A 222,323-nucleotide genomic window follows, 5' to 3' on the forward strand; every position below is an offset into this window, starting at 1 on the left:
AGTCACAACTCGTTAGTTTGGTTTAAATCCTATCTATTAGGTAGGAAACAATGTGTATCTGTCGGTGACAAAAAGTCAACTTGGAAAAACGTTATGCATGGAGTACCACAAGGTTCATTTTAGGCCCTCTCCTCTTCACTTTGTATGCTAATGACCTTTCTTCCATTATCAAATTCTCCAGTTTCCATACTTATGCAGACGACCTTCAAATCTATTTAAGCTGTCCCATAACAAAAATTAATGAAACAGTTGGAATAATGAATCAGGATATCAATTCGATAGTGGAATGGACAAAGAAAAATGGCCTTAAGCTTAATCCCATCAAAACACAACCCATTATAATTGGATATTCTCGTCTTATAAACAATATTGACCTTGAATCGATTCACAAAATTAGTGTAGACGGTAATGACATTCCTTACTGTAGCTCAGTTAAAAATTTAGGCATTATTATGAATAATACTCTTGACTGGTCAGAACAAGTGAACAAAACTTGTAAAAAGGTATTCTCAGCCATGCATGCATTGAAGAAAATGCACGATATCCTCCCTAGAAACATTAAATTATTATTGGTTCAATCTCTCATCTTCCCACATTTAATGTATTGTAATTCTGTTCTTAACGATATGCAAGTCACTCTGAATGATAAACTACAGCGTTGCCAAAATTATTGTCTACGTTTCGTCTACTCTCTCCAACGCCATGATCATATCACCCCAGCCCACATTGCTAGTTCAACATTAAAGCTTCCCGATCAGAGGCTTTTTCGAATAGTCAAGCTTGTTAGAGATATCTTGAAATACGGTAATCCGAACTATTTTAAAGATGATTTCAAATTTGTCTCTGAAGGTAGGAGGATAGATGCTTCACATACTAGAACCGGAGAAAGTACTTTAAGGATACCCAATCATCGAACTACTATTTTCACAAAATCCTTCTTAGTCAGTGCCTGTCGTGCATGGAATGCACTTCCTGTTTCTATCAGGTCCATCGAGAGCCGAGCGAGCTTCATCCTAACTTTAAAAAAACATCTTTTGGAACAAATGACTGAAACTGTCCGGCCCTAGAACGATCACATGACATCCATCCCCCACCCATCCCACAAATACAAACCTTTAAACCATGTTATAGAACGAATTGTATATATATATATATTATATAAACTCATGTTATTTCAATTATCCACTGCATAATGCTGAATATTAGAATTGGAACAGTTTTGGACTTTAGCCTGTGCTACTTTTCTGGGAGTTGTGTTACGTTAAATTATTGAATAAATAAATTGAATAATTTAAAGAAATTGTTATCACCAATCCAAGTTATAATGCCTATTCGGTAATTACTGATACTGTACATAATAACCAACAATAAAAATGAAACTCAATTACAACCAATGTAGCCTAGTGAGTGTTTTTCCATGTCTATTCCGCTAAATAATCCGGTTTTATTCTACATTTGAATTGAAACCAGAATTAATATTATTCTTGTGGTGAGTGATTAAGGGGAAGCGGAAGAGCTTATAGACGATGTTACAATTTGTTTAAAAAATCGACTGAGTCAACGCATTTGCTATTCTTATTATAGCATTCCTATCTATGTTTGAACAGAACCCAAGTAAACACCGGAAAACATTCATAACAAACCAAGTACATCCAAACTGAAGAACAATAGAGTACAGTAGCGGCGAATAGGCCGCCACCGTCTTGCCAATTGGATACTAATTGAAGCCTCATGTTGATGAGTTTATCCTTATGTATGCGCAGAAATATCTTGATAAATTAATTACGTTAATTGTGATTTGTAAACCGGAGAAAATTTTACAAGGAAATGAATTGGACTTGGTAATTAATTTGAATTTGTAGAGGATATGTTGATCATGTCTATTCTGGAGGGAGCCTATATGACTGTACAACGAAAAACTGTTAGGAAGTCTGTTTTCATGCAAGTCAATGGGTGATTACCACATCCGTACAAGCATGTTAGACGCTTTGCAGCCAATAATAAGTAATTATTTATTCATAACACTGTTCCCTAGTTACATGTGTGATAATTTGCAATACTCTAAGTAATCATGTACTTTACCTATGTTACCTATATACTTTACCTATGAAATTCAAGACATCAACTTACGAAGGACAAAGGAGCAGAGCTTCCTTCTTCATCACCAAGGGACTGGATTGCCAAAAATCGACTGAATTACAAAAAAAAATCAACAATAACGCTGAGAAAAGTCCTTTGTAAAAGTATATGAGCTACAGTACATGGAATAATTGATCGAACAAAAATAATCACGAGTTTGATATATGTACAAGAACCGATATTCCTAATTTTAAAGCAAATATTATACAAGCAAAAACATCTCTATTATTTCTTGTTAGTGATAGTCTCGTAACTAAACGTTTTCTCTCTCTTCACGACAAGCAAAAACAATCACTACTGCGTAGTCCTTTACCGAAGCCTTCATCTTTCTATTCCTCTTTCTCTCTAGCACTAGAAACTGGATAGAGTAAACAGTTTCTGCTCAAGTGAGTTGACAGTATTTAAGTTGTAACTGGTCTGGATCATCGCCTATAAACCCTTTGTACGTTGTTTTCATTTCGCCTCCTACTGTAGATGGGAGATACTCGACTCCCGCAGGGACTTTTTATGTGCTGTGATCCGCCTCTCCTAAACTCATCAAAACTACTTGCTCAGTCCCTTCTTCTTCTTCTTCCTCGTTTTCGTCTCTTTTCCTCGTTACCGCCAAACAGATCCAGTGTCTCCTCTGGACCGCCAGATGTGCAGCTTTGCCGCCCTTGTAGTGATTCCGTTGTCTACTGTCTGCCTCAACTAGTGATTTACTGCAGATAAGTTGGGTCCGCCTTAGTTAAGTTCTCAACACCCTTCATCCATGACCACAACTTGGCTCTTCAATTCGTTAATCCCCAACACTTTAAGTGAGCACTAAAAATTGTTCGATGAATGGATGATTGCATGAAATGCATCATGAATTATATGGAATTTTATAGTTCGTTATTCGAAGGTCATTAATCGTTTACATAACTGCAAATTCTTTATTCGTTATTCATTTATACAATAAGTACATTATCGAAATGATAAATTATAATACAATAAATTACAAATTGAAAAAATACAAACAAGAAGCTTGTATTGAAAGTATGTTTTTATAGGTCTCAGAGAAGAGCACATCTCATATAAATGCAATTCATTTCAATAGCCATTAAAAACCTTGTTCTCACACAATTCAATTTAAACAGTACTTTCCAATTTCATGGGAGAATATGAACGGAATTTATGACCTTCTTGCTATATTATTCTCAGTTTTTTGTTGCTGGCAAATTAGTACTGTAACTTACTAATTGGAAATTAGCGAACAAGTTTTCTGATATCAAGACAATTTTATATAAAATGTTAATGCAACTGTTTTGTACTACTGTGTTCTGTTCACCGTAGAATTTCCCCATATCAGATTTTTTCCGACATAATAGCAATCCAAGTCTCCAAATACGGAATGCATTTATCAACTATAAAAGCACTACAGAGTACAGTAATAGAAACAATCATTTTAAAAATATGTCTCTCGCCATTTCAATTTCCCTTGTAGTTCAGTATACAAAATACAAGGTTGATTGTACTGAAGGAATACCAGTGAACAAAAAAAAAAACGGAACTAGATTCCGAGCGTCAACTTGTTCATATTTCCCAAGACGTTCTATGCATTGGAAATTATACGTGTTCTATCCTACGAAGTGCTTTGTGCGTCTCTCACCACAAAAGGCCTCGAGAGCGTCTTGAGAAGTTCCGGAGGCTCCAACACAAAGACAACGACTACGTCCTTTTCAAAATTTCTTCCTCAGCTCCGCCCTTTTTTTTAACGGATTCTTCTGCTTTTTAACGGTCACTGATCTACATACTATGTAGTATGTATGTACTAACACATGGAGAAGAATGCCACCGCCTAAATCCAACCCATCCAACCGTGTAGCGAAATCTCGGAGAAGATTCTTTCCCTGTAGAACACTTCTGAGTGCGAGACAAGTCTAACCCAACAATCTATATGTACTAATTCGTATAGTATATATAGATCGTTGTTCTAACCTCGATTATAACAATTAATACCGTTAATAGGAGTATGGAGAGCCTACAATCGTATGAAAATATCGAGCACTATTCAAGGAAAATAGCTTAATTCACTTTCCCATGAGCCTACAGTTACATGGATTCCCATCAGCTTTCTACTGAGTTCTGTCAGCCTCGATTACTTGTAATCACTGTGTTACAATAGTATAGTGGTAGTGAAAAAATAATCCGTCTTATGAACTAACTGGAAAGATGTATAAGGTGGGGTGGGTTTCATAGTTTTATCAATGAATATTTGACTAATCGTGAAAAATTTCTGGTTATATTCAAAATTGGAAGATCTTTATTTTAAATTATCAGAAAAATCGAAAATACCTGAATACAAGTAGAAAGCAATTTAGATATTTTTCCGAACAGAAATATATATTTCAGGTATACTATTAAAATCACTATTATACGATTATTTGAGGAGAAAATTCAGTGTTTTTAAAAGAAGAGCTCAAAATGGAAAACCATATCCTGATCAAGGATACAGAACTATGATGGACACCACAGTTAAGATTCAGGATAAACTTAGAGGGAATTGACAGTCGACAATTGATTAAAATCTACACGTATTTTCCAAACCCGATAGTCATCTTGTACTTTAGAATACAGAACCCTCGAAGCTCCTGTAAGAATGGAGATTTGGAAGCCAAGTATACATGTTCCTTTGATGGGTTATTGGAAACCCATTTGGAAAGGTGTGTTCCGAAGCTATAAAATAATAAAATAAGTAAAAAGATGGACACGACCACGGAATGCAGAATAAATTAGTCGGGTTATGATATTGAGGAAGGAACGAATATTTGCAAACCAGTCTTCTGAAGCCCAGAGCTGATTTCATTAAAACTAAACACAAGTAGCGGATGCATGTGCACCACTCCACCTCACGCAATCAATAAAAATTCCACTTTGCAAGAAATTATCATTTGCATGTAAAATATCCCCATCCATTAACTCCCAGTCAACTTTTCATTCTTGAGCAAATAAATGGTAAACACTAATAAATCAAATTATTGGATTTTCCATTCATGGATAAACATTGAACATACATCAAGATTATCTACATACGTACGCCATGTTTTTCAATCTCCTCAGAAAGCTGCTACATTAAATTCATCAATGGATGGATCTCAAAGTCCTCTTCCATATTCTGAGAGGTTTTTTTTATTAAATTTGATATTGAGATTCCATGATAATATTGGTTATAGCCTAGAAGCCTACTTATTTAACAATATTCAAAGATTTTCCCCAACTTTAAAAGTGTACATGTCTGGAAATGGTAACCGTTGTATTATTACTTATCTGACATAAACAATACCAAGAAGAGGGCTTGCCAATTTCAATATTATTCATATATTAATAAAGAAAGTTAATTGAAAATTATGCTATTCGAGCGGTAGCAGAGAAAAATCTAAATTTCTGCTGTACTTTTGAAATGATGAATTTTCAATACAGTAGTTGGGTAAGACGGGTACGTTATAGTCTGGGTGTAGGAAATGAATTTTGAGAGGTGAATCATAGCATTCTAGTATATCACACATCATTATTCCAGTAAATTATGTAGCAGCTCCATTGAAAAGAAGCCTGTTTGTGACCAGATCTAATAATTATTGTAATATACCCTTCAAAATCACTTTCTAGTGGTTTGCAAACATCCATCAAGTGTAAGTTCCATATTCCATCCATAACCATTAGCCAATTATACCCACGAACAAGTACGGGACTCATGAGTGCATCATTATCAATTCTGAAGATGACCCTACACTCTTAAGAGAGCATGGAGGACAATACACCCATAACCTACCACGCAAGAAACCCTATAATCAGAATGATATAAAATGTTCACACGATAATTCCATTCCTGAGTGAAGATATTAAAATTTAGAATACTTATCCAGCTAAGTTATACTTCACACTACTTGTCTAGAACAAGTATTTTTAAACATTAGTTAAATTCATTACCCACGCACACGTTTAAAGCTTACGTGGGCATCATTCGCAATTAAAAATAAATAAAGACTCTACAGGTTCATTCAAAGTTGTTGATGTGAAGGTAGTAGAGGTTGAGGAGGATGACGAAGAAGAGGCGGATGAGGCTCTAATGAAGAAGAAAAATAAGAAGGGGAGAGAATGATCCAAGGGTCGAAATTATTGTCAAGCAAAAGCAGCAGTAGGCCTACCCTCCCCACCCCCTGAAAATCGGTTCATCATCTACTCCTAAACAGTGAGAGATAATCTTCATGCAGTCAGCATTACTAATAAACAATATCAATGATTCCTATTGAATAAATTCTGACAGTTTAAAGTGAATCTCACTATAGCAACATGTGGGTGAAGCCCGCCTAAAGTTGAGACCACTCAACCACTACAGACAAGGATTTACTGGAAGCTTGGAAGCTATATTGCTAGCCTCCCTCCCTACGGCGAAACCACTATATATAGTATCGAATAGCACTGATCAAAATAGCTTCATTAGAAGTGGACAGGTTCGTTTCTTCATGAAAATTTATTTTAGACGCACGTTTCACAAGATTCCAAATGTTCAAATGCATTAGCTTCAAGTATAACAGATTGTTTTGATAAACACGAATGGATTAGTAAATTAAGGAAATCTTTTCTTCTTTTCTTCAGATTAAGTCTGCATGGATTTCGTAAATTAGCTTGAACCACGTTAGTCATCTAATTTCACTCTTAATTGCTCTAGATGCTACAATAAGGGAGATTATAAGGTGATTTAGCGTCAATGAATTAGGGTACCGGTAGCGTCAAATTTCTAAATACTACCTAAGGGCCGGTTTCCGAGCTCGGGATTTAGCTAAGTTCTGGACTTTAAACAGCTGGAATCAGAAGATTAGCTTTCAGAAACGGGGCATAGTCGCAGTCCACGTTATTAAATTTCGAAAAACTAGAAAATTGAACACAAAATAAAATAAAGAGAAAATAGTGTAAGTTTCAGCTATTAATAATTTAGGAATGTTTCATTCCGTCAAGGAAAAACGTTTCCAAATATAGAAATAAGAAAATAAAGATTATCATAAGAGCTGCCGTTATGAATTTCCGTTTCGGAAAGCAAATAATTTTCTGACTCCATCTGTTTAAAATCTAGAACTTATCTAAATCCGGAGCTCGGAGACTGGCCCTTAATATAGTGATAACGGAGTATGGAGAAAATTACTTTCCCATTCAAATTTTTGGATATCAAAATTTAAAATGTTTAGTTTGGTTTAGTTTTGAGGTGGAAATTTACTTTCCCATTCAAATTTTTGGATATTAAAATTTAAAATGTTTAGTTTGGTTTAGTTTTGAGGTGGAAATTGGACTTTTTGAAGTGAAAAGTGAAATCTTAACCTCATTCTTTATTGAAACTTTTATTTGTAAAAATTTGGGAGATGACGGTTTTGGGCTATGCCTGTTGTCTTCTCCCAATAATATTATATATTATAATTATGATTTGTGATTGTCACAATGAAATACATGAATAAATATTATCTTTAAAATGCATAATTTCGAAAAACCTTGTGTAGCCTATACATCGACGCGCAGTTAAAAATGCAATAGGCCTATTACTGCCAAATCTCATAGAATTCCATCAACGCGTTTGGCCATGAATGTGTTACATACATAGTCTACTTACAGACCGACGAAAGAAAATCAGAGTTATAACATAGACCTCACTGCGTTCGGTCAATGAACATTTATCAGTTGCCAATCAACTAGTTCTAACAAGAAATAACATGGGTGAATGCAATTCGTCAATTTCAAATCCATCTAATAGATATCCGATCATTCTCTGAAAGCGTGCTTTCAATGCATGTGCATTGACGATTATAAGCAAACTACGCCAGCTTACGATCAAATAAAAGGCACCCATTCAGCCCCAACAAATACAAACGGGTTTCAACAATTTTAAATCCAGCTCCTAACCAGGATAGAGACAGAAACATTGTGCAATGATGATAACATGATATAAGATGATGGTAGAGAATAAAGATATTCCAGATTTCAATGATATCTACAACGTATCTGACAATGCCTTCAAGCAACCTCTTATTTATGGGTACACCCTTTTCACTTCAATGTCAGTTTTGTATACAGTACAGTATATTATAAGAATATAGTATAGTACAGTATACAGTACTAGTATTGAGAATATGAGTTGAGGAAAAAGAAGATGAACTCAATACGAGGAAAATAAGGAAAAAGCGAGAAAATAGGAAGCATTTTTTAAAAATAATTTTGTTTTCACATTTACAATTGACGCAATAAATGATATCAGAGAAGTTTTTTCATGGCGTACTAACCATTTAAATAGAATCCCGTAAAAATTTAGAACATCTATGATAACATAGTGCTGCTGTATCGATGGAACTCCAAACGATTGAAAGAAACGATTTACTACAGTATAATAATATTATACTGAAATTCTGAAAGGGTTTGAAAGCCTTCTCTAATTCCTTGGTACGGTCATGTGCGTGGCACATGTTATGGCGTATATTATATGTAATATTAATTTGATGACCAATCAATCAGTATAATATACTGTACATCTAATTATTATGATGAATTATAATAGAATACTACTTTTTGATTGGTCATGAAATTAATATTACATAGAATATACGCCATAACATGTGCCACGCACATGACCGTACCAAGGAATTAGAGAAGGCTTTCAAACCCTTTCAGAATTTCAGAGAATCAAGCTTTTACAAATATGTAGATAAAGGGTCAAAATAGTTTTCTTTGTCGATTCAGAGAACTAGGGACTGAATAGCAGAGTAGTTGACAGATAAATGTAAAAGTAAAAGAATAGCATTCAATAATCAATGCCAGAAGCCAGAAGCAGGTGACCAGGTATAAAGACTGAAAGTACAATGTTCAAATTCTTATAACTGACCATTGTTTAGTTGGATACGCGGAAAACCTTCAGGTTGGCTGGTCCTTTCACTTCTGTCACAGTAGCGTGGACACAATGACAACAGTCCCAATATAGAACCTGAATTTTATGAATAGGAAAGGTCGTTCACCTCTTCCTGACCAGGGTTTACTAACATTGGGTGTTCTAATATGCCCTGCTTGAAATCACATTATTTATGGTAATTGGCGTGGAATGTTCAAGAAACTGATCTACACTAAAAATATAGGTAATATAAATGAATTATTTGAAACTGATAGAAAAAGTGAAACAAACATTGGTCGATGGAATGGACGTTCTTTGAACATAGCCAATCAAAAGAAGAGCTTCTTTAACTGAAGGTTCTAATTTAAATTAGAATACTGATCTTCCTCTTCTTCATAATTGCAATTTTTTTATGTTTGAGCTGTACTTTTCATTGACATAAATTCATTCACAGTAGTTTAATACTATAGTATTTTGAAATTAGGCAAATTGAATTCGACAATAATAAAGGAGAACCATCTGTATTCCTAATATATTTTTTTTCATTTCATGTCATATACTACGTAGGTCTAGTAGATATCAATGTCCGAGACCGAGCACAACGCTCTTTAAATAAAAAAAATCTCCCACTAATAAGAGAATGAGCCATGTCAATGTAAAAAGAATACATTCTATTTTGATTAAAACTGCCATAACGTTTTTGATGAAACCGAAATCGTTGAATCAAGTATAAAGGTCTTAGTAAAAAGACTACCGACATCACACACGCAAAACAAAAATATACAATCATTATTTATTAACAAAAATTTGCATGATGACCCCATGACGCGAGGTGGGCCACGACCAAAAGCCAGAATGAAGTAACTGGAAGGAGCTATTGAATATTACTACTGAACTTGGCCGAGGAGGCTGCCACGCCTTCGGTTCTGAAAGGAAAACGTCGCCTGAGCCAGCAATGGACGGTTCTCTTTCTGGGCTGTGACGGGTGCGGTCAATGCTTTAAAAAACAATATTTTCACTTCATTAAGAGCTTGTTTCCTTTCAATTTATGCTTCAAGTTCATTTGAGCCTGACCATTACACGTTTCCTTTCCTTCGGGCCTCTCAATTCTATCCATCCTATAAGCTCCTGCTCGACGTCACAGATTGATTGAAAAATTCTTAGAAATAACCTTGATACAACTTTTTGTAACATAAAATACAAACATGGAGTTTCTAGTGACATTTCATTAGTTTTCTTCCCAATGCACGGTTTATTTGCATAGATATTACACTTTAAAACAACTATTCTCTACCAAGTTACTTATCAATTGAAACTACGTAAACTGGTTTCTTGTAGATGGAGAGTGATCAATTAGAACATGATAGCGTCATATAATTGTCTATAACAAATAATACAATATTTCTATATATTTATTCAAGGCCGATGAGGCTTTTCGATCATGCGTGGGTTTTGGATTTAGATGATCAATCGTCCATGCCTACCGACGGGATTCGAACCCACCATAGAAGAGTCTTGATCTACTCGACTGAAAAATAATACATATTTATATATAGGGCATACTACTTTCATTATATCACGTTGGTGGAAGGAAATTGTAATATAATAAAATGCAGATTTGTGAATTTAAATTTTCAATTGAAATCCTACATTTTTAGATTTTTGTTGATAGAGGTTTTGTGATGTTTTATACTGTACGTTAAAAAAATGAGAAATATATATATATATATATATATATAATATATATATATATATATATATATATAAAATGAACGTCTAAACTCACTGTTGTATTTAAAATTGTTGGAAGAATGAAAGAAAAATAGTGAATTGAAAGGAACAAAGATATGAAAGAGGGAATGAAGTAAAGAGCGACGTTTGAAGGCGAAAATGAGGAGGAACAATAGTGTGGTGCTGCTACTGTCTGATGATTCTTTGAAAGCCTTTCTTCGAGCCTAGGTCAAATTCCTGAAAGAAGACCACAGATGTCGAAGGACAAACACTATCCATCGCTATCGGGTAGAGCTGCAAGTAGAGACCTGAGAAGGAGAGAGACAGCCTGAGACCTGAATGAGGGTTTCCAGCTGGCTGAGCAGCTCCATGGTCCTATCACCTACACAAGGTCCACGTCCTTCGCTACGCTCACATTCCGGAACCTCAGTCTCTGCAAGAGTGTCTTCAATGCAACACGAGGAAAATGATAACAGTCCAGGAAAATGGAAATTATAAACGGATTTGAGTGATAGAGGAATTTGAAATCCTCCCCGCTAGAATCAATTTTATTCGGCACATGGCAATTCAATGCAAAAGGTGAATGAAAATTAAAATATATAAATAAAGTTCTTCATAAATTATATTTATTTTCGAATTGCTTGCCTACTGCACTTTCCAATAATTCAAGATAAAACATAATGAAAAAGGTTCCAAGAAAATAACATTATTTAGGGAAATTTAGGTATATTTATTAATATAAATTCAACGAATTTCCAGAATAATCGAAAAGAGAGATCATAATTCAACGCAACTTGCATTTGACCAAGTAAAGTGAACATGGGTTTTCCCTTTCAATTTAGATAGTAGCATAAGACTAAGCTTTCATATTATCTCGTTTATATTGTGCCTATTTGTTGGCTTAATTTTCCTTATTCTCACACCGCTTCCACGCCAGCATCAGTAATGATCATACAGCAAATTTATTGTTGAATGTTTATCTTAATTTCAATTAACTTTCTCTTTAATCTATATTTTTTGGGATGGATTAATTTTCATATATTCCATGTATTTTTTATTATTGATTCTAAGAACTTTACCGGATCGATAATTTGTTTCGACAATAATTGGGAACACGGTATTCATTATAACATGGGTAACGAAACAAAATTTTTCAATTTTTTATTAATATAAGATATTTAATAGTACCTAATAGATGCAGATACCTGTATGAAAGATAAAGTTTATTTCACTGTTCCTCTAATGAGTTAATTACGTATTGTCAGACAAGAGGTACCAAGGTAAAAAGATTCGTGCAAGTTCAGAAAAATTATCAAGGAAAGAAGAAGAACTGGATCTCGTCAATATTGAGGAAATCTTTTGTGAAGCTTTACTACAGCAGCAGCTACATACACAATGTGGACTAGATTGTTGAAACAATAAAATACACATCCGACTATGGGAAGCTGAAACTTTCTTTGTTCCCAGAGATTTCTGAGCTATCGACATTATTATGAAATGATAATAAGTGCCACAAAAGCATGACTTCTACGCATGTCGTTCCAATTTTCAGATTTTTGTGGATTCAAAATCAGAAAATATGTTATCAATTTTAAACAGTTTGTTTTTACAAGAAAGTAAATTTAATAATTTTATTTGTATTTAAACATGATTTATTTACTGTAATAAATTCAATAAAATTAAGAACATTTAATGAATTTATTTGTATTTAATCGTGGTTTGTACAGTATTCATTTCAAGGATTACTAGATTTCAAAATAGTTACTGAATTCCTTGATTCCAAGTTTAAATTTGCAATGAAAATATAGACTTCTCTATCACACAATCCCAGGATTTAAAAATTGATTTGAAATACCATTACTACCTAGAATTATGTTAAGTTCACTGTAGACAATTTAATTTAATAATGATTTCTATGAAATTTCCTTTTTTAGGATGAAATGAAATCCTATAATGACAAGAAAAAACACATTCATGATCACCCTACAGAAAAACATCGAAATTCAATCAGCATCTACAAGACAACCAATTCCGTTAGAATTAATAGCACCATGTAATAATATCCTACTCGAAAATAGAGTACTTTTGAATGTTTCGCAATCAATTAACGACTCTTCACTATCAATCACATTATTTTTATACTATCAATCACATTAACTTTTATGTCAAAATGTGCTTGATACTGAAGATACAACTTTACTCTCTCAAGTGCAGAACATTTCATTCTACAAACTTACATGACAGCTATTTGGCTTTCTGCTTATCTACAACATTGAAAATACAGCATTACATTATAGTATTCTCTTCTTTGGGAATACTAAAAAAGTCAAGCATCAAACCGAAGAAATCTCACAACTGATAATTCAATTCAAAAAGTTCTTTATTACTCATAAAAACGAAGAATTAGAATCAAACTGAAAAAGAAAAGCTTGAAACTGATAATGAGAGTTTTCTGTAGGTGGCAAAAGAATCCGTTTTTGTACCCTCATTGAATGACGCATAATGTGCCTTCGAATTATATTGTAATGGTCAAAATGAAATCATGTAACACTATAATGATATTCATGCAGAAATTAAGGTGACTAAAGTATGATTCATTCATGCGAAACATACAAAGAATAAATCTGTAATTATTGTGAACTACATTCTTGACTGAATTGAAATGATAAGAAGATAATAGGCTAAATAATGCTATAAATCGAAAGATAGCATAAATTTTATGACTATTGCTAATATAATTTGAAATTAAATTTTCTTAATGATACACCAAAAAAATGGCTCAACTGTTCCTATTACATTTATTGTTACGATAGAAAATGTTATCGATCTAGTTTCCTAATTTCATGGGTAGCCTACCTCAACTCTGCTCTAAACGTTTTGTTAAAACGTCAATAATCATTTTTATGAGTTTCCAGAAGGATCTTTTGTGATTCTGACACTAGAAACCTCAATGTTCTTACTGTAGTATTTCATGAATCCTGTCCACTTATGAGGTTTGCTAAAGTTTGATTCTTCACGTTCGCGATATAAGGTAAAGTAAAGGTACTTTACTAGTACTGTACCTATTTCTACTGGACTAAATAACTTCTAGTTCCATGCACAATTGGGATTTTAGCTAGCGACTATATATCTAGGAATACTGTTCGCTCATTTATTGAAACAAATGGCAAAATCATGCTATGCTGAGTCGTCATTAGCCCTGCATTAATAACACTGTCATCAATTTCTCACGATTACAATATCACAGATTGTAGCATCCAGCCATATTACATAATTTGACGAGAAAAATATTGCACATTCATCAATAATCACCTTAAAATCAACATAAAAATGTATGGAATTGCATTATAATAGTTTTAGAATATGGTATTACATGGTAGTTCTATTTTCCAAAATTTGATGTTCAACAGGTCTGCTTTCCTTTTTTGTAATTTTGGAGTGTTGAATACTAATAAACCACAGTTCTATTCCATTACAACACCATCGTGGCCTTGAAAGAACATTAATATTGCCTTTTCTCTCAAGAAATGTTGAGTTTCTTTTTCCTAATGATTCATTCAACACCTCATTTAATAAACCATCCAATACCATTACAATATCAATTTTCTCTCTCATGGCTTAAATCTAATTAACAATATTATAAATATGATTTCCAAACCATTCAATAGGTGGGCTTACCAATATCAATTTTCTCTTTTAAGACTCATCTAATAAACAAATATAATATTCGCGAACAACTTAATAATCGAAATTTTGACGCAGTGGGTGATCCCTGCCCTGACCCGTTACAATTTCAAATATTTCCTGCGCCTTACACTTAGTGAATATTACGGTAATTAGTGTACCGGTATGTGTAAATAAAGAGAATTTATGACCAGCTTCAAGCACATAAATCACAGTTCCATCGATTTTTTACATGTCAATAATGAAGACAGAATAGGCAAATAGAAGGAAAGATGAAGCAGGTTGTCAACTTACCTCTTTCATCAAAGCTGGCCAACACGTGTTGTTGCATACAGCAGGCCAGGATAACAGCAACAAGCAGTACTTCCTTTCTCAAATCCATTCTCCGCATTTTCATAGATCCACGTGATCAAATATTAAATTCCAATAATCACCAATACATCACATCACTTTCAACTCACGCGACGTGAGTGAATAACCGCACAAAAACTGTTCACAAGTTACAAGACATGAGTTGAATCGGTAAAAATTGCAATACACGCGCGAAATCACAGAATAAAAAATTCGTCAAATGTTAAAAAAAGATTCACGCCGCGTATTACATAAAATAAAAATATTTAGAGCGTTATTAGCACGCGAATACCGACAAGAGTCAGCATGATACAGTATCACACACCGAAATCAGGTAGAAGAAAAACAACACAACACAGTTGCTGGCTACACAACACCAAACTGAAAACTGTCAGCTCGCACCTCGCACTCGCACCAGCCGAGCAGAAAACCAGACGTTCCCCCACTCCCACCTCCGACTGTCAAGCTTCTGTTTGTTGACGACAGATGTCGTCAGCTTCTAGATTCTCTTCTGTTTTTCACTCTTCCACTTTTTCAGCTCTGATATTCTGATTCCAGTTCTGATAAAATCTTAGCAGATAGAAGATAGAACAGGCATGATACCGGATCGGATTTATTGCTTCATTGAGCTACTGGTAGAAGCTTATAGTTTTGCTGTGCAATTTGTAGCACGGCCCAAGGACCCCAAGGAAGCAGGGGGCCCCCGGGCCTTCGGTACAAGCTAGGGAAAATAATAGTATGTAACAAGAGTATATTAATAAAATTTGATGTTGCAGGGGAATATAATATAGTAGTGGAAAAATCTGGTGTGTGTGTGTGGCACACTCACACAACTTTCCTTGCCGTTATGAAAATTGATCAACTGACGCTAGTGTTCACGCGCATCTTAAGTCTAATCTAAGATCAAAGATCTAAACCAGCTGGTGACAGGACAATAACGCTGTAGACACATGAAGTCTGCTATCTCTTCATAGTGAATCTATATTCTATATTATATATATATATATAATTATATAAAAGCGAAATGGCACTCACTGACTAACTCACTCACTCACTCACTCACTCGCAGAACTAAAAATCTACCGGACCAAAAACGTTCAAATTTGGTAGGTATGTTCAGTTGGCCCTTTAGAGGCGCACTGAGAAATCTTTTGGCGATATTTTAACTCTAAGGGTGGTTTTTAAGGGTTTAAAGTTCGTCTTTTAGCATGTATATTCTTCTTATCCCAATATCTTAAAATTATAATTGAAATGTCCATACCATATTATGTTAATATAGAACTATAATCTCTTGTATACCTCTTCGAAACAGTTGTTCTGGTAACTAAATTAAAAATTTTGTCAGGTTGGCATTAAGTTGAAGATTGAAATGGGAGGGGAAAATGAAATTATTAGATATGGTTATCATACCATCGAGTTTGTACGGGTGTGAAGTGTGGGGTTTCGGTTGTGAGCAAGCTGTGGAAGCTGTTCAGTTGTTCTTTTTGAAGCGCTTGCTCTTGCTGGTGCGTACGACGCCGAGTTGGTGTGTTAGATTGGAGGCGAATAGACCAAGGCTCAAATTTCATATCCTCAAAAGATGTCTTTCTTGGCTGATAAGAATTGCGAACATGCCAGAGTCCAGATACCCTTTCATTTGTTATCGCCTACTGTTGAAAACCAACTTTAGTTCTAATTGGTTATCTATTGTTCAGAGAGAGATGGATTTGTTGGAGTTTCAAAATTTAAGGAACGATATTGAATTTGATGTTATTGAACTATATAATAGTAGAGAGAGAATTCTTGAAAGATATGTAATGAAAATAATGGATGAGGATAGATACTTGGCTCAGAATTCGCAAAGTTCTCCTTTTTATAAATTGTTTAATCCCGAATATCAACTAGGAGAACAGCTAACGTATGATCTGCCAATTAAAATGATTCGTTGTATGACACAGTACAGAGTATCAAACACGAGTACATTCTTACACATAAACGGTCAGAGATATCAGCTTGACGGAGAGAAAATTTGCCCTGCCTGTGATTTAGATTTCGAATCGTTAATACATTTTCTATTGATCTGTCCGGAATATGAAAATATTAGATTGCAGTATATTTTACCTTATGTAAATAATGTAGTTCAAAATGTAGACAAATTGATGGTACTGTTATCTAACTTTAATGATGAGAAAATCAAACAGGTATATCAGTATACTGTGAAAGCACTTATCAAGAGAGAAAATATGGTGTCGACCACCGATAGATAAGCATGATAATTACGATAGTTATCAGTCACTGCCAGCCTTAAGATATTATAGGTTAGATGTATAGAGGTATTCATGTTTTCAATCTTTGTTATTAGTCATTCTTACTTTTCTGTACTTGGTTGGTGGCATTATGATTGGTTTATCATGTTATAATATTGATGTAAAAAAAATATTTATATATACAAAAATTATTTATATTCATGTGTAAATGACTCAACTCATTTGTATGGCAATAATTGTCGAAACAAATAAAATGATTTATTATTATTATTATTACTAGCCGTCAGGATCGCTTCGCTCGCCATATCCGTTTAGCCAGACGTTTAGTCTGGACCCCCGACTGGATCGTCCTAACATATGATAAAAATATGACATAACATTTCAAATTTGGTAGGTGTGTTCAGTTGGCCCTTTAGAGGCGCAATAAGAACGGATTTGGGAAAATTTCCAAAGATACGCCCGAATTATGCGTTTTTTAGCGTTTTCTCAGCTTTATCGAGAACAAATAAACAGAAAATGTTCAAATTTACTCCAGAAGCTCAGCTGGGGGGCCATAATGTTGTGTTAGAAGGAATTTGAAATAACGCCAAAGATACGCCCAAAATTAGCGTTTTCTCAGCTTTTCTGCGTTTCCTCACCTTTTTCAATAATTGATGGAATTATATTAGAAAAAAATCAATACACAGGTTTAGCTGAGGTGGAAGAATTTTGTTCGCCAAAGATACACCGATATAGTAACAGGTGTTTTTCGAGATCAAATTAACATAATACGTTCAAATTCGGTACAGAGGTTCCGCTGAGGTCTACATGCAGGCGAGCGAAGCGAGCCCGCTGATCTCATTTTTGGACAATCCAGTCGGGGGTCCAGAATTCGGTACAGAGGTTCCGCCGAGGACTACATGCAGGCGAGCGAAGCGAGCCCGCTGATCTCATTTTTGGACGATCCAGTCGGGGGTCCAGGGGGCGGAGCCTCCTGGCTAGACGGATATGGCGAGCGAAGCGAGCCTGACGGCTAGTGATTTTATAGAATCAACAGTTTGCCAATTGAATAATCTTATTTTCTCGAACTTCGAGCTTATTTTTAATTTTAGGTGAAAATGTTACTGAACATCAATTGTAGAGATTTTTATGCTCAATATTTTCCACTTGAAATGTTTTGATTGAATTGTATCTGGAGCCTGATAATTGGGAATCTAAAATCAAATTTTGCATAGATGGGGCGGAGCTCCTGAAATTTTTACAGATATAGGACTTATGGCAGTTAATAGAGCTTATCAATGACTATTTTCGGTATTAATTAAATCAAAATCGTTGGAGCCGTTTTCGAGAAAATCGCGAAAAACCCTGTTTTGACAACATTTTCTCAATTTTAGCCGTCATCTTGAATTGCATTTGATCAAAATTGTTCGTGTCGGATCCTTATATTGTAAGGACCTTAAGTTCCAAATTTCAAGTCATTCCGTTGATTGGGAGATGAGACACACACACACACACACACACACACACACACACACATACAGACCAATACCCAAAAACCACTTTTTTGGACTCAGGGGACCTTGAAACGTATGGAAATTCAGAAATTGGGGTACCTTAATTTTTTTTTCGGAAAGCAATACTTTCCTTACCTATGGTAATAGGGCAAGGAAAGTAAAAAATTGAACTTATTATGGGGTTCATTCAATAATTGTTAAATTCTTAGTCCCAAGACTGAGCTCAAAAGAGATGATTGTTATTCTTTTTTTAATAGAAATACTGTACACGAAATGTACAATATTAGATTTCCTTTAGTCGTAGATTATTTTAACATAGCATAAAAAAAATCAATCCCAATTTTAGAAAACATTCTGAAGGGATTTTTATCTCTACAGGGCGGTTGAGATAAGAAACATTTTATGGCTCGTAATCAGGTTAGATATAAGGATACTTATATGATGAAAAATATATAATTTAATTAGAATTAATATTTCTTAGAATTAAATTAGTTTTTATTCTATTATATTCAAAACCAACAGCGAAATACACCGAAATAACCGCTTGCTTTGTTCAAATTTGCCTTTTGAGCTATTTATATGGTATACCTTATGCTATTTAATTTTATTCCCAACAGTTATGTCTAAAAGCCAAAAGGACAAAAGATGAATTCCCTATTAATTTTTACTTTCTTCCACTTTTGACAAATTCGAGCATATAGAGAAAGAACATGCTTTTCTCTTGTATTGAACTTACTTATTTAAGTGATTACAAATTTATTCTTGATTCATTCATACAATAAGTACATTATCAAAATGATAGAAAGAGGAAAAGTAAGGTAACCTTGTGTTATTCCTCTCCCAAATTTAGATAACACACATAGTCCGAAATAGGTTAAGTCTTGTCTTCTATCAAAATATAAACTTTGTTGTGGTTTTAACAGTATGCAATTTGTTCCAGTATTAGTCCAACGTTTACAGTAATTATCTTTGATTTTACAAAAAAATGCAAAATTTGTTACATTGATGATACATGGTAATCCGAAGCGTATATAAATTGAGATTAATAGTTTTTTTTTCAATTTCAATAAGGAGCATTTTTCTACTGGGAAATATAAATATACACCTTCATCACATCATTAGAAAGATTTTATATCTTTGGAGAAGGGACTTCACAAAGATGTAGCCTATAAAAATGTACTTGAATTTAAATATTAAATTTTTTCAACAACCTGACGAGAGCCCAACGCATGATGTTCCCGATTTATTCCTGAAGAATTATAATTTTTACTCTCTTCTTATGGATGACTTGAAATATTATTATAGTCAAATAGAGATTTTATTGGAATTAATTTTGATTGAATTCTGTAAAATAAAATTATTTGATAGTTCCACTCAATCCCCAATCACATTGTAGCATTAGTAAGCATTTGATTAGGGCATTGTATCTGCATATTGAACTATTCCAGTACATGATTAATACATTGATAAGTATAATTTCATTATTATTTGTTGTATGAAATTTATTTTAATTGATTGTAAAATTTGAATTGTATGTACAGCCTAATTTGATTTTTATTGATTATTTAATAATTATTATTAAACGAAAATCCAAATTAAATGCTGTAAATCACCCCGAAGACTTGATTATTGAATTTGTTTTATTATGAATACTGTACAGTAGTGAAGGTGATATTGTGGCAGTTATCCACATTGAATGAAACATTTTGGGTTTGTTGTAACAAATTCGAGTCTTTTCATTCAATTCATTTTTCTCCTTTTCAAAGATTATGAATTAATCCTTGAATTGCATTATTTTATTCAATTGATCTAGTTTTCCTCTTGAAATATCAGATTAACTTCTACATATATAGGAATTGAAATCAGTACCGTAATTTAGCCTACCAGGATAAGCTACGTTTACATCAGAAGGACTTCAACAAAATCTATCCCATTGTGGATTACTTGAAGCCGTAAATAGATCGATCAGCTTATATATCTGCGTTTGTTCAATAAATTTGTTCATCAGCCATAAATCTACAAGTGTGCAAATTGTAAGAGCGCGACGCTGAGGTAAGAACCAGAACGGCAGCGTTTGAAACCCTCGCGACGCGATAAGTAGGGGCAAATTGGTGGTCGGGTGAGAGAAAGTCACACACAACACTTGCCACAAGTCTCTCAGCGGTCTGCGTCTGCGATCAGTCGTCAGTCGCAACTCACACCGTCATTTCGCCAGAGAACTGTTCGCTGGTCACTCACATAATAATGGATCAGGTGTGCTTAGTGATAGTGAGCCTGTGTCTCTGCTTAGTGCAAGTTCAGCAGGTCATTGCTCAATTGCAGAGCTTGACTCGGCTGCAGGAATTCGGAATCGGCAACATTGACTTCGGATTGCAGTTGCAGGTTCCCAATACGGTATGCATTTATTGCATTCAGTCTATAATTATTTGGAAATGTCAGTCGAGCCATTGTGATAGTATATGGAGAGCAACGATTGTTCTTAAAATTCCAATGAGAATGTGAATTGTAAATTTGTGTACTTCGTGATCGACTTTCACAGCTTTAAAAATGTTTCCCTTTGCCAATGTCTGAATCAAGATTATTTTCAAATGTTGAATTGTTATTAATTATCATGAATCGAGTTTGATAAATCATAAAAACAATAATATTAATCATTATTTAATATCTATCATGGTACCTATTCAAAAACATATTGAATTTTGAAACTCATATTGTTCGAATTTCACATTATTTACAAAATGTATAACATTGTCATATTATTTCAAATATTGGCCATTCAGAGTTTGGCAATAATTCATTACCAAAGAAACAGTCGTATGCTATAAAGTTTCAGATTTATAAAAAATCGTATACGTCACTTAAGTCCTAAATTATTAGATATATAAAAAATTCTTCAATACTTATGCTTTCACTCAACTACATCAACTATTTCAATAAAATAATTTGTTGAAATATACCGTACTCGAGAGCCATAGAGGTCATCTATATTCAATTCAATTCAAATTTATTTCCTCCACAAATTTCAGCAGTTACAAAGTTTGTTATAGTATGTACCTTAACCAAGTATAATATGAAGTGCCTATTCTTTTATAGGAGGCGACGTGCTTCTACTATAAAGTAGATTATCCACTTACTTTTCTTGTAAAGTTTTTTTGGGGTAGTAGAAATGTTTCAAGATTTTTGAGAGAGAACAGTTTTATGCTCATGATGGAAAGTGGATCAAAAATTCATTCTGTCTTCTATAAATGGGAATAGTCACTTCAATATTTCGTTATGGAGAGCATCAAAGATTCAATAAAATCATATAGGAATAGATACGGTATCTAGGTTTTAAAATTTTGGGTGGAATTTCTCTATTTTTTTCATTTTACTAAATTACAAATTTTTATCAAATACAATATTTATCATGAAACAATTTCGGTATGTGTTTATTCTAATATCTTCAAATCGAAATAAATGCGTCTTAGCCTTCTGTATTTCCAACTCTGGAATATTTTTTTTAGAAAATATGAAGGTCTAAATATTCCTTGTATCTAAATCTACCTTGTTTGTACACCTATATTCTGAAAATTACAATTCGTCAGGTTAGAACATTCTGAAGTACAGTATTAGATGATGCTAATATTAGCTTATCTATCAATCAAACTCCTCAAATAGTGAACATAACATCCGGCGGCGGATCTACCTCTACTGCATCTGCTTCTTTGCATAAAAAAGGCAACTGATAGTTATTGATTCACAACATGTACTTTCTTTACAAAAGTATTGCATAGACAGATCAGAGCCTCGCGTCAAGGATAGTGACACAAATATGGATGAAGCGATGACACCGTATGCATTTCACATAAATATAATCAAAGAAGGCTCACTGTTTGACAAGTCAAGGCTTGGACCTGTTGGTGGAGCAACCTTTCCATTGCCATTGATTCTTTATCTTAACTCTATTATATATTGGTTTCAACTCAGAGATGCTTTCGCATATCATTAAGACTGCTGATCTTGAACTACCAGTTCCAGAAAGCAGAATGTTGTAGTGTAGCTAGCCACGAACCCATTGGAAAACATGAATAAAAGTATTGAGTTATTGAAAATAAATAGGTAAAGCTTTAATATTAAAGCCTTATGACAATGTATAGTAGGCCTACTATCAATTAGAGCTATTTTATTCCTCCATGATAAAATATACAACAAAATTAAACAAAACAAAATTAAAAGATTTGATAGAAAGTAACGATTATGCCTTGGATGAATAAAAAAATTCCATACGAGTTGAAATGGAGAATTGATGACAATGGAAATGCTGCTTCACCATATATGAAGTATGATAAAGAACTTGATTTCTAAAGTATGCTGAGTGATTTAGAATATTTTTTAATTATTGTTCAACTACTACACCATTCATAGACTGATATACCAAAGGTCTTATTCTTATCACATCAGGAATCAACATTTTAAAAATTATTTACTGATCATTTATGTTTTTCGTTTGCAGAGCGCTTTGATTGAAAAAGAAGGTTTCAACAGTGAAACGCACAAAGCTGAAGCCGAAGATGGATTTCTGGTGCATTTGAGTCGGATTCCTAGCAAGGGAATACCAGTACTCATGAATCATGGCCTCTTCATTGCTTCAGACGCTTGGCTGTTGAGAGGAAGGGATAAAGATCTCGGTAGGTAGGCCTACAGTAACAACTAAGTTTTCAATCCAATATAATGATGCTATGATTTAATTTATTTGTGTTAATATATTGTTCGCAAGAGAGAGTTTTTTGTTGATTTTTAAAAATCTTTGTTTGATGTTTGATCCATATTGCAGTGTAGAATCTCGCTATAGAATTCTTATATTTTATAGTCATGGTAGGTCTTATTTTATAGGTATGGAAGGTGCCGTTTCATGAGTAGGCTACACTGATTCACTCCAATAAGTGATAAGTGTGCAGATCAGTTAAAGTCTCCGATCGATTCATTTTATAGAAATATTTGAAATACTCGTATAAAAAAGGATAAGGTAGGCCTAATCCAGACACTGCATATCAATTGCATAGAGTTTTATTAAATACAGTAATTTTGTTTGCTTTGAATTGAATGAATAACTACCGTATATAAGTTCCAAGTTTTATTGTTCACATCAGCAATACAACAGAATACAAAACATCTCATCAGATACCTATAACTAACAATTTAAAGATTATAAATAAAATAATAAGATTATAAATAAAATAATTAGATTATAAATAAAATAATTAAAGATTATAAATTATTCTACTAATATAGATTATGATTTCTACTGTTTATTGATACATTATAATATAGTGTCAAGTTGACCTTTCAGAAGTACCTAGTATCTTTAAATTGTTAGTTATAGGTATCTGATGAGATGTTTTGTATTCTGTTGTATTGCAGATGTAAACAATAAAACTTGGAACTTGATAAAAATATAAATTAATTTCTCTCTCAACATGGATGCAAGATTATACAAAAATTAAGTTCAGTCTATTAGTCCTACATCTGTTGTTACGTTAATAGTTTTTGAAGTGTAAGATGCTTAATCGTTTTCCTTCCCCAGTTTAAAACAGGTTTCTCTAAAGTGATCAAAGTTTGTTGCAATAATTTGGCAATCAGCGACGGTAGACGCTAGATTGTGATTGAGATATTTACTTGAGGCTTTTTATGGCTATTAATAATAGCCTCCAGTAAGCTGTTTTAGGCTTGGCAAGTTGTAGATGATAGTAAATAAATGCGGTGTATTGGAATTATTCTATTAAAAATTAACAATGACAAATAGTGGAAATAGTGATAGTAAAAATGATAAAAACAGTTTAAATAGTGATAGTAAAAATGATAAAAACAGTTAAAATAGTAACACTGAGTTAATGATTGAAACTTATTCACTTGAAATGAGTTTTGTCACATGAAGATTTATTTTCAATTAGGATTACTGTAAATGGAAAGCAAATGTAGCCTATGTCTACAGTCTTCATTCCAAAACTCTAACCACAGAAGAGAAAATGTCTTGATGCAGAGTTATAGCATAAAGCAAAAATAGCTTAAGAAGATGTCCCATGATATGGGTCATTTATGTCCAAATTTCAAGCCAATGTTTTGTTAACTCAAGCCGATTACTGTCGACTATTGTCTATTATTACAGTTCTGGCCGGATGAGAGTGTAAGAATGGCTCAGTATAACAGGCTACCAGCGTCACTTAGCTTCACGAAAAAGAAGTACTGAAATTATCGGCTTGAGTTAATAGTGTAATTTGGAACATAAACGTATAAATACCATGGGATGTCTTCTTATGCTATATTTTATTTATGGTAATAGATACAATATGGAATACGCTATTTTATTGTCTTTTTCTTTAGGGTTACTTTTAATATTAATAAAAATATAAATCTCAGTACCCTTTTAAATTATTTTGTCACAACTTGAAAATGGCTTTAATGTCCGAAACATGTTGTGACAAAATAATTTGAAAGGGTACTGAGATTTATATTTTTATTTATACAATACGCTGTAGCTCCTAAATAGACAGTTTGTTGAATTATTATATTTCAAATCAAAATATTGTCAATAATAATTATACTTTTTTAAGTGTGATTTGCATAATTTCCTTCAAAAAATGGAATCACAGTTGATTTTATATCAGAGTTAAGATCAAAGCGTAAAATCATCTCTCATAATCATCATCATCCCTCCTATCAACCATGCACAAGCCTAGGGCTCATGTAGGCATCATTCTGAGCGAAATTCACCATATATTAAAATGAACATCTCAATTTCTGAAATTGAGTTGAAAAGCATGAGGCTGGTCAAAACCCATTCAAGCATTCATATGAGTTCACCGAAAATGCCCAATAGCAAATTCTCGAAGAAATTAAGATCAAAACCCAATTTCGCAAGATGCGAACTCTGCGGCTTGAGATAGGAATGCTCACTGCACCCGTCGACCCGTTCTACCGCTCATTGCTCACTGGCGAAATAATGGTGAAAGAACAGGATCGTACAACTCGGTCTAACCCGCTTTTAAAAGGCGGCTCATTCAAAAGAGCGCTGGCGATCTATGCTCGATGGATAAAAAAACTACTCTCAAATCTGTGTAAACTCATACTGTACTGATACTAGACTCTTGGTAACTTCTATCATAGCTACTGCAATTCACTTGCAAAATAGTGCTTTTGCTTGCAAAATGTTTTGTGGTAAAACTGAATTGATTAGTGTTAATTGCAACAATTTTCCACTTACTCAACCAGCACATCCATCGATATATTAGCGCCAATTTGATTGCTCTGTGTATATGAAAACCAACAGTGTGTACATGTCGTATAGCCACATGCATTGAATAACAACTCATGACTTAGAAACATTTAGTTATCGATTTGATGTAAAATCTCATTGTTCAACTGTTATAAGATGTTTACATATTTTTCATTAATTTCTTGAATGAAAATAAAATCTCAGAAAGGAAATGGATAACTCTATTATAAAATTATACAAGATCAATAAGTTTTGAATGTAAAACTGTAAAGTTGAAAAATGCACAAAAGTAACAAGTGTGACATGCAGAGGTAGTGCAATTACTGTATGAGACTTGAGGAGAACAGAACCTGAGAAAAAGATATTCAATACTGCATCATAATAGATTCAAGATCAATAACTTATTTGATTTGATTGTATCTCAAATTCTCATTATAATCTTTGATTTCACTATGGTACGGGTACGGCAATATTTGTTAATGAGTATGTTGTTTAAAATTAATAGATGTATTCAATTTTATCGAAATTAATAGGATATTATTGATAAATAAGTTTGTGAAACTGTAAATTAATAAAAACGTACAGTACTGTACAATGCATACTTAATTTGATGCAATTGAAATCAATCAATAGCCGTTTTATGAGGAGTATGCAATATGCAATGATGATTGTAGCAGATAACACAATGCACTATACGTGCATCACATGCGGCAGACTGCCAATTCATGTCAACTCGTAATACTTTCACTGAATCACCACCAGAATACACAATTACTACTTATTGCTGAATCAATTCTTGCCTTTGTTCATTGGCTAAAAACGCGGCTTGCAATATTGAATATCTTTGATGTGAGACATTGTTACCAGTCATCTAGTCATCATAGATTCAATAGAATTAATTTTTATTGTCTGGAGTTTTAGGTATTAAGATGAGGAAATGTGTTCACCAACTCCATAAACAATCGGTTATGTTACTTTGAAACTGTTAGAAGCAATGTTAAATTGTCCAGACATTTTACCCTTTTCAAAAGTGAACTTCTAATTTAAACCTGAAATCGGCAAGGAATCCAACCCTCTCTGTTATTCAATTTACCAAATATGACCAAAAATAACTTTTAGTTGAGTTATTTTTGGTAAATTGGATAACATTCTCAAAACTTGATATTTTCAGAACACTTCTGTTTTATTCAATTAACAATAACATGAAGAATTTATCCTCCAAATCTCATGGATTTATCTCTTACCGAATTTGAAATGTTCTGTCCCAAAGATTTAAGCCTTAGGCGCTCATATCTCAAAAAGTAATGATCGGAAAAAATGTTTTCGTGAGAAAAATTTTTCATTTTGATAGCTAGATAGTATTACAAATCGAAAAATTTTGAAAAACAATATCACCAGTAGAAAGTTTAATTTCAGCCTTTGCACAGCCTTATCTTTGTCAATATGCTACTCATCCTAAGAAAATATTTATGAGTAAAGAATTACGGTAAGGTTTTTCAATAAAATTTTAACGAAAAATGTATAATATTCTGTATTTTAATTCTATAATAAACTGAGTTATTTATGAAACTATGAAGTGAAGAAAAAACTACAACATTGCTACAATGTTGAATGTTGCACAATTTGAATGCAATAATTGTATTTTTGCAGCTTTCCTATTAGCTGAGAGTGGCTACGATGTGTGGATGGGTGATCTTCGAGGAAATACTTATTCAAGTACACACAAAACACTAACACAAAAAGATGCACTATTCTGGGATTTCAGGTAAATTGAATAAGAATTATCTTATAAGCAGAAATAATCCAAATTAAGGTAGGCTTACATGAGTTAAATAGAAATAATTGAGATGGAAAAAGTATTTCATAAATAATATATTTGCTCTACATCATTTTAGGGTTAATAAACTTCAAAATTCATTTGTCGATTTGAATAGAAACGCGATTTTGAAATCAGTAACTTTTGTAATATATTGACCGAGCTTAGTGTGGTAAAGGTTTTAACAGGGCGGTATTCGCTTTCGTCTATATTATAGAGACTATAATCAGTCAGATAATCAGTTATTTTTTAGGACTACTATTAAATAGAAATAAATAAAAATCCAAGTACCCTTTTTCAAATTTAATTGTTCACTAAGGAAAAATAAAAATACTATTGTAAAATACTAAGTATACTATTGGTCGTAAGTAAACAAATTTAAAAAAGGGTATTTAGATTTTTATTTATTTCTAGTATCTATAGTCTGTATGAATGTTTGTATATTTTATGTATGTATGTGACGCATTTTCGGCGAAACGCAAAAACAGATTTGCATGAAAGATATCAGAAAAGATTTGCAACCTAGTGGCATATCCAGAAAAATGGGTTGGGATCATAGCATTAACGTAGAAAGGGGGGATCCGTTGCCCTACCTCGAAAACTCCAAAGAAGCGGTGAGTTGAGCTATAGGTGTCTAGTATAGTTAAAATTTCATTTTTCAAATGTGAATATGAATTTGTTGATTCGTGTGAGACTTGAAACTAATGAGCAATAATGTTTGAAGTGTCCAAGAAATGGGTGCGTACGACCTGCCAGCAAGCATTGACTACATACTGGCGACAACCGGCCATGACAGTGTGATCTACATCGGCCACTCGCTCGGCTCCGCCATGTACTTCGTCATGTGCTCCGAGAGGCCCGAATACAGGAGCAAAGTGCGCCTCATGATGGGACTGGCTCCTGCCATCTACCTCCAGCGGTCACCTGGAATCCTCTTCAAGATCGCCAGACAGTACAGCAGACTCTATCAGGTCAATCAATTATTCATCTTATTTGAAAACTAATCAATAACTATTATTGATTGAGTCTCTAACGATATAATATTACTTCACTTTTATTAATCAATTTACGAATCAATTTTCAACTCAATAACTATCGTTTGAGTCTCTAATAATGATATTACTTTACTTTTATTAATCAATTTACTTGCATATTACTGCACAAAATTTCACTAGAAAATCAAGTGACGATTTATTATGCTTGACATGTTATGAAATGGAAGCCAAGTTCCATGAATTTCCTACTATTTTCAAATAGCTTGTAGGTCCTTTTTTCAAAAATATTTTTATGCTGCTGTCTAAAGGCTTGTGTTGATTATTATGCTACTATTTACCTTTTGAAAACTCGCTGATATATAACTGCTAGCAATAACACTGATCTGAGTTACAGGTGAATACTTTCAAGAACATCATAGCAATTTGGGAAGTCGAATTTTCTCATTGAAATTCGAAAAGCTTATTGGTTGACCTTAATACAGTTCTTGCACTTGCAATATTTTCATGACCTGGAAATGATAGAACTCAGCAGATAAAAATAATAACAGTATTTTTCGAATAAAATTGATAAGAATAGTCAATTTTAATAGAATTGATGAGAATATCATATTTGATCTATTTTTTATTAACTTTTACATCATTTATGTTTTTGTGTGCCAATCAGTTATAGAATAATCTACGCTTGTGTTGTATAATATGTAAATACTATGTATCATAGAATTTATTTATTTATTCTTACAAAAATCTAGGAGTGCAACAGGCATAGCAGCCCAAACGCACTCATGAATACAGGAAATACATCATTAAAAATTATTTAAAAAATATATATATATAAATACTAGAAAAGTAATAAAAGAGAATGATTAAAATGGTACATGTGAAAAACAGACAAGAATAAAGAATTATAGCTACTTGGAGAAAGAAAAGATGTTAATGTTAATGTTAATGGTAATTGATAAAACTAAATTTTGATTATTCAATAAGATCAGTTATAACCACATAAAATAATAAAATATAACCTACGTATTACATATGGTTAATTCTAAGAGGAGTGATGAAAGAACTAAAGAAAAAAGGGAGCAAAAGGGAAGTGGAAAAAATATTAAAAGTTAGTGGAAAAAGGGTGACCATGGAGAGAACAAAGAAAAGGCCATTTGAACCAGAGTAAATTAAGAGCAACAGGTCTATATTACTCTTCAATTGAAGAATGGTGACATTTTTCTCTTGAAGCTACATTTAGACAAGGAGAAGAGATCCACCTGACCATCACAGCAGAGGAATACGAGGAATATACGAGGAATACGATTCATTGGTGAGTAATAATGACCAACCGTGTTACATCTACAGATTGAAAACTCTTGCCGATTACAAATTATTGAAGACAGGAACCCTAAAATTTAGCCTTGCTAACAGATTAGGACTGCTCACGGAACCATTCATAAGACCATAGAGGAATAAACAAGAAAGTACCTTCCGTCTGGATGCCAAAGTCTCAAAGCCGAACATGCTGCGCAACACACCAGTTGGAAACCCCAAGGGACAAGGACGATCCTGTTTTCTACAAAATAACAATCTCAAAAATTTATTTTGAACAATTTCAATCTCATGTATCAGACCCATCTGATGGGGATCCCAAACCACCGCGCAATATTCAAGCACGCTCCGAACAAGGCTAGGAAAGAGAGCCATCAAGGCTTCAACATCTCTAAACCCAGCCGTAGATCTCATGATGAAACCTAGCATCCTATTAGCCCTACCAACCAAAGAATGGACATGGGGAGCAAAACTCAGAGAAGAATCAAACAATACACCCAGATCCTTGAAACTATCGACTCCAGAGTGTTGAAAGCCGTTAATTTTATAATTGAAAATAGGATAATTCAGCTTACGAGTGAAGACCATAAATTTACATTTGCCAACATTGAGATCGAGGCCGTTATCCGTGCACCACCCCGAGACAAAATTTTTCATAGTTCATACTAAATTTTATTCTTTAAAACAGAATAATCAAATAAACCAACCAGTAACAATTATTTTTCAATAACTTTCATGGAAGTTGAAGTTAAGGTGCCCAAACCTATGGAACGACTAAAACGAGGAACCAGACTGGAGAATTGCAATCAATTTTATAATTGATAATTACCAATTGTGTGACTATATTTCACGATTTTGCTTTGAATTGTATTTTACAGTTGAAAACATTTCAATTGTCTAACAATTTTCTTTAATTGCTGTTTTGTCTGCGGCTCAGGAATCTATCAGCTTTAGAGGACCTCGTCAAGTTTTTTCCAGAAATCAGCTGCGAGGCGCCACAGCCTCCCTATTTTGCAGATCGGCCCCCACGCAGAGCATCTGCCTCGTTCTGCTCTACTACATCGCTGGATTGGCCAGTCTCACTGACTATTCTCAGGTCGACAAGGTAAACCCATTTCATAACTTACTATTTCCAATGTATTGCAAAAGAAATTTATCAAATACACCGATGAAATTACTAATTTCACTTTAACATCAATACAGTATACCTCCTTTTAAACCCAGATTTGTTTGTCTTGGTAAAATTTTAGAATAGAATATTTTTATTTCACAGAAGAACAAATAATAGAATACAAAAATAGTAGATGAAAAATAAATAGTAGATAATTCAAGTGGAAAAGCAGTGGTTTTCCAAATATTTGAGTCTTCATCAGCAATGGAAGATAGAATTATTATAATGGAAAGTTGAGATCAAATTGTAAACTCTGAATAATTTGACTATTTTTGATACATACTTGAGTAATAAAAGTTGTTTCTGGTAATTGCCTGTGATTAATATTTTAATAGTCGATTTTATTAGAACTCATAATAGTTCATAATTCAGTTCATAGTTCAGAGTAGTCCCAGGGGTGCCAGGGAGGTAGAATTTTCCATATTTGGAGGTTGGCCTCCAGAGTGTCCTCTAACTGATTTTGAGGTGCGGTATTCCAGGAAACAAGCAGTATTGGTAGTGAAATTTTTGTCCCTTGCAGCTTTAATTAGATAGATTATTGAAGATACATAGATAAGATAGACAAGATACATAAATAATATAGATTCATAATTGGTTTGCTTCATCCAATAAATGTAGATATACTGTATGGAATATAAAATACAAAGATACTATGTGGGCCAAGCTACATAAAGTTTTATTCAGACGACTGAGCAGGGCTGCAAGCTCTCCGCTTAGCTGATAATCAGCCAATCCGATCTCCAATGGGAGAGCTTTCTGCCCTGCTGACTCGTCTTAAAAACGCCTCATGTGGCTTGGCCCTAAATAAAATCTGATACTATTGTGTAACGATGAGCGGAAGGATAAGGAGTCTGAAAAAATACTACAAGAAGAGTATTGGTTGAAGTTCATATACTTTTCATAATTTAATCAAATTACTAGGCGGCTAGTATATGTACCTTGGATTAATTTTGTGATGACCAGTTTCTTCAGAAAGCTTACACAGAAGAGAGAGTATTAATCTAAGGAAACTGTAATAATTAATGTCTGGAATGATGAATGATTTCAATTTGTTGAACTAAACAATAAAAAGGGTGTAATTTGGATTATTGGTATTTACGTCTCTCAAGATCGTAAACATATATTTGAATTGATTCTTGGTTTCAGAATCTTTTACCAGAATTCGTGAGACGGCTACCAACAGGTACTTCACCAAAAACACTTCAGCATTTGGGCCAATTAAGCAAATCAGGTAACCGTAAAATTAATAAATTTCATCAAATGTAAACCGGGTGAATATAAATAGTGTACCAAATTCGTAATGCACCAATCGAAAATTATACGAAATGTACAATTTCGTAGATGAATGGAGAAGTAACAAACAGGAGTTGTGTCACTATTATTTTTTATGTTAAATAATCAATTACAGGCTAAATGGAAACGTTTCTCTTATTCTATAAAAAACCTTATTGAAGAAAGGAAGCATTCAAGAATCTTCAATTTTTAACACCATAGAAGAAAGATACCGTTAATATACATATAGTACTTGTACTATACGACTCTGCCGTAACACTTTCCCAGTAACTATTAATTGATGAGGTGGATCTATACCAATCTATACAAATATCATTGTGGAATAGGAGTGTTGTATAATCTGTCATATGAAACTATTTTTTAACTCGGTTGAAAATGAATCGAGTACACAAATATTCCTTTATTCTATGAGAATTGAAACCAGTGGAATTTTTCCAAAATTGTTCCAAGTCAATGACTTCAGCATGCGCGTAAAAACAATTTTTCTGTTTGATTGTTTAGTACATTTTTTCAACTTCATTCTAAACAAAATTTTAATTTTCAGGTCGATTTTGTAAGTTTGATTATGGACCAAAAGAGAATATGAGGAGATACGGAACTAAATCACCGCCCGATTATAAGCTCGACAGTGTTACTGGTCCAGTTGCCATATATTACGGCAAAGGAGATATTCTCACACATGTCCAGGTAATTAATCCTATTTGATTTAAACTCACTTACGAGGAACTTTCTCAATACTTTCATGAAGAAGAAACGTTTTTTTTTTAATTATTGAAGGTCTAAACTGGCTTAATGACACGTCATTCTAAACATAAACTAATTCTTTGCATTCTTCCTCTTCATTTCTATTTTAGAAGTGATTCGAGATTGATCTTGTTTATTCAAGAGTTGATTTGAATAAAAAAAAATATCGGCACCGTAATTAAAATGTTAAACAATTCAAACTTGAAAAAATTGGAAGTTTTAGAGAAACCTACAAGGAATCAATTTAAAAATAGTTTTTAATTCATTTTAATTTTTACATTTCTTGGTTTGCAGGATATTGCTGAAGTGACTCACAAGATTCCAAATTTGGTTAGAAATTTCACCGTAGCCAACGATAAATTCAACCATATGGACTTTTTATGGGCAAAAGATGCAAAACAATTAGTTTACGACGATATGATGAAACTTATGAAGCTGTATACTTGAAAGTTACGGAATGTTAAGCTCCTGAATTATTAGAAAGGACAGCTTTGGAATGCGCCATCTAATCTTGTGTTCAAATTAGTGAGTGAATCATAACATAAACCTCACATTAAAGGATAGAGAAAAAATAGCATAAGAAGATATCCCTTAATATAGGGCCTTTATGTTCTGAATTTCACTGTTAATTCAAGCCGAAAGTACTAGTAGTTATTTTTCGTGAAGCTATATGACGCTAGTAGTATCTCATACTAACGGCACAGTTCTTTCACTCTCACCTGGCTAAAACAGTAATAATATCCAATAGTCGACAGTAAACGGCTTCAGTTTTGGACAAAAAATCGGCTTGATGTTTGGAACATCAACTACCTATACCATGAGCTATCTACTTACGCTATCTTTCCTCTATGATTAAAGTGATTCATTTGCTCAGATATCATTGAGTTTAGTCTAGCAGTTTCTATCAAGTTTGAAATTGAGCAATTGAATATAAAAACAACTCTTAGTGGAATCTATTGTGCCGCGTAATTTTAAACAATCTTCTTTGTGCCAATATTTTTGTAGAAAAGTTGAGTAGTTTAGTTGAGAGAGTTATTAGGTCATTTTAGAACAAGAACATCAATAATTTAGAGAGTAATATAGATAAAACGTAACTTAAGAAGAACAACAAATTAAGAAATATAATAGACTATTTATTAGTAGTGGAATGTACAAATGAAAAAGTGATTTTATCACATTAAAAATGATTGGTGCTTCTTGAAAGATTCTAATTTATACTGTTACATAAATATAAAACCTACATAAATTATGCAATAAATAATCAATAATGTTAAAAAACCTTAATATTTATAATGCACTTTTGATTGTGAGTTATATATTATTAGTTACACTAGCAAAATCGATAATTGCAAAGGCACTATAATAAATTACCATAATTTATACATTGTATAGGAATAATACTAGTTGAACTAAGTGATTGTGCTAAGATAATACTGTTCATTATTGATATGAAGAGGGTTTAGATTTTGTTGAAAATCGAACAATGAGTACCGTCCCTCAACTGGAGAGTAAATAAAATATTTTCTCTTAAAATTTCAAGTTTTTTCTTGAATTTTGCCTAGAGCCGAACTAATTACTTCTATACTAAACTATCATTGAAAATAAGAGGAAGAGCCAGGAAACCTACGACCAACCTCCTTTTCTTTTCGAGAACTTGTAGTTTTCTTACTTCCAGATCGATCGGATTCCAAGGGAGCATAATCGTTTGTCAGCTGCACAGGTTGATGATGGTTTTTGTTTAGAGTGTCTTTTGATAGGCTACTGGGAGGCACTGCACTCATCCCGTTCATGTTGACTAGGCCGGTGGTTGGCTGTGACGCAAATTTGCTCAACATTTCCTTGGAGTTGTCTGGTAAAATTGTGCGATAATCTTGGGGTCTGTAAGGCCTGAAAACAAATCAAAGGTCAAAGTTATTCAATTGATACTGTATAAATTTGTCAAAAAACATAGACGAGCTAGCTCTCTCATAAAATGATAATTTCAAATATAAATTCTAACTAACTTCTTCAATTCACTGTATAACGTTCCCAATCACCTAGAGTCACAGCCCAAATAAAAGTAATTTTAAGTTCTAAAAAAATGTAGCATACTCTTATGAAGGTAATATTAAGAAGGTCATTTGAATGATGAGAAACCTATCTAGCACATAAAGAGATAAAAAATAGTTTATTTGAAATTGGTTTACCACACAAGTAAAATGAACAGATAAAAGCGGGAGATTTATGAATAACAAATATAAAAATAATAATTCATGAGAATTGAAACATCTTAGAAATTAACTGAGTAGAAATAATGTTGTTGTTAGTCTTCAGAGAGAAAAGCTTTGGTCGCGTTTAGAAAAGTTTGTAATATCGAATTACAAAAATAACGAGATTTTTCCATCTAATAAGCAAGTTTAAGCTTTGAATTGATACAGTAAGAAAACATTATGTTTATATTCCATCTTTAATGATTTTCAAAGTTTCAAAGCTCTAGCATCCCAGTCTAACATCCCAAAATATCAGATGGAAAAATACATCAATATTGTGCTTACCTTTTCCCTTGTTCACCTGCAGGAGTGTCATTTTGAATATCAGACTGAAAAAAGAAAAAAACAATAGATTTAATAACATTGAAAAATAAACTATGATCATTAGAAAAACAACTAATTTCATAATAAATGAAATTTTAATGGTTTAATGGTTTTAGTGTATGCAGCAAGACTTGAATCACAGAATCTATCATGTCTAGTTTCAGTATTATATATTCTGTTAAAATTTTAACTGGCAGCTCAAGCTAATAAATTAGGAAACTGTTACCAAATAAGCCAAAGATAGTTAAGACAATAAATTATGTCCATGTTAACATATCATAACATTTTATTAATATATTGAAATCAATTGAGAAATTATTTTTAAGGAAGTCATGCACTCCTCCTTATTCATATGCTTTCACTATTTATCACTCCGGAAGAATTTGATAATTCAATGAAATTCTAAGCACTATAGTGGAGAGTATGACACTACAGTAGATGATAATAAATTAATGATTGAGAAAAAGTCAATATTTGCATCCTATTTAAGTACTGTAATAATAACGGGCTTTCGGAAATTGACTTACCAATCTGCTCAACACAAAATCGGGAACTTGTTTATCGATAACCGCATTGCCATTTTTAGAGCCATAATAGTCACATTGTGCATTGTTTGTCTGAGATTGACTAGTGAATATTTGGGGAGGAGACTTTCCAAATACTTCCACATTCACATCGTGACTACCACTGTTGATGTTGGCTCTAGCCGAGGTCCAATGTCAGAGAAAGGAGTTGAATTTGTTATCACTGCATTGGAGTTCTCACTCGATGAATGGAACCTCAGCGCGCGTGAAAACCAGGCAATAACTGAAAAATTAATAACACTTTTCAAATAAAATAATTAAAGAAATATCAATCGTATCATTGTAAAGTTTAAAACATCTGAATTTCCATCAAGATACCACATGAAACTGTATATTTTACAGTGAGTATAGAAAATCAAATCACATTGTATCAAGAAGATGTAAAGTTAATATAGTAAAACCATTCTAATATTCAACCTTGCCCATAATACCAGCAACCCTTGAAATTTGCTCCAGTCATTTATAAATTTCAAATATTTAGAGTTGACCAAACTAACTTTCACTTGAATTTAAGACGTTTGTATTGCAGCGATTGTACACAAACAAATAATAGAGAAATAATATTTCAAGAAATAATCTATCCATATTATCTATTTGATAAAACGTAGCTTACTTACTGAGAAATGAAAGTTTAGATGCCAATTTTAGCATTAGATGGTTTATGAATAGAACCAATCACAAGAAAACCATATGAGAATATAGGCTATCAAATTCTGGATTTCCTGAGGAAAAGAATAAATATTGGGGAGTGAATTGTATTGGACGTTTATGATTGGAGCGCAACGGAAATTTCATTACCTCTTTTATTATTTATTATGTAGTTGCGCTACTGAAATTCCGAACCTCAATCGAAATGGGATAATCATTTGAAGAAGAATAATTGAAGATAATCATTCATAAGAAGAATTAGAAGATGGTTATTGATTAAAATACAAACAATTAAACTAGCTAATAATAATTATATATCTCATGGCTAGATATTACATACAATAACAATACTGTGGCCTCAACCATAGTTAATTTAAAAGTGGAGTATAGATTATTATAATATACAGTATTTTGTACACGGAAGAATGAATTTAGATAGAATTGAATATTGAGGATGAACACGTAATTATTGAATTATTAAACAGCATTTAACAATAAAACCAATTACAGTATATTGGAATTTAAATAATGATACAAGTGGAGTTACTCAATGGAAAGAATATCCTTGAACGTAAAATTCACTAAATATACTAATTTTTTTGTACCTTTCGAATCGATGTCTGCTTTATTTTTACACAGAGTAAGAGATTCATTGATGACTTCTATTTCCTTTTTGAGAGCTCCTTTATCCTTCGACAATTTATCAACTTCACTCTTTTCTGATTCCAGCTCCTTTTCCAACCGATTGATATCTTCTGATTTTTGTTTCAAGACTTTCTCCTGTTCCAAAGCTACTGAAGTAGCCACTGTAACCTGAAAGTGTAGACAATTAGGCAATATTATGCATATTGTCAATAAACCTAAAAAGAGATTAGATGAATTGGATGTAGTAATAATGATCATAATGAAAATCGAAATGGTCGAAGATTTCTGATGTGAGCTATACTCTATAATATGAATCAATGATGGGTTTATTATTATAATAAAAGATAGAAATTATTATTTTAAAGATATAAAAACGTTTCATACAAGTAGAACTTTTCATGAAAGGCGACGAATTCCTCTCAGTTTCCCTTGTTCAAAAATAGGACAAATTCTCAATCCATGATTATGAAATGTGTAATAGCAAGATTTCTGTATTAGGATTATAATACGTGAACAGTAAATGGATTATTAATTTTCTAATGGATTTTGGAAAAACATACTGCACTACAAATCTCGCATATAGAGTTTTGAGCCATTTTAAAAAAAAAATGTTACAATAGCACTCATGATTGATTGAGAAGTTCATCAATATGGATATTTTAATGTCTATAAATAAAATTTGCTTCAATTTATCAAAAACTTTGTGAGTTGCGGTATCTGTTTGTAAATATAATTATTGACATGTTAATACGCAATCTTCAAAGTACAGTTTCTTGGAGCAACAAGATGAGATGAGGTATTTTCGAACGAGGTATTTTTGATGAGGTGTTTTTGGGGTGTTTTTTAGCTTGTACGGTAATGCAATGATAACATTGACCAGTAAAACCAAGTGAATTTGGAAGTTGGCCGTGGTGGTTCTTAGTTCAAAATTGAAAATATGAACGGAAATTGAACTTGTAAAATAAATTAGGCGATAAGCACAAGTGCTAATGCAACACGAGCAATTTGTTCAATGATAGCATCGTAATTCCACGTTTACACGTGTACTTGATCTGCCTAGAGTCTGGATCGAATCATATCATAATATCGGGGCACCGAGCGTCGCTCGTTATTTATTTATTGATAAACAGAACACAATTCTTTTAAATGATTGGGGATGCACTAACAGGCACATCCCAAAACTGTTTCTTCCCCGAATTTCGATTTATACACTATAAATAGTCCAAAAATAGGTTATGTTCCATACACTTGAATTCAGGTGAAATTTTCAATCCAAACATTTGAAAGAAGAAAAGTTCCAATTTACAAACCAAATTAAATAACAAATAAACACTCACGAATCACTTAAAACTGTAATGATTAACTTTGAAAATTATGATATACTCAAATCTAGAATGATATACCATGTCATGTCAACAGATCAGATTATTTTGATCAAATCGATTAAAATTTCTAGAATCGTGAGATAAGCGTATTGATTGCAAATAGTTGAACAGCTGAACTATTCTGTCTCTCTTCCACTCACATCTTCTGTTATCGACAGACGACGAAATTATCATCTGTTTTTCCAAGGATGAATAATTAATATCCTTTTCATGTCCTTCAGCGAGTTTTCCTAGGGATAAGACCTAGTGCAATCGAATTTTTATATCATAAACCTACTATGTTCCAAATTTCGTGAAAATCGTTAGAGCCGTTTTCGAGATCTGTTGGACATAAATGACCAGATATAAAAATAGCCAGATATATATAAAAATATATACAGAAATTGTTTGCTTAATATAATAGAATATCGTATCGTAACCTATGTTGCTTGGTGTATTGAATCGCATTAGTGGGAACCGCGCCTATCTGATATATTGTTAGGTTGCACTACTATATCACATGCACTATAAAATTATAGTCCACATACTGCAGATGTTGCCCACAATATATATGTAGTTTCTTACCTTGTTTTTCAATGTATCAAGTTCCGCAGCCTGCCTAGCGATAATTTCATTCGCTTTGAGTATATCTTTAGCAAGCTTCGATACAGTTTCATCCCTGAATGATAACTCTTTCTCCAGATCCTGGGAGTAGTTTTGGAAGTATTCCTGAAATGATTAGCAACAGATTTATCAAGATTGAAAAGGTGGACGTAGTTTCAAATTGTTTATGAAGATTCATAAAGTAGAGAAAAAGTACCGGACCACTATACACTAAACTAATTCTGAGAACAGATAACTTGAAACTGCAATACCTTTTCAGAAACTGCTTTGTCAGTTTGCTTCTGCAGTGAAGTGATGAAACATGCTTTATCTTTCAGCTCCTGGAAAAAATAAAATGCAATTTTGAGAGAACATATTTTTTATGAATCAATACTCAAGTATGATAGAAATATTCAATTTGTTATAAAAGGATAACACTTTTATTGAAATAAAAATAACATCAAGGAACTGTTTTTATATTTTATAGATATTTAGCTGAAACATGTCATGCATTTATAAAATAAAAGAGGATACCTCAATGTTATTCGAGTGGACATTACTTTCCAAACATCGCCACGACATATCAAATCAGTATAAAATAGAAGCAATTCTATATTCTAATAATATAAACATTATAAAACTTCAACGAATGAAGTTCAAAATGAGAAATAATTTTTCATCAACATTAAATGGAACTCTTACATGATCAAATCGTTAAAAATAAATATTCAATAAAAATTGAATTGCACAAACATTTCACAAAACACAAATATGCGAAAAGTATGTTTGGTATCCTATTATATTAAGCGAGCAATTTCTGTATATCTGTTTATATTTAGTTATCTGGTTATTTATGTTCAACGGATCTCGAAAACGGCTCAAACGATTTTCACGAAATTTGGAACATAGAAGGTTTATGATATAAAAATTCAATTGCACTAGGTCTCAACCTTGGGAAAACTCGCTGAACGACATTGAAAGGATAATTCATGCTTGGCTGAAACAGCTGAGACTTTCGTCGTCTGTGGATAGTAAAAAGTGAGCGAGTGATTCTGTGGAAAATCAAAATATCGCATCCACGAAATTCATAAGCTGACGTATAGCCAGCTGTAAAATATAAACACGAACATTTTAGAGAATTGTGTTATGTTTATCAATAAATAAAAATAATGAGCGAAGCTCGGTGCCCTGATATTGTTCAATAAAGTGAATATAATATTAATTCCTAATCTGGAAACCACCTATACAGTAAACATGAATACACCTAATAGAATTTTATTCATCTATACTAAACTCAACTTACTTGTTCACAAACAGCCAGTCGAGTGCGAAGAGTGTAGACGTTCTTCTCTTTGTCATGATAATCAGTATCCAGCTTCGCATTATTCGATTTCAACTGTTCTATTTCTTGAAGTGTATTTCCCAGTCTCACTTCCAGAATTCCACAGCGCTGTGTTTCACTCCTTCAAACAAATATACAACCAACAAATACATTTCTTTATTTATTAACAAATAACAGAAAAATATATTTTTTCTCTGGAATAATATTTCGTTTTCTACCAGATGAGTTTGATAACTATATAGCATATTGAATCCGACTTCTATTCACGATCAAAGTCCAGTACAAATGTACTTTTGTGAGAAGTAACTTGTTCACTTAAAAGCTTGTCTTTGTATATTTTGTGGATTTTTTGCATATTTTGAATGAATATTTGATTCAATGACTATATTTTATCCTTCATATTCTTGTGCAAGATGCGATATAGTGATATGGTGATATAGTGACATGTATGCGATAGTGATAATTCAACTCAGATGAAAATTAATAGTTATTCAAGTACCTGGTTTGAAACTTGTTAGTTTGTTCCTCTAGACTAGAGACATAATATAACTCACGAGCCTTTGACGAGTTTCATAAATTACAGGAGCACAATAATATTGTAAGTACTTTGAACTTAAAAAGAAACTTTTTGAAAAACTAGTAGTAGAGCATGCCAAATACCGTAATTTATATGGTCAAAAACACATTAGTACTAACTGGAGAGAAGTCTGTAGCTCATCCAAACTTTGTTTCAATGTTTTGTTTTCAGCACGCAGTTCCTTTTGTTGATGTTTCAGATTATCTATCTCAATTTTATGTTGCTTCTGAAAATCATCTTTTTCACTTTTGGTTTTTTTCTCAAATTCTCGCCTCAACTGGAAAAATGAAATGAAAACACTAAAAATAATTAAATAATAATAATAATGTCTCTCAATTCCAATGATTTGAATCCAGAGGATTTTATTTACAAATACAGATACATATAATACACATATCAGATTTAAGAGATTGCTAAAATAATTTCAATTCTAATTATGATACCCAACTATTACATGAGTTGGTGGTGATAATAATATTCTTATTCTAAAACATGAATAAAAATTTAAAAAATGTAGTTAGTAATAGAATAAGTGTAAGAAATGATTATTATAATTGCTTTGTGAATAAGTGAATAGTCTCTCAAGAACCTTATGTACTTGTGCGCTGGATGTAACAATAAAGAATTAAATAGAAAATTTATCTTAAGATGAGAGTAGTTTTATGGAAAATTTAGTCTGGGACTTTTTAGTGCCTTCTAAGATTTCATTGGGGGAATTTCACGGCCTCTTAAGTTCTGCATTCGGCCAACCTTATCAGATTTGCAGCATTTTATTCGAGAGAATAATTCTGCAATATATGCATAAATAGTTTGAACTGTTTGATTGGGACGGGAGTGGTCTGATCCCTGTTGCCACTGTCTACAAACAAAAAGATGTCCGGCTAGCAAACTGTGGTTGAATGTAGTAACTGCACGACATTTTGTTTCCAGTTTTATATAGATACAAATCTTATACGTAAGATAAACAGCCTAAACAATAATTACACTGTTTTGCGTACCTTACACTCTGTTTCGCCAACTTCTGCAATCAACTCTCTCTTTTCATTTTCGTATGATGAGGACAAAAGTTCCAGTTCTCTTCTGACTGCAGCCAACTCATCCAACTTTGCACTGACCAGCTCTCTTGATTCTATCAATTTGAGCTCCAGTTCATTGACTTTTGCATCACTTGCGCGGTACAGATTCTAAAAAATATTATAAAAACTACATTAAATTTGTGAAATATGATAACATTACTATAAAATTTAAACAGTTTCCACTCAATAAATTACATTAAGATTTAAGTAAATGTAATAGCATCTGTAAATTACTGTTATAATAATTATTTCAAATATTCAATGAACGCTATTTAAATATTACGAAGTTCTTCTATTTATAAAACTATGCTTCAAATTTAGTTCTTCGGTCAATATTTGCAGTCAGAAGTCCTTATTTCTGTTTATAAAGCTTTAATTGGATATTTGAAATAGTTACTATACAGTAATAATATTCCAGCAGTTGGTTAACTGCAATTTCGAATAAAAATTCTTATTACAACTATAATATGCTGTAGTTAGTTTAGTCACTGAGATTATTCACTAGAAAATCAAACTAAACCTGATAATGACGATTGAGTAGAAAATGTGTCTTTTATAATTTGGAAGAAGAGCAGTTTTTGGCTGAGCCTGTTGTTTTCTCCCTATCATTATATAATATGTATGATATAAATACATTGTAACGCAATATTTTGAGTAGAATAATTCATTTACAGATGACACTTATAGACCCATGAACTGGTAAAATATCAAACTACTTTAGATTTTTTACTAATTCAATAGAGAATAAAACTTATAAACTAATAATAACTAATAAACGATAGAGGAGCAAGTGATTTACTAATCAAGTTTGTGAAATATTGCTAATGTCCTTACTTTCAAGCCATCAATTTGCCCAATCAACGCGATCTTTATTTCCTCATCAGTAGCATCAACAACATCGAATGTGAAATGAACCAGATTCTTAAGAGCACTCTTTTCAACAATTTTCAATTGTTTCTTTTTCACCACATCATAACCTTGAAAACTGGCTGGGTTACCTGCTTCTTCCAGCAGCAGAAAAAACCTGTTCAAATAGAAACTAATAATATGAGACAGACACAATAATCAACAAAAGTATATATTGCTTTAGATAAATAATAATAGAAATACTTACTCAGTTCATTAATTTTGTTTTATGAATTATAGACGCTATCAATTTAAATTATAGAAAATATTATCTACCTTCAATGGTGTGTTAGGACGTCGAAACACACCCAAGCCCAACAGAAATGATAACTTCTGCTAGAATAAAAAACTGTTAAATTATAAGTATTCTTGCTAGTGATAGCGAGCCTGAATTAGGGCCGAAAAACATGGGTCGTTTTTTCAGACGAGTCGGTACGGCAAGACAGGACAGGAAGTTCTCCGATTGATTGATTCTCGATACGCCAACCCAATCAGCCAATCGGGGAAGTTCCTGTCAAGTCAAGCCGTGCTGACTCGTCTCAAGAAACTCCTCATGTGTTTTGGTCGTAAGTCTGATGTCTGATCTACTGTTGGAAATTACTTAGTCTTACTATTACTTAGTCGACTGTTACTGTCGAACGCTCTGAGTGCGAGGATTGACAATGAAAATCATTTTCAACTGTTTCGAATATTAACATGAAAGTTCCAAACGAGGCTATAGTACGAGTTAGAAGTCACCCAACTTATTACAACTTAAGAAACGTTTTCATTTATGCGACGACCTAGAAAGAATACTTTTAGATCTTGGGTTTTGTGTGTGTGTGTGTAGAGGGGGAGGGGTGGATATTCTTTCTTAGTCGGTATATTTATGCATAAACCAAAACATATTTCTACATCTCTAGTTTTTTCAAAGTAAAACTAGAAATTTAGAAAAAATCTGCTTCAAAAGATGGTTATGAAAAATTTACTTTCTCCTCCTTCTTCTTCTTCTCAGCCTTTTCCCACTCAGGTGGGGTCAGCGTTTCGGGTCAGTCTCTTCCAGGAGTCTCGGTCATGGGCTTCTTTTGATTTTAGTCCCTTCTCTAAAAGATCTTGGGTGATAAAACTTTCCTATTTTTCCTAGATCTGCCCTTCTTGCTAGTGCCTTCGACATCCAAATGGTCGATCTTTTTAAAAATCTACTATTTATGAATAATTAATTATTTGGAGAAACTGATATTTACCTTGCTTCCTTCTCATCTTTTCCCTCGCAACGTAGAAAGAGCTTTATGAGTTCAGACTTCAAATTATCCAAAGATGAAATGTTTATGTCCTGACCTTCTCTTATCTCTTTGAACTTGGCTTCCGTCAACTCAATGAAACATTGGAAAAGAGGATTTCTGTCATTTGAAATGTCTATTTTGAGGAGCTGAAAACAGAAATGATATATTTTGTCAATATTCTGAAAAAGATGAATAGGGAAAGGGGAAAGTCTGTAAAGAAGTAGAGAAATGAATTGATTTCAATCTCATCAAGGAAATGATTTGTGAATGGTCCTGTTACTAGTCCGTACAACTTTTCTGGTTTTGATTTCGCATAGAAACTTAGCGATGCTAATTACAATTAACTTGAAAATTATTATTACTGCAACTTCAGATTGATTTTGATATTGAAAGTTTATGAATAGGGCCAATAATGTATGAAAATCACTCTACTTATGTTTGAGCTAAATTAGCAAATGTATGATGACAATAATTTGTTCAAGTTGAAGTGAAGAAACTCTCAGTGTAAAATATTTAGGCTATTTATCTTTACTATTGACTATGCACTAGCCTAGGGTTCAATTATCCATTATCTTCAAGGCATCAAAAAAAATGTTACACTTGGAATTTGAATCTACAGCCTAAATATTCAATTCAATAATTATTCAGAATCACACAACTTCTAGAAAAGTACCACAGGCTCAAGCCCAAAACGGTTTCAATTCTAATTTATACAACAGTCCTTTGAACATTTTATCTAACTCCATCCTATAAATTTGATTTGATCTATAATAAAACAAGTTGCTATACTCAGCAGCTAGCAGTGATGAGAGATTTGCCCACTGTCGTCCCCTCTTTGTAAGAGAGAAGATTCTCACAGTATTTTTTCTATTTTAGACTATTTGCAGAAAACATGCAAATTAGTGGGCGCTTGTAAGCTTGTAACCAGGCAGAATAAGGCCTTTCCAAAGGCGGAAAGAAAAAAAGGTCGGGCTTGGCCCATCTATCTGTCAGGCTCTACAAAAAGCTGCTAGCAGCAGCTAGAATTCTATCAGCTATAGTAAGGTCCACTATAGAATGGTAGTATGAAAAACAAAAAAATAAAAAAACAGCGTTGCCGATTCTCTGCCTTGTCAATGCTTTTTATATGATAGCTGATACCGGTACGGTATATAATTATATGTTGTTATATCAACTGTTCATTTTTGTTTAAATAATCAATTATACTTTATTCATCAAGGAATTATATTTTTCACTGAAAACTTGATAATTTTTTATAATTGATATAAAATATTAGGCCTATATTATGCTAATTATTATTAAGCCTATATCTAGATTGTCAAAAAACAATTTGGCAACGTTGCGGAGCTAAAAAAATTTAGTACTATCTGTTTTGTCAAATGATAGACAAAGAAAGCAACACCAATGTTAATAAAATTAGGCCTATAAGTTATAGCGTGGACCTCACTATGGAAGGTTGTGGAGGGCCTTGAGAGGCTTCTAACTTAATCCTAGAAGTGATAGGTTTTGAAAAATGTTTTTTAGTTTTACAGTTCTGTAAAAGCTACTTACATTTTGATTATGTGTCCAAATTCGAAATCTGAGTACATCCTCAATAGAATTTAATCCAGATTTGATAAATACTTTACGAACAATGTCAGTTATTTCAGACATATCCAAAGTGAAACCAAAACATGAATTTTCAACTTTTATTAAAACTATGAAGAGTTTTACAGCATGGCTTGTATTAAACAGTTCCTTGATATAATATAAAGTTTATTATAAAAAAGTAACATTGAAACAAATATTACATAAAATTATAATTATATTGATTTAAATTTCAAACAAAAACAAACAACAGAAACATAACCACACTTGCAAACTTTGGCTGATAAAAACCTAACATGAACATCATCAAATCATAACATACAGAGTACCGACCCGGTAACGGCAGCTCTCAGCTGATTGCGACCGACTTTTATATTATTTATCAATTTAGATGATTGCGTGCCGGCAAGATTTAACCCACATCATAAGATGAATGTGAATTATTCTAAGAGGTAAGTTCAAAAATGGGAATAAGAAGGTTAGGTTTTCGCTTCAAATGGGAATATTTTTATATTATTCAAAATATCCAATCATAGCTTTCTGTCACCGTCATTACAACAAACGTTACATTCAAAGAGCTGATTGAATAAAACGTTTCCTGCACATGCGCATCACGGTGATGTTTTAGGATCATCATTTTATCATAATGGCCTTGTAATTTTACTGAGCTCACACCACAGAGAAGAGGGCTCTGTGGCTCACACGGACTCAAAATATCACAGATTATCTCCAATACATAAAGTAACGTAAATCCAAACTGCGTTGTACGAACATTTTCAAAGGTAATTTTTAAACATTTTCAACCTTTTTACTTAGATTGGACAAAACATTAGACAATTAATTTACAAGACGAAAGTGGAACAGTGGATAAAAGTCGATCCTTGGATGTGAAATAGTGGTCAGCTGCTTTGTGAACAAACCACTCTCGGTCTCAGTCAGCACCGTATCGAACATGCGTTGGTAACGGGTTTTTCCCGTTCCATTCAGTCAGTTCTTTGAATGTAACGTTCTTTGTGATGATGGTTACCGAGCACTGTAACTGGAGCCAAACGTCATTCTATTTGATGATGATATTATTATCCAATGATGATTTAACATTGAATTCAATAAAATAATCAATATATTATCATTTTATTTAATGAAAGAAAGGATACTTTTGGAAAATATAATTGATATAATATAACAGTTATTATTGAACTGATGTTAAAAAACACTATAACTAAGTCAGCATATTGTCATTTCAAAGCAAAAACCGAACCCCCTAATCACCACTTTCACATCTAAAACATCAATAAACATAACTTTTGATAAAAACCTCTAATCCCTTCCATCATATTCCAATTGCAAAGCAAAATCCTAACCCCCTAACCTATCTTTCCACCTTTGAAATATCGAAAAGCATAATTCTACTTGGACCCTAGCCATTTCTAGCATATTGCAATTTTAAAGCAAAAACTTAACCTAACCTTAAGGAACCACTAACCCCTAACCCTTTCACATTTGATAATTTAGATTTCAAAGCAAAATCCCAACCCCCTAACCTATCCCTCTACCTTTGAAACATCAAAAAGAATAACTCTACCTGCACCCTAGCCCCTTCTAGCATATTGCAATTTCAAAGCAAAAACCTAACCTATCCTAATAAAACATTTTTAAATATAACCTGAATAAAACCCCTAACTCTTTCACATTCAATACTTTAGATCTATTCGTCATCTTTAGAGCAAAACCCAAACAAGTGGTTCATTTCATGAACATGTTCACAAACATGTGGTTCAAAGCAAGATCCTAACCCCCTAACCTATCCTTTCACCTTTGAAGCATCAAAAAACATAGCTCTACCTAGACCCTAGCCCCTTCTAGCATATTGCAATTTCAAAGCAAAAACCTAACTTATCCTAATAAAACATTATTAAATATAACCTAAATAAAACCTAACCCCCAACTCTTTCACATTTTTTGAAAGATAGACAAGGATAGCAACATCATTGCAAATCGTACACTACCATTATAACGTGGACCTTACTATAGATACTCAAAGAATACTTTTGAATAACTATGTGATAACTGTGACTGTTGCTGGCCGTTACTCTGTCTCTGAGACAAAGAGAAGCTGCTCTTTGTGACATCGTGACCTTTCTATTGAATCAGCTGTTAGAAAATCGTTCTGCAACCTGCAAGAGGTTATTTAGAAATCCAAAGATTCAATTACGTTTATTCCAACTATGTTACATAAAGGTTTGTAATTTTCAATGATTTTTGCTTTTTATATTTTTTTCTTTAGTAAATTTAAGCTCTATTCTTAAGAGAGTTGTAAGTTTTCACATTAGCCTAGGTTGTAATGTAGCCAAACTGGGTACCGTACCTACTTATAAAATATAAATTTTACACTTTCCCAATTAACTACCGTAGTTAAAAAAAAGAAAAGTTAGTCGGGCGTACAAAACCGTCAGGCATACATGATATAAGCATTCTAATTAGGAAAATTACACGACTTAGCCTTCTGCAGAGCTGGTTATTGGTTAATGTAAGGCTCAACTCACACGCGACTGAGGTCGAGTCGTCTCTTCTCGACCTGACTCGCGTAAGTGTGAGTTGAGCCTAAGCCTTCCAGGTTAACCTACTATCCAGGAAAAACCTAAGAGTTTTACAGTAATCATGGTAATTCCTAGATTAAGACTGAATGACAGCTCTCTTGTCAATGTTGAGATCATTCTGATCAAACCATTGAGATGCACTATGATACAGTTCCCTCTCAGCTAGCCCAGCAGAATCTAATCATTTATAATCAGCAAAAGTTATTTATCATCTGCGAACCATCTACTGAATAATAAATATCATGCATTGAGAAAAAAAGAGCAAACGTCTCATATTACTGATCCCTGTCGGCTCCATGTTTCAATTGTGCAGAACTTTAAGCTTAGGTTTCTCTGAACCTCGCAGCGTCACTGCGGGATGCGCGATGATGTAATCATGCAAAAGTCTGCTGCAGCTATTGCTACGGATGTGTTTTCTCTGACTTCACGCGCGCAATTCTCTGTGATTTCCGCCAATTCAACAATGCGTGATCCCTCTGCGTCGCGCACTCAAGTCTGGGATCCCAGACTTTTGCGTGGCACGCAGTAGCTATTTGCCAGTAGTCGCCATTCCAGCTCCTTCATTCCACCATCTTCTAGTGATAAGACGTGTTGTTGACAGGGGCGTATCCAGAAAAAAATCATGGGGGGATCATAAATAAATAAATAAATAACATTGACGTAGGAAGAGCCTCAACTTTTGGGGGGCGTGGGGGTATTGAATATCCCCCACCAAAGGTGGGTCCGGGGGCTCTCCCCCGGCAAATGTTGATAATATACCTTTAAATTAGTGCGATTTTACGCGATCACTGAAAAATAACATTTAATTCAAGGTTATTTGTTCAAGTTGGCTAATTATTATTATTTCGATTTCACTTTGAAAATGTCATAGGCCTATGATTTCTTTATTGAATAACAAATAGAATGGAATGGAATTTTACTAGTGAATTAATTCTTAAAAAAATAATAATGTTTTAGTAACCGGAATAGACCTACTCATTTAAGATAGCAAACTATAATTTCGACTCAAATTTTTACACAAACTTCAAAACCATAGTATTAGGCTTAGTTTCAACTTGATTCATTCACTATTTTTTCAAATTTCACAATACATCCCCCCTGGATACGACACTGGTTATTATTATAAAATGCAACAGTAACTACGGAATCCAATGTTGCATTGAATCCAAGAGCATTGTTTATACACCAACCCAAACTGCCAAATCAGCCATTAGCCGTTTTCACACCGATATCTCTCCGACACAACAGGACAGGACAGAATTTACACTGATGGACAGTATTAGTGTTAGAGGAAGCTGTGGTTCATAACTGCGTGAGGTTTACTATTCACAGAATAGTTCCTCATAAAACAAAATGTGTTGAAAGCCTAAAATATTCCCTAAACTTGATTTCATTATGCAACGGATACCTGGAAATCAAAATTGTAAGAAACCCTTCTTCCTCCCTGTCAATAAAAAGTTCAAAGGGTTTTCATTTACAAAATTCATTAGTAGATTTTCTTCATTATCCTCTTAGTCCAGCATCAAAGCTACAGCAACGTGTCAGATATCTATGTTGTCCAATCCAATCCAATTTTTCTTCTGTCTGTGACCAGTGTATATACCGGATAGACATTGTCAATTAATAAAAACATAAAAGTTCAAATATGTACACTAATCTCAGGATGGCCGATCGAAGAGACTGACAAAACATACAATCTCCTCCTCACTCAAAGAATAGAGAGGGAGGTTAATTTGCTTTTCTTGGAGCACTTTCTTGAACACTCTCACCTCCAGCTCCCGCACATGCAGTGGAAGTCTATTGTAGATTTTTAATGCGCGCATTGGGTAGCAAGTGTGCAGCTTAGCCAATCTAGAGTAGGGAAGGTCAATGTTGTCTCGCCCTCTAGTTGAATAGTTGTGTATCTGGCCTCTTGCTTGGAGTGTGTGAAGTTGGCCTTTCAGAAGTACAAGGGAGTTCAGCACATATTGACTGAAGACAGTGAGTATTCCCAGCCTCCTGAACAGCGGGCGACAATGCTCCAAGTATGGTGATGATGTTATTATACGAATCACTTTCTTCTGTAGGAGGAGAATTCTGTGACATCCACTTGCATGCCCCCAAAGTGCAATCCCATAGTTGATGTGGCTATGAAACAGACCATGGTATGCAGTAACCAGGTAACTCCTTGGAACATGGCTTCTCAGCTTCCGTATCAGATATGTTACTTTGGAGAGTCGGTTACATATATCAATGTGCTGGTCCCATGTCAGTGATGAGTCAACCATGAATCCAAGGAGCTTAACCTCAGGCCCACCAAAAGGAGGTAGACCATGCCTCAGGGTGCACAGAACATTCTGTGTCTTATCTCCATTCATACACAGTCTTTTTGCCCTAAACCATGTGCTCGCCTCCTCCAATAGTTCAGCAGACCTCAGTACAGCCAATTGTGGATCCTCTTCTTGTGTAATGAGAGTTGTATCGTCAGCAAACAGCAGGGCTTTTCCATCCATACTGAGGTCATTTATGAAAATGAGGAACAGCAGCGGGCCAAGAATTGATCCCTGCGGCACTCCATACTTGACCTGGAGCTCCTGCGATTTAGCACCGCTAATTGTTACAACCTGCCTACGCCGTAAAAGGTACTCCTGCATCGTTTTCATGGTCACTCCTCTAACACCATATCTCATGAGCTTCCCCAGCAAAATCTCATGAGATACGCAATCAAAAGCCTTGGTGAGGTCACAGAGGGTGATGGCAGTTGAGTGCTTCTTCTCCATTGCCTCAAGTATGGATTCCACCAGGCGTTGGACAGCTTCAATCGTCGATCTCCCACGGCGAAAACCAAACTGATCTTCCGTGAAGAGCGAATTATCCTCAAAATGGGCTGAAAGTTGGATAAGCATCACAGACTCCATAATCTTTGCAAAAACAGGGATCAGAGATATAGGTCGATAGTTTGACAACTCTTCCATATCACCCTTTTTGAAGATTGGCACCGTTCTTGAGATCTTCAGTAGGTCAGGAAAAACGCCTTGTTCCAGACAGCTGTTAATTAGTCTGCTGAGTGGTACAGCTATAGAAGAGATTACTGCCTTCATGAGAAAAGTAGACATGCCATAGACGTCAGGACTCTTCGAGCTCTTGTAGCCATTTACAATTTTTACCAAGTCCATAGGTGTCACTCTTTTCCATCTGTCAAATACACAGTTCTGTAAAGGCACTCTGTCCACCGCACAAGCTGTAGTTCCTGTAAAATCTCCAACAATTTGTGTAACAGAGTGAACAAAAAAATTGTTAAAATCATCTAGACTTGCATTTTTAGGTAGAGCAGACTGTTTCTTTTTAGGTCTATTTATAATATCCCAGGCTGCCTTGGATATGACTGAAAATATAATCGCGCGCTGCGAGTTTGGCGCCAGAGAAAACACCCGCTTTTTAACACGAACGCGTGGTTTCCGCGTATCACTGATGACCGATCATGCAATAACGCTGGTTCAGAGAAACCTAAGCTTATAGTTCACCATTCCAGTCCACGGCCTGCAACCTATCACTCAAGTAGGATTTACTAGTCTGACACACAGCATTGACTCAAAGACAATACTTCACCAGCTTCCAATTGAATATTGTGTGATACACAATTGAAGGCACGTTATAAATCACATAGCAAACGTGATGAGAATCTTCTTAAATGCCTCCAAGACTGACTGAATGTGATTTTGCTTAGCAGAGATAGACACTCTTTACAAACAAAAGAGTGATTGTAGATGATGCATATTGAATTGCATATTTGTAGAATGATTGTCAGAATCAATGAATAATTGCACAGTGTGATCAAAGTCTTGAAAGAGTACGTCAAGTTGAGTTTGTTGTCAAAAGTGAGCAAAAATTAATAACCAATAAATAATTCAATTTAAATAAATTAATATCTTAGTTTTAAATACCAGGTGTAGAGTTGTCAAGTATTTATACTCCCAACATATATTTTTGCTAGAATACACGGAAAAATGGAATAATTATTATTTTTTAATTAATCTTTGATATCCTCCAAGTTATGTTTGCACAAGCCTAAAATAACTTAATTCTATTAAACCTAAACCCATAATATCTTGCCCTAAAGCAAGATTACAACACTGTGTTTAGATTTAGTTATTTAAAAATCAAATTAATCTTTCAATTTTTTATAAGGAGTAATGAATTTAAAAATGTGTTTCAGTTTGATGGATTTTTCAAGAACACTCTATTTACTGCGGAAATACAGCGTTTGCATAATTTTTCCTACCATTTCCGGAACTTTGATATTCGCTGACTACAGACACACTCAGAATTGGAAGAAAGAACAACTGAGATTGGAAAATTAAATAAAACTATAAGGTAACTTGCTTTTTCTTTTCTTATTGATAAATTTCCTTTTTACTCATTGAGACATCGTGTAATGGTGTATGATTGGTTATCTGGTCAGTTAAGTTGTGAATATCAGACCTTTAATAATTTTGAATGAATTTATACTTCTGTCCTTCGTCATTGATCAGCTTCCTGGATGGACGGCGTCTGTAAAATTGTTTACACAAACTTGACAAACATTAATGTTTTTAAAACTTAACAACAGATCTAGATGGTCGGTCGGACTCTGTATCACTTAAATTAAATTAAAGACCTGTTGGCCTCAAAGTAGAATGACATCCCATGGAGTCAGGCTCTAATCCTTGCACCAAAACTTCTGTCATCCAGATCCCTCACCATGTCTGGCAGCACGTTGAAGATCTTCTGTGCCAGTACAGGGAAACAGTATCTTTTCTTGTTCAATCTGCAGAAGTTTACATCAATTTTAGCTTTCCCTCTAGTATTATACGAATGCTTATCAGCTCTCCTTGCCATTGAGTGATAATGACTTTTTATGTGTAGCAAGGAGAGCAGAATGTACTGGTTGAACACCGTATAGATACCCAGTCTGATGAAGATCGGCCGACAGTGATCAAGCTATCCTGCTAAGTCTAAAATTCTCAATGCATTTTTCTGTTGAAGAAGTACACCATTACATCCGGGTGCATGTCCCCACATTTGCAGCCCATAAAAAATATGGCTGTGGAACAAGGCAAAGTACACTTCAATAACATGCTTCCTAGAAATAAGAGGCTTGAGACGCCTGAGTAGAAATATTACCCTGGATAGCTTCAGGCAACGCTTGTTGGTGTGGCTACTCCAGGTGAGTCTTGAATCCAATGTAAATCCTAGGTCATTGACCATAATCAGAAAAAGGAGGGGTCCAATCACTGATCCTTGTGGTACCCCATGATGAACCTATAGTGGGCCTGAGTTAGCTCCCTCCAGCGAAAGGATCTGCCTTCTGTCAGTCGTGTAGGAACCAATGGTGGCAAGGACCCAAACCTTCGTCTCCATATGCTGCAAATCTCTCCGGCAAAATATCATGCGGGACAAACTCAAACGCCTTACTCAGGTCTGCTAGAGCCAGTGCTACTGAGTCCCCCTCTTCAAAAGAATCTAGGATGTCACCTACCAGCTTGGAAACATCTGTGACTGTTATTTACCATGTCTGAATCCATGCTGCACACTTGAAAATAGGTTATTGCTCTAAAAGTGGTCCATTAATTGAATCTTCATAGAGGCTTCAAAGAACTTGACCAGTGCGGGAATAATACAAATTGACCTGTAGCTTTTCAGGGCGGTAGGGTCACATTTTTTTGAAGATAGGCACTGTTCTAGCCAGTTTTAGGGCTGTGGGGATATATCCTTTGCCAAGGAATGCATTCAACACCACACTAAGAGGGTGGGCAATGACATCAATAATAGATTTCAACAGGTCCACTGAAATACCATAGATATCTTGAGTCTTTTTATTTCTGAAGTGACTTACCATTTGGATGATGTTCTCTGGTATTACTGGGTCCAAGTCCTCCATTACTACGGTCCCATCTCTAGGTTGCTGAAAGAGTCTGCCAGCAGCTACCTGTGATCTGTCTATTTCTGGTAGGGCACTGACATTTTTTCCACCTCCTGTATCAGGAAATCATTGAATTCATCAGGGCTTGCCCCTGACTCTGGGCTTCAAACTTTGCTTGCTTGGTCCTGAAATACTTTTTACTAGGTCCCAAGCAGCCTTGCATTTATTATTGACCTGATTGATTGAACTAATGTTTGCCTCTCGTTTCACAAGGTCCACCTCCTGCCTGTAGATCCTCTTTGCCTTGATGTATTGATTATGAATGTTTCTCCTCTCTTCCTCATCAAGACAAGATTTACTTCTGCAATTTAGGCGCACACCAGTTAGTCAAGACAAGACATGATCAGACACATTTAGTCACAATACTTCACATTCTAGCTTATGACACTATTCACACTGATTAGTCATTGCAATTAGATATGTCTTCATAAGCAACTATGTGAAGTGTTGTGACTAAACGTGTCTGATCATGTCTTGTCTTGACTAACTGGTGTGCGCCTAGCCTTAGTTAGTAAGCTCTGCCCTTAAAGGCTCGAGTTTGAGAAAAAGGCATACGTTACTAGTGGCCAAATCAGGTTTGTGTAGTGGGTGATCGAAATTATCCCATTTGATTCGCTGGAGAAATTGGTTGCACCTGCACTGTAAGGACACCATCCACACACAATATCATCACTTATAACGTTTCCTACGTAAACTTGAATCATTCCTCGGTAGATTTATCCTGAACTATTGCCTTTTGATAGCAACAACGAATAACGCAACTAGCACTTGGCGGGAGGCTCGATTGAGGCGGTCATGTTTCTGGGCCTATAACTAGACAACAATTTACGATCTGGCCGCACCTATCACAGGACGTTTGGTGGGAATGACAAGCTGTTCAGCTCTGTGATCGAAGGTTGTCTGAGCGGTGGTCTAACGGTGAGCTCCAAACCAACGTCATAGCCCACTTGAACTCATTCTGCGGCAGCATTTTATGGAGAGGGATTTGGTAGGCTAATTCACTGGTATGAGGAATAATCATAAGTGTGAATAACATTCACCTTTTATTTATGGCCAATCGGAAGTTGAAAAAATGACCCTCTTACTAAAGCGTCTGTTTCAGACTTATTGAAAATGCCTTACATTTTTATTTTTATATTTTTGTTGGAATCCTCCAACTAGGGGAGTAAAGAAAAATTATCAAAACTCTGTATGTCGAATTCAATAATTCCTAAGTTTTGTAGAAAGTAATATCTGAACCTTACTCAGATTTAAGTTTTGATGTTTGGTTTATTTTTCAGAAAATGCAGCCGTGGAGCTTTTCCAAGAGCTGTGTGGCTTCATTATTTCCACTTTGTGGGTTGCTAATCGGGAATTATCTTGATAATGCGGAGACAGAGAGGATGACTCGTTTTAGAGATAAGAGTGCTCTGTATTACAGAGAGTTGGGGCCCAATGATAAACCTTCCTGGCCAAAGCCAAGTTGGTTCTAGTTGATTTTCTGTATATTTACTAAATAAATATGTCTAGTTGAGTAGTTCAATATTATTATCAATTATTTTCCCTTATTTTGAAAATTGAAAAGGATAAAAAACTACTGATTTAATTAATTTCTCTAGATCCTCTAGAGTCTGGACATTGACACTATGTTAAATTATCTATTACTTCAGTTAGCACAGGTTAACCTCTTTTATTTCGACTTCATCACTTTGGAACAAACTTATGAATACGTTGAATTAATCAGTAAAAACTAATAGAACTAATAGTACAACTGATTTAGAAGTTTTAGAACTGGAAATTCAGTATTAAAGTATTTAATCTTAATCTATAATACAGTAACTATATAACTGTATTATTGTATATAGTTATTATAATACAGTAACTACAGTATATGTTATAGTTACTCTAACTATTCCATACATTATGGAATTATATTAACTATATGGTACTATAGTTACTAGTTATATATATATGGTTATATAGTTACTGTAATATACAGAGTGGGTGAAAAGTCCTAGAACGGCTTGACATCTCATACACAAATGGAATTTGACGGTGAGTGTGATTGGCGATCCTACTCAAATTGGAAACACTACTTTACTATGACTTAAAAAATCTGGTCCGCCATTTTGAATGCAACTTTTTTACTTTCCTTGCCCTATTACCATAGGTAAGGAAAGTATTGCTCTCCGAAAAAAATTAAGGTACCCCAATTTCTAAATTTTTATACGTTTCAAGGTCCCCTGAGTCCAAAAAAGTAGTTTTTGGGTATTGGTCTGTATGTGTGTGTGTGTGTATGAGTGTATGTGCGTCTGTGTACACGATATCTCATCTCCCAATCAACGGAATGACTTGAAATTTGGAACGTAAGGTCCTTACAATATAAGGATCTGACACGAACAATTTCGATCAAATGCGATTCAAGATAGCGGCTGAAAGGGCGAAAATGTTGTCAAAAACTGGGTTTTTCGCGATTTTCTTGAAAACGGCTTCAACGATTTTGATTAAAGTTATACCTGAAATAGTCATCGATAAGATCTATTAACTGCCACAAATCCCATATCTGTAAAAATTTCAGGAGCTCCGCCCCATCTATGCAAAGTTTGATTTAAGATTCTCAATTATCAGGCTTCAGATACAATTTAAACAAAAGAAATTTAGTGGAAAAGATTGAGCATGAGAATCTCTACAATTAATGTTCAGTAACATTTTCACCTAAAATTAAAAATAATCTCGAAATTCGAGAAAATGTGATTATCCAATTGCAAACTGTTGACAACTGTCGATTCTATTAAATTATTCACTATGAAGAGAAAGCAGACCTCGTGTGTCTCAAGCGTTATTGCCCTGTCACCAGCTGGCTCAAATCTTTGAATAGTAGACTTGAGATGCGCGGGAACACTAGCGTCAGGTGATCAATTTTCATAACGGCAAGGAAAGTTGTGTGAGTGCCCCACACCAGATTTTTTTTAATAGGAAGGTAAATCATATGATACATGATTTAGATACGGAATTCCAAGAAAAAATGACTGCAAAAAAAATCCTACTTTACTATGACTTAAAGAATCTGGTCCGCCATCTTGGATCTGCCATTTTGAATGCAACTTCATTTTTTTATATACGAAGGTGGTAATGCGATACATGAATTCGATACGGAATTTCAAGAAAAAATGAATGGCAAAAACTGCACATTGATATCTCAAACTGTTCAGAAGATATTCATATTATTAAACAATACCATGCAAATCAGAAATGAAATACATGAGTGGTATTGATTAATAATGTGAATATCTTCTAAACATTTTGAGATATCAATGTGCAGTTTTCGCCATTAATTTTTTCTTGAAATTCTGTATCGAATTCATGTATCGCATTACCACCTTCGTATATAAAAAAATAAAGTTGAATTCAAAATGGCAGATCCAAGATGGCGGACCAGATTCTTCAAGTCATAGTAAAGTAGGATTTTCAATTTGATCAGGATCCCCAATCAAACCTACCTTGGAATCACATTTTTTATGAGATACTAAGCCGTTCTCATACTTTGTTCTCTCCTTTCTGCTTTGAATAGTATTGATTATTAATGTGAATATCTTCAAAACGGTTTGAGATATCGATATGCGGTTTTCGCCATTAATTTTTTCTTGAAATTCCGTATTGAAATCATGCATCGCATGGCCACCTTCCTATTTAAAAAAATAAAGTTGCATTCAAAATGGCGGACCAGATTTTCAAAGTAATAAATAGTAAAGTAGTTTTTTTCAATTTGAGTAGAATCCCGCCTTCTCAAGTCTCATTTGGTCTCGTCGGAACGAAGGCGAGAGGCCATCACACTCTCTCGTTCGTCGTCATTTGTACGAACTCGGCGAGAGTAAAGCGCCGGCATACGAGTTGAATTTATGAAAGATTTTCAGCTTAGCACTCTTTGTGGTGGTTGCACAGAAGCTGGTTAAGTTTGAATCATGATCAATTTCATTGTGTACGTTCTGTGTACAGTAAATTGTTCCAGTTCCAATCGTAAATTGTTCCATCACGTGACTAGTGCAAAATGTTCCCATGGAACGCCATTTCACAATCGTTGGTTCAAGCTTTTGGCGCGCACATGTAAAGTTGATTTACACCAAAATTTGTCGTTTACTAGCTGCGTGAATGAAGAAAGGCTGTTTTACAAACCTACCGTCTAGAAAAGTGTAAATTTCTTTTATTCCATTACTCTCAAATCTTCTATCGAGAAAAATTCATTTAATGAATGGTTATCAAACATCATATTGTTGGTTATGTATTCTATGCTATGGTAAACAAACTATTTGACTGTGGGGCAGAACGTTGGAGCTGGAACAGAATCTGTCAAAATTCCTCCCATGGAACTTTTTACTTGGTAAATTGTGAATCGGACAATTTACCACATTCCATGTACACAGAACGGGCCCAGTAGGACCAATCAGAGAAGGCTTCTCTGGTTGGTTCACGGGAAATTAATCACGATTAAAATTTAATCGGCTTTTGTGCAACCAGGCCTTCGTTTGCCTTGCAATCAATAATGGAATTAAATTATTAGAAAAATGTATTATTCTGTTTGTTTAATGAAAGCGTGATTAGCTAAGATTGTAGAAAAAAACGTTTATAAATATAGCCATGATCCCGCATGTCCCCTATGACTCATCACTTCAAGAACTTATAATTGATATAATTATTATCGAAATCTTGGCGTTTTCATACCTACCTATTTCCAATGAACCCTCTCATCAAGAAAAGTTTTGATTCGAATTCTCAAGATAAAATTCTTCTTCTTTCTCAAGATCAACAAGTTTATGATTTAGGCCTATTTGAACCACGCCAAATAAAATTGATTGAATTCTATTTAATCGAACAAATTCATTAGTAAGTTAACAGCGTTAATTATAGAGACTTTAGAGAGGATATAGTGAAGGATTTCACTTTGAAATATCAGTATCACATACTAATAACATGAATGTTCAACCAATGCACATTCAACCAATCCCGACAGTTTAATGTGAATCTCATTATATACAATGACAGAGATTGGAGAAAGTTCTGAAAATCTAGTCTTTATTGCTAGTGTATTAATTAAGTACTTCTTGCCTAAAATAGACAAGTATGAAAGAGAAACAAACATTATTTCCTGGCACCATCAGTTGCAAAATGGTATGAAGCGTTTTTACTAGACTTTATTCTAAACATTAAACACTTAAAGCTAAGATAAGTTTTGATCAATTTATGGCAACAGTATTCTTAAATTAATGACAATATTCTAAATTAATACTGATATTTTTTCTAGATATAATTATTTCTATTGTAACAGCAATGACTCACGAAAGCAATAGATTTTATCAATTTTAGGATAAATGGTCAGGCAATCATAGATTGATTGCGTCGTAAGCACTAAACATCATTACAGTCATTTCAAAGGATTATGAATTTGAGTTTTACACTATCTGATCTCATCAGATGTACAGTTTATATTGTACATTCTCGAAAAGTAACGAAGCACCTAAAAAAATTGATATAATTCTATAAGGGATTTTATTATGATTTCTCTGTTTACCCTGAAAAGTTCAAAAGTGATAAAATGAAAAATTGTGTTAGAAATTGAATAATATCTATTGCTTTCATGTAAGTCTCAAATACAATAATTATTGACGATCAACGCAAGTTCAACAAGCTTTTTCTAGAAAATATTGATGTTAACCCCTTGCTTTGCTTTCTTTTCATCGTTTCATCGTTGTTGCTAGAAGAGGGAAGGACTGATGCGGCGCAATTCTCTTTCTCGTTGGAACGATAAAAATTTCTCTTTTGCTCCAACCAGGCGGCCCTCTGTTCCATATAGCTGTCACTCTCTTGCCTTTTGGTAGGCGGTACTTTGTCTTGAAGCGGATTGGGCTTGCCGGCAGGAATTTTAACTGTTGCGAGATTCCTTTGCGATTGATTATTGGTGATGTTGAAATGCACGTGTTTGGGCCGCCTTTCTGACGCTGACCTGTGAAATGTAGGCTTCAATACAGTGAAGGGGTCCATTTTGGCCGAAGTGGGAACCAGACTAGTGTCTCCTGGGTCAGCACTGAGCGATGTGTCTGCTTCTTCGATGGGTTTCATTCTGTGTTGTCGAGAGGTCAGAGTGGACGCAGGTCTATTCTCTTTGCACTGCTTCAGATACACTTCGGCGCGAGCTATTTTCTCCTTGGCCACACGCTCCATCAAAGACACCTGTTTCTCTTTTTTCAACAACGACCTTTCTTTCTCTGACAAACTCTCCTCGCGAGCCCTGAGGTTCGATTCTTTCTCCCTGAGCACCTTCAGTCTGACCATCCACTTCTCTTTGAACGTCTTCTCGCTCACCGATAAAGGCTCGCGGTCGTAGATCGACATGGATTTGATGAACTCGTTGATTTCCTCGTCACTCTCACCTCTCAGTTGCGAGCATCGCTTCGATGGCAGCTTGGCGGCGGCGGCGGCGGCAGCGGCAATCGACCTCTGCGACACCCGCACCACCACAGCCGGATGGTGCAGAACCATTTCAATGGTCGGACGGTATTCGTGATCCACACTCAGCATGAAACTTATCATTTTCTGCAGGTCGTCTGAGTAGTAAGACGGTATTCTGTCAAACCTGAAATCATAGAATCAATAATCACAAACTTAATATCTTATGTTTTTGGGCAAGTTTTATTATCAATCTATTTAAATTTAAAATTGTTTGCTCTATTTTGACTTGTGATTATATGATTAATGATTTGGCGAAGAAATGTAAATGGACATAACCTACATAATATTTGGACGATTTAAGATAAAATTTAGAAATAGAAAAAGTTTTGGGCAATAGCCTGTTTTTTTCTTTTCTGACTATTTTATTGTTTGCTCTACTCAATAAATAAATAAATCTTCCTATACTTTGTTTCTCATTTTAAATTGTTCTCATAATATTTTTTTATTTGTCAGTTTCCGGTTACATGAAATAGATTCCAATTTTAGTAGTTGAAAATTTTACCGTATCAAAATTGTTTTTGTATCAAATAAAAAGAAAAAACTTACTTCTATAGTATTTGACCCTGCTACTTGCCTTCCATTCTTAATACTGGAGGTGAGAAGTTTGAAGCTTGAAGCAACAAACGGAGGCGATAGGGCACAAAGCTCATAGATGAGGCAACCCAAAGCCCAGATGTCTGATTTGCGATTATACTTTCCACCTCCTAGGACTTCCTGTAAAATATATCCTCAAATTAGACTACATTTCCCATAGGCAGCAAATAGTAAAATAAATATCATGAGAATCTTTTGCAAAATTTGATCCTGTATGTCATTATTTCACATTAACAACATTATTTAGCTAGGTACGAACAGAGAAACAATTCTACAAAATTAGTGCTATTCATGAAATATAACTTCTTAACTAAAAAAAAAAACTAACTTTTCCACCTAGAAATATAAATGAATGAATATGTGGAGTGGAACATGCCTTTTTGATAATTACTCACATATTAATTATTATCGAAACTACTCTATTGAAGAAAAATCTATTGTTTTCCAAAGAACTAATGCATTATGAGATTTCAAGTATCGCTCTGTTTATAACTAAAAAATATGTATCAAATGCTTTGCAAGTAAAATAGTAGGTTGATGTCGTTTCTCAATTAATTTTGATTTGTGATATTAAGAACCAGACAACCTGTATTCACATAATATATTTTTTGCCTCTTGATGAAAAATATAATTCTATAGCCTAATGTAAAAATATTAAAACAAACATTACATTTTATTAATATTGAATAATTGTTTATAAACTACACTTACTGGACTCATGTAAAAAGGCGTTCCAACAACAGTTTCAGCACATGACTCATCTTTTTGTAGAATTCGGGCTAGTCCGAAATCTCCAAGTTTTACATTTCCTGCCGAGTCGAGGAAAACGTTGGCCGGTTTTATATCTCTATGCAGGACGACAACATTCTTGAGATGCGAGTGGCAAGCCTGCAAGGCTCGTCCCGTCTGGTAGAGAACTTGCCAAATGAATCCTTCTTCAATCGGTTTCTTATTCCTGCAAACACATGAAGATTAATTAGCCGAACTAATAATAATCATCAAAGATTCATTTTTTCTATAATCTTCATAAAATTTAAGCTTCTCTTTAATTGTGTTGAACTAAATTCGAGATGGGTTCAAGCTGCATTCAACAAGTAAGTTTGTATTTAAGCTCACATTTGACAAGGATAGACGGGAACGCGACTAGGTGCCACCCCGACTACTTGACACCCCGTCAACCTGTCCCCTTTTAAAACCGGTTTTTAGGGGACAAGTTGACGTGAGCCATCCCCGTTTATTTGTCTCCTTTCTAAGGAGGTGACAACTAGTCGGGGGACACTTTGACGCGAGGGTGCGAGGTATCAAGTTATCGTTTACGATCATGACTAGTTGGCACCTTCGTTCCAGTAGGTGACAAGTAGTCGGGGTGACAACTTGACGGCAATGGTATATTTTTACGAGGGTACAAGTAGTCGTCTATGGCCAAAATGAAATGACCAGGTGTCAGGTAGTCGGGGTGACATCTAGACGGCGACCCCGATAGACTATACCAGAATTTGACACTATTTGTTTATTATTTTATTAAATTAGAAATATTATTTATTGCAACAGATAGTAATAATTTGATTTGAGCATGGGTGATGATTGATGAAGGTTATTTACAAGATGGAGGTGTATCGTACGGTATCTACATTTCAAACAGCCATTAGAAATAAATAAATTAATAGCCATGCTTAAGAAGGATATAAAATATAAATTTGTTAATTGTTTATTTAGAATTCAATTGAATTTTTTTTTTAATAATCTTTAGACAAATCCATATATCTTTTCTGTTTAGGACTACTTGTAATATAGATAGAAATACAAATCTCAGTACCCTCTTTGAATTATACATGAATGGATGTCTGAAACATGTTGTGATGAAATAATTCAAAAAGGGTACTGACATTTATATTTCTATTTAAATCCATATACCTCTTTGAAAGGAAGTCAATGGCATCCTACGGTACTAAATTATTTATCAATAAATAGGTCATAATCTAAACGAAATACGATCTCAAAACGAAAAACAAACAAAACTCATTTCAGAAAATTTTAAAGAAATTTTAAATGTTTGATAATAAATACTTCTTAGCAAAACAATACAAACCGGCAATTCATATAGGGTTATAGTATATCTTAATAAAACTTCTGATGCCTCTTATGATGGTTTCAAAATTTCTTACCTTGAACAAACTATAAATCAATTTGTAGTCATTTTCTGTACAATATTGCATATTATAAACAAAGAATGAAGAGAATAATAATAGTGTAATGTGTAACTTACTTTTTGCACGAAACCACAATTGAAGCAAGATCGCCGCCTTCGCAATACTCCATTATAATATATAGAGTGGTTGTCTTCTTATGTATTATTCTACTGTAATATTGAACGATATTGGGATGTTTCAAACCACTCAAAACGTTCACTTCGGATACTAACAGCTGAAACAAATTACAATTTACTTCAATTTATTAAAATACGCAAGGGAGAGAATTCTAAGAAATCTATTGAAAGATGTGACATGATCTCAATCAATATTTTTCAATAAATTGGACTGGATAAGTTTGAATTATTATTCCCTTAAAGCGATTGCAGGAATCGATTAATCAAAAGTTTTGAATATGTAGAAAATTTACAAAAATTAAATAAAATTTATGCTCTTTCAGCATAGTATGCAATAAATCTGTTTTGAGGTCACTACCACACTCTAAGCTATGAATCACATAGAGGCAAAGTAGACAAAATCACAATGTTAGTTTGTTAATCCAGTTTAAAATCTGTAGCAAAATATCAAATAATTCACTGATTGTATAGCTTACAACGTAGGATTTTACAAGGAAACAATCCTATTTTACCGTGTTGTCGAATAAAGAACATTCTTGAATGATTGATTGATTGATTATGTGAACAATAGGAAATTAATTATGTAGAATTACAATTTAAATACTGTAATTTGGTATAAAAGTGCAATGCAACACAGATCACAAAAAATATTAAAAATTTCACTTAAATCCACAGATTATACTAAACGTCAAATTGAAATTCTCAACCTCAAAACAAATTGATTTATTTTAAAGCCAAGTCGTTGAAACAATGGTAAAAAAATATAACATAATAATATAATTTTAATGTTACAATTTTTACAATATTTACATAAATTATTCAAGTTATTTTTGCATTGAGTGACTGAATTTGAGTGACAATTTCACACAATTTACAAACTTGATTTTTCCAAGGCTATTGAAATTTAAATAAAATAAGTTGGTTACTTGCATTTTGCATGTGTTTCTCTGATTCTGATGTCAATTTTATGTAATTACCTCTTTCTGATTCTCATCCATTTTACCATAATCAATAGCTTTGCATACGTAAATCATTTTATCATACTTATTGCAAACTTTATAACATGTTCCAAAAGATCCAGAGCCGATCACTTCAAGAACTTCAAAGTCCTCCAGTTTATTTGAGTTGGGATCTTTAGATACCTGCAACAAGTTGGTTCATTAGTTTTGTCTTGTAATTAATCTTGAGATTAAATTGTAGCCTACACTTTGAAATAACTTTACCCTATAATAAAAATACTGTAGACAGTTGTAGTTCTAAAAACATATTATGCAGATTGAATAAAAATAATTGGAGTTATCACAACCAAAAATGTATTAAAATAACGTTTTATAGCAACTCCTTTTCGCTGAATACGTTGTTGATATAACCTGGATGTCTGAAATAACCTATGGTGTTGAAAATCTACACTTGTGCTCGTGATGATGAGCCTGTAATTTCAGGTGGATTCCGAACTACTAAGAAATGATTTAATTATACCTTCCATGGCGGAGCTGGACTCAAGCTCATATATGAGAATACTGTATTTGCTATATAATTGCTGGTCGCAACCCTATCTTGTATTAAATTAAAGAAACGAGGCTGGGATACCAAGTGATCGAGCGAGTCGTGAGGTTTTAGTTTTATTGCGCTCATTATACTACCTATGGACACCAAATTTTAGATTAAGACACCCTAGGACACAATAATCTAATTCCAAGGATAATAATTAGTGTACTGTATGATATTAGAGAGACAACAGTGAAGATACCGAAACTCTCTCACTTCCCCACACCAGTTGGAAACTGGAAGCGAGTAACGGGATAAGCGTAGCAGAGGGATATAAAAAAACAGCGGCGGCGATGTTACCGTTCTGAAGCGGCCAGCGTTCTCTAATTTCTAGTGAGTGTTATAATACAAATACGAAGTTTCCTCTCTGAAAGAACTGAGTAGACTGAGTCTAATCGACAAATTGGCAACTGCTCTTCTACCTATGACTATTCATTACTGTTGGTTAGAACGCAAACAGTACAGTGCATCTTATCGCTTTTAGTTCCCCCCCCTCTCACTCTCTACCTAGCTCTGTCTATCTCCGAGGAGGAGGAGAAGGGTGCTATCTCCCGGCAGAGCTGGTTGAGACCCCAGTCATCGTCGTTAAAACCGCAACGTTACAACCGCATCAAGTAAGTTAATCCGCTTTATGTATATTTCCTCGGTCCTCCGTATTTTGTAAAACCCCTCTAAGTCACCCCGCGTTGTTCAACTGTAATTGGCTGATCTCCCTCCATTTCTCTGCTCCGAACATTCCTCCAAGTCAAAAGTAATTTTGTTTGGACTGTAGTTCTTATGGCATTGAAAGCCTCAAAGTTAGTGTCTCACTCGCAACAACGCTGCTACAACAAAATTTGGTATCTCGACTGGTGTCCCAATCTAATATTCGCGATATCAACTACTTCCCCGCAACTCGCTTGGACACATGATGTTCTTTGGTGCAAAAGGCCACATTATACAAGCTTTACGTATTACTAACATTGGCATCGCCTTCAGTCCTCTTATGGGGGGTGGATTTCTGATAATTTCTCCAGATACTGGACAACACATACCGTACATAGGAGTTTTTCTTTTAAAATCAAAAATATTACATAATGACATACTTCCAATTTTTCAAAATGCTAATAATTTTTTACATGATATCCCATTATATAATAAATATATGTGTCGAGATTTGTTATAATATTTATGTTATGTGCTCAGTCGCCATCTCTGTCTAAGGTGCGTACAGACTTTCGCTCTGCTTCGCAACCGAACGTCACTCGAGCAGAGCGATTGATGATCGACCGGAGAGCAAGAGTGGAACACGAGAAGAGCTAACATATCCCGTAACGTTCATGATCGGTGCGAATGCAGAGCGGGGGCGGAGCGTGCGCGGAGCGGGTTGGAGGCGCGTATATCTGTACGCAGCTTTAGATGTGTAACGGGATGCTCCTACTGAAAAGTAAGGGTTAACCAAGAGTTGACCCTTCAGACTCTTGATGAAAACTTTTCTATCTTATATATGTTTATTAAGTATATATGTAAATATCAAGAAGCGTCATGGGAAGTCTTTCAAATAGATTTAGTAGGTAGGTGATTCTGAATTTCTTGTTACAATCATGTTATAGAATGTCATAATATCCTTATCTTGGTATCGGGGGAGCCCGATGCACGATGCTTAGCTAATCTGTGAGATTAGGGAAGTTTCTGGTTTGAAGGGCAGCCAAACACATACAGATCCTTGAATTGTTAGTGTAACGTACTTGACATACTAGATGAAGTGAGAGAAATAATTCCCATTTACACCTAGACCTTTACACATTTATTCTCTAAATAAAGTTCTGATCGTAGCCAGGTGGCAAAAGATGCAAGATCACAGGTGCTTCGGGTCAACTATGGAGTTTAACAGGGATCAATTCTCGACCCTCTACTTTTCCTAATCTTCTTCTTAAATGATCCCAACATGGAAGGTAAAGCACAGATCTTATTGCACAGATTGGCGATCCTTAACTAGCCATCCTTATGTCTGTCCAACTTCTAGAGGAGGTCAGCTCATAATTTGGAGCAAACAGACTAACAAGGCAAACAGGCATGGATCAAGTCAACACTCAGAAAATGATATGTACTTTGAGACGCGCTCTACCTTCGTCTGGTGAAAACGAAGTCAAGATTCTTGGTGTATCATGGTAATACTTCACTATTGTGAGGTGGACTTGGTGTCTTATCTAAATGCTTCGGGTATTGACAAGTCAGACTTTGAATGTGTGAAGCTGAAATCCAGGTATGACTCATACTCTTCTTTCAAATTGTTATTGCTGAACGTTATCATGCATGTGTTTTGAACTCTGATTTCTGGAATGATGGTGTACTGGTGAAGAACTTTGTCCCTGATAGAAGAAGTAATGATACTAAATATCCTAAAGCAACAAGGCCTTTTTTAGGCAAGCCGAAACGGTCGACTTAAATGCATGTGATTTAGATAGCATGAACAACCGGATTAGGCCTCTTAAAATGTGGATACAAATTCTTTTCTACAACATTCAGTGCTTGAGCAACAAGATTTATGAGATTGAAGCGATAGACAATTTTGATGAATATAATATTTAGTGCTTCTGTGAACACTGGCAGAGGAGTGAGAACCTGCAACAAATAAGAATAAAAGGTTTTGAACTTGTGGCTGAATTTTCACGTAAAGAGCACCGTAATGGTGGTGTGGCAATCTTTGTTAATGACAAAGTAAAAGCTAGCTTTATAGATGTTGGAAGTTTTTGCTTAGAGGGTAAGCATGAGTTTGCATGCATTGCATTGCTACATGAACAGGTTTTCATTATTGTGGTATTATCGACCTCCTCATAGTGAATTGGACAGTTTCTTCCAGGTGTTTGAGGCTTTGCTTGACCGCCTTGAATCCCTGCACCCAGGCTTTGCATGTGTGTTGGGTGGAGATTTCAACATTAATGTACTTGTTGATGATAACAAAACTAAGATTTTTGTTAACCTGTTGAAGTCCCGAAATTTGTATTTGACAGTTGATCAACCTACAAGACTGGAAGCTTGCCTAGATAATGTTGCTACAAGTATGAGGCTGAATGTTGATGTTTGATCTGATGTCATGCACTATTCACTCAGTGATCATGAGGCCATAAGATGTAGAGTGGTCCCCCCTCCACTGGTGGGCTCCTGCAAGGTGGACAGTTACCACTTGAACAGTCTGTAACCAGGGTAATTTTGAGGAGTGCTCTTGAGAGGTTTTGCTGCGCTATTGTTCATGTGAACTGGATCTTCCTGCTCCATCATCGCGATGCCCGGATTGTGTTCTCAGCTTTCTTTAACTATCTCCTGTTTGAATTTAACAAAGCATTCCCACTAAGGACTCTGAAACACACTGTGAAGAATCATTCATCACCCTGGATTAGTCATGACTTACTAAATCTGAGGGACCTGGTTTTAATAGCTTATGAAAGATTTCGGCAAGATGGTTCTGGTGACTCAAAGGCAGCTTACTTGAGACTGAGAGATGATTACCGTCATGAGGTTGCAAGGGCACGGCTTGCATACAATGCTGACATCATCGGTGGGGCACCAAACAAGTGTTTGGCAGCATGGAAGGTGATTCGGAGTGAAACAAGATCATCTGCTCCTGCACGTGTTCCACTATCATCGGAGGAGCTGAACAATCACTGGGTGGACTCCATCCAGCAGATTCGAGAGCGGATTGCGGCATCACCAGAGGCATCAAAAACACCACTGGAGCTGCTGGAAGACATCAGGCGACCACCAGCGGCAGCCTTCGCTTGGCGTGGAGTGACCTGTGAGGACATCCTCAGGATCTCAACCAGAATGAAGACCTCAACCAGCAAGGACGTTTACTTTATGTCTAGTGGTTTCTTAAAAAGTATAATTGAGCTCATAATTGTCCCACTCACATATTGTATTAACATATGTCTGTCTCAATCTATATTTCCAGACCAGCTTAAATTGGCAAAGGTAATACCTGTGTTCAAGAAGGGTGATATGGGTGACCCCAATAATTATAGGCCCATTTCAATTTTGCCTATTTTGTCCAAAATATTTGAAATGGTGATAGCTGAGCAACTCTATGAATTTTGTGAGTTGAATAATCTGTTTTCAGGTACACAGTTTGGCTTCAGAGTGGGGAAGTCGACAGTGGAGGCTGTTGAACAAGGTCCATGCAAGTTTTGAGAAGGGAGGCCTTGCTGGGCTCACACTGTGTGACCTTAGCAAGGCATTTGACACCCTGGACCATGCTACTCTTTTGGCCAAGCTCGCTTCCTATGGAATTGGTGACAGCCCTAGGATGCTTCTCCGTTCCTACCTGGAAGGACGTGAGCAGATTTCAGAGACAGGACTGTGGTGTGTTATGCTGATGACACCTCAATGCTGGTTATCAGTGGTGACATGACTGACCTGGGCAGAAAGATGTGTGCTTCTGAGAGGGCTGTTGCGGACTGGTTTCGGGCAAATCTCTTCCTTCTCAATAGTGAGAAGACCCAGAGAATTGTGTTTGGCCTCAGGAATGGAGTACTATATGATTTCCCTTCAGTGAAGCTCCTTGGCTTCACTCTGGACCGTAAGCTTTCCTGGGGTGGGCACATCTGAGACTGGACCTGCCATATTGTAGATTGGGGAGGACCCAGAGCAGCCTCATCTACCAGCCAGCTAAGATTTTGAACAAGCTGCCAGTTTCAGCCAGGACTCTGCCAGAGACAGTCTTGAAGAGGAGACTGAGGGCTTTCCTTCAGGAGAACCCCTTTTATTCTATGAGGGAGTTTTATGATTGTGATCCTCAGACTGTAAGTAGATACTTCTTGCATTAGTCTTGCTGCTTCTTCTGCTTGCTGCTTTTTGTGTTTGATGTGTTTTTTGTTCTTGACCTGTCTTATGACAGGTTTTTATGTTCTTGACTTGTTCACTTGTGGCCATACTTATGACCACGCCATGAACAGAAACTCATTATTATTATTATTATCATGGAAGTAAAACGTCAACATGGGCTGCAATCGTCTCTCCAAGGTAACTTACCTATTGCAAAATTGTGCTTTGGGGCCGTGCAAGTGGTTTTAAGAGGATTCAATAAAAATTATGGTAGGCATCACCATACCTTGTTTTCGACCGGGAAAAAAGTTGGGAACTGTAACCGTCTTGAGCCAATACATTTCAAGAAAGAGTCCAAATTTATGTTTACTCCACAAGGAGGCGTAACGATATTGATGTCACACTCACGATTGACCACATCACACACCAGTTACCCGATTTGCACCTTAAATATATCAACCGGATTCATTGTTCCTTTGTGATTGTTGGGAGACATTTTAATTCAAAACAATGCTTTCAACCTTCCAGGCTTCTACTCCATTCCCTGAGTGAGGAGATAACAAGGTCTTATCTTTGTTTTTGACTTGCCATCTCAATATTTATATAAACTTTTCTGTTTTTCAAGTTCTATACGACAAAATCCATCCAACTTCCAGAACAATGGCTGGTCATGAATTGTAAATGAATTGAAATGATTAGTTCTGAAAGATTTAATCCAACGCCATTCTAATCCAAAACAGCCAGATTCAACTTTAAAATCATGTTTCAATTGTATTAAAAAATTAATTTGTGATCTAAAAAATATACTATATGATAGCCTACCATACCTACATGTCTTCACACCACAGATAATACAAATCACGGTATATAACAGAAGAATTTTCATCTAAATAACGTGATACAAATTATATAAATACTATAACTTATTATAATATTATTTTCTGTGACTATACTGAAACCGTTAATACTAACCTCCATTTCAGTTACCGTAACAAAAATTTACTTGGAATTGACTTTCAGAAGAGATTCAACATTATTTGAACATACTAATTATAATTAATCACCATTCCAAATGTGTTTTGAAAGTTCATAAATGTGAACAATGAGAATTACAACTGTTTATTACATTTTTATATAGTTCTCTTCAAGTTCAAAAATCAAATTTCAAACAACAAAAAAGTCAGTTGAAATGAAAATGAAAACATTAGAAACGTCGATAATTCGATATCGACCATGAATTGAATCGAGTCCTGAAATATTGATTCATTCTGATCTAATCGATAATGCGAATGTCAAAGTCGAAAGTCAAAAGTCAGCTCAAATTAATTCACGTTGCTTTGTTGTTTTAAAATATTAGGCTAATTTTCAAATTTTGAAATGATTGCACTTCTAGCTTCTGTTTAAGTTTTAATATTTAATTAATAATTAGTCGATTTTTTATAAGAATAATAGACATTGTTCTGTTCTTAAATACCCACTTTAATAAAATTACAGTATTAGGGTTAACCTACAAATTTACTTGAAATTTAACAATCTACAAAACTTTCTATTTGTGCTACATTTTATTAGAAAAATTTAAAAAATGTGTGGTCGTACAGCATGGTAAGTCGTAGTTTTAGGTTTGTTAAAATAATTTTCAATATATTGTGATAATATTAAATATTGTGATATTATTGGAATAATGTGATAAGTTTAATGTAGGCATTACATTTTTTTCTAAAAAATGCATCTTGTGTACAAACGAATAAATCTGTTGCAACTGTTCTGCTCATATATAAAAAGTATATAAATTCTATATAAAAAGTCTATATAAAAGGTCTCTATATAAAAAGTATAGATTTTCATAGAGGTACAAGGCTTGTATTACATTTAGCATTCAGTCTCGGCAACCAGTGGGTCGCCAGAGATAATCATTGGCGGGCAACTCCGTTTATAAAGAAAATACTCTGTGTTTGCTTTTACCAGCTTGGCCAGCAACTTAGCAAGCCACTGGGCCTGCGACTAAGCGATAGTGTGAATTAGGCATAACTTGCACTGAGACACTATCAGACAGATACTATAATTAATTGCCGGGCTGGCGACCCAAGTGAGACTAGACTCCAGTCGGTTTGCCAAAATCTGAATATTGGAATTATTCCAACTTGATACAAACTATACAAACAAAATAGTCGCTCCCTATGAGCTACCATGCATACTAAAGACGCGTGATATGAATTCAGCCAGACCTTACGGAGCGGTTTTTGCACTGGTGGTCTCGGGCAATGGAATTTAATGGAGTTGTCCTCATGCTGGATAGTACTGGTGGCCCCATTAAACTGCATTGCCAGAGTCGCCGACTCGTCCGCCGCCAGTGCAAAAACCGCTACGTGTCATCTGGCCCTTAAGGTCTAATTCCTTAGCGACGACTCTACAATTCTAGCCGCCGCTGGATTAGCTGCTATAGATCCTATATTAACAAAATTATGCAGAATATATTATAATATACAGCAATAGGCTACAGCCTTTAATAAAGTTGTCATGAAGTTAGAATCGTAGAGTCGTCGATTAGGAATTGAACACTCATATAGTTGGCGTCTAAGGCCACTGTGACCATCGCCTCAGATTGTTCTCTGGTCTCTGCAATAAATATACTTGACGATCGCGAGTTTAGCAAATAATTCACTAGAATATTCCGTCTTCGATTTTATCTTTGCTCAATCAATCAATCAAGTTTCATTGAACAAAATATTTACATTTGAGGTGCCACTAAACCCGAAGGGTTTTCAGTAGGTTTCTTATGCTTGTTTTAGTTGTAGGTGTTCAAATGATTACAAGAAAGCAACTGGATTTTTTGATGAGAAAACTGGTGAATACAAAGAAACCGACTGGTTTGACCGCCCAAATTGCAATCTACAGTTTCGTCCGTCCAGCAATCTTTGTCCAACAGAAGCAACGCCAGTCCTCCTGTCCGGTAGACATTGTCAGAGCTCTGAGATGCAATTGTTACAGCCCATGATTTGGAGTATTATACCATCATGGCACAAGGTGAGTGAGTAAAATTTTATTCACTATTAAGGCTGTGCAAATGCTAAAAAAAATATTTACTTTGACATATTTCAAAGTTTTTCGATTTGTATACTATTCAGTTATCAAAATGAAAAATTTTCTCAGGAAAAAATTCTCCAATCATTACTTTTTGATATATGAGCACATAAAATTTAAATTTTTGGGACAGGTCATTTCAAATTCGGTAAGATATAAATCTATGGAATTATCATGGAATTGCCATGAATTCTTCATGGTATTTTTAATGAATAAAATAAAAATTTTCAAAAAATCAATTTTTGAGAAAGCTATTAAATTTACCAAAAATTACTTTTAGTTGAGTTAAACATACAGTATACATACATACAGTAAACATACAATATTGCTCATATCTCAAAAAGGAATGATCGGAGATATTTTTCCTAATCAGTTTTCCTGAGAAAACTTTTTCATGTTGATAGCTTGATTGTATAAAAATCGAAAAACTTTAAAAAATGTCACCAGAAGAAAGCTTCTTTAAAGCCTTCGCACAGCCTCAATGAATAGGCTACCTTACCAATACATAAATAAAAAAATTAGTAATGTATTTATACTCCATGATAATATTGTTATAAAAAAGCGGGGCTGCTCCTAATATTATGTTTCTTGAAATGTAAGTGGATTTCTAGCAAATTCGCAATGCTTCGCTCTAAGTGATCATAATCTTGATCTCATTTTTAGGTGACCAAAATATGCTTCATACAATAAGTTTGATGATTCGGAGAAGCGTTATCATTCATATTACTCATTTATAATATTATGAAAATAAAAATGTATTTATTTATAATTGATTAATTTATTAATAGTAATGTACTATTTATATATTTATAATTATAATCGTAAAATAAATAATGCATTTAATTTCGAAATTCAATATTTTTAATCAATCTCGCAATTGTCTCCTAAAACTATCCATAATTATCTCATTCATCAATTTTTCTTAACATTCTCGAAGAACCTCTCAATTGTCTCCTGAGACTATCCATAAATATTTAATTTATTTTATTTTTCCTTGAAATTTTATTTATTATTTTCTTTTCTAAAAATACTTTATCCTGTAATTATTATGTTTTTGTAACAGGGTCCATACAACAAGCATGGGATGACCACAAACAATGCTCGAATTGAAGGCTTGAAAAACTCCAAATTATATTCAAAGGCTCTACAGAATGGTCAGAGATGTGTGGTCATTAGTGATGGCTTCTACGAATGGAAGAAATGTGGCAAAAATAAACAGCCCTACTTCATCTATGCACCACAAGACGAAAATGTAAGATTTTCAAAGTCGTCTAACAAAATTTTAAAACTCGCTTCAAGATTCACACTCTTCTTCTCACGCTAGGGCGACTCAAGTCGTACGATCAGAATCGCAGATAATCCAGTTTCTTAGATTTAAAGACTTCAATTTCATGCTCATTTTAACTACTCCAGTTGCCAGTAGTCTTTCGACTCAATTGAAATTGTAATCATCTCCAGGAATAACGTTACAATCTGATTGATTGATTGATTGATTGATTGAGTACTTAATTTATGTAGATTACAATATATACTGGCTTATACACTTATATACAATAGCTTACAATACAGCAAAGTTATAGATATAACTATGCTAATAGTTATAGATATAACTAATAGATATGACCTTGAGGTTTTGTGAATGAAAGTCATACATAATTTCGCTCCTGGGTTTTGAAATATTTGATGCGATGGAAAATCATCAAATAGAACCTTAAAGACTTCTTTAGAGTTTCATTTGTTGCCTCCAATTCAGATTTTCATCCAGTGAAAGACCCAAATATTTGATAGTCTTTGCTGGACTGATACTGGGACAGTCACAGCTAGAATAGGAACAACCCGGAGAGTGAAAGCGCAGTGGAGCAGGCAAGTCAGCACTTCCAGAGAGACTGAACATCATATAATTAGTTTTGGCTACATTAATTTTAAGTTTGTTACATGTAAACCATAGAGATATTTTGTTCAAGTCAGACTGCATTTTCTGATGTAAATCTTGAAGGTTATTACTTTTATATGAAAGAGCAGTGTCGTCCGCAAAAGCAGTTATCCGTTCATTCAATTCACCATTATACAAATCATTTACAAAATTAAGAAGAGAATAGGCCAAGACCGAACCTTGCGGCACACCACAAGTTATGGGTAATACTTCACTTGCAACGTTTCTGATCCTTACATACTGTTTCCTACCCTGTAGGAAGGACTTAAACCAATCTAGTGGAATTCCCCTTACACCAGCACTCTCCAGCTTGCGGAACAGCAGACTATGATTAACTGTATCGAATGCTTTACTAATATCCAGGAAGATTCCCGCTGTTTTGCCACTACAGCCACTGTTTACCTGAATAGACATATTCCAAAAGATGCTGTAAGGCAATTTCTGTACAAAGATTTTCCCTGAAACCGAACTGGCAGGCCGAAAAAAAGTTGCAGCTATTGAGGAATGAAAGTGATCTAGTTTTTATAATTTTTTCAAATAGTTTTGACATGACTGGTAATAATGAGATGGGTCTGTAGTTTTCTTTACTGAGTTTATTTCCTTTTTTGAAGATGGGAACAACAGTAGCCGACTTCAGTATTTCAGGAAAACAACCAGATACCAACGACAAGTTAAACAAATATAAAAGAACTGAAGAAATAGAAGAGAAGTTATCTTTAAGGATTCTAGCAGTCACAACATCGTCACCCGAACTTTTACGAGTAGAAAGAGAGTCAACAAATGTTTTGAGTTCAACAAGTGTAACAGGGCTGAAAAAAATAGATTTATGGCTAGTTTTAATTCTGAAGGACTCTGAAGAATGTGCCTGAATATGGGTGGGTAAAGCAGGAAAAGAATCAGAAAGATTCTTAGGCATTTCAATAAAGTATTTATTCATTACGTCAGAAACTAGGCGGTTGTCATCAATTAAAATACCATTCTCCTGCAACACAATATCCGTATCTTTATATTGTCTTTTACTGGCAAAAGTGTTTTATTGTTTTCCATTTTTCTCGGGGGTTATGTTTTTGAATGAATAACTGTGAAGAGTAAAATAGAAGTTTGGCCTCTTTCACCCATACTTTTATTTTATCTTTCATATTTACGAATTTTCTTTTGAGGATCAATTGTTTGGATCATTTTTATGCATCTTATGCAATTTGTCTCTTACATAAATGGCATTGGACAAACCAGGAGTCATCCGGGCTTTAACATTTTTATGTTCTGTTTGTATTTAATATTTTTTTGTGATTCTACAATACAGTTATTTAAGATTTGATAAAAATTCAAATGCTTTGTTAGTTTCGGGTTCTTCAAAGACAGTTCCCAATTTTCATATTTTAATAAGGTACTCAAACGCTTGTGGTCCAATTTTTTAAATTCAGACTGCTGAATCCTTCTCTTTTCAATAACTATAGGCAAAATACAAGCCACCGCCCGGTGATCCGTGATTAGGGTTTCAATGACAGCAACTTTGTCAATGACAAAAAGATTTGAACGATATGATGTGGTCAAACAGGTTGAAGATGACCCCACTACCCTCGTCCCTATATCTATTACTGCTGCATACCATTTCCATTGAGACAATTTAGATACGAATCACTATAAACATCCGAAACACTAACATTTAGGTTAACATCCCCTAGACAATATAAATCTGAGCTCCTGGTGGTAGCCAAGAATCTATCAAAACTGGCAATAAATGTATGCCGATCACCTAGGTGAAATCTGTACAAACCTAACACATTAAATAAATAATTCTTGTATTTACAAAAAGTAACAGTGAGTCACAGTCAGCAATGCAACAATCCTTTTTAGTGGCAGTAATAGAAGAATGAACAAAGATCACAACACCGCCCGCCCTCGTCACAGAACCAGCAGCAGCAAAGCTTTCATATCCGACAATATTATATAAATTTAATTCATTCATATCCTGCAAGCAGGCTTCACTTAAAATTATTATATGTGGCTTGGTTATTAAATTATTAATGTATGAAAGGAAGTTATCAAAATTAGTATTTAGGCTTCGGATGTTTTGATGGAAGAACAAAATACCAGAATCCGAATAAAAAAACTCATTCACTTCATCAATTGAGCTTAAAAGAGTCGTTTCAGAATTATTCATTCGCTAACTTTGAAGTTTAAATTAACTAGCATCAATCAACAATTGCACTCTTTTCCATAAATTTGATATAAATGGGGGAAAAATAAATGAATCTTTTGAACAAATGAAATCAATTCGGCAAAAGATCAATCAATTCATTTATAATAGATTAATTTATTAATAGTAATGTACTATTTTATATTTATAATTATAATCGTAAAATAAATAATGCATTTAATTTCGAAATTCAATATTTTTAATCAATCTCGCAATTGTCTCCTAAAACTATCCATAATTATCTCATTCATCAATTTTTCTTAACATTCTCGAAGAACCTCTCAATTGTCTCCTGAGACTATCCATAAATATTTAATTTATTTTATTTTTCCTTGAAATTTTATTTATTATTTTCTTTTCTAAAAATACTTTATCCTGTAATTATTATGTTTTTGTAACAGGGTCCATACAACAAGCATGGGATGACCACAAACAATGCTCGAATTGAAGGCTTGAAAAACTCCAAATTATATTCAAAGGCTCTACAGAATGGTCAGAGATGTGTGGTCATTAGTGATGGCTTCTACGAATGGAAGAAATGTGGCAAAAAATAAACAGCCCTACTTCATCTATGCACCACAAGACGAAAATGTAAGATTTTCAAAGTCGTCTAACAAAATTTTAAAACTCGCTTCAAGATTCACACTCTTCTTCTCACGCTAGGGCGACTCAAGTCGTACGATCAGAATCGCAGATAATCCAGTTTCTTAGATTTAAAGACTTCAATTTCATGCTCATTTTAACTACTCCAGTTGCCAGTAGTCTTTCGACTCAATTGAAATTGTAATCATCTCCAGGAATAACGTTACAATCTGATTGATTGATTGATTGATTGAGTACTTAATTTATGTAGATTACAATATATACTGGCTTATACACTTATATACAATAGCTTACAATACAGCAAAGTTATAGATATAACTATGCTAATAGTTATAGATATAACTAATAGATATGACCTTGAGGTTTTGTGAATGAAAGTCATACATAATTTCGCTCCTGGGTTTTGAAAGATTTTGTGTTATAAATAGTCACGGATAAGTACAAATTTTGTATTAATTTCATTATTAATTGTTTCTTGATCACGTTTTATCATTTTGTTTTAGATTTTAATTCTTAATTCTATTTTATAAGCCAAACATCGTTTAGAGGTTATTTTGAGGTTAGGTTTTCGAGATTTAAAAATAAACATAGATAGTTTACTTGACTAAAATTATAACCTAATTAAAATCCTATCATTTATAAATCAATTATTATTATTGCAAGTAATATAATTTCTTAGATAGGAAGATGAGCTCAAATAGAACACCGAAGGTTATTAATAGAAATGTAAACATTGCGGGAGTACTTACGCGTTCCCAAAACCAAAATTCAAAAACGCCAAAACCAAAAACCCCAGTTCCTCAAACTACTTTAGCCGAAAAAGTTGCTCAACTACAAAGTAGCCACACTAATTTAAAAAACCAATTAGAAGTAACTCTAAAAACGTCTGTGGAAGGAAGGTTAGGGATGGTAGAAGAAATTAAATCTTTGGAACTGATTATAAAATTACAAGATGAAGACCATAAAAAAGAAATACTAAATCTAAAAAATCAATGTAGTCTAATGTCGGAGGAAATAAAGAAACTAAAATCTAAATTTGATAATACTAAATGTATGATAGAACCTCCGTCCAAATGCAAAAAAATAGAATCTAACCTAAATGATGGGAAATGCTCTGAAAATGGTCGAAATAAAACGTACAGTGAGGTTTTGAAGACAGCAACCAAAAATATAGCTGAGGGAAATAAAGATAGGAAAGGGAGAGTTCTGCTACTGACGTCCAGTCATGGACGTGATTGCAGTGATCTCCTTGATAAAAGATTGAAAAATAAATTTGATGTCCAATGTTTTTTCAAGCCAAGTGCATCAATTAATGCAGTTGTAGAGTCAGCTAGGGAACAAACTAAAGACTTTGATGAAAATGACTATCTAATTGTACTGGGTGGCTCAAATAATATAAATGAACCTAACTTGAATCATCTTCCTCAAGTAACAGAAAAAATCAAGGAAATTGTGCCACTCAGCAAAAAAACAAACTTAATAATAAGTACTATTCCTAATAGGTTTGATAGGCCAGAGTTAAATGAAGCAATCAATTCGACAAACAAATCAATCCATAATACAATCAACAGCCTAAAAAATAAGAATTCTAAACAACTGGGGATTTGTTTTCTAAATGAAAGGCTGAAAAGACATAACTTCACTAATCATGGGTTGCATCTAAATCGATCTGGCAAAGTAATATTTTGTAATAGATTGGCAGAGCTGATTGAAAGCCGTTTGCAATCCTCTGGTTTAAAAACAGTCAAAAAAACAAATAACGATTTTTTAGTAAATTGGCTCAAAACAGGGAAAGGGAAATAGCTACAAATGCTAGAGATAGAGTAGCACAAGATGGTAAGGTTTTTAGTATTTATCATCAAAATATTCAGTATCTTCGCAACAAAATCAGAATTTTGTAGAATAGCTCATAGAAGTGGTGGTGTATGTATATTCACTAGCAATGCTAAACATACCCAAACTTATGAACTGGATTTTGTTAAGAGATTTTCTGTTGAGATGGATTTAGAGGTGACGGGACTAAGGTTAAAAATTGATGATCGATTTGAGGTAGCAGTGTTAGGTATCTATAGGTCACCAAATGGAGACTGGCAAAAATTTTGTGAGCTGCTCCATACACTTTTGGAAATTACAACCGCTCGTTTCACAAATGTTATAGTAGTAGGAGATTTCAATACCGATTTTGCCAGGCAGGATAAAATGACAGAGGATATTAGAGATATTATTAATATGAATAATTTAGAAATTAAGGTCCACGAATATACAAGAGTAACTCGAACTTCACAGACAATTATTGATAATATCCTCACAAATATAGAAGGTTGTAATGTCAGGTTAGGTAGCTCAGATCTATCAGATCATAACTATCAAATTTTAGATGTTAAGTTGCAGGGCCAGAATCCAAGCAGAAAAAAAACTTTGTGAAAGAAATTCAGCAATATGAGCTAGGAAATATAAATTGTTTGAAGCAGGAACTGCTTCAAGAAAATTGGAGTAGTGTTTATAACAGTTGTAACCTAAATTACAAATATAAGCAATTCATTGATACTCTAAGATTTCACATTAGTGTATGCTGTCCAATAAAAAAAGTCAAAGTAAAAAATAAATTGACAAAGTAGATGAATGGATAACTGAAGATATTCTTACTCAAAGAAATATTGTTAGGGAAGCCTATGAGGAATTTAAATTAGTGAGGGATGTTCCGAGTGAAGTCAAATACAAATGTCTAAAGAAAAACTATGCAAAAGAAGTGAGGAAAGCTAAGTGTAAGAAAACAGCTGAAATATTAACAACTAGTACCAATTTTAACTCTGCTGTTTGGGAGGTAATTAATAGAAATAGGAGAGCAGCTCAAAAAGATACAGTTACTAATGTCCCTAGGATAATCGATGAACATGGAAATTATATGGATGATAGTATAGACATTTGTAACTTTTTCAATAAGTATTATCAACAGGTTGCATATAATCTCCAAAAGTCACTGAACACTAATACTTGTAATACAACTACATTAAATGCTGAGCCAATTGAAAAGGTATTTAAATTTCATCCATTATCAAGAGATGAGTTGTCAAGAATAATAAAATATTTGAATAACAAAAAAACAGTAGGATTGGATGGGGTCTCAAGCAAAATTTTAAAAGAATGTGAAAATGAATTACTGGACCCTTTATTGCATCTCCTTAATACTTCACTAGAGCAGGGTATTTTCCCTGATGATCTGAAACAAGGAAAAATTTTGCCAATTTTCAAGAGCGGTGATTCTGAAAGAGTTGAAAATTATAGACCCATTAGTATTCTAAATGTAATAAGTAAAATTTTTGAAAGAGTAGTTTTAAATAGGCTATTGATGCACCTGGAAGAAATTAATTTCATATGTGATGAACAGCATGGGTTCCAGAAAGGGAAATCTACTAAGACTGCAATAGTATCCCTTGTTGAAAGACTAATAGATATATAGATTCAGGTGAGAAGGCAGCCGCAATATTTCTTGATTTATCCAAAGCTTTTGATTGTGTGAACCATAGAATATTATTGGAAATACTAAAAACTGTAGGTGTGAATGGTATAGAACTAAAATGGTTTGAATCATATCTCATAGGTAGAAACCAGTGTGTTGAGCTTACCAAGGTGGATGGGAATGAAATAGTAAAAATTAAATCTCAAAAACTGGAGGTCCAGGCTGGAGTACCTCAAGGCTCAATTCTGGGTCCCTTACTGTTTCTGTTGTATGTGAACCAATTACCAAAAGAGTTAAAAGATCACAGAGCTCTGTTGTTTGCTGATGACACATCGCTTATCTTTAACAATTATTTATTAGATAGTCTAGAAATAAATGCTTTTACTGGAGTACAGTCAATTGTCCAATTCTTGAAGCAAAGGCAATTAACAATAAATAGTAAGAAATGTCAATTCCTACAATTCAAAAGTAAATATAATTCAGTAGAGGATAGAGAAATAAATGTGTTTGTAGAGGAAAATGAATTAGACCAAGAAGAGAAAGTAGCATTCTTGGGAATTTTATTGGACAGGAAATTAACATGGCATCCTTACATTGAGAGGATATGTAATAAGATATCATCTGGGGTATTGTCCTGCGGCAGCTTGCTAGGCTGAATGATAAAAACTACTGTTAACTGCTTACCATGGACTTATACTATCTCATATTAGGTATGCTATTTTAGTATGGGGTAATTCATCTCAACAAAATATGGACAGGGTGTTTAAGATTCAAAAGAAGGCACTCAGATGTATAGAGAAAGTGAATAGGTTAGACTCTTGTAGGCCTTTATTTAAAAAGCTTGGTCTATTAACTGTGCCATCTTTGTATGTATATGAAGTTGTAATGCATGTGAAAACGAGTGGTGTGATCCAGAATTCAGATGTTCATGAGTATAATACGCGAAACAGAGCAGATTATCATATAATGGGTCACAATAGTAGGTTATTTGAACAAAAACCAGATTATATTGGTAGGAAATTTTATAACAAGCTACCTCAAATCTTGAAAAGTAATGATGATTTGAAGATTTTCAAAAAACAAATTAAAAAATATTTAGTTGATAGAGCTTTTTATAGTGTACAAGAATTCCTTTCAAACCTAAACTAGGTTGAACTACTTGGTGTTAGAGTTATTATGTAATAACATGACTTGTCTTATACTCCATGACTGGAGTCTTTAGGACGTAATCTTTTTATTCGTATCAAGCTCGTGATATTCTTTGTATAATTTGGAAAATCGTTCTACTTTTTCAAGAAAATTATTAATTGAATGTGTGCTCGTAATATGTTCACGCTACTCCATTTCAACTCCTACCTCACTTTATTAGAAATTCTCGATATACAAGTCACTTGGCGACCAGCATGTCGAGTCGCTGAGCTACACAGTCTTTCAGTCGCGGAGTCGTCGATACTGTAATCTCGTATTTTGAGCGTCACCATTTGAAAACACATGCTGCGTTACCATAAGACTGAGAATCTGATCGCTTGGCGATTTGAGTTGTGCCAGTGTGAGTATAACCCACAGACTCTGTTGTTTACACAATTTGACATTATTCGACAAACGGGGTTACCTGTTGTCTTTATAAATAAACTAATTGAAAACATATCTTTCATCATTTATCATTTTCTACCTACATTTCATTTGAACAAAAACTTATACATATTCGATTAACATACCTCTCTCGATTTGATGAATATTTCTGAATTATTATTTGCTGGTTTGCTGCAGGTACGAGTCGAGGATGCCAAATGCTGGGAAGCAGCCGAGTTTGACCGCTCGCGAGGGTGGAAAGGGCCCAAGGTTTTGAAAATGGCTGGCCTCTTCGATGTGTGGACATCACCGCTTGTGAGTTCTCAATACTTTCTCCTCTCAAATAACTTGATGTGATAATTTACTAGTCAATAATGCTCAAATGGAATTAATTAGTTATGCTAACAATTGCACTCTTTTCCATAAATTTGATATAAAGGGGGGAAAAATAAATGAATCTTTTGAACAAATGAAAATCAATTCGGCAAAAAGATCAATCAATTCATTTATAATAGATTAATTTATTAATAGTAATGTACTATTATATATTTATAATTATAATCGTAAATAAATAATGCATTTAATTTCGAAATTCAATATTTTAATCAATCTCTCAATTGTCTCCTAAAACTATCCATAATTATCTCATTCATCAATTTTTCTTAACATTCTCGAAGAACCTCTCAATTGTCTCCTGAGACTATCCATAAATATTTAATTTATTTATTTTTCCTTGAAATTTTATTTATTGTTTTCTTTTCTAAAAATACTTTATCCTGTAATTATTATGTTTTTGTAACAGGGCCATACAACAAGCATGGGATGACCACCAACAATGCTCGAATTGAAGGCTTGAAAAACTCCAAATTTATTCAAAGACTCTACAGAATGGTCAGAGATGTGTGGTCATTAGTGATGGCTTCTACGAATGGAAGAAATGTGGCAAAAATAACAGCCCTACTTCATCTATGCACCACAAGACGAAAATGTAAGATTTTCGAAGTCGTCTAATAAATTTTAAAACTCGCTTCAAGATTCACACTCTTTTTTTCACGCTAGGCGACTCAAGTCGTACGATCAGAATCGCAGATAATCCAGTTTCTTAGATTTAAAGACTTCAATTTCATGCTCATTTTAACTACTCCAGTTGCCAGTAGTCTTTCGACTCAATTGAAATTGTAATCATCTTTTTATTCGTATCAAGCTCGTGATATTCATTGTATAATTTGGAAAATCGTTCTACTTTTTCAAGAAAATTATTAATTGAATGTGTGCTCGTAATATGTTCACGCTATTCCATTTCAACTCCTACCTCACTTTATTAGAAATTCTCGATATACAAGTCAGTTGGCGACCAGCATGTCGAGTCGCTGAGCTACACAGTCTTTCAGTCGCGGAGTCGCCGATACTGTAATCTCGTATTTTGAGCGTCACCATTTAAAACACATGCTGCGTTACCATAAGACTGAGAATCTGATCGCTTGGCGATTTGAGTTGTGCCAGTGAGAGTATAACCCACAGACTCTGTTGTTATCTACACAATTTGACATTATTCGACAAACGGGGTTACCTGTTGTCTTTATAAATAAACTAATTGAAAACATATCTTTCATCATTTATCATTTTCTACCTACATTTCATTTGAACAAAAACTTATACATATTCGATTAACATACCTCTCTCGATTTGATGAATATTTCTGAATTATTATTTGCTGGTTTGCTGCAGGTACGAGTCGAGGATGCCAAATGCTGGGAAGCAGCCGAGTTTGACCGCTCGCGAGGGTGGAAAGGACCCAAGGTTTTGAAAATGGCTGGCCTCTTCGATGTGTGGACATCACCGCTTGTGAGTTCTCAATACTTTCTCCTCTCAAATAATTTGATGTGATAATTTACTAGTCAATAATGCTCAAATGGAATTAATTAGTTATGCTAACAATTTAACTCATTTAACCCAGCAAATAAGAATCGAGTTTAATGACTATGTAATCAACCTCTGTGTACTAATGGTTTGAACATACACAAAAATAATTGTGAGTAATTGGATAAAAATGCTGATTACTATACTATGTTGAACTGACATTATTAAAAAAAAAACTAATAACAATTGTATATAACATTTTTTATTGCGGATGATGCCCACATGAGCTTTTAGTTAGTGCGTGGGTAATTGAAAGTGCATCGGTGATTTTATGAGATGATCAAACCTACATGCCTACAGGGGATTCAAACCCACCACCAGGTACTAAAATTATTTTTATTTAGTGCAGCTGTTCTTTGAAGTGACTTGATATGCTGCACACGTCAGTTCGGTAGTTGAATATTGTAGTTGACTATGATTATACTGTGAAATTACTATGAATTGTAGTATTTTTTACCAGTCTTTAATAAGGTTTTCATGTTATTCACTCTTTAACTGACCTGTTGTACTTCATTAAAGTTTTTGGAAAATTCTAAAATTATACTGTTATTAATGCAACTTTTTCACCGTGAAAGAGAAAAATACTTGAGTCCCTGGATGCACTCCTTTTTCTCCATTTATATCTGTCCAATAAAAAAAGTCAAAGTAAAAAATAAATTGGACAAAGTAGATGAATGGATAACTGAAGATATTCTTACTCAAAGAAATATTGTTAGGGAAGCCTATGAGGAATTTAAATTAGTGAGGGATGTTCCGAGTGAAGTCAAATACAAATGTCTAAAGAAAAACTATGCAAAAGAAGTGAGGAAAGCTAAGTGTAAGAAAACAGCTGAAATATTAACAACTAGTACCAATTTTAACTCTGCTGTTTGGGAGGTAATTAATAGAAATAGGAGAGCAGCTCAAAAAGATACAGTTACTAATGTCCCTAGGATAATCGATGAACATGGAAATTATATGGATGATAGTATAGACATTTGTAACTTTTTCAATAAGTATTATCAACAGGTTGCATATAATCTCCAAAAGTCACTGAACACTAATACTTGTAATACAACTACATTAAATGCTGAGCCAATTGAAAAGGTATTTAAATTTCATCCATTATCAAGAGATGAGTTGTCAAGAATAATAAAATATTTGAATAACAAAAAAACAGTAGGATTGGATGGGGTCTCAAGCAAAATTTTAAAAGAATGTGAAAATGAATTACTGGACCCTTTATTGCATCTCCTTAATACTTCACTAGAGCAGGGTATTTTCCCTGATGATCTGAAACAAGGAAAAATTTTGCCAATTTTCAAGAGCGGTGATTCTGAAAGAGTTGAAAATTATAGACCCATTAGTATTCTAAATGTAATAAGTAAAATTTTTGAAAGAGTAGTTTTAAATAGGCTATTGATGCACCTGGAAGAAATTAATTTCATATGTGATGAACAGCATGGGTTCCAGAAAGGGAAATCTACTAAGACTGCAATAGTATCCCTTGTTGAAAGACTAATAGATATAATAGATTCAGGTGAGAAGGCAGCCGCAATATTTCTTGATTTATCCAAAGCTTTTGATTGTGTGAACCATAGAATATTATTGGAAATACTAAAAACTGTAGGTGTGAATGGTATAGAACTAAAATGGTTTGAATCATATCTCATAGGTAGAAACCAGTGTGTTGAGCTTACCAAGGTGGATGGGAATGAAATAGTAAAAATTAAATCTCAAAAACTGGAGGTCCAGGCTGGAGTACCTCAAGGCTCAATTCTGGGTCCCTTACTGTTTCTGTTGTATGTGAACCAATTACCAAAAGAGTTAAAAGATCACAGAGCTCTGTGTTTGCTGATGACACATCGCTTATCTTTAACAATTATTTATTAGATAGTCTAGAAATAAATGCTTTTACTGGAGTACAGTCAATTGTCCAATTCTTGAAGCAAAGGCAATTAACAATAAATAGTAAGAAATGTCAATTCCTACAATTCAAAAGTAAATATAATTCAGTAGAGGATAGAGAAATAAATGTGTTTGTAGAGGAAAATGAATTAGACCAAGAAGAGAAAGTAGCATTCTTGGGAATTTTATTGGACAGGAAATTAACATGGCATCCTTACATTGAGAGGATATGTAATAAGATATCATCTGGGGTATTTGTCCTGCGGCAGCTTGCTAGGCTGAATGATAAAAAACTACTGTTAACTGCTTACCATGGACTTATACTATTTCATTTTACGTCATGCTATTATTGATCATTGATTCTAACCAGTGATTTTGGAATAAAGATTTCATTAGGCTATTGAGTTTGAAAACTTATTTGTTTTGAAAAAACTGGAATAATTATTCATTATTGTTATATTAATATGTTGAATATGACATTGATTAATAACATTCAGATTGGAATGAATTTTAAGGCAATCCTTGTATTATTTTTCTTGAACTTTAATTTTTAGGTTATGTCACAGTCGTAAAATAAGGTTAGCTTTTTACGCATAATTTTGTTACAATTTTATTCCAAAATAAACTTGCAAACTATAAATTCTGAATTTAGAAGGACTAATCCAATAATTTAGGTATTCCATGACATCTATTTGGTTTTTCATCCACTCCAAATCAATAACTCAATTGTGTTTGCTCAGTTAAGTCTAGAACTTGAATTGGAACCCTACCCCAGTCGAGGGTTTTTAAATCATGCTGTTTCAAGTCCTGGACCTAACGATTTTTGATAAATCCTTGACTCGGAAAGAGGCGAGAATCTAATTCAAGTCCTGGACTTATAAGCCCATCACTCAGAAAGCGAAATTATAAACTCCAGGGTCTATTTGAGTCCTCCACTAAGTTAACGCTCTGACTCGGAAAGCCAATTTTCTGACTCCAGAGTTTAAAGCCAGTTAAAGTCTAGAACTTAGTTAAATCCCGAGCTTGGAAACCGGCCTTAGTTTGTGAGTGGGTGATTTAATGAGATGATCTAACATGCCTACCGGATCGGGTAGCGCTAGTAGACTGAAGGGTGCAACAACGCCTTAGGCCGGTTGCAGACGAACTACTATCTCATATTAGGTATGCTATTTTAGTATGGGGTAATTCATCTCAACAAAATATGGACAGGGTGTTTAAGATTCAAAAGAAGGCACTCAGATGTATAGAGAAAGTGAATAGGTTAGACTCTTGTAGGCCTTTATTTAAAAAGCTTGGTCTATTAACTGTGCCATCTTTGTATGTATATGAAGTTGTAATGCATGTGAAAACGAGTGGTGTGATCCAGAATTCAGATGTTCATGAGTATAATACGCGAAACAGAGCAGATTATCATATAATGGGTCACAATAGTAGGTTATTTGAACAAAAACCAGATTATATGGTAGGAAATTTATAACAAGCTACCTCAAATCTTGAAAAGTAATGATGATTTGAAGATTTTCAAAAAACAAATTAAAAAATATTTAGTTGATAGAGCTTTTTATAGTGTACAAGAATTCCTTTCAAACCTAAACTAGGTTGAACTACTTGGTGTTAGAGTTATTATGTAATAACATGACTTGTCTTATACTCCATGACTGGAGTCTTTAGGACGTAATCTTTTTATTCGTATCAAGCTCGTGATATTCTTTGTATAATTTGGAAAATCGTTCTACTTTTTCAAGAAATTATTAATTGAATGTGTGCTCGTAATATGTTCACGCTACTCCATTTCAACTCCTACCTCACTTTATTAGAAATTCTCGATATACAAGTCACTTGGCGACCAGCATGTCGAGTCGCTGAGCTACACAGTCTTTCAGTCGCGGAGTCGTCGATACTGTAATCTCGTATTTTGAGCGTCACCATTTGAAAACACATGCTGCGTTACCATAAGACTGAGAATCTGATCGCTTGGCGATTTGAGTTGTGCCAGTGTGAGTATAACCCACAGACTCTGTTGTTATCTACACAATTTGACATTATTCGACAAACGGGGTTACCTGTTGTCTTTATAAATAAACTAATTGAAAACATATCTTTCATCATTTATCATTTTCTACCTACATTTCATTTGAACAAAAACTTATACATATTCGATTAACATACCTCTCTCGATTTGATGAATATTTCTGAATTATTATTTGCTGGTTTGCTGCAGGTACGAGTCGAGGATGCCAAATGCTGGGAAGCAGCCGAGTTTGACCGCTCGCGAGGGTGGAAAGGGCCCAAGGTTTTGAAAATGGCTGGCCTCTTCGATGTGTGGACATCACCGCTTGTGAGTTCTCAATACTTTCTCCTCTCAAATAACTTGATGTGATAATTTACTAGTCAATAATGCTCAAATGTGGAATTAATTAGTTATGCTAACAATTTAACTCATTTAACCCAGCAAAAAAGAATCGATAAGAAAAGATTTAATGACTATGTAATCAACCTCTGTGTACTAATGGTTTGAACATACACAAAAATAATTGTGAGTAATTGGATAAAAATGCTGATTACTATACTATGTTGAACTGAAATTTATTAAAAAAAACTAATAACAAAATTGTATTATAACATTTTTTATTGCGGATGATGCCCACATGAGCTTTTAGTTTGTGCGTGGGTAATTGAAAGTGCATCGGTGATTTTATGAGATGATCAAACCTACATGCCTACAGGGGGATTCAAACCCACCACCAGGTACTAAAATTATTTTTATTTAGTGCAGCTATTCTTTGAAGTGACTTGATATACTCCACACGTCAGTTCGGTAGTTGAATTGTAGTTGACTATGATTATACTGTGAAATTACTATGAATTGTAGTATTTTTTTACCAGTCTTTAATAAGGTTTTCATGTTATTCACTCTTTAACTGACCTGTTGTACTTCATTAAAGCTTTTTGGAAAATTCTAAAATTATACTGTTATAAATGCAACTTTTTCACCGTGAAAGAGAAAAATACTTGAGTCCCTGGATGCACTCCTTATATATCTTATGCTCCTCCATTTATATCTGTACAATAAGATACGATAGGACTGTATTTAAATAAACGTTTGTAACATCAAGTCGTAAAGATTTTTTTTTATTGAGGATGATGCCCACATGAGCATTTAGGGCCGGTTTCCGAGCTCGGGATCTATAAGTTCTGGACTTACAAAGTCCAGGAGTAAAATAAGCTCTCGGGTCTAAATCGACTTTCTGATTCACGATTTTATCTTCTAAACTCCTGGTTCTATTAAGTTCTCGACTTACTTTTTGTAATTTGAGAAGGAAATAAATTAATTTATTCTTACATTTATTCATTTATTTGAGTCCAGGATTTTAACGTAGTAAACATGAGGGAAATTCACAATATTTTGCTGTTGTATTGTTGGCATTATAGCAAAACGAAAACAGCTGATTGCAGTGGGATAATTCAAATGAGCAAACTACCGTATTTTGTAAAACTATTTTGTGAAAATACGTTTTGATTTCTTTACGTTTCAAAGCAAAACCTAACCTTTTGAAAGATGAATGAATAAACATTTCATTTTACGTCATGCTATTATTGATCATTGATTCTAACCAGTGATTTTGGAATAAAGATTTCATTAGGCTATTGAGTTTGAAAACTTATTTGTTTTGAAAAAAACTGGAATAATTATTCATTATTGTTATATTAATATGTTGAATATGACATTGATTAATAACATTCAGATTGGAATGAATTTTAAGGCAATCCTTGTATTATTTTTCTTGAACTTTAATTTTTAGGCTATGTCACAGTCGTAAAATAAGGTTAGCTATTTACGCATAATTTTGATACAATTTTATTCCAAAATAAACTTGCAAACTATAAATTCTGAATTTAGAAGGACTAATCCAAATAATTTAGGTATTCCATGACATCTATTTGGTTTTTCATCCACTCCAAATCAATAACTGAATTGTGTTTGCTCAGTTAAGTCTAGAACTTGAATTGGAACCCTACCCCAGTCGAGGGTTTTTAAATCATGCTGTTTCAAGTCCTGGACCTAACGATTTTCGATAAATCCTTGACTCGGAAAGAGGCGAGAATCTAATTCAAGTCCTGGACTTATAAGCCCATCACTCAGAAAGCGAAATTATAAACTCCAGGGTCTATTAATTTGAGTCCTCCACTAAGTTAACGCTCTGACTCGGAAAGCCAATTTTCTGACTCCAGAGTTTAAAGCCAGTTAAAGTCTAGAACTTAGTTAAATCCCGAGCTTGGAAACCGGCCCTTAGTTTGTGAGTGGGTGATTTAATGAGATGATCTAACATGCCTACCGGATCGGGTAGCGCTAGTAGACTGAAGGGTGCAACAACGCCTTAGGCCGGTTGCAGACGAACTACTATCGCATGTGGGATGTGGGACCGACATACCACACAACAATACGACTAACGCAGAGAGTCTTTCACACTACATTTGAGAAACCGCTCATTGGTGCGATTTTGGTATAGATGCTAGGGGAAGCGTGGTGCTCAAACCAGTGGTACCACAATCGCAAGGAAAATAATCGCTACCACAGCGCGCAACGCCATGTGAAAGTATCAGTGCCACTGCCATGCCTGCCAATGCATTCTTCATGCGCTGCGTTTATGGTACCACAAAAGGAAAGTAGTAGCTCCCACATGCGATAGTGATTCGTCTGCAACCGGCCTTAAAGGTGCATTTTCGTTTGTGTGCAAATTTCCGCAGTCGACGTTAACAAGCATTGTTGACATTCATGATGTCCAAATTTCAAGTGTGCTAAAACAGCTGATCAAAATAATAACTTCATTATTTGTCTTTACTTACTAGTAGTTCTGTGAACAGTAGACCTCACGCAGTATTCTCATCCACAAGTACCTGATTGAAACTATAGACCTTATGGAAATACAGCAATAGACTGGTTTCTCCACACATCTGTGTAATCACTTGTCAGCTGATTTATGATGAATAATTCTTAAGTCTGATCTTTACTTTCCTTGCCCTATTACCATAGGTAAGGAAAGTATGGCTTTCCGAAAAAAATTAAGGTACCCCAATTTCTACATTTCTATACGTCTCAAGGTCCCCTGAGTCCAAAAAAGTGGTTTTTGGGTATTGTATGTCTGTATGTGTGTGTGTGTATGAGTGTATGTGCGTCTGTGTACACGATATCTCATCTCCCAATTAACGGAATGACTTGAAATTTGGAACTCAAGGTCCTTACACTATAAGGATCCGACACGAACAATTTCGTTCAAATACAATTCAAAATGGCGGCTAAAATGTTGCTAAAAACAGGGTTTTTCGCGATTTTCTCGAAAACGGCTCCAACGATTTTGATCAAATTCATACCTAGAAAAGTCATTGATAAGCTCTATCAACTGCCACAAGTCTCATATCTGTAAAAATTTCAGGAGCACTGCACCATCTATGCAAAGTTTGATTTTAGATTCCCAATTATCAGGCTTCAGATACAATTTAAAAAAAAAATTTCAAGTGGAAAAGATTGAGCATAAAAATCTCTACAATAATTAATGTTCGGTATTTTCACCTAAAATTGAAAATAAGCTCAAAATTAGAGAGAATAAGATTATTCAATTGCAAACTGTTGGCAACTGTTGATTCTATTAAATCATTCACTATGAAGAGATAGCAGACTTCGTGTGTCTGCAGCGCTATAGTCCTGTCACCAGCTGGCTCAGATCTTAGAAAAGTAGACTTGAGATGCGCGGGAACACTAGCGTCAGTTGATCAAATTTCATAACGGCAAGGAAAGTTGTGTGAGTGCACCACACCAGATTTCTACTCTAATATTGGCGTATGAAGGAGGCTCCTTTTTCCTTTATATTATCCTTGAAATGCAAAATTTCAAAAAACCTTGTATATACGTCGACGCGCAATTAAAAAAGGAACATACCTGTCAAATCTGATGAAAATCTATTACCGCGTTTCGCCGTAAATGCGCAACATATAAACATTTAAACATCAAGAGAAATGCCAAACCATCTTGAATCTTAGGCCTCACTTCGCTCGGTCAATTATTAAAGAATTTAACATTTCTAATAATATCAACATATTGCCATTTAAAAGTATAAGCTCAACCTCCCCCATTAAAACATCATTGAACATAATCTTTTAGGTTATGTAGACAAATTGAAATCTACCCAATCTGAGATTCTCTCCCTGTCGTGGTCGACGACGGCATTTACGCACAACGAAAACCCAGCTTAAGCTGGATCTGGATTCGCACAAAATAGTGACAGTGATCAGTAAAAATATAATTTACATGAGTTCTAATTGAACTATTCCCATATTATGAATAATACTATTAGAACTTATGGAAATTATATTTTCACTGTTCACTGTCCCTCTGTCCCTGTTGTGTGTGAATCCAGCTTTAGTCATCTCAGCTAACCTGGCCGGCTAAGACTCCAATTCCAAGATTATAGATTTCCCCTTTAAAATCAAGTTCAATCAATTGTACAGAATCAATTGTGTTAAATACATACACATTCAAATACAACACACTTCAAATAAATTTTCAAAATGTAATTGATATTTTTTATCATCAACAAATGCGAATTAAAATTCTTTTTCTTTGCAGGGTGAGGTGATTCCATGCTACACAGTGATAACAATGGCATCCAATCAGCACTTTTCTTGGATTCATGAGAGAATGCCAGCGGTTTTGGAAAATGATGAAGCTGTTCAAGTAAGTATTTTATATATTTCAAACAAATTGTGTATCGCATTCCAGAAGAAAATACTGTCAAACTCTCAAGAATGGTGGAATGGTATGATATACATATAAGAATGAGCAACAGTCAGAGTAGATTCAATCATTTTCAAATTCGTTTCCATACAATATGATGTGGTTGTGAAGTTCCATGCTTCTACATAAAATTATATTACGGATGGACTAAAGTGTAATTTGTGTCCCCATACGAGCTAGGATTGATTTCCTTGATCAAACTATTTTTTTCATAAAATGATATTTTATCAATAATAATATGTGAATAGGTTTGAAGTGTATCTCACTGTAGTTGAACGGTTAGCTCCCAAGGTGGGAGCTAAGTGAGATCATAGAGAAACAATAGCATAAGTAGATATCCCATGGTATAGGGCGTTTATGTCGCAACTTTTACTCTTATCTCAAGCCGATTACTGTCGATTATTGTAGATTTCTACTGTTTTGACCGGGCAAGAGTGTATGAACGGCACAATATGAGAGGCTACCAGCGTCAGGTGGACTATCAGTTTGAAATAACAGTAATAGTTGCGACATAAACGCCCTATACCATGGGATATCTACTTATGCTATTGTTTCTCTATGGTGAGATTCACTTCGGACTGTCAGCATTCCGTATCAATAACACAAACGCTTTCCACTCAACTAATTCTCACTTTAAATTGAGGTCCACGTTATAATTATTGTAATTTGATTAGCATTGGTATTGCTATCTTTGCCTATCATTCGACAAAGCAAATAGCGCTAACCTTTTCTACTCCGAAACGTTTCCAGATTGTTTTTCAACCATGTAGAGAGATAATCAAGTAAACAAATATTTAATCTCAATTATGAAAATGTATCATTAAATCATTAAAAAATATATTTTCTTGACGAATAAAATATTTCTGATCATTTTCAACAGGAATGAACAGTTAATATTTCATCAGAAATACCGGTATCAGCTACATTCTATAGAAGGCACTGGTAAGGCAGAGAATCGGCAACACTGTTTTCCTATCTTTCTCTACTGCTATTATAATGTGGACTTCACTCTAGTTGAACAGATCGATTGATAGGTTTATTACGGAATCCAGGGTGGAAGATATAGTCACTTGAAGCGGTTACTATTCCTTATAAATAACTTTATAAATATAAAGAACCTAATCATTATGTTTAGCCTAATCATCATAATATTTATGTTAAAAAGTTAATGTTTCGATGATAAGATACTGATTCTTCTGTTATTGTACTATTCTTTGGATTAATAACTTTCTTCATTTAATTTCATAACCCCAATGCTTCTAATTCAAGCAATGCTTACCGTTTAATATTAATCTGATTATTGGCCGTTTTCTAAGACACTTATTAAGTCTAATTGACCATTAAATGTATTGGTTTAAGGTTGTTCGGTACACCTTTTTATTTTTATTTAAATAGGATAATTTTTTCAATAAAAAGTTGTTAAGATCATTATAAGAGTGAGAAAAAGTGGCAACTGAAATTTTTCAGTGTTCTAATAAGCGAGTTATGGGTTGTAGAAGTGCTAAACTCCGTTTTCTTTCCAGATCATAAACGGTTTCGAATTTTCCATTAGAGTTTTTTTAATACATTCAGTATATCATTTGCTTTGTTATAATATGCGTTTTTCGTGATTAATGCCAAAATAAAAAGTTATCGAATTTACAAAAAATGTTACTTTTTTATTTATGAACGATATGGAGGATAAAATGTTTTAATCTGGAAAGATACATCTTTTAAATTTTAAAGAGAAGTTCTAATAATATAGTCGAAACCGTTTATGATCTGGAAAGAAAACGGAATCTGGAAAGTTAGCACTTCAACAACCCACTCTTTTATTAGACCACTTGGAAATTACAGTTGCCACTTTTTCTCACTCTTATAATGATGTTCACAATTATATTGAAAAAGATTATCCAATTTAAATAATAAAAAAGTGTACGGAACAGCCTTGATGGTCCATTAGACTTCATAAGTGTTTCACAAGAAGTTTTCTATTTTATTTCTAGTTTGACACTTTTTAAATCTAATCATTAAACCAATACATTTAATGGTCCATTAGACTTAATAAGTGTCCTAGAACCCGGAGTTGTATGTGATGCGGGCTAAAATGTAGTGTTTGTGTGTCAGGAGTGGCTGGACTCGGATGGTATGTCGCCAGAGGAGGCACTCAATCTGCTGAAGCAGTCGGACACACTGCGATGGCACCCGGTGACGTCACGTGTCGGTGACTCTCGCTACAAATCAGCTGATTGCACCAAACCTGTCAAATCGCAGCCTGTGATGTCTGCTTTCTTCAAACCAAAGAAGCCCGAGTAGATTCTCAAGCCATCGTAAGTCGATCAATTGAGCAAACCCAGCATTTCCTAACTATCGTATACAACAATCAACTTTTTATCATCATTTCTAGTACAAATTACTACCTAGACTTGTAAATATAGTAGTTTGTATTGTAGTGTAGAATAATAGTGTCTTGCTCAATACAATAATTCTATAGTATTAGGATCAAATATGAGTTGAAAATATTTAAACAAAAAATACTCTTCAAGTTGCCGATACCTCATGTTTTCTTGCATTTGTTGAATAATTTCAGTTATTGTTTTATATTCTAGATCACGTTCTTATTAAATGTATTGTTAGTCAATTTATGTTCAAAACTTGACAAAGACAGAAGCTGGAAACAAGATAATTGTAGTGATATGGTAAAAGCGGTTCTAATTTAAGAGTGTATTTGTAATTGATTCCAATAATTTAGTTACCTCAATTTTCGGTTTAATTGATTAAATGTTTAGTGTTAGTTGTTCAGTGATAAAGTACGAGTATATTATTAAAATATCAGATTTTCAGTTCTTCCCTTCTGCAATTGGTGTTATCTTCTACGACAGTATTCTACAGAATTTTATTTTTTAACTTTTGAGAAATTGCATTCATTTATACGTTATTCCGAACTGTATTAAAAAATTATTGACATTTAGTGAAATCTACTTAGGTTTCTTAATTTATGATTGATATTGAATGAGTATTGGTATTTTATAATGGATGAGTTTCTAGTTTCCGCCGGAAGAAAACGCTTTGTAAGTTATATTTCCATTTGTTTTATTCTTACACCCTCATACCGGTAGTATTATAGTATGATTAATTATATTGCTATGCCCTGTTTCTTAAAATAATGAAGTATTCGTGATTGTAAAAAACTTTATAATTCAATGAAAAATTCGTTCTACCCAGTTTTCTTGATGACCTTAGCCTACACTCTTAAATTATTCAATTAATTAGGTACTCAAAAATATCATGTTGTGTATGAGATTTCTAATTTAGGTGGCAAAGTCTGCTGCAAATGGATTATTAAATTGAACAATAATTGTAATAAATAAATAACCATTATTTGATCTATTTTTGATAAAAAGAATTGAGTTCCCAAATAGATATCATACATTTTCTAAGCTTTATCAGTTTTTTAATGCCATTCATTCATTTATTACATATCTGAGTAGTCTGTTGCATGTTCGTGACAAATTACTTGTTCATGTTATATGTTAATTTAATGAACACTAATAGATGGATGCTTTTATTCTTTCATTACACTTTTCATAAGAACAAAGCCATATAAATCAGGAATACAGGAAATTGAATAGTCCTAAAGATGAAAAGTATTCGAGTATAAAATAAAAAATAGTTATGAGTTTTATGTTGAAGAAATGAATGTATTATAATATTAATGATGTTGCTGTGATCCTCTTCTTAACTTAGGTGATTTAAAAAGTGTAGCCTAATTATGAAATATGTTGTTTATTTATCTTTCTTAAAGAATAAAGTGTTTTCTATGTTTATAATCTAGTGTTTCTATTTTTTTTTTTTTTTTTTTTTTTGATTCTCTACGTCCTTATGCAATGTCAAAACGATTCTATGCATTGTCGAAACATTCTGTTTTGAATTAACAATAAGCCAATAAAGCATTTAATCTCCTTCTAAGTAGGCCTAGTTATTTTTCTTCGTGTTTTCATTGTCGTGGATAAGTTTCTGAAAGAGGTGAGCTTTTTATTTTTTCCTGAAATTATACAAATTGAGCTTTACATTCCTAACTTTATAATCTTGAATGATTTTTGTTTCCAATTTCACCGATTCAATTCATCATTACACCTTAAATATCTTTATTAGAGATAAGATCGAGATTTCATTTTTACTCTCCCCAATTGAGGCCACTTTTATTATAAATTACGGAATCTATGGACATAACTCATCTGATTATTTCAAAAACTTACTTTTTGCGCTATGCTGATTTACATTTTTTTCTAAGAAAAATCTTAACAGTTAGCTACCCATTGCCTTGTCTTGGAAATAAAAGTGCTTCACTCCTTGAACCATGAAAATACTAATATTATAGATAATGATATAGTTTTCTGTAATCAGTTTCTCTCCGTAAACTCAATAAAAGTTCTGTAATCAGATAAATTGGCTAATTCTGTCCCCTGCAATCCGTGGAAATGCGTTAATAGCTGTAATAACAGGTTAGGGATTCAAGTGACTGCTATTATTGAACAGTACCTTTTCTACAACCCTCAACTGTTTCTTCCCTGTCCACTCACCCTCTCTCTTTCTCTTCCTCTCTGTTATTCTTATCCTCCCTTATTCTTCTTTGTCACTACTCTTCGATGCCATTCTCTCCTCTACTTGTTTTAAACAACCCTTTCGATGTCCCTCTTTCACAATTCCTTTATTTATCACTCAACTTTACCCATTCTCAGTCCTCTCTTTTCAAAATTGGTCATCAAACCCTTATTGACTAGTCTTTACAAATTTTTTAGTGCCCCTTTTAACAATTTCTCTTCATAAAATCCTCTTTTAGAATTGGGTTTGAAAACCCCTCTCACCATCTGGCTCTATTTATCAATCACTCCTACGTTTTCCTCTCTTGTTTTTACAACCTGTTTTCTAATTTATAAATTTCGTTGCACAAACCCATTTTTTCGATCTTTTATTTTTCTCTATTTTCAATTTTGTTTTCACAACCCCATTATCTTTCATGTTACTATCGAGGCTAGTAGAGCATCATATACACATAATTTATTTCACTTTTCCCTCATTTTTTCATTCGTTCATACTCTCACACACAATATCTCCATCTCTCTCTTTCTCTCACTCACACACTATCTCTATCTCTCTTTCTCTCACTCATACTCTCTCTCTCTCTCTCTCTCTCTCTCTCTCTCTCTCTGACAATGACGTTTACACTATCCAGGACTTCACAGCACGCTGGCACTGTCTGGCTTTCTCATTTCTTGTCTCTCTATCGGGAGGTCTCTATTGCAGCAGAAGGAAAAATAAAAGAAGTCAAAGCACCCGCTTGAGGGATGAATCACACGCAATGGTTTTGACGTGGACTGTACCCACTACCCGGTGAGTGAGTGATTCCCCCACCACCGGTCGTTTCGTTTCCCCCTGACGTGGAAACCGGTTAGCTTGGCTTCTATTCTGTCGCCTACTCTGCAGACTGCACAACCGTCGTCGACGTTGAGCTTGAAACTCAGACACAAGCGTTTGTCTTCTGCTCGCTGAAAGTTTCAGTTTGCGACCGCCGCTTCAATTCAAAACTACTATTCTGTTGTTGACGTTGCTGTTAGCTAGCTGCTTTCGTGTACCAATCATCATGGCGAGGATTATTGCTGTGCTCGCCGGTTTCATGGCTTTTATGGCATTTGCTCGTGCTGAAGACATGGTGAGTCAACCAACAACAATTCCATCAATTTTTTCAAAATAAAATGTTTGATTATAACTTACCTAATTAAAATGATGTTGTAAAAATTTGTGGATACATAATCTATCTTCAAGAACTTTTCTTTTACAGTAAACCACAGTGATTGGCAATAGTGATGAATGCCTTGTAAAAATATTGAAAGTTTTCGAGGGAGTTTGTAAGTTCATTGACGCCAAAGGGCACAAGCCAGATAACGCCACACCCCTCTTTCGTTTTCGTCTTTCGGCGTCCCCTTCTAAAACACATAAATGGGGTAGGCGCCTAGGCGGTAGAGGTAGGGCATGATTTTCAAACCCAAAAATTTATAATGCCACATAGTTTCCTGATTGAATGAATATTACAGTATCATATTCACTTCTTGAAATAAATAATTGTAAAAAAGATTTGTGGTTGAACAATAGCTTTTTTTCTAAATTCTGAAATAATTTGTTAGATGAACGACCTATTATTACTTACTGCAAGATTTTGAAAAGCTGGGCAAAATAGTGATGTGAGCCTAAGGGATAAACTTACCGGTCTGTCTACCTGTGAATTTATGTACCAAAAGAATAAATTGCTTTCCTCATTTTATTGAGGAAAGTGTAATGAGTCATATTTCATTATAGCTAAAAACATAATTCAATATATTATTATATATTAACTTATATCATTATGCTGCGAAAGTGGTAGAAAAAATATAACTTAAACAGTAGGGTAACAAGTTTGTCAAAATGTTATTCAACTTGAGTTATAGTTTTATTGTTCAGTTGATAGGCCAATTCATTGAAATTTTTATAATAAATTATTCATTATTTTTAATATTATTTGAATTACTTATTATTGTTTTATTTTTAGAATTAGAATAGGTATTTACATTTTGAGACGACACTAATGGTAAGGTAATGGTGCGTTTACCTAGTAAAAAATGTCTATAATCAATTGTTTTGAGTTATTTTGAAGTTGAGGAGTAGCTAAATAGCTATCCAAAAGTGACATTTGAAGAGACATAACTTGCAGCAAAATATCAATTTTGTTATTAATACATTAATAATCATTAGTAAATCACTACTTGAAATTGTTGTGGGAAATAAACTGTTAAACTTTCGATCTTTTAGACTGTCTTGAAAAGCAGCCACACCCAACATAAACATTCTCACGAACACACCACACCGCATTCTCTGAAAGTTGATACACCGACACACGTTTGAAATACAATACGCTTCACAGATATTCTTCTGTCACAGCATACCATTTATTTACTTACTTTTAGCTCTGTGAAAAGTATAAGATAATGTACATAGAACGGGGCCTTCAAGCCCTTGGAGGCAACCCCCCCTCTAAATTTAGAAAAAATCAGCTTCTACGTCCCCCATACAAAAAAAATTCAGTTGTATGAATCCGTTATTTTGTATTATTTATGAGTTTTCATTTATATTCTAGTACTAAATTTAGAAAAAAATCAGCTTCTACGTCCCCCATACAAAAAAAATTCAGTAGTATGAATCCGTTATTTTGTATTACCGTATTTATGAGTTTTCATTTATATTCTAGTACTAAATTTAGAAAAAATCAGCTTCTACGTCCCCCGTACAAAAAAAAATCAGTAGTATGAATCCGTTATTTTGTATTATTTATGAGTTTTCATTTATATTCTAGTATCATAATAATTTGCTACAAGGAGTTAAATCGAAAATATATGATTGGAAGAATAAGATGTTGTCTATATCCAATACTTACCACTATTTTTAAATAAATTAAATAATCATAATTTTTAGTAAAACCAAATAGTGGTCTTATTCCTTCAATTATGGAGAAATACCATAACATCTCTTCCCAGTTCCCATACAATTAATAATCAAATGATATTAGTTGTAATATTTTAAAACTTGAACATTAGTCTTGATTCATTATAATAGACGGCGTTAGTGAGTCGGCAATTCCAGTGAAATTCTGAGTACTGTAATAATTCAATTCTGAGTATTTATGAATTCCTTTACTAACAGAGACAAAATATAAGTGGACAATTTTTGAAAGGATTTTAGCTAGTCAATTCTTGAATTTTGTTTTAATCTTTCTCAGTCGCTAAACCCGTATACTGCGGTTGTTGTTGTAACCGGTTTTCCTTTCGTTGCAAGCAGACAATACCGGAATGGAGGACCGTTTGCCAAAATAGTCTGGATTTGCATGATTTTTCCATCCGTTGATGTATACGGCTTCATTTGTTCAGAAAACAAATTCAGAAATATATAAATTGTCAACTTCGTGCAATAGATGAAAAATGAAAATAATCCACATCATATGCTATAAAGTAGTTTACCTAATACCAATAATTATGAGATTGTTATATTATAAACATATTTGAAAAAGTGGTGGAAAATTCACAAAACTATACGCTTTAAAGTGAGGAATGACCTCAAAAACTAGACAATCAAACAAGCAGCATGATATCAATGAGCGAACTTTCTTGATTTATCACTTATCATTAGTGTATATAATTTTCTAATTTCATTTTATTTGTACGGTATTCTCATAATCTCAACAACAGACGTAACACCTAATAAACACATACAAGAATTACTGTAATCATCTTTTTCAACTTCACTAATCCTATTCACCAGAATTATCCAAAATAAGTTTGAGTTAATTTCTTTGCTTATTCAGAATGTATGAATTGACGGATTGATATGAATAAATTACCCAGGACTACTGATCAATTTATTTGGACATTGACCTCATTTGAAATAATTACATTTTTGACAAATAAGGTGACTCATTTCACAAGCACTAGGCAAAATTTGCTATAGTGTGAACTATAGTAATCATAATAATATGATTATTATCCCGATGATAATGCTGTTTTATTGCCCCAATTTCTCTCAACTAACAATAATCATACATTGATCATGTAAAACTTACAGTATTATTTTTATTTCTATTTCAGTAGAGAAATATAGCCTAATTAGCCTAGGTGAAAAGTGAGATTTTTGTCAAAAATTTAATGATTTTCCGCACAAAAATATTTACAGTATAAGTAATTTTAGTTTTATTTTTTAGTTCAATATTTCCAATTGAGTTTGATAGATGAATCCCCTTCATCAACCTAATTTTATATAAATATGGTGTTGAATTACCTTCTAGAATATTGATTCGATCAAATGAAAGAATTCAATGTATTAGAAAGTGAAATATTTTCAGGCAGACAAATAAAAATGAATGAGTAATCTCAACTGAATGAAAAGTGGAACTCTAGCAAGAGACTTGCTTTTGCTCGCTTGGATAATATTTAGACAGTGATTGGAAAATTGTTTGATCAACGCGTCAACTATTATGTCAATATACATCAACCTAAATAATTTTTAATTATGTACCTTGGAGTCAATGCACTGTGCATAGTGAATTTTTCATTAGAAGCTGAACTTAAATTAACACCGCTCATTGCCTCAATCGACCAAGAATAATATGATGATTTTTAAATTTTGTTTTTCTTTGGAACCATAACTTGTTCCTACATAAAAAATTTATTCAGGTGGCATAAAATGCACAATTAATTGTAATTTTAAGGGAAAAAATTATTTTCAAAGTGTGATAGTTTTTGAAAGGAACTAGACCCATTTGAAAAAAACTTTGAATTATTTGTATCATGTTCCATACATGACGTTGTCAAGCCAAATAATATGAGTTGAACTAATTATCAATCCTCTTAATCAATTCAACTAAATCGGAAACAAGTATTTTTATATCAATGTTAAAATAAGTTTTTTTATGTTTTTTCTCTTGACCTTTTGTATAAATTCATGATTAATACTTTGTCATGGAGAAACGACTTCGATTAGGCCTCTCGCATCTACTCACATGTAGATGCATCTAAGCAACCATCAAATACAGAGCATTGGACAAACTGCAAAATTTTGTGAATACCTCCAACATAATACAGTAAAATCGAAACTTGAAAAATAAAAGCCTGTATAATATTCATATTTATTTCTAGATAAAGTTCTTGATTATCATATTTTTGTAAGAAATACTGCACATTCTTTCAGAGCTTTCGAATTTGTATTTTCCCTTTCTCATGAATTACCAGTTCTCATTTCATGAATTCATATAAAAGTGTTGATTCACCAACTCCTTGTGTCATCAATCCATAAAAATGAGAAAGGAATTCAGCAAAGGCAATACTCTCATCAAAAGGTAGCCAAACTAAACAGAGTCGCAGTAGGCAATTTTCCCCTTTTGCTGTTTTGCGTGGAGACCGAATGACTGAAAGCAGTTTAGCTTTCTGACAGAGAGAGTCGGTAGTTTCCTCCTTGCGTGATGTTCTCGGTTCTCTGCCTGATGAATCATAATTAGTGACTCAAGTACCTTCCACTGACTGGAAGGTTTCATCGAACGAACAGCTTACTCTAGAGCAACTTCCAAGTTACTCTCAATTAGCTTCTGAGTTCTGACCCACTCCGAATCATTCATTTCATTTAAGTTATTTGCTCTCATGCAACCATTCAACGTATCAGTTTTTATTCCTATCAATTTTCGAAAAGATTATAATATCATTTCTTGTGATTCGTTTCACAAGAAAATTCAGTTGTATTTATTTGGATAAATCAATGTTAACCTTTAGAATAGACTGGAAATATTCCTTAAAGGATATTGGATGAGGAAAAACATTAAAGGTTCCAAGAAGCTTGTGATAGAAGAGAACATAATTGTCGAGATCTTGTTTGCTTATAGTATAATTATATTTTTGTCATAGAAAATTGTCATTAATCTGACTTGTACAGAGTTGTAGCCCACATACTTCATTCAATTATGCATTTACGATGTTACAATAACTGGCTAGCTAGGAAACTAACTAGCTTATGCGTCATTTCGTATTTTTCTGTTTGGAAAATTGAAATCTCAAGAATTTTCATTATAAAAAAAGACATTTCACCCAATATACGAGTAGGCTACGCCTATTATGGTTTGTGGTTGATGTTCAGAGGATTTAGAAATTCAGTGGATATCCAGTAAACCAATTCCATATTGACCCTTATTCAGTTTGAAACTATACAGAAAGGTAAAAATTATCTCTGTTTGAAGGACAAATAATCAAACAATAATTTATTCGACGGCATTGGGTGGAAATTATTATATGACTGTAAAAATTATACTGGAACTATTTCAAACATCAGTTTTATTTCATTTATTTCAATGTTTTATGAGAAACTTTTATGATGAAATTCAGCAGACTATATACCTTAGCTTGATGTTTTTATTATTGGTGAATTCTGTCACAATAAAGGGGAGTGCTTCGACCTAATATGTTTGAAAACATCCTTCAGTTTGCATGAGGACAGAGTCATGTTGTAGTATCGTGATGAAGTAAATAAACTCCTTGTCATTTATTGATTGATTTGGCGTTTTATCTATACTGATAGGTACTGTAACACAACTAGAGACATGAAGATACTCTACTGTTATAGCTCATCAACGTATTGATTACAACTATTATTGTAGAGCTTGTGATAAAATTTTATAGCTCCACGTTTTATTATCTATGTGCTATGCTTAATAATAAATAAATAATAATTAAACGAGTGGAATTTTCCTGTGTAATAATATGCACGGTTTCTTGTAAGTCCAGTTCCTTGCAAAGTTGAGTACGGCATTGTACTTGTACCAGTGACGTAACAACGAGTGTTGCGAAAAATCACGTGGTACCAGCTCTGAAGTGATAATCTAAAGCTAGATCCCATCGTTCCCAGGAGCTGTGTAGAACAAGGCGTCTCATTGGCTTTTGCTCCGCTACTCAATTCCAAGGCCTTCAGTTAGTTTCTCACATCGCTAATTTTTCTCATTCATAGGTGTATGTGCCTTTCATTTAGCAGTGAGAAAACAATCAATCATTCGATCATTTACCTATTTGGGGGCCCGGAAAATTTCATGATAGCAAAACCAAAGAACACAAGAAATTACACTGATTTTCTGGTAAATTTCCTCAACAACTTGCTACTACACTTGGTAGCTTCTAGTGTTCATTAATGGATAGTATCATGCTATTCAATCATTGTAGCATTCATTACTTTGTGTAGATCTCTATTCAGACTGTGGTGATACGTGTTATGAATAATTATTCTCTTAAATATAGATCTATTTTTCCTTTTTCGTAAGTCCTATTTGTTATTTGAAGATTGGCCTATTTACACAGTATGATGCTTCTTCCATCATGGAATTGCAGGTTACGTAATTTAAGATATTAAGATCCTGTATTTCTATTCATTCGTATTTCCGATGCCCGAACAAAATTTTTATAGATTTCAGACTATTATTCAATTAATTATGCTGGGTAATCCTTTTTTATACTGCTCAATAAGCTATTCATAATAATATTATTATAACACGACTTCGTGACACTAGAAGCTGCTATTATTTAGTCTGCATCACGGTTCATTGTGATGTGTGTATCCGTATATCCTTATAAGTTGGTACATTTTCAGGAGTATTATAAGCCAACTCGCTTTATACTTTTGTAGAGGGAGAAATTCGTGGATCTCAGGAGGGATCCTGCCTCGATAAAAACAGCCGGTGTTATAAATTTCAATTGCTCAGTTCTGTAGCTTTTGGGAACCTAAACACCCTCATTCCTCAGTCGATTTGAGGCGCTACTTTTGAGGAATCGTAAAAGTTGAAACCTCTCTGACACTCTTCTAGTTATGGACTAAATCTCTGTAGCAGGTTTCAATCATTTAGCTGAAGTCATTCCTGAAAAAGCTGTGAAACGAACACAATATGTGGCCTGAACACGGCTGAACCTGTGTGTTGAATCCAAAATTTATTTGATAAAGACATCTTCGTATCGTTTGCCAGAGGTGCCCACAAGGGGGGGGGGTAGAGTTTGGACTACTCAAGCTGCTTCCTTGAAATACTTGGGATATATACTTTCCTAGATATAGGGGGGGGGAAGGCTAGTAGAAATCATTGGGAGGCAAAATAATAAACAATAATAAACGTTTCGATATCATTATTTCGTTATTTGGAAGCATTCTCAAATCCAGATACTGTACAGTCCTTAGCTGAATCTGTATACCAAATTTCAACTTTTTGGCAGTATGTCATTCACGGAAAAGTTGAGACAACGAACCAGGACTAGTTACTCAACTTGCTAACTCAATTAGCGCAATTTCCGTAATGAAAACGCGTTCCGTCAATAGTTGAGGGTTCAACCAACTTATTAATGTTGACATTTGAAATTCAACTGAGCTCGAAGCTAATTATCTAATCCAAATGAAAGTCCTTTGGAGGAAAACTTTGCAAGAAAGTGAAACGAAGCTTCACTTGCGTTGAAAATATGAATAGGAATTTTCATAACACAATGTAGCATAAAAAAGTGATCGAGCCACATTCTCACGGCCATACACATAAATATCACCAGACTGTTCATGACGTTGATACAATGTATAGTGTAGTTTAATGCAGAGGAAAATGCATGAATAACTCAAGGTTGTTTAACTGGCTGGATCACGCACTCACATGATAATAATTATTCCATTTTCATCCTTGATAAGAGAGGGGGGTTCTCCGTGAAGCAACTCCAAGTCTCATACTTTGATTATCATATGAAAAGGCTTTGTACTTGATAGCAATTATAACGTTGAGGATGGATAAATTAAGTTTGTTGGAGACATGCCACTTTCCAGTTTCATTTTGATTGTACCTGAAATTTGAAAATGTAAAGTCACTACACTCACTATTGAATTGCAGCAATGAATATTCTACAGTTGATTTTCTAAGCTGTTTCATGTAAATTTAATATCTTGTCATTTTTTAATCATATAGTGACATAATTTCTCATATCCGCAACACCATTTTGGTATTCTCCGTGTTTAATTATTAGAGTTTTAATAATTTATTAAAATGTTAGAGTACACTCACATTGAGAATTTCAAGCATAATTATCTTAAAATACCAACTGTCTCTTTTATTCATGCTTTCCAAAACTGTTGAAACTCTGCTCTAAAGGCTACTTGAATTGAATGAATTCTGTGTTAATTTATAAATAATACTACATAAACTTTGTAGTACTATCGTGGTCTACTACATAATTTTTAAGTAAAATACATTTTAGATTTTATTTATATTGTAAAAGTTACCATTTAGCCGATACTGTACAATTTATAAAAACATTACATGGTAATAATTCAAGTCTAATTATAATCTTCTGATGAACAGAATACAAACTTGTTCAAAATCACATCCACATTATTCAGAACTGTAACGATCTGTGGTCGTCGTCTGTAGGCACTGCGTTTGCAGTCTGGAGAAGGCGGTACTCTACACTCCACCCAGGTAGAAAGTGCATGTTCTTATTGCAGAATTCAAATACGAGAACTGGATTATGAATTTATTAAACCTGTGCACGCAGAAAAAGAGATAACTTAATGCTCGCCACACTTTCTACCGAGATCATTGTTTCTGAAGCTGCTGACCCAATTGCTATCCTGTATTGGTTGGGGCTTTTAGACCAAGATCTATCCTATAATCTCATCCATTGCAGTTTTGCAGTTCATATTGGAGTCAATTTTCGGGTTCATAAATCAGAATAATATTTGACCCATGATTATAACTAGATAAATTGGTTTATTACCTGGTAATTAGTGGCTAGATTGATAGCTCCTTGACCTGTAGCTAGATCAATCATTCCAGCGATAATAATCTACTCATTATGGTTCGTCTCCTAAATCTTTAATCCGTTGTATACAACACTGTCAATCAATGAAAAATATTGCAATATACTTTTCAAGTTATTTACTGTGTTTTTGATACTGAACTCATGAGCTCATTCTATCCCTATCATATTTCAATTTAGAAGTTTTATTAATTTGAGCCTTGCCAGAATAGAGATCTGCTATCGTTATGGTATCGGTTGTGTACGGAACTCAGAATGAACTTATTTATCTCAACTAATATAACTGCTTCTTTAAAAACTTTAGAATATGATTCACTTTACCAATATTTACCCAAGAAAAATATTGATTCACTTTGACGATATTTGATCAAGAAAAATATTGACTCACTTAGGCCTAATCTTAATGCATTTACGCTGTTATCTTAATTCATTTTAAATTAGTTACTGTTTCTTGAACGCGGTTAGAAGTAGGCTTCAACAAGGTTGAGTTTTTTAAATGCAGTGTTTTGAAATACTGTAAATAATTATTGCAACTTGAAATTTATTTCACATACTTTTATAAACTCTGAGATATACGTTTATTAGAATAGTTTCGTTTAGTCAGTATTTTTCAATATAGCCTTATAGCCTGAAATATCTAAAAAATGAATTGATTTGCTGCCTTTATTTAAATCCTAGGAGGGCGAAGTTAGGACGCAGACGGGACCCTCTCTTACACTTAACTCTCCAATACAATAGTAAGTTACAAATTCAAAAGAATCAAATAGATGAAAAGCTAAAGAAAAATAATTTAAACGAATTAATTAAAAAAAACTTTAAATAGCGAATGAAAAAATAATGAAATTTCTTTGAAATTAAAGTTCAGTAAAAGGAGACTGACTAAGAAAGAAGAGAAAAATAAATAAAGTTGAAAATGTCCATGAAATGTTATCTCAACAAATGTTACATTAAAATTTAAATGTTAACTGAAAGACAGTTAATTCAAGCATTATCTTCTTGGAAATTTGAAAGATTTTACTGTAACTTGATTAGATTATTCAGTAAGACTTATTATTATCACATTGTGCTTGTGATATTGATGGACATCATTATTGAACTCAATTAGTTTAATAATGAATTACGAGCTCATAACTACTACAGGTATTAAACAGAAGCTGAAATAGATCATGAATTAATAGCCTACTTATTATTTGTGTAGATAAAAAACTGTAGTATGCTTGTATAAAACATTCGGCATCTTAAGCTTACGTATTATAGATGTTCAACAGTCGGGGGTGTGTGACATTCTCACTGAAATGACAATTTTTACCGAGCTCAGTTTCAAATAGAGATCTTACTTTCTTGGTCGTTGTTCCAATTCCTGTTCTAGAAAATAAAAAAAAGGAGTTTTAGCTCTAAACAACGCTTTGAAACTGTGGTCATTTGAAATTCTCCTCCCACTGATGCAAGTTTCTTTTTTCCTAAACACGATTCTTTTCAACAATCGAACAGTGAACTTGCAAAGTGTTGGGTCTAAAAGTAACGAATGGTCCGAAGGCTACTTTTGACTTATGTGTCTGAAAAGGTAAAAAACAATGCCAATGTATCTTGGCAGCTACTTTCTCTCGCTAGCTGAGACTGGTGTTATTCATTACACGTAATGGGAAAGTACATAATGTACTTACTTCACCCTACTTGGAAGAGCTCTACAATAATTGACTGTTCGTTAGATGCCTGTTTCTTTACAATAACTTCCAAGTGAAAGTTCCGGGTCTATAAATCATAAGAAAATATCGGGGTAAATTCCCCCTTTGAAACGATAAAAATATAATATTGATACGTATAAATAAACAAACCATGATACACCCTTCAAATTCTGGGAAAACCCTTGAAAATGTTTGGTGACAACATTCGAGTAGTTTTTTTTTGTGGTAGTCAATTGATGTCAATCTGGTGTGTGATGTGACTCCCCACCAGACCCACCAACAAGACTATTTCTAACCAGACCCACTAACATTTCTCTATTATTCTCCTTCCTCAAGAAAAAAATTCTTGGTTAGGTCACTATAAGCACAGAAGAAGGAAGGTTATGTTTTTTACTCCGTGCTATAAGAATCTCAAACGTCTGGTTAAACCTCCTCATTCCAACATTTTCGCAAGCTAATGATGATTAATTCTTGATTGTCTGTACAAATTAGGTAATCGCTGAAAAATTCAGCTCATTATAACCCCGTTAATCATTTTCTTGCCTCACAAACATTTTATTTTTTTGAATGAAAACGTTCTTAGTTTCTATATTGATCAATTCCATACCGTACTTAAAACCACAGATCAAATTTTAATAATCTTGTCTTTTGGTACACCTGAAATGATCTCGTCTGTGCTGAAACTCATTATCCAGTATCACAAAGTTATCTTGTTTCATGAGAAGTTACGATTTTCAAATAGGTCTCTAGATTGTTTATTGTAAGCTATTGGAAGAGATAGCCATTGAGTGTTGTCCATGGATTGAAATTTAAATTGCCGTTAAATCGCTAACCGACAATCGCTGTGACACTTGAATCGATACGGATGACCGAGTTTTGATCGAGTGATTAAAATTTAAATTTATCAGTTGTAAGAAACTAAACTCTCAACTTTACCAACAAAAATTCCCATACGAATTGTGCATTTGCTTTTCAAATTACAAGTTCAGTCCACCGATCGAATCAAATCACTCTGTTTTGTTACATTTTACGTACGACTCTGAATCGAGTAGAGTTATACTACGACTACAAGATGAGATATAAAATTTGGTTTTTCACTCCTGAAATTTCCATGTAAATTTGCCATTTGATTATTAATTTATTCCTAATCTGGAATATAAATTGTTAGTTCGATATATTCAATATCTTTCCACATAAACACCTATATTTTGTATACTTGAAAGTTGAACAAATTAATTTTGAATATATAGTGTTTTCGTTTTGAATGCATACCTGAGCAACCAACAAAAGAAAAGTACTGCACCTACCTACTCAAAAAATAAGTGTCACTCATTAATCAGGGTAACTGGATGCAGTTCGATTATTAAGGATTGTTCGAAATGAGACTCTTAATTTAAATGGAAGTTAATTTTGAATGGAAGTTGGATGAAAATATCTTGCTCAATTCAAATAAGTTGTTTCACCTCGTTCCTGCGAGCCATTTTGAATGTCATGTTTGCGGGAATTATTGCCAGGGAGCTGAGAGTACATTTTTCCGTTCCGAAAATTGACATGATCGTGACATTTTTGTCAAAAATGAATAATAGCTCTTAACAAAGCACTTCCTTCCCGTATTTTCTGGTCTAAAAAGCCAGTAGTTATGCAATAACAAGCTCAGCTTATCTGGCGACTGTCACTTTTCAAGTTGTTTCCAGCTGCGTCCTGAGCAATAATAGTAGCTCATAACTGTGATATTATAATGAGTCACTTCTGTGACTAAGCAGGTCCTTTTCAATAGGGAGCGAACAATGCAATTGCAATGTGTATTGCAAGGGTGGAGGGGGAAATTCCAGTTTCTCATCTGGAAGCACAGTTACAAACGAATTGTGTTGATGGAATTCAGTTGCTGCATCACAAGTTAATTATTATTAGTCAAAAATATATACTCATTTAGACCATTTTATTTTCAGAATTAGGGAGAGAAACAGTTTTGGGTTCAATCTCTTGATTATCTCGCAATCATCTATGTGATGTTGTGATTTTGTGGATAAAATAAATGAAAAATAGTCTAAATTACAGCGCAGAATGTAGAAAATCATCCTCTCAGATAAATAAACTGGAATTTTCTAGTTGGAAGAGGGATTCATTCAGTTCATGTGTCAGGAAATTGGATCGATTTTCTACTCTTATGCTGATTATAAGAGACATAGGACACACTATTCCGTTTATTCAATTTTAAATTAAATTGGAGACAACATAATTTCCTAGTTCATCTACAGTAGAAATTTTCTACTTTGTTCAAAGAAGCCACTATACTAGAAGTAACAAACTTTCTTTGCTAGACTAAACAATGAGAAGGAGAGATTTAGCAAATTTGCAGTGTGTTTGTGTGTTAGTTCCCATCACTGCGCTGCCCTTTGATGCTGCGACTTGGAACATGCCACAATCATTTCATTCTCTCCTGTTAACAATAATTATTGTTAGTGAAGGTGGTGATGTTGGAGTCAAATTTACTTTAAACTGGCAGCATTCCTTGTAGATAACATTCAACCAATGGTGATAATTTAAAGTGAGTCTCACTATAGGATGAATGCGTGCCATTGCTGGGTGAAGACGTTGAGGAAATCGTGAGACAAAGCACCGTGTTTTTGCGAGAAATGCTGGTTTAGTTTGCACATTCTTCGAGTTTTCACTTTCAGCTTTCTTCTCACTATTTTTCGCACCCTGGTAAACAGATGATTGAATAGAATACTTCACCTTTTACTTCTAATATCGGGAACCGAGCTTCGCTCTGGAGTACAAAAGCATAAAAAAATTATTACGAATGAAGAAATTATAATAATATTTATAGTTCATACAGAAATGTTCTGTCTAATAACAGTGAATTGAGATTAATTCCCAGAGGAATGCAAAAATTTCCCTCGCAAAAGCCGGTTAAATTTTAATCCTGATTAATTTCACGTGAACCAAATCAGAGAAGACCATTTCAAAAAGATGGTTCTACTGGATTAATCAGGATTAAAAATAACCCGGCTTTTTTGCAACCGGCACTGAGTACCTGATTGAATGATTACAAAAATTCTACAGCTGAGTCATAATTTTGACACAGTCCCACACACATGAACTTGCTCACTCACTTCCCATCATCAACAGACGAAGAAATAATTATTATCAGCTGTTTTTCCAAGGATGAATAATAATTATCCTTTTAATGTCATTCAGCGAGTTTTCCCAGGGATGAGACCAAGTGCAATCGAATTTTTATATTATAAACCTACTATGTTCTGAATTCCGTTGGAATCGTTAGAGCCGTTTTCGAGATCTGGTGAAATACAAACATATAAACAGAAATTGCTCGTTTAATAGTATAAGATACTGATACTTAATTCACTTCTTAGAGAAGAGGAGTTCTCTTCGCATTGAAAAACGTATTGTACGAGACTAGAAAATTTGAGTTATTCTCATTGATCATATTTTTTTAATCAGACTGTTCATAGCATAGTGAGAAAAATGAGATTCATAAATCGAATCTAATACGCTTACGGAGCTACAAAAAAAGTTGAGCTTTGAAATGTGTTATTACAAAAAATGCTCCACCAACATGAACGTTATGACCTTATGTATAAACGATTCTTGAAACGTTCATAGTCAAGTATGCTTTGGGAACCTATCAAATTCTATCAGCTACTTGAATCCTTGTCGGTTGCTTTCTGTCTGATAATTTGCCACTCCTCCCTGCACAGGGACAATTCATCCAGGCAGAGAGAATTATTCATCTAATTCATAACACTGTGATATTTTGTAAATAAGTCAGTAAATATGTCATATCCTATGAATAAACTAATTTGAATTTGGTTTCTAGGCATTGATTCTATCGGGCTTGGTTGAGAACCGTTTATAAATACGACCCTATAACACTATAAAGCATTAGTGTTAAATCCAATTGAACCAAACAGCATAATGCACAGATGCACTGCATAGAATGAAAATCAAAATAATAAATAATCAGAATCTCCATTTTCTCTGTGATAATAGTACAACTTCAAAAGTTCCTAGCCAGTATTGTATTATTTTAGGTGCAGCATATTTGAACAAGAAAATCACATCATTTCCTTTTCGAAAAACATGCTTCTCGCTAGCAGTTATCAAATTATTAGAGTAGGAAGTGGCAAGAGCACCCCTGTCTGTTGACAGGAGAGCGTTTTATCTTATCTCCGGGGTGAAACGAAATCGTTCTCTGTGAATGGAGTATTTGTTATGAATCTTCTTGGTTCACTATAGATGAAGCACCAACAGAAGAACCCTTGATGATAATTTGAAGAAGAATTTGTCGACTACGCTCATGCAGGTCTGAATTATTGTTTGTGTAGAACCCATGTTCGTCAACTAAGAGTATTGCACTAAACCATAGCCGCTTATAAAACTCAGCACATCGGAACGAGTACTTCATTTTAAAAAACATGATTAAATTACATTAATACTTCAAGCACTTTTATAAATATATACCAGATAACCCATTTTTCAAATATAAACTAAGGGTAATTCTGAATGCATAACATATTGTAACCCGTGAATGTGTAAAATAAAACTACAACTCTACAACTCGTTAAAATACAAATAAGAAAATGCTGTATGTATAAGTTCCCTTGAAATTCACGTTTCTTTATAGGACAAAAGAACGTGGCTCAGTATTAGAACGCGATAGAAATTTCTAAAAAAAATATTTGAACGTTTTAAATGCAATTGTTTGCTCTAGCTGAACATTATTCAATGTAAGCAATTTTCTATGGAATCGATATTTTCTAGTACCGGTACCTTAAAATAATGTATGACTGCCCTACATTTTACTGATCCACTTTTCTGTTTTACAAACAGCCCCGTTGTCTTGGCCTGATAGGGTCAAAGATACAACAGTAGAATACAATAAAGTAACGTGTTCCTGTACGCATACAAAAGTAGGGCATGCATTTGTAAGGGGCGCCAGCGGAAAACAATTTGGGAAACAGGCGTAAAGGGTTTCCCCCTATATGTAGGCTACAATTTGCCCCCGTCGCGTGCGCTATGAAGTCATCTTTTCTGTTAATATTTTCTTTCCATGCTGTGATTCACACTTACAGCAACGATAGCATGGATACACGCCATCCCCTTTGAAATACAGTCGCCTAATAGAGTACAAGGTAAACAGAATATTAAGCTTTATCAGTGGAGTCCAGACTGTGAGTAAGGGGGTTGACCCACATTATCTGGTTTATTGAACTAAGGAGAATGAATGGTCCGAGCGGCACTTCAAGATTGCTGCCTATAAATGTTACTTTTAGGAAGATTACAATCCATTGAATTGCTAGTAACACGCAACTGTCAGCCAACTATCTACTTCCTCTCCCTTTCTTCCTTCTCCTCGGTCTCTCCTTTATACCCTTCTCTTCTTCCTTATCGCATGCAATTGATGCTAAAGTTAGCGTGCGACATCAATATCAACGTAATCTGATCATCGTTCGTTTGACTTGGTCTGGTCGATCAATTACCTGTCATTCTGAAGAGTAATGCCAATTACTATACAGTACAACAAAAACTGAGTAAATATTTTGTTACAATCACAATATATCCATTCATAACTAGACATTTATGTATTTTCTTTGTAGACGAAAATAAGCGAGCTATTGGCTCAAAATATACATTTATTCTTAGTAGATTTGTTATTGAGTAAACCAATTACAGATACAGTAACCAACCCCAATAATCATTGAGTAACCAGTAAACTAATAAAACGAGTAATTGAGTATCAATTAATTTAATAAAATTTTATAATTTTCTTAATGTAACATGAATATGCAATATGAATATTCTGTGTTGAGTAAATTCTTGTAAACATTACGTTTACGGATATATATTTATATTAAACTAGCCGTAAGGCTCGCTTCGCTCGCCAAAAAACCGCTGGAAAACCGCTAATTTTGGGCGTATCTTCGACGTTATTGCAAATTCCTTCTGACACAACATTATTACACCCTAACTTAGCTTCTGTTCTAAATTTGAACATTTTCTGTTCATTTGTTCTCGATAAAGCTGAGAAAACGCTGGAAAAACGCAGATTTTGGGCGTATCTTTGGTAATTTTTCCAAATCCTTTCTTAGTGCGCCTCTAAAGGGTCAACTGAACATACCTACCAAATTTCAATGTTTTTGGTCCGGTAGATTTTTAGTTCTGTAAGTGAGTCAGTCAGTCACTGAGTGAGTGCCATTTCGCTTTTATTATATAGATTTACTTTTTTTATGACACCTTGTCAAGCAGCCTCTTGACGAATTGCTTGAGGTAGCTTATTGATTGTATAATCGGTTTTTCTATTCTATAATATTCTATAGCTTCATGATATTCTAACTATTGTAATGACTATCTTATTCTAACTATTGTAATGACTATCTTAATCTAACTAATAACTTTATGATTATCATGACTACTATACTTTTAGTTCCAAAGATATGATTTAGGCTGAATAGGTAGTTGTTTTTCATCTTCACTTCTTCTCCAATCAAGTCTTCAAACTTCAATCAGCAGGCATTCTCCAACGTCTCACAAAGGACCAACGAAATGAGATTATCTGTCAACTCTTCGTTTTCTTACTTGAGACTTGATTCTTTTGTTGCTGTCTCTCGTATTATTGCGTCTAGTTTATTTGGAATCGGTCTTTGATTTCTTCGTTTTGTTGCTGCTCGGAATTTACGTTTTGACGCGGTCGAGGCTTGAGGCGCGAAAAGATGTTGCTCGAGTGCAGAATGTTTGGAACAATCCTGTGGCTCCCTCCTGATTCAGAGTTCAACTGCCATCATCATCATCGCATTCCGCGTCCATTTGGCAGTTGAGTGCCAGTCGTTGTCCCCTGGCGAAACAAATTCGAATCTCACATTTTAACATTGGCATGGCCGTCGTTGGCGTTTTCTCAACCCGTTGCTGAAAATGCAAGGTCGCTTGTTTGGCCTCAGCGCGATTGCATTACTCTGCCAATTTCCAAACAATTTCGCCTAATCAATTGATGAGAAAAAGGTTTTATTTTTGTTGATTTGATCCAACTATGCATTTAGGAGGTATGCATGAAAAGTAGAGTAGTAGTATACTCTACTGTGATTGTAAATACGCTAACAGATGAACTGAACTTACTGTATAGTAAACTTAGAGGAAAAATAAGAATTGTATTTAATATAATAATCATCTAAAAGTTCGTTTACGGAGCAGTGAGTAAGTCTGTACGTAGCTTTAGAGAACAATAGCAGGTTCTGTAGACGTGACATCTTCTCGACTCCTGTAGATTTGTGTAGACGGTGTAGACGTGACCCCTACTGTTGAAATAAGTCTGCCCAACTTGGAATAATAATGAAGTACCTTACTGTATATCAAATGCACAGTCAATATTAATCAATGGAGGGCCCAATTAAAACTTTGATAGCATTGATTACTCCTTCAATCGTGTAAATAAAACGTTGAATGACATTAAATTGGATAGCAGTCCAACCGTTTAACCTTGTAAAAATCGTTGACAATTATTTCGAAAATAAATTATTTCAAACTGCTAGAAAAAATAAATACTTTTCTTTCGAACTATGGAAATGTTATTAGAAGAAAAATCGTATGTGTAAATGTGTATTATTCGTAACTGGACAGTTTTTCAAACATTCAGTTAGTGTAGTTTAATTCAAACATGTCACTATAGGACTTTGGTACGATATCAGTTTATATTACTCTACTAATACCAAAATCAATTTTTCTTTTACCTGGCTCCTTCCTGATGAATTGTCCCACCTTAAATCAGTTCCCACATTAACATGTCATCTGAAATACCTCAGAAGAACTTCTTTTAGAAAGAGTCTCCTCAAAGCAGTTCATATTTCATTACTATTCAAGTGTTAGAATATTTAAATATCAATACTGTAGGTTGATAATCATTTCACGACAGGTCTCTTCCACCACACTACAGGAAAACTTATTTTACTATATGTTAAGAACGATGAATGGAATTAATAATTAATTAATTACCAAAATGAATAAAACCTATTTGTTTTTTCTTGGTTTTTTATTTTACATTTTAAAAGTTATTCTTGAAGTTTAAAAATAAAGTTAAATTTTCGATAGCTTGAAGCAAATTTTCTGAAAACGAAGATCTAATATGCATTTTCGTGATTTGAGGCGGAGAAATAATTTCTATTGAGCTGTATTGATTATGATGTATAGTGGTTAGTGGACGTGAGCTTCTTTGTTGAATAAATAATGGTCTATTGTGTGCCGAGCCTTAAGGACAACCATTTGGAAACTATGATGTTGCAACTTCTGACATTTCGTCGATATTGGCCGAGAAACGTTTAACCCAAATAAAAAGAACTCTTCTATTTAAGCAAAGATTGTTGAATTTTTTTAACCTAAAACCCACTATTTTGATCATGTTAGATTTGTTCAACTCTCTTGATTACTTTTTATGAAGTGTGTGAATGCTTCGTGATACAAGAGCTGTTGCAGAAAAGGTGCACTCATCAATTATTATAGAAAAATTATCATTGTCTTGCTAATAAGGGTCTTAGAAATTCATATAATTATTATTGTTCAAAGTTATCTTATTGATTAAAGGGACTCCAGAAGTATCCATTTCTATTCAGTGCCTACCTATTAAAACTTGGGTTTTACTTTTTTTTGATGATCTGTATTTAAGTTTGCCTCTTCTTCTTGTTTATTCTTTGTCTACCTTCTCTTTGATTTGGTTTGCTTCCAGTTTTTTGTTCTCTACACAGAGATTTCAATCGTCAAAGATCTTCAAATTCCTTAAGCTTATAGTTTTGTTATATTAACATTTCATTTCAAAACCCCCTACCGGTACTGTAAAAATGTGATGTTTTTTCTAAACAAAGAAGATCTTGATGTAGCCTCACAAAAGAGTTAGCATGGTGGGATGACGTACTTGTTACACTAACTTATTGTGTGTAGATTTCTATAACATTTCAAAGATCCCTATTGCCTGTTTATGAATATTATGATTTTCTCTACAAACGATATATTGACCTGTGGGTGTTACAAAACTATTGTGTTTTATTTATGCTATGAAAATGAGACTAACTGCAGTTTTTGAATGGGAAAATGACAACGTATTCAGAAGTTGATGCAGTGGAGTGCAATCTCGAATAATGCAGGATGCTTTCCACTGTTTCCGTTTGCTAAAGAATAAATAGCGCAACCGGCAACCGGTCCAAAGCGCAAATATTCGCTTGCAGCCTGACCCGGTTCCGACCAAACTGTACTGTTCGTGTTCTGGGGTCTGCTTAGTGCAGAGCAGACAGTGCTATAGTAAGACTCACTTCAAACTGACAGCATTGGTGGAATGGGAGGCATTGCTGTTATCTATAAGGAATACTGAGAGTTGAAAGTTTAAAGAAATTTACTTCAAACTGGCAGTATTAGTGGAATGGGAAGAATAAATGTTACCTATATGGAATTCTGACAGTTGAAAGTGAATTTCACTAGTGCTAGTGCCCTCAGTTCTCAGTTCAGGTTTGAGCTGATGGTGATAACGATGACCCTAACACACACACACACACACACACACACACACACACACACACACACAACAACAACCCATGACCTTTTCTCCAACCTCAGCGGCTCAGGTAACTACGGCTCTCAGTACTAGACGGACATCTCTGTACTCACTTCCTACAAACGCGAGCAAGCGAGATGGAGACAGGAGTGAGATGGCAAACAAGTAACTGTGTATGGGAGGAATAAGTGAGGTGGAAGAGTGGATAGTTGGTGGATACGAAAGGAAAGGGAGAGAGAAAGTGAGATGATGATAATAAAGAGGTAGAGTGAGAAATGAATGGAATAGAGAGCTCAAGATATGGGGTAAAAGAGGAAGATAAATAAATGAACAAATCGATTCATGGAAAATACAGTATATTGGGAGTAGTTGGAAGAAACGATCAAGAAATGCGGTGGTGAAAGTAAGTGAAGGTGCAGTGGAAAAATATGTTTTTGAAAAGAGTGAGTATGAATGAAAGAAAATTGAATAATGGAGAATGTGGAAATAATGGAGATTTATATGAATTTAGAGGAAGATTGATGAATCCCACAATGTTTAGAGAAAAATATAGGTGAATCTAAACAGAGGTAATAAAGGAAGAGATGGGGGGGGGACAAGCTGGTTAAAATAGATAATAGTTTTGGTAGACTTGTAAAGGATGAAAAATAAAGTCAACGGTGGAGAATAAAGTAGGTACTGAAAATTTAATTCCATGTAGAAAAAGATGATAGTAGTGAACAAATTAGTTATACAACAATTATGAACATACTATGGATATACGCGAAAAATGTCGATGGATCAAGATAGGTAAATGAATGTATGATAGGATAGATCTGTAATCTTATGAAATTATATTTAGGATGATTAGATTTGATTTCTGTATTTTCTTTTCACGCGGAGGGATACAGAGAGTCGAGATATATATTCAAATAAAGGAAAATTGGTAATAAGTTGATGAAATCAATATAAAAAATTGCAACTTTCAAAATTATCTTTTAGAAATGGGGGAAATAGACCTGCCATACTCATAACAGGCTACTCATAAAATACATTTCATATTCAAAAGAAGGTGATATGAATAGTGACTGCTAATGCTAATTAGTAGCATTTTCAGGAGAAGCTTTATTTATTATTACACTGCATATTGAGCTGACTCATATTTGTAGACTTGTGCAATCTTCTAATTCTAATAGAATTTTTCATGGCGATTACTGAACTAATCAGTATATCAGTAATAATAATTGAAAATCGGTTTAAGATTATTGCTTGAGCATTTGTTTTCTGTTTTAATGAGTTCAAGACAATGCTAGAAAATGTATGCTACGTGAGTGTATTGCCACTACAGCTACACCCAACATACTCTATTACTGATTCAGTCATTCTTATTAAATTACTGATACGATTTTTATGACTGCATTTCAAACACGTTCTTCAAGTTACTTCTTGGTGCGAACACTCACAACGATAAGAAATATACATCGATTATACCTCATTATTAGTCCTATTATTCCTTCTCAGTACCTAACATATAAAATTTATGAAAACAATTCAAGAATTTCTCTGAAAATCTTTCAAATTATGAAAATAATGGTTGTGATGTATCCCATTCTTAATCCTACGTACCAGTTCCCAAAAATTGGAATATCTCTTTTTTAGTAATTCAGAGTTTTAAACCACGAGGATTTCATTAATTTTATCTGCTAAAGTTCAATTGATACGTTTTTATTTATTTATTCATTTATTAGAGCAAACAATACAATCAATAGTTGGAAAAGAAAACAGGCTATTGCCCAAAACTTCAATTCCCTAATTTTGTCTTAAGTATCCAAATATTATGTTTTTCTTGAAATTTTATTTTTATACTGTAGTTGCAAGTCTGATAATCTGAAAATATATCATCTCAGATTTTTAAATTTGCTGGCTCATTTGGTTTTCATTTTTCATGTTTTTTAAATTAATAATTAAGTTAATAATATCACAGTAATATTTATGTGATTATTATGTAATATGAATTATAATTAAATCAACTGTATTAGATCAGGATTACATTCTATATAATTCTATCAATGAGCTTACATTCTGTATAGTCTGTTATTAATGTAATCTAGTTACTGAGGTTCTTTAAATGATTCGCCCAGTACCCTTCGATTTTCTTCCTGAAAACACAAGTTTTGACACATCATATAATCATAATCACCATATTTACTGTAAATCTACTATATGCAATTACCCGTTATATTCCTTTCATTCCAGTGAAGGAAGACACAAATTAGAGCAACCATATTCGTGAAATTTATGTGATGTATTCTTCGCATTCCCGCTATGATGGAATTCATAAACTAATCTGAATAGAATTAGTAACAGTTACGGTTCCAGGCTTCCAGCATTGACATTACTGTATATTAGAAGAACTAGAGCTTTAAAAGGCATGACAGATAATCTATTTTCTGAGCAGACAATAAAGGCATAGCCTACTATGAGAGGCGTAGTCGAGGAATAAAATTCTTTTATGTTGCTGGTTTTATGTCTTATTCAATGTCGAATGGGATAACGTTGTCACTAAGAAATTATCAGCATTCCTAGTAGAAAATTCCAATTTAATTCGTCTTTCAACGAAAAAAGTTCAAACTAAGTACGGTAATAGTACTATTTATTTGAAAACGTGAACATAAATCATATCTGATTCATGAATTTGTTGTAAAAATGGATACTGTAAAATATTTTCTATTCAAGTGGATATGTAGAGGAAAATGTTTTTAATGAAGAGAGATTATGTATGGAAAGGTATAAATGTATAACATTAGTAATGGAGAGAAAAAAATGAAAATTAAAGAAATACAATTAGGATCGATTTTTTGCATATTTTTATAAACTCTTTGCTCTTCTTGTCATCTTCATTGTATGAATATATCTTCCATCCAGCAGGCTCTTGAATTTTATGGTTCTGCTACTTTGTAACGTATTGATAGTAAAAACTATTGGTGCATTTTGAGTTACTTATAAGAACGTATTTTTTATTTCAGAAAAAAGTTCCAATCACAGTTTACTACGAGTCACTCTGCCCTGACAGCATGAAGTTCTTCGTGGACCAGCTGTATCCCACTTGGACGAGTCTGTCTCAGTACATGGACCTCACACTGGTTCCGTATGGCCGAGCTAATGTAAGTTCATTCATTCCTTCCTCTCTGGTAATATTCAATAATTGTTATTAACAATACGGTAGTGTATCATGGTAGACTAGCATACTGTAGAATTGTTCAGCATGTAACAATAACCTCTTACATTCCATTTCTTGAATTCTAATTCAAATTCTATGAATGTGTTCCGTCGAATTGTAATGTTAGAAAGCCTCAATATAATTCAATCCGTTTAGATCAATGTTCCGATCATCGTCCGGAGGCTCCAACAGTCACCTCTGATACAAGTCTTATTCATTTCTAAAAATTGGAAGTGAACGCTTCAATGCATAAATCTGTTATTTCAAATAATTAATTTATGATGAATAAATTCAGGAGGTTAAATAATATATTTAGGAAGATAAATTCATGAATGCCACTATATAATATAATAAGTCCGGTTGTACAAAAGCCGGTTGCATTTTAATCCTGATTAATTGCACGAGAACCAATCAGAGAAGAGTTTTTCGAAAAATAGGCTTCTCTGATTGGTTCTCATGAAATTAATCAGGATAAACATTAACCGGCTTTTATGCAACCGGCACTTAATGAGCTATTTTCCTTGACATCATGATTTGTATTAATAAGATAGGTAGTTTTCACTAGGACTGCCCTACTACTTCTAGCTACTTACTCTGTTTTAAAATTTAAAAAATCTTTGTTTGCAATTTGTCAATATATTCATCCATCAGGTATTCAATATTTTTTTTCCATATACATTTTTGATTAATTTTTAACTCTTGAGATTAGTTACACATATTAATTATTCTTTTATCTAAATAATCATGATTTTCTCTTCAAAATCATATAAAATTTTTCAAATTAATTTCGCAATATGTTGAATTATGTGAAGAATGCTCTGATTTGTTGAATGCTGTAAAGCTGTCAGGTAATAGAAGCAATATTCAGAAAATAAAAGACTAGGACAACTTGACGTGGTTCATGCTGCAAGAGCAGCTTATTCAATATTAACAAATTAATCATGCTATAGATCTATGATCTATTTTGTTCTGTATAATTTCTCAATGAATATCAATGTATTAGGTTCCTTTGTATGATTGTTCCAGTACTCGATGGCGGAAGACGGAAGTGGGAAGTACATGTTTGAGTGCAGACATGGGGAGCATGAGTGCGAGGGAGACCGCATCCACATTTGCGCCATCAACAAAATGCCAATGCAAGATTACATGAAACTCATCAAGTGCACTATGTCAATGTCAATGACTGCCAACAATTCGTCTGCTTATCCAGGCAAACAGGTACATCACATTTGTCTGTTCTCTCGTACAGTTTTGATACAACATTTTTACAACATACATTTTTTCTGTTCTCTCATAAACCTCTTTTAATATTAAAATTCGAGCAACAAAAGCCCGAGCGAATAAAATTGGAATTATTCTTTGAGGTTTTGAATAGCCCAGAGGGAGGCAAAGAAAATGCGTAATAAAAACGATGTTATAACATTTCCAATTCAATTTTAATATTTATTAATGGAAACCAAATTAAATTGAGAACCAATTAATGGAAAGTGTTTTCATTTCAACTATCATTAACAAGTATCTATTTCGGATTTTGAACTATGAAGATATTACGGTATTTGATAAGAGAAACTCCTTCATTATCTCTTCAGCAACATATTTCAGGCCTTTTCATATTCCACAGCAAGACTGAAAACTCAACTAAACAGAGGAATTAGAAATTCAAATTATAAAGAATTGGTGATCAGCTCATTCCTCAAACTTCAAATTATCAAGGGGATCTTGATAGAGTGCATTTATATTTTTCATATTAAAAAATCTTTCAATGGACTATTAAAAAATGTTGAATAGCTAAAGCACTTACTTTGCTGGGCCGTCCACTAGAACCGTTTTCGTCCGAACTAGCATCGACCGAAAACTACGAAACGCGACCGAACTATCCCCCAACAGGTTCATACGGCCGTGCAGGCCGTCTCCAGCCGTTCAATTTTTCGATCCGAATTGATTGGATTTTTCGGCTCTATCCGGCCGAATTAACTAGTGAGGTCCGCGTTATAATGGCAGTGTGTGATTTGCAATGGTGTTGCTATCCTTGTCTATCGTTCAACAAAGCAGGTAGTGCTTTCTCTTTCATGCATTGCAATGTTGCCACATCGTTTATCAACAATGTAGAAATTCAACTAATTGACAAAATATTTAATCTTAATCATAAAAATTTATTATTACATGTTTAAAAAATATATTTTCTTGACAAATAACATATGATTAACTATTTTTAACAATAATGAACAGTTAAATTCATCCAGATATACGAGTATTAGCTGTTTGGGTGGCTAGGCTGAGATCTGGCAACCCTTTTCTCCTATCTTCCTACACTGCCATTATAACGTGGACCTCACTATAAGTCGAGCTGAGACAACAAAGTGTTCCTAACCTAAAATTGTTTCACAGTCTTGTTTGTTTTTTGAAGTTGTTCTGTTTAATCAATACCTACTATTACTCGTGATAGTGATAGTAGGTATTGGTTTAATAAAGTTGTAACTATGGGCAATGGAAATTTGGTAAGTTTGGTTCAAGAGCATGTTCCATTGTAGGATATGCCAGACAAAAGATATCATCGTTGTGATGTTCAAAGGAATCTGTGAACAAAGATTGCTCAATAATGATTAACTAATTTAGTGGATATTTATTGAAGTTGAAGGTAAGATTATTGTAATGAATAACTAATTTAATGGATATTTGTTTATTCAATTTTCAAAATCTCAATATAACTTAATCATTGTTTATGAAAAATTTTGGTGGCTATGATAGTAGTTTATTCAATAATTTTGTCAACTAAATTGACGTAAACGGTTCCAATGAACGAACATATTCGGCCGGATTAATGGCCGGCAGATTCATCCGATTTAACGGTTGAACGGATCGGTTGAATACGGTTCCAGTGGACGGTTACACTTATTAATTATTTATCAGTATGATAGAGTCTTGAATCCTAAACTCTATCTGTTTCTTTACTGGTGTCACTATCATCTGGCATCAATTAATAAATAAAGTACTCAATCAATCACTACTACGATGCTACAATACATAAAATAGCCTACAACTTATCTCTTTTCTGTATAGGGCTAATTGTAATAAAAATAGAAAGAGAAATAAAATCTCAGAACCCTTTTTGAATTATTTAATCACAACATGTTTCAACATTGATGTTTCACTTGAAAATGGCATCAATGTTGAAACATGTTGTGATTAAATAATTCAAAAGGGTACTGAGATTTTTATTTTTCTTTCTATTTTTATAAAATACAATCATTTGAAAATTTAAACTACTCATCGATCTCTTTTGGCCTACAAATATATGTTCTGATTCAAGCAGTTCTTCAAGGATTTTAGGATTGAATTACCTTGGGGGAATACATAATTATTATCAAAACATTACGATTTATTTGTTATTTCTGTCATGTGAATTAATAATTGTATGTTGTTGCAGTGCGCTGCAAGTGTTGGAATCACCGATTACTCACCAATTGAAAAGTGCGTAACTGACATGGCTGAAAGCGACAAGCTGTTTGTTGCAATGGGAAACAAAACTATGGAGTTGAAACCAAAACTGGAGAGTGTTCCTGCCATCACTTTCAAGGATGTGAGTGCATTATACAGAGTAGTCTAAATATAAGATCCAAAAACTCTTGTTGGGTTGCATTTACTAGGATTAACTATCACAAATGCTTCAAGATGATCAAGCATACTTAGCTCCCGCTGATCCGAGATTAATATTGATTCATCATTAATATTGCAACCAGAATATAAATAAATATTGTAACCAACAGTTTTCAATTTTCCAAATCTCATCTAAAATGCAGGTTTAATACTAGGATGAATGAATTCATCGTGATTAATGAATATTAGCTGTTGATCCAATTTGCTGCTATTCCACTTTGCATATTGAAAGAAACAGAAACGGATCCCAATTCCATTGTACGCTAAGAAGCCAATAAAACCTCTAAGTATCAATTGTTGTACGGTTGATCTAAACTTCAGATCACCTGACCTTTACTTTACAATACCTGTGCTTGTGCTAATTATGGATTTTTGAGTGTAAAATGAGCCAAAGTATTAGGGACTAGGGCTATCTCAGGTACAATGTGATGCTGCTGATAATTAACTGCCAATTGCGTGGAAGTCATGCATTAGGGTGAAAACATATTGGAGCAGTGAAGATAGCCTCAATTTTGAGTAGTAGACTACTACCCTAGTAGTTTGGGTCATAATATAGTGGTGCGTTATGTTTTGAATCATTTGTATTATTTTTAACATTCAAGCACCCCGGAACCCACCCACCTAAAATGTAGGTCCACTCATCTCTCATTATTGTCTGTCTCATTACCCTCACATAAGCCTAGAGCTCATTTGGGCATCGCCCTAAAAAAAGCCAGAAGCTACCTTTGCCGCTTCACTATTTTTTCACTCTCAGCCAAGCAGCAAATAGCATCTAATAAAATTTCTTCAGTGTGGGATTTATTATCCTCATTTTGAGGAGATTGAGACTATTGCATACAGAGAAAAAAATGAAAAATATTTTTGCATTCAATTTAACAATCTATTGGAATATTACAGTATTAATGCACGTTATAATTTGACTGAATCGTAGTAAGACTATTAATTTAGAATTGGAAAAATCAAGGCATAAATGCCTTCCCCTTTTTTATGCCTTGTTGAGTTTAGGGGCTAGAACTGCAGGTAACGCTCCAAGAAGCTATTCATTGAAAACGTATTCAAATTTGAAAAATTGTTGCTTGAAGGATTTTTCATAAAATAGGTTCTTATTTTAAAATCCCTAGTACATATCATGTTGATAAATCAAATCAAGCTTTTTTTGATAAATAATCTATTCATATCCTTATAAGACAGATCTGTCAGTACATGTATGATATGTAGCCTAAAACATGTGTTTTTTCTCAGGAATACAAGCCTAGCGAACAAGCCAAGTACAGATCCGACTTGAAAATGGCCGTTTGCAGCATGATCATGGGAGAGAAGCCAGAAGCATGCAAGGCAGGACCCAAAGGTTCAGCTGGAAACTTGGTGCCAGAATTTGCAGTCTATGCTTCACTTGCTGTTATTTCAACAATCTTCGCTAGAATGTAGAAGCTTAGCTGCAGTTTGTAATTATTCAGAAAGAAACTACATATTATTTTTGAAAGTTGAAGAATAATCAAATTGAAATTGTATTCTGATTACCAGGAATTTTTTCTAGTTCTGTAACCAAGAACGTTTTATAAATTCAATGGAAGTTTTTATCTTCAGGATTACCTATACAACTAAATATTGTAGTCTGTCTTGTTTTTGTTTTTCTGTATTTCTTTATCGGTGTTGAAATTCACAGCATGCAGCTATATTTCAACAATAATCTATTTGGAAATTTCTATTATATTGTTGAAAATATGTTGAATTTCTTAATTTGTAACATATGAGGTAGATATTTTATTTAGGAATGCCATGTTTACAAACTCATATTTATAAAATTAATAGGTGACATTTTTCTGTTTTTTTCTAGAAATATCAAGTTGATATATTCCAAATATTCCCCTTATCCTCTAACAACCACTTCACGCACAAGTTTATTGGAATACAATAGTTATTACACATATATCCTGAAAAATCAGGATGGTTCTTTGGCAAACGTTATGAGTCTTTCACTCTTGATGAAGAAAGTTTTTTATAATAGTATTTGATTGAGTTAAATTGGCTTTCTATACAATTTTAAATAATTATAAGATGATTCTACCATTATATTTTGAGAGGTACTATTTTTATTTAAACTTCGAAGAAATGCGGTGTCTCCAATGTCTCCATCAAGTTTTAGTATAGCTTAGATATATACGTATTATGACTTTCAATATAGATCAATAGACGTCGTGCTACATGTTTAATCAATTAGTCATTTATCAGTTTCTTGCAATACATTCCAGCTTTTAAAATAACTCAATTATTAATAGATGCAAAAATCGTTATTATCTTGTTTGCATTATCATTTTATTCTGGATAGAAGTGAAGTCTATAATTTCGTTTAGTCTGCTTATAGATAATAAGTATTAAGAAGATGATTGTGCTACGTTTCTTTATTTTATTTCTAATAGAACCAATGAAAACTGTTCTCATGTACTTAAAAGTCTTCTAGATGTTAATCTTGAATCACATTATTTGTAAAATTTAGTCGGAAAGTATGATTTTATTGTTAATAAATTTTTTATTAAAATTTGTTAATCCATTCAATTCTAAAAATATCGCCTTTTAAAATAACTCATTTGCTGTAATGATCATGATCGTGACTGAAGATACGAGTATCAATAGTTTAGGCGTGGTAACTTTCATATGGAACTCTCTTCTAGGAACCGCATCTATGCTTTAAGCACAATCGACAATACATAACTCATATTCACATTATTGGTAAGGGCTACTCGTATTTATGTGAAAGTTGAAAAATCAAAGTACCCTTTTACAACTTTATTATATCTCACAACATATCATTTCAAGTGACTAAAATAAAGTTGAAAAAGGTTACTTTGATTTTTTTAATTTTTACATAACGCATATTATATACTGAAATTTATATAATTCACTCGTCATGTTGAAGCTTTAAAAGCGTCTAAAAAAATAAAAGTAGAATTTTATGACTTGTTCATAAAGTAATTTATTTATACTCTTTGCTTACTTGGAAAGCAAAATAATTGGAAAAAATTCTATTTGAACAATACTCTTCAACTTGCTGGTTCACTAGCTTGACTTATTTTCAAAATTTGAAAGCTATTACATTTACGTTATGTAAAAAGTTTAAAATTGAAGAATGACATTGTAGTCCAGTCAAATGGTCGTTTTTCAGGAAACAGCCCCGAAAGAATTTTTCTCGACGGTTCTACATGTGTTTTGGGGCGCTGAATACGAATCTGAAATTTGCTGACACGCCAGAGGGCGGCTTCACCCCCAAAACCCCCCAAAATTTCGGACTTTTTTCAATTTTCCCATTTTATCTCGTGAACCTTGAGTTTCTCAAGCAAAATCATTCTTGACAAAATTGAAGAGAATAAGATTTCCAATATATTGAGTGGTCGCGCAGGATTTTAACATTTTCGGTTCCGGAGCTACGAATTTTCAAAAAAAGGGTATTTTTTAAGGGGTTTTCAAAATTATGCAAACCTACCACTTACTTCTACCCTATACAACATGGACATTTTTCTAGTATAGATAAAAAACCACACATCACGTGGAAGAACAATTCATAATGAACAGGATTCCTTGAGAATTTTCAAATTTAGTAGTGGGGGGAGGGGGTTATACCCAAAAATAGAAAATTATGTCCTACAGCCAAAATACAATTTTTTCATTATAATACCTTTTCAAGGCCTTCCTAACAAAAAATGAATACTCCGGCTGAAATCATCTCACACGGGCTATTTTCTATGAGAATCACCCGTTAGAAACATTTAATTTCAGTATTTCCTAGTGGGGGTACGTCATAAGGATAAGTCAAGGATCAAAACTTCAAACACTTATAAATTTGACAGAATGATCAGATCTCCTCGTACTACAGCTCATTCTTCTCAGCTCGTCAAGGCGGTTCAAAATCATGTATCATCATGAAATTTGATGAAAAAAATCCACTTTTAGTGTATTTTAGCCCCTATTTAAATGAAAATTATCATTTTTTTCAATCAGCTGTAACTTTTGAACGGTACTGGAATCAGGAAAACGATTCATGGGAGCGGAAAGAAGAGAAAATTCTCTTCAACCTTGACTACTTTTTCGATTTTTTATCTGAAGTGTTTCACAAGATACGCAACTTTGAATATGCGAAAAAATTTTGATACGTTAATCATTTCCAAAGTCTCGTATATTCAAAGTCGCGTATCTTGTGAAACACTTCAGATAAAAAATCGAAAAAGTAGTCAAGGTTGTAGAGAATTTTCTCCTCTTTCCGCTCCCATGAATCGTTTTCCTGATTTCAGTACCGTTCAAAAGTTACAGCTGATTGAAAAAATGATAATTTTCATTTTCTCATTTTTTCTGCGATTTTACTGTTATTCTCAAGAGTCTCTAAAACGAGCAAGATACATGATAGAAACTTGCGATTGGTCTCAAATGAGAGAGAATTACATGTCCTATGAGCTACGTTGCCTTAAACCCATCGTGCATGAATGTTTATTATCGAAAAACTGTCGAGACTGTGAAAATGAGGAAAATATCACAAATTTCTTGATTTTTTGAATCAAACGTATCTTACATATCTGGAATGTCTTTTTGTTCATTTACAAATTTTGTAATAGATTATGACCGTTATACTGATTTATGATAATCAGTTGGTACAAAAGAATTGTTCATGCTGTCTCAGCCATGACTATCACTCCAAAGCCGAGGACACACCTGTCATACAGCGTTCCGATCCTACTCATGTCCGACATTAGTGTTGATGATGGTAGGACAGATCATATGACGGACATTGTCATCCGTGATCGTATCGGAGTGGGATCGGAACACTTTATGACAGGTATGTAAATATACTTGATCTGTATTATAATTGATTTTGGTAAGCTGCCTTGGTACCTACACTGGTGATATTGATGAGAGCTTGCACCTGTACTTGTATTCTAATAATACATTATTTTAATAACTTTGTATTCTATCACTACTCTGGTAATGGTTTCGATTCTCAGTGAACATTTATTGTATCAATCTCAACCACGCACACAATCATGTCAACATGTAATTGACTGAGTATCACAGATAAACATATTGGAATATTAAGTTTGTGCAAAGGCTGAAAAAATACGTTTTTACAAAGTTTTACGATTTGAGAAAATTATTCGATTTACTAAAAATGACCAAAAATAACTTTTAGTCGAATTATTTTTGGTAAATTGAATAACTTTTTCAAGAGTTGATATTTTCCGAAAATTTTTGATTAATTCTATCAACAAATTTCATGAATTTATCTCTTACCGAATATGAAATGAACTGTCCCAAAAATATAAACTTTAGGCGATCATATCTCAAAAATTAATTATCGGGTAAAAAATGTTTTCCTGAAAAAAGGGTTTAATTTTGATTGCTTGATAGTTTACAAACCAAAAACCTTTGTAAAATATCACCAATAAAACGTTTTTCCAGCCCTTTGCACAGCCTTAAGAATTGAAATTGTCACGACCACTAATTCATACAAAAAACGAGTAACCAATTCCATTGATTCGTTATCAATCCCCAATGAACTCTAACTTCTGTACCAAAGTACATATTGTTTAGTTACAAAAAGGTGGTGTGGTAATTTCAAATTGTTAATCCAATATGATCATCTTACAAAATATCACCCTCATTACTATGCAAAATGTTTAGAAACATTGGTTTTTTATAATGAAAGGAAACTTGTTCTGACATCACCATGATAAATTTATTTCAACTTCAACAATAATAATTAGTAAACAATAGAAAAATAAATATATATAGATCAAATTTGTAAAAAGTGAGAAAATATTATTTTTAAATTCATAAATGCCATTGCTTGAGCGAATGAATAGATTATTATAGGGACATTTTTGGATCATCAGTATCGCACCTGTTGATTTTGTGAAGTGGCGGAAGTGAGCGACTTTTGACTTCCATGAACTGCTTCCGGTAGTCGGCATACGAAGTCGGCTGTTTGGAAAGTTTCTGCGAAAGAGCGAGAAGTGAAGAGATGGAAGTGTCGTCGCCATCATCTTCTTGTGAGCCCAAACTCAGCAGCTTCTGTTTGTAAATTTCGCCGAAATCTTCATCCTTGATGTCAACTGCGCCTACTTCGTAAGCGGGTGACGCCCGGTCTTCTCCCGTCGTGTCTATCCGCCCTTCGGCTACCACCACTTCTTCGAATCCTCGGAACACATCCATTGCTTGATTGTTGGTTGTTTGATTTGTTTCTTGCTCCCTGTCAATCTTTTGCTCCTCACCTTTGAGATTCTTGTCATCCGCCGAATTATCACCCTCCAAATGTTTCAAAAGATCGGTGCCTTCTTCAAACATTTTCTCTTGTCCTTGGTTATTGTTTGGGATTATCTGATTGTCAGCATTAGCGTGGCCATCATTATCTTGTGGAATGCTAGTAGCTGGAGACTCTAAATTGTTATTTTCTGAAGCATCCGCTTCTAAATTTGAGTTTCCATCCTCTTTATTTTCATTCGGTTCGATCTTCTCAGAGTCGGTTAGTTGAAAATTGATCTCTTTATAAAGGTCACTAAATCTCATATTATTTTTGACCGTTTGGTCAGCACACTCATCACTGTATATTTGATCAAATTTTAGTGAAACAAAAGACATACTATCAATGCAGTCGGAGTTTAAAATTGTCAGATTGTTAAAATTCTCATTATTGTTGATCACATCAGAATTAGTTGTAGGTGATTTTTCTTTTTCATTTGTTGAATTTGGTTTTTTAAAATGAATTTCAATTGATGGCTCCTGTGTTTCTTTGCCTGGAACATCTGCATCTGGTAGTTTCTTTTTGACTTCTTTCAGCTCATTCAATCCCTGCTGTAAAGTTTTCACACCATTTTGCCATTTTTCAAGAATTGCGCTTTTCTTGAATGTTACAGCTACTTTGCTCTGGGTAGATACAGATTCCTCCTCTTTCTCCAAGTTTTCAAATTTCTTGATAAGATCGGAAACTCGTGTGACTTTATAAGTCTCATCACCACTATCAGCTGGAACTCGTTTCTCAGGGTGTTCTCTTTTTGGGCTATTTTTAGGTACAAGTTTACTGACAGGGATAGGTTGAAGAATACCTTTTGAAGTTTTCTTGATAAACATTTTGCCTTTGATTTTTTTCGAAATGCTTCTCTTAAGGGATGTTGTAGTTATGCGGTCTGTAGCTGGTGTTCCCCAATCACTTTTACGTAGAGAGTCCAAGTTTCTGTTCTTCCTGATTTTTCTTGGTGTTGAATGAGAGCCTAGCTTATAAATTAGCATTTCAGACATGAGTTCTCCATCTTTTAATCGTTTCGGTGTCTTCAGCATAATAGGAGTGCGAGCAGTTGGAGTAGTTTTCTTAGTACCTTTTATTGCCACAGATAGAACATTTCCTTGCTGATGTTCTTGATCCAAATTAACATCAATGGTTTTACTTGTACTCGGTACAACTTGATAAGAAGTCAGGAAATTATTATCGTTTGAGTCTTTTTTAGGTAGAGTATCATGACATTTCCTTTCATTACTCAGACAGTCATCCAAGTCTGCAGACGGTTGCAGAGCATCTGGAGCTAAATTCATATCTATTCTCTTGGTAACAAAAGGAAAGTCTATCACGTTTTCTACTAATCCAAGCTCTTTGGCAACATGTGTTATTAGACGATCTTCGATGTGCTCTGGTAATATTTTCTCATCCATTGGCAGTATATTATTTGTATCTCCACAAGTTGTTGCTCCCACAAAATCATCCAACTTCAAATAACTACAATTTTGTAATTCATTTTTTTCCAAACAATTATTGGACTTTATGTTCTTGCTTTCTTCAATGACAATTGGACCCGCCTCCATTTTTGGAGTAGAACTCTGTTGAGTGTCACACAGCTTATTGGCCAAACCTTTATTGTTTTGCGTTTTATCTGATATTTTTTGTTGTTTTTTCTGGTTGGTAACTTGTTCAACAACTTTATCATGCTCAGTATTCACTTTGTCTAATATTCCATTCGTATCGCTAGCATTCTTTTTATCATTTGGGTATTTGCCATTCTTACCTCTCACAGTTTTTTTATCTGATGGACTGTGATCTTTAGAAGACGAACATCTTGGAGATTTATTCTGCTGTACTTTCTCAAAGCTATTTCTTTTGTTTGTTTTCTCTTTCTTGTGGTCATTAGCTTCCAGTTTATTTGGTGATTTTGGAATCCGACTTGCTTTTGGCCGTCCTTTATCCTCTTGCAGATTGACCGAAACATCCACGCTCGAAGACTCATCCAAACTAGGGCTATTCTCTTTATTTGACGAGGCTGGAGCTTGGTTGATTTTCAAAGAAGAAGCACCCAAAAAGTTGTCATCATCAACATTTTTAATGTTCACCATACCAGCAGACCATCTTGATTTATTGCCAGTCTCAGGCTTAGCTCTAACATCAGCAACATCATAGGATTTCCTCGATACAGGCTTATTATCAGGCTTAAGACTGTTTCTTGAAGGTGTTGACGTTTTTTCTATACACTTGGTTTGAGAGGTCTTCCCATTGAGTTTAAATCCTGCCCCTGAATTTCGTGGAGATGTAGATTTTTCTCGCTTGGTTTCATCTTCGAGACTTGCTCTCTGTTTTAAAGAAGAAGGTGACTTACTCTTGGACCGAGATGGCTGTTGTTCTCCAGATTTTTGTCTTACAAATTTTTTATTCTTGGTATATTTCTTCTTTAGACGATCATAATCTTCAGCAGTGACTTTCAAAACATAGGGTTCTTCACCCAAATGTGTTTGATTGGATCCGTTCGCTGTTGAATTTTGGGCATCGGCTTCTTTTGAACCATTCGATTTCCTCTTCATTGACGACTTGTATTTTTGGAACGTTTGTGGAGAAATTACAACATCGAAGTCCTCTCTTTTGGTTGTCAAATTATTTTGTGCCCTGCTATTCGGTTCTGCTTCCATTTTGGAGATATTACCTGAAATCAAATCAAAATGTAATAAGTAGTTCATGCTTATGCATTAACAAATTAATATGTTCAAGTTTTATCAAAGAAGCAAAATGAGGCAGCTGTCATTATTAAATTTACATAGATCATTACTTTTTAATACAGATAAATATTTCATCAGCCACTAGTCCCTTGGAATAGGTGTATGCAGATTTATCTCTTGAAATGTATTAAGACAAATGAATTTGTTACTCTATAATTGAAAATTCACAAATATATTTGTTATATATTCACAAACATATTTATTAATAAAAACAATATAAAATCTTAAAGTTATTAAAATGTTTTAATAAAAGGGTATACACGTTTTTATATTGTTTTTATTAATTTGAATAAAGTAGCCCATATAAGTGAAGTGATTTTATATTCATCTATATTTTTAAAACATATGTCTGCCCTAACATGAGAAATTACTCAACTCACTAAACAACACATAAAAAGATAAAACAATCAGGGCTGCATTTATGAACGATGCTGAGACCAAAACTTATGTAAAAATTCAAACACCCCGCTCAAATAGATTAATTAGAATAGCGGAGTCATCACTCAGGCCACCGAATCGGACTTTTGAACTGGTGAGCTGAGAGAGTGATGACCGCGTAGAGACTGAACTAACGGGCCAACGTTTCGAGGTGCGCTAGAAGAAGGTTGTGTAAGAGAATTGGTTTTTGGAATGTGATTCAAGTGTTAGTATGCACAGGAGAGAGAGTATATATGTTATTATAATGGGATTTGTAAATAGAGAGTGCTTGAATTAGTAAAGTTGTGTATTTATTTCATAATCATCTTATAAAGTAGCAGGGCCCAGGACCTTAAAAACCTGGTTGTGGCAGTGCTACTGGAAAGCACTGTCATGCTCGCCACGCACGCCGTACGGTACTTATCTTGGCAGACTTTCCGAGCAACCTGACAATGCAATTCTAGTACTCTACTAGTATGGTTATATTGAAAGACTAATGGATTGGCAGGTATAATGTACAACACACATAAAAAGGGAAAAATAAAAACAAATGCTTTAAATTATTGTAAATTTATCCGGCGCCTCAACCAAATATGTAGCCTAATATTGAAAAAACTAATAGATTGGTAGGTTTAATAGACAAAAACAATATAAAAAGAAAAATAATAACAAATTTTATTTTAACCTTTGATGCTGATTGAAACCGACAAAATGATAGTTATAAAATTATTAAAAATTACAGTTGTTAACAACTTAAACTAATTATTATTGATATTAATTAATTGATTTTTTGAAATAATTAAGAGTTTACAAAACATAATTTTATATAATATGGGCTACTTGGTAGGCTATTGTCTGTGGTCGCTTCTTTTCTTACAAGATCCCAATCCTGAAAATAAAGTTATTTATGGTTTAAACTGCCCGGACTGAGACAGTCAGTCATAATATTGACAGATCCCTTCAGGTGATTAATACCTCAAACAATCGCTTGTTAACGACAATCAGATATGGGTCCCTGAGATAAAATTCAAAAAGTATTTATTTGATTCCAATCAAGATCTTGATTTGCAGACCATAAGCCAACTCACTATAGTTTGTATGAAGGTATCAGTTCATGATCAAGTGATGAATGAAACATTGTATTGACTCAAATATGTTTGATATGTATTGATATATTTTGGCTGCTCATTTATAATATTTGTATTAATATTAGTTTCAGTGGTGATATTCAACTGCATAATGTCTTATTTTGCTGTGTTGAATAAAGAAAATATTCGATTATATTCTAAATGAACGTTATAAATCACACGTTCATAACTTAGGCCTACACATTGGAAAATGCCAGCATTTAACCATTCAAAGAAAACTAGCTTACATTCAACGTTCTTACACACAAAAACTACGGTACTGTATAAACAAGAAGTACGATTGAAAGTCAACATCATATAAGAATATAATACATAACAGAATATAAGCAAATACGTCTCGTTCCTCTTTAATTTTCTTTATCAATCTTACAATCTTCTTTACTCTATTTGAATTTGATTAAATCAAAATATGGAGATGAAAACATTCACGTGGAGCAATAATTGGCCTATTAAAAAATAAAACATGGATCAATGTCATGTATAACAGTATCTACTTTTGTGCTAAGTACTAACAAATTCTGACTAAGATAAGTTATAGTAATATAGACAATGTACAGCATCGTAAAAAAATATCCTTTAAGTATCAATTTTTATTAATAATAATGAGAATAACCAGTCGTGTTGAATTAACAAGTAACATGTGCGAATGAGTACCTTACAATATTGGTAATTCATAAATTGATAATACTTGAAATACTTTCACCCTCATACATTATGTAGTTCAACTAGGCTCGGTTGCACAAAAACCTGTAAAAATCTGAGATGATTTTTTTTCAAAAAACCTTCTCTGAATAGTTCCCAAATCTTTAATCAAGATGTAAATTTAACAGACTTTTGTGCAACCAAGTCTTCAATACTTCTAATTAATTAAAATAATAACGTAGCTACTCTGTATGTTACACTGTACCGTATTACAGATAAAAAGTATAAGATAGAAGCATATAAGAGTATAAAAGTAATCTAAGTAGGCTATAGTTGTCTTATGTGATACGGTATCCGGTGCAACACGTACCGTACACTGTGTCTAATAAGAAGGTGACTTGCATCATCAAAACGAAGAATTATTCAAATGATAAAGATGAAAAAATTAAGTTTAAATTAATAAAGAGGGAGATATATTTAAATCCATAAGAATTTCTCATTCAACTTACTCATGAAATCATTTTCAGTCACTTTTGATTTTTGGAAAATAATTTAAAATCATTCTTGATGAAGAACAAATAATCATACTTCTCTTGAATACTTGAATCAATCAATTATTTCGTAATTAATCGAATACTAATAAAGGATGAATATAGTAAGTTACTTCCTGATCCATATTCACATCAGAATAATAAAATTGAAAAAAATGCATAACATATTTTCGGAAACAAAGTTCAAATACAGTAATTTGTTAATATGCCTATTAATAGTAGGCAAGAGTTTCTATATCGGGACCAATCTTTGGATGTATTAGTAATTTTCTGACTCGACGAAGTTCAGCAAAGACAACATTTTATGAATATAGGCTACTTATCCAAGTTCCAGTTGGGAGTAATAAGAAAGCATGCTATGGCTAATTTTTATAAAAAAAAAACATTTAAATATTTATAGAGGTTCTTATTGTTATTTGTTAGCTTATCAATCATGTAGTAGAAAGAGGAAAAATCTATGTGAATTTTAGTCTAAATTAAATCATGGTTTCTAGGTTTCATAATGCTTATATATTTATGTGCATTTCACCTTTACCTACTGTTATAATGTGACGGGTATAATTATATGAATCTAATGTTTTATTGAAGCAATTATTAATTTGGTGGTATTGGCGTTATAGAAGTACATTGAAAAAGTTCACCTATTATTCTTCTTGAGCTGAAGATAATAATATAAAACATTTAAAAGAATGTGGATTATTCTGCTTAGAGTGGGTTAGGCCTATCGTAATAAAACTACTAGTTTTTAAAGACGATTCAAGATCTTGAATAGGGTTTTTTCAGAGGGGAACATATAAATTTAATATAAAAATGGATAAGTCTATTAGTAAAAAAATAGAGTTTTTGACATCAAAAAGCATTGGGATTAATAATTACAGTCTGAGATCAGCAGTTGATAGGTACCACAGATAATAATTCAAATTATAAATCAATAGCCGCATGAAAAGTAATAATGAGAAAAAATGTACCCTAGCTACTTACGATTTCTAAGATGATGTTTTTCAAAAGAAATTCATTCAAAGCAAATATTGCATTGTTGCTCGTGTAAGTAGACTGTTTAGTTAATCCTTATTTCTCCAAGACTTCTTATAGTTTTATGTGTGGCACCAGGATCACAAAGAAATTCTGAAAACTGACAATAATCAGGTGTGAGTAAATTGTTGATAGAGCCCTTCACCTTTATAAAAGGTTGTAATTTAGAAAACAGATTCTAAATTAATTAATCCGTTAATTTCTATCTAGGATAACTTGTCAATATGCTTCCATATACGGTAATTCAGTCTTCAATGTACGTTAGGCACCTTTTTGAAGCACCTGAATTGATAAAAAATATATTCTATGAACATGCGTTGTAAACACAAGCTTTGAACAATTGATACAATGTTTCATCAACAAAATATAGCCTATATGTTTAAAATGATAAGAAGTTCAATGAGACGTTTACGTTTTCACAAAAATGCATACGGTAGGTGGTTTGTTTTTGCTGCTAGAATAGCAGCACAAAGAATTGAATATACCGTACAGAAGTCATAGAATATAATATAGAAGTCACATAAAAAATGTATTTATTGTACCGTACTGACTGAATCTTACAATAATAAATACTATTATTTATTTATTTGAAAATATACATATTTGACGGCACCAGGAACTAAATCCCATTATTATATCCCTCATAACGCACATTGAGAACTCTATGAATTATTGGACAGAAATTTTAATGAATACGAGAGAAGCTCGAATAAGATCATGATGGTGAATTTACCAAGTACTGTACGATCGATGGCATATAATTTTTGAATACCTATAAAAATCTTAGATTGGATTGACTTTCAGACTTTCATCAAGATGTACGGTACTGTCTAGTCTACTTGCATAAGAATGCAAATTTAAAACATCTTCTTTCTACAAATAGTTACTTATATTGATATAATCTGAGATGATACCGCATTTCATGCAAAATATTCATAGAAAATCCAGCAATAGTTATTTAACTTTGACTTCTAAGCTAATTATTTCCAAAATAAATGAAATTTCTCCAAAAACTTTAATAACTAGTAGGTAACTGATGAATTGGAATCATTTAATTATATTTTCTGTAAAACTATAATTCATAACCAACTAATCTATTAAAACACACCATTTTTACAGAAAAATATTTAAAAAAGAAAAGTATGCGTACCGTATTGAAAATGACGATCTAAATAATAAGTACAGTATTGAGTAAGTTTCTGAATGCACAGATCATGAACGTGCATGACATCTAAATGATTTTATTTTCGAATAAAATGGCAGGTCTGTTTCTTAAATATAGGTGAATGAGGGTAGGCCTAGGCTATATATGCTACTGAACAACTGCACAGTATAATCTCAATATGATGCTGGATGTATTCGAATTTTATTTCAAATTTATTGATTACGGTAACGTAATCAAGTACCTACCAAGGTTTCTAGGTGGATGTCGATAAATAATGAACTAATACTCCATTTAGGGTCTACTTCTATTTATTCAAAACTACCATCACTTTTGATTCTAATCCTCAAACTGATCCTCCTTGCCCAGGCACAAACTTATATGGATGATACAGCAGAAAAATAAAAACCAATTTATTCACTCATATCATTGAAGATTCTATAATAATAATTTTCATTAGAAGTACCTAGGATGCTACGACATGAAAATTTTACTTTCTAGAAATAAGACTACATAGATCTTTGTGTTATATTGTAGTACTTAGTGTTTACTGGATTTAATATTCTTTCTTCGAGTTCTATTGTATGAGAAAAGTTTCGAGTTTGATATTTGAAATAACTTACCTCGAGAAATGATTTTCCTCACAAGTTTGATTTTATAGTCTCGCATCAGCGCTGAAGACTCAATAACTGACAAATCAAAGTGAGCGTCTTGATGGAACAGAGTGCAACTCGCTCGGAGATAACCAGCTACAGTATCGTACCTTGATAAAAATAATCTTCAATTATTTGTATACCAGTTGCTTCTGATAGTGCTGTGCTTCTTGTTGCCAATGTTGGACTTGCGCGTTCATTTTTCAACTTTTGTGAAATAATAATAAAAAATAATGGCACTATCCTATGCAGTAAACCGATACCGTATCACTAATTTTATGGTACTAAGATTTTTTCTCATTTTCACTCGATTGATTGATCATTGTACTCATTACCGTATTTATATATTCCCATATTCATATAACTTAACATATTTATATTCTTAATTTTACAAAAACACATCATTAAAATTCTATATAATTTGATTATACATATAATAATTTTATTGTGTGCTGATCATATAGTAGCCTAAGTTTATGGAGTAGGTAAGAATTATTAAACTTCTTTTATGACTTTAATAGGGATGAAGATTTCCGAAACCTAAGGTGTAGGATCAAAATGCTTTTTCTCCAATGTAAAGTGATGGATGTGCACAATTAATTGTCTAAAAATTGACATTTTTATCTATTACATTACATTTTTGTACCGTACAAATACTTGACAGGCAAAATTGTTCATATTTTGATGAATACGCATTTATTATTGATCTGAATATAAGATTGTTTAGTTTTTTGAAATTCACCTAAATTCTTTAATTCAATACCTACGTTACCCATTAACTTTATTTTATAGGTACTGTAGGGGGTAGGCTACCCCACCACAGTGACCCCACTCACTTGATTAGAAATTATTGTTTTCGAGAAGATTTTTCAAAGAGTTTGTGATACGGTACGGTTATTTGTAAAAATAACTTGGTTACCCTACTTGGACAATCTATTTTGAATAAATTTGTTTACAAAATCTATTTGAAATACTATGCGGTACCGGTACTAAACCGATAATACTTCGTCAATATTGATCAATGAAATAATTCAAACTCAAAATTTATACCTATAATTTGAAAAAATTAGAGTTCATAGCATAATTTTTCAAATAACAGCTGAAATAGACATACAAATTTAATATTTTATTGGATTTAATGATAGTTTATTGCTGGATACCTGCAGGCCTACCGATAATTTAATTCTAAAAAAGGAATAATTTCTTAATAATTAATGCTGAGGAAAGCACTTTTAATTTGAATTTTTGCGGCACTCCAAGCTTCCATAGTCGATTAAATTCGATACTCGAGAATCGTGATACGCAGAAAATCCACTAACGACTATCGACATCGACGTAAATTCGTTTTCATGTCGTCTGTCTAATTGATAATAATTTTATTAGCCTATATTACTTTATTTTATCTTGTAATTTGGCTTTCTATGAAAAAATAACTACAATTTTCAGTCAATTTAGATTATAACAATTATTGTAAGTACTTTCAAATTTCTCTCATTGATATTTAAATCAATCATTTAAAAAATGAAGATATCTCTGTTGTTTTGTAGGTTACCGTACATTTTTAGTTGCATTGCTTTATGCTTTTTATTTGTTTTTATTGAAATTGTGAATTCAATTGGTTACGTCTATTCAATGTAGCCCTCAATAATTATTGATATTGTTTTTAATTTGCTAGATCGTTATCCAGGGTAATAGAATAGTTCGCTGGTGGACGACTACTTTGCCTAGCCTAATCAATAGCCAGCCAATATTGACAATTCAATATTAAAAATTTAAATTCAAATGATCTTTATTCACAAAAAAATAATACAGCAGCAGAAACATTATATAAATAGTGAGTTAAATTATTATTAATGTTTGTCAATGTTGACAATATAAACTTACATGGATTTAAGTGATTAAGTTATACTTTTTTAATTTCGACTCAATAATAGTCCTATGCTGCTTTGCTTTACTCAGCTGAAGCTTGTGTGGGCATCACCCATAGAAAAAAGGGTAATTTGTAGTTATTCAACTTTGTTTATCGAATTCAGTAGTAACAATAAAGTTCAAATATATTTCTTTAAAATAATTCAATCAAGGATTATTTTAGTTGAGGAAGTGTTATAGGGGGAAAAGTTTGGAAGAAAATTATTAACCCTGAAGTTCTGTTTAGGGTAGTAAGGAGGTAAACATATCAAACGTCCCCACCCCTACAGTGCCGTGAAAATGTAAAATTTTAATCAAATTGGAGAAAATTGAATGCTCTGTAAGCTCATAATCAGCATAGATTTTTCCATCAATTTTTAAAAAGTTATAAGAGCAAAAATGGCAAAAAATTGGAGGAAAACTTGTTTTTATTTTCAAAAATATCACATCTTCAAGAGCGGATATCTCGAAAACTATAAAAGATAGTTCGTAAAATACATAGTTTTCGAGTTATAGGCCTATAGAATAGAATACGTTAATCCACCAATAAATACAATTAAATGTACATAAGGTGTCGTCAAGAATAAAATCCCATAAAACTACTGAGCCAATTCATAAACATATATTATCATCACACAAAATAAGTATTCACTACATCGACGGTCAAATTGAAAAATTCCTCTACATTATATAATGGGTTCTCTGTTAGCAGCTTTTTAACTTGAGTTTTATAACGGGCTTGATTCATATTTCTCACACTAACAGGTAGCTTATTGAATGCCTTGATTGATAATATTCTATAATGTCCTTGAAGCTTTTTTAGCCTAACAAAAGGAACATTCAGATTACATGCTTGTCTGGTGAAATGCCCGTGTATCTCAGACCTACATTCAAGAACATCCAACTCGTCCCTGACCCTGACCAGGAGTTGCATGACGTACAGGCTGAACACAGTCATAACCTCCAACGAGACAAATATTGGACGACAATGAGCGAGGTAGTCAGCATTGGCCATAAGCCTTACTACTTTTTTCTGAAGAAGCAGCACCCTACTAGTATTGGCTGCTCCACCCCTTAGGATAAGCCCATATTGAATTAAACTCTGGAAAAACCCGAAGTAGGACGTTCTCAAATATTGCTGAGGAACAAGAGTTCTCAGTCGTCTTATAAGAAAAACCACTCTACTGAGCCGACCACTTAACCAGTCAATGTGGCATGTCCATGTTAATTTTTTATCTAGAATAATACCAAGTAGCTTAGCTGAAGTGATTTCATCTTTTATATTTTTCAAATTAAAAATAAGTGACTTGGTTTTTTCTCGATTTAATAAGAAGTAGTTTGCCTGAAACCAAGAAGAAATGTCGTTTTGAGCATCAGCCATCCTTCCCCTCAACATATCCAGATTTGCATCACATGAAAGTAATGATGTGTCATCAGCATAGCTCACTATCCTACTATCCACACTCACTCTAATATCATTTGTCATTATTATAAAAAGCAATGGCCCCAGATTCGATCCCTGTGGGACGCCATATTTTACATATCTTGGATGAGAGAAGACACCATTAACACAAACCGTCTGCCTACGATCCGTCAAATATGATCTCAACAGCTGATTGCTCTTTCCCTCAATGCCAAAGTGTTCAAGCTTAGCCAACAATATATCATGGTCAACAACATCAAATGCACGGCTCAGATCGCACATGGTTACTCCAGCAAGGCTATTCATCTCAAAACCCTTCAAAATATTCGTCACCAAACTCTCCACAGCTTCAATTGCTGACCGACCAGACCTGAATCCATACTGGGAAGATGTGAATATATTCTTGCTTTCAAAATATTCATACAATGCCATTGCCATACCAGTCTCAAAAACCTTTGCAAATATTGATCCTACTGATATAGGTCGAAAATTGGCAGGATCGTCCCAACTCCCTTTCTTATGAACTGGCACTGTCTTGGAATGCTTCAGAATGTAGGGGAAAACTGCATCGTCAATACAGGCATTAATACAATTTGTAAGAGGAGTCACAATAAAAGCAATCACAGCTTTAATTAAGGAGCTTGAAAGATCATATATGTCCCTACTTTTGCTGTTTTTCATTTTCAATACTATGTCTTCAACAGTCTTGAAAGAGAGTGGCCTGAATTTGAATGTGAAAACCGGAGCAGAACTCCTGGCAAGTAATTGCACAGCTGACACTGGAGGAGTATCAATCTTTTCACGTATATGGAGAACAGACGAGACAAAAAATTCATTGAATTCATCAGGTGTGACTGGCGTATTTCGTATTGTTTGTCTTGAAGGCTTAGATACTTCCCGGACCACCAGCGTAGCTGTTTGGAATGTATTCCTAGCCATTTTAATTAGAGCTTTCATTTTAAAGAGTAGCCCAGTTCGTCCCTACATTCAGCAAAACCACATTATAAACATCCTTATATAATTTTAAAGAGTTCTTCAAATCGTCAATACCAATTCCCGGTGAGCTCACAATAAATGTATTATCATTCAAAATATTGTCAGATTTCAGGTGTTTAATCATGGAATCCCCTATAATGAGGCTCTTGAATGCTTTCCTATTTTCGTGTGCGGAATCCCCTGACCTTCCCCCGCAATGACTGGATATCCCCTCTGTATTCTCAACATTATCATTTATCAGCTGTTTTTCATCCTTCTGATACGACTCAGCTAAAGTGTTCAGACTTATGATTTTACTCTGTAACACTAAGTTGTCCATCTCCAATGTCCTTATTGTGGATATCATTTCCTTTATCTGTAACTCCATGTTAATAATTTGTTTTGTCAATTCTACCACGCGCATGTCACCTTCACGACTCCTTATTGGAGGTACATCTACACTCGTATTCCCCTCAATCAAGGAGGTATCGGGTGCTTTATCCAGTTCAAGCTCAGTAGCCTCCAGTTCAACTGATCTTTTTATCAACTTGGTCTTTATATGCTCCAACTCAACAATCTTGGAGCGTATGAAGCTCAACTCAGCTTTACTATCGTCAAATGTTGGGAGAGGGAAATAGACATTTAAATCCTTATCACTACTTAGTCTCTCAGGTTCAGAATTTTCAGAATCTAGATCCAGATTTGTGCGCTGAATAAAATCATCATTATCATCATCATCATCATCATCGTTATCACCATCATTCCGTCCACTCACAAAGGAAATGCCGCTCATATTAATTGGATGGTTATGAGAATCCCCTCTCATTTCTACTAGTGTAGATTTATTTGGTGTAGTCTTCAACAAGGTTACAGAACAATTTTTATTAGTACAACGCCATGAAAGATTCCCGCAACTCAAAGTGTTAGATTTACGGAAGATAAATGAGTTATAAAGGAGCCCCATTTTCCCTCTTGAAGTTCTTACTTCCATGAGATCCATGACAACAATCAATACCACAACAATATTTATAATATATGTCCTTAGCAACGTTAAACCCTCGCCAATTTGAAAGAATAGATCGTGATTCTGTAACTATTTTTGTTATAAAGGTTAACACGAGTGAGCTCTATTACATAACATAGAATAGAAGTAGAGAAGTGATTGGATAGAAATACTTTACAGGCTTTTATGTTGAAATGTAAAAATGAGAGCTGAAGAGGTAAGCCGTTAGCCTACTGAAGATAAGAGGCCGATGAGATTAGAGAGAAACAAAATGCAGTTGCATGATAGTACGGAAACAGTTCCGAAGCAAAATATTAATGTGCGATCATTTATCAATAATTATAATTACAGTAGATTTCTCTAATTATTGATATTTCTCAATCAGAGTGTTATAGTTAGATTGATTCAAACCGCTTCTCTGCCGGAAGCGAACGCAAGAAACTCACGTGGCCTTGCTTAGCTATAATAAGTTAATTTAAAATTGAAAGCCTAACTTATGCCTCCCCTATGCAAGAAACCCAAAAAATGGTACATTTGAACCACCCCTACCCCTTAGCACAAGAGGTGCCCACTTAGGACACTCAACAGAACTGCAGGGTCAAACATAGTCTTCCAAACATTTCCATCTATACCCTTTTTTGAGCCTTTATTGCCTGGACTAAAAACTGCATACGCGATAAAACGCGATATGGGCAATTGGGCATTGATCAATAACAAGTGTTAATAAGGTAATTTTAATCCCTGATACACTGATTGTATTGGTACTGTGATTTCCTGTTTATTTGAATGTGTAATTTATTGTTATTTATGTACAATATTTTTTTAATATCAGGTTTTGAGAAAAGATGGGTGAACGTAAAGGAACCAATAAGTACTACCCGCCCGACTACAATCCAAATGCGGGCGGCCTCAATAAATTCGTCGGCACTCATGCCTTGCGTGAGCGAGCACGAAAAATACATCTGGGCATTATCATTATCAGATTCGAAATGCCCTACAATATTTGGTGTGATGGATGTGGAAACCATATTGGAATGGGTGTCAGGTGAGTCTACCAATATCTATTCACTTTTCTCTACACTTACTTACAGTAACTATATTACTATAATAATTGGACTGGGATTTCCAGATAGGCAGTGTCTGTATTTTCCTATTACAGTAAAATAACCTGCATGCTAATATTCGTGCTATGGAGGTGCTTGACTCCCAAAAAGAAGTTCCTCGTTAAAATCCTGTAGTAATCAGAGTGGCGTTTCCAGGAGTTTATTTTTCACTGTGGTATAGAACCAAGAGTCCCGTTTATCCTGAATTTGCATAGGAAGGCTGTTAAAAATTTTATTGCTTGTGATGGGAAGCTATTGTAGTTCCTTGCCAGTCGGTTCCGGGGCACCTCCAGTTTAGTCGCATGTCTTGTTATTGTGGCTGTGCATATCACACCTTTTTTGAAACTGCTTTTCATTCCTCTGGATATACATCAGCGAGCACAATACATATAAGACAAAGAAAAATTGTTATCGAGTCTACTTCTAAAAAATATAGCTAAAGAAATAACAAAGTAATCAATAGTTTCTGTTTCAATAAAATCTTTCTTTACTTATCCGATTAGTTCAAGTTTTAATGTTTTCTATTTGTTTTGCATAGGTATAATGCTGAAAAGAAGAAAGTTGGAATGTATTATTCAACACCAGTCTATCAATTCCGCATGAAATGCCATCTATGTGATAATCACTTTGAGATAAAAACAGATCCCGGGGTAAGTAGGTATCCGACTCTTTGGTCAAAATACCAATTATTCTATTTTATGTCGTGTATTTATGTAAATATTATTTGGTTCTTTGTCCAAAAATAACAAATGTCTCATATTGTTACAAGAATCTTGTTTGCTTCTCGTAAAATTTTTAAGCTTCTAAAACTAAAGTTTCTCGTAAACAAACTAGTTACTAAACTGACAGGAGGTTCTTACTGTAGATGCATCGATGTTAACTGGTTATATTTAAAAGAAAACCCAACCATATCACATCCAGTCATATTGGTTGTTAAACTTTTAAAATTTGTGTAGGATAAATATTATTGTGTGCCAAAAGCAGGATGAATATTGATACTATTTCTATTTGCTAAGAAGATTGTTATTTCGTCATCCTTCTTTAAAGTAAATTTCATAAAATATAATCGACGATTGATGATATTCTTTGCACATCGAGCACGTGTCATCATGTTGTCGATGGGTTCATGAAACTGTACTCATGAATGTCCAGTATTTACGGAGACACGTTCCTTACCATCGACTGCGTGTCGGCATTTCAGGGGAAATACCTTAAGGATATTTTGTTGTTGTTTTCAGAACCTTGACTATTTGATAGTGAGTGGAGCAAGACGGCAGGAAAACCGCTGGGATCCGACGGAGAACGAGCAGATCGTTCCCGAAGACAAAGCCACGCAGCGCCGGCTGTTCGACGACGCCATGTTTAAGCTGGAGCATGGGCGGGGTGACGAAAGCACTGCCAGCAAATCGACGCCCGCTCTCGAAAAGCTCAAGAACAGCAACGAGTCCAAATGGAAGGATGATTTCGCCACTAATTGTGCATTGAGAGCTCAGTTCAGGGTACGTCGTTTTCTCCTTCAGTTCATCATATCTTCTGCGAGTATAAATAATCATGTAAAGAATAACAATTTTATTATTGCGGATGATGCCCATATAAGCTTTTTGCTTGTGCGTGTTTCTTTGTGCTTGTGTCTCCCGTCCTTCGTAGGAGATGAGAAACTGTCGATCCCGACAAACCTAAAAAGTAGTCGTCATCTCTCATCATCATCCCTCTCACTCATTACCCACGCACAAGCCTTATGTGAGCATAACCCTCAGTATTATTATTATAGATGATCAAATCAACAAACATCCATGCCATCGACAGGATTCGAACACACAAACCTGGTGGTGCTAGCAGACCGAATTTTGTACCATTTTGCAGACTGAAATTTGCTATTTACTAGACCAACCCGGCCGGCTTAAATGCTCGTCTATATTAAAGTGCTGACTGATATTTTTCCGAGTTTTTCCTTTGTTTATAGATTCAGGGTGCTCCAGGCAGACAATCTACTCCAGCCACTGAATAACATGCTGGTTTAATAAATAAAATCTTTATCAAAAAAGGGATTTTCACTTCCGTGAACATATTTCGTATGTTTCAATATACTTGGTGCTTAGTGGTAAAGATGAATTATGTGACATCCATAATAATAAAATTATAAAACTAACTTCCCCACACCAAAGTCAATATTTATTGATAATTAAATTAGATATTCTACTATGTTTTTGTAACTAATTCTGTTCTATAAATCTATAATTTATTTATTATTTTATCTCTCTATTTCAGGCGAGGAAAAAGGATTTGAAAGCCAAAGAATCGACCGATAAAGCTCTACTGAAAAAGTCCAGTTTGTCTATAGCGTTGTTACCGGAAAACAGTGATGACATCAAGATGGCATCTCTGTTAGCACTACGACCATGTAAAAGTAAGTATGAACAATAAAATCACTTCCATCACCCAACAGAACTGTTTGTTACCTGAATGAATATTACTAATAGTTCTGTGAACAGTAGACCTCGCGCTCAGTGAGTTACATTGACCTGTTGTTATGTTTTCTCAAAAATTAATAAATAATTTATCAATTTAAAATGTCTAGAAAAAATCCTAAATAAACATAGAGCTTTCTGTCATATATCGTACCGTGACGTGTCGTCCCGGAATGTGAGTGTGAGCGCTGTTATCAGGTCTGGCTGCAACTGTCTACATCGTTGATGGAAAGATACAATTTTCAAGATGTTCGATGTTTTTGAACGGGTAGTATTATAGTCAACTGTCTACTAACGTTAATGGAAAGATACATTTTCAAGATGATCGATGTTTTTGAACGGGTAGTATTATAGTCCACTAGAAAGCTGATTTATGATGAATAATCATATAGTCTGATTTTTACTCTAATATTGGCGTATGAAGGAGGCTCCTTTTTCCTTTTATATTATCTTTGAAATGCAAAATTTCAAAAAACCTTGTATATACGTCGACGCGCAATTTAAAAAGGAACATACCTGTCAAATTTCATGAAAATCTATTACCGCGTTTCGCCGTAAATGCGCAACATAAAAACATTTAAACATTAAGAGAAATTCCAAACCGTCGACTTGAATCTTAGACCTCACTTCGCTCTGTCAACTACTTACTATTTTTTTCTATGATAATACCATCTGTTTGCGGCAGCTAGTTTTGCTTTTATGTCATTCCTTTTACCAGTGTGTTGGACCCTGCTGCGTTTCAAATATTTGGTTTTGCCTTTATTTATCATGAGCCCGAGATGTGCCGATCCTCCGTTGAGTTGCCTGAATGCTTCCTCTAATGTGTGTCTATTCCTTGCAATCAGGACCAAGTCCATCTGTGTATGCCATATATTGAAGCATTCTGTTCATTATTGAACCTCCTGGGTTTACATTTATTTCTCTAATGACTTTTTCAAGACTTAGATTGAACAACATAGCAGATAATACGTCTCCCTGTCTAAGGCCTATGTTTGCTGAGAAACTGCTAGTGAGCTTTCCTTGAACCTTCACTTTAAATTTTGTTTGGTGGAGTGTCATTTTAGTAAGACATATGAGTTTTGGTGTGGAATTTCAAATTCTAACATAGTCTGGATTAGACTAGCTCTCTTTATGCTATCAAACGCCTGCCGATAGTCTATGAAGTTGATGGAAACTAATGTTATATTCGTAGCACTTTTCCATTATATTTCTTATGGTGAATACATGATTTATTCACGATCTGTCTTTTCTGAAGCCACTCTGATAATCTCCAATTATTTCCTCACAGTAGGGTTTCAGCTTCTTGCCAATTATCTTTGCTAGGATTTTATAAACTATGCTCAGCAAAGCATACTGCCTTTTTTATGAATGGGTTATATTATGGCTGTTTGCCAATCCACTGGCATTACTTCTTCTTCCTATATTTGATCTATCAAGTGGAGTAGCCATTCCATCAATTCTTCATTACCTGATTTGAGCATTTCAGCCGTTATAAGATCCTCTCCTGGCGCCTTATTGTTTTTGAGTGATTGGATGACCTCCTTCAGGTCACACATTGGTGGTTGTTCAATGAACTGATCTGGGCCAATAATGTTTACATTATCTTCCTCTTCAATATTTCGACTTAATAAATCATGAAAGTATTCTTTCCAACGATCCATAATCAGCTCTTCCCATCCCAACAAATTGCTTTCCTTATCCTGACAAAAAGTTGTTCGAGGTTGAAAACCAGCCTTCTCTTCTCTTATACGGAGATACATCTTTCTAACTTCTTTCTCTCCAGCAAAAGCCATAATTTCGTCAACCCTGTTCTTTTGAAACTCTCTCTTCTTTTTGCGACACAGCTTGTTTGCATGCCTTCTTTTCTTGAAAGGATGCAGTTGTGGCCCTCGTTTTCCGACTCATCATTCTCATTCTTGCCAAGTTTCTTTCTTTCAATGCTTACAAACACTCATCATCCATCCACGTATTTCTCTTTTCCTTCTCATACCCAACCGTTTCCAGTGTAGCTTCCGTAACAATCTGCTTGAAATTTTCCCACTTTTGTCCCACTGTGATGTTTTCTCTTCCACTTCTTTCCACCATTTTTCCGTCAATTTTTGATTGTATGCCTCCCGAATTCCATATTCTCTTAGCAACATCTTGCTTCCAAATTTATTTTGTTTCTCACCTTTGAACTTCTTCATGTTGTTTATTCTTTGCCTATACTTAATTTTAACGAGATAGTGATCTGTATCACAGTCTGCCCCTCTGTAACTTCGCACATCTAATATGTCCGAGCCATGCCTTTTACCAATAAAAAAAACATGATCAATTTGGTTTTGTGTTATTCCATCTGGCGAGCTTCAAGTCATTTTATGTATTTATATTGAAATGGAGATTAGTCCCCTTATTGTAAATGCAATTAGAAAGTGAGTTTATCGTGATTTTCAAGTTTCTTGTAGGATCTTGTTTCTTGTTTTTGGTAACCTAAGACAATAGCTTCTTCTTATATCACTTTAATTCTATATCCACTTTAATTCTCCCTTTTGTTATGATTTACTAATTATATTGTTTCTAGTATTCCCTGTGCTCGTGATTTTTTTTCTTTTTCAACTTATTTTGTGAGTGTTTTTCTCTTTATTTAAGTCTACTATTCCAAACATATTGATTTTTTTTAATTTATTCCACTCAAAATTACTTCGCCGCCATTGCTTATGCTTAATTCTGTTATATGTATGGGGGGATCTCATTAATATATTTCATAAATTATTTCGAATTATTTTTCAGGTGCCAGTGAAAAGCAGAGAGATATTAGGCATAAAGCTCTGCGTCTACCATCTGTAGCAATAAAAACGTTGACCAAAAAATCGTTGGGAATCACCTCGACTTCAGTTCCAAATCTTGTATCGGCTGACTATAATTCATCTTCAGATGACAATGAAGATAAAAGTTGAGGATGGTAAGATTTTCTTTCTTCAATTAATGATTTTGTTATTTCCAAATGAAAACAATATATAACGCGCCTATTAAATGAAACTTATTAATGGATTCAGTAACCAACTAAATTTTACATTTCTTCACTAATTATTATTTTGCTTGATTCATCTTGTTCTATTTGACCAAATCGTTCAATGGTCTCAATAAGCATATTATTCTCATAAATTCTAATGGGTATATTCATACTCGCTTGGCCGTGCTGAGTGGTAGTAGTCCTATCAAAACTCATGGAAATAATTATATTTTCACTGTGCCGGTCACTTTCACTGATACCCTGTGCGAATCCAGCTTAAAAATACTTTATTCAATAATGTGAAAATTTTTCTAATGAATACTGTAATTCTATTGAAGAGATAGTTATTGATTCTCCGATTGGTAAAGAATCAATCATCTGTTGATGAGAATTAGCCAATCGGAGAACATTCTGGGTGTCGTGTCGGAGATGTGAGTGTATAAACGGCCAGCAGATGGTTAAGCTGTTAAGCAATAGAGGAAATACGATACATTATTCCAAGCTGAACAAACATTGCTTCATCACATTAGAAGTGATTAATTCAATCGAAGATTGAGTCCTGAATCTATTACAAATCATGTCAACTTGAACATTTCTTATTGCAGGTAATATGATGATCACTAAACACACTTCACAGAGCGAACCTCTCAATACAATGCATCTGGGAAAAATCCAAGACAATACGTACATTACTATACAAATATTCACCCAATTGTCTCTTGTAAATACTAAAATGTATAAATTTTATAAAATTATTTACATAAAAAAGTTCTTTGAAAATAATATTTTCCAACTCCTTCTTCCCCATAAAGATATTGTTTTGAATAAAAATATAAATCTTAGTACCCTTTTTAAATGTAATTAATTTTGTTATAAATTATTATTATTTTGGTATTTGGAACATCTAAATTCAAAAAAAATAGTTTGTATAAATATTTTTGGACAGTATATTTTACGGAAATCTAAAAGACATAACCTCATTTGGACTTTTAATGTTACCTAAATTTGGGAGAGAAATAGTGCAAGGTATTCTTAGTTTTTCTCTCCCAATCTGTGCTTCATTGTAAAAAAAGAATAAAGAATAAAATTACTCAGATTTATATTTTTATTCATATTCAAAAGTAGCCCTAAAGATAAAAGACAGATATTTTCTTATTATTGTACAATACTCGGTTAGCCCGTTGTCGATTATTTTTCTAAAGAAACATCAAATATAGGCCTAGTAGCCGCACCACGAGATGGCTCCTAGCTGACATTGTTTCAAGAGTAGGCCTACTGTATAATATCTGTTTCTGCTCCTCACTTTCATTCTGTTTTTTCTGCAACCACAATAAGCACGAATACAAGGAAATATGAATAAGGAAACTTCAAAATGAATAATCGATGTATAATTATTAGAATTCCATTTATCTGTAAAAGTACTGTACATCTATTTACAAAATTTTACAAGACATTATATTTCCATTGTGAATTTCAAATATAAATTAATTTGTACAACATCATATTCAAGTCCAATATAGGATCCAAATTGTCCTTGAGATCTCAGGACTCATCACAACCTTCAACCTTAGCTTGATGCTATCGACAAATAATTCGAATTATTATTCACATGCGAGTTGTTAAATGGAATGTGTCCATAGCTATTATAAGGAATCAGTCTTTGCCAAGAACTTCGTCATCACTTAAATTTTGTTATTAAAGACCTGCGCGAGTAAGATCACACAAATGTTTATTTCACAATGATAGAACTATTGGTTTATCATGACACTGTGAGTTTCAATCTTTTAAGCACATATAAATTAATTCAAGCTGAAACAAATTAAGCTTACAAGTTCAAACCGACATGATTAGCATTCTCAATATTCAGCTCTACAAAAATTTCATCACTTGAAAACTTTGGAGTTAGTAAATCGAATAAAATTCAGTTTTAGTAGATAGGAACTCAGTTAACGGAACTAACAGCTTCAATTCAACTACCTAAGTACAGTAATTCGATTGATTGGCTAGTAGCAAAATAAAGATGTACATAAATAAAGATTGCATAATTAAAATTACTATTTTAGATAATATATGTTGAACATGATCGCAGTGATTTTTAATATGTAGGAATGGAGTTTCCTACGGAATTTTTGAAGGATTCAATACCGTTATTTACAATGAATAACTTGGAAAAGTATATCTTCAAGATATTAAAGAATATAGGAAATTTCTAAATAATACTGCTGACCAAAATTTTTTTTCAAAATTATCAAGGTGAGAAAGTATTTAATTGTGAATTTTTAAATTTGTATTCTGAATGGCTCATACATTGCATCAAAATTGAGATGAATCATTGATATCGGAAAAGTAACATATTCAACAAAATCACACAGAACACATTCGAACATAAAGAACTTTCAAATAAAAATAGAAATATATTTCTGATCAGAAAATATTCCAATGGTATCCAAAGATTCATATGCAAAAAGTTGAAAGAAAATGCTATTAATTTCATACAACAGTTGTCAGAATATTACAATTTAGTGTGGGATTAAAAGTTATTTATTAAAAGCAATAAATAATAAAGATGAAAGTAACTTATTTGTAATACCTCATACTGTTTGAAGGATCAAGAAAATGAAGTTAAAACGATTTGAAGCTGCATCTAGAGTACAAGAACGTACAAATTAGGTAACAAATGTTTTAGGACTTGACTTCAATTTCTAATAAAACACTAAACAAGAGCTGCTCTCATTTACAATGAAGTCTTCTAACTTATTCGTTTGCGAGGATTTATAGGCTAATACATGATCTATACATACAAAAAGAAATTAATTATCAATTATAAAATCGATTGCAAAGTCACATTGAAGTCAGACGAGTAAAAAATTATCGTTTATGGTGATGAAAGTACATAACAGCATAGTAACATACATTTTTATGGCTTTCTTGAGTGCCTATGTGCGAATACTAATGGTAAAGGAGTAGATAATAATATTAATAAGAGTCAAATTGAAAAATTAGAATTATCAATTTAAAATACATTATAATTTTCTCGAAAATTGAAAAATATACATGTTCTAGAAAGAGTTACTGAGGTATGGAGAAAATTTCATTGAAGTCTGTTATTCCGCTCTACATACAAAACCTCAAGCGCGAAAAAATAGTAGTAGATTCAAGAATAATTAATAGATTTATAGATTCCAATAAAGATAGTTGTTGATATTGAGAAATTTGAAAAATAATCAGATAGAAATTATTGTGTAAGTTCTAAAGAATATTTCCAGATTTATCTGGTTATACTTGTGAGCTGAATTTGAAACTAATACAGTCTGTGCAAAATATATTATTTGTAATTTATGTATTGCATGACACATGAGAGATTAAAACGAACATATTCTAATTATTATCACTAGTGATTTTACAAGCATAAATAACTGGATGAAAAGCTCGAAATGAGAAAATAATATTTTGAAAGTAGAGTAAAACTATCAGTTTCAAAGTAAACATGAACTGAAAAATCTTAAAAGGTAGGACAAAAACACTGTAAAATGCGGCTTAGCACCTACTTGCCTTGCGTTTATGCGTTACCTATTATAATTATTGATTCATGTGGAGGTTGGTAAAAATAAATTTGAATATCAGCTTGTAATATTTACAATGCATTGATCAAGGTGCAGGTAGATCTGTGCCAACGTTTGGTTTAGAATCAAGTTGTTGAATGCCTGTTAGAAAGCCTCAACAGAATACAGTGGTCATTTCATATAACAAAAATTCAATCAGTCGGGTACCATGCAATACATGGACATCCAGTCAACTTTAATTATATTAAACACTACTCTTTACACTGCGAATATCCAATATGCAATATGTTCTCTTAGTCAAATAGCAGTAGAAACATTTAATAAGTAACAGAGCTTTTCAATGTTCGAAATAACTAGAGTTGACTGAAGCCATAAATATTTTTATACAATGATGTTATACATTTTAACAATTATAATGTTTTTACACAATCCAGTTCTAATTTTCATGAAGAAGAGTTTTTCGTTGTAAAGTTCAGTTTTTTTCGCTTTTAAGGAATTACTTTTTTAAGGCTACTTTTAATCAGAGTGAAGTATTATAAAAATGAAATCTGAATAAATTGATATTTCTTAATTTAATGTCAGTGATTCAATTTGTGGGATGAAAACAGAGAACTTGTGCGTTAATACGGGCGATAGTACTACTCGGTTGAAAATTATCAATTTCAATAAAGCACACTTGAGAATGTAACAGTGTGAAGTATTTTTAATCGGTTTGATACTACGAGTATAATAGAATTTTAGAACAGAAAATGATGTTTTTGTTCAAACTATAATCATTTTCAGTTATTTTAAAACGATAGAAAATGACATTTTATTAAAATTGCTACAATTATTCAGGACACTTTTTTAGTTGCAGAGTTCAGTAGTAAGGCAGGTACTATTTCGATTATCTTAATAGGACAATATTCTTACATAGAATAATGAATACTATAATTCATTTTTGAATGCTAAAATATGTCAAGCCTACTAAAAACTTGAGACTTTGGTGTTACACACAATATTGAAAAGTATGTTGATCCTAAAATGTAAAGTGATCAGAAAGACACACATTTTTCATTATTTAATAAGTTATCCTAATATGAATTTATGATTGTAATGTTATTGCTTTTTCTTCAGTTGACTGGAACACAATCGGAAATTATATTTTATCAATATGTCTCAGCAAAGAACAAAGATACTACAAGTTTTGTATCTGAAGACACAAATCAATATTAGCTTTAAATTGCAACGTAATCTTTAAATAATCCATTATCTGATTAAAAAATAGAACCTCATTCAAATTAATAGCTACCATTATTCGAAGAATCATTTCGAAAAAGATTTATTACAGAGAATTTGTTCACAAAATAGAAATATTTATTCTGCACCATGATTAACAAGTTTGAGTGATGAGGTTCATAATGTATTATTCCAAGTCATGTAAAGTCCAACTTCTAAACACCACAGTATACATTCGCTTATTTCAAGTTCGAATAATATTGAATTGCTAGAATAAAAATAAAAAACAAGAAAAATAATAGAAGCAAAACTTATTAATGACTAGCGCTAAATAATGTAAATCAAAGAAGCTGCCTAAAATTTTTGAGCACAAGAAAATTTCATGTCCCCATGAGAATTTTACAAAGATGAAACCCAATTTAAAAAAGTTATGCATGTACTGGAAGATAAGATACACTGATATGGCTCTGATAGCTTTTATATAGAAAAAGGGAGGCAACCTATGAATAGAGGTAAAAACTCTTTTGTGATAGGAAATAAACAAAGCACTCAATCACTGGAAACAAGTCAGAATAGAAGGAAAATAGAAGCAATTAGAAATGATTATTTGGTCGAATGAAGAAAAAACGCAAAAAGTAGCGTAGGTAATATTTGCTTGAGGTAATCACCAGCTTTCTCAATCAACATACCCCAAAAAGCCGACTCTACTTGAGTACCACTAGTAGTTTTACGAGATACCACTACAATACATAAGACCTTAAATTAAAACACATAACTACTATAATAACTAAATTGACAATTAATATCCATAAGTAATTGGCCAACTTAAAAATAAATACAATGAAAAACCAGAAATAATGACAAAAATTGAAAGATACCTACTAAGTAATTAATTTTATCACAGCATCATTTATGTCTACAGGTGATGATTTTGAGACTTTTCATGTCAAATTGTTCAGTAACAATTCAAATTCATGATATTAAAACTAATCAATCAACATTCAAACGAAAAACGATTAGGCAACAGTTTGAATGAGAATTCAAGATTTTAAAGCACAATATACTACAGAACATTATTAAATAACTATACCATATATTACTCTATAGAAAAATTCATTTCACAGTTTTTGATGACACTCAAAGTAATAAACCTTGATGATAGGTGATATTTTTGAATATCAATTGCATTATTGTTTATTCAATAAACGTCATTGGCAAAAACCTAGATAATAAAAACAATATACTAATAAAATCATGTGATGGTTGTAGGTAAGACTATATTATTACTATATTCAATACAAAATATCAATTCAGGTCTTCCAGTAATTACAATCACAAAATAATACAAATGAAAGACACTATAATTTCAATTAGTTGAAAATTAAAATGCGATTAATATCAACGTTCTAATATTTAACCTTGTTTGGCTGATCCCCAATATTGACATCAAAATAAACTATAGTGAGGTCCACGTTATAATGGCAGTGGAGAAAGATAGGAGATCAACGTTGCAGATCCTCTGTCATGTCAATGCCTTCTATGGAGAGTAAGTGATACCGGTTTATTGATGTAATAATAACGGTTCACTCTCGTTTAAAATAATCAATTATATTTTACAATGATTTCATAATCCAGATTAAATATTTTGTTAATTAATTATATTTCTACACTGTTAAAAAACGATCTGGCAACAGAGCAAAGCGAGAAAGATATAGCGCTATCAGCTTTGTTGAATTATAGACAAGGATAGCAATACAATTGCTAAGCAAACAATTATAACGTGGACCAATTTGAACGTCATTATAAAGTGAACCTCACTATAGCAACATATAAATTACGCTAATTTCCAATAATAGAAGTTCAACTAAAATGGAAGTTTAAATTAAGTTTTTATTTCAAAATTTTCTAACTTTTCCTAATAACGTTATTTTTCTCATTGGATAAGCTAGCAGAAATGAGAAATTATTGAAAGAAAGATCAAACTACAGTATTTCCAATACACATCTTATGAGATGTCATACAAATGAGAATGAGAATGTAAAAGGCCATCAATGAGATGAATGAAAAGGGAAAAATAAATTCTTTATTCATTTAAATGAGCCTGATGGATTTTGTAGACTACCAGTCACCTACTTGAAAACAGTAAGTTACCATTGAAATCTGTATGGTGACTGGTTATTTTCAGTTTGAAAAGTTTGAGTAGTAAAAAGTTATTTTGAGTAGTGAAAAGTTTATGGGCCGGTTTCCGTACTCGGGATTTAGCTAAGTTCTAGACTTTAAACAGCTGGAGTCAGAGAATTGGCTTTCCGAAACGGGGCGTAGTCGCAGTCCACGTTCAAATTAAATTTCAAAAAACTAGAAAATTGAACACAAAATAAAATAAAGAGAAAATAGTGTTAAGTTCCAACTATTTTGAATTATTTAGGAATGTTTCATTTCGTCAAGGAAAAACGTTTCCAATTATTATAGAAATGAGAAAAAAATGATTATCATAAAAACTGCGACCACGCCCCGTTTCCGAAAGCCAATTTTTTGACTCCAGCTGTTTAAAGTCTAGAACTTAGTTTATAAGAAAATATCCCATTGATTATGGTATAATACAAAACATGTTATTAGGTACCTTTAAATACAATAGTATTTCTGCAGCCATCCCCTTCTCACTTCATTCAATGATCTTTAATTTCAATTGATTAGTATGAACAGTTACCCCCAATATTTGCATGAAAATAAATGTGTTTGGAAATCAAACCAGGACCAATACAACTAAATGGATACAAAAATTTTCACGGAGAAACCTATCATTTAAATGAATTGTGTATCTAGTCATTTGAGAAGAATAATGCCTAGCTAGTTTGGCTCAAGCGATTTGATTACACAAAACAAAAATATCATATGGAAAATAATTTTCAAATCCTATCTCGCTTTTTCATGAATATCATTAGTTTTAAAACGTATGACTAATTGAGTATTATTTCATTAATTCTCGAACGACCCAAAAATGCATTTACAAAATCTAATATCTTGTATTCATGCACAGAAGAAGACAACCGCAGGATTTTGCTAGGATATTTACAAATAAACAATGATCGCAGTCCGTCCCTTATCGGGAACAATATTCTCAATTTGGTTTTAACGAGTAATGTCGGTTTTAAAAACTATGGCTTAATATCTTGCACAATGAGTAATATATTTTATTTTATAATAATTATTTAATGGCCCACAAAATTGATTCAAATAAAATATTATAATATCTTGTGTACAAGCAAAGGACAAGAACAACATAGGTTTCTGCTGAGACGTTTATCAATAAACAACGTTCAGAGCTCGATAATGACTCACAAATCAACTAATATGTTGCGGTGACGCACAGAAAAATACAACAATGATAGGTTTTTGCTAGGACGTTTACCAATGTCCGGACTAGGAGACGTCAGCGAGCTGAGGAGGCAGAGGCAGGTCAGCTGGAGAGGATGCTGTTGACAGCCTCGTCGAGCGCCGGGTCACTCTTCAGGTTGAGGATGCTCTCGATGGCGTCCTGCACTTGGGCCTTGATCTCGTCATCGTCGGGACAGTGCTTCTTCTTGGTCTCGGCGCCGCCGTCGACCCCCTCCTCTCGCTCCCGCTTGGCACCGCCACTCTCTCTCTCCCTCTCTCGACCGGCACCTGCACCTGCCTGCACGCTTGCCGACGTTGCCGTTGATGCTAATGACACATCATCACAATCATTATTCATTCATTTGTCGTAGATAGTATTATACTTTATGATGACAATATTTTCATCATACAAAACATTATTTTTTCTACAACTGCTCGTAAAACACTTCTCCAAGTACTGAGAGAGAACTTTTTGTAAAACAACCAATTCTTGGGTAGGTAACCTATAATCTATTTTACGCTCGCTGCGCATGTTCAGTACGTTTTACACTCGCTAAAATCAGCTGTCTATGATTTTGTTTTGATATTCTAGGTAGTGACTCAAGCAATAAAGTCGCGTTTTACGCTCTTACTACATAGATATAGATAGCTAATAATATAAACAACATGAAACTACCACAGAGAAGATATCCCATAGTATAGGTAGTTTTTGTTTCAAATTTGAAGCAGACTTTTTGTTTACTCAAGCCGATTACTGTCTATTATTACTGTTTTGGCCGAGTGAGAGTGTTAGAACGGTACAGTATGAGAGACTACCAGCGTCAGATAGATTCAAGAAAAATAACTACTAGGACTCGGCTTGAGTTATCAGTGAAATTTGAAACATTTCCTTCACCATGGGTTATCTTCTTATGCTATATTTTCTCTATGATAAAACAAAGAAGATAAAACTTATAAAACTCTTGAAACTTTAGGATAAGATATATGTCAGGTTTCATGTTAAAATGTTTTATCCTACTTCTTGAGTAACGATTTACAAGAGAAAGAACTAGAACTGTCCTCAGTCAAACACAATAACTTATTTGGAAACAAATAATTGGAACTTGCTCTAGTGCATGACTTGCCAGTTGCCATAGAAGAGTAGGTCAATTTGCTAAATGTTTTCCTTATGTCCTTGTCAACGGTCATCTAATGTGTTCAGCCATTTGTATCATATTGTATAAGAGGAATCTATGATTAATTTACCTTGATGAGTAGTGGGGGCATTTGCGGCGGCTGCAGCCTCCTGTCGCAATTGGTCCAGTTGAGCCGTCTCATCGGCCACAAACATCCTTCCCAGCATTATCAACTCGCTCGTCTGAACTTGCCTCTGCAAAACACCAACCAAACACATCACAATTAATAAGCTCTTCCAAGACAACACAACTTTCTGAGAACAGTAACCATCTAACCAATCAAGTATTAGATTACCCAATTAGTATATTATTGAACCCAACAAATTATTGATTATTGTTCAACTGGTCATGCGTTTGCGATAGATCATTCAGATGATCAAATTGGTCTTATCAACCTCTATCAGCCGGAGACGGCGGATGTTTGGTAGCTTGTAGATGTTCTCACAGAGGAATATTGCAGACCTGGCAAGTACCCGCTTGCCGGATCTCGTGAGAACAGACTCTTCTTCCACGAGCAGCAGTTAGGCCTTCTGGCACACTGACGTCGAGAGGGGGAAGTTTTCCGGACGGAAAGTTATCAGTTGTTGAACAACCGAGTTATCAAGCGCATGAAAAACAACAATATTGTAAAAATTGAAGTTAGTTTCAGTTATTTTCCGGCCACACAATTGGCCTAAGTGTCCTGTGTATTAGAATTATGGTAGGAGTGATAGCTGTGGGTGAGTGCCAAAATTTTAGCTCCTTATAAAAACCTTTCACCCGATCAAGTATTCATTTCTAATAGTAAAATTGGAAAAGTATTAGTAACCAGTTATCAGCATGTTATTGGCAGGTATTTTTCTTCGGAAATAATATTTTTGATAAAATGTACAGTATATTTTGTTCTTCAAATTCCAAGCAGATTACTCAAAACATAAGAAATTAATTAGGTAGCAAAATGTTGCTGTGTAAGCACCTATGACTCCTTTAAGTAATTAGAGATCTTCTACCCCCATATGGCGTTTACAGCGATATTTCATGAAATAAAATAAAAAAGAGTAATTGTTTGTAATGTAAGATATTAATATAATGGAACCGAACTCACCATGCTCTCCATAAGCAGGAGATAGTTGTACTTGTTGAGCATGTGCGCGTTCTTGTCGAGCAGATGACGGGAGGTGGCCTCGAAGAACTCGTCGGCCTTCTCGAGGTCGCGCTGACTCAGCACCGGGTCGTCCAGGCAGTGGTAGCTCACCAGTCGCGCGCATGCGTCATTCGCGTTCGCGAACGGTCGGCTCGTGTCGGGTGCGCATGCGCCCTGCTTGTCCAGGTTCAGTTGCTGCTCAATTCTGCAAATACATTTAGAAGGATTAACCCTTTGTCCACCGACGGTACTTACTCACAGCTACCACCAACTTTGGCCATCATTTATTAGCGTCTCATTCGAAAAATTATCAGTGTGGGGCCAAAGGTACTTTACATTACTAATTCTGTCCATGATAGAACAGTTACATACTCAAAATATGAGTGGTCTTTTAGGAAGGCATCAAAGCTGTATGTATTAATAACATAACATTAAGAAGTGGTAATTAATACACAGATTGAGATGGACCCTACACAACAAATTGAATCATCAATACACCATATTCAAAGTTAATGCAAAATGTTTTTATCTATACTACATACATATAAAGGAAGGAAACGTCTTATACCTGTACGGAATACGAATAATCATAAATCATGCATGTACATGTTAAACGCATCATCATGTCTCAACTACTCAACTTAAAATTTTGCATAACGATTTTTAATACAAAGGATGGCTATTGGTTTATTTTCAATAATCCATTAATTAAAATTTTAAAATTCACATAAGATCAAATCATAATCTCAATCATATAGTTTTTCCATTTAAGTTATTAGAGTTGTTGATACTTTCAATATCATCGTGGAACTATAAAACTAAAATTAATCATTTGTGTTTTAACATTTTCGGAGCACGAGTAATGACTCCTATATCTATATAAAAAAAGTATTGATATAATATAATTAATTAAATTATATTTCTTATCTAGTAACATTCTTGTATATTTTGATCATTGTAATAATTGTATTGATAAATAACTGATTGAATGATTCATCAATTTATTTTCAAATCAACACAGTAGTAAATGAGAATCAAACCTTGATCAAGAACCAGACTTTTATTTTTCCTAATTTCAACAGACCTTCTGCTAGTCTGCTGGAATTGTTGTGATATAATCTCTTGTTTTTCAAATAGTGTAGTGTGATGTGTTAGAAGATTATGATTTGATAATAAATGAACAGTATTGAACTTCTGCAACGCAACCTCGTATTAAACTGACAACTTAATTGATCAGTTTAAGAATTTGTGTATATCCCAATTGATATCAATATAATTATCTTGATTCTTAACTACTTCGCCTAATAAAGATTTTTTTCATTTTTTTCTATTCTTGAAGCAAGGCAAACATATAAATGTAGAAATTATGTGATTCGTGATATTTTTAGTTCTGAGTTACTGAGGAATGAATGTGTATAAAAATGTCAGTAATAAATTATATAATTTTCATGTTAAAAATTACTGATATTGTTAGTCTCATCATAACTTGTATCTAGCTATTTGATTCATATCTTTGTCAAATATAAATTATCAGTATTGCCTATAAATTATCTTGCCTTGCTTCAAGAATAAAAAAAAAAATGAAAAAATTCTTTATTAGGCGAAGTAGTTAAGAATCAAGATAATTATATTGATATCAATTGGGATATACACAAATTCTTAAATATATACACAAACATATATACACAAATTCTTTACACAGCTGAACCTAGTTCACTAACTTAGAAATATACTTTCAATTACACTTACAGGCCTGCACGTTTTGCATAGTTTATTTCAGGTGGACTGGGAGGTTCTGGGAGACAACATGTCTGTGTGCCAACCTAAAAAACAAAAATATTGTTCAAATGCTCACTGTGACATACTTGAAAATTTCACGTGGGGTTCAAGTTCCATTAGGTTAGCATCAATTAATATAATAAAACAGTCCGAAGGAATAAAAATATTCATTCTTTATTTTTACAAAAGAGCACATCATTGGAATCTCTCATCATTATCCTCTTCGTTTTCTGCTACACAATCACAAACCTAGGTCTCATGTAAAAATGATAAGTCTGAACAAATTATAAGGTATCAGCAGATTTTAACGTTTTCACTGTTTCGATTGTACTTATAATTCGAACAATAATTATTATACAGCGAATAGTATTCGCATATAGAAGCTAATATTATTCTTCACTAACGTACTTACTACAATACTACAAGTACTTCACTACAATAATGTTACTTAGTGTAGAATAATGCACGATATTGTATTTAATGATAAATAAAAATATTCTGTTCTATTTTATATTCTTTTTTTCACTGGGACTATTCTCCAAGGTTATAGCAAGGTACTGCAGAGATGTTGAAGATGGGAGCCATTGCCTTGGAACGCGTCCATACTAATTTCTGAGCACACTGTAAGTCGTAAATAGTGTTGTTTAGTTATACACTCAACACCTCAGCACACTGCACAGAAACAATAGTGGCGTCTACTAGACGCTAGTGAAAATCCGTTCATTGTCCCTGTGAGATGAATGGGTTTGGATGCTGCTAATGTCCCTCTGTGTGATGCGTTGGTAGCTACTATCTTAGAGAAAAGATAGCATAAGTAGATATCCCATGGTGTAGGTTATTTATGTTCCAAATTTCAAGCCGATTTTTTGTTAACTCAACCCGATTATTTTAGACTACTGTCTATTATTAATATTTTGGCCGGGTGAGAGCGTAAGAACGTAAAAGTATAAGATACTACCAGCGTCACATAGCTCCACGAAAAATAACTACAAGGACTATCATCTTGAATTAACAGTGAAATTAGGAACACAAACGCCCTATACCAAGTGAAGTGATATCTTCTTATGCTATCTTCTCTACGCTATTATTGACCCTGTGTGCTCAAGATATATTATCGAGATGTTGTTAGGATGCAAAGTTTTCGGGACCTACCTGCACGTGCAGAGGTGAAGTGGCCTTTGAACTGGTGGTGGGCGGCGGTGGTGGTGGTTGTGGAGGTGGAGGTTGAGGCGGGGGCGGTTGTGGCTGTGGTGCGGAGGCCACTTGCGGCGGAGGCGGAGGTTGGAAGTGAACTGGCGGTGGAGGCGAAGGTGGCGGGGCAGGAGGAGGGGGAGCGGGAGGAGGCGGAGGAGGTACAGGGGTGGGGGAGGGGGATTCCACAGGTGGTGAAGTGAGAGGAGGCGCGGGGATTGGCGAGGGGGGTGGAGGGGTGGCCGCCACACTTCTGCTGCTCGGCACGTTGCTGCTTGGACTTGTGGCGGGCGGCGACATCAGTCTCACTGGAGTCGATACTTGCTGCAAATCCATTCAAACAATCAAATTAAATCGTTATTGGCAAAGAACGAAACTTCATATAATCACTAAAGCAAAAAGAAAAAATACAACTTCGACATTTAGAACATAAATCTTATTGTAACTTGTATTAAAAAACTTATCCTTCGATCATTTATTACACAAAAATACTAACAAATTAGGATAATAATTGTTTGTTGTGGATTCTATCATTGCTCATTTTTTGACTGAAAGTTGGACTCAGATTGCAAAACATAGCCTGCTTTTTTGAACTGTTTTCAGCAAATTTTAGGAAAGGTAGGAAAAGTTTTGGGCTGAGCCTGCTTTTCCTTTCCAATCATTGCTATGCATATCATTAGATGAAAAACCCTAATCTGATATTGTAGTAGTTATCCATATCGAATAAAACTACTGGATGATTGGTAGAGTTTACCAGAGATTGAATAATAGTGGTGTGACAACCATAATACTTCGATATTTGAATTTTTGCAGTGATAGCGTAGAATCTATTTATTCAATCTCTTTATTTTATTATACCTTATGATAAACTATTGGATAATTATTCCATCAATGAGAGTTATTTTGTAACTACTTTCTTTGAATAAAGTGAATTATTCTGATTTCAACTTTGTAGATTCATTCTAAAATAAGTTTGATCTATTCATCTCGTAAGATAATATGACATATGATTTAATCAATCTAAAAATAAAAAAGAGGAATTCGTTGTTTGGATGATCTAAATGACAGTGATATTTTACATTGTTATGTAACTTTTGATTTAATATTCAGGTGTTAAGGTATTACAGAAAGTTTAGATGGTTTTTAGAAACACGTTCCTATACGAAAAAGTCATAAAGTATAAACAAGATGAACCAATAAATTTGGTAATAATGCCCTAGAATACACATTCTCAATGGAAGGAAAGATCGGAAAATGAGAGGTAAGAAAGATTGGAATGATTATTGCATGAGTAAAATTACGACGAAAACTTACAAAAGTGAGTCCTTGAGCGTGCTGGCCAGGTATTGTAGGAACTAGTTTGCCGGATAGAAGAATCTTCTGCTGCTCCACAAACAACTTTTGCAGGGTAGCCTGCTCAGCATTTGTGCGAGACTTTCTGTTCTGCAGCATGGTTATTTGGCTTTGAACGGCTTTCAGTAACTGTACAAATCAAGACACCATATAAAATTTAAACTTTCAAATTCAAATTTATAAATAGGAAACAAGTTTTTTTTCCAAAGAAAACAATTTAATAATTCGTACATACAAGTACAATTGTTCAAATATAAATCAACAAAATAATTTAAAATCATGTGGATAATCAAAATTATCCTTCTAGTGATATACAATGATAATTTCAAACTAATATACAATTGAATGTTTGTAAATAACGCTAATCTCCGACATATTTTCATTGCCTATAATAAAATAGTAAGTTTGAAAATTGAATATTTGTACGAAAATGAATACAATTTTTTAATGTACTTTTTAGTGGAGCCGATAATATGGCTATATAACCGGTATTATTGCAGTTACTGATTATGGGTTTTGTGAATTTTAAAAACAGAAATAGAGTTTTTTATTAATTATTATCATCATCATTATTTAAAATGACTGTACCTGTTGCTTTTGAGGAGTGAGCTGAATGGTCTGCACCCTTTGTAGGGCGCCCTGCACAATGTCAGGATTGGAGCTGTTGAGAGGCACCAGACTGGGCGGCTCCTGCTCCTTCTCACCACAGACACCGCCCTGAGCACCTCCACCACCACCCTGGCGCTCCTCCATCATCATCGGCTTCACAACGGCCGACTTCTTCGGCAGCTTCTTCGGCTTGAGCGCCGGTTTGGGTGGCGCCGGCGGAGTCAGCGATTTGTTGATCACTAGGTTGGGGTGCGATTGTGCGATGCTTTCCAGGAACGAGTTCTGGTAGCCGGTCGAAGTCTGTTGCTTCACTACCTGTTGTTGTTGCTGCTGCTGCTGTTGCTGTGGTGGAGGCTGTTGTTGTTGTGGTGGTGGTGGTGGTGGTGGTTGTGGAGGTAGTGGGGGTTGTTGTCGGGCCGTTATCAGTGGCATGGATTTGGCGGGCAGCGAGGGAGACGGCTGGCAGTTGGCCAACGAGGTTATCACAGTCGGATGCGACTGGGTCGTCTGGATGACCGAGTCGGCGAGATGGTTGTGGATGGCAGTCGACACCGAGACTGGCTTCTGGTATTGGGAAGACTGGAAGCTGTTGATGGCCGGCGGCGTTGTCTCGGTGCCAACCGAGTGTGAAGTGGTTGCCGGTTGCAGCTGCTGCTGCGAGTAGAGCGGAGGCGCCATCTGCGTGACAACTGTGATGTTGGGTCGGTTGGCAAACGTCGGCCTCTGATTGGCTGGGCTGAGCGGCGAGAACGTCACCGGACTCTTGCTGGAGCCTCCACTGGTGCCTCTCGGGGACTGCGGCGACTTGCTCGACATCTTGCAGGCCACTTGCGACCTCGCCTGCTCCGGGGTCAACAGTATCCGCTGCTGCTGCTGCTGCTGTTGTTGTTGCTGCTGCTGCTGATGGTGATGTTGACTATCAACACTATTCGACATCACAGACATACTATTCGTAATAAGAGAGGCTCGACTCTGTTCAACAGAATTAGCCATCGTTGTCACTATCTGTAACCTATCATTCAAGCAAATATTGCTCGAATTATTGGCAATGTTCGACACAATTGGAAGTCTATGAGTTTGTGAGTCACTTAAATTCAAATTATTGGCACTAGTCACAACGGACACATGATTAGGTTCACTTAAACTAGGCATACTACTGACAATTTGCACTCTTGGTTCGTTCATATTTAAAGCACTAGTGTTTGTTGCAACAGAAACTCTACTGTCAGCCGCAGAATGAACACCCGACACGAGTTGAACGCGGCCAGACACCTGGTTCATCGGTAACACAGAACTCGTATTCTGAACACCAGTCACAACCTGCACTCTGCTCTGCTGCTGCTGTTCACTGTGTGCATTCGGCATTCCGGACACTATTTGAACCCTTTGGTGATCAGTTCGGTTGGTAGGGGTTTGATTTTGTATTGCCGACACTATCTGCACTCTGTTTTGTTCAGAATAGATAGCATTACTGGTTGGCACTAGGTGTATCCGGTCAGGCTCTGGAGTCTGACTTTTAGCAGCCGTCATGTGGATTCTGTGCTGATCTGAGAAAGACATATTGTCGGAAGGAGTTATAGCAGAAACAATTTGTACTCGATTCTTTTGCTGTTCAGACAAGGCGATTCCGGCGGAACTAGGAACTCCCGAGACAATGTGCAGGCGATTGTGGTGGTCGGTGTTTGGCACAAGATGGACTCGATTGTGAGCCTGGGCTTGGGCTTGGGCCTGCGCATGCGCGAGGCCGTTCATGTCAGTGAGAATGCGCACTCCGTTGTGCTGGGTGGACTCGAGCAGAGGGTTGGCGACCACCACACTGGTTGGCGCATGCGTGGGCCGCCGCGTCGCCCCCGTTGCACCCCCCGTATTGATCAGCACCGACTGCCCGCCCAGGGTCAGCCCCGTCGCCATGTTTCCACTTGTCTTCATAACCAGCGAATCATGGTGACCAGATGACCAGCTTAGAACGGCCGTCTGAAAACAAACATTAATTTATATACAAATTATACAGTGCGAGATAGTAAATTATTCTGTTCTCATTTTAGCTAATACAATAATATCATTGCGGTACTGATATCACTCTAATGCCTAGTCCACACGTTGGCCCAGTAAGCTGGCCCAACCTGCAATGTGACCAGTGCCCAATCAAGGCCAGCGGCAAACCACCCATCCACGCACTGGCGCTGGTCGTCAATGGCCTTCATTGGGATAACTTGTGGATGCGGTATTATAAAGCCACAGTATTAATAAAAAGATAAAGAACATTGAATAAACTATGGAGTATTGTGGTGAGTGCAATATTATCTTAATGCATATACGTGAATATAATAAATATATTTGGCGTCAGTAAATATTAATTATTAAATAATTATTATATAATAATGTAGCTCCAGTAGAGAAGTCTATTATGTTTGTTTTCTACAGTATTTTCTAGTGGAGTTGTTTATTACTTATCTGCTTGCTATTTTTATAAATATTGTATGATAGGTACAGTAGCTTTTGTAGAGTAAGAAATTAGCTATATATTTTTTTCTTACTGTATTTCCTACAGTGTAACGGATAATTACCTGTGTGCTTATGTTGCTGTTACTCTTTTTTCATTTTTTGTACTTTTTTACGCAGAAATAAAGTAAAATTTATTATTATAGAAAGTATTATGTTATTTACTATTTTCTCACTTTGTAATGGAACCTAGTAATTAGCACTTGAATAAACGCATTTTCATAATAAAATAAATATACAACAGAATAAGAGGACCTGTAAAACTATTTATGACGGAGTGTAGGATAATAATTTATTCTCACTTGAATATTCCATTAGATATTTGAAGTTAGATAGAATGGCAGGGCAGGAGTGGATTACCTGTAGCAGTCCTCCATGCTCGGCGAGCAACTGAGCCAGCTGTGTTTGAGCTGCGGCGGCTACACTCGGAGTCACCTGGCCCATACCCCCCATCCCCACGTTCATGCCAATCTATCAACAAATACAATCAATTAATGTAGGCTACATTTCAATCGCAAGGTTCCACTTCCTTTATAAACATATCCCTACTAAACCGCTCCAAATGATCTGGTATTCACAACAATGAGAGTATAATATAAATTTTATAAACTCTGATGCCTAGTCCACAAATCTAGGCCAGCGCTGGCAAACCACCCGTCCACACACTGACGCTGGTTGTAATTGACCTTCATTGGGCCAGCATGTGGATGCGACATTGGGAATACCGAATATTCAGGCCATTTTAAAACTTTATAAACTTTATTACGTTTGTAGTTTATCAGAGATCGAATTGTTGAATTGTTTAAAATTAAAATCTACAAAGTTGAACAAATTAGAAAAGAAATTAGGAATAACCAGCCCGCAAGAAGTAAATGCAATAATTAGATGAGAGAGGCATAATTACAGAAAATTAAAATATTTGGGACATGTGATGAGGGGTGAGAAGCATGAACTGTTGCGGCTTATCATGCAGGGTGAGATAAGGGGTAAGAGAAGTGAAGATTGTCCTGACTATGTAATTTGAGAGATTGGTATGGAAAAGAATAGTCGCTAAAAGAACTATTCCAGGCAGCAATTAGTAAAGTGAAAATCTCATTGATGATTTCCAACCTCTGATAGGAGAAGGAACCAAAAGAAGAAGGAGAATAATTACAATATCCTACTTACTTCAATCTTCGTAACATGATTAGTTTGACAGACAGACAGAAGATATTTATTTACAAAAAAATGCAATTTACAAAGCAAAAATCTTATGAACTCATTTTCAATATAAAACAACCTCATGAATACACTAAGCCAAATAAATCTTTGAAAATGGTTTGCATGGGCAAAAAATGCCTGTGCGCAAACCAGAGTTGCATATACTTTGAGATGATCATGGATAATATGGTGTAAAGATGTGTTGGACTACTGACCTGTGGATTGTGCTGCACCACCATGCGTCCGTCTTCGCCGAGGGCGAACCTGAGGCCGGCAGTGGCACACTGGGTGGGTGATGCAGTTGCAGCTGCATTCGACGCCTGCTGCAGCTGAGCCACTGCAATCGACTGCTGCTGCTGTTGTTGTTGCTTGGGTGTGGCTGGTCTCGGTGATGTGCTCTGCATAAACTGCTGTTGTTGTTGTGTTGTTGTTGTTGCTGTTGTTGGAGCACCTGCTGCTGATGTTGTTGTTGCTGCTGTTGCTGCTCTTGATGGTGTTGTTGTTGATGGTGGTGCTGGATGACTGGCGTCTGTGTCATCATCGGACCTACGTCTTCTTCTTCGATGCCTTCAAAACATAGTAATCAAAATGGCATGAAGTGAAGCTATTATTTACGTGCTGAAATTTGTATTCTAAAGATTCTGGAGCTTAATAGGATAATATCAAGTAAATTTATGGTTGAAATTATAGTAGACTTCTTGTAGTTCATTCTTAGATACACACATTAGATAATATTAATAGTTGTAATAGATAATAAGGTATTTTTGGTATTGCATAGTTGCATTATTGCTGTATTATTCTTATAATTATTTTATTCTTAGACTTACACTTGCATTGTCACTCTTTTGAAATCATTATTGCAGTTTGCAGTGAATATTGTATAGCTTATTAATTTATCTTGTAATTTATGGGGAGTAAATGAAAATACAGTAAATAAAATTTATTTATACATCACTCAATGTTTACACATGTGATTATAATATAATCAATTTATTTATGTAATATTGCAAGTCTTTCTTATTATTTATTAATTATAGCATAAAATGTGTATTTCTTTCTTTTTCTTGTAACTGTTATTTATATAGAGGACGAAAATTCAACTACTCATGTGGAACAAATGGAATGTAACAAGAAGTATAATTATTATTGAATGCTTTTCAATTAACCCAAATTCGATGTACACAGTTACAGTTACATAGCTAAGCGATAACTAACTAGCTAGTGGATTGAATTAAAAAGGAATTCATAAATTTAGTATTTTCCATAGTTGTAAAAACAGTAAAAATAAAAATAGAAAAGAGTGTTATCCTGCATCTCACTGTCAACACACAAGTTTCCCTATGTTGGCAGTAAAGAAATAAAATTGATTTGCAGTTCTATATTAGTATTATTACTATAAAGTGAAACAAGCTCGAACCACCCAATTAAATTTTCAAAAGAATCGATTACGAATACGAGAAAAGTTCATGACAACTGGATGTCAATCGATATAGAGCATAATATGCCGAATTACAAATAATTGACTTCCAATTGATGAATTGATGCATTAATGCTTTTTACATTTATTATTTTAAATTTAGATTGAGAGTAACTGATATTGATTGAGTGAACTGACCAGATATTTTCATGAGATTCAACAGGTCGAGTCGCGGCTCCTCTTCCTTCTTCTTCTTCTTTTTGTTGATGGTGTTGTTGATGATGGGTTGCTTTTTGATGAGCGACGGCGAGGGGGGCGGAGTGGGTGACTGTACAGGGGTGGGGACGGGTGCGGGGGAGGGGGGCGGCTGCGGGGCTGCCATTGACGAGGGCACGGCGATCAGCGTCGGACCCGACGACGTTTGGATTTGCTGCAGTTGGATGCCCTGCAGTAGCTGAACCACCTGCACAAAAAAAGACGAATTCATTACTCAGTTCAAAATATCAAATCAAATCCATTCATATTTAGCCTACTGAAATATTTTTACAATTAAGAAATCTAATTTATCATTATTATTGAATTATTGAATGATTAATTAATCGAGAAAAACAAATTCGACATGAAATTGCCACTGTCGAATCTTGTACACTTGAAATGATTTTCACAATACAGTAAAAATTAATATTTTCAAAACATTTTTGTTTTATTAAATCAAAAATACCATGAAGAATTTATCCTCTGAATCTAATGGATTTATCTCTTACCGAATTTGAAATGTTCTGTCCCAAAAATTTGAACTTTAGGTGCTCATATCTCAAAAAACAATGATCGGAAAAAAATGTTTTTCTGAGAAAACTTTTTTATTTTGATAGCTTGATGATATACAAATGGAATAACTTTGAAAAATATCACCAGTAGAAAGTTTATTTTTAGCCTTTGCACAGCTTTAAACATTCAGTATTGCACAACTTCTAGAAAAATACAACGTATCTTGTATCTTGATATCTTGTATGTGTGTGTGTAAAATAAATAAATGTAAATTGTAAATTGATTATGCCTCATGCTAAAACCATACTTTCACAAAATGTCAATGCACTCTAGTGCATGAGATTGAATGTTTACAAACGTTTATTTCAATTTCCTGAAATTTCCTAGAAACCGGTCTTTCTAAGTATCGATAAATTTGTGGTTTTTGACAATTTCTTAGTCTTTTTCATTCAATATGAATAATTACCACAATATCAACTTCTCAACTACACAAAAAGTGAAAATATCCTGAAACACGAATATATTGAACTTATCATGACCAGCTCTGCTGGTTTAGCAGGACCAAACATTGTAATTAATAATTATTTCAAATAACACCAACGAATCATCAACGATTCTTTCTTTTATACTGATTAAGAAAGTCTTTTTCTGTATGTAATATTTGAGTCAAGCCTTAAGGAAAACTTGGATAATATCAAAACTGTTAACATGAATAAGATGGTTGGTAACTGACCTGCTGAGTTTGCTGCCTGCCTTGAAGTATGACAACGCCGCCGGATTTGGAGGGGGGAGGCTGCGGAGGAGGAGGAGGGGAACGCAACACCAACTGCACGCCGTGACTTTGCTGCCTCACCAGAACAGGAGCACTAGGAATCATCTGCAATAGTTCAAGTTTAATCTCAAATCCTATTACATTAAGCGAGCAATTTCTGTATATATTTTTATATTTGGTTATTTATATTTATGGTTATTCATGTCCAACGGATCTCGAAAACGGCTCTAACGATTTATTTTAACGAAATCTGGAACATAGTAGGTTTACGATATAAAAATTCGATTGCACTAGGTCTCATCCCTGGGAAAACTCGCTGAAGGACATAAAAAAGGATAATAATTATTCATCCTTGGAAAAACAGATGATAATTTCCTCGTCTGTCGATAACAGAAGCGTGTGCCTGTGTGGAAGAGATACAGAATTAAGTTCAGCTGTGTAATCAATCAGCTTATCTCACGAGAAATATTATCTAAAAATGTTAATCGACTTGATCAAAATAATCTGAGTTGCTGACATGACATAGTATATCATTCTAAATTTGAGCATATCAGAATATTTTCAAATTTAATAATCATTATTTTACAGTTTCAAGTGATTAGTGAGTTTTATTTTGTTATTCAATTTGGCTTGTAAACAATCTAAATTAGAACTTTTCTGTTTTCAAATGTTTGGACTGAAAATTGGCCCTGAATTCAAGTGTACGGAACATAACCTACTCTTTGAACTATTTATAGTGTATAAATCAAAATTCGGGGGAGAATCAGTTCTGGGCTGTGCCTGTTAATCCTTCCCCAATCATTTTGAAGAATTAGATTACTGGAAAGTCTGTTAAGTGATGCAAGTAAGTAAAGTGAGCCCGCTTCTTTATTCTCCAACTTTTCAAGATTGACTTTCCTTCGACATGCTATTATTGTCGAATGAGCTGCATAAACAAAAAGAACACCAACAAATAGATACTATATTTAACCTAAATTTATTGAAATAGCTGCTGCGGTATCAGTTGCAATCGATTAACATGTTGTTGGATTTCGTCTGTGCACTAAGATGTTAAGCATTGAAATGCATTTACATATTATTATTATTGTCATTTGTTACGTGAAGCCACAAATCTGAGCAGAGCTCAAGTGGCATGTAACATGTCATGAACATTTTTCTATGCAAAGTGTATGCATCTGTATCAACTCAAAGTGTAAAGGCACCACAACATTCCTCCATTGTATAGGGACACGCTTCTACAAGTACATTAATAATTGAAGACAAGAAAAGCCTATGACTACCACATAACCTTATTCTTTCAGGTAGACAATTGAAGAGCTTGAGTCCCGAATAATATGGTCCTTTTTCCAAGAGTGTCAGTCTGTGAGCGGGGTACTGATATACAGCTGAACTCTTTGCTCTTGTGCTATAGCCATGGCAAACTACATTTCCTTCAAATCTCTCTGAATTACTGAAGACAAAATTTACAGTCTCAAGGAAGTGCAATGCTGGGACCGTGAGAAACCTGTATTTTTTTAAAATGGGCCTACATGAATTGGATGGCCGCAAGCATAAACATTAATATTGCATTATTAAATTAGTAAAATATGATGTGTTGCTGTTAAGCCCTTTACAAGATAAATGAATGTATTTTAAATAGGATAATTCATCAAGAAACGTTTTGTAAAGACGATTTCTGGAAACAAGTTGCATGAAGTTTTAATAACTTCTTTCTATTCCAACTCGAGTCTGCACCCATGCCATAATGCCATGTAGGTTTTTCCATAATGTAAAATAATAAATAAAATTGAGAAAGGCATTGTCAACCGCAACTGGTAGTTTAGAAGAAGAAAAAAGCTATTAGTTATTCCAATAAGAAAATCTATCAAGTATCCCCAAACATAAACAGAAATAAAAATAAGTTGATTCAATAAAATACATTGTATTGTTTCAATTATTATGTATATTTTTGTATAAGTACTTTTTTGATGAATATAGATTATTTTAACAGTGATAAACTAGGAATATAGATGATTTTAATAATGATAAACTATCTAGGGAAGAAAGTACAGAAATGCAGCTCTAAACTCCCCAGAAAGCTCAACTTGAAAAGAGTGTATCTACTACTGCTAGTGAAGGTTGTTGTATCTACTACTAGTATTAAGTTCAACTAGCGATGAACTAACCTCTACATACTGGTTTATACAAACCAAATCAAAAATATTTTTCCAGTGATGAACGATCTAGAAAAGGAAGTCTCTTAACAATGTGGCATATCTCAACATTTTTATGAAATTCTCATGAGCTTTTAGGGATTTCTTACCTGGTTGAAGAGCAAAGCCGAGGCCTGCTGGGGCTGAGCGACGGTGGCGGCGGCAGCGGCCATGTTGGTGGTGTGCGCCTGTGCGTGCGCATGCGCCGTGGTTGCCTTGGTAACGGTGGTAGCCGAGCTGCCTGCTGGTTTCGGCAGGATCTGCTGCGGCTGTTTCGGCTTCACAGCTGCAATTCAAATTTTATTTAGTCCAATTCACAATATTCACATTTAAAAGCAATAATATAACAAATAACGCAGCTAAGCAAGATGAAGAACAATGTGCTAATAATTATTAGACTAAGTAATTGACCGAGCGAAGTGAGGTCTAAGATTCAAGTCGACGGTTTGGCATTTCTTTCTATGTTTAAATGTTTATATGTTGCGCATTTACGGCAAAAAGCGGTAATAGATTTTCATTAAATTTGACAGGTATGTTCCTTTTAAAATTGCGTGTCGACGTATATACAAGGTTTTTGAAAATTCTACATTTCAAGGATGATATAAAAGGAAAAAGGAGCCTCCTTCATACGCCAATATTACCGTAAAAAATACAATTTAGCTGTATTACAGATAAAAATTAAAAGTTTGTATTTCAAAAACAATTTTCCCTGTAAAACAATTTACAAGTCATTTTCCTGTATTAATAATAATACAGGACTTTATCATTTTTGTGTTTCATAAAAAGAAACTTCCTGTATTACTGGACCTGAAAGTTGTTGAACATTTTATCGTGTTAAAATGGATGAAAGTAGTAGGCTAGTTCTAGTTCTAGTAAAGATGACTATGTTATTATTCGTAGGCCAAGAATTTTTAAGGACAGAATTTCATACAATATGATGCAGGAAACTTATCAATATAATGAACGGTTTATTTATTTATTTACAATGCAAAAAATAAAACAATGTAATATCATTGAAAGATAAAATAATAAGGTTTAGATTATGCTTTCCTCAATAAAGCATTATTGGAAATATTCAGGAAATATACGTTCATAATGGTTTATGTTTTTTATTAAACAAATTAAAATATCAACATTTTTGATGATTAACTTTTTTTGAAACATTACCGTACTTCTTACATAACTGTTATAATAAGTTATGTAAGTTGAGTAGTTATTATTATTTCTCAACTACTATTTATCATTAACAAAGTTATTTTCCTGCATGAATGCAATCTGTCCATCGTCAGAAATTAGATAATGTGGATTTTCCACCAAAACACCTCAAGTAGCACTTTGTTCAGATATTATATTAGGCTCGCTGGCCAATGAAAACATAAATTAAAAATAAAGGAACTGTAATACAGGTGAATATTACAGGTGATTTTACAAGTGTAGAATTATTTTTATGAAACATAATTTTACAAGATTGTAAATTTCAATTTATAAGTCCTGTAATACAGGCCCTGTATTACTGGGGTTTTATGAAACAGGCCCCAGACTATAGAATTATTTATCATAAATCAGCTATCTAGTGGACTATAATACTACCCGTTCAAAAACATCGAACATCTTGAAAATGTATCTTTCCATCAACAGTTGTCTACTAACTTTGTCTTTCCATAAGCTGAGGCCATGATTCTAGTTTGGTGTTTGGAGTTATTGATAGAAAACATTTTTTTTTACATTTATCTTTTTCAATCTGATTATCAAAATTGCAACAAATAGTATTGAAAAGAAATTCATTTTCAAAATCATGAAAAGTGAGAAATGAAGTTTTCGCCACACTGCACAGAAAGCAGCTGTTTTCCAGTCCCTACGTAGATCTGAAAGACATTGTTTGCAGACGACTCTCGTCTGACGTCAGAACAGGTTTCTTTCCGGCCTAGGCCGGAAAGAGTACCCTTTCCAGCCGCTAACATGGAACTATAGTGAGGTCCATATAGTGAGTTATAATGACAGTATTTGATCAACTTTGGTTTTGCTATCCTTGTCCATCATTCGACAAAGCCGGTGTTAGTATCCTTTTCTAGGTTCACAACGATGCCAATTATGTTTTTGACAGTGTGGAAATATAATTAATTAATGCAGAGAATCGTCATCGCTATTCTTCTATCTTAATCCACTGCCATTATAACGTGGACCTCACTATAAGAAAGGTGATCAAAAAACTTTTCATTATTAAATAATTAAAACATTTATAATAATATCATCTTATTGTCATTTGAAAGAATAAAAAAGTATAAACTCAACCTCCCACATAATTGAACATAATCGTTTAGGCTATTTAGACAAATCAGAATAAAAAATAAAAATACTTGGACAATTTCCTGATATTCAGATTACCTCAGATTTGCTAGAGCTATGACCTTCCACTTCTGCTTTCGGAAGTGCTTAGTAAACAATTATTCTCACATATATATTGTTTTCTGTGTGGCGAAAAATAGCGTTCGCACCACGGACAAAAATGTTTTTCCGGCTCTCAATCTTTTCTAGTCCTCGGCCTACGGCTTCGGACTTGAAAACCGATTTCGAGCCGAAAGTCTAATTTTCGGCCCTAGGTGCGAAATATACTATTGTAGAAAACCAGCATTATGGTAGTTTATTTTGTCAATTTCAACACACCGATTTTTCGCCAACACGACAACACAGAATGTTCTCTGATGGGTTGATTGGATTGGCGTATCGACGGCAGCCAGACCTGATAAAAGCGCTCACACTCACATTCCGGGACGACACGTCAAGGTACAATAGGACAGAAAGCTCTATGTTTATTTAGGATTTTTTCTAGACATTTAAATTGATAAATCATTTATTAATTTTTGAGAGAACATAACAACAGGTCAATGTAACATACTGAGCGCGAGGTCTACTGTTCACAGAACTACTAGTATACAATAAAGAGAACATTGAACAATGCTGTAATGACAATAATAACGATTAACTAACAATAACTACAGGCAATAATGACAAAACTAAGGACAAAATTTGTGAATTAGGAATAATTCACACAACACAGCTTATCAACATTATTCAAACAATACGAGCTAGCTGAATAGGTTGTGGTAAGTAGAAAATGAGGACTACGGAGGTTGTCAAATTAATAAGACGCTGAATAACCACAGATGGACTGTAGCCATATTGAAATAGATGAAAAGAACCCGAATAGAAAATTGTAAAATTGTACTCAAATGTAAATAAACAGAATATCCACGAAGTAATACCTTCATTACAACCTTCAACTGGTAGAAATTTTTACGTTCAAAGCTTTGAGAGACTTGAAATTTTCCCGACTTATCACGCTCATGTTCAATCTTATTAGTTTATTAAATTATCAATATGGAATACTGTAAACCTAAACATGGAGTTTATCCTGAGATTGCTCATTTCATATTCACAATATTTCATTCTATATTATATTGGTTTTAAGAGACAAAGGCCATGAGGCGTAATGCAGATTACAAAGAATAGATGTTATAGATAATATGTTTGACTGAAATGTATCTTACCAGTGTTTCTAGTCGCCTGCTGATGGTGGAATATCTGCACGACCTGGTGACCTGGAGCCCCATTACCTGCAAACACCATGAATATTGTGTTTCAATCACGTTATATCTTCTCAATTTAATCAATGAGGTGAAGCAATAAATAAGTTTTTATATTGGCGAACAGTGATGGTAATCGTACATATTCTTGAATTGTACCAAATTTGTTCAACCCAATTCAAAAGATATAGAAATCACATTCTGCTCAAAACCCCATCCACCATAAATGGTTCACTACTCTCTATCATTTCATCAATTAAAATTACCTTCAATGGTTATGAATGACTTCTACTCTCTACCATTTTATCAATCAAAATCACCTTCAATGGTTATGAATGACTTCTACTCTCTATCATTTTATCAATCAAAATTACCTTCAATGGTTATGAATGACTTCAGTGAATATTAAATGGAACGGCCAACTGTTTGTCAGGATTTCCTACAAATTTGGGGTAGCTTAGTGGTCTAGAGCGCCACAACTTCAACCAAATATTGCTGCTTTGCAATCATGGGTTCAATTTCCCGTTCCAAGTTACTCAAGTTTGACTTTAGTAAGTATCTAATTTTAGGTAGGACAGTTACGTATTCATTTCGAAATATATTAGGTACAGAAAACAACTTGTATAGGTTATAATGTGATTCGTCTACAATTGGTAAGTTCAAAAAGTAAATAATTTCTTTTGAAGTTAGTTTACAGTTTACATCTATTAAATTTTCTAATTGCCACATATTTTCCAATTCGGGTTTTAATGGTAATTTGTTCTGATAGTAACCAGCAATCTTGGTAATCTGATAGTACAATTCTCTGGTTGAAATAATACTAGGATGTAGAACTTTCAATTTACAAAATGTTAGAGAATTTTCAATATCTTGGATCAAACTTAATACAATGTTATATAAAATATTCAACTGGTTCAGCAAATCTCTAAATCTCTCTAGTTCTACATAGTCGCTAAGTTATCATTTACAAATTTCAATTTATTCTCCAATTCATTAAAATTATAATTAACAATGTTTAAAGTCTGATTAAATTCAGCCATAATTTCTGAATTCAATGAATATTGGGCTGATATTTGATTTATCAAATTGTTTTGATTATCTTTCAAATGTTCAAGTAAATTATCATATCTTTCACTATCATACGAGTCTAAATTTCCAGTAATAAATTTTATTACAGCTCCTATTCCATTCACAAGTCCTCTTTTAGATCTCTTATTATTAGTTACATTTATAATGTCTAACTTATCTTCTATTACATTCTTAGTGTGATTAATAAATTTCAAATAGTTAACTATATCTCTTGCTTTACTACCATTATCAGTTATATACTCTACATTTTTCATTATTGGAATCTTATCCCTAATATTCTCTAATACCTTATCATAATACACATTCAAATTATCAATATGATCAAAAATACTATCTAATTCATAATAGTGTATGAAAGTGTGCGTTGAAATTTCTAATTTTGCAGAGCCTAAATCTGCTGCAATTATTCCTAGATTGTTACTTATATTCCGGAATTCTTCAGCTTGAGAAGAAGGATTCGTCATACTCATTAGGCAGAGGAGGTACCTGGAAGAACAGGATTTGAATTAGGATCGATTGTTACTTGTTCCGTTCTTTCATTAGTTTGATTTTTGTTCATTTTCTTTAACTTTCTAGGTCGTTTTATTTTAGATAGATGAATTTTTTCTCTAGTGTTATGATGTCGGGGATTTATTTTGGCAGTTTTAAGTTCTCGATTCACTGATAGGAGAGTTTCTTTGTTGAATTTATTTTTTGTTTTACTCTGTTTTTGCACATTTCTCACGTAAACGGCTTTTGGAATTTCTGGTAGTTCCTCTCGATCTTTGTTCCTTTCGTTGATGACTTGTTCTTTTCTACTTTGGTTTATTTCCTGTATGTGGTCGTACAATTTTTCTGTTCTACTTTTATGACTACTTATGTAATCATTCATTACTTTTGTCTCTATGTTGATATCGAGAAGAGTGTTTTGGTTGACGTGTCCGTATAGAATTTCGAAGGGTGTGAGTTTGGTAACAGAATGGATACTATTATTGTATGCAATAATAGCGTAGCTCACTTTGTTTTCGATTGATTCCTTTGAAAATTCGTTGCGATTGTTTAGAATTCGAATGTGTTCGATTAGTGTTGAATGTAATCTTTCAGCCATACCGTTTGAACGAGGATGTTGAGTACTAATGAAGTGAATCTTAATTTTGTGCATCTGTAGCAACTCTCTTACTAAAGTGTTATTGAACTCTGTTCCATTGTCTGACACTATTGTTTCTGGTGTTCCGTGATGTGAAAAGTATTTTATCAGTTTATTAACAACTTCTATGCCTTGACCACTTCTTAACTGGTATGCTTGAGCGTATCTGGAAAAGCTATCAATAATAGTTAGAAATTTTTGTTTATCGAATGTGATGCTGTCCATATGTAATATCTGTAAAGGTCTCGTTGCTGTTGGAGTTAGATTTAACTCGAGGTTCAAGGGCGTTCTTTCATATTTCGTTTTCAAACAGATTTCACATTGATTTATCAAATTTTGTATACTAGTTCTCATTGATGGCCAATAGTATTTTTGTTTTATCCGATCGTAGGTTTCCTGAATTCCTCTATGATTCGTTTTTCCTTCGTGATAGTTCAACATAATAACTCTCATGTCTTCTTCATCTGTTACATCTAATAGTTTTTTCGAACATTTTACTAATATCAAGTCAGGGCGTTTGAAATGCGTGTTGATAACAACTGTAAATCTTTCGAAGAAATCGTTTTCAAAGAATAGTGAATACTTGATGTTTGGTGCGGTGTACGTCTTTATGAATTCTACGATATCTTTTTCGAAATTATTCTCTGATATTTGCACAATAAGTCTGGTTTTATCGAATAGTTTTTTCACTTTCACGTTTTGGGGGTTGTATTTGACAAGGCTGAGTATCACTTGGTGTTTTCCATAATTAACTGGTTCATCTAATATCTGTACTCCTGCTGTCGTATTATCTCCGGCATTTGTGTGGACTGTCTGGTCGTCTTCTTCTTCTTCCTGTACTTCTCCTAGGTCCATTAAGCGATTCTCATTTTGGTCGATATTGACTAATACAGATTGATTCTCGATGTCGAATCCTGCGAATAGATCGTCTTCGTCGAATCCTTCAAATAGAGGACTTTCGCCATCAGGAGTTATGCCATCCAATCCTTCGAGTGGATTCTGGTTAACTCGTACATCATTTATCACAGGTTGCGTTGTTTCATTGTTGGGTCCTATAGTCATTAAGCCCTCGATAGCTTCGTTTACAATGGCATCAATATCACTTAAAATTCCGGGTGTCTCTTGTGTAGTGGTATTATTGTTGTTTAGTTGAATTCTGGAAAGAGCATCGGCGTTCTGATTTTTACTACCCTTTTTGTATTGTATGTCGTAGTCATACTCTTCCAATTTAAGTCTCCAACGTAGCATTTTTGAATTAGGTTCTTTGATTGAGAAGAGCCATTGAAGGGGTTATGATCGGTGAAAATATTGAATTTCCGTCCGTATAAATACGGTCGAAAGTGTTTGGTAGCCCATACAATAGCTAGAAGTTCTCTTTCTATAGTTGAATATCTGGTCTCAGTGTCGTTCAAGGTTCGGCTTGCATAAGCAATTGGAAGGTCAGCACCATTTTTGAACTGACTAAGTACGGCACCTATTGCAAATTGGCTAGCGTCCGTCGTAAGATTGAATTTCAGGTTGAAATCGGGGTATTGTAGGATTGGATCATTTGTCAAAATATTTTTACACGTTTCAAAACAACTTTTGTATTCTGGGTCTTCAGGGTTGATTTTTGCTTCTTTCTTTAAACATTTCGTTAGAGGTTTTGTGAGAGATGCAAAATTCTTAATGAATTTTCTGTAGTATCCTAGTAGTCCTAAGAATCCTTTAATTTGTTTGACTGTTTTTGGTATGGGATAACGCTTAATTGCTTTAATTTTTTCGGGGTTCGGTTTTACTCCATTACTGGTTACCAAGTGTCCAAGAAATTCTACTTCTTTTCGCAAGAATTCGGTCTTATCTAACTGCACTTTGAAGTTCGCTTTCCTTAATCTCTCAAACACTTCACGAAGTCTACTTATGTGCTCTTGGAGGCTAGTTGAATAAATGATTATATCGTCAAGGTAAACTAAACAAATTTCGTTTTGAATACCTCTTAATACATTATTCATTGCTTTCTGAAATGTTGGGGGTCCATTTTTTAAACCAAACGGCATTCTTAAAAACTCGTAGTGTCCCGTGTCCGACGAAAAGGCGGTCTTTTCTACGCTATTGTTATCCATCTCAATTTGGTGGAATCCTGAGAATAAATCGAGAACAGAGAAGTACTGTGATCGGCCTAATTTATCCAATATATCTGTGATGTTGGGTAATGGGAATCGGTCATCTATTGTTTTAGAATTTAGGCTACGGAAGTCGATTACCATTCGGAATTTCTTTTTGCCTGAAGCATCTGCTTTTTTGGGGACGATCCAGAGTGGGCTATTCCATGGGGAAGAACTGGGTTGAATTATGTTTTGCGCTAATAAGTCATCGATTTGATTATTGATTTCAGTTCGATAGACTTCTGGATATCGATAGTTTCTTGTGTAGACGGGGATCTCGTCTGTTGTCCTTATCACGTGCTTGATTTGATTAGTGAAGGAAAGTTTTTCTCCTTCAACATAAAATATATCTTTATAATCTCTTATCAATTTTGTAATCTCAGATTTCTCTTCATTGTTCATGTGGTCTGTCCTAATTTTATTGAGGTCCAATGTAGGTTTACTGTGGTTAATCATGTTGAAATTTGGATGGTTTAGTTTGGATTCAAAGTTTTCGGGTGATACACATTGATAGTTCTCGATAGGTTCAATTTTGATTGGTTGAATGAAGTTGAGAGTTTTATTTTCTGTAGTGGGATTCGTAATTGTACACAAAGCACGACCGTCTGTCACTTTAACTAGTGACTCAGGAATTTCTAAGCCTTTGATGTTTCTGTAATGTAATACACCATCACCATTCACAATGCCATTGACCTTCATGTAAACAATACGCGATGTTCTGGCTTCAATGAGATGACTTTCTATTACCTTTTCATTTGCCTTCTCTCTCTGATCTAGATTGTGATAGAAAATAGGTAATTTTTTCCCACGCAATATTATTACATTATTTACAAAGTCACACGAGCATTCCAATTTCTTAATGTTATCTAAGCCTAACAACAGATCAAATTTGTCATGAAAATCAAATAAATGGAATTTCAATTTTGTTTTCCTAAAATTTGGATGTCACAACTGAAGTTTTCTTTTGAAGTTCCGTGAACTGTGGTTACTTCGAAGGGATCTTTTACTACCGTTTCTTTGTAGAGTTCTTGTCCGAGAAATGGTTTAATAAAAGATTTTGTACTTGCGGAATCGATTAGTATTTTCAAGTTTGTTTTGGGGTCATAGAAATACGGTAGCTCATTATCGGTGTCTCGGAGATTCATTATGGAGAATCGTTTTGTAGGCTGGTGTGGCCTAAAAAATGGTTTTCCTCAGATTGTTCAATTTCATTGAACTTTTGTTCGTCAAAATAAATTTGACTGTTCTGCTGATTTTCAAGCGATAGATTTTGGAATTCGGGTATTTCTTCGAAACTGTTTGTAGCTTCGTCTACTTGATTTTGTTGCTGGATGTTGTTGCTAGTCATTTGAAATAGACGTGGATTTTTCTTGGCTGGTCCGTCATATGTGTTTCGAGTGGAAATACTCATTGGGGTAGGCTGATACTGTTGTTGTTGTGGTGGTGGTTTAGGGTGTTGATACTGTTGTTGATACTGTTGTGGTTGTCGAAATTGTCTGTTTGGAAATTGTCGGGGTTGAAACTGGTGTTGATTGTGTTGGAATTGACGGGGTTGAAATTGATTTGGGTTTCCTTGGAAGTTTCTTTTGATTGGCGGGTTGCCTGACAGTTCATTGAAAACAGGGGTTCTTTTTTGTTGGTAGTAACTTGCTAAGCTTGGTTTTTGGTGATTTTGTGTTTGAGTTGGTGTCATTTTAAATTGAAAATCGTTACACAACATGTTGAGTGCTTGTTCAAGAGAGCTTGGGTTTTTCGTTCTCATTAGGGAACCGACGGGTTCACGTAACCCTCTAAGAAGTACTCTTAATGCTAATTTCGATACATACTGGCAAAGAACATTGGAGGCATGCGGTTCTTTGTTAACAAAATAAGCGATTTGAAGATTCAAAAGTTTTTGGATTCTCTGATAGAAGTTGAAAGGTGTTTCGCCAGGTTCTTGTTTTAATTCACTCAATTCTAGATTCAACGTGAAACAGTCCCTCTTGTCTAGATAACTAGTTAGCAATACGTTTTTTACGTCAGGCCAATCATAGCTACCTGAACTACTCACTACTTCATTGGCTTGTCCTTTGATTTTAGATAGAATTGTTGAATACAAATACTCATTTTGAAAATCATCTGGGTTACTTTTTACATAAAACTTAGCTACTAACTTATCTACAATGGTTATGAATCTATTCAACAGTGTTGGTTCTCCAAAGAACTCAGGAATCATGTCAAGATACTCCTTCTTGAGAACAGGAGTAGTACCTGCTGGTACACAAGATCCTGCTGCTGGCAATTTAGGGGCAGGTGGTGCTGGTGGATTCATTTTTAATAATGAATATGTGGGTCAAAATGTCACAATAATAAAATAGTTCAAAAGATAAATAATTGTTTCTACTCACAAGATAATATCCAACATTGCACTATGATTTCTTAACACTATTTCACTGATGACAATATGCACTTGACACAAATGAAGTTCTCTGTGGCAATATTCACTTGACACAAATGATGTTCGCGACGACTTCTCAACGGTGAAAACCGACGAATTATTTCAATGTTTGGAAAATTATTTTCACTAAATTTCACGAATTGACTAATTCTGAAGCCGTCCTACCGACTGCGCCAGTTAAAGTTTATCAATAAATAAATTACTTTTTAAAAAACAATTTTATTCATTACAAAAACATTACAAGTTTAACATGAGGTCCGTTCGCTATGTGCGCTAGCAAGGAACTGAGCTCTGAATACAATGTTGTCTTCCACTATGACTATGCTGACTAAACAAGTTAACTGTGATTCTATGCAGTTTTCACTCAATATAACTCTCCTCCCTAAAAGACATCAGGGGTTGGATGAGCTGCAAGAACGGGTTGCACATTTTTAAAGAATTTCTTTATAAACAATTATGATATAATTACTAGAAGTACGATATACAGTAGAGAAGTCCATAGACTAATGCTTGTCGTAAAATTACTTTCTTTTTATAAATATCGTTTGACTTTAGTAAGTATCTAATTTTAGGTAGGACAGTTACGTATTCATTTCGAAATATATTAGGTACAGAAAACAACTTGTATAGGTTATAATGTGATTCGTCTACAATTGGTAAGTTCAAAAAGTAAATAATTTCTTTTGAAGTTAGTTTACAGTTTACATCTATTAAATTTTCTAATTGCCACATATTTTCCAATTCGGGTTTTAATGGTAATTTGTTCTGATAGTAACCAGCAATCTTGGTAATCTGATAGTACAATTCTCTGGTTGAAATAATACTAGGATGTAGAACTTTCAATTTACAAAATGTTAGAGAATTTTCAATATCTTGGATCAAACTTAATACAATGTTATATAAAATATTCAACTGGTTCAGCAAATCTCTAAATCTCTCTAGTTCTACATAGTCGCTAAGTTTATCATTTACAAATTTCAATTTATTCTCCAATTCATTAAAATTATAATTAACAATGTTTAAAGTCTGATTAAATTCAGCCATAATTTCTGAATTCAATGAATATTGGGCTGATATTTGATTTATCAAATTGTTTTGATTATCTTTCAAATGTTCAAGTAAATTATCATATCTTTCACTATCATACGAGTCTAAATTTCCAGTAATAAATTTTATTACAGCTCCTATTCCATTCACAAGTCCTCTTTTAGATCTCTTATTATTAGTTACATTTATAATGTCTAACTTATCTTCTATTACATTCTTAGTGTGATTAATAAATTTCAAATAGTTAACTATATCTCTTGCTTTACTACCATTATCAGTTATATACTCTACATTTTCATTATTGGAATCTTATCCCTAATATTCTCTAATACCTTATCATAATACACATTCAAATTATCAATATGATCAAAAATACTATCTAATTCATAATAGTGTATGAAAGTGTGCGTTGAAATTTCTAATTTTGCAGAGCCTAAATCTGCTGCAATTATTCCTAGATTGTTACTTATATTCCGGAATTCTTCAGCTTGAGAAGAAGGATTCGTCATACTCATTAGGCAGAGGAGATTAACAACTTCTATGCCTTGACCACTTCTTAACTGGTATGCTTGAGCGTATCTGGAAAAGCTATCAATAATAGTTAGAAATTTTTGTTTATCGAATGTGATGCTGTCCATATGTAATATCTGTAAAGGTCTCGTTGCTGTTGGAGTTAGATTTAACTCGAGGTTCAAGGGCGTTCTTTCATATTTCGTTTTCAAACAGATTTCACATTGATTTATCAAATTTTGTATACTAGTTCTCATTGATGGCCAATAGTATTTTTGTTTTATCCGATCGTAGGTTTCCTGAATTCCTCTATGATTCGTTTTTCCTTCGTGATAGTTCAACATAATAACTCTCATGTCTTCTTCATCTGTTACATCTAATAGTTTTTTCGAACATTTTACTAATATCAAGTCAGGGCGTTTGAAATGCGTGTTGATAACAACTGTAAATCTTTCGAAGAAATCGTTTTCAAAGAATAGTGAATACTTGATGTTTGGTGCGGTGTACGTCTTTATGAATTCTACGATATCTTTTTCGAAATTATTCTCTGATATTTGCACAATAAGTCTGGTTTTATCGAATAGTTTTTTCACTTTCACGTTTTGGGGGTTGTATTTGACAAGGCTGAGTATCACTTGGTGTTTTCCATAATTAACTGGTTCATCTAATATCTGTACTCCTGCTGTCGTATTATCTCCGGCATTTGTGTGGACTGTCTGGTCGTCTTCTTCTTCTTCCTGTACTTCTCCTAGGTCCATTAAGCGATTCTCATTTTGGTCGATATTGACTAATACAGATTGATTCTCGATGTCGAATCCTGCGAATAGATCGTCTTCGTCGAATCCTTCAAATAGAGGACTTTCGCCATCAGGAGTTATGCCATCCAATCCTTCGAGTGGATTCTGGTTAACTCGTACATCATTTATCACAGGTTGCGTTGTTTCATTGTTGGGTCCTATAGTCATTAAGCCCTCGATAGCTTCGTTTACAATGGCATCAATATCACTTAAAATTCCGGGTGTCTCTTGTGTAGTGGTATTATTGTTGTTTAGTTGAATTCTGGAAAGAGCATCGGCGTTCTGATTTTTACTACCCTTTTTGTATTGTATGTCGTAGTCATACTCTTCCAATTTAAGTCTCCAACGTAGCATTTTTGAATTAGGTTCTTTGATTGAGAAGAGCCATTGAAGGGGTTTATGATCGGTGAAAATATTGAATTTCCGTCCGTATAAATACGGTCGAAAGTGTTTGGTAGCCCATACAATAGCTAGAAGTTCTCTTTCTATAGTTGAATATCTGGTCTCAGTGTCGTTCAAGGTTCGGCTTGCATAAGCAATTGGAAGGTCAGCACCATTTTTGAACTGACTAAGTACGGCACCTATTGCAAATTGGCTAGCGTCCGTCGTAAGATTGAATTTCAGGTTGAAATCGGGGTATTGTAGGATTGGATCATTTGTCAAAATATTTTTACACGTTTCAAAACAACTTTTGTATTCTGGGTCATCAGGGTTGATTTTTGCTTCTTTCTTTAAACATTTCGTTAGAGGTTTTGTGAGAGATGCGAAATTCTTAATGAATTTTCTGTAGTATCCTAGTAGTCCTAAGAATCCTTTAATTTGTTTGACTGTTTTTGGTATGGGATAACGCTTAATTGCTTTAATTTTTTCGGGGTTCGGTTTTACTCCATTACTGGTTACCAAGTGTCCAAGAAATTCTACTTCTTTTCGCAAGAATTCGGTCTTATCTAACTGCACTTTGAAGTTCGCTTTCCTTAATCTCTCAAACACTTCACGAAGTCTACTTATGTGCTCTTGGAGGCTAGTTGAATAAATGATTATATCGTCAAGGTAAACTAAACAAATTTCGTTTTGAATACCTCTTAATACATTATTCATTGCTTTCTGAAATGTTGGGGGTCCATTTTTTAAACCAAACGGCATTCTTAAAAACTCGTAGTGTCCCGTGTCCGACGAAAAGGCGGTCTTTTCTACGCTATTGTTATCCATCTCAATTTGGTGGAATCCTGAGAATAAATCGAGAACAGAGAAGTACTGTGATCGGCCTAATTTATCCAATATATCTGTGATGTTGGGTAATGGGAATCGGTCATCTATTGTTTTAGAATTTAGGCTACGGAAGTCGATTACCATTCGGAATTTCTTTTTGCCTGAAGCATCTGCTTTTTTGGGGACGATCCAGAGTGGGCTATTCCATGGGGAAGAACTGGGTTGAATTATGTTTTGCGCTAATAAGTCATCGATTTGATTATTGATTTCAGTTCGATAGACTTCTGGATATCGATAGTTTCTTGTGTAGACGGGGATCTCGTCTGTTGTCCTTATCACGTGCTTGATTTGATTAGTGAAGGAAAGTTTTTCTCCTTCAACATAAAATATATCTTTATAATCTCTTATCAATTTTGTAATCTCAGATTTCTCTTCATTGTTCATGTGGTCTGTCCTAATTTTATTGAGGTCCAATGTAGGTTTACTGTGGTTAATCATGTTGAAATTTGGATGGTTTAGTTTGGATTCAAAGTTTTCGGGTGATACACATTGATAGTTCTCGATAGGTTCAATTTTGATTGGTTGAATGAAGTTGAGAGTTTTATTTTCTGTAGTGGGATTCGTAATTGTACACAAAGCACGACCGTCTGTCACTTTAACTAGTGACTCAGGAATTTCTAAGCCTTTGATGTTTCTGTAATGTAATACACCATCACCATTCACAATGCCATTGACCTTCATGTAAACAATACGCGATGTTCTGGCTTCAATGAGATGACTTTCTATTACCTTTTCATTTGCCTTCTCTCTCTGATCTAGATTGTGATAGAAAATAGGTAATTTTTTCCCACGCAATATTATTACATTATTTACAAAGTCACACGAGCATTCCAATTTCTTAATGTTATCTAAGCCTAACAACAGATCAAATTTGTCATGAAAATCAAATAAATGGAATTTCAATTTTTGTTTTCCTAAAATTTGGATGTCACAACTGAAGTTTTCTTTTGAAGTTCCGTGAACTGTGGTTACTTCGAAGGGATCTTTTACTACCGTTTCTTTGTAGAGTTCTTGTCCGAGAAATGGTTTAATAAAAGATTTTGTACTTGCGGAATCGATTAGTATTTTCAAGTTTGTTTTGGGGTCATAGAAATACGGTAGCTCATTATCGGTGTCTCGGAGATTCATTATGGAGAATCGTTTTGTAGGCTGGTGTGGCCTAAAAAATGGTTTTCCTCAGATTGTTCAATTTCATTGAACTTTTGTTCGTCAAAATAAATTTGACTGTTCTGCTGATTTTCAAGCGATAGATTTTGGAATTCGGGTATTTCTTCGAAACTGTTTGTAGCTTCGTCTACTTGATTTTGTTGCTGGATGTTGTTGCTAGTCATTTGAAATAGACGTGGATTTTTCTTGGCTGGTCCGTCATATGTGTTTCGAGTGGAAATACTCATTGGGGTAGGCTGATACTGTTGTTGTTGTGGTGGTGGTTTAGGGTGTTGATACTGTTGTTGATACTGTTGTGGTTGTCGAAATTGTCTGTTTGGAAATTGTCGGGGTTGAAACTGGTGTTGATTGTGTTGGAATTGACGGGGTTGAAATTGATTTGGGTTTCCTTGGAAGTTTCTTTTGATTGGCGGGTTGCCTGACAGTTCATTGAAAACAGGGGTTCTTTTTTGTTGGTAGTAACTTGCTAAGCTTGGTTTTTGGTGATTTTGTGTTTGAGTTGGTGTCATTTTAAATTGAAAATCGTTACACAACATGTTGAGTGCTTGTTCAAGAGAGCTTGGGTTTTTCGTTCTCATTAGGGAACCGACGGGTTCACGTAACCCTCTAAGAAGTACTCTTAATGCTAATTTCGATACATACTGGCAAAGAACATTGGAGGCATGCGGTTCTTTGTTAACAAAATAAGCGATTTGAAGATTCAAAAGTTTTTGGATTCTCTGATAGAAGTTGAAAGGTGTTTCGCCAGGTTCTTGTTTTAATTCACTCAATTCTAGATTCAACGTGAAACAGTCCCTCTTGTCTAGATAACTAGTTAGCAATACGTTTTTTACGTCAGGCCAATCATAGCTACCTGAACTACTCACTACTTCATTGGCTTGTCCTTTGATTTTAGATAGAATTGTTGAATACAAATACTCATTTTGAAAATCATCTGGGTTACTTTTTACATAAAACTTAGCTACTAACTTATCTACAATGGTTATGAATCTATTCAACAGTGTTGGTTCTCCAAAGAACTCAGGAATCATGTCAAGATACTCCTTCTTGAGAACAGGAGTAGTACCTGCTGGTACACAAGATCCTGCTGCTGGCAATTTAGGGGCAGGTGGTGCTGGTGGATTCATTTTTAATAATGAATATGTGGGTCAAAATGTCACAATAATAAAATAGTTCAAAAGATAAATAATTGTTTCTACTCACAAGATAATATCCAACATTGCACTATGATTTCTTAACACTATTTCACTGATGACAATATGCACTTGACACAAATGAAGTTCTCTGTGGCAATATTCACTTGACACAAATGATGTTCGCGACGACTTCTCAACGGTGAAAACCGACGAATTATTTCAATGTTTGGAAAATTATTTTCACTAAATTTCACGAATTGACTAATTCTGAAGCCGTCCTACCGACTGCGCCAGTTAAAGTTTATCAATAAATAAATTACTTTTTAAAAAACAATTTTATTCATTACAAAACATTACAAGTTTAACATGAGGTCCGTTCGCTATGTGCGCTAGCAAGGAACTGAGCTCTGAATACAATGTTGTCTTCCACTATGACTATGCTGACTAAACAAGTTAACTGTGATTCTATGCAGTTTTCACTCATATAACTTGAATAAATGAAAAAATTCAGGAAATATTTAATAAACTTGGTTAAGTGGTATAGTGGACATTACTGTCCAAACTTCTCCACGCCAACAAGTAAAAAATCATTCTATTCTATCCTTATCGATACAAACCTTCTATTTTGAAGAAATGAATCAACAAAAGGAAAACTACATTTTTACTAAAAATGAAGAGCTGATGGCTAAACAGAAACTTTGTAAAATTTACCCAATTTTATTAAATTTTTCTCATAGTCATTCAATCTAAGCTGTTTTCCATGCATGAAATCAAGCCGGTAAACAGCTGTTTGCAGAACAAATAAACATATGGATTCTCATTACAGCATACTATACTGTAATGAAACTATATGTTTTCTTTACAGTCGAGTACGTTTCCTAGTTTCGAAATAGGAACAGCAAAACTGCTAGAAAAAACACCTTCAGCGCTTCAGGTGGAAGTTTTGTCAACTTCTAAAAAATTCCTTATTCGGAATTTGTAAACTATGTTATGTTTATAGAATGCATGTAGTAGCTTCAGTACAAGCAGGTAATGTTTTCTATTTCTCAATTATTCTCCTTTAGATTATTATGACGAATGTGAATGTCTTTTGCAGTGCCCGAATGAAATTCTAGTCTCGGCTAACGCCTCGACTAGAAACATAATTCTCGACTGCAAAAGGCCCCTTCCCGTCCATGTGACGTAAGATACTATTACGTGTTCCACATGGGATTGAATAGCATAGCACAGCATACCTGATGAATTTGATGAGGCTGAGGCGTAACAACTCGCTGCTGTGGGGAGGGAGTGAGAGAGCGCGAGAATGGCGAGCCAGGCGAAGCAGCCACACACTTGCTGCCCCCACCCCCACCCACACCCACACCTCCGCCTCCACCCCCTTCCACACTTCGAATGGCTCCCCCCGCCGTCGCCGCTCCCACCTGCATCATTATATTATTTAACAAACATCAAAATTAAATTAATTCAACTAGAGCTTCAATTAAATCTCTTCCTGCACATTATCCTGTAATCTCAAATGTATCCTAGCTTGCTTCATCAGGATTAAGCAAGACAAAATAGTAATACTATAGAGAAAAGATAGCATAAGATGATATCATCTCATGGTATAGGGCGCTTTTGTTCCAAATTTCACTGTTAACTCAAGCTGAGTCCTAGTAGTTATTTTTCGTGAAGCTATGTGACGCTGGTAATCTCTCATACTGTGCCGTTCTTACACCCTCACCCGGCATAACAGTAATAATAGACAGTAGTCGACAGTAATCGGCTTGAGTTGACAAAAATTCGACAGATGAGTAAAAAAAACACCACGTTGTGTAATTATTTTTCAGGTACCTTCTCTATTACGGAGGTTAACTAACATCATGGTAGTTCTAGCTTTTTCAACTGTCACTTGCAGTTGAATTGTGTAATTCAATAAGGTATAATAACTCGAATCTTTTATTTATTAAAATATTGTACTGCACCTTGATTGCGGTGGACTAATTATCCGTTTGAAATACAGGTTAGGTTTTTGGGGATTCCAATGATCTTATATCATTAGTTATTATTAGAAGACGTCCGAATAATCGGCACTCTTCTGAATTTTGTTTTCCATAGCAATTTTGTTTTCTATGTGGTTTTTGGTGTTTTCCATAGCAATTTTGTTTTCTATGTGATTTTTGTGTATTGTTTCTGATTGATTGACTGACCTGTTGTATGCTAGTCTGGCTGCCGACCTGCTGTATGACCTGCTGGTGAATGCTGGCCGATTGGCGTACATGGTGTTGGATGCTCGACTGTAGGATGCTAGTGGTGCCGATGTGCTGAATGATTGGCGTATGCGCACTGGTGTCCAGGCATTGTGCAGTGTTGCCACCTCCTCCCACTGGGTAGGTGAACGCTGCGGCTGACGGCGACGGTGCGAGCACTAGTTGTGGTCCCAGGCAGCCTGCCGCACCACCCTGTCTCAACACAATTACCAACAAATAAATAGCGAGTTCTTACTTTTGACTCACTCAATAAATTACCAATAAAACTAGTCCAAAAAAGCCAAACTGACAAACCTAAACAAGTCAGATACATCCTATAATAAGCCATATGATTCTAAGTTGTGGACAATCACAATGAAAGATGCAGATCTCCTACGAGCTGCTGAAATACGATTGTTCGTTGCATTATTTTATTTATTCACTAGCAGGTAACCCGTGCTCCGCAAGGGTTAAACAGCAAATATATTGAATTTAGACAAACTAAAAACTTGACGCACTGAAATCTTGAAGAACTGAAAATATGTGTATATAAACATCCTTGGTAAATTATGAATCTAAATTTCAAGTAAATCAGTTCAGTAGTTCAGACGTGATGATGCGTCATTGGTGTATTTCCTACCCGGTAAATATATAAGCCAATTCTTTTCTTCATTATATCTTGGATTTCAAGAACAAGGACGACTACTGGCATTACACCCAAATCAGTGTCTAATACAATAATTTACATATTGATTAAGGCTGTGCAAAGGCTGAAAATAAACTTTCTACTGGTGATATTTTTCAAAATGAAAGAGTTTTCTCAGGAAAACATTTTTTTCGATCATTACTTTTTGAAATATGAACGCCTAAGTTTAAATTTTTGGGACAGAACATTTCAAATTCGGTAAGAGATAAATCCATGAGATTTAGAGGATGAATTCTTCATGTTCTGTCCCAAAATTTTAAACTTATGACGCTCATCTCAAAAAGTAATGATGGAGAAAAAATGTTTTCCTGAGAAAACTTCTTCATCTTAATAGCTTGATGATATACAAATCGAAAAACTTTGGAAAATATCACCAGTGGAAAGTTTATTTTCAGCCTTTGCACAGCCTCAAATAACTAAAAATAAAAGGGTACATTACATGCAATTCGCATAAGGTATAAATTCAAGCAAATGTATAAGCATATTTATTTACACATTTCATGAGACACAAATCATGTGCATGATCAGGAAAGGATTAACAAGCTTAGCACAAAACTGTTCCCTTACAGAATTTTGATAGAAATAGGTCCAAAAAGTATATTTAACTAGCATCGAAATGCTGACAACAAGAAACAGTAATATAATACAGACCTTTTTGTGTAGTTGAAAAGTTGATATTGTAGTAATTATTCATATTAAATGAAAAAGACTAAGAAATTGTCAAAAAACAAAGATTTATTGATACTTAGAAAGACTTTTCAAGTATCAATAAATCTGTGGTTTTTGACAATAATATGTTGTAATTTGTGAATGAATGAATGTACCGTGTGATGTTGTTGTAGAGTGAATGTCAGGGCTCCTCCGGCCTGCTCTTGCTGGGCTTGAATTTGTTGCAGTTGCTGCACCTGTAAGCAAAACATTCCATTCATAAAATACCAGCAGTACGTCATGATTCTAATTTATTTGAATGATATTCCTTACATATTTTATGGGGTAAATGCTTAAGTACATGCTATGCATTTCTACCTGAACCAGATGGCGTGGAATAGACTTCCTGATTTCAATCACTGAAAAGAGCACACACATGTGACAGCGAAGTGGGATCGCTAGTGATAGGTGGGTGAAAACATACCATGTTCAAGTGAGCAGAATGGTTTGTCATAGAAATTTTTAAAACAAAGGTTAGAGTAGTGGATGCTTATTGAATTTTTTGGCTGTTTAATTTATTATGTAGACCTAATTTTAGATGCATAAACCATTAGAAAACGGGTTACTAGTATAAATCAACAGGATTTGTACTTCTTGGATGACCAGTTGGGCATACTACAAAAAAATGTGACGATACCTGAAAAAATTGTTAAACCGATGACAGAGCCCCCTATCACTCTATCCTTACTTTTAAAGGATGTTTCTATAGAAAAGCCTGTCTACAGCATGGTGACTACTCAAAATGACATGACTTTCCACATCTAACGCCAATAGTCCTACTTGTGCGCTCTTCGCTGATTGTTTAAAATCAGCCACCTGGCATTTTGTATTATGCTCTTAGTTTGCAACTAAGTTTCGATATTTTTTGCAACTAAGTTTCGATATTTATTTCAACTTAAAATTAAAGTTTGCAACTAAAATTTCTATATTTGAGACTTGGTATGTGGTTAGCCCCACACATTTGAAGCTTCTATTGTGATTATGTCGGACTTGATTCGACTGTTCACTAGTTACTTCAGAGGATGAAATGCAATGTCATTTCTCTTTCCCCAAGTGAAGAAATGTCTAACAATAAAATAATTCTAGTACTTTACAAAGAAAAATGATTGTGTGAATGTTCGAGGAACCATGGGCTCCATTGGACAGTAGCATAGTACATTCAAGAATAATGTGTTCAACAATAGTGTCGAGCAATAGACATGTAAAATATGTTGAGAACTGACCTGGTGGGGAGTGAGCAGAAGCGAGCTGCCGGGGCGCCCCTCCAATAAGCCCTGCGGTAGAGAGTCCACGATGTATCCTTTTAATCTATCAATCTGCAAATAAAATAATAGCATTCATAGTCATTAAATATATAAACTTTATTGTGTTCAACAAATTTACAACAGAGAAAAATCTCTTTAGTTTAAGAAAAAAGTCATTAATTACCGTAAACTTTAATGAATATTCTGATAAAACATTTGATGACAAAGACCAAGAAATTTGCATTTTCAGAGCTAAAATTTATATAATTTGGAAAAATATTTACTATTCAAACTATTTATTATTATTATTATGTAACTGAAACCTCAAAATAGCCGTATTTAAATTCCTTATAAATGATCTCATTGATATAAAGAAAATAACAACATGTTCCATTAAGGGGGTTCGCGAATTCCTATACCAACAATGTTAAAATTTCCAATATTCAGGTACATTTTTCTCAAAAACCAGTAGAGATATTTATAGCTATGATTTTTTTTTATTCCCCTTTTATTTTTCTATTCTAAGGCACAGGCATTTTCCAGTATTACATAAAATAATTTTTTAGATATTTTTTTCAAAACTTTTAATTTTTGATCGAAATAATTTTCCAGTGCGGAGGTCTCAAAAATTAATTTTTATTTGTCAAAACAAAGCTCAAACAGCTGCATATTATATATCATTGTCATCAGAAAGACCGGGAGAATTCCAAAATGTAAAAAACAGGAATCCAATTTTTTACTAAAAATTAATTTGGCGAACCGCCTTAACCTATTAACCAATACCACAACATTTCAAATGTGGATTACCGATACTATAATGGGCGTCTTGGACGCGCTGAATTTTTAGATACATTATCTCTTATGAGGTAAACTCACCGAGCGGAATAGACGCTCCCCATAAGAGGCCATGCATTCTGAAGACGCGCGGAATAGTTTCAGTGCGTCTATTCCACCAGTATAGTTGGAGTCTACGATTTCTAATGGATACCTATATAATTTACAATTATTTTCACATAACTTACACTGTTTCAGCATTGCATGCTGCTTTGTATTCTGGCCGCGTCGTGTCTACTATCCAATGTTAGAAAAATGAAAGACTCTGGAACAGGAAAGATTTTTTTGAGAATTGACAAAATATTTTTTTTGAATTCAGATTTACAAAATTAAGTTTAATAAAAACGTGTGAGAAGTAGTCAATGTATACATCAATCTAAGAAATATCTTGAGTTTATTGGTGATATTAGCCTATTCAACTGACTGTTTTATATTTTCTATTAAGTTACATAGTTTTAAATCATTGCTTTTGACAATTACAAATTACTAAGTTATAGTATTCTTATATAATACTATGTATTCATGTAAATATAACACTATTCCACTAAAACTTGAAGTACGGTATTTTGGCTGATTTATTTACAAGATTTTTCAAAAGGTTGACATAAAAAAAATGAATAGAGTAGACAATTTTAATAAAATACATTATACACGTAACTTGAGAATACCCAAAATTGAAAAACATCTCACAGAAATTGAACTAAATTAATAGTTTTTGTAAGACTTTCTTGCTTAGAATTATTTTTCTCCTAACAGGTAGGCTACATCACTTGGCTATTCCATCTCACACATAACCTTACACTGCAAAGTATGGTACCGTACCGTACCTCGGGGTACCGACCAAGTTCTTTGAAAAACTATTCTTAAATTTATAGGTCTAACTTGAATGAATACCTGACATTTTACTCAATTATGATAAAGTTTCGTTGTTTATGTTAGTAGTTGACAATAATACTCTATGTAAAGTACAGTACTTTAGCCATACATGTTTTTTCAACACACTTTGTTTCTTATCCAATGAAAGTCACCTATTTACAATAAATTTAAAGCAATATTGAAGAACAAACGTTATAAAAAATAATTATATTATTGTACCAATAGGTTCATTGGGACAAAATTAAGTAATACTGGTCAGCCTACTTGCGGGGTAGGTTAAGTTAACTTCACGTTGAAACTAAAATGTACACAGAACATTTAAGCCGCGAACTTACAATCTTGCATATTTGCCAGTGAAACAATAAATTAGAAGAAACATTACTTATAAAAACTGACCTGAATCATGTGATTTCTTTCTAGATAAAGCATATAGCTTTTAAATAATAGTAAGAGTACATCAGAATGAAGTATCGTGTGGTATTCTTGGTTATGAAAATAGAGACGGTAAGTTGCACAATGTAAACAAACTTGACTTACCTTGATATTTTGCGAGTTTACAACATCTTAATTGAATAAAAGCTGACTCAATGCTACAATTTTTCATTATGAATAAAGCAGCATTATGATTTATAAACAAACTCAACTTTGTATGAAAGTTTGTTTGGACGGTCTGTCCGTGAGTATTTAGGTACAATGAATGGATCGACGTATAACACTATGTACATTGGTTCACTGATAATATCTTATCCGTCAATAAATAAAAACATTTTACACATTAAAAATAAGTCACAAATAAATCATTGAACAATAATCCATTATTATGGAGAGTAAATATAATGTTACCTCCATAGCTGTTACGGTAAACAGCCATTTTCACTAACCAATTCAATGTTGCCATAATTGCAAACAGTTTGATAGCTATTATATCAATTGGGCCAACTTATTAGCTTTTATTCGCTCAAACAAATGATATTATGAATGAAAACTTATTTGAAAATGATTTTTATTAAAATAATTATTAATATTTATAAAAAATATATGAAAATACTTTTAATATAAACACTTTTAGACCTGAAAAACACGAAAACGAAGAATCTTTCTCGAAAGAAATTCCCTTAATTCCCATTTATTCCCTCCATCAATCACAACTTGTCAATCATTGTGAAGAGAAATGATTTCTTGCAAATCTATAAAAATGCCATGGTTTTGTTTTACATTACTATTTTTGACATTGATGTGTGTATTCAATAAAGTTTTTATAAATTATTTTATCAAACCAATAATTGGATCGAATTATTTTGTTTGTGATCCATCAACTTGAACCATTCTGTAAATGGCATAATGGTAGAGCATAAAGGGGAAATAATTATTTTTGTTTAGATCTCAACTACTGAAGAATTATTCTTTATTCTGTGCAGTGTGCATCATTTATGTTCATCCTAATCCTAAAAGCAATCAAGTCACACGACAAAGTCAAACTCTGTTGATAGACGAACTCACAGAAGATTTAAAAATAATATGCCTCTCTTTCCAACCCAACAGGTACGGTAGCTAATTTTTATTGGGAAGTTTATTTAAAGAATCAGCTGAGATATTTTTGGTTGAATTTTATTGAAGCACTAGACAAGCAAGGACTCGTTGATGAAGAAATTCCCCTTCCATTCATAAAGATACTTCAATGCTAGTGGTTGTGGTGGGAATGAAAGGGGGAGTGTGACAGAGAGAGAAGTAGTAAACTGATATTTGGTGGGGAGGTTGTTGAAGAGGGGATTCAGGAAGTAGCAGTAGGGGGATGCCCTACAATATCATGAACGGGGATTCGGCTTCAGTTCGTGTTAGGATAGGTCCAGGGGATTGTTTAGTTCCTATAACGTGAAAAGTGAGAGTGTAAAATGTAGTAGCTTTTAGTTCCCTCTTTTATTTATTTCAGTCTCGTACACCTTTTGTCAACTGACATGCATTCAATCGATAGGGTCATTATGTCATCAAAATTATATTTTTGCATTATCTAATGAAAATGATTATTTAATTGCTGAAGAACCTGTGCATCGCCAGTGAGTTCTGGTAAACATGCAGCACGTATTCAACGTGAAAACGGTTCCAACAAAAATGTGTAATCTAAAAACACTTACCCAGGTGTAACGTGCCTGTCCAACAGGGTCTACAGAAGCCAAAACAAGCATTCCTTGAAGCTCATTGGCTGTGACGTCACAGACACATTATGAGAAAGCACGGCTTCGATCTGTTCTTTGTTGCCGTGCGCTTGACAATAGATTAAGTTGATTGAGACGAATTAGCATCAATTACAGTAGAGGAGAGAGTTATAGGAGAAGGTTACGTTTTTAACTCTCATATGGTGTTTTGACATAAATGAGGAGATGGAATCATTCTTTGATAGGGTGATATGATTAGCCTAGTTGTTTATTTGATTTCTTGCGATTCGAGGGTAGTATTGATTACACACGCCAACTTTGGTAAGGGCATTGACTCATTCACTGAAGTTCATAATCCCATGCATCTCAAAATTGAGTGTGGGTGTTGGAATTTGTGTAGAGGTTACTGTACCCCTCCTTTATCAGTTTCATGGAGTAGAGGGTTTAATTTTGGATTTTTTTAGTCAGGAAAATTTCCTAGAGAAGTGCAATTGAGATTGTAGTGATGGTGGGGGCTCTGTTGTTTGGATCTCTGGCCAATGGCAGCCGAGAACGGATGCTGGAGAGGCGTGGCTTGGTTTAATTGCCTTGCCTGCTGCTCTCTTTCCTTCCGGATAATCTCCTCAAAAAGCAAAACAAATCGTTGATTTTTTATTTATAGTAGGTAGGGTAGTAGAACGTAGTATGAGCTTGATGAAATTTCATTCTTTATCGACTTTCGACTGATGGTGATGAATGAAGTCAACATCATCAAAAACACTCTTCTAGAATATCTTATTTCATTCATAACTCGTGAAGCAGACCTATTCTCCTGTAGACTATTGAGTACCAGTTAATCAGTTTGGACTAGCATTTTTATCATGTTATTTAAATTTGAACTCAATATCGTGATGAAGGCAGTACCGGTAGGGATATCCTATCTCATTCCTCATATACGGTATGTCATTTCTGTCAGTGGCTGTGCTCCTGACCCCTCTATTATGTGTCACGCACGTATAATATAACCAATAACCGACTCTCGTTACCGGCGGTAGATTACACTGTACAGGTACCAAATTTTCTTTAAGAAATGTGATTTCTCCAAGCTAGATATTTGAAGAATTTTCATTACCGTACTTGACCGGCCTGCTTTGAAATGTAATAATCGCATATGCGATACAAAAGTAACTTAGTTTGTATTGTGAGTATTTAACTTATTAGTGGTGGAATACTTGAATATGAATAGGCCTAATACTTTACCTATATAAGTAATAGCTACAGAACGTAGAAGTATAATGTAGGCCCAGTGGTGGTGGATCTTTCTAGGAAGGGAAGTAACTGCCCCCAGTTTCAATGAGACAATTCTATTAAATACCGTAAAAAGAATAAAATATAATTTTGAATGTTACTGTGAAATTTACTTGAAGCTTGTGACTCAAGGGTCAAGACTAACAAGTCATGGTCCATTTTGAATAAAACTAGCAAAATAAATATTTACAAGTGCCAGATACTATATAATTTATTTTACCCATGTCACTATGCATGTACTCTCCCAACTGTCCTTCCTTTAGACCCTCCCTTTAGTCCTTCCCATAAATAATTATTTATAGAACTTGAGCAATATTTATAGCTCGTCGGTTGAAGACATAACTTATTCCAAAGCCATTCTTTACAAACTAAGTAGGGTAGGCTAGATTTATGCGTCTATATAGTTAGTTAGGTACGGTACTGTACTATTTTTCGCTGATACATCTCATCTATTATGCAAATAAGAACATCAATTTCACTGGAGATACACTAATAATTGGTTAAATGATTATTATCATGATAACACTGTAAGTATCCTTAATTAATATGTTATTTACTTATATGTATGATAAATAATGTACTTACTTTATTAAGTAAGGACTAATTAAGGTTAATTGAGAGGTAGGACTTGACATTTCATTATTTTTACCAGCCGTGAACCTAATATTGATATACCGGGTGGGGCAGAATGGACTCTAGTTTCTAACAATTACTGAGCAGCGCACATATCATTGAGTGAGACAAGAGGGAAAATTTTTATTTGTCTTCAAGTAGTGGTCAGGTCCTGGTGCGTCTTTAATATAAAGACAAAAAAAAGAAGAAGAATAAGAATAGTTTGATTGTGACACAGAGGGTTTTTTAAATAGTGTGACTGATCTTGATCTAGTTGCTAAAACCAATAGTACCTACTTCAGTACTATTGTAACCTTCTAGTCCCACATTGCGCACGTGCGCCCTTCAGTGATTTTTTTAAACTTTCGTACTGGTCCATTCTGTGCCACCTTATAGGCTCTATCCAACGGATATGGTTTTTAGTGATTTTGAGGTCATGACTATATTTATTTATTTATATTGACTATACGTTAATTATTTATACGTAATTGAGTACTTAATAAAATATAGATCCGATTTTCCTCTCACAATAAACTCTACACTTAATTATTATAATCTAAGGGCCACTGCTAACAAATATGTAACCTATAACACTAATATTGAATGTATAAGGAGGCAGTTAATTTACATAGGTACTAAAATAATAAACCTCATTCCAAATCACTTTCTCATGGACAATATCAGCGGAAAAATTAAACTGGATATACAGTAATTTCTTCTTCCATTTAGATATATGACTCGAGATTTCTGCTCCAGCATTGTTTTTTCATTTTTCAGTGGACTCGCTTACCTTTATTTTGAGTACCTATTCCTCTGTTTTCTTCCTTCCCCCCATTTCTCCCTTACCTTTTTCCCTCATTACTTCTCTTCTCTTCTTTGCCTGCCTATTACATGGGAAACCATAGTTGGCTAGGTATCTTCCTCTCCTTTTTTCTCTTCTCCAACACACCCAACCACAAAGCCCATGGTTTTTTATATTTGTAACATTTTATTGTGTTTTATTTGTTTCAAATTCTTTGTAATTTTGTTTTGTCTTGTTATGTGTGTTTTTAATAAATAAATTGATTGATTGATTATAATTGATGTATAGATTGTATTAATGGAAAATTGGAAGGGTTAACAGTTCAGGGCTTAGGCTATTGCTACTCTCCCAATTATGAATCATGTTACAATAATAAATAATAGTAAAAAGGATAAAACGTTCCTTTCATAACATAACATTTAATTTGCACATAATATACATGAAATTTCGTAAACTTCGAAGCAATAACAAAAAGTACATTAATCACATTTAAAAATAGTATATTATTTCAACTAAATATTGTAGTTCAGCTGTATTATATTAAAATTGTAATACTTTTTTTGACAAATAATTCCATTCAAATTATGAAATCTTTTGATAATTATAAATAATTAGTGTAAAATTAAAATAGAAGGAATTTGACTTTTATAGTCGAGTAACTTTGGAATTATTGAATTAGAGAGAGGATGTATATGATATCTTGAGAAGAGAATCTTACAAAGAAAAAGAATGTTAAAAGTAACTTGAATGCAACCTCTGTTGCAAAATTGAACAAAAAGGAATGCTAGAAATTCTAGAACTGGTTCATTCATTTTCTAGAAACATCTAATACGCCTAACAAGCCTTAGCTCCAACACAGAGTGTTTGCGTTTTCAACACAGCGTGCTTTCTGCTTTTACAATTCCATTTTAATGGTTGGTCTCTTGAACGATCTTAGAACATGTGTCTATCACAATCTAGTCTTTAACCTGTACCACAAGAAAATATGCATATATAACAGTGCAGCACGATTAATATACTTACTAAGGACAAGTTGAAACATGTTACTTTATTCTACTTTTATAATATTCATGATAATGATTGTGAACGTTTTATAAATAATAGGGAACATCAAGGTGTCTACGAATTAATATAATATAATAATCTAGTGAAGCCTAAATTAGGATTATAATAAGTACTTTGAGGTTATTATGGAATCTCTAGACACGTCGGTAAAATAGGCTATGTAAATAAATTCCAGCAAGCACAGACATCCAAATTGGTTTGATACAAACAGTTCAGATATTGATACGCTAGATTTAATTGACATTGATTAGACAGTTTGATTATGATCTAACAACATAACTTACACTGTACAGTAGACAATAAATTAATAGATAGTACTAGTACTTGAAGACAGATGACTAGAGCCTCTTCCGCATAGCAATCATAGTCGACTAGAATACAAGCACAACAAAGGCATCTGGCGTAGGCTACTATTCATTTATGAAGACAAGAAATGCAGGCTGCTGCTGGCGACTGTCATTACTCATTACTGGTTACTGGTATGGTGTGTGAGGATTCACACTGATTACTTCAGTTGAACTGCAAATAGCAAATTCAATCACTGTAGTCAACATTATATCAATTTGCTTCTAACACAATAATAACTTAAGATTATAAGATGGTAGTCAGATTACAAATCGTAATTAGATGATTACAATGATTACGTAATTATCTATAGTTAGTTATAATAACATTGATATGATTAGATAATATAATGCGATCATTACAGATTATTAGGTACTATAAGAAACGTGTGTCTCTACGTAGAGGTACAGTTGTGCCATAAAGGTAACACATGATCGTCGACATTGAATTGCAATACTGACACTTCACAATTTATTACATTAGTTGACAGTTTACACTAATATGCTTTTGTATAATGTATCATTGTGATAAAGTGATTCACATCACTTCTATTCCTATTAGGTATGAAGAGTACTGGCATAGTAGAAACTTAGTATGACATGATGTCAAATAACCAAGTGCCCCATTACAACAGCATATTTTTGAATGGTTATCAATAATGAGCCAACTCTTATATCTCTAATATCTGTGTCTGACTTTCCAATCAAAAACGTATTCAACTGGTCAAAATTGAAGGATTTGCGGTCATGTTTATCCTCCTTTAAAATATTACTACACTAATTTTCTTCAAGAAACTGATAAATAACATCAAATACGAATTATAAGTTGAATATAGATAAAAATTACTATTGTGTCATCGTTAATGAAGTGAAAAAAATCGATAGTACACAGGGCGAAGACAGTGAATACATCGCATCTCGTAATTGATGCATATCGAAATGAGTTTACTGGACAAGAAAATGCATAGTTTTCAAAATGTATATGGTATTATATATGGGACTAGTTTTTATCAGGATAAATTATAAGGTTTTACTGTTAATTTAACCAGAAGACGTCTTCCCCCAAAAATGTATTAAGAAGTCATTAGGAAGATGATTGGATTATATTGAATCATGGGACATTCACTCATCTGGATGATTACAATCCACGAATTATCCTCTCTTAAGACTGTTTTGTGATGAAAAAGATCAGGGACGTGTTATGAAACCTCAAATATCCTGACGTTATTTGGATTCAGCGACCCCAAATTCTTAAAGCGTAAGTCCCATTTTCAAAAATACCCGAAAACAAGGGAGTTATAGCTGTTTTTAATATAGCTTTCCATTATCATATGATTATATAGTACATACTAAGATAATAATACTCCTGCCTCACAAAGGGACAGGCAAAGGTTTTAAGAAGTTTTTGAACACCTGAGAAGTTTATACATAAACATTTTTAATTTTTAAAAGTTCTAGTTTTCCAAAAAAATATTGAACTATGAAAAGATGAATCCAAATATGAAATCATAAATCATCTCCACTCATCACCCAATAAAATAGGAGGAAAAGGAATGTTGTACAGTAAAATTCACTGAATTTCAATTGTCATTCAACAATCCAATTTATCAGGTTCAAATCGTTGAATATCACTTTAAATTCTCAGCAATTATTGACTATTTCTTTTTACAATCAGAAAAATCTATTATGAACATACAGTATAAACATTGTGCTGATCTGAATCGATCTATGGTAATAATAGGAATTGAAAGAATAGAAAATGTCATGGCATTCCAAGTAGTGATGTCTGTGTATTAGAACTGCTGAGTTGATAATGCATACTGAAAAAAAGTCATGAATAGCTCAGACCAGCCTGGCGACTTTGATGCTTTTGAAACCGGAATCTTGTTTTATTTTTATTAAAGAATGATACGGAATGAAAACCATGTATCATAGTACAAAGCTTTGTATCATGAGTAAGATTGACAATCATGGCTTGTCGATTTTAGTTGCTGACCTAAATCCTCATTCCTCAGTCGTAGAACTATGGACCAAGCGCGAGCATTTGCCTTTTATGTCATATACCGTCGACACAAACTTATGAAATTTATGAAAAGCTTGATAGCTTGAATAGTGATCTGATATTTGTTACACGTTTTTATTCTAAGACATAATATGTCTTGTAGACTAATTTTTAATGTTTCTTCAATCGGCAGGAAAACTTTGGTTTTTCAAAGTTATCTTACTCCCTTATTTTGGGGTATTTCCAGAAATCAAGATAAATAACCTACCAATTTCCTACACGAATACAGTGTAAGTTGTATTATAATAGCTAGAGTACTTACGTACTGTATAGTACAGTACCTGTTCGTTTTTACCGTATAATTATATGATAATAGAAAGCTTTATTAAAAACAGCCATAACTTCCTTGTTTTCGGATATTTTCGAAAACGGGACTTACGCTTTAAAGAATTTGGGGTCGCTGAATCCAAATCCGAAATCAGAAATCTTCTATCTATATTTTTAAGGAAGTTAGACTTTGAGAAAAAAGTGATGAGTCATACTTTGTGGAAACGGCGGCGTAGTTGTTAGATCTTGCCTCTGCTTGCCTCGAGGGGAAAAGACGTGACAAAACGAGGTTCCTGGATAGGAGTCACCATGTGAAAGACACGATTTGACTCAATGTACTTCGACAAAAAAACGAGAACACTGTTCAGTGTTCAAGTTGCACGTCTCCTATCGTGTGAAAGAGGCCTAATGAAAAAGAGTGAGAGCAATTACAGTGTCTGATTGCACTATTGCCGATGAAATTCAAAATGGAAATGGTAACACGATACTCTACATAAGGATTTAGTCAGGAGCATTCAAATCAACGCCGGGCCGAGCCGAGCGGTGCTGGGCCGAGCCGAGCGGATTTGTGCAGTCGGCTTGACGCCCAATTCGAGCGTTTTCGGCCATGCGGATTCTACCTTCTTTCAGTTTAGTTCGATCTTCCCACGTAGTGAGTTCTCACTACAAGGCTAGAAAACCTACTGAGTGAATCGGCTTCAGTGCGAACGCAGGAAGATTCCGCTCGGCTCGGCCCGGCCCAGCTTTGGTGTGAAATGGGCCTAAGAGGAGTCTCCCATAGAATATGGGAGTTTCTTTTTGAGAGCAAAGCCTTAGAATTTGACTCAACTCGAATGAAATAAATAAATTTAATTTCATTCGTAGTATTGATGAGAGCTAATGACCACTAGAGACTCAAAAAGCCACTTGTGATTTCATATAAATCAAGAGTCATCAATTCAAACAACTTATAAATATTACCATCGACCGTACTTACTGTAATTAATTAACAAGGTGTAGTTGCCGGCTGGCAATCCTTTCTCATAACCCTGCAATGAATGGTCGATACGACGATAGAGCTTTCGAAAATTAGGCAAAGCTGATGTCCTCATCCAGACAATCAGGTCTTCATTTTGAAATCCATTGTTGTCGTCAATTTCTGTATCCAGCTCCCAAATGTCTTTCGTCCAAGCCTTAGGCTTGGCAAAGTCTTTGAAGGCTACAAAAAATAAAATTGATTGATATTCACAAGTTCACAAGGCACAGTAAAAATTAAACAATTTTGAAGTAAGATCTTTCCTCAATTGATGGAAAGTTCATATGTGCATTGTTTGATGAAAGATGCAATAATTAATTCACTGATTCGTTGTCTACCTATAAGAGAAGGATCACTTTGTTTCTTAAAGAATAGAATAGATAAACGTTTATTGAATAAATAAGCTACATTAAGCGAACCCAGAACAAAACTAAAACATTGTAAAGGCAGACATGAGACACCTCAACTTGGCCAACCCACCAACAAAGTCATAGTTTTCAGTAGTATTACACCTAGATAAAAATTATGGATTAATGGTATGATGTAAATGACAATAGGTAGGTTATTATGTTACATTAAATACTATACATTTTAATAATCTTGATTAATTTGCTATGACATTTATAATAGTATGTTGCACCAAGCAGCGAGATCACTTTTGATTCGGATCGGAGCAGCATTGATCGACTTGTGCAACAACGAACACTGGTTATAAAATGGAATACCTTTTTTCAATTGCTCAACTGTTCTGGCTCCCTTTGGATTTCGAAATTTGATCTCCTTGTCAGAATCCCAAGCGATTCCAGTTCTCAGAAGAGGAACCGGCTTTCCTGTTTTTAAATTGTTCAACTCCAACGTATCTGAAAGGAAAGCGTAAGAAATTATATAATTTGAGAACTTGACCTATTTATTAGGTTTGGCATCGAAATTAGAAAATCAAGAAAACTTATAGCAGTTATACTAAAATAACATAACTAAAAAAACATAACTACTACGAGAACTGCATTGTGGATTTTGTTATTATGAACAAATTCTACTACTTGTTAATATCTTACAGGACCCATGTGCACAACATTTTCAAAAAAAAATATATTGAATGCGGAATTGAATTTTCAAGTAACACAACAAGGATGTTCCATTTCTGAAGATGTTGTGAAGTTCAATGACTCTTGAGATTCCTTCAATTTTATTGAACAGTAGGAATCAGGATGAGGAATAATTTCTGCAACAGTTTAATCTTAAAGTTTATCAGTATTATTTATGAAATTTACCAATTCCTTATGAATTAGCAATTCAGTTGTGATATCTTATACAGAGTGGGTGAAAAGTCCGAGAACGGCTTAATATCTCATACACAAAGGTTATTTGACGGTGGGTGTGATTGGGGATCCTACTAAAATTGAAAATACTACTTTACTATGACTTCAAAAATCTGGTCCGCCATCTTGGATCCTCCATATTGAATGCAAGTTTATTTTTTTAAATAGGAAGGTGGTAATGCGATACATGATTTCGATAGGAAATTTCAAGAAAAAATGAATGACGAAAACCGCATATCGATATCTCAAACCGTTCAGAAGATATTCACATTATTAATCAATATCATGAGATATCGATGTGCGGTTTTCACTATTCATTTTTTCTTGAAATTTCGTATCGAAATCATGTATCGAATGACAACCTTCCCATTTAAAAGAATAAAGTTGCATTCAATATGTCGGATCCAAGATGACGGACCAGATTTTTGAAGTCATAGTAGAGTAGTATTTTCAATTTGAAAGGGGTCCCCAATCACAACCACCTTGGAATCACAATTTTTTATGAGATACTAAGCCGTTCTCGGACTTTTTTCTCTCCTTTCTGCTTTGAATAGTATTGATTAATAATGTGAATATCTTTTGAACGGTTTGAGATATCGATGTGCGGTTTTCGCCTTTCATTTGTTCTCAAAATTTCATCTCGAAATCAAGTATTGCATGACCACCTTCCTATTTAAAAAATAAAGTTGCATTCAATATGGCGGACCAGATTTTTCAAGTCATAGTAAAGTAGTACTTTCAATTTGAGTAGGATCCCCAATCACACCCACCATCAAATAAACTTTGTGTTTGAATCACAATCTTTTATGAGATACTAAGCCGTTCTCGGACTTTTCACCCACCCTGTATATCACAATTTAATATCACTGTCAATAAATTATTGTTACTAAATATTTTCTTGACTCTTCAATGTTTCTTTTCATTACAAACTGCTTGTTAATAATCACTTTTGAACACTTTAATTACGACATAGCAATCTGATTTCTGAACGAATCTGTCTGAATCAGACTGCTATGTTGTAATTCAAGTATTCAAAAGTATTTTATTGAGTTTCAATAAATTCAACGATCTTCCACAACAATTTTAATGATTTGTTAGCTAAATTCAATACAATTATCATGATTATTTTCATCCTTTTCAATTAATTAGGATGATTCTCCCCTGTACTCATGATTTTATAATATCACTGGGCCAATCAAGCTCAAACTCATCAACCATTCACCACCAGCGACCACAAAATAAACCCGAGCTACCAGAGTCCAGTGATACATTACAGATATGAGATAGAGCATAAAAAAATGGCTCCTCAGTCACCTAATCTAATACCTGTTGAAATCTGAATGATCACCGCATTAAATACATGAATCCCCAATATTAGTATTATATGTGTACAATATAATTATAAATTATACATATAATTACGTGTACTATATTAATAGAATATTATAAGCACGATGTGGAACGGCGGGAGAAACCGCCACCAAATATGTAAGCAAGATGTGCCTACACCAAATATGTAAGGGGGAAAAAACTATGATAACAAGAAAAGAACAGAATAACTAGAACTCTAATTAATGAAACTTTAACATATATACATTTGAACAAAACAAGATTATTTTGATTATAAAACAATATTTGATATGAATTAATGGGGAAAACACTCAGGATTCAATGTTTGTGGTTATGAAAAATTTAAGAACAATGATTCAGTAGTCATCTACCTTTTTGAAATAGCTTCCCACTTTGGCATCCACTGGTATTTCGCGACTTTAGTATTTTAAAAAAAAAAGAACAAATATTAACTGAACCAATGAATAGGCTCAGAACCCGTCTCCCTTAACAATACAATTATTTTTATACTGCCCGATCTGTGACAGAATAATTGAACTATTAAACGAACCGAAATCTAGCCTTTTTCACTGAATCAGCCGGACTTAACTTTCAGTCCTATCGAACGAGCTCACACACTGACCCAAAAGTAAAATTTTGGGTATTAAATATAATTCAGTCAATGTCAAACATGAAAGCCATTTCAAGTACATATTTTTATCAGTTGCACAAGCGGCACGTTTGTTATTAAAAACAAAAGAGATCTACATTAATTTTGACAACAAATGAAATAAACAATCTTTCTGTCGATGACAAAAATTGTTCAAGGACAAAAACACTGTTCATTAAACTTTTACAATTTAAAACTCTAAAATCCTGATCAATATGAGATAAATATATGATTCATATATATGTCCCATATAACCAGGTGACAATATGTACATAACTATATATTATAGGCTACTATGTAATGGTCATACTATGTGCATGACCATTTTAGAAGCATAGGGGCCCGGCCACACATATATCATATAGGTATCCATATTTATATCTTAAATCACTCTGTAAGGTATAGATATTTACTTATGGGATCGCAAATCGCGCTTTGTGTGGCCCGGAATTGGCGTTCTATTTGCAGCTACACTCTTCGAATTATCTGAATAATTTCGATTTCTTAGAATATTCTGACAAATGTATGAGGTAAGCATTGAATGAGGGCATAGCACTTACCGCTGAATAATGAGTTGGCTATAGCTCCACATGGTGCGATTGGCTTGCTGTTGTCCTCGTCAATAGCGAAAGGCTCACAGTCCTCGGAAGGAGTCGTGCTCAGCTCACCCAGCAGCTGGCTGTCGTCGCGCGACTTCACGTACCGTCTGTGGTTCTGATAGAAGTTGGTCAGCCCATAATACATGTACACGGTTCCCTAAAGCAGAAACATCGTTCAAACAAAAAATATCTTCCTCAATCAAGTCTATTTTATTCAAAAATTGTTTTGGTTTGTTGAAATAATTATCATGATTCAAATAAGTCTATAATAAAGATCTTCTTATAAAGTATTTTAATAGGGCTACTTGAACTGCAGTATCCTAGTATCCTTCTTATACTTTTTTATTCACACACAACTAGTTTCAGCACTCATGCCATTTTCAAGTGTCAAATAAAGTTTGTGTTCAAATAAAAAGTTATAAAGAGGATACCGTACTAGAGATTTCTATATTATTAATAAATAATACATATCCTATTCTGAAAATTTAAAAAAAAAATGCTGAAGCTTAAAGTGAGGCAGCGCTGCATCAGAGACATTATAATTTAATAACGGTTTAAAAATTATAAATATGTAGATAGTTTGACAACTTGTGAGATGTCTTTCGGTTTAGACTGAATCAGTGATAAATTATGTCTGTTTTATAACCAAATGTGCACTTTCCATTACCACGCACAAGCAAAAAGCTCATGTGGGCATCTTCCACAATAAAAATATATACAACTTGAATGGAAATTTAGAATAGGTGTGAATGAATCCTATTGAATTAGTCCAATAATTGAGTTCAATAGGTCTCTTCAATTCACCAACTAGAAGCAATTGTGGTCGAAGTTTAATGAAGATGAAGATCATAGTGATTTTCTCATTGACATAGAGAAAACCTAGGCTAGGAAGCCTTTACGTCATTCACAGTTGTTAACATACCACCGACAACCGAGCATATACACTACGTTCGGATTATATACACTACTTATGGATTTCATAAGAAAAAACACAAGCAATGCTTCAGGCTTTTTTAGAAATGTTTTTCCATCGCCACGGTGTGTGATCCATATGATTTCAACAGGAATTCGCTTTATACGTTCAATTTTATTGCCAGTAAGACAATAGTAATTATCGGCAACAATATTTGGAGTATAGCTGAAATCACGGAGGTTTAAAGAAACGGAACCCTATGATAATGGTAAAACTATTGTTTGAAATATAGTTGGAGAGTATGAAATGCTTCATTACATTTTTCCTTCAATAAGGAATGACAAAGTATTATCAACGAGTAAATATAAAAATATACATGAATAAGTAAAGTAGCGTCACCTCAAAGTCTTCAATTTCGAAATTAATGCTACACCGGCAAGAGGCATTTGTCTTGTCACCAATAATTTCTGCACATTTTCTAGGTGGATTATCTATGCTCGCACACTGCGTGTAATCTATTGTTTTCTCTCTCACCTGAAACGGAGTTAATTAATTAATTTAATTACAAATAGAAAATTATTACAATTGCAAATAATTTTTTTGTTTAGTAAGATTCAATCCATATTGTCAGCAATTTTTATAAATAGCAACAACGTTTCACAATCAAACAATGGTGACAGTTCCAACAGGGCATTACATTAAGGGCCGGTTTCCGAGCTCGGGATTTAGCTAAGTCCTAGACTTTAAACAGCTGGAGTCAGAAAATTGGTTTTCCAGGAACGGGGCGTGGTCGCAGTCATTGTCATAGTCACATTTGAATTAAATTTCGAAAAACTAGGAAATTGAACACAAAATAAAATAAAGAGAAAATAGTGTAAAAATTCAGCTATTTTGAATTATTTAGGAATGTCTAATTTCGTCAAGGAAAGGCGTTTCTAATTTATAGAAATGAGAAAATAAAAACTACGACTACTGTTATAAAAGCTGCGACTACGCCCAGTTTTGGAAAGCCAATTTTCTGACTCCAGCTGTTTAAAGTCTAGGACTTAGCTAAATCCCGAGCTCGGAAACCGGCCCTAAGAGTATAGGACATTTGGTTTGTGGATTTCCTATGATAAAATAGGTTAAATAAAACTGCATGAATGATTAGATGTTTTAATGTAGAGATGACAAAATTGAACTTGAATTTGATGAGAAAATTTTAAATAAAATGATAACTAACAATAATTAATAAACAAGCTAATGCAAGTTGAAAACAGGTTGTTAATCACAAGTGGCAAATATGAGATGATTCGCCACGAGAGTTTGTGCTGGTACAGGAATATTCTAATGGATTACTGCTGTTTTAAATCTTGGGGGTCTTTACTGAGTAAGGAATCTCCTGCCAAGTAACGAAGTTATCAACGAATCATTAGATTGACAAAAACCAGCGCCCAGAGAATCGCTCGTATTGGGTTTTGATATCCGTTCAATATATAAGTCACTTATATGTTGATCGACTTAGTCACTTTTTCGCTCTCGGTAGTAAAAAACAAAAAAACTCCCTAGGGAGGTAAAGTGACTCCATTTAAATAACATGGGAAGCACCTCTATTTTGAAAATATAATTTCACTGCTCTTTTAAATGCTATAGTAAGGTCCACGTTATAATGGCAGTGGAGAAAGCTACTGTACGGTATCTGATACATGTTTATTGATGTAATATTAACTGTTCACTTTCGTTTAACACGCGAGTGGTCGCACGGACTTGCACAACGTCAGTGGTCGCGCTTGAGCATTTTGCTCACACCCACCCTTATGGCTCCCTAGACTATTAACAGTTGGTTTCGACAATGCTTTTTCAATATTTATTAATTTCAAATCTTTCTTAATGTGTTTTATGTTATTATACTATTTAATAGTATATAATAACATAATACATGGAGGAGATTCCAAAAATACATACCGTACTGAAAATTTATTGTTAGAATTTATCATTTTTATGGGATAAAATAATCTACTCATGAATGGAGTGAATATATGTTCTTTATTTGACTCATTTTTTGACATCTAGATAGAATAAAAAGATAATGAAAGTTTAAATCAGAAGATGGAATATAAAATAGGAAGATAATACGCAAGGCGCGCTTCATCCAGCATAACATATTCACAGTTGTCGCACTTTACATTTTCGAAGTAACAACCTTGGCTGTGAGGAGTAGCCCAGAATTGAGGGGAGACAGACATGCCCACAACACAAGAAATGGAGCCGTCATTGAACTCCAGCAGCACCGGCTCACAAAATTCAGCAGGTCGCCGGCCTACTGTGGGGCCCGACTCTTCAAACTTCTGCTCAAGGAGCTCAAGGCAATTCAGGATTACGGTGCCTTTACTAGAGGTCTGAAGAACTACTTGATCACGAGGCCCTACTATGCATTGGCAGAGTTCATAGAGGACCACACATACCAGCACCACAGACCGTGAATCCCCATTGATTGGGAAGAAATTTGACAATTCCCAGGTCAACGACCATGGAGAAGACTACAACAAGTAACAAGTAAGTAAGTAATACTTATACATTGAAATTAGTCAACGTTCATTCTGTCATCCTCAAACTGTTCAAGGACTCAAACTGTTCAAGATTGTCTAGAGGACAGTCACAGCGAGGATTACTTGAGCTGCCAACCTTGGAAAACGAAAATTCCCAAAGCTGCATAAAAAAGTTACAATTGTGCGGCAATTTGCCGCGGGCGCGACTACTCGCGTGTTAAAATAATTAATTATATAGCAAGAAATTATTTTTTTAATTAGTATAATAATCATGAACCTGGCCTCTCACTCAAAATTTATGTACCTAGCTGTTCTTTTAGAAGCACCAACGAGGTAAGCAGGTACTGACTGAAGACTGTGAGGATCTTTATTCGCAGTTCTTTGAACAGTGACCGGCAATGTTCCAGGTATGACGAGAATGTAATGATGCGGATCACCTATTTTTGAAGAAGCAGAACCCTCTCACAACAACACACATGTCCCCAAAACACAATCCCATAGTTAATATGACTATGGAATATTAATATGACGGTGGAACAAAGCATGCTACGCAGTCACCAGGTAGCTTCTCACAATTTTCCTCAACTTGCGCATCTGGTAAGTCACATTAGAGTCAAGTGACCCATGAAAAGTCAAGTCAAGTCATACAGCATGAAAGCTTATTCTGCGACATATACTGTATATACTGCATTCATATGTATTATAAAGTTTTTATAATATCTAATTAAAGAAAATAAAACAAATCAACTTACCCCTTTTGAAACGTAAAACAGGCCGACGCCAATGGAAATAAAAGCAATTCCAATCACAAAAAAAGTCGGCAAAACTGTACCAGCAGTCAGAATTGGTTGCCAAGCAGGAAGTCTTTGTTGCTTGAATGTGCCATCTAAAAAGTATAAAACAAATCAATTATCTGAATAAGACTCTAGAATAAACTTAAATCTAATTGCACAATCAATATCAGATCAAGAAATCAGGGTTTAATTGTAGGTACTTTCTATAGTATTAGAAAGAGTACAATATAAAAAATTGTTCTAGTAACTGTTGAAGCTGCAATAGAATTGAATGACTAAAAATTATATTTTTTTGTTGCTAATAAAATATAATGTTACTAACCAGCTGGCCGTTTAGATTTAAATGATGTATCTGTTGTAGCCATGGTAGGTGGAAGAGTCCACTCAAGCTATTGCATATTTTTCCATGTAAGGCAAGTAAATAAGGACACTGATGAATGTTATTAGAGATATCACAGAATAAATAAGATAGTCTATAAATAATACAATCATCCAATTTTAATTTACTTTACACGATTTGGTATTTACCAATATAAAATATACAATAACAACACAGCTCTAACTCTTCAATCTCTGATTTATTTATTCAGCTTTCCTTTCCTTTTCATTTTTAGTTTTCACAGCTGAGAGCTGACAAGCTCACACGTAAACAGAACTGCCAACTGCTATGTAGAATCAAAATCCATTTGTATGATGAAGCTTTTTTCAGCGTGAACTACAAAAACAAAACAACAGTGAATTGATTGATTCTACGTTCTAAGTTTTTACCATACTACTATATTTTCTAAAGTATGCTCATTATGAGACTAAATTCAGCACCTGATCAATATTATTATTATTATTGTCTGTCAACACTGTTGCCAAATTGCTTTTGGACCTTGAAGGAAATAAATGATTTACATAAATGAATATCAATATTATAAAGTAATTTTTGAATCAAAGATAAACTTTCTGTGGTGAGGTTCACGTTATAAAGGAATTTTTCAAGTTTTTATTGGTACTGCTATCATTTGACAGTGCTGGGAGCACAATAATTTTCAACAGTGAAAAAATCACAAAATATGAATCATTTTTTTATTGATACACAAAACACAATTCATTGAATCCTTCCCAGAATTTTGACTGGTACTATTTGATTTTTATAGATTCTCAATAGAAAGCATTCATTTTTTTTATCTATTAAAAAAATTTCTTAGATGAATGAATAATAGTAATTATTTTAAACAAGTGGTATAAAAAGTTAGCATTTACCGATACTGTATCAGCTATCCCTTATAGATGGCAAGGTAGAGGATAGTCAACACTGTTCTACCTTTCAATTTGCCTTTCTCCACTGTTAGTTATTTTTTGGTAAGTCCATAGGGTGGGCATGAAACCCCCAGGGATGCATAATGAGAACACAAAAAGGAACAAGTAGGCCAGTCGACCTACTAGTCCAAAAGAAAGCAAATAAAAACAAGCAAAAGAGAAGAAAATTAATCAAAATTATGCGCTGTCCAACATGAAAAACTCACGGAGTGAGTACAAAGAATTATCCAACAATAATCCTTTCTGGACCCTCCGAAATTCGCCGGCAGGCAGATTCTTAGCCATGAGCTTGTTGAAGAGCCTGGGCATAGCCCGATCCCGATCTAGTCCTGCTCAGTCTTTGGTAGGGCTCGTCCAGCCTCTGTCTCCCTCTAGTCTCATGTGGGTGTATATTCTACCTCATTACAAGCTCCCCCACATTTGCATGTGTTCTACAGAGAGTCTGTAATACATAGAGGGAGAAGACTGTGAGGACCTTCTCTCTCACAAAGAGGGGACGACAGTGGGCAAAACTCTCTGCACCACAAAGGATCCTTAGGGCCCTCTTCTAGGGTGAAGAGTCATTCATCACCCTGGATTAGCCATGACTTGCTAAATCTGAGGGACCTGGTTTTAATAGCTTATGAAAGATTTCGGCAAGATGGTTCTGGTGACTCAAATGCAGCTTACTTGAGACTGAGAGATGATTACCGTCATGAGGTTGCAAGGGCACAGCTTGCATACAATGCTGGCATTATCAGTGGGGCACCAAACAAGTGTTTGGCAACATGGAAGGTGATTTGGAGTGAAACAAGATCATCTGCTCCTGCACGTGTTCCACTATCATCGGAGGAGCTGAACAATCACTGGGTGGACTCCATCCAGCAGATTCGAGAGCAGATTGCGGCATCACCAGAGGCATCAAAAACACCACTGGAGCTGCTGGAAGACATCAGGCGACCACCAGCGGCAGCCTTCGCTTGGCATGGAGTGACCTGTGAGGACATCCTCAGGATCTCAAGCAGAATGAAGACCTCAACCAGCAAGGACTTTTACTTTATGTCTAGTGGCTTCTTGAAAAGTATAATTGAGCTCATAATTGTCCCACACACATATTGTATTAACATATGTCTGTCTCAATCTATATTTCCAGACCAGCTTAAATTGGCAAAGGTAATACCTGTGTTCAAGAAGGGTGATAGGGGTAACCCCAATAATTATAGGCCCATTTCAATTTTGCCTATTTTGTCCAAAATATTTGAAATGGTGATAGCTGAGCAACTCTATGAATTTTGTGAGTTGAATAATCTGTTTGCAGGTACACAGTTTGGCTTCAGAGTGGGGAAGTCGACAGTGGAGGCTCTTGAACATATTTTTCTCAAGGTCCATGCAAGTTTTGAGAAGGGAGGCCTTGCTGGGCTCACACTGTGTGACCTTAGCAAGGCATTTGACACCCTGGACCATGCTACTCTTTTGGCCAAACTCGCTTCCTATGGAATTGGTGACAGCCATAGGATGCTTCTCCGTTCCTACCTGGAAGGACGTGAGCAGATAGTGCTGGCGAATGGTGTGAGGTCTCAAGTCAGATCAGTGAGCTGTGGGGTCCCCCAGGGCTCTGTACTGGGGCCTCTCCTGTTTCTCATCATGATTAATGATGTTGCCCTTTTCAGAGACAGGACTGTGGTGTGTTATGCTGATGACACCTCAATGCTGGATATCAGTGGTGACATGACTGACCTGGGCAGAAAGATGTGTGCTTCTGAGAGGGCTGTTGCAGACTGGTTTCGGGCAAATCTCTTCCTTCTCAATAGTGAGAAGACCCAGAGAATTGTGTTTGGCCTCAGGAATGGAGTACATTATGATTTCCCTCCAGTGAAGCTCCTTGGCTTCACTCTGGACCGTAAGCTTTCCTGGGGCGGGCACATTCAGGTAGTCTGTGGCAGGTTGAGCAGGGTGCCGTTTTTGCTCAGGAGCCTGAGAAGATGTGTACCAGAGGCCCATCTCCGCATGTGTTACTTTGCCTTCTTTCAGAGTGTGATGGCCTATGGCATCACCTTGTGGGGTGGTGCCTCTGAGGTAAAAGATGTACTGCTGGAGCAGAAGAAGGCCATCCGGATTCTTTGTGGGGCAGAATTTTTAGCACATTGTAAGCCTCTTTTTGTGAGTGAAAAGATTCTCACTGTATTCAATTTTTAGATCTAAAGGTCAGCTATAAAGGCATTCCACAGTGTCCGTACCAGGGGTGATGTGCATGATCATGGCACCAGAGGCAGGCTGAGGCTGGACCTGCCATATTGTAGATTGGGGAGGACCCAGAGCAGCCTCATCTACCAGCCAGCTAAAATTTTGAACAAGCTGCCAGTTTCAGCCAGGACTCTGCCAGAGACAGTCTTGAAGAGGAGACTGAGGGCTTTCCTCCAGGAGAACCCCTTCTATTCTAGGAGGGAGTTCCATGATTGTGATCCTCAGACTGTAAGTAGATACTTCTTGCATTAGTCTTGCTGCCTCTTCTGCTTGCTGCTTTTTGTGTTTGATGTGTATTTTTGTTCTTGACCTGTCTTATGACAGTTTTTTTTGTTCTTGACCTGTCTTATGACAGTTTTTTATGTTCTTGACTTGTTCACTTGTGGCCATACTTATGACCACGCCATGAACAGAAACTCATTATTATTATTATTATTATTCTGAATGAGCAACACTTGTGAAACATCTGTGGCTCCACCCCAAAGCGTGAGGCCATACAGGACTATGCTCTGGAAAAAACAGAAATAGCAGACCTTAAGATAGGATGCAGGAACACAGTATTTCAATTTCTTGAGCAGGAAAACCACTCTGCTCAGCCTGCAACAGACAGCCTCAATGTGGTCAGCCCAAGACAACTTCCCATCCAGAACAAACCCAAGCAGTTTCACCGGGGAAAAATCATACTCATCCCCATTTCTGAGGCTGAATATGATTGACTGCGTGTTATCCTCATTGAGAAGAAAGAGGTTTGCAGAAAACCAGTCTGTAGCAAACAACCTGGTCTCCAGCATCTCGGCCCTTAGTACATCAACTCCATGATCATGATTGAAGAAGGTGGTGTCATCTGCATAGCAGACACCCTATTGCTATCCTTGTCTATCATTCAACAAAGCGATTAATGCTATCTCTCTCT

General features: G+C 34.2%; 10 protein-coding genes across 12 annotated transcripts; 5 read left to right on the top strand and 5 right to left on the bottom strand.

The window, feature by feature from the left end:
- The first annotated feature begins 20,669 nt into the window (after positions 1-20,669).
- On the top strand, positions 20,670-34,648 carry LOC120351949 (lipase 3-like). Its single transcript, XM_039430955.1, has 8 exons — positions 20,670-20,924; positions 23,023-23,197; positions 27,433-27,547; positions 28,323-28,569; positions 30,845-31,012; positions 32,225-32,309; positions 32,916-33,058; positions 33,410-34,648. Exons 1-8 carry the CDS (start codon positions 20,775-20,777, stop codon positions 33,560-33,562), a joined length of 1,236 nt encoding a protein of 411 aa, XP_039286889.1. The 5' UTR covers positions 20,670-20,774; the 3' UTR covers positions 33,563-34,648.
- On the bottom strand, positions 28,616-46,597 carry LOC111048741 (spindle assembly abnormal protein 6 homolog). Of its 2 annotated transcripts, XM_039430954.1 has the most exons (13): positions 46,247-46,597; positions 44,657-44,841; positions 43,362-43,551; positions 42,450-42,635; positions 41,571-41,728; positions 40,836-40,995; positions 39,805-39,873; positions 39,515-39,658; positions 37,526-37,733; positions 36,216-36,495; positions 35,650-35,693; positions 34,750-35,002; positions 28,616-29,102 (listed from the first exon to the last, which is right to left on the bottom strand). In XM_039430954.1, the coding sequence occupies exons 1-10, from the start codon at positions 46,346-46,348 to the stop codon at positions 36,359-36,361; spliced, it is 1,539 nt and encodes a 512-aa protein (XP_039286888.1). In that variant the 5' UTR covers positions 46,349-46,597; the 3' UTR covers positions 28,616-29,102; positions 34,750-35,002; positions 35,650-35,693; positions 36,216-36,358. The 2 variants fall into 2 exon arrangements, with proteins under 2 accessions (XP_039286888.1, XP_039286887.1); XM_039430953.1 differs by lacking the exon at positions 28,616-29,102 and having other exon boundaries at positions 34,228-35,002.
- A 13,048-nt stretch (positions 46,598-59,645) lies between these two features.
- Positions 59,646-71,763, bottom strand: LOC111048744 (serine/threonine-protein kinase Nek2). The gene is made up of 6 exons (XM_039430956.1): positions 71,544-71,763; positions 65,201-65,365; positions 64,164-64,321; positions 62,609-62,852; positions 61,878-62,017; positions 59,646-61,427 (listed from the first exon to the last, which is right to left on the bottom strand). The coding sequence occupies exons 1-6, from the start codon at positions 71,547-71,549 to the stop codon at positions 60,464-60,466; spliced, it is 1,677 nt and encodes a 558-aa protein (XP_039286890.1). The 5' UTR covers positions 71,550-71,763; the 3' UTR covers positions 59,646-60,463.
- Positions 71,764-71,864: 101 nt separating this feature from the next.
- LOC111048739 (abasic site processing protein HMCES) lies at positions 71,865-97,790 on the top strand. Its single transcript, XM_039430957.1, has 6 exons — positions 71,865-72,173; positions 73,361-73,595; positions 74,716-74,904; positions 85,149-85,265; positions 93,853-93,960; positions 96,127-97,790. Exons 1-6 carry the CDS (start codon positions 72,154-72,156, stop codon positions 96,313-96,315), a joined length of 858 nt encoding a protein of 285 aa, XP_039286891.1. The 5' UTR covers positions 71,865-72,153; the 3' UTR covers positions 96,316-97,790.
- Positions 78,191-83,779, top strand: LOC120351950 (abasic site processing protein HMCES-like). The gene is made up of 2 exons (XM_039430960.1): positions 78,191-78,376; positions 83,619-83,779. The coding sequence occupies exons 1-2, from the start codon at positions 78,275-78,277 to the stop codon at positions 83,775-83,777; spliced, it is 261 nt and encodes an 86-aa protein (XP_039286894.1). The 5' UTR covers positions 78,191-78,274; the 3' UTR covers positions 83,778-83,779.
- Positions 97,791-99,276: 1,486 nt separating the features above from the next.
- On the top strand, positions 99,277-129,025 carry LOC111058091 (GILT-like protein 1). The gene is made up of 5 exons (XM_039430958.1): positions 99,277-99,712; positions 122,636-122,773; positions 123,856-124,047; positions 126,257-126,409; positions 127,729-129,025. Exons 1-5 carry the CDS (start codon positions 99,644-99,646, stop codon positions 127,912-127,914), a joined length of 738 nt encoding a protein of 245 aa, XP_039286892.1. The 5' UTR covers positions 99,277-99,643; the 3' UTR covers positions 127,915-129,025.
- A 3,198-nt stretch (positions 129,026-132,223) lies between these two features.
- LOC111058100 lies at positions 132,224-141,235 on the bottom strand. 2 transcript variants are annotated; one of them, XM_039430961.1, is made up of 3 exons: positions 141,080-141,235; positions 139,244-139,394; positions 132,224-135,431 (listed from the first exon to the last, which is right to left on the bottom strand). In XM_039430961.1, the coding sequence occupies exon 3, from the start codon at positions 135,415-135,417 to the stop codon at positions 132,340-132,342; it is 3,078 nt and encodes a 1,025-aa protein (XP_039286895.1). In that variant the 5' UTR covers positions 135,418-135,431; positions 139,244-139,394; positions 141,080-141,235; the 3' UTR covers positions 132,224-132,339. The 2 variants fall into 2 exon arrangements, with proteins under 2 accessions (XP_039286895.1, XP_039286896.1); XM_039430962.1 differs by having other exon boundaries at positions 139,244-139,387; positions 141,080-141,206.
- Positions 141,236-142,428: 1,193 nt separating this feature from the next.
- LOC111058254 (coiled-coil domain-containing protein 130 homolog) lies at positions 142,429-153,749 on the top strand. Its single transcript, XM_022345759.2, has 7 exons — positions 142,429-142,579; positions 147,251-147,463; positions 148,060-148,171; positions 148,760-149,020; positions 149,790-149,928; positions 152,759-152,930; positions 153,587-153,749. The coding sequence occupies exons 2-6, from the start codon at positions 147,264-147,266 to the stop codon at positions 152,923-152,925; spliced, it is 879 nt and encodes a 292-aa protein (XP_022201451.1). The 5' UTR covers positions 142,429-142,579; positions 147,251-147,263; the 3' UTR covers positions 152,926-152,930; positions 153,587-153,749.
- Positions 153,750-154,367: 618 nt separating this feature from the next.
- On the bottom strand, positions 154,368-201,018 carry LOC111058233 (chromatin modification-related protein eaf-1). Its single transcript, XM_039431473.1, is given in 21 exon segments — positions 154,368-161,464; positions 162,383-162,506; positions 163,397-163,640; positions 165,185-165,258; positions 166,367-166,732; positions 167,720-167,887; positions 168,347-170,341; positions 171,230-171,340; positions 172,285-172,436; positions 172,439-172,636; positions 173,685-173,949; positions 174,988-175,131; positions 177,329-177,504; positions 178,944-178,959; positions 180,767-180,832; positions 194,760-194,945; positions 195,714-195,965; positions 197,283-197,363; positions 198,390-198,482; positions 199,287-199,398; positions 201,002-201,018. Coding segments are annotated over 21 exon segments (5,085 nt in total). The 3' UTR covers positions 154,368-161,219.
- Positions 201,019-209,581: 8,563 nt separating this feature from the next.
- On the bottom strand, positions 209,582-218,540 carry LOC111058106 (cell cycle control protein 50A). Its single transcript, XM_039430963.1, has 6 exons — positions 218,202-218,540; positions 217,838-217,971; positions 214,957-215,091; positions 213,606-213,801; positions 210,453-210,587; positions 209,582-209,910 (listed from the first exon to the last, which is right to left on the bottom strand). The coding sequence occupies exons 1-6, from the start codon at positions 218,242-218,244 to the stop codon at positions 209,669-209,671; spliced, it is 885 nt and encodes a 294-aa protein (XP_039286897.1). The 5' UTR covers positions 218,245-218,540; the 3' UTR covers positions 209,582-209,668.
- Positions 218,541-222,323: the final 3,783 nt, after the last annotated feature.

This window comes from Nilaparvata lugens, chromosome 6 (assembly GCF_014356525.2).
Source record: "Nilaparvata lugens isolate BPH chromosome 6, ASM1435652v1, whole genome shotgun sequence".
Taxonomy (NCBI): domain Eukaryota; kingdom Metazoa; phylum Arthropoda; class Insecta; order Hemiptera; family Delphacidae; genus Nilaparvata; species Nilaparvata lugens.

Excerpts from the sequence above, each read along its gene's own strand:
- LOC120351949 (XM_039430955.1), top strand. The coding sequence starts at position 20,775 with ATGGATCAGGTGTGCTTAGTGATAGTGAGCCTGTGTCTCTGCTTAGTG. Across the intron at positions 20,925-23,022 it reads AGTTGCAGGTTCCCAATACG|AGCGCTTTGATTGAAAAAGA; the intron begins GTATGCATTTAT and ends TTTCGTTTGCAG. Across the intron at positions 33,059-33,409 it reads ATATTCTCACACATGTCCAG|GATATTGCTGAAGTGACTCA; the intron begins GTAATTAATCCT and ends CTTGGTTTGCAG.
- LOC111048741 (XM_039430954.1), bottom strand. The coding sequence starts at position 46,348 with ATGTCTGAAATAACTGACATTGTTCGTAAAGTATTTATCAAATCTGGA. Across the intron at positions 43,552-44,656 it reads AAAGATGAGAAGGAAGCAAG|GTTTTTTCTGCTGCTGGAAG; the intron begins GTAAATATCAGT and ends CTATTTGAACAG. Across the intron at positions 40,996-41,570 it reads GAGCTACAGACTTCTCTCCA|GAGTGAAACACAGCGCTGTG; the intron begins GTTAGTACTAAT and ends ATTTGTTTGAAG.
- LOC111048744 (XM_039430956.1), bottom strand. Across the intron at positions 64,322-65,200 it reads TGGATGAGAATCAGAAAGAG|CTGTTAGTATCCGAAGTGAA; the intron begins GTAATTACATAA and ends AATTTGTTTCAG. Across the intron at positions 61,428-61,877 it reads TCCAGTATTAAGAATGGAAG|GTTTGACAGAATACCGTCTT; the intron begins GCAAGTAGCAGG and ends CTATGATTTCAG.
- LOC111048739 (XM_039430957.1), top strand. The coding sequence starts at position 72,154 with ATGTGTGGTCGTACAGCATG. Across the intron at positions 72,174-73,360 it reads ATGTGTGGTCGTACAGCATG|TTGTAGGTGTTCAAATGATT; the intron begins GTAAGTCGTAGT and ends TGCTTGTTTTAG. Across the intron at positions 93,961-96,126 it reads AAAATGATGAAGCTGTTCAA|GAGTGGCTGGACTCGGATGG; the intron begins GTAAGTATTTTA and ends TTTGTGTGTCAG.
- LOC120351950 (XM_039430960.1), top strand. The coding sequence starts at position 78,275 with ATGGTCAGAGATGTGTGGTCATTAGTGATGGCTTCTACGAATGGAAGA. Across the intron at positions 78,377-83,618 it reads ATGCACCACAAGACGAAAAT|GTACGAGTCGAGGATGCCAA; the intron begins GTAAGATTTTCA and ends GGTTTGCTGCAG.
- LOC111058091 (XM_039430958.1), top strand. The coding sequence starts at position 99,644 with ATGGCGAGGATTATTGCTGTGCTCGCCGGTTTCATGGCTTTTATGGCA. Across the intron at positions 124,048-126,256 it reads CTGCTTATCCAGGCAAACAG|TGCGCTGCAAGTGTTGGAAT; the intron begins GTACATCACATT and ends ATGTTGTTGCAG. Across the intron at positions 126,410-127,728 it reads CTGCCATCACTTTCAAGGAT|GAATACAAGCCTAGCGAACA; the intron begins GTGAGTGCATTA and ends GTTTTTTCTCAG.
- LOC111058100 (XM_039430961.1), bottom strand. The coding sequence starts at position 135,417 with ATGGAAGCAGAACCGAATAGCAGGGCACAAAATAATTTGACAACCAAA.
- LOC111058254 (XM_022345759.2), top strand. The coding sequence starts at position 147,264 with ATGGGTGAACGTAAAGGAACCAATAAGTACTACCCGCCCGACTACAAT. Across the intron at positions 147,464-148,059 it reads CATATTGGAATGGGTGTCAG|GTATAATGCTGAAAAGAAGA; the intron begins GTGAGTCTACCA and ends TGTTTTGCATAG. Across the intron at positions 149,929-152,758 it reads AGCACTACGACCATGTAAAA|GTGCCAGTGAAAAGCAGAGA; the intron begins GTAAGTATGAAC and ends ATTATTTTTCAG.
- LOC111058106 (XM_039430963.1), bottom strand. The coding sequence starts at position 218,244 with ATGGCTACAACAGATACATCATTTAAATCTAAACGGCCAGCTG. Across the intron at positions 217,972-218,201 it reads TAAATCTAAACGGCCAGCTG|ATGGCACATTCAAGCAACAA; the intron begins GTTAGTAACATT and ends TATACTTTTTAG. Across the intron at positions 215,092-217,837 it reads TGTTTTACGTTTCAAAAGGG|GTGAGAGAGAAAACAATAGA; the intron begins GTAAGTTGATTT and ends ACTCCGTTTCAG.